This window comes from Perca flavescens, chromosome 5, assembly GCF_004354835.1.
Source record: "Perca flavescens isolate YP-PL-M2 chromosome 5, PFLA_1.0, whole genome shotgun sequence".
In the NCBI taxonomy this organism is placed as follows: Eukaryota; Metazoa; Chordata; class Actinopteri; order Perciformes; family Percidae; genus Perca; species Perca flavescens.
Window position 1 is genome coordinate 28,354,871 of NC_041335.1, and position 264,998 is coordinate 28,619,868.

Here is a 264,998-nt window from a genome sequence, read left to right on the forward strand (position 1 = left end):
TAAGGATTTGAATGGAAAATCCCCATATCTGACAGTAGAGTCCATTAAGATTCTGCACAACACGCCATTTAAGGTTTCACTCCAGGGTGGAGGGGGTATTCTCTTGCATTACACACTCTCTTTCTCTCTCCCTCTCTCTCCATCTTGTTACTCTCCTTTGACACACACAACACTCACTAGTCATATTTTCGTCTCTCTTCTACACCTTTCCCACCTGCTGCACCCCTGCCTTTATATCTCCCTGTCTCCCTGTCTCCCTTTCTATCTCTCTCTCTTTCTCTCTCTGCAACATACTTGTTTCCAGACTGTCAGTTGAGCTGCAATGGTACCGCGGCCTAGTCCACTTACAAAAAAGTCTTCACCTGGAGAGGGCTATAATACCCCCCACCAAAAAAACGTCTGAAATGACAGCACTGAAGAGGAAGAACTAGAAGAGCTGGCACTACAGTGGAATAAACAATAGAAAATAATGGGGACGCAGGAAATTTATCATTTTGTCCCATTTTTTATAATGACGGCTAGTGTAAAAGTTTGTGCCAATGCATTTCAGAAGCTTTCCATTTTTTCATTTTTGGCAAAAAAAAAACAAGCATCTACAGCAACTATGGCCCCCAACACATAATGTGTGTCAGAATCCCTTTGCACATTGTTCTAGTATGGAGAGATGAACCGTGTTGCAGCTCTACCTTGGGTGTTGCATGCTATAAACATTTTACACCTTGCCAGTTTCAAATTTGATCTTGTTTGCCGGTGACCTTTAAATGTGAGCAAGATGCCAGCTGGCGTGACATTAACAGGAAGTGACCTGTGGTGGACAAGACGCTTATTCTCTGGTTGTCAGAGTTCACAAAACTGTACAACACCACCTTATATTCATATCATTACTTTAACAAGAAAATTACAGCTGTGACGAATCAAAACAGGATTCAGAGGCGGTGCAAATAAAGTAAAATGGTAGTTAACTTGGTCTATGAGCAAGAACCAAAAACTGTTGTGTAGGCAGAATGATGGCTGGACAGGTGGGCATGCTTTCTGCTGCTGACATAAACCCAAGCTACACCTATGTGCTCAGGGCTACGGATCATACCTATACCATACTAATGATGAGACTTTTAGGTGTAAACCGAGCCCTGGGTATCCTGCTCTGCCTTTGAGAAAATGAAAGCCCAGATGGGCCGATCTGGAATCTTGGTCAAGGTTACCTCCCCTTTCTCTGTTTTGCCTGCCCAGAGAATTTGGCCCGCCCATGAGAGAGAGACATCATGGCTTGCAAACAAGCAAAGTGGCAGTTGGTCAAAGCCACACCCCCACCCTCCACCTGGCCGACAGGTGCAAACGCACTGTAACTTAATGAAACACAGTAGACAAAACACAAGCAAAATAAGAAAACATCTTCATAAATTTGACAACACATGCGCAGCATTTAGCAAACGCGCTGCAAATACACACAACACAACCAAACACACAAACGTGCTGCAAATACAGAAACGATGCAAAAAGAAAAGCACACAACGCAAACAACAGAAACGATGCAAAAGAAAACCATACAATCCCCGAAAACAAATGCAACAAAAAAAAACTGCATATTACGCAATGGAAGTTCTCCAGGCCTCTAGGGGGAGCGCTAAGCGGAACAGCTTGATTTTTTTCGACCCCAGGGGGAGAGAGCGCTCTGCCTTTTTATTAACACAAGTTTATAGACACGTCTCTGCTGATTGTGACTGTGACCGGAGCCAATAAACTAGAGACACACCCACCAAACGAGAAAAAACATATCTCAAACATAGACTTAATATTTATAGCCTATGATCTCAAAGCAGTTGCAAACCGTTCTGAGACTGAACCTGCCCCGGCTCTCTCTCTCTCTCTCTCTCTCTCTCTCTCTCTCTCTCTCTCTCTCTCTTTCCCTCAGTGGGGTCGAAAATCAAGCTGTTCCACTTAGCGCTCCCCCTAGAGGCCTGGAGAACTTCCATTGTGTAATATGCAGCATTTTTTTTTTTTTTGTTGCATTTGTTTTCGGGGATTGTTTATGTATTTGATGCTTCTATGTCAGCACAATGTGAGTTTCATATGTCAGCACTTTAGGTTGGAGACCTAATTTACCTTTTGGCCCACAGACTTAAGAAAATGACACCAACCAAAACTACCAATGTAGTTTTGAGATGTCACTCTTCGTAACACTGGATTTGGTTTATCAAAGACGCTAGCAAAGCAACATAGTACAGAAAATGACCACAGCAGAAACGTCAGATAGGTCGGACCCACGTGTTTAACTATGGGTCCGACCTAACTATTTTACTATATCTTTAAACATTACAGTTAGGGCTGAAAATCACAAAAGAAAATGCAGATTTCACATATCTTCACAATTAAAATCAATAGCCAGCTGTCTACCCGGAAGTGATTTTTGTTTAAGCGTGTGGGGATATCGGTCTATTTGTGATTCGGTCTATTTACATTATTGTGTTGACAACCTCTAGTGGCCGTAGTGATTATGAAGGGAACAATTGAGGAAGTCAGGTGACATAGTTTAAAGAGCGACAAATTCCACATAGGGACGAAGTCGGTGTAGATGGATGGGTCAAACAAACACAGGAGGAGATCGCTATGGTCTGGTGTGAAACCAAAAGTCAACATTGACTTATTTTAAATGACGTAAGTAAGTTAACTTGTAAATGTAGTTACTACGTCTACGTAGTACGTCATGTACTTATGTACGTAACTGAAGTTACATAACCAAACCTTGATTTTTCTAAACCTAACCTAAAACTGAAAGTCGTTTTGTTGTGTTATCCAAACTGCTATTGTTTCACGTTAACCACATGTTTAAAACTGCGACCATTACGGTTAGAATACATGTCCGTCATTCTAATTGCATAGAATTAATTAGCTTTGCCTCCTCAACACGGGCCAACAGCTGGAGAGTAAAATAGACAATAACACATCTTGATTCCCATTTGATTTAATCACTGTTTTTTCCTTTGTGTGCAGCACAAACACACTTACAGTATATCCTGTTTTTGAAACTAGACATGCAGCATTTTACATGCAACATTAGCTTGTTTTGAGAGGGAAGTGTAGAAGGACACAGAAGGACACTTTGGGCCTGGAGTCTTTTCCAGAAAAGTCTTTGAAGTGAGGGATCTTCGTTAGCAAGAGGCTGCAAGCTCACTGGAAGCTGCAGAAAGAGGCAGCTTTTTACAGAACTTATGTAAGTCTCCCAAATGGCACTGACTGCATTTGATTGATGACAGAGAGGGAAAAAAAGAGGACAAAGGGACTTTATGACTAGAGAAGTAAATAGAACATATCTGAAACTGAAATGTTATATATATATTTCTAATATTCAGATGTCATTCTCAATCTCTTCACAGCATTACTTAGAAGACATCTGCATAATCATGTCATTCTCCCAGATCCACAAATAAACATTTCCCACACTAGACCTAACTGCACTCCTTTAAAAAAAAAAAAGTTAACTTTTCATTTCAAGGGTTTTCTGTTCACGCACAGTGTTCACCCAACCGTAAAAGCTGGGCAGCAGGAACTCCTTGTAACACCCCTTCTGTTTTTTTTATTTCACCACACATTCTCATTTATCTCACATTGTTTATTTTACCAATAGTTCTGATGGTAATGGAAACAGGCAGGAGAGCCAATCGTAGAAGATCCTAATGAATTACCCCCTGCAGAACAAGCCAGCCGGCTCCCAACCAAACCTTAGTATTGATATCCCCCAGATGAATGCTTCCCAATTAAACACATTTGTGTTAAAAAAATAAGTAAAAAAGTGAGCTAATGCCATCCCCTTTGGCAGACCCACACAGACCAAAGGGAGACATATGGCATTTTTACTCATTTCCCTTTTTATTTTAGTTTTAATGGAAGGCTTGCTGAAATAAATTGCTTTTTACCTTCTGTCGCAAACAGCAAGCATACGAACAGGGATTTCCAGTGGACGGAAACAAAGGATGCCTTAAGCAAAATTTGTAAAGTGTATTAATGATGCAATTAAAGTGGCAAACATTCTACAAATTGTGACCTTTCAATAAATGCAGTTCATTTTTTACTATATGTTTGCAGCCACTTTTCTATTAAATATGCCCTTTTACTCCACCACCATTACATGCATTGTATGGTTATCCTATAGAAAATTGTCACTTTGTGTGTGTGTGTGTGTGTGTGTGTGTGTGTGTGTGTGTGTGTGTGTGCAGTCTGGTGGGCTGGAGGGATGAGAAAGAGAGAGGCGGAAATATCTTCTTCTCATGTTTTTGTAAATTATATCATTTGTCCTTCAGCGCTCAGCATATCTCATGGTGACCAAAGACAAAACATTTTTCATTTTGTAGCAATAATGTGGTATTGGAACAAATACTGTGTATTTCCAAAGAAAGACTTATTTCAATCAGCCATCCTTGTGTGCACCTGAAATGCTGGTGAAAAATATATGAATGAAAGGAATAATTAAAGTGAATTTTTTCTAGAGTTATTAAAAGCCTTGTAGTTATTATACACCCAAATATATTGCCGTACTTGCCGGATCTAATGAAAGGCTGTCAAATAAATTGACATAAGCAAAACTTTCATGTATTTTTTAGTATTTATTAAACCCATCTGTGATCTCCTTCATGTTGAAGAGGCCTCCGGTGGCATAAGTTTAAGATGAATCCTTTTAAATTTTTTGTCAGCAAAATTAGCCATGCAACTCATCTGCTGGAAACACCAATTTCGACACAAGAAATCACTCTGCGTATAGGCAACAGACATGGTGCACAAAGAGAAAAAAACTTTTTAAAAGCGATGGAGCTGATTGTATATCAGTGGACAGCTCTTCGCCTCGGGGTGTGTGTGTGTGTGTGTGTGTGTGTGTGTCTACTGGTGGTGACTGAGATCTCCAACATGTTTGCTAGACTCTAACAGACAGGCCAAGAGGTAAACAGAGTTGCCCGTGGCATCAAATACACAAGTGAAAGGAGCACCTGCTTCAGTGCTCGGTGGGCATGAAATTGAATAGAGCAGTGGTGACGCAGGGTATCATCATGCACCTGTGTGATTTTTTTTATTTTTTAATAGTGTCATCTGCAGTGCCTCCATGATCTTGTAACTGTGAGTTGCACTTTGACAATGTGCCAGCTATGCAGGGGCACTCTTCTGCAGACACGTGTTTTGCACCAAATACACCTTTAAAGGGGAGAAATAAAGAATTGTCCCAGAGTGCTAATTAGGCATAAATCTGGATATGGAAATCTGGATACAAATGACTTACTATGAATACTTACTTCACCAGGTGCCGAGGTGTCTGGCTTTCAGAACTCATTTTCTGGCTTATACTCTGTTATGAAACAAATACTCTCCTTCTACTGGCATTTCAACACACTCCCACTTTTACCTTCTCGCACTTTCAACCCCAGCATTGAGGACAGCAGTACGAGGCGGCAGCAGCAGGTTTCAATGCACAATTCAGCTACGAAGGCTAACGAGCCACATTCTTAAGCCAACAATAGTGTAAAAAAAAGCTAAAGAGTTTTCAGCCATTTTGTAACATATGCTGTATATTCTGTATCAGCGTGTTCCAGTACTTTATTGAAGCCACATGATGTTTCCACTGAGAAATATTCAAATCAAAGACTTTTTTACGGAAATATTCTTTTATACACTTTACAGCAAAATTTAGTCTCACATGTTTGGTATTCTTGTAAACTTTGGCATCTCCACTAGACATTAAAATAATGTTCTGTGAGTTCAAACAGTGTTTAGCTGCACAGTATAAGCTTGTGCTGATTGCCCCACTGGTAGGTTTATTTGTTTATTTAAAAGGATCCCCATTAGCTGACGCCGAGACGACATCTAGTCTTCCTGGGGTCCAGACAATACATACAAAACGTGTATGTGAGTAATTACAATCACAATTACTCACAAAAATATCATATATAAATACACATAAAAGAATAAGAAAAAGTAACAATACAAAAAGTACTGATAAGAGTAATAATAAAATAATGCAAAACAACATAGTACATGATACAACCTCGCTCAACCAATCCAGACGATATTATGATGTTGAAAACCAATACAGTCTTAGGCTACGTTCACACTGCAAGTCTTAATGCCTGATTCTGATTTTTTGCTCAGATCCGATTTTTTGTTTGGCAGTTCACATTACCTTTTAAAATGTGGCCTATATCAGATTCCAGTGTGAACTGTTTATGGAGGAAGTCAGCATTTTTATTTATTATTCAACTTTTATTTTTTTATTTTATATTAAAATGTTTGCATAATGGCAGCCATGCGCCGGTGCTGAGGAGGAGAAGACTGAAGAGAAAGAGAGACAAATTTGCGGGGTTATGGCTGCAGCTTCACTACAGAGGTCTGTGTGACCGGACGGCCAATTTGCACGTCAGGACCGCTACGGGCTTCCACCACTCTGTCTTCGCCCTCGCACACGCTCCACCTCCCCGGCGGTGCGGCGACTCGGGCCGGTGGTGCGCCCGATCCCGAGGGACCGGGATCCCACCTCAGCCGGCGCATGCCAGATTTCACTTTCATAGCACCATGGGGCGACCCCGACTTGCGAGCCTTTTAAACTCCTTGGTCCGTGTTTACAGGCGGGTCGGGGGGGGGGTTGCCGACATCACCTTTTTACGTGAGCCGATCCCCGCCCTGGCGATGCGACACGCGGTTGGGTAACAATGAGGACAGTCCGCCCCGCGGGGAGAGTGGGTGCAGCGAGGGTTTTTGAGGTAAAAGTCACATCAAATCCGCCTCGGCTGTTCACACTGCGGTCGCATCGAAAAAAATCTGATCTGGGTCGGATTCAGGACCACATGTGGAAGTGGCCTGAATCTGATCTGAAAAAATCTGATCTGGGCTAGATTTGAGTGTTCACACTACTTCCGAAGAAGCCGGACCTGGTCACTTGACCCAAAAAAATCGGATTTGGGCCACTTTGGCCTGCAGTCTCAACGTAGCCTTAGTCTTTTTTTAAAACCAGTTTTTCCCTTGATTTCACGAACCCCAACTGGAAGATTGTTCCAAAACACAATTGACCTATAAAACACGGTCCTCTTCATAGAGTCAGATTTAGGTAGGGATCAAGAAATCTGTTGACTATTTGCCCCTCTTGTGTAATGTGAATGCATATCTGAATAGTAAATTATATTGTCATAAAGAAATTTTGGAATCCGAGTGTTAATAATTCTATGAAAATATCCTAACATATTAGCAGATAGTCTATGCTTGACCACCAGCCAAGCAAGACGTTCATGCATCTCTGCAACACTAGTTCTCCGTGAACAACCAAGAACCAGTCTTGCAGCCTTATTTTGAGCCACTTGTAATTTTTTTAAATGACTGCTAGATGCAGCAGACCATATAACAGAACAGTAATCCAAATGACACAAAACCAATGTACAAACAACACGACTAAACAACTGTGTATTTAGAAATTGTGCACATTTACGCATTACTGCAACAGCTCTGCCCATTTTAGCAACAACTTTGTTGATGTGATCAGACCATGACAATGTAGAATCGAGCCAAAGTCCAAGAAGCTTCACCTTTTTTACTTGCTGTACATTTTGACCATTTACTTGTATATTAATTTTAGGATTATCAAAAATCTATACTTAGAACCAAATATTATACTCATAGTTTTTAAAATATTTAGAACAAGTTTATTTGTTTTGATCCAGTTATACAATTTGCTAATCTCACAAGACAGAACCTGATTAAGCTCTGAACAGGGGATGCATAATAAAGAGTAGAATCATCAGCAAACATAGTCAATGTAGCCTTACTGAGTATATACGGCATATCATTTGTAAAAGGTCCGAGGCAACTTCCTTGAGGAACACCACAATCCAGGGACTTGCTACAAGATAATGTACCATTAAAATAAACTCTTTGCGACAAATAGCTCTTAAACCACTTGATTGCTGAGGAAGTAAAACCATAACTAATAAGTTTGGAAATCAAAATGTCATGGTCAATCACATCGAAGGCAGCACTGAAGTCCAATAGTAGTGTACCCACTAGCATTGAGTTAACATTTGATGTTAGCCAGCTATCCAACATTTGTGTCATTGCAGTGCAGGTGGAATGACCATACCTATAAGCATGCTGAAACATAGTGGTCAAATCATTGTTAGTAAAGTAATCTTGCACTTGCTCAAATACAATCTTTTCCAATAATTTACTTAGAATAGGCAAAATGCTAATAGGCCTACTATTTGGACCACAGAAAGTTGATTTTGTGTCTTTGGGTAAAGGGATTATCTTACCCTCCTTCCAAAGTTTTGGACACACACTTAACTCTGTTAAAAATGTGACAGAGTGATTTAGAAATATGACCAGCTGAAAACTTCAACAGCCGACTATCCAAGTTGTCTGTACCAACAGACCCTCCAACAGTCAAAGATCTCAACAACATTTCCACCTGCACAACATTAACCTGATAAAATTCAAAACTACACAGTTTATCTTTCATAATACACCTTTCAATTAGCTCATTTGAGTTGGAATCAACAGTGTATTTCATTGTCTCTCTAAAGTTAGAAACCTTATTAACAAAATAATCATTAAAATAATTTGCAATCTGTTTTGGCTTAGTCAAATAAACTCCATTCAATTCAACAAAAGAAGTACAAGTAGATTTTTTCCCCATGATTTCATTAAGTACATTCCACATTCTCTTACTATCTGTACCACTATCATCAATTTTCTTCTGAAAATATTTTTTCTTTTTCACTCTGTTCTTCTTGGTCACCTGATTCCTTAAAATACAATAACATTTTCTGTCCTCAAGAGAGTTAGAAAGAATTGCAACCTTTTTAGCCTCTTCCCTTTGAGCCATTATGCTCTTTAACTCAGTATCAACCCAAGGAGCACTTTTGGCTTTAACTGTAAATTTAGGTAGGTCACTGGTTTTAAAGGGCTTTTAAGGTTATTTTACATGAAGGAAAATTATAGAAGTTATTTTTTGACAAACTCAGCACTCTGAACAAATATAAACTGTTAACAAGTCAGTAATATTAAAATAATTTGACCCCAAACCATCAGCTGCTTGTACTTTAATCTATGTGAAAAGCATCAGTTAATACCATTATGAAAAGACAGCACCAAACATTAAAGATATTTAAATGAGGTCTCGTTGAAGGATGTAAATGCAGTCAATCTTTTACTTCATGCTCCATTTTGCCTTTCAAATATCTTACCCAATTTCTCTGGTCTTTTAGGTCTATCCAATATGTAAAAGCCAGAGGACCCCTCTATGAATGAACGACCTCCTTATTAATAAAAGAACTGTGCTGCTCCAGCACTTAGGATGTGAAATTACAATCTTCTCTCCTACTTTAACTTCTTTGAAAGAAATATATTCGAGCCAGGGGGATAATGAATTTCTGAATATATCCTTTTCTAGATTTCATTCATATCACTATTATTAACACTCACACATCATCATGGTTATCATACTGGAGCACTTTTACTGGAACTTGCACTGAAATGCTATGGTCATGTTAATAATTATTGTATCCCCAGGCATGATAACATGAAAATAGAATCCATTAGCAGATCTGCCCTGCTCTTATTCTCTGAATTAAGATAATAGAGAGAGAACCCCATCCAACTTTACCCAGGGTTCAGCAGCGTTACATTTAGACCATTTAGACCTTTAAAACCTTTTCTCTTATAACGTTAAAGCCATGACAACCAGATTTATGTAAGAAAGAATTAACAACAATGATCTTACATGCTCCTTATTATATTTATTATGAAGAAAGACTAACTATGGCTCTACAGTGAAAGAAGAATGCAACAATAAAAAAGAAAGAAAAAAACAACTAAAAAACATATCATATACATTTTTCCCATAAACCAACCTGCACCCGTACCTTCTACATACATTGTTATCAACTCATAAGGCTCATAATGTTTTTGGCGCGTTTTTGGCGTAAGGATGCTAACTTTTTTGCCTGCGACTTGTTAGACTCCTTCTTTTAGCATAATATCCTGTATGTAGTCATAAAGTGAATATTACAAAATGAATACACGTTTCACAGGGTTTTTGTTTTAAAATAAGTCAGCTGGAAACATGAATTAGTCAACCAACTCATGGAGCTAGCATTAGCTAAAAAAATCGACTGTCTCCGGCTAAAGAATGAGAAGCCTGCTTTTCTCTGCCTGTGTCTGAAATCAAGGAGCCATTTTTTTTTTTATTACTAAGAATTTTGAGTAGTAAATCCGCCACCATTATTAACTGGTTATGTGCCATGCAAATAGTTTGACTGTGTTGTGAGATTAGTTTCACATATATCTTGTATGTTTTATAATGATGCACCTTGATGATGTTTACATATATATTGTATGTTTTATAATAATGAACCTTGATGAGTTTTACATAGATACTATATGTTTTATAATGATGCACCTTACTAGAGTGGCTCTACAATCTCATTGTACGTAAATGCAATGACAATAAAGGCATTCATTCATTCATTCATTCATTCATTCATTAATAGTTTGAAGGGATAGCAACAGTAACTAAGGGGATCGGGCTAATATATTCTGTATATTGCCATCAGACTCTTTATAACAGAATAGATATCAGTGCTTATACACTCCTGTCAACAGTGTAGTCTGGATACAGTTTTATATAGAAACCACACTGACTGAATAATAAGGTGTCCTCTGTACAGAGAGGTGGCAGCAAATAGACGTCTATGCAAATCAATGACATCTGTGAAAGCAAAGAGGTGACAAGCCAGAATATTTTACCCTCCCCAAATGCCAACAAATAGGTCACCAAACCACAACTAAACAACAAGGAGGAGAGGAAGTGGATGATGTGATTTAGGGCGCAGACAAAGAGAAAAATAACAGTCTGGGACAGTCTGACAGCCACTGCTGAGCCAAGTAATGGCTACGAAGAGATTCTAATTATACTGCTCTAGACAGATTCATGACACTTCACAATATGGGGAGTTTAATGTTAAATTTCTTTTCTGTGGCTAAGTGAGTCATGTTATAGATTAAAGTATTTTTTTTCCTTTTAGGTTTTACCTAATTTTCTGTTTTGGTGGCTGCTGAGATAGAGTCTGAGAGCAAGAGAAATAGAGCGGCAGAGAAGGATACCTTCACAGAAAGACAGAGATGACAAGAATGCGGAAGGAATACAAATAATCTTTGCACAAGGTTTTAGGCAGGATGGAAAATGCATAAAGCAGAACTGAAATATCCCGTGCCAGCCTAAAAATAGAGACTAGGCAGGAGCACTTCCAGACATGACAGTCTTTTGAGTTCTGTTTTTCCTTAGCTGTTAAGAAACGGATAAAGAGGGACAGCGAGAGAGTAGAAGCCTCTGCCAAGTTTGTGTGTGAATCCCTTATGCTCAACCAGGGATATTGGGATGTCTGCCACGAGGAGGTTAGAAGGATAGCAGCTTGGAGAGAAACAGAGGCACATGAACGAACAATGCAACTGACATCACACCACAGCAAGACAGCCTTCTGCGCTGCATTCTGCCCCAATCTCTGCCTGTTACATAACACTATATTACATACAAATTCCCTATAGTACAAATAAAACAAGCTGGCATACTTGGATTCAGTAACAATTCCTCATTTTTTCCCATTTTGATTTTACACAGAAATGCTATTCAATATTAAAGGACAAGACTGGCAATATTTTTCTTATTGTCAACAAATCCCATGAAAAATCAACACCAATGTAAGTCTGTTTCCCAATACTTCCCAACCTTGTCCATCAAAGCTCATTTATTGCTTCTGAAGTAAAAAAAATAAATAAAATATACCTTAATCGTTTTAAGTAAACATTACCCAAAAAGGAGTAAATAGTGCATTTGTTACTATTTTGTAGTGCGATAGTGAAGTTGTGGCTTTAAAACAAACTACAGTGCCCATGTTCATGATCAATTCATGAGTCACTAGCACACAAACAACACAAGGATAGTGACACATTGGACACGAAGGGTGTGTCTGTACTGCAAGTACAGTCTCAAAAGATCAATCAATATAGAAGTGGAGAGGAGAGAGATGTGAAGGTTGAATCATCATCCCCCAGACACTTCTAGGTTGCTGCTGCTGCTGCTGCTGCTGCTGCTGCTGCTGCTGCTGCTGCACTAGTGTAGAAATCATAAATAGAGCAGCCAATTACAAAACCACCACTGGGTTGCTGCTTCTCCACCTCTTCAACGTTTGGCCATCCATCGATTGGCCCTTTTGTTTTAACCTGGGGTTGTTCAGTTCATATACAGCTTTCTGAAAAATAAAAAAGTGTCTGCAGGGCGCCCACAGCATATTTGCAACATCTGAATGTGCCTTGTTGGTTTTTGGGATTTGAGTCATAAAGACCTCTTCTTACTTTGTGCTGGAAGGAAATGTGCAAACAAGGGAGAAGTGAGCTGTTCTTCCCAAAACGGGTCTCTGATGGAAAAAAAAAAAAAAAAGTGCAAGGTGAGGCGAGGTAGCCTGGGAAAACCCTGACGAACTTCCGGCAAATTTGAGATTTGCTCCACAAGTCCGTCTGGCCAAGATAGAGCCCCATTCGAGCCCGTTTCCAATTTTTCCAAATCGAGGCACCAATCACAGGCGTCGAGGCGGGCTTTACACGATGACGATAGCGCAGCAACGGCAAGCAGCTTTTTGTTCGCATTCAACATGACGGCCACCGAAGCGCAGCAACCTGTTGATGTCGCTGTCGCTGCTACGTCACCCGGATCGTTGGTCTGATTATTTGAATTATTTGAATTGGACTATCCAAATGTGCCCAGAGGCATTTGAGCGGGGTCCGTTGGTGACGCCCCTTTGGAAATGAGCTGTGAATGAACCTTCCCCAGACCCACTCTCAGTTACAACTGAGAAGGGTCTGGTGTCAACCAGGCTAGAGGCGAGGTGCTTTAAACAACCGTGTACACAGAGAGGAAGCGGAAGACAGCGGAAGGCCTCCAGCAGGAAAACATGAAAACACCTCATGCAAATCTCTTCTCCCTGAACACCTCTGATGCAAGATCTACAACACCGTGGCAGACAGGTAGGTAGCTGCAGAAGTGGGTCAGTTAAACAGGTCAACATGAATGAACGAGGGGAACACGCATTCTTCTTACATGCCGGAGCTATTTTTCCCCTCTGTGCTAGTATTTGGGTTTAAAACCAGACAGATGGTGGGGGGGGAGCATACTGTGAATGATGTCTTGTTGAGTTTGTTTTTGTTTTTTTGTGATGTTTTTCTTTTTATGTGTTATTGTGTAATGTCATGTTTTGAGCATGTGTGGCTCTAGCTGTTATTTTCTAATAGTGATTGAAAGGACCCCCTTGAAAATGAGGGGCTATCCAAAATAAAGAAAGAAAGATGCCACCATACAAGCCACCAACGGCCCGTTGGTCAGACAGAGGTATGGAGGAAAGGCTGAGCCCCATCTGTCACACCACCAGATTAGGTGATTAGAATGTAGGATACGTAAAGAGAAACTAATTTGAAAAAAAAGAAATTGCAAGGTACAGGTGCACTGAATAGCCCCTCAGGGTATGTGCATCCATAATGATTTTTTAAAATCAAGGAGAAAAAAAAAAAAAAAAAAAACTGTTTCATTCATGGACTTCATCAGCCTTAAATATTCGCAAATAGTGTTGCGCTTATTAATATTTCACAGCTGACTTCTCGTCATGTCGGCCAATGTCAAAGTCTCATTAATAGTCTTGACAGTCTATACAATGCTCTTCGGCAGACAAACGTTTCCTACATCTACAACTATCCTATTTCTATATCCTCTGGCAAAGTGTTGGATAACAGGGAGGATCATGATGACCATTGACTCCAACAGCAGCACCAGAGAGAGAGCAGTAAATAAAAGCAGATAAAAGAGGAATGAAGTGATGCCGACGAGCAAAGGAAGAACGGATATTACTGAAGATTGATCCATATCATAATGAGAGAGACAAGTAGATATTCATATTATAATTCATAATAGACTGAGACAATTAAAACAGCTCATCGTTATCTCAGGGCCAATTTTGAATGTATTCATAGCCCCTCATTAAGCGCTGCGAAACAGGCAGGCAGCAGCAGCTCTTCCTTGAATCTAACAAGGTGATTTTTTTTGGGAAAAAGGGAGATTTCTTTTTTTTTTTCGGTAAAAAAATACCAAACTCATTTCCATGCTTGCTAACTACGGGCAACATAATGAACCCAATCATGGCGATTTTCCACAGGTATTTCACTCACAGACATCTGCGTCCTGGAATGAAAGAAGATACTAATTTGGCTGGAAGGACCGAGAAGGATTTTGTCAGTGAGTGCGGGTGCATGATTTTGAGCAAAACACACACACGCCGGCAACCTGATGCAGCACGGCGAAGCTTCCAAGTGTTCAAATCCTATACACCCCCTGCCACCACCTTGAGTCCCCCAGGGACTGCAAAAATGTAATCACGCTAAACATATTTGTAAAGGGGGGGGGGACACACACTGTCAAATAATATACCAGCATGAAGAGAAGCAGAAAGGAGTAATGTCATGAGATTCGTACTGAATATCTAGTGAATAAAACACATTCCCACAGGAGCAGACAGGCTGCTGCGCCTCACCCCCCACACATCGAGGCAAGTAGGGGATTTCACCACTTTGAGGAAGTGTTTCATAATGAAAGATTCAATGGATCCTCCTGGCAGGACAAATCTGCACAACATGCTGATACATGTGCTAATTACTCACAGAGCATGCAGTCACAGTGTACACACATACATTTAGATGTCTGTCTGTTCATAAGCCAAAACTCTAATGCGCTTACATCACTACTAAAGCCCACCTTTTTGAGACCTTATTGAAATTCTTGTGTAGGCAAAAAGACTCATCCTGGAAAAAAAAAAAAAAAAACATTTACTCCCACATCGGGGCGTTATGCTGCAGAGTATTCCATGAATGAAAATGTAAAAATCTGTACATGATACTCAGATTAATACTTGTTTGTTTGCTTGTAGTACAATAAAAATATTTTCTTTACTGCGGTGGATACTGTCCAGTGACTTTGAGTGAGTTAATTGATAGACCACCAGAGCAAAAAGCCAGAATATCATCCTTTTTTCAGATGCTTGAAGCATACAAGCATGACTTGGCACCAAATTCAGTCAGTAAAGCTGGAGAACTGAGATCTCCGTATGGTATTTTTAGACCTTACTAATGCTTTTGGCTGTACACCACATCAACTATCGTGGAAGGGTTTGGCTGTTGAAGAGTTCCGGGCATTTAGTATTTTCTAGGTATTCGGAGATTACTAATAAAAGTGGAGTTTACTAGATCACGGGAACATGTGGAGATAGGTATGACGGCAGACTACAATTCTACCTCTACCTTTTATAATGACTTTGAAGGCAATCGTTCAAACATTAAGGTATGTGGTAGGTGGAGAACAGCAACAGAAAGGGATGTACTTCTTATCCATCAGTGCACATTTGAACATTAAGTATGGTTTGGGTGATTTGCAGGTTAAAGGATGTCCAGGTTAAAACTGGGCTGCTGAGAGAGTTTTTTATTTGTCTCGGTAACATATAGACATTGTTTTAACAGGCTTTATATGACTGTATTTTAATGTTTTTAAGAGCTGCTTCACATTAAAACGAGACATTGGTTATACTACCTGGATGTCTTAAAAAAACGTTTTACCCAAATTTAATCCAGTTTTTCTTTTAAGATAGATTCCTTTACGTAGGCCCTACAAATCATAGCATTAAAGTGCTCATATTATGCTTTTTGGCTTTTCCCCTCCAAACAGCTCTATTGTAGTCCAGCCTTTACTTCCGTGAAGAACGGGCGTCACTTTGTAACACACGTTATAATTATAGTTATAATGCTCGCCTAGCTGCTGGCACGCCCTCATACTCTGCTTCTGACTGGCTAGTAGTCCTTACCTAGCTACTGCGCATGTGCGACTCCCAACATAGATGGAACAGAAGTGAGATGTCTCACTCGGTAGCTAAAACAGAGAGCTCAACACATAGGGTGAAAAGAGGAGCTGCAGGAATGTGCAGCACAACAAAAATCTGGTGTTTTTTGAAAATTAAGCCATGTAAACTTATTCTGGTACAACCTCTAAATACAATTATGAAAAACTTGAAAATGAGCATAATATGAGCACTTTAATGCTTACTTGGGCTATGACTATCAAAGACACAAACCTCTGGCTCAAATTCATGCTACCACTAACTTCAAATAATGAGTGAATTGGCAATGGAAGGCGCCAATAGAAAGGGTCAGTGAAACTGGTGAAGATTAACTCAATAAATACTGTTTTAGCTTAGTTTCAGACTGCAGCCAAGCAGTCCTGTGATAAAACAATGCAGGGAGCCGTTGGTGGAGGTGGGAAACCGGTGAAAGATGAAATACGATCCAGGAAGTCCAGCTTGAGTAACAGATGAATGTGTTTAAATGTTGATCAAACTGCAAACCACTGCACAACAGTCTATAAAACTCAGAAACAGGATTTTAAAACTCTCAAGGAAACAACTGTTGTATTTTTTCTGGCCAGTGCCTTGCCGGATGACACGTTGCTTTGCGGCAGCGGACGACCCTGCAATTGGGCCGGCAGACTGGCTCCATCCAAATGAACTGATAGTGGATAATGGGATATCACCTGCAGTCTCTGGTGCGGAAGTTGCATGCTTTGTACACCCATCAACCCCATCTGTGTTTGCTACCTAAAGAGGATCATTATTCACACAACCAAAATAGGTTGCTTGACAACAACATGTACATACAAGTCTTTTAATTTCTTTGACAAATGACCAATTCTTTTTCTTTTCTCGGTGTAAGTTATTTTTTGAGGCACTGAGGATGCAGAAAGGTTAGGATGATGAGGCAACATTTAAAGTTTCTGACCGTCATACTTTGATTAATAAGGTGTGGTTTTTAATATTCAAAGATTGAACATCAAAGGGAAGTTGCACAGTAGGCTACTTGAGACACCATCTCCATAGCTATCATCAAAGAGGTATTAGAATCAATGCAGGTGAGGTCACAGATACGGATCAAAGAATCTAAAGACGTAGCAGAAGCGCGCAGCCTTCTTCATCCACATCAAAGAAGTTCAACAGGTGCAGCTGGCAAAGAACAGGGTCACACAAAGGGTAGTCTATGTCCTTGACGTTCCACTTCCTGTATTGCTCCGGTGCCGCAGGAAATTCCACCGGATGCATGTATGTCCGTTTCCTTCCGCTTTCTTTGGTTGGAATTTTAAACTCCGGTGGATTTATGAGGACAATGGTAAACTCCTCCTTAGATCACTGCATGGTAAATTCAGACAGCTAGCTAGACTATCTGTCCAATCTGAGCATCTCTCGCACAACTATTTTACAGCGGCCCCGTGCGGAGCTTAGCGCCGTCCATAACGATTGTGATTGGTTAAAAGAAATGCCAATAAACAAGAGCATGTTTTTCTCCCATCCCGGAATGCTGTGTGGAGTAGCCAGTATGGTCTGGCAAAGCGAGACTACACAATGGGCAACCTTTATGGAGCAAACTCCATCAGGACAAGCAGGCTGGTCATGGACAAAATACATCGGCAAGCGAAAGCAGCAAGGTGGGTTAGGGTTGTTCCTTAGGCAAAACAGTGATTGGATGAATGATGAACACTAAAATGTCAGTCTATAGACAGGTGAAGTCTCTGCCTGTCCTTTTATGTTAGTTCTACAGTTTGGCCAAGCACGATAAGCCAGGTAATATAAATTATCTTGCAGCAGAAATTGAGAGCAAATGGTTAGAGATTAATTTGTCATCTGATGTGAATATATAGTTGCATTTGTCTAGTGTTAAAAAGAAAAGAACTAAAGGATATCTGAGCTGGCATATTTTAGGACAGGTATGGGCGGAAAGAGATTAGCACATGGGAGAAGATTTGAGGAAGTCGTTGATAAGCCCACAGGAAATAGCAAGCTCCACCATAGCTGGTGCAGATAAAACACACAATAGATAGTTAAGTCACTGGAGCTCACGGTGTCATGGGAGGACAGAGGCATGCGAAAGGAAAAACAAGGTGGTGTTAGAGATGGAGCGATGGGGTTTGACAGTTAAGGTGTGAGAGGTGAAAGTTTGTAGCAAAGTTGATCTTGACCTTCCAGTACATTACATAAGAGTACGCATGCACATTCAAACCAAAGAGGGCAGGTGCTGTCCACTTGCTATTGTTTAGCAGTTTCACTTATTGCTTCATAAACATTTGAATTAACAGTGCTTGTCTGGTGTTTAACATGCCTGCTGCCACGTAGAGTAGTGCTCTATCACAGTTTATGTATGTGTATACCATGGTATGAGTTGATGCTGGAAATCTTCTGGTGGATAAAAGTACTAGTATTATAATGTTAAATGCATGTACCTGCAGAAAAGTAATCAAATGTTTTTATTTCGATTCATAATTTCAAAATTGGCTGTTGTACTAAGCCAATAAAATTGCTACTGCATCATTCTTTTGACGCTTGAGTTGTCTCTGAATGGAGGCTCACTCTGGATTATGACAAGGGTTTTTCCTTCCTATTGTTTTAGCTTGTTCTATATTCAAGCCCCTGGCAGGTGCTGTGCAGTCCCCATCGATTCCCCTCACCCTGCAGTAAACTGAGAATGTGTGTGTGTGTGTGTGTTTGTGTGTGAGTAGGTGTGTTGTCAACTGTGATCTCTTGAGATTGGACAAATGACAAAAAATGTGATTCTTCTTATGTCATCCCCTCTTCCCCCCTCCCGTTTCAGGAGACTCTGTGTGTCTGTCAGTTTGCCTGATGCCCCCACAGACCCTCCACCCGAGACCCAAGGGAGGGTTGGCTCCTGAAGACGCCTCGTTTGTCACAACACTGACAAGCCAAGGGAGGCCATTCTCCAACTGCCCAGAGGTGACAGAGCTGACAGAGCTGTGGAGAAGCCCCCTGACCTCAGCGCCACTCACTCTGTCAGAGAGCTGTCGGTCTCAGGGACCCAACACCACGAAGGGACTCACATTAAAGAGTTAACACGCCCCACTAACCAACGCATCCGTAAACACACACACACACACACACACACACACACACACCCACACACACACACACACACACACAGACACACACACACACAAATACCTTGTCACTCAAGCAAACAGGGTATGTGATCTAACAGAAGATGGAGGGTGCTTACGTAACAATCAATTAGGGCTGGGCGATATGGAGAAAATCAAATATCACGATATTTTTGACCAAATACCTCGATATCAATACCACAACGATATTGTAGTGTTGACTATTGGTGCTTTCACAAACTATTTACACAATGAGATTTTTGATAAATAATCATCAGTAATGTGGATATAATGACTAAGTGGGTAAAGGGAAATAATAGAACAGTTACAACAGTCTGGTAAGTTCAGAAAATGACATCACTTTACTGTAATGCAGCCTTTAAAACCAGGAAAAGACAACACTTATGCCATAATACAATATTACAATATCCAAAATCTAAGAAGATATCTTGTCTCATATCACAATATCAATATATTATCCATATATTGGCCAGCTCTACAATCAATTCATCTGAATCATTTCAAATGTGTAATAGGCTGTCTGTTTGGGTCAGGTGGAAGAGGCTCTTGGCACTGGCAATATCAAAGCTGACATTTATCAACGTCTGCCACACAATAACTAACACACAAAAAGAATCTGACCTGATATTCCTTTATTTTACAAGCAAAACATACCTATCTGTTACAATGTTTCTGTGGATATGTATATCTAGTAACAAAGGTACTTTAACTCTGCCCAGTTTCATTTTAAATACTCCTTACTATCCTTGTTAAAAGCAGACAAGAAGAAAAAAATATATTTTCTTCACATTATTATTATGCATTCATTTCATATTCATTATTATTCCCTATAAAAAATAAAATTGCTTTCAGAGGGAAAGAGCACATTAATTCAGAAGACACATTAATTCAAAATAAATGCAAATTCATGTTTCGAAAAAGTGGTTGCCTTCACACAAAAAAATGAGATAGATGATGGATGTGCACAAGCTCACATTAAAAAATCACAATTCCTTCATCCAGTTTGAATTCTAAGAACAACCTAGTAGTAATGGCCGTCATTTTACTTTCGAGAGCAGAGCACAGTGCACTTGCATGAGGACAACCTAATCAAGTGTTGGTAGAGATATGTAACATGACTTCTTTACAGGATGTAAACGCAGGTCCTAAGGCCTCATGTACAACATGTTGTGTACATTCCCCATAGAAATAAACATGGACACAAATTCTGAGATTTAAAAAAAACACTGCTCACACAACACAACCAAGACAAATTACTTAATTATAAATTGAAGAAGTGGATTTTTGTATTGAGAACAGTAATATCCACCACAGTCCATCAACTCCCACTATTAGCAATAAATGGCTGTTTAAATGTATCATGGCAAAGAAATGCCCCGTTTCTGCTAAATGAACATTACATTTAGTTATTTAAACATTCCATTGAAACAAGAAAACAAAAGCAGAATCACGTTATTAAATAAAAAAAGAAAATACTGTATTATATGGAAGAATGTGTTGGCATTATGAATCAAATAGGATGCCTACTGTATAACCACTAAATATCAAATATTTGAGTCAGGGTAAGGACAACATATCAGCCATATAATCAATTCCTTCTCTTGTTCAAATGTATCCCTTAGTGGTTTATTTCCATTTGAATTTCAAAGTCAAAAAATATAGGTCACCCCCATTTGGACATGATATAATAACTATTCTAAACTTCAAAAATAGGGTCTCATTAGAGCCACAGCAAAACCGGAGCAGTCAAAGACCTTTTTTATTTCTTCACACCTTTGTTCTTTGATAACCCATACCCAAGTTCACAACGAAATATTCATGACAGATGTGCTGTATTGCACACACACTTACGGTAAACACACACTCTGTTCCATCCCTGTTTGTGCGTACACATGAGACCCCTGGAGCTGCTGCAGATCAAGGCAGTGGTCATTGTTTTGTGTTTCACAGTGCTTTCTCTGGAAATTGAGCATAAGGTCTTGTAGTGTGGCCATCACTGAAACTGACCTAGGAATGTAGAATCATGAGGCACTTGGCAGTTGTGCATCCCCACTTTTACAGGTGTGTAGTTTAAAGTTCCTCAAAGAAGGCCACCCTGGACTTGGTGCTCTGTAGCGTTAACTGTGGAGGAGACAAGGACAGACTGGATTAGGGCTTTTTTTTTTTTTTTTTTTTTTTTTTAAATCTGTGGTGGAAGTAAACAAAGGCAAAATATACTGCAGTACAGTGAGCAAAATCCGAAACCAAATGGCAATCCTTACTGGACACTAATGGGTAACACTTTACTTGAAGGAATCTACATAAGAGTGACATGACACTGTCATGAACACATGACACTGTCATGACACAGTCATGACACATGAACCCTAACCCTAAGGTCGGCTACACACTGGCTGCGTGGCGTTTCTGTTGCGTGTCAGCTGTGTGGCGGCTGCGTCTTTACACACCAGAAACGTTTCTGACGCGGCGCTGCTGCTGCTGCTAGCCTTGTCTGGACACATGCATATTTCCCATTGATAAAATGAAATACCATGTTAAACATAAATATATACTGATTTGATTACAGCAAAGACAACGTCGGCAGTATTGACGGCAAAATAGGCTACAGAATATTTCGTTCTGTATTGACAGGTGCAATATTAGAATTTAATTATATGATAATTTGATAATTTATTTTTTTATTACATTTATATCTGCATTTATATCAAAACCTAGAGACTTTCAAACATTTATTAATATGTATTTGTGTCAAAATGAGATATACAAATCTTTTTCTATTCTATTTTGCCTGGAAACGCTTCCGACACACTTGCGTGAAAAATAGGCGTCTGCTCTATTTGTAGCATGCATGCGTTTTTCGGCGCGGCTCAAGCCATGCCTGAGACGTGTCACACAGGCAGTGTGTAAGCTCTAACCTGTTAACATGGGAGCCTAAATAAAAACTGACACGCCATGCAGCTGACCTGCTCACGCGACGAAGCCGGTGTGTAGCCGGCCTAACCCTGACCCTAACCCTATCTTGTCATGACAAAAACCAAATGACACTTACTAAAAGAAGCGTTATGTCGTAATCGTTTATAATGTTTATGACACGTTCATGACAGTGTCATGTCCCTCTTGGTGTAGATACCTTCAAGTAAAGTGTAACCGACTAATGTCACTGAAATCATTTCCTGCCCTTTCCCGCAGCCTTTCAGCTGGATCCAATCCTGCTATATTTTTTAATGTGAGCACCATGCACCAGCAAAATGTAGCCGATGTGCGGGAGGTCAACAAGCTTGCAGCATGGACGATTCTCTGTAGTCCTGGGGAGCTGGTGGCACTTCAAGTCTTACTAAAAAAAACCTCTTTCATGAGAGCCTCCTCTTGTGCTAGGATTAAGTAGTGTTTCATTCACTTGTTGTATTCCATATACCGCGACGTGCTGCACTGTGGAAAATAAGGGAGCACACATTTTTGACTGACTAAAGTTAGTTTAGCTGCAATTCAACTGAAGAAGCAAACGCGTGCATGTTTAATCCAGTCACGCTTCTGTAAATTTAAAATGGCTCTAGAAAACCGCAACACGTTGTTTCCCTTGACAAATCAAAAACTAAGTGATAATAAGGAGAGGATAATTGGAGAGTCTGGACACTTTTGTGTGTTTCCCCGGGCTTTTTCTATTTTATTGAATCCCTGATGATATGCAAAGGCATGCAGCGTTATTGATACAACTTAGACTTAAAGTAACAATCAGGTTCATTCCGAGTTTATATAAGAAAGAAATGTGTAGTTTTTTTTTTTTCAAACTCTCTACTACAGGGAGAGCAGGATGGTTAGAATATCAATGCCAGTCAAGAGAAAGTACTGTTAATTGTTTTTTCATCCAGGTTTAAATGAGCTGGTGATGGATTAGTTCAGGCCACTGGCTGTGCATTTAACCCCTTTAGCACAGCTAAGCATTAGCTCTACAGCATAAGGGAGCACTTCTTCAAATTGACTGGGCATACTTTTTCCCTTCTTCAACATCTGTAGGGTAAATTAAAGCTGCTGCTAAAATAAATATTAGATCGGGGATGATGGAGAATAGTTTGGGAAATTCAGGTTATTTCTGGAGAATGTGTAGATGGAAGGACTTAAGCAGATCCAGGTAATGTGTGGGCAAGGGATGGATTTGCAGCATAATGTTAACAGATCACCTTCTATTGTCCCTGCTGACAGGCAGCCTGAACTATACTTGTGAGTGTGAAAGCCTGAGTGTGTGTATCTAACGCATCAGCATTGCACTCCACACTGCCCACAGTGTCCTTGCTGGAAAGAGCAAAAACTCTTTATTAAATGTCTCAGGTAATAATATTGTGAATGGCGCAACTGTAAGCTATTTCCAGAGAGGAAATCCTTTTGTATGTTATTTCAATATGCAGGAGAGCACAATCAGAGCAACCCAAACGGTTGACATCCTTTGTGTGCCACTTCAAACAATCTGGTAAAAAAAACTTCACACAGAATCATTGCAGCTCTCTGGTTGTGATTCAGGTCCTGTGAATGAGCTCTCCTGGCAGGCCAAGTGCTACCAGAGCAGAACCTGTGGCCTGGTAGAAGTGCAAAGGCGCTGGGCTGTGTTAGGGGGACAGTCATTAATCATCCGGGGGGGAAGAACACTTTGCCCGCGTATGTAGCTGCTCCTGATGCTTCTAGCTCAGAGATCTGTGCTTCGTTGCACATTCTCTCTGCTCTTCATTCCCCCCAAGTCTCCCCCTCATCCTGTTCCTCTCTGGTAGCCAACTTCATAGTACATTCTTAGCACTTCTCCGTGACTCAGCATCCCTGAAACTCCTCCTTCTTTTCTAACTACTACTTTCAACTTTAGCTTCTCCTAAACTTCTCGCCTGGGAAAAGCTGACCGTGTGCCCCCGCCCCTTCCCTCTCAAGATGAATGCCGCCCAACTCTGGTTCAATTAAACTAACACTTTCATGTTAGCTCCTTCTCCCCCTGCATCTCAAAAGGTGCCCCCCCATCCATCCAGATGACAAATCACCAAACGAAAATCAATTAGTGCTCTTTTAAAAAGTGTATTTTACAGACAAGAAGGGAGGAGGGGTAGGCTTTTTTTTGTTACACAATATGCTGACAGCATAGCTCAAATTTTTATTTGGTAGTTGTATTATAAATGCAGAGATACTGGAGTGGAAAGATAAAGGAGAATGAGTCTCCAGTTTATCAGAGGACAGTAAAAATAGAATTTACTTTTTATAACAATTTTATTTCCTCTGACCAATCAATTTAGGAATATACCACATGCTGAAGGAGACTTTTTTTTCTCACTTTTGTGTATCATTTCATATCGCCAAGCCAGGCACTTGGGTAAGATGAAATACTGTAGCTAACTTTTACTGATGGAGTCGGCACAAGATGCATACAAAAACACAGTTTTCCCTCTTGGTTAACCTGTGAGAGATATATATATATATATATATATATATATATATATATATATATATATATATATATATATATATATATATATATATATATATATATATATATATATATATATATATATGAGTGAGGAAAATAAGTATTTGAACACCCTGCTATTTTGCAAGTTCTCCCACTTAGAAATCATGGAGAGGTCTGAAATTGTCATCGTAGGTGCATGTCCACTGTGAGAGACATAATCTAAAAAGAAAAATCCAGAAATCACAATGTATGATTTTTTAACTATTTATTTGTATGATACAGCTGCAAATAAGTATTTGAACACCTGAGAAAATCAATGTTAATATTTGGTACAGTAGCCTTTGTTTGCAAGTACAGAGGTCAAACGTTTCCTGTAGTTTTTCACCAGGTTTGCACACACTGCAGGAGGGATTTTGGCCCACTCCTCCACACAGATCTTCTCTAGATCAGTCAGGTTTCTGAGCTGTCGCTGAGAAACACGGAGTTTGAGCTCCCTCCAAAGATTCTCTATTGGGTTTAGGTCTGGAGACTGGCTAGGCCACGCCAGAACCTTGATATGCTTCTTACAGAGCCACTCCTTGGTTATCCTGGCTGTGTGCTTCGGGTCATTGTCATGTTGGAAGACCCAGCCTTGACCCATCTTCAATGCTCTAACTGAGGGAAGGAGGTTGTTCCCCAAAATCTCACAATACATGGCCCCGGTCATCCTCTCCTTAATACAGTGCAGTCGCCCTGTCCCATGTGCAGAAAAACACCCCCAAAGCATGATGCTACCACCCCCAATGCTTCACAGTAGGGATGGTGTTCTTGGGATGGTACTCATCATTCTTCTTCCTCCAAACACGGTTAGTGGAATTATGACCAAAAAGTTCTATTTTGGTCTCATCTGACCACATGATTTTCTCCCATGACTCCTCTGGATCATCCAAATGGTCATTGGCAAACTTAAGACAGGCCTTGACATGTGCTGGTTTAAGTAGGGGAACCTTCCGTGCCATGCATGATTTCAAAACATGACGTCTTAGTGTATTACCAACAGTAACCTTGGAAACGGTGGTCCCAGCTCTTTTCAGGTCATTGACCAGCTCCTCCCGTGTAGTTCTGGGCTGATTTCTCACCTTTCTTAGGATCATTGAGACCCCACGAGGTGAGATCTTGCATGGAGCCCCAGTCCGAGGGAGATTGACAGTCATGTTTAGCTTCTTCCATTTTCTAATGATTGCTCCAACAGTGGACCTTTTTTCACCAACAATTTCCCCGTAGCCCTTTCCAGCCTTGTGGAGGTGTACCGTTTTGTCTCTAGTGTCTTTGGACAGCTCTTTGGTCTTGGCCATGTTAGTAGTTGGATTCTTACTGATTGTATGGGGTGGACAGGTGTCTTTATGCAGCTAACAACCTCAAACAGGTGCATCTAATTTAGGATATTAAATGGAGGGGAGGTGGACATTTTAAAGGCAGACTAACAGGTCTTTGAGGGTCAGAATTCTAGCTGATAGACAGGTGTTCAAATACTTATTTGCAGCTGTATCATACAAATAAATAGTTAAAAAATCATATATTGTGATTTCTGGATTTTTTTTTAGATTATGTCTCTCACAGTGGACATGCACCTATGATTACAATTTCAGACCCCTCCATGATTTCCAAGTGGGAGAACTTGCAAAATAGCAGGGTGTTCAAATACTTATTTTCCTCACTGTATATATATATATATATATATATATATATATATATATATATATATATATATATATATATATATATATATGTGTATACATACACACTTAAGACCGGTAATCACTATCCGCTTTTAGAGGTCATAGTTGACCTACATTTTAGGTCAGTGCCATATTAAAGAATTTGGTAATGGGTAAATATTTTTTGGTTTGGTAATAAAGAGGAATGAGCACATAAACCAGCACATGGCTTCAGTAACACTCTGACTGCTCATCACACCTTTCTTATTTGAGTAGTTTGAACATTGTAAAGCCACTAGCATATTTTCTGAGATTGTTGCACAGTTTAAAGACTGCAAATGCAATGTAGACTTCAGGAAGCGTTGAACACTGTGGTCTCAACATTTCTTTTTGTGGGAATCTTGTTGATGGCTTGAAGTAGGTTTGTGCTCACGGCATGTAGCGAGCTAAAAGGAGAGGGGCGGATCGCACACACACGCTAGAAGCTGGAGAGCAGAGAGAGTTACTTGTAAAGATCGTTTTTGACAGCTGAATCACACAATTTAAAAATAACTACAAATGTTTGACTGTGTTTCCACGAAGGTGAACAGATGAGGCATGAATGGGGAGAATCATGCATGTACAGTTTATTTTGAGGAGTATATTGTGGCATGTGTTACAATGTGTGTTATGTGTCCAGCATGCAAGCATCCGAGCTGATAGCTACCTTTTTAAAGTTGCTGTGCTTGCTGGTCCCCTGCTCAGTGTTCTGGTTGTGAATGACATCCAGAGGAGTTTCCCTCTCTTTCATCTTCAGACTTTCAATCTCAGTCTTCAGCTCATTCAGCTGCTCCTGCAGGTGCTTGCTCTTCTCCATGTACTCGACTCTAAAGATAATCAAATTGCAGGTTGGGACACAGTTTAGTAGATTCTATGTTCCCTTCTATGTCCCCATTAGATTTAACTTAAAGAGCTAGTATTTTCATAGCTGTTATGAATAAATATGGCAACAATGGGCATCCTTGTTTTACTCCTCTTAATAGGAGCAATGACATAGAGATATAACCATTATTGATTAAGTGTTATGCATATATTATATACAGTAATATGAACACAATGAATCAAGGATTTGTAAAAAAGAAAAAAAAAATCTCTTTTTAGAATCAGTGTAGTAAAATGTGAAAATGTAAATGTCATTTTAATACCAGCGAACTTAAAAAGATAAAAAATAAAGCTGTGTACAATAAACTATAATAGGACGTGGCAAAAGAGCTTCCAAAATAATGGAAGGCAAAAAATTTGACATTTTTTCAGAAACATCTCACACGTCAACATTCTTGTAGTGCCACAATTTATTTACTTTGTTATGTATCTCTCAATTTCATCACAGTCTTTCTTTAAGTCTTATGAACAGTTACCCACCAATCCTGGACCGGTAGTCTCTCAGCTCACTTGCCTTTATTTTAAAAACCTAATTACCTAATTACATGACAACAAAGACCTAGGTAATGTATTCATCTCCGCAGTCAGGGTCATACTTATCTAGAGCTAGAGAAAAAGAAAAGTTTGAATGTGTGCAGTGACATCAGTGACAGCTAATGCTGAGGGTCAATTGCCTACCTGAACTCCTGAATCAAAATGTGCATAATAAAAAGTGTTCCTCCGAGGACAATCCCGAATTAAGTTCCTGAATCTTTCTTTAACACATTTTGAGCACATTTAAAATTACTCTAAATAGATATTCATCAGATAAGCAATCCCTTCTGCTGATTAACAATTCAGTATCAGGTCGCATCAGCAAAGTAAGGCCGGCCACTCACTTCTCCTTCTCGATCTCCATGGAGAGGCGTTTCATGTCGGTATCTTTAAATTCAAAGCTGAGGTTCTCCTTGCTGAAGCTCAAGTCTGGAGGCATGCTGTCAGATGGCAGTCCAGGAGACTAGGAGGCAGTGTAGACAAATTGCAATAGTTAAAAATGAGAAAGGGAAAAAAGAATGACCACTGTGATGGTCACAGACCAGGAACACACAAATATATGCCTTTAGATCCTGACCAAATGTCTGAAATGCATTGGCTCACCTCAGGAGTCTGCTGGATAAGAAATTGACCTACAGTAATACACAATATAAATGTAAATCCATTGGTTGGTGTGTGAATCCAAACTACCGTGTGGATACATTCAACGTAAATACGGTTTACCTACATATTGGACGAGCAGAGAAGGCAATATGACCAAGTCTGGTGGAAATAGGAACAGAAAATAAGGTGTACTTCACAAGTGTGTACTTTAGACTTGAGTATGTGAGTATGTGTAGATGCATTTTCACTCATGAGCTGATAACTGTATAATGGGGTTCCAGCGGCAGCATGTATATTGTATGTATGTGCACCAGTATGTGTACGTGTTTAGGCTCTTTATTCAAAAGCTTACAGTGAGTAGTTCCCTATCAATGGCCAGCATCTCGTGTGTGTGTGTGTGTGTGTGTGTGTGTGTGTGTGTGTGTGTGTGTGTGTGTGTGTGTGTGTGTGTGTGTGTGTGTGTGTGTGTGTGTGTGTGTGTGTGTGCGAATGCGCACCATTAGCTGTCAAGCTAAAGCTATAGTATACTGTCATTTCCATACCAACCGTTTGCAGCCGAAACTAGGGACGGACGTGGTATTTTTCTGTCGGGTGCCCTATTGGGAGTACATCTATGTACTGTACTGTATACAGTATGTGTATTCTATTTGTGTTATGCAATAACTTTCAACGGTTTACAATTTTGATTTATTATTATTTATAATTAATGATTTTATTATTCCCTTTATCTTTGTTTTTAAATATAAAAGGAGAAATAAATGCCCATTATAATTTATCACATTCCACAGTGACGTCTTGAAATTTGTTTTAAAATTTTTTAAACTTTAAAAAAAAAAGAAACTTGTATCCAGGGATTATGGATGAAAAAGGCAATTTTCAGTCATGTAAATTAAATTTACAGAAATTGATAGTAACATTTAGCTGCAATTATATTTCAAGCAAAAATTTCAAACTTTTAATATATATTTTTGGGTTTTAGACTGTTGGACAAAACAACATGTTAAGACATCTAGGATATTTTGATCAGCAACAGATGCTTTCTGAGGTTTTACAGACCACAGGATGAATTGATAATAAAAATAATGTTTGGTGCATGCTCGTCTTTATCCTTCACGTTCCACTTCCGGGATTGCTCCGGTGCTGCAGGAAATTCCACCTGATGTATTCCACCATGTATTTTCCGTTTCCTTCTGCTTCTTTGTGTTGGAATTTTAAATTTGGTGGATTTATGAGGACTACTGTTGACTGCTCCTCAGATCTCTGCATGGTAAATAGCAGCTAGCTAGACTATCTGTCCAATCGGAATTTTCTCTCGCACGACTATCTGTGCAGAGTTTAGCATCGCCCATGACGATTCAGATTGGTTTAAAGAAATGCCATTAAACCAAAGCACGTTTTCCTCCCATTCCCGAATGCTATGTGGAGTAGCCAGACCCTCCTTTAGCGCTTTGGAGGAGGGTCTGGCAAAGCGAGACTAGATGCAGACCAATAATATGCACCGTCGCTAATACATCAATAAGCAGAATTTCTATTGATTTATTTCCTGCCATAATTGATTAATAGCGTCAGCATACTTGTTTGTTCTTGGCTTGTGCGTTATGTACTTATGCGTTTTAAGTATATTTGAGTACAAACACATGTGTGTAAGTCTGTGTGGGTATGTTCTAGGTCTGTTACCGCGTAGACAGCCCTGCTGGTAACCTCCAGCAGCTTGTGCTTTGCCCTGCGCTCCGACTCCCTGGCTTCCTGCAGGTCCTGTTTCAGCAGCTCAGCCTCCTTGGCCCTGAGGGACAAACAGACAGACAGATGCACTTAATACTTTAATTCATCTCCCAATCCTTCAAAGGAGACAGAATCATCTCGATTGAATCCAAAATGATATTACATAATCGGGATCATCGGTACTCGACGAACCAGGAATGTCACATTGTTATTACCAGGTGATCAATGTATCACCCGAGCAGACAATCATTTCTGACTCCATTATATCACTATTGAGTTTGCACACAGATGATCAACGCAGGTGATTACATTTATTTTGACTGTGTTCCTGAACACTCCGCAGTTCCTCGTTGATGTGGGGGAGCTATGTGCCTCAAGGGTTTGAGTGGACGTAGTCATTTACATGTTGAGTGCCACAGGTTTAAATTTCTCTGGTGCAGAAAGTGCTCATCCAGATATTGCAGTTACTGGCAAGTGGTTAATGGTTCCCATTTGAAATGATTGCCTAATAAATTGTGAAGTAGAGGCTGTGAAGTGATATTTTTAGTATCCATGTATAATGTTTTATTATGAAAACGACTTAATTTCTTTGCTACAATGAATTGGCATCTATCAGGCTTTACAGAGTGCTGATCGAGGATCAGTCACCAAGTCATCTCCTTATCCGTCCTCCAAAGAAATTTAAAAAACTTAACAGTAGATATTATAAGTACTGGATTTGAACCACTCTAGGATGTAACAGAAAATGACAAAGGTACAGATAAAACACGGATCAAAAAGTCAGTGTCAGCACAGTGGAGCTTCAAAGTGTATTAAAACAGACTGCTTGATAGGGACTCCCACCATCAATCGAAACTACTGCTAACAATTAACTAGCACAAATGAACTGCCGCACCTCAGACCTAGGAGGAGAGCTGCTGAACAAAAGCTTTCTCCCTCTTCAAGAACAAAGCCTTTAAAATTAAATGATTTTGAACAAGTTAGAAGTTCTTTGATCGAGCAATTTACATGCGGCTGCGTTACCTAGCTCTATGCTCACAGCATATCCACCGACTTCTGTGCTGCTGAGCAAATTGAAATACAGCGGCATGTTTGTGCCCCTCTACATTAACAGTATAGTGACTCAAAAACATTTGGGAGGTTTATGACTTGGGGAGGTTATTTAGGAACTGTGTTTTGATGCTCCTGTAAGACATCTCCCACAGTTCGAGGTATTTCTTTTATCAGTACAAATAAAAGAAAGAAAAAAAACTCTTGGAAAGTAAATAAGACATGGGGAGAAGTTATTTAAAGATCTAAAAAAAAAAGCTATGCATGCCGTGCAGGTGTGTTTGTGTGACAAATACAAATAAAGATAATATGTGTATCAGAGGGACAGTGTTGACAGAGAAAAAGCAACATAGTGGACAAAGCTGGATCAGAATAATATTCACTGCAGCATGGATGGCTGTATACTCTACAATTCATCCCAGCGGCCACTTCTTCCTCCTCTCCCCACCTCCTTTCCGATTCCTCGGCCATCTTGAGGGCCAGCATCTCTGCCTCCAGCATCTTCTGCTCCATGAGCCGCCGCTCCTCCTGGCCTCGGATGGCAGTCGCTTTCATGCGTCGCATCTCTGTCTCGGCCTCGGCAGCTTTCTGGGCCAGCAGCTTAGCCTCCTCTTCCGCAATCTGGGCCTTTTCAGCCAGCAGGTCCGCCGTCTGCTCCGAACGCAGCTGGAGAGGAGCGGGAGGAGGAAGGGCAAACACAAGAAGGGGGAAAGAAGAGTGGAAAAATGGAAAGATGGGGAAATGGAGCAAAGAAAGAGAGATGGAGTGAGAGACAAAAATATGCGCAGGGAAAGAGAGGGTGAAGACAGGGAGGGATGTGCAAGAGTACAGAAGGAGCGGGGGAGATTGATGGAGAGGAAAGAGGTGACAATGAAGACAGTAAAGGGAAAGAATGAGTAAATATAGAAAACAGGAAACACTGGGAGGATCATGACTTTGCGTAAACATACAAGCCACTTTCCTAAAGCCAAATGGCGTGTAATTTGTATGCATTTTGAGCTATCCACGTGTATGTCTACGCTGTATACAGCGGATGTAAACATACACACCACGTGGCGTCGCCACATTGCGTGTTATCGCGAGAACGTAACGTACTATCGCTAGAACGTCACACGTGTGTAAAAAAAAAAAAAGAAAAGACAAAAAAGGCTGGGTTTAGGAAAAGAACATTGGGAAAGGCTTTAATAACACAAAAAAATGACAAAAACACGACAAAAACACGACAAAAACACGACGGTGACCAACGTCACACGCTTAGGAAAACAATAAACAGTTGGGTTTAGGAAAGAAACATTGGGGAAGGCTTAAAAAAAAAAAAAATAAACAAGAAAAAAAAAATGGCTGAAAAACGCCACACGCAGGACGCAATCCCGGCTCTCCTGGGTGAATGTCCTGTGTTTTACCCACCCTCCACCCCAACCAACCTCCGTCCCTTCATACTACTCGCTACGGCGAAAATTCACACATAATGTAGGTCAATGGCGGCCGAACTGCGTTGATAAACACGCTAAAAAGCGACTATGCGTCTTGATAACACGCGAAAATGGCATACGAATTGGCGTGTCATACATATGCCACTTTATGAGATCAGTCTGGGGAGGAAGTGTAGTGAGGCTGGTGTGAGAGGAGCTCAATTTGACATAAATATGTTATTATGAAACTTACTTACTGAAACTATAAGTCACATAGCCAACAATATGGCGGATTTTGGATTAAGCTAACCAATTGAAGCTTACCAGTGCATCGTTGGCCATGTGAGCCTCGTCCTGCAGCTGAATCAGCCTTGTTTTCAGCTCGTCCCTGGCTCTCTCTGCCTCCTCCCGCAGCTTCTTCTCCCTCTGCAAACGCTGCCTCTCTACCTGAACAAACATACAGGTGGAGTGTGGACAAAGAAGAGAGGGTATGGTGGGAAAGATTAGTGAAAATATGGACAAAGAAAGAAAGAACAAACAAAAGACGGAATATGGTTGACGATGGACAAAGCACAACTTGGATCCAGGTGCACCTGAATAAATAAAGTTTAAGAACTAACTTTAATTTAACAAAGCAATGTTCATACATTTTTGGGTTCTTGCATTTCCTCCTTTGAAGTGTGTTTCTATCCACCTGTCTGGATGTGCATTTTCAATTTGAGCAAAAAAAAAAATGGAAATGCTCGAAAGTCGCTAAAAAGTTGAAATATTACAAAACAAATACGTAATTATGTCCTCTTGCTGAGCCCTCTTATTCAGCAATGGTTTAATAGCACTGTACTGCAGACGTATTGCAACGGTTTATCTTGATGTGTCCAACTCACAATATTTTGCATACTAGTAGAGGATGGAAACATTCATTAACTGCCATTTTCTTTTGCCAATGTTTTGTTTAGAATATGCCATACATTTAAATGGAAAACTGTTGACTGACAAGTTTAACCCATAGGTTTAACCCCATCCCTTCTTCTACCTGTTTCCTGGCCCTCTCCTCTCTGGCCTGAGACTTCATCTGCTGTACTTCAAGTGAGTTCACCCGCCGCCGGCGCACAAACAGGTCATGGTTCCCTATACACAACTGGAGGATCTGCACAAGAGAAACAAAACCAATAATGTGTGCTATTTACAAAGTTAAAATGGTTGGTAAATCCCAAAACTCTAATACGCCAGCCACTTCCAGTAATTCTTCATTTCACTATGAGAAATGATGGACCGCTACTGAACTCACCAACTTGTTGACTCTTAGCCGTGAAGAGTTGAACTTGAAAACACTGGTTTTTTTTTTGTCCACAGGTTGGATGGTAAACTAAACATTGAGGAGACAAGAATACCAGCTTTTGTAAAAACACCCATCTGTTGGGTAAGGCTGAGCAATATTTCTGAAATCAATATCACAATATTCAAATAAAAACATGTTGATGAGATAAAACCTCTGCATATGTTAAAACAAGAAGTTAATTAACTAACTAAACTTAAACAAACAAAGTATGATGCTAGAGTATAGCCTATATATTAGGGGTGTGAATCTTCACCGGTCTCACAATTCGATTACAATTATCCTGTCAACGATTCAAATCGATTCGATATCACGACGTGTCACCCCCACATATATATATATATACAGTGGGGGAAATAAGTATTTGACCCCTTGCTGATTTTGCAGGTTTGCCCACTTACAAAGAATGCAAAAATCTACAATTTTAATCATATGTACATTCTAACAGTGAAAGACAGAATCCCAAAGAAAATTCCAGAAAATCACATCATATGAATTTATTAAAATTGATAACCATCTGATGAGGAAAAACAAGTATTTGACCCCCTGGACAAACAGCAAGTATTCTGGCTCCTACAAGCCAGTTAGTCTTTCTTTAAGACACAGCCCCAATCCGAACCAATTATCTACATCAAATACACCTGCCTCACCTCGTTACCTGTATAAAAGACACCTGTCAACACCCAAACAACTAGCATCCAACATCACCACCATGGGCAAGACCAATGAGCTTTCTACGGACATCAGGGACAAGATTGTTGATCTGCACAAGGCTGGGATGGGCTACAAGAGAATCGGAAAGCAACTTTGAGAGAAAAGATCAACTGTCGGTGCAGTTATCAGGAAATGGAAGAAGCACCACACCACCGCCAACCTCCCTCGGTCTGGGCCTCCACACAAGATCTTGCCTCGTGGGGTGTCCCTGATCATGCGAACGGTGAGGAATCATCCCAAAACCACAAGGGGGGAACTGATGAATCAACTGAAGGCAGCTGGGACCACAGTTACAAAAAAGAAACGGTTGGTAACACACACGCCGTCATGGATTGAAATCCTGCAGCGCACGCAAGGTCCCCCTGCTCAAGAAGAAACATGTACAGGCCCGCATGAAGTTCGCCATTCACCACCTGGACGACTCAGAAGAGGCCTGGAAGAAGGTGATGTGGTCAGATGAGACCAAAATAGAACTTTTGGCCTCAACTCAACTCGTAGTGTTTGGAGTGCAAAGAACACCGAGTACAACCCAAAGAACACCATCCCCACCGTCAAGCATGGTGGTGGCAACATCATGCTTTGGGGTGCTTTTCAGCCAAGGGGACGGGACAACTCCATCGTATTGAGGGGAGGATGGACGGGGCCATGTATCGTGGAATTCTGGACCGACATCTCCTTCCCTCAGTGAGAGAGCTGAAGATGGGTCGAGGATGGGTGTTTCAGCACGACAACGACCCTAAGCACACCGCCAAAGCAACAAAAGAGTGGCTGAAGAAGAAGCACATCAAGGTTCTGGAGTGGCCTAGCCAGTCTCCAGACCTGAACCGATTGAAAATCTTTGGAGGGAGCTTAAAATTGAGTTGCCAGGCGACAACCTCGGAACCTGAATGATTTGGAGGCTGTCTGCAGGGAGGGTGGGCCAACATCCCTGCCGAAATGTGCACAAACCTTGTCACCAACTATAAAAACCGTTTGACATCTGTGCTGGCCAATAATGGCTTTTCTACAAAATATTAACATGCTGTTTGTCCAGGGGGTCAAATACTTGTTTTTCCTCATCAGATGGTTATCAATTTTAATAAATTCATATGATGTGATTTTCTGGAATTTTCTTTGGAATTCTGTCTTTCACTGTTAGAATGTACATATGATTAAAATTGTAGATTTTTGCATTCTTTGTAAGTGGGCAAACCTGCAAAATCAGCAAGGGGTCAAATACTTATTTCCCCCACTGTATATATATATATATATATATATGAACTCCCCTTTTTATTGTATCTGCTCTTAAAAGACACTTCCTGAATGTAGTGGAGTCTGAACACAGCAGACAACAGACAAAAGGCAGAAAGTGGAAAATCAACAAGTGACATCGATTATGGTCTGTCACTGCACTGATGCAAAATTGTCCACGTCCGCATTGCGATGCATCGCTGAAATGATTAATTTCAGCACCCCTTGTAATGTAGCACCCCTTGTAATGGAGACTTGATAACTATTATATACGTATCAAAAAGTTATCTTCGACCAATCTTTTTCATTAGAGAACAGCAGCAGATTCTCTCACCTCCTTGTCGCTGTAGGAGATGTTGCGGATCTCATTCCAAGGGAAGGAGCACTTGGGTGTCAGCCTGTTGTCCGGCTCGTAGATGTGCAGACCCAGGGCATCCACACCCAGAAGAAGATCTGTTCCCTTTTTATTCTAAACCACATACAGCAGAGTAAGCAAAGCTTTTCTTTTATCCAAATGTAAAGGGACACTAGTGACCACACTTCCGGCCAACATTTATTTGTCCTTGCATTTAACAGAGGTGCCATTATGGTGGCTCTACTTGTCACAACTATTTGTTAGCGTTGAGCTGAACAATGCAGTTGCTGGGTATACTGTATATGCAGTCTGGGCTTGTTTGCTTGAAGGGTAATGCTACAGTGAATTACCTAATCTGAGGTTGACATATTTTAAAATATCTCAACCTTGAGAGAATGCCCTGAACAAGGCCCCTCAAATAAACTTCAGTTTAAGAGTTGTGACAGGTTTGCTTCCGCTATGACTCACGTGGAAAAGATGGTGTCAAATCGCAGTTGATTATGTACCCCCAAAACATACACATTTATTTAAAAATGCTCAAGATTCAAATAATGCATTCAACTAAGGGACAATTTAGAACAGGAGAGTCAGAGTGCTATTCCCCACTTCAATTCATAACACCACAGTGAAATTGGCATGCCTCTTAATCTCTCATAGAGGCTTACAGTACTTTGTAAAGATATAGCAAAGCAGCATTGGCTCACCCTGATTAAAAAGAAATTGATGCCATACATGTCCAGGTCCTGAGCTATTTTTAAGTACTCCATCTCAGCTTCATCCCTGGTTCAAAGACAGACACAGAGAGACAGAGATTGAGGGGGATCCAAGGGAATGGAGAAGAGAGGGAGGGAAGGGTGGGAGGAGAGGAGAGGAGAGAAGAGAAGAGGTGCAGAAGTGGAGAGAAAAAGGAGATCAGACCAGGTCATGCTTGATGGAAAAGATGCCTCAGAGACTAAATACTGTGATCGAGAAATCAAATGAACAAAACTCTTTTCTTATTCTCCTTCTGCAGCCTGGTTGGCAGATATGTTGTGATTTCAGGATCAACTCAGCAAAAAAAAAAATCATTAGCATACTTTGATGGTTGAGGAAAAATCAGGGCATGCTTCCGCCTTAACTTTTAATAACTTGCGGTTTGGATATGGGTGGTGGGAAATTGATGATTTAAGCTTCATCAAAGTTTAAAAAAGATAGCATTATGCCAAGTAAACAAATCTTAACTAGGTTGGACGCTGACTCGGTACATTCTGACTGTGGAGTGGATCAGAGGAAATTTTAATGGTAATGCTGTGGAAGTGTAAAGCATCAGAGTTGCACATGGCAAGTAAGTCAGTTACTTTGATGATGAAAGTTTAAAAATCAATGTATTATCAAGTTTAAAAATCAATGTATTATCAAGTTTAAAAAGAATATGAGCCAAAATAAAGAAGAAATTAACCTTTTATATTATTTTTAGTTTGTTCTTCTACGGCTGTTTGTGTTAACAACAATTAACATTTGAGAACTTCAACTGTTAATTGAATGAAAAAAAAAACGTGTGGAAAGGACAAAGAGTCTACAGCCACACTAGCAGCTCTTTGAGGCTGTGGTTTGGCACCTAAGTGCTTGGTACTAAATAGATCTTCAACAGGGGGTCCGTGACCCCTAGGGGGTCCTCAGAGTTAGTGCAGGGGGGCCACCAAACAATGTCAAAAAGTGCAGGGGGCCGGAAAAAAACCCAATGTCGAAAAACTATTTAAAACATCTCTTTTTGGACACAAACACACGGCCGGAGTAAACTCGAGCAAACAGCAGTTTTGTTGAAGTCACAGTGATTCACGGCAATGTGGTTTCCAGTGTGGTTCCAGTTTTTTAAAACTTCACGCAGACAGCGTTTGCTGTGATATATTAGATATATATTTATGGAAAAGCAGGCACAACAGTGGTTTCTATGCCCTGGTGACTGACTGACCAACTTTATTTCTACAGCACCTTTCAGCAACAAGGCAATTCAGTTACATTCCTTTGCACTTACAGTGGTGTGAAAAAAATGTTTGTCACACTTAAGTGTTTCGGAACATCAAACCAATTTAAACAATAGTCAAGGACAACACAAGTAAACACAAAATGCAATTTGTAAAAAGGTGTTTATCATTAAAGGGAAAAAAAATCCAAACCATCATGGCCCTGTCAGTGAAAAAGTGATTGCCCCTAAACCTTAACTGGTTGGGCCACCCTTAGCAGCAACAACTGCAACCAAGCGCGTTTGCGATAACGTGCAATGAGGCTTTTACAGTCGTCCTGGAGGAATTTTGACTCATCTTTGCAGAATTGTCCTAATTCAGTTACATTAGAGGGTTTTCGAGCATGAACGGCCTTTTAAGGTCATACCACAACATCTCAATAGGATTCAGGTCAGGACACAAACATTTTGTTTTTTCTTCACATTCGGTGGTGGACTGGTGTGTTTAGGATCACTGCAGAACCCAAGTTCGTTTCAGCTTGAGTACACGAACAGAGGTCCTTCAGGCAGAATTCATAGTTCCTTTTATCACGGCAAGTCTTCCAGGTCCTGAAGCAAAACAGCCCCAGACCATCACACTGCCACCACCATATTTTACAGTTGGTATAATGTTCTTTTTATGAAATGCAGTGTAACCTTCCAAAGAGTTCCACTTTTGTCGAGCAAACAGAAGTTTTCTTGGGGATCATCAAGATGTGTGATTCAGCTTTGATGTTCTTTTTGCTCAGCAGTGTTTTTCTTGAAGTGTGGTTCCAGTCTTTTTTTGGTGGAAAACCTTCAGGCAAGTGAGGCCTGCACAGCGTTGTTTGGGGTCTTTTGTGACCTATGGATTAGATATATATATACTGTTAGAAAGGCATTTGTGGATAATGGTCACTGTGGTTGCTGGATTGCTTTTGCTTTATACCCTTCAGACTGAGAAAAGCAGGCACAACAGTGGTTTCTATGCCCTGGTGACTGACTGACAGGCAGCTCCTGAGGTTGTGAACAGGCAAAATCAGGCCTTTAGAGAAATTTCTACAGCACCTTTCATGCAACAGGGGGCAAATTCATGGTTTACATTCCTTTGCAAATTGCATTTTGTGTTTAGTTCTCCATTGGTTTAGTTCAATGTTGACAACAGGGCAGTCACCAAGTTTATTGTTAAAGGTTTGTGTTCATTATGCAGTTTGCACTAAGGTTTGTTCATTTGCAGTTTCCTAATTTGCATTTTATTTTATTCAATATTAGCCTGTACACAATGTCATTTATTTATTATTTATTAAATGTTCATGTTGTGGCGAAAAGGTTTCTCTTTTTTTGTAAATGTTTAAAGTTTGGATTGATACCAATCCTGAGTATCTGACCGCACCCCTATAAAAAAGCATAACCACTTTTATTAATGTTACTCTGGGTAAGCAGTGTTACCAGATTTAATTTTGATAATTGTTTTAATACACAATTAAGGTGGAAAAGAAAAGTTTTGTGTTTAATGTATTTTTGAAATTGAGGTATCGAAATTGGCACCGGATCGAAAGATTTTGAACGATGCCGAGCCCTAGGTAAGGTAGCCACTATGGTAGCCATACAGTTCAGCTTAAGGATTCACTGTGCTTTCCACATGTATGTTTAACATTAAAACATGATGTATAAATGATATCCATTCATTTTCATCCATCTGGCCCGGTTTAATATGCAACTAAATTGTATACAGTATATGTAGTAGGGGGTCCCTACAGCATCTCTCTTTCAGTTAAGGGGTCTATGGCCTAAAAAACGTTGAAGACCCCTGAACTAAATGCTAGCATGCTCACAATGAGAATGTTAAAATGCTTATGTTTACCAGTTCTTAAGTTACCATGTTTACTGTCTTAGTTTTGCATATTAGCATGCTAACATTTGCTAATTAACACTAAACAGAGTACAGCTGAGGCTGATGGGAATGTCATTCATTTCGCAGGTATTTTGGTCATAAACCCTCAGTACTAGACAAATAAAACATTTGACCTGATGATGGCACTAGATGGAAATTCAAGGGATCACCGAAACCATTGCAACTCATCTTGAGGGGGACATGACAATCCATCCAATAGTTGTCAAGACATTTCATCACAAAGGTGAACCTTGTGGTGGTGCGGGAGGAAAAGTCAAGGCATCACCAATGTCTCTTGGATATATCTTCAAGGAACCATAAATGTACAGTATGTAACAAATGTCATGACAAGCCATCAGCATCAGTGAGTGAGTCAATTATCACTTTTCCAAGTGCAGTTCAGTTTGCTAGCTTTTAGAACTCACTTTCCAGCCCAAACCTCCCCACCCACGGGACTTTTAAGACACTCCACATCCCTCACACTTACTCGCTGTCAATTTTTCAATAAGCTTAGCTTAGTGATGGAGCAAAGTGCAACAGAACAACTGATTTTCATTCTTGTGTCATTTTAGATTTATGAAAGCAATTCCAGCAACATTTTATAGTCCTTTTCACTATGATATACTGTATTTACTCCTTACCAAATTATTCTCTTTTAAAAAATAGCTACCGATATGTTAATTGTGCTTTTCTTATGAAAATTCATGTTATTTGATTTAATTCATGAGTTAAAGGCTGTGGTAAGTGGTGCCATTTGGTGCATTTTCTCAACTAAAAATGTTCATCCTGTGGATTCATCAATGCTGCTTTTAAAAACTTTAATGAGAGTCTTTTTGCATCTCGCTGCCAAAATGGACTTAAGTTTTAACTTAAACATTTCTTGTAGAACCAAGTTTTAAGAACATCCTACGTGAACTTATGATGGAAATGTGCTGATGACTTCACAGCGGTACAGTTTGGTGCAGCACATTTTACCTCGTCCTGCCCCTGTGCTCTGCATAACAGGCTGTGATCCTCTCCTCCCACATTTCTGCAGTCATCTGGTACAAGTTAATAACCTGAAATGGGAAGAGGCAAACATATATATACATGAATGCAATGCATGCAGATAATACAGTGCATACTGGATCATATTGCAGATATAGGCCTAGATAATAAGACATATGTATACATCTTTTTTGTATTTATTTATTTTTTATTTATTTATTTTGAGCATGTATATAGCAGTTGTTGAAAACATAGCCAACACAATTTAAAAAAAAAAGGTAAAAAAGAGGAAGAGATGACATAATTTCATTAGAAAACTTCCTTAATTTACATGTGCGAAAAGGAGTAGGAAGAAGAGTAAATTTATTTAATCCTACCCCTTAATAATGAAATCATTATTTACAAAAACGCTATAGTGAGAGCTTGGCATACTTGTCAGTTATGACACCCATAGTTTCACAAGTTACAGTTAAATAAAGTACATACTGTATTGTATGTATGTATCTTGTCTATTAATGACATGACTAGTATCTTCACTAGCAATGACAATAAGTAAACCCAGCTGTGACTCACCCTCTTTGGAAGCAGTTCCTCCTTAGCCAAGAAGCCAGGTTTGTGGACACTGGGGTCGTAGTCTTCGTACTGCAAAGTACAGCAAAAGTGCCAAAAGGATTAAAATCACTCCAAACTAATGGACGTTATCCACCTTCCGTCCAATAACAGGCCAGACTATGCCTCTCCTGGGAGCAATTCATAAGATGAAACTACAGCGCGTGTAAGAAAAGGGTCCGTTGGAGAATGAATGGAGGCTGGTCTGCCATGAGGTCATTAATGTGCACCGCACACACAGTGGCCCAGTTGGTGGGAGACGGTGTAAATGATGCTATTAGAGATATCTCAGAGAGAACCGAGACGGATTTCTTATCATCACAGAGCCGGGATACAAATTATAACATGCATGTTTGAGAACAGATATGGATGGATTAGGCATGACTGGGTGGCGGTTGGGAATTTCCTTTGGGCTACTGTAAAACTAGTGAAAGGATATGAATTATACATGCAGCTACTGTTTAAAAAAAAGTGGTCTATGACTGTAGATTTATGAAAGTAGGTTAACTTCAACATACCTATATCTGTGCATTTCTGTATGCTATGCTCTGTGCATGTTTTCCTTGGCACTGTGACTATTGTTTGCTGTTATTGTGTCGTTAAAATTATTTGTTTCACTTAGGTAGGCAACCTTTATATATTTGTAACACTTTTGCATTTTTTCCACAGAACTCTTGGAGCACCAGGGTATTCAAGAGACAGAATTGTGTGAAAATTATACAGACAAATGTAGTATTACTGTGAAAATTTAATTTCATCAAAAAGTCTTAACATTTTAGGCTCATGCTGTATGTGTGAGATTTATATGACATCCTTAGTAAGTAGTCAGGTCAATCTTTTTGGAAAACAGTTTTAAGGGCACCCTCTAAGAGTGCTTAAACTCAAGAGTGAAAGCAAATTGACTGTTGAACTTTTGTTCAAAACAATAGGTATAAGAAAAAGCCTGACACCAAAAAATCATACCTCTTCTCATGGATTTCTCCCTCTATAACTATCAAACCTTTTAGTTATACCTTTGTGGAAAATAGGTAGTCTTCGAAAGACTCGCTCAGAATTTGATTGTGAGCCTGGCACCAAGATATGACATTACTCCTGAGGTTTCAGATAGCTAAAAAACCTTCTGGTCAGTGTCATTGCAATTACCCGAAGGTGAGAAAAATATACACAAAAAAGACATTGTCTCACAAAAATGGAAAGGGAGTGCATTGATTGTTGTTTATAATGGGGGACTTTTGAAAATTTGCACATAATAAATTAGAAGCATTTGACCACTTTTGTCATTCTAAATAACTAACTCATTCTATGTTGTGTTGTTGTGTTTCTAGCGTTATTTTTATTATGAGTTTTAATTAGGGCCCGAGCGCCGACAGCGGCGAAGGCCCTAATTCATATGAGTGTTTGAGTGTTCAGCGATGAACAAAGAAGTTGTTGTAACTTGAGTGTACGTTGTCGTATCTGCCCGAAATTTTTCACAATTGACAAGGGTCCATGCCTGAGGACACCTACAGGCCAACATTAACTTTTGGTCATAGCGCCCCCCGCTGGCAACAGGAAATCTGCCTTATATGACAAACATCATCCGATTTGCATGAAACTCAGAATGTGTGGTCTACGTGTGATACTATATATAATAATATAATATATAATATGGCCACGCCCACTTACTCAGGCCACGCCCCCTTTCATAACATTTGAACCGTTTAAGGTAGAGTCTTGTGTGAGGTGTCATTGAACTCAGCAGAGACTTCGTTTTTAATTGTTGATGGTTTGACCCGCCCCCTATGCTTAAGCCCCGCCCCCTTTCATAACTAATGACCCGATTGATGTAAACCCTTGTGTGAGGTATCATTGAACTCAGCAGAGACTTCCTTCTTCATTGGTGATGGTTTGGCCCGCCCCCTGTGCTTAAGACACGCCCCCTTTCACAGCTAATGAACCGCATGACGTAGAATCTTGTGTGAGGTATCGTTGTACTCGGCGGGAAGTTCCCTTTTCATTGTTGACGATTCGCGGCGTCTGAGTGCCGCGCAAATGCGCAGTCGCAAGGAGCGGCGTCCGCCGGTAACCCTGACGCGCGCAGAAGCGCAAGGGCCCATCCATCGCTGCTCGCAGCTTTAATTGCGACAGTTGATATTGCGATGACAATAAAAAAAGATATATTGTGCAGCGCTAGTTAATATTTACACTTTCTGTATGTATTCACAGTGTTACCCATGTGAGATACGAATTTGAAGTGAAAGTGAGTGACAGATAAAAACCGATAAAAGAAAACCTGTTTTTAGATCTACACTTTTAAAAATGATATCTCTTCTGAGTTGCACTACATGCCTGCAAATTGTGACTAAAATGACATGTCTCTCCAGCTAGCAGTAAAATTGGCTATTTCATTTTCTTTCCATGTGTCTCATTGTCTCTCATGGTAATGCTGGCTCACCCAAGCTGTGGTGGGCATCAATATTATGTCAGTTGAGTCAGATGAGTGAAGCAGGATTTATATAATCTCCAGGAGGCAAGGATGACAAATTCCATGAGTATTAACATATTGTGTGATCCAGATTGAAACTAAAAAGTGCAACCTCTGTTGAGCTTTTTGCTGTTTACACAAATTGGAAATATATCTTGTATATATATGCTGTGAGGTGAAATAAAAGAAAAACATTGGCATACAGCTACAGAGTAAACATACTGGAGCCTAAATGCTGCCTCATTCAACTTTCAAATATTAAGTTTGGTATAAATCTTGTTGTAAAACACAGTGATTTCCACCAGTGTCATTCATTCCTATTAGCCTGTCATGTCCCTCCACACTCAGCTGGACAAGCAGCTCCACGCCCTCAGTGGCGTTTTGGCTGAGGGAGCCAACCTCACTCCAGTACTCGACCTCTATGCCAGAGTGACTCCCTTTGCATTTTTCCTAACTGGTTGTTTCTTGAAATTCCCTGTCAACACCTCCTTGAAGCACTACACCCACTCTGAAAACAAAGCAGGAGGCACTGAAACCTCTGCAGACACACCAAGGCTGAACTATATACTCACAGAGCGTACACATACAAATATCCAGCCAAAAATTAGTATGTTTATTTTTTAATCAGATGACTTATAACATTTTATACATTATCAAAGGGGTTTTCTCACCTCTTGGGAATTTTGTTTATTTGCTGTCTTAGAGAGGGTTTATAAAAAAAAAAAAATCTGTTAAACATTTTTAAAAGTTAAAAAGCATTTATCAAGCATTACTTTTAAAAACACCCATTTTCCTGAAATAATTGTAAGGAAGTCAGTTAGAGAACTGGTACACACACAAATTTCTCCAGTATTCCTTACTTGTATTATCCCCTCTATTCATGACTGCTCTGTAATTTATACAAGGTAACGTTAGTTTTTCTGGCTTCCTAATGCGTTTGTTATGAATTATATGCCACTTCTTGCTCCGACTGGAAACTGATTACACACCCACACACACACACACAAATTCTGTGCGCGACTGTACATGCCTGAACAAAGATATAATTCATATTTACTTTTTTTTAAATATCTTTTTTATAAACATGAATGCCATCTTGGAATATGCTTTTACCCCCTCTTTATTGCTGTTTTCAGGCTGGCATAATCATGATTAAAGATGAGCTCAGGTAACAAAGTAGATCCCACTGTGTGATACAGACAATATCACGGGCTACACATTGGCGCTGCAAAAAAACAACTTGTGATGAGAGAAAGAGAAGGGAAAGCCTGCCAAAAACCTCTCAGCAGCTGCACTGCTAAACAAGTACCTGTCTCCCCTTCACAACACCAATATACTCACATTGGCTCTAATCAAAGTGGACTGCTGATTAAATGAAAACAGATTGTGACCCCATATTTTTTGCTGTTTCCAGACTGATGTGCTGACAGCAGAGAGCACAAGTCCCATGCTCAAAATTAGATTTGCTGATTTTACTCTATCCGCACAGTCTCATCTAAACGAGGCCTGTTAAATTGGCATGGGAAAGGCGAGTCTCTGAGGGCTCTTGGCCAGACCTTTGAGGTGGAGCTCCAGTCTCACTAGACCCTGTCCGCCTGTCAAAAAGCTCCACCTCACTCTCCCTATCTTTTTCTTGGGGATTTCAGAGAGATGGGATCCTTCAACCAAAACCACTAAGATCACTGGAGGTTTATTAAGGGAGCTTTTTCCTGTGAACTGATTTCCATAGACTTCAGGTAACTGAAGGTTTGATCCTCAACCAATAAATCGCTTAGAAATTTTAAACAGTGCACATTCATAGAGGATAATGCAGTTTATAGTGCTCATAAAGTATGCTTAATGCTTAAAGAGCAACTAAACCCCACAGTTTTGGCTATGGTGCCTCTACCCAGGAAAGTATCAACACAGGCAGTGTTGGGAAGGGGGCTGAAGCCCCACCCACTCACCGCTCTGTGACCTTAGGAGCTCCAGAGTCAAGAGCATTGACTGTAGAAAATACAGAATGTACATACCGGTAGTCTCTGGGACGTCACCTATAGGTTTCTAAAGAGCCAAACTAAAGCAGTCAGCAACTTGGCAGTGCCTGACATTGGCTAAACCAAAAATGGGCAAAGAGGTGGAGCGTGAACAGAGCTGAGGCAGTCCGAATGAAGCCTACAGTTTATGCTCTTCTTCCCTGGTCTTGCAACAGGCCGTTTGCCGCTTTGTCAGGAGACGTTGGTTTTTAAGGAAGGGGGAGGGGGGGGATTGGTTGTCTGGTGAGGAAAGCCAGCACCATAAATGTCACCCAGCACCAGATCAGCCAATAGAAACATTCAATTGCAATAGCCAGGTTTCAACCAGTTGCAAGCAACTATGCACGTTTTGAACACAATATATAGAATTCAAATTCTTTGCACTCAAATATCAAGATTGGGACCTGGATTCATCAACAACACTACTAACTATCCATATACATTGGTTTTCAGCAACAACAAAAAGTGGCCAATCTTAACCCAACCCAAAGGGAAGGATTCACAATTTTTTTAGCAGAACACCACATCCTTCAACTTGGAGGTGTTTTCCCTCATCTCTACTTCCTTTAACTGTACACTGTTTGTCACAGCCCAAGGATGTCATAACTTCATCAGTGGCAAGAATGCAATGTAGATGTAATCCCGAGGTCACCAAACTGAACACTCTCCATTATTTGGCTGCATCTCTGAAGTAGCTATAGTATTGTCACTTCAACTAAATGGGATTGTGGTGATTTTATTTATTTGAGATTGTCTGCTACCTGCAGATCTGCTGGGAGGCTGCAGAGGTGATTGTTCTGCATTTTAGTTACTTAAAAGGCTACTTCCAGAGCACCTGGTGTCCTGGGCTTTACATTACGGTAAAAGCATTTTATTCAAGGCCCTGTAGCACTCCCAATAATTTAGAAACAAACAATACCAAAACTAGGTGAAGGCAGTTTAGGTGTTATGTGCGCTTCTCTATTTCTTATTAGGACTCATACAGCAGAGTTCTGGATCAATTGTGGCAGATCTATGTCTTTTTTTGGAGAAACCAGATGAGAAGATCACAGTAGTCAATAAAACATGCAGTCTCTCTGTTTTAAGAGAGAAAGAGGTGCAGTATACCTTTTTCAGATGATGAAAAAACAAATGAAAGTATTGTCCACAAAATGAATTACATATGAAGCACCACAGGTTATTACAGATTTTTTTTAAATAGATAGTCATTTACAGCCACAAAGAAATCACAACCCAAAATGTAAGGAGGGTAAACCAGGCGAGGACAGTTACAGACGTAAACATTCCCTCAATCACTATCAACTCATTTGAACTTAACCAATTTGAATGATGATGTGATGCTCAGAATAAGGTTTATTCTGTTGTCACAGTATTCTCTATAGTGGCTTCTCTGTGCTGGCATGGGCGTGAAAACCTGACCAAAAATTGCTGGGTCTACACTGTTTTTCTTTAAAAAAACATTGCCGCAGTTACAGAAAGCGCCCTGTTGTAATAAATTATTCACAACTGTTAGCACCTCATCAGACCAATAATTTTAAATAAAATATGGTTGAGGAGGAGAAGAAGTTGTCATGCTAATTTTTAAGTAAAGATAAATAAAACATTAAAGAAGATGAATGGATGTGGGTACTGATCTTGCTGGAAAATAACTGAGAATAAGATCTTCAGTTCCAAAAAGAGCACTAACCTTGGCATGGACGGCGTAGGAGGCCAGCAGCACAGAGGCCTCAGGTGGACAGTGAATCTCCTCCTCGAGGATCTTCTTCTTCACCTGAGGAGTTATCAAATAAGATCAGCTTTGAGGCACTAGTACCGGTAATTTTGCGATGCACGTATCCACCTGGATAACAAAAGCCCTCTTTATTGCACCTAACACAAATATCTTTTAGGAATGAACCATGCAGCTTATGTATATTTTGTGCCATTTATGTGCCACTGAAGACATAAGGCTGGGTATTGGGAGAAAACTATCTAACGTCTACAGCCTTATATAAATCAGGACATCTGTTCTTTGTCTTCAGTTTGATTGTTACATCTCCTTTAAAGTGATTTCCACAAGAGGAACACAACAATTCTTGTAAGATGAAGGACCTGTATCAGATTGAAAGGTGATCGTACTTGACTCAAACACTTGATACCTTAGAGAGAAGAGTGCAGGGGGAAAAAACAACTTTCTGACAAATGTGCTTATGACAGCCAGAAGTTTATTCCCTTAATTCCACTTTTAAAAATCCCACAGGAACCGTATACAGCTAAAACCAATTTTCAGTAGCCACAAAATCTAGTTATAATATGCTGCAAACTGAATAAATAAACGTCCAGCTACCACTGCTAAAGTACACTGGGTTGCTCATTTTAGAGAGGTCTGGAACAGTACAAACTGTGCCAAATAAATATTGTAAGACTTAAGTATCATAGCCACGTGGGGACCTATTAGACACTGGACCAAAAACTATCTACCTAAGCCAACATCATTTCACATGATCATTAAGCTGCTCCAAGAATATCTGCTTGCTAGTGAGCAGAGTATAATGACATGACAGAAATGCGTGAATCCTTGAAAAGTGGCAAATCATAATTAGAGAGCGCCGCCCATTTTTATAATTCATGCTTTTGTCTGTGCCCCCACAGAGACTAGATAGCTGATTATATGTGTGTGAATACACTCCAGTCAGTAAGAGCGACACATTCAAAGTTTAGTTCTCCAGTCTATGGCTTATGGAAAGAGTGGAGTTGACTTTCATGGATCCCAGTAATAACATGAATTCTTAAAATGAGTGGCAATCCCCTTTAACAAGCTCCCAACAGATTAAAGTGCTACATCTCGCAAGGTGTCACTACCCAAGCTCCGTCACCTGTCAAACTAATGGAATCACAAACTTGCAAAACTAGATATAAACCACAAAGCCGGACTGCAAGGTTAGATGGTGCAAACGTGCTTCAGCTGTAGTGGGCAATTTAATGCGTTATCCTTATCCTTATCATTTGCAAAGGTAGTCGTGCTGTCTTCGCTTGTTTTGAAATGTGTTTACAAATGAGACCATGTTGTTGCTAAGATTGCAGGCCGAGGTGACGAAGGTGTGCATGTGTCTGTTTGTGTAATTGGTCTAAAGTGTGTGAGGGGTGTGAGGGGTGTGTGTGTGTGTGTGTGTGTGTGTGTGTGTGTGTGTGTGTGTGTGTGTGTGTGTGTGTGTGTGTGTGTGTGTGTGTTTGTATCCGGGTCGGTGATCATATCTGATAAGCACTAATCCAGCTGTCATGCCTGTGACACTATCTGAACAGAGGCCTGCTACTGACATTATGGGAATTAATGAGAGCAAAGTAATAAGGAGACGGGCGATGCAAGGCACTACACATTTGTATTCTTCTCCCCCTTGTAGCTGTGCACCGCTTTAACTGTTGAGTAATTTGTCAGCTGTAGTCTTTTTTTTTTTTTTTTAACAAGGTTTCCTTCTGAAATAAATAAATTGCTTCAACCTACCTCTAAACGGATTAAGGACACAGAGAGACATTTTTTATATGCCTTAAGTAGATAAGCGCCTCTATCTAAATGTTGAGGAACACAAGCACACTGCGGTCTCAAACCATACAACTAAACCAGCACAATGGGCTATGAGTGCTATGATGAGTGCTATGAGGGATGAGCATCCCATGGACAATATGTCATTAACTTGGCCAGTAACTAAACCCTTAAAGCCTAATTGGTAATTGATAGATGTGGCTGTGGCACTGGACGATCGGAGCACAGTTACAAATCTCATTTCTTGCGAGGAGAATGGTGTGGCAGGCTGCACAGGAATTCCCCGGAGAGTATTAAGTGGAGAGAAAGGGCAGCGGTAATATGTTGTGCATTGATTCCACATGGCTGCACACAATCAGACCGGGACAATGGAAAAAGTATATTACAGAGTGCTCGGCTCAACAACTTGTCAGAAACTCTGTGGACGCGTGCCCCCTGTTGGCACCCGGTCAGAATAGTAAGGAAGACGCAGCTACAGATAGCGCATCAGCCAAATAGTGTGCAATGGTGAAAATGGATAATCCTAAATTTACAGAGCATTTTGAAGGCTTTTAAGTGTTAAAGATCTCACACACCTATTTTTAAAAGCATTTATTTCAAACCATCTAGTTCCTCAGAAAGATGGCACCCATTTCTAAGCTTTTTTTTTTTCTCTTGAAGTCTTGAACACAGCACCCCTCTGGGAAGATTACGATCAAGGAGAGAGAGGTTTTGAAGAAAAAAAAGTGTCCGCCCACTAGACAGCCACTAGGCAGTAATCCACAGATTCTTGAGAGGCATGTTGGATTTCAGGTTTACCTGTAAGCCCGCAGCAATTTCAACTTAGACCGCAGCAGAGAAAAAAGAGAATGTGTCAGTCAACATAAGTGTACAAAGAACCTTATTCTAATGCCTTCATGGCATGATAGGCACAAATGAAATAGATAAGACGACGACAAGGTAAGTATATAAAGAGCAAATCCAGAGTATAATAAGAGAATCATTTTCAATCTGATTAACCATGAAATGATGAAAACAAAACTCTTAATATTATGTATAGTTTTACCTGTAGAAAGAAAAGATGTTGTGTGATATCTTGCACTAGCTCCTCCTCAGCATTTTCAGGGTAAAACTTGGCCAGAAAGTAAAGGGTGATTGGTTCCTCCTTTGGTACTTCCTGATCCAGAACCTATGACATTGAACCAAAGAAATCAATATTTGCATTTGCATACGTTCCCTCTTCATGCTCGCTACGTCTTAATCAAAAATGTTTATATGGCTCATGGCTGTTACAAGACCAGTAAAACATTAGAATCACTTACCCTCTTTTCCATTTTCAGCCAAGCAACTGTGTCCTTGATGTTGTACTGGAGCCCAAAAAACCATGTCTCCCTCAGTCCCAGAGTCCGGCACACAAAGTCAAAAAGGTCTTTACCTTTCCACTTGACCTAAAATACAAAATGTTTTAATAAAAAAAAGACGTGGCATCTGTGGCTTCTGGTATCCTTTTAACCATCGGTGCTCATGGAAGGGAATATCATTTTTACAAAATGTTTTAATCTTATACAATTTTCTCAGAAGAGAAAAGCTGAAAATGCTGAATTACTGTACCAGAACTTGTTTAATTAATATATCCGCAGGATACAAAAGTCAGTCTGTTAGAGTTAAATACAGAGAAAAGAAGCACTTAATTCTTTATAGGGTTAACTATCAGCAGGCATTCATATGATGCTGTGTCTACTGAATCCAGACATACTAGCATTTCCATCATAACGTCAGTCTGTGGTTGAAAGCAGAGAACCATACATGTTCTCCTCATCCAGCTGAGAGCTATGAAGCAGGCATATCAGGTGCAAATATCCAATTATGATTGCTTTCATCTCAAGCTTTTAAGCTAGATCAGGGTGCAAGCTTCTGTCAAGTGCATTCAAGGTTAGCATGAAGAAAACAAAACTGTTGGGTTAATTCAATTCAATTCAATTTTATTTATAGTATCAAATCATAACAAGAGTTATCTCAAGACACTTCACAGACAGAGTAGGTCTAGACCACATTCTATAATTTACAAAGACCCAACAATTCCAGTAATTCATGGTTAAAAACTGATAGAAATGAGGAAATCACCTCCACCATGCAGCGGGAATGGCAACTAGTAGGGACAATAAAAAAATGCTATGCAAGAGGAATGAACATTTAGTCTGTATGACCAATGCCCGTTAAATGCTATTTACAAAACCCATAATTGATACAATTATCATCCCAGCACAAAAAATAGAAACCTGCAACTAACATTATGCTGCTCTGTGTAATTACCAACTGCGAACTTTGGTGGGGTTCCTCCCCTTTAAATACAGAGGTGGTGTCTGCAAGTCATTTTGATGCCTGTTAGTTCTGATATATCATCAACCAAATCAAAAGCTAAACCAAAAACACTGCAAGAAGGCCAAAAATACATATGGAAACCAGCATAAAGTGTGTTTTTTACTTCACACTGCAGGGTGATTCACACAGCATTGCAGCAAGTCCTATACTGCATTGAGCTTTGCCGTAAAATGTTCATGATTCCATTGCAGCATAAGACAGAGATACATTATAACAGATGGTCTTCTGTAGAATAGGCCCACTATAGCAATTGCGTTTGCTCATAGTTCCTTGCTGCCATCTAGTGTCGAAAAGAGAAACTCTCATAACATATGAGCGACCATCATCACAGTTGTCGCCTAGATAAACTATATAGTAACTTACCTATGGTAACTACACGCGAATTTAGTTGTCATTACAGATTACAGTATGGCTAAGCATGGAATACGGTTGTCGTTGCATTACAATGCATGACAATTGGTAACCCAGTCAGTAGGAGAACTTAGATGCACTTGGTGTTGTGGTCAGGAAAACATTGATGTAAAGTTAAATTAAATTATACTCAGTTTTTCAAACACACATGAAGTTAACGTTACACACCTCGCAGCTGAACTCCATGTCTGACTCCACTGTGCAGATCCTGACGTTGAAGTTCCTGGCTTGTTTTCTCAATAGTGAGGTAAATCCCATTTTCGCTGCCAAGGCACTAGCCATCGCGAATAGCTAATAAACTTAACTTTTTAGTTTTTAAAATGCGTTAATAACTAAAAAATTAAGTTCGCATGCCATTAGGTCTATGGTGTAGACAGCAGATTAGTCAATTTGGTATACGTTACCTTATCATATGAGAAACACAGATATATGCGGTATGTCCAGCTTAACAATCAATTGATGTTTAACTAAAAGTTCCAATAAAGTTGGCATAAGGCTTTCATTGACATGTTCTTAGTTTATTAATGTCTCATACACATTGCATATTCTATTTTTTTTGGTGGTAATTTTACGTTAGCTACACAACTAAAAGTTTACATTTAGCATGAGCTGATACATACAGTGAACTGTCCGAGGCTTGCTGCTAACGTTAGCTAGGTTAAATAGAAACTATAACATGAACGTTAGCTATATATCCAATATACGCCCTTATCTTGCACTAAAGTTACACGTCTTTATACTGTAAAAAACGTTAACATTTTCAACTACGCTTCTGAGAAATTTCCAATCCAATACACCCCCTCTGGACAGTTCAAAACACTTCTGTTGCCGCATAAACTACGCTGGAAACGAAGCGCTAGCTAGCTAGCTACCTGCTGCTGCTACCATTTAATAGCGATCTCCCCAGAAAGCAATGCTGCATTCAAGTGCCATCAAGAGTGTTGTAATAACATTGTAGCGCACATTAACAGAGAGCATGATTTGTTTGTATTTATCAAGATTCAAATATGCATCCAGATACCCAATGATGATAAACATGCTTTATGGTATTATCATTATGATAATATAATGATAGTATACAATATATGTAGCCTTAATAATTCATTATTTGCCTACATTTTCTTTCACTTTCTGACGCCAACCCCAGTCCAAAGGGGCCACTAAAATAAAAATAAATAAGTCAGAACAAATCAAGTTCTAGGTGAGAAATTATTTTTAGCACTGAAATGATTAGTCGATTCATCAGTAAGTCAATTGACAAACTTAATTTGCAACTATTTTCATGATTGATTAACCGATTAAGTCATTTTTCACGACAGACAAAACAAGCAAACTGATAACGATAACTGATGTTCATGTTCTGACATCTTAGAGGACAAATGATTTATAAAGAAAGTAATTGATAATTGGTAATTGATAATTGATAATGAAAATAATAGTAATTTGCAAACCTAAATATTTTATTTTGTAAAAATGAATTACTGTCTCATTTATAAAGTAGAAGACATAACTAATTGTCACTGACCGAGGGCATCTAATATGTTTGGGCAAGTAGCAAAAAATTGCAGGGTTTTTTGACTGCTGAATAATTTAATGTAGACCTACATCTTCGTTGTCAATTCAGTTTATGCTGTTATGATATAAAACAAAAAAAATCAAGAGTATCCCTATGAGAGTATCCGAGGAGCCTGAAGGTAGCATAGCTTCTCCCTAACCATGCCCCCTGCGCCATAAATGGGCGGCGCCTGAACAATGAGGTAATCGTGGTAAACAGTAAAGATGGCGACGTCTGTAGCCGGAGAGGTGCAACAAAGTCTAAATTGGATTATTTCCGACCATCAAACTAAAAAACTGACTGACCTGCCGACCGAGTTACTCGAACACATCCTGTGCTTCCCTGTCCTCAAACATCTCGACATTTGTAACGTTTCCTGCTGCTGCAAGCGGCTACACGACGTCTGCCATGGAAGGGGGAAGGTCTGGGGACACCAGTACAAACTCAGGTGCTACGTTTTATTGTGGTATTTCGTCGGAGATTTGGCTTTGGTGGCTTTTCACCACTATCTCCCTGTCCTTTATTATGTGTCTTGTTGAGAGCCATAATTCGCCCATTGTCTGCTTAAAGGTGGGTTCTTTTATTGCGGACTAACAGGCAGCTGTCAGCCATTGACGTTTTGCTGATGCACCAAATTCATCATCCCGCCAGGCCAGTCGCAAGCTTCTACTCTGCAGACAACTATGAAGCTTGTAAATCTTATTCGTTATAATAGTTCACAAGTTGAATACTCCATTATCCAGAACTGCCGAAAGTGAATTTGTGTGACCTTGAATGTTCCATGCAGCCTGTGAACTGCAGGGAAGTGCAGCTAATGCCAAAGGCTAAGCCCTCCTCCTGATTTATAGGCTGTTAGTTTTCTGATTGCTTTCCTATGGGCAAATAGAAAACCATGTCTGCTGCAGGAAGATAACTGATTTCATAGACCTATCATTTAGTGCTTCAGGCAATATGCTGCTAAATATATTCTGAGCGTGCCCAATAGTGTCACTGAAATAACAATTTTACTGCCTCCATCAACAGATGGCCAAGACTGCAGAGGTTTTACCGTCAGAATGAGTGCTGTGACTGGCTCAGAGAATACAAAACACGCCATCGAGTTGGTATACAAATACGAAGGACCGTGGAATCAATCTCAAAGAGATTCTTCACAGAAGTCGTAAGTAATCAAGACTGCATTATTGTGATTAGTATGTTGTTACAGTAGACTTGTTTAGGTACAGTAAATAATGTAAACAATAGTCAAGTTTTAAGAAAAAATTCTTCACACATGCACCATTTGAGTAAAACAAATATTATTTGTCTCCGTAAATTGGCTGGCCTGTTGTGGGTGTGTGGTCTGTGTGTGGGAGCATGTTTGTGCAAGAAAATGCAAGCTTTCTATGTTCCAAACTAACCCAAAGATCTGTATCTCAGCCCTGCGTTGGCCAGGTGCTGGGAGACAGCTTTGCAGAGATCGAGTCACTTGGGATGCCAGAGCACTTCTGTGAAGACGAGCTCCTCTTCATACTCCACTCTGACAAGAGGTGAGAGCAACGGTGTGCGCACACACAGCAAAACCTTAACACTTGCCTCTAACTACACGCTGCATTTTGCAATCATGAATGGGTGTGGGAGTTGATCTTGTTGATCCTGATTATGAAAGGTCTTGTTGTGTTGCACACTCACGCCCTTTTCACCATTAATGTGTCTCTCTTCCATTGTGCGCCCATCATTAGCAAAAGCTTGACCTTGAAGTACTATGCAAAGAAAATCCTTTACTTCCTGAGACAACAAAACATCTTGAGGAGTTTGAAGACCTTCCTGGAGCAGCCTGCAGAGCAGCAGCAGTCCGCTTTAGAGGGTGAGGCATGAATACATGTCAAACAACTCAAGTTGCACTGTGCTCTGTTTAGCTTAGACGTCTATATGTATGTATGTTTTTGTTATTTAGTGTTAATATAACTGCTTCAGATGTTAGCATTCTGCAATTTAATCTGTTTCTTTAGTCTTTAATTTTCAAAGTTGCAAGCAGCACTACATTGTTCATTCCCTCTCTTGGTCTTGTCTGCCTCTCTAGGTGCTCTACTGGTGGATCAGTATTGTAACCCACTGGCTGATATAACACTGAACAGCATATCAGCCCAGCTGGATGAGATCGCAGAGAAAGTGAAGAAGATGCTCAGAATCAAGAATCCCTCTCACCCCAGCCTGCGTATCACTCAAGGTGGGCTTTAAAACTATTAAAAATCAAAATAAAAACTTATGGTTATTGTTTTCTCATGTCCTTTTATCTCAGTTTTTCCCCAAATTTATAAACCCCAATTCAAATGAAGCTGGGACAGTGGCAACAGAAGACTGGGAAAGTTGAGAAATGCTCAAAAAACACCTGTTTTGAAAGGAGCATCCCCACAAGGCTCAGTCGTTCACAAGCAAGGATGTGGGCGAGGTTCACCACTTTGTGAACAACTACGTAAGCATATAGTCCAATAGTTTAAGAACAACGTTTCTCAACATACAATTGCAAGGAATTTAGGGATTTCATCATCTACAGTCCATAATCGCATCAAAAGATTCAGAATCTGGAGAAATCTCTGTATGTAAGCGGCAAGGCTAAAAAACCAACATTGAATACCCGTGACCCTCAATCCCTCAGGCGGCTGTGCATTAAAAACCGGCATTTTTTAAAGAATATTACCACATGGGTTCAGGAACACTTGGGAAAACCATTGTCAGTTAACACTGTTTGTCTTTACATCTACAAGTGCAAGATAAAACGCTACCATGCAAAGCGAAAGCCATATATCATCAACACCCAGAAACGCTTCTGGCTTCTCTGGGCCTGAGCTCACCGGAGATGGCTGGTCAAAAACTGGAAAATTGTGCTGTGGTCTGATGAGTCCACATTTGAAATTGTTTTTGGAAATCATGGACGTCATGTCCTCTGGGCCAAAAAGGAAAAGGACCATCCAGATTGTTATCAGCGCAAAGTTCAAAAGCCAGCATCTGTGGGGCAGTGTTAGTGCCCATGGCATGGGAATCTGCACATCTGTGAAGGCCCCATTAATGCTGAACGGTACATACAGGTTTTGGAGCAACATATGCTGCCATCCAAGCAACCTCTTTTTCAGGGATGTGCCTGCTTATCTTAGCAAGACAATGCCAAGCCACATTCTGCACGTGTTACAACAGTGTGGCTTCGTAGACTGGTCTATCATTAAAAATGTGTGGCCAGTATGAAGCGCAAAATACGACAATGGAGATCCTGGACTGAAGAATTCCACCCACAAAGTTTCAACAATTAGTGTCCTCCGTTCCCAAACGCTTGAGTGTTGTTAAAACAAAGGTACCACAGTGGTAAACATGCCCCTGTCCCAGTTTTTTTGGAACATGTTGCAGGCATCAAATTCAAAATGAGTGAATATTTGCAAAAAAAAAACATTTATCAGTTTGAACATTAAAAATATTGTCTTTGTAGTGTATTCAATAGAATATAAGTTGAAAAGGATTTGCAAATCATTGTATTCTGTTTTTATTTACATTTTACACAATGTCCCAACGTCATTGAAATTGGGGTGTGTACATCAGCACTAGACATCTACGTACAGTATATCCCAAAGGCATGGGCTTCTATTCCAGTACATTTTTGAATAATAGCAATACATACGGAATGGATATCTGTATGTGCACACATGGAAACAAGAATTCCAAGTGTTTTTAGAGGTTAAGGGGCAACAAGTTAAAACATCTTGGAGTCAGTGTACAGTATATTCCTGATATGTAGTTGCTGTATGTAGTGTTGTAATTGAATGGAGATATTGATTGCTTGTATATATGTGAAAGTGACACGTGTGTTTTATTAAGAGGTACTACCATTGAAAAGTATATATTTTATGCAGAGTGCAGGTTTTTTTCCATTATTGTACCAAGCCTCATTTTTTCCCCAAAAAAATAAATCATCACTAACACGTATAGCCCAGAGGCATGGGCTTCCATTCCCAGTAAATTTTTGAAAAGATATCAATACCAGTATATTTGGGCAAATGTGTCAGCCCAAAATTCTTATGAAATCTAATTTCCTATGTATGATCTAGGTGACCGTTTCGTCGTAGAGGACTTAGAGCTCCAGAGGCAGGTGGTGTGTGCTCTAAACTCTGTATTGTATGAGCAGCTTCAATACAAAGGCAATGAGTTTGACTTCTACAACCCTCTCAACTCGTACATCCACCAGGTACAGCCTTTATAAAATGATGTTTTTTTTTTTTTTTTAAGTAACAAGCTTTTCAATAATTTAACTATTTTAATTTTAGAATATTTTTATTTTCATTTGACTGACTATGCCATATTTTTTTTCTTTTCGTTTAGGTGCTACTACGCCGTACGGGCATTCCCATAAGCCTCTCTGTCCTTTACATGACATTAGCCCAGAAGTTGGGAGTTCAGGTGGAACCGGTCAACTTTCCCAATCACTTCCTTCTGCGCTGGTGCCAAAAACAAAGAGGGTACGGTTTGAAATGAATGAATGAATGTTTAATAGCTTTCAAATTCCTCTAAATGTTTTAAGGGTATAGCTGTCATTCACATAGGTCAGGATTTCAGGAGGAGAACAGAACTTGAATAATGGGTTAACTCATTTGACTGTTTTCCTTTAATCGCATCCATTTGATACATTTAAAACTTGTATAAATTGGTAATCTTCAGAGACCTATACACCGACCTAGTCTCCCACACAACTATAGAGATAGAGAAAGCGCTGTCTTCTGTCGTTACACATTACATTGTGTCCTGTTATCAATCTGTAGCAAACGCAACCACACTGATATCTTGGCTCCTCCTTGCACTACACTGCAGGAAACTCCACACCGCAGTCATGATTTTGCTGTATCACTACTGTCTTTTACAAAACCTTGCCACACTTTTGAGAACTTGCTCCAGTCCACTATATTGGAAATACTGCTTATATACATTGATGGTTTATTGATTTATTAAGACACAATTTGTGATGGACGTCTATGAAATGTATCTACCTACTAGATTTAATACTGATATGACTTGTCCCTGCAGGAGTGAGGACATCTATGACTATGTCTACATTGATGCCTTTGGTAAAGGCAAACAGCTGACAGCCAAGGAGTGTGAGTACCTCATTGGCCACCAGGTGACTGCAGATTACTACAGTGCCATAAGCACCACCGAGGTGCTGCTCAGGATGGTGGGAAACCTGCTTAACATCGGTAAAAGAGGGTAAGAGAAACTGAACACCTGACTGACACTACTGAATCTCTTCTGCAGGAGAGATGGCTTGGTGGAGGATTGATGCAGCATGGGATGTTGTTGAATGTTGTCTAAAAACGGAATAAATAATTTTAATGCAGTTAATGGTTGCTAGAATAAATGGATGTAAATTACTTTACCTGCACTGTGTGGTTTCTTTCAGGGAGGGCAATGAGAAATCCTACCAGCTGCTGAGAGACTCTCTGGACCTCTACCTCACTATCAACCCAGATAATGTGCAGTACCTGCTGCTGCAGGCACGCCTCTACTTCCACCTGGGCATCTGGCCAGAAAAGGTCAGGACACACAACCTGATGTTGTTTTCTAATGCTTTCTAATATAATTCAATTCATAAAGTGTTCACTATTATTCAGTATGAAGAACTTGCCATATAGCCCATAGGTTAATGCGCTATGTACAGCACTTTAGTCAGTGCAAGCTGTTTTTAAATGTGCTATAAAAATACATTTTACGTACTTACTATAGAATTTCACCTAACCGCATTGTCCATTGATGTTTTCTCCTCTGTCCAAGGTGCTAGACATCCTGCAGCACATTCAGGCATTGGATCCCTCCCAGCACGGGGCAGTGGGTTACCTCGTACAGCACACGCTGGAGCACATCCAGCACAAGAAGCATCCCGTTACACCTGAGGTGAAGAAGCGCAGCGTTTCCGAACACCTGGAGGTCCAGTATTCAGTCGGCCTCATCATGAAACACAAGAGGTGGGTCACACCAACATGTAGCACCGCAATCCTCTTCTCTGTTAACGCCTCTCTTTGCAATCTTCTCATAGTGTGGCCGTCCTGTTCCATCTCTTCCGACAGGTCAGGATATAACTGCGTGATCTACGGCTGGGACCCAAAGTGCACCATGAGTCAGGAGTGGATCACCACCATGAGGGTCCACCAGCTGTCCAATGGGGCCAACCAGCCGTTCTACAACGTCCTCGTACAGGACGGAACGTGTCGCTATGCAGCGCAGGGTATGGACCATTTACACCAGTGTGGTGATGAAATAATATCCTCATAGTGAACAAATGTTTGCAGGTTGTGTGATAATGAAATTAAAAAAGGGAATACATCATAGATATGTATATATGTTTGATAAATGCTCTTGGGAAGACCTGTATCATTGCTGCTAATAAATCATGCTAAAGGGCAAAATGCAGAAAGATAAATTTATGATTTGCTAAAGTCATAAGGCGTAGAAAGAATGCATTTATGAGGCCAAAGACGCTAAGAGCTACCACTCTTAATGGTGCAAGCATACTTTGTGCACATAGTATTAGTTGGTTATTTGGGAGAAAATTTCAAATGTAATGTACGCTATCAATGCAGAAGCTCAACTTCATGTCAAATAATTACACTCTTTAATTTCATTTGCAGGAATGGTATATAATTGGAACATGTAACCAACTGATGTCATCTGTCATGTTATCTACTGAAAACACAAAAAGGAAACTGCTAGTTGACAAGACGAGAGGAAGTCAGCGCCACAAACAATGTCACACTCAAGTTCTCATACAAGCATGTAGACAAACCACTACATGGGGAAATTCACCTTTTTAATATATTTTTTGGACATGATAGGTGATCGAAACTTCACGTGTAACAGCCTGGAAATGCGAGATAGAAACGATCACTCAGACAACAATGTTTTCTTTCCGGTATGATCTCTTTGGTCTTTGACTCAACAATTTCAAAATTGTAAATCAAATCACCCTATTACACACTAGAGGTGTGAATCTTCACTGATCTCCCGATTCGATTACGATTATCATGTCAGCAATTTGATTCGATATCACGATGCGTCAAATACATTTTTCTATTAAAGCCATATAGGATATTTAATTCATAGCTTTTCAAGCTTCAAGAACAAAACCTTCTGCAGTGCTCTAATACTAAATAAATTGGATACATACAACTACAGCACTGAGCACATGGCACTTCCTGAATGTGCGAAACATAACAGAATATGTAAACAGAAATGTTGTTAGGCCTACATTAAATTGTAAACAGAAATAATCGATTATGAGCCAGCCGATTATCGATGCATCGTCCATGTCCACGATTCGATGCATCAATTATTTGATTAATTTCAGCGCCTTTATTACACACGCTTAACTTACTAAAGCCCATAATACTTAATGTCATATTAGTGTTTATGTGAAGCTCATACTGTATATGTTGATCCAGAAGTATTGACTATTAATAATGCATCAGTCAGTGGTATTTTACATCACCCTTCTTTGTGACTTATACCTTTTCCCCACAGAAAGCTCCTCCCTAATAGGCTCGCTCATATGTTCCATTGTGCTTACCTGCTCACTCTGCTCTTCAGTCTGCTGATGATGCTGCTGCTACACCGCTTTTATTGTTGTGTTTGTGTTATATTTGCCTTCTTCACCACCTCAACATCACACACACACACACACACACACACACACACACACACACACACACACACACACACACACACACACACTTCTCTACATAGCCTGAAGGGAATTTGTATTGATCAGTCCCCGTGCTCTCATCTGCTTTGCAGGAAGTGAGAAGACATGAAGCTGTGATGAAAAAATAAATTACAATTGACATTTTCTTGATAACTCTCATATCAAAATATTTAGTTCTCTTCTGTTTTGTATGTATATTAGTAATGGTGGGGACTGTTTTGTATGGATTCTTCACCTCCACTTGAACTTGTTTATACAATTTAGTTACCTTTTTATGTAAATGATCTCTAATCAGAATTTCATACTTTTCCATTGTTGTTCCTCAGAGAACCTGGAGCCCCACTCGGCCCCCCTGGAGATCGGCCACCCGGAGGTGGGACGTTACTTCTCAGAGTTTGCCGACACCCACTATTTTGCCAACGAAGAACTGCAGACCCGATACCCAGAGGACATGGTTGAAACTTTGGGTACAGTGCAGGAGCTTTACCACAGACTGACACCTGGCACTGGGAACCAGGACCAGGCTCTTGCCACAGACCAAAACAACCACCAAGCCATGCCCATGTAGCAAAGTTGCTGTGTCCAACTACCTGCCAAATGGGGCTAACCAATTACTGGTCACCCATTCTCAATTCACAATCCACTAAGCTGTTTGTAATGGAGAGGTTTACAGCCAGTGTACAGTATTTTCAGAAACTGAGGATTTGGTGTAACAAGAAATGATTCACAATAGTTTTATACCACATTCAGGTTGCCGTGCAGGTATGGAAGTATTTATTTGAACATTTCAAGGTATGGAAAAATGTTAAAAGAAACCACAAAGTCTTGAAACATGCAGCAAAGAGTGTTACTGTTTTGATACACGCATCTAAATACTACAGAGTATTTATTGTGAAAACTATGAAGACTATGAAGGGATATGGACTAGGTAATGGGTCATTATCCAGGATACAGGATCCTCAAATCCAGTCACGAAGTTGAGTTTGGAAAAAGGCATGGAAACTCAAAATAGCAAACAAGTATACACCTTGAAGAAACGGGAATGTAGACTTGAAGTACACAGTTAAGTGGATGAGTAAGTTCAGGATGGGTATCCCAGGTACTGTAAATGTTCTTCTACCTAGAACAAGGAATGCTCCTTTACCCAGAGCTCCCTGCACCCAGCACCAGTCAAATATAAGCCCCCAGCATTTAGTCCAAACCCTAAGTTACAGTGCCACACAAAAGACTATAAAGAAGATACTTTGTAAATTAACTTCTACTTTTAATTCCCCATCTTTTATCACTTTCATGCACTTAACGAAAGTTTAACTTTCAAATTTGTAGATCACCTTGTTTGTTTCCCTGTGTATTTACAAGTGAAACATGTAGGATGTCATGACTCATCAGTGTTGAGGTGTTAATGGAAAAACAAAAGAAGAATCGATACGGACACCACTGACTTGAAACAGAAATGACACTGAGCTTTGAGGAAACAACAAAAAAATAAAGCGTTTCAAATTTTTTTTCTAGCTTCTCTCTGATTTATTTTACTGAGCTAAGTTGAGCATTTCTTAACTAATGTAGGCTAATGCACAATCATGATTTACTGCAGAAGACTGAAGAGAAACCGGAAGACAGCAGGTCCTTTTATCCACAGGATGCATAGATTTAGGACTTTGAGGATGCCAGATGTTTCCAGGACGCCAGCAGCAGCCTATAGTTTCACTAACCAGCCGAAAGCATCGCGATAAATCAGCGGCAGCACAGAAAAGTTGAGCTCGGCGAACCAGATTATGCGCCCTGACGCACCCTGGAACAGCAGCGATGGGAGCTTCACAGACGCGCACCGAGAAGTACCAGGATCTGGCGGATAAAACTGGATGTAAGTAGGGAAAAAACATTAGGAACTCTTTATTTATTCTTCTAGAAACCATATAGGCTACCTGCTGATCCAGTGTAGCCTACGGCGTTGTTATTAAATCGTTCAGTTTAAAAGTGCCAAAGTGGGTTAGCGGTCGTCAAGGAACTGAAAGGTGATCCAGATGACCGACCACATTGAAACCTGATCCTCGTACCTGATCATTAAGCTACGTGAAATGCCAACCGTTGAACAAATACACCTTAATGCAGTGATGTCGTTTTAAATGCAACAATTCATTTAGCCGGTTTTTAGTAATAAACCATAAACTGGCACACAGTGACATTTTCAGTAAACTACACAAACAATCCACTCCGAGTTAACCATTTACCTTTTAACTATGTTTGCATTAATTTGCGTTGATAAGTCTTTACTTTGCATGCAGTGCTATGGGTTAATTTGAACACCTTGTTTGTTGTCCTAAAGCCACTCTCTTCCTCCCGTATGTGAAAGGCAAAGTTCAATGAATGAAACAAAAAACAGACCGAGAAGCAGAAGTGTTTAGATCTGTGTTGGGAAGGGACAGGATCTTGATGTGAAACTTGTGCATGCAGTGGCATGCAGAGTTTGAGCACCAGGAACAGGGTTTGAATCACACACTGAACCCAACCTTTTTTGAAACCGGATGGTTGAGAATTTGAACTATTTTTTTCACCTTAATTTCTTCAAGGTGGAGTTTTGACCCCATGTCTCTGTGGGGGATTTGTATGTCCTTGACAGTGACACTAACATGCATATTGGTAGAGCACAAGCCATATATTCTGTTGTTGTCTTCTTCTATATTTGCCTAAATGGTCCATGTTATTGTAAGTAATTGTGTGTTGATCCTGCACATGTAAGACACACCGCCCACACTGACCAACAAACTTGTTTCTGCATGAGGCTGTAGTTCTTCACCCCCCACTGAGCAGCTACAGTTGATACTACACACAATTCACTTAGCAGCCTCTGGGAAAGGGGGGGGGAAACTCAAAATTAGCAACTGTTTACCGAAACAATTGAAAAGGCCAAACCCATCTTGATATGGGAACAGGCAGAGCCAGATTATGGCGTGTCAAGGAACTATTTGAAAGGTCATGGAAAGAAAATCCCAGTGGAACACAGTTCTACTATCAGTCCATTAAACTGATAGTAGAGCTGCACGCCACTTTAATTAAAGTAAATATCTCACTGATTAATCATAATATAATATATAATAAAGAAAATTTCTTATCATGTTGGATGGTTAAAAAACAATTGAAGAAATGCAAGATGCTTGTTGATGGGTATGGAATAATTATGGGTGTATTGCTGATATACTTTCATGTTGTTGGTGTTTGCTTCTTTCAGTTTCACTGGAGCAGATTGAAAACCTTCACAAAAGATTCCAGCGGCTGAGTAATAATGAACAGACAATAAGGTAAACTTCTTTCTTTTCTTTTTTAAAACTGCACATATGGTAAAGCCCTGCTAGTCAGCTGCATTTGGTTTAAATGGAAACCATTCATCTTTTGCAGTCACCCCTAAAGATGAAATACCACCTGCATGGTTGCTAGAGTGATGGATTGTGAGAATTTCTGGCACAGAAGCAAATAATTCATTTCATTTTTCATTTATTAAACAGGAAAGGATTAAAAAGTAACATTAAGTTACAGTTTAAAACGGGCCTGACTCAGTTTGAAAACTGGTTTCCAGAAGGTTCCTGTTCACACACACAGGCTTGACACACACATACAAGCTTAACTAATGCAAACACAGAAACATTACTCAAATAGAACACGTCGATGCATCAGGAATGCAGAGCTGACATGTACAGTACTATAAACACACAGTCATTAAATGTATAGTGGCATGTCAGTAGTAATGGATAACAAGTTACTTCCCTTTAAAAAGAGAGGGGGAATAAATGTTGTCCATAGCAGATATTTCTTCAGACAGTTAACCCTCAGACAGAGTTACTGTTCAGGTTACTTCCCATAAATAATAGTCAGTTGTTCCAGCATGCTGCACTAAAGTGTGTTTTAAATGTTTTTATTATGATGGACTTTCTTTTGTCGCACTACAGTAGAGAACAATTGGACAGCATACCGTCCCTTGACTACAACCCAATCAAAAAGCAAATTATTGAAGCATTCTTCGATAAAAGGTGAGTACAGCCAAATTACACCCAACTCTGTGTCCACCCTATGGTTGATGGCCATGTGAACTGATATATTCTTACTACTATCTTGACATTTTTTTTTTTAATATATTCAAAGCACTTTCAAAACCAAACCCTATTATATGATTTGTGAGAGTAAACATTTTCTGACATATAAAATGATCAAAGGCCAGTTTGTCCAAGCAATGACATTTCTCAACTTGTTGTAAATTTTAAATCTAAGATATCAGCCCTTTTATCATCTGTAGATATGATGTAGGTTTCCTTCTTCTGTCCACTGTGTAAACACAAGCTGTAAAAGTAGCAATGGAATTCTCTTTATGCTTTTCATGTGTTCAATTATGATTTCTATACTCAATTAAATCCAAATTGTACAGTTTGACATTTCAAAAAATATGCTCATTACCTTTTTAGAGTTAGTTAGTTAGAGTTTTTTAGGTGCCTTAACCCCAGGAATGTTTAGTCTGGTTTAATCCAACTCTTGAGTGTTTAGTGCTTTACTTCTGTTTGTTTAGTCAAATGATGACAATGCCATTTAAACATGGGCAGTAGTAAAATACCTCTATTGCATTTAGATGGCTGATAATGTGGCTTTCGGTATTCCTCCAAGAGAAATGCGGTGCAGTTTGTGAAAACAAAATATGTAATCCTCCATTAACTAAAGGAAACAACCACTAACACAAGTCATGTGCACAATACATAACAAAACACATTTTCAAGATGATTCATCAGGCAAATTCAAGGAATGCTTGCAAAATCAGAACACTTGTGATCATCTGCATTGCATTTGTCCATTTACAACTTGAGAAAATGCTGCTGTTGGTAGTTGAAAAAAGCCAGATTGAATTTGAATTCATAATGGCTAAACTTTGATTTCATTTCTGTGATGCAGGAACCAGCATCAGAATGAGGTGGGCTCCTACGAAGAGATTGGCTTCGAGCAGTTCCTCATGGTCATGTCCCACTTCCGCCCTCCATCCTTGACGACAACAGAGGAGGAGAAGGAAACTATGAGAAAAGAGAAGCTTCGCTGTAAGACACTGCTTGCTTTTAATAACAGTATTAGATACAATCAGATATACTTGTAGGTTAAGATTCTCAGTGCTTAGTCTAGGACCAAAGCCTTCTCTCCTGTGTTTCCCTTTGTGTGTGTCTCAATAACAAAATACCAGGAAGAGAGTGCAACATTCAGTGTACAGTGTATAACAAATCGGTGATGTCAACAACTTATTTTAATCACTACCAACATGCCATGCGGAGTGTGGTGAGGCGTAGCTGCATATGTGAGCACCTGATCTTTCACTGCATGTCAGCTATCACATTGAGAGGCTTGTAGGTATTAATGTGAACAGGGCCAGTACAGCAGCTTTACAACCCCAACTGTCACGAATGGAATAAGATCATTTGTAGCCACCGAGTCGGGACCCAAATTCAGCCTCGGTTATCATTATTCCATTAGATTATAATAGGTTTGATCTATTCCAGGAGGTATTTCAGGATTTAGTAATTTATGTTTTTGGTGTGTCATAATCATATATTTTGATCAATAATTGAAATACTAGGGGCCCTACCTAAATTTCTCGATAGGACGCCTTGCCGTGTAGAAGGCTCTGTGTAAAAATGTATGCCCACTTTAGGCTTATTTCAGTAGATACTGAACTGATATCGTACACATTCCTGAGCCCATTTGTGTACTCAAATTTAAAGCTGATTTATTGACACAGAATGAGGTCATTGTCTGTGGTGTTTTAAGTAAGATATAATTTGGGTATGTCCTCAGCTGACTCTTGAAATTCAAACAAGTTAAAATCCCTTTGTTTCAAGTTATGCAGATGGGACTACTTCAACAAACCTATATGATAGTGTGTTTAGCTATACATGAAGGATACAAGATGCATATCAAATGTGTGGAGTGGACCGGGCTAAGTGCAGGTGGCAGGAGGGGAAGATTAGGGGGATTAGTTCCAATTTCTGCCTTGCGGCATCCAAGCAGGTAAGTCTGGCATGCATAATAGCTACTTAGCTGAGTAATTTGTGAATAGTAGGGTGTGTCTCTAATTGTAGCCACAGCCATTTCTCAAAGTGCAAAATATCTGTAGCGCCTTGGATTGTAGTCGTCTGAGGGAGGAATTATCTATTGCTTAATTGTCTTAGTGTTTGTTCTTTAGAAATATTACGACTAAAAATAACCTCATGCAATTTCAAAAGAGCCCTGTGTTTTACTGTCAATGTTTTAGATCACTAAAACCTTTTGTGGTACTACTCTATGGTAGCTGTCTTTGTTTAGCCACTAATGCATGGGTAACACTTTACTTGAAGGTATCTAAATAAGAGTGATATGACACTGTCATGACACGTGAACCCTAACCCTAACTCTAACACTAACCCCAACTTGTCGTGACAACAACCGAATGACACTTAATGACAGAAGCATTATGTCCTAAACATTTGTGACTTGTTTATGATGTTTATGACACATTCATGACAGTGTCATGTCACCTTTATGTAGATACCTTCAAATAAAGTGTAACCAATGCATGAGACCAAAAAAATTCAAACCTCTCAGGCATATATTTTATAATTCTGTATTTTATTTGTTGTGCAGATATTTGATGTGTCTAAAAAGATCTATTGGGGAAAGTGACTAAGTACATAGAGTAGTAATTTAGAGGAACTTGTACTAGATTAATTTCTTTAAATTCCATTTCAGCCTATGAGTTTATACCAAAGAAACATTTTCCTCTAAATATATTAGGTTCATTTTTTTAATTGATACTTAAGTAAAGGATCGGAATACTTATTCCACGGCCAAAAATGTTTTTACTCTATTATTTCCTTTTTTTCCTACTCAGTCTGTTGTTTTGCACTGCTCAAGAAAATTAGTGTCAGGGCGGGAAAGACGGTAGGCTTATTTGGGCTGTACGCTTACAACGTTTTTGTAGAATAAATGGAGTTGTTATTTAAGATAAGAACACAAAAACAGTTTGTTCTCCATGGTATGACATTTTTGTTTTGTAATTAAGTAAATTGTTTTATACTGTAAACATTTCATAATGGTTTAAATGGTTTCCCCTGGTGTGCAGCAGGGTGATCTCACTGCCAGCACAAAACCCCAAAGTACAACGGTTTTGATCAAATAAATAATTAGCAGATGACACAACCGTGTTGGTCTGCTATAGTATCGAAGACTGATCATGGCCACTGCTGCTTTGCTTCACACAAACCATTTATCTAAATTGTGTTTCCCGGTTGGCACCTGTTGTGTCAGTGTGCCGGTAACACTTTACTTGAAGGTATCTACATAAGAGTGACATGACAGTGTCATGACACATGAACCCTAACCCTAACTTGTCATGACAAAAACCGAATGACCCTTAATGACAGAAGCGTTATGTCATAAACGTTTATGACTTGTTTATAATGTGTATGACACGTCATGTCACTCTTATGTAGATACCTTCAAGTAAAGTGTAACTGAATGTCTTTCCCACAGATTTGATTTTTTTTTGGGTGGGTGACTGTAAATCAACACAGCTCTCCTTCCTGTCACAATGATAAATGTCTACCTCAGGGGCCAATTTGACATCGACATTGCCATTCAACTGATGTTCAGAAATAACATCGGCAGCACAGTCAAAATGTAGTTGAACATTGCTGAAGGAAGTAAATTGGTGTCTTTCCTTGTTAGTGCCCCAGGACTGTTAAACATGAAGCATTGTCATGGGACTGAATCTTGTAAATGTCACTGGTAATGAAAATAGTGGCATTTTAAAGGGCCTTTGTTGCCTCTGTGTGATTCTTTATACATTTAGCAGTGGTGTTTCTGATGTGGCCTTAAGGGGACCTGCTTAGTTATTCTACTTTCTTATCTCTGCATCTTCAAACATGCCTCTAATCACAACTTCCTCCGGTCTATTACTAAGATCCTGTCTTCTCTGACTTGATGATGGAAAGTTCCTTAGAAATCAGACTAACCTCTACATTATTCCATTCTGTCTTCCCAGTCCTGTTCAACATGCACGACACAGGCAATGATGGCACCATCACTCTGGTGGAGTACAGGAAGGTAAGATAACCTAACCACGCCAGCCTTTGTCTGAGGCTTGCATGATTATGTGCATTTTTACAAAACAAGTTGTCTCCAAAAAAAAGCATCTATTTTCTATAAATTCACTTTTGTAATGTAGTATTGGACATACATTCATTTAATCATATAAAACTGCACAAGATTAGGGGTGTATGGAAATGTGCATTATTTATTAGTCTGGAATGAATGGTAAATAGTGTCCCAACCACTGCTTTCAATTTAGACTCCACATATTGAGCTCAAATAAACCACTGCTGTTTGGTACAGTTCTACAACTCAAAATGACAGTAAATCGAAGCAAACGTGTGTGTGGAAGTTCACTTTAAACCTGGAAAAGGCAGTTTAACAGGTTTTTATGTTTTGTTGTTATCTAAATGTTTACATCAATTAAATTGGACTTGCATTATGGTAGTGAAATTAAGGAATCTTGGTAAGTAGTTTGCTTCAAACTGAAGTCGAGGTGAGGTTGTATTTTTGGACAAAAAAGAGCAATAAAGAGCATTTTGCTTCCTTAAGTTGAAGTTTATTTTCTAGAGCAGAAATGATTCAAAAGTTAAGTTACTTAAAAAATGAGAGATGATAGGATACACGTAGAAGTCCACAGGAGAATTTTATTTTTTTTAGAAACTGCTGAACTGACAATTTTAAAGCATTCTGAAACAGAATTCCTAGATCAGAGATTCTCAAAGTTGTGATCGCGTGCTTATTTAGGGAGCCAGCATATGATTGAGAGCCTCACAGGAAAAGTGCACACAAAACAAAATATACAAAAAAACATTATAAAACAAAGTCATAATAAAAGTCATAGTATATAACCTTACCTCTTACTGTCATTTGGAAGTGTCAACCTCCAAAGTTGCCTCATGAGAGTTTAAAGTCTAACTGTGTTGTTCTCATCCAAGGTAGTAGAGGAGCTTCTGTCAAAGAGTGGAGACATCGAGCAGGAAACTGTCAAGGCGATAGCAGATGCCGCCATGTTGGAGGTGGCGAGCACAAATGTGCCCCACATGGTAATGGATCACACCAGATCTGAACTGTTACAATACATTCTCACAGTCTCATATCTGCAGCAAAGCAACACATTCATTGTCTCTTTATCATTTCAGGCCCCAGATGAGTTCTATGAAGGAATTACGTTTGAGCATTTTCAACAGGTTTGCATTTTTTAAAATAAAATGTCAACCTGATCAAAAGAAAAATTACTTTTTTTTTTTTTTTTTTTTTTTTTTTTTTTTTTGTCTTTGTCACTTGCTTATGACAGCATTTTGTTATCTGCCCACAGATTTTAAAAGGGCTTGAAATGGAGACCAAGATGTACATTCGCTTTCTGGATGTAGACACACCAACATTGCGTTGTGGGAATTCAACCTCTTGAAGTTGTTCTTGTAAAGAAATGTTTATGTTGCTGCAGTTTTTTGCAGAGTCTCTCCAGTCCTTAAATGGAATAAAGCCAAACACTAGATGTACACTAATATATTTTTGGGTGGAGGAAAATAATTATAGACCTATTACCATGTAAGATTTGTATACAGATTAGTCTGGAAGTGTTGTTTATTCAATTTTAAAGCAGTGTGATCCTAGTAGTAAGTGTCACATATTTGATATAAAAATGTGTTTCCCATCTTTTGCCACACTCCTATTCATTGTTATCAGGTTTTAAACTAACACGCTACCTCTCCAAAACTTCATCTAACCAGCATGTAATGTAAAGGGTGCTTTGTACTTTAATCTAAAGGTTCATGTGGTAGATAAAGTCAGTCATGCTCAGGGCTGCTCTGGCATCCATGTCAGGGCCAACATCCAAAGAGTGAGACTGCAGGCACATACCATTCCTCTGCAGCTCCAGAATACTTACAGGTTTAATTTCTGGGCCTGTGAGAGTCTGTGTAACCAGACACTGCTGTTCTGCATTTGAAAATCTACTATTTTTGACCACTGCCGAGTAAATCTAACCCTTTCCCTGAGATACATTATTACTGATTTTGTACTGAATTGTATTAATGAAAGAAATCAATTAAAGACCACATGATAAAACCAATGCATGTGTATGATTTATTTGAAGAGAAACAAATAACAAATGTACTATGAATTATCTAATTTAGTAAATGAGGTAGAATATGCCATTTTTTTTATTGCTGTAATGTTGCACAGCGGCACTGAATCAAATCCAGACAAATCCAAACAATTACAAATTCATAAATTTGACATTATTTGTTTCCAAGGATGTGATCCTGTGCAACATCTCTGCAGCTGAATTCAACATTGTAATTTACAAATCCCAAAAGTGTTACAGATACTATACATTGTAAGCTTACATTTCCAAGAAGCTTGATTTGACGAGGATGATAAAAGGAAACCGCTAATTATTAAAAGGATACAGTTTGGAGAATCAAACTGATCAAGGGTAAAAGTTTCTGTTGTCCAGTTGCAGTTTGGAAAAGTGCGTGTCAGTGGGATGGATGGGAGCCAGCCAGCCTGTCGTAAGGCACCGCCAGGCCGATGTTGTAGTTGTAGCCGGATGACTCAATGTAGTCAGACCTGCAGATGGGCAGGATGTGATCCTGTGACAACGCGTCCTCGGAAAAGTCGTAATGGCAGATGACTCCCCGGTGTCTGAAGGAGAAAAATATTTACAATGATCAACAACAGAGATAGAACTTGTTTTGCTTTTTTGAAAAACTGTTAAAACTGGATGCTTGAGTAAGACATTAAGCAGAGATGGATCCTTCTGAAGTTTAAACCACTGACATATCTGCTGAAGAGCAAAAAACAGCTTTATCAATAGAGGTGGGATTATTTAAAAACCTGACCTTTGTTGCATGTGGGCCTTTTCATGGTTAAATTATAAATTAAAGAAACGCAACTGAGAGAAGCGGCAGGTTGTTTAGTCCCAATTTAATTTAGAAAAAGGAGTCAAATTAATGACAACTAGCATGAATCAGACTTCCGGCCATCTTAACCACAATCCTGTTTGTAATAATAAGGTAATATAATTAATTTGACAAAAGCAATTATATATTACCTTTTAAAGGAATAGTTCAACATTTTGGGAAAATACACTTATTTGTTATCTTGCCAAGAGTAAGGTGAGAAGACTGATACCAGTCTCTGCCACTAGGGTGCGTCTAGATTTCTAGGCTAGGTTTATTGATTTATTAAGACACAATTTGTGATGGACGTCTGTGAAATGTATCTACCTACTATTTGTATTACTAGTATTACTTTGTCCCTGCAGGAGTGAGGACATCTATGACTATGTCTACATTGATGCCTTTGGTAAAGGCAAACAGCTGACAGCCAAGGAGTGTGAGTACCTCATTGGCCACCAGGTGACGGCAGATTACTACAGTGCCATAAGCACCACCGAGGTGCTGCTCAGGATGGTGGGAAACCTGCTTAACATCGGTAAAAGAGGGTAAGAGAAACTGAACACCTGACTGACACTACTGAATCTCTTCTGCAGGAGAGATGGCTTGGTGGAGGATTGATGCGACATGGGATGTTGTTGAATGTTGTCTAAAAACGGAATAAATCATTTTAATGCAGTTAATGGTTGCTAGAATAAATGGATGTAATTTACTTTACCTGCACTGTGTGGTTTCTTTCAGGGAGGGCAATGAGAAATCCTACCAGCTGCTGAGAGACTCTCTGGACCTCTACCTCACTATCAACCCAGATAATGTGCAGTACCTGCTGCTGCAGGCACGCCTCTACTTCCACCTGGGCATCTGGCCAGAAAAGGTCAGGACACACAACCTGATGTTGTTTTCTAATGCTTTCTAATATAATTCAATTCATAAAGTGTTCACTATTATTCAGTTTGAAGTACTTACCATATAGCCCATAGAATTTCACCTAACCGCATTGTCCATTGATGTTTTCTCCTCTGTCCAAGGTGCTAGACATCCTGCAGCACATTCAGGCATTGGATCCCTCCCAGCACGGGGCAGTGGGTTACCTCGTACAGCACACGCTGGAGCACATCCAGCACAAGAAGCATCCCGTTACACCTGAGGTGAAGAAGCGCAGCGTTTCCGAACACCTGGAGGTCCAGTATTCAGTCGGCCTCATCATGAAACACAAGAGGTGGGTCACACCAACATGTAGCACCGCAATCCTCTTCTCTGTTGAACTACCACTCTAATGGTGCAAGCATACTTTGTGCACATAGTATTTGCTGGTTATCTGGGAGAACATTTCAAATGCAATGTACGCTATCAATGCAGCAGCTCAACTTCATGTCAAATAATTACCGTCTCTTTAATTTCATTTGCAGGAATGGTATATAATTGGAACATGTAACCAACTGATGTCATCTGTCATGTTATCTACTGAAAACACATAAAAGGAAACTGCTAGTTGATAAGATGAGAGGAAGTCAGTGCCACAAACAATGTTGCACTCAAGTTCTCATGTAGACAAACTACTACATGGGGAAATTCACCTTTTAATATATTCTAACTCCAGGTGGAGTAAAAACGAATCCCCGTCTGTACTTGCACATTGGTAGGTGCCTTTTTGGACATGATAGGTGATAGAAACTTCACGCTTAACTTATTAAAGCCCATAATACTTAATGTCATATTAGTAGTGTTTATGTGAAGCTCATACTGTATATGTTGATCCAGAAGTATTGACTATTAATAATGCATTAGTCAGTGGTATTTTACATCACCCTTCTTTGTGACTTATACCTTTTCCCCACAGAAAGCTCCTCCCTAATAGGCTCGCTCATATGTTCCATTGTGCTTACCTGCTCACTCTGCTCTTCAGTCTGCTGATGATGCTGCTGCTATTGTTGTGTTTGTGTTATATTTGCCTTCTTCACCACCTCAACATTCACACACACAGACACAGACACAGACACACACACACACACACACACACACACACACACACACACACACACACACACACACACACACACACACACACACACACTGTTCTCTACAAAGCCTGAAGGGAATTTGCATTGATCAGTCCATGTGCTTTTATCTGCTATCCTATCTGCTTTGCAGGAAATGAGAAGACATGTGATGACAAAATAAATTACAATTGACATTTTCTTAATAACTCTCATATCAAAATATTTAGTTCTCTTCTGTTTTGTATGTATATTAGTAATGGTGGGGACTGTTTTGTATGGATTATTCACCTCCACTTGTTTATACAATTTAGTTACCTTTTATGTAAATGATCTCTTATCAGAATGTCATACTTTTCCATTGTTGTTCCTCAGAGAACCTGGAGCCCCACTCGGCCCCCCTGGAGATCGGCCACCCGGAGGTGGGACATTACTTCTCAGAGTTTTCTCAGAGTTTGCCGACACCCACTATTTTGCCAACGAAGAACTGCAGACCCGATACCCAGAGGACATGGTTGAAACGTTGGGTACAGTGCAGGAGCTTTACCACAGACTGACACCTGGCACTGGGAACCAGGACCAGGCTCTTGCCACAGACCAAAACAACCACCAAGCCATGCCCATGTAGCAAAGTTGCTGTGTCCAACTACCTGCCAAATGGGGCTAACCAATTACTGGTCACCCATTCTCAATTCACAATCCACTTAGCTGTTTGTAATGGAGAGGTTTACAGCCAGTGTACAGTATTTTCAGAAACTGAGGATTTGGTGTAACAAGAAATGATTCACAATAGTTTTATACCACATTCAGGTTGCCGTGCAGGTATGGAAGTATTTATTTGAACATTTCAAGGTATGGAAAAATGTTAAAAGAAACCACAAAGTCTTGAAACATGCAGCAAAGAGTGTTACTGTTTTGATACACGCATCTAAATACTACAGAGTATTTATTGTGAAAACTATGAAGACTATAAAGGGATATGGACTAGGTAATGGGTCATTATCCAGGATACAGGATCCTCAAATCCAGTCACGAAGTTGAGTTTGGAAAAAGGCATGGAAACTCAAAATAGCAAACAAGTATACACCTTGAAGAAACGGGAATGTAGACTCGAAGTACACAGTTAAGTGGATGAGTAAGTTCCGGATGGGTATCCCAGGTACTGTAAATGTTCTTCTACCTAGAACAAGGAATGCTCCTTTACCCAGAGCTCCCTGCACCCAGCACCAGTCAAATATAAGCCCCCAGCATTTAGTCCAAACCCTAAGTTACAGTGCCACACAAAAGACTATAAAGAAGATACTTTGTAAATTAACTTCTACTTTTAATTCCCCATCTTTTATCACTTTCATGCACTTAACGAAAGTTTAACTTTCAAATTTGTAGATCACCTTGTTTGTTTCCCTGTGTATTTACAAGTGAAACATGTAGGATGTCATGACTCATCAGTGTTGAGGTGTTAATGGAAAAACAAAAGAAGAATCGATACGGACACCACTGACTTGAAACAGAAATGACACTGAGCTTTGAGGAAACAACAAAAAAATAAAGCGTTTCAAATTTTTTTTCTAGCTTCTCTCTGATTTATTTTACTGAGCTAAGTTGAGCATTTCTTAACTAATGTAGGCTAATGCACAATCATGATTTACTGCAGAAAACTGAAGAGAAACCGGAAGACAACAGGTCATTTATCCACAGGATGCATAGATTTAGGACCTTGAGGATGCCAGATGTTTCCAGGACGCCAGCAGCAGCCTATAGTTTCACTAACCAGCCGAAAGCATCGCGATAAATCAGCGGCAGCACAGAAAAGTTGAGCTCGGCGAACCAGATTATGCGCCCTGACGCACCCTGGAACAGCAGCGATGGGAGCTTCGCAAACGCGCACCGAGCACAAGTACCAGGACCTGGCGGATAAAACTGGATGTAAGTAGGGAAAAAAACATTAGGTACTCTTTTTTTTTTCTAGAAACCATATAGGCTACCTGCTGATCCAGTGTAGCCTACGGCGTTGTTATTAAATCGTTCAGTTTAAAAGTGCCAAAGTGGGTTAGCGGTTGTCAAGGAACTGAAAGGTGATCCAGATGACCGACCACATTGAAACCTGATCCTCGTACCTGATCATTAAGCTACGTGAAATGCCAACCGTTGAACAAATACACCTTAATGCAGTGATGTCGTTTTAAATGTAACAATTCATTTATCACCGGTTTTTAGTAATACACCATAAACTGGCACACAGCGACATTTTCAATAAACTACACAAACAATCCACTCCGAGTTAACTATTTAGCTTTTTACTATTTTTGCATTAATTTGCGTTGATAAGTCTTTACTTTGCATGCAGTGCTATGGGTTGTGTTCCTAAAGTCACTCTCTTCCTCCCGTATGTGGAAGGCAAAGTTCAATGAATGAAATAAAAAGCAGACAGAGAAGCAAAAGTGTTTATATCTGTGCTGGGAAGGGACAGAATCTTGATGTGAAACTTGTGCATGCAGTGCAGTTCCAGGGACAAGATTAGAATCACACACTGAACCCAACCTTTTTTAATACGGTATGGTTGAGAATTTGAACTATTTTATCACCTTCATTTCTTCAAGGTGGATCTTTGACCCCATTTCTCTCTGGGCTTAGTGGGGGATTTGTATGTCCTTGACAATGACACTAACAGGCCTATTGGCAGAGCACAAGCCACATATTCTGTTGTTGTTCTCTTTCATATTTGCATAAATGGTCCATGTTATTGTAAGTAATTGTGTGTTAATCCTGCACATGTAACAAACTTGTTTCTGCATGAGGCTGTAATCTGTCTCTGCATATTCTGCACCCCACACTAAGCAGCTACAGTTGATACTGCACACAATTCACTTAGCAGCCTCAGGGAAAGTGGAGGAAAGAAGGTCAAAATTAGCAAGTGTTTACCAAAACAATTGAAAAGGCCAAACCCATCTTGATATTGGAACAGGCAGAGCCAGATTATGGTGTGTAAACCTTAAGTGTGTGGTCACTAGTCCACACGGTAAGTTAATGATTCAAGGAACTATTTGAAATGTCATGAAAAGACAATCCCAGTGGAACACAGTTTGTTTGCTTTTCCATTAAACTGATAGTAGAGCTGCACGCCAGTTTAATTAACGTAAATATCTCACTGATTAATCATAATATAATATATAATAAAGAAAATCAAAAACATTTCAATAAGTATAATCTACTGTTTCTTATCATGTTGGATGGCGTTAAAAAACAATGCTTGTTGATGGGTATGGAATAATTATGGGTGTATTGCTGACATACTTTCATGTTGTTGGTGTTTGCTTCTTTCAGTTTCACTGGAGCAGATTGAAAACCTTCACAAAAGATTCCAGCAGCTGAGTGATAATGACAACACAATAAGGTTGTTGATTTTTAAACCTGCACATGTGGCAAAGCCCTGCTAGTCAGCTGCATTTGGTTTAAATGGAAATCATTCATCTTTTGCAGTCACCACTTAAGGTGAAATACCACCTGCATGGTTGTTAGAGTGATGGATTGTGGGAATTTCTGGCACAGAAGCAAATGAGCAACATATCATGACACACACACACACACACACACACACACACACACACACACACACAAGCTTAACTAATGCAAACACAAACACATTACTCGAATACAATCAGTTGATGCATCAGGCATGCAGAGCTGACATGTACAGTACTATAAACACAGTCATTAATGTATAAACGCACACAAAACTGCCAAAGTGGCATGTCAGTAGTAATGGATGACAAGTTACTTCCCTTTAAAAAGAGAGGGGGAATAAATGTTGTCCATAGCAGACAGTTAACCCTCAGACAGAGTTACTGTTCAGGTTACTTCCCATAAATAATAGTCAGTTGTTGCAGCATGCTGCACTAAAGTATGTGCTAAGTATTTTTTATTATGATGGACTTTCTTTTGTTGCACTGCAGTAGAGAACACTTGGACAGCATACCGTCCCTTGCTAACAACCCAATCAGAAAGCAAATTATTGAAGCATTCTTCGATAAAAGGTGAGTACAGCCAAATTACATCCCACTCTGTGTCCACCCTATGGCTGATGGCCATGTGAACTGATATATTCTTACTACTATCTTGACATTTTTTTTTTATATATTCAAAGCACTTTCAAAATCAAACCCTATTATATGATCTGTGAAAAGTAAACATTTTCTGACATATAAAATGATCAAAGGCCAGTTTGTCCAAGCAATGACATTTCTCAAATTTCATTTCTAAATCTAAGATATCAGCCCTTTTATCAGCTGTAGATATGATGTAGGTTTCTTCTGTCCACAGCTGTGTAATGTAGAATATTTGCAGTTAAATTTATATTTGTGCATGTTGGAAAAGAAGCTGTGTGCAGTCATTGATGAAGTGGTTCAAGTAAATGTCACTGATGCATTGAAGCTTAAGCTTAAGCCGTTAACTATAGTTTAAGCATTTTATGGCATAAGAATGCATTGTGTACTAGACAGATAAGCAGAAACACAAAGGTAGTTAAAGTTACAGAACAGACGAGAAAGTTGCACCACACAGTCCCGAACTTCTGTGTGTGTGTGTGTGTGTGTGTGTGTGTGTGTGTGTGTGTGTGTGTGTGTGTGTGTGTGTGTGTGTGTGTGTGTGTGTGTGTGTGTGTGTGCGCGTGCGCGCGTGTGCGTGTGTCTAGAAACTAGGAGACACCCCCCTGTGAGGAGAGAATAGAGACACAGGGAAAACTCAGATCAGCGTTAACTTCAGATGAGATCTTGGTGGACCAGCTCTGATTTAACGTATGTTGTCAGGGAAACTTAGATGCTGTTCGTGAACCCACAATTGTGTTGTAACCTCTTATGCTGGACTCAGTCAATTTTGCTTAACTGAACTCTTCATCTCAGATTGATCCTTGTGTTCTGGTAAAGTTAAACTTAACGTAAGAAGGCGCGGGAATTAATAAATTGGAGTCCAATTTGACAAGCCTTAGGGCCTTATTTTAGGCACAATACCCTCTATAGTAAACACAAGCTGTAAAAGTAGCAATGGAATTCTCTTTATGCTTTTTATGTGTTCAATTATGAGTTCTATACTCAATTAAATGTTAATTTATACAGTTTGACATTGAGGAAAAATATGCTCATTACCTATCTTGCCAGGCCAATTGATGAGCTAATTGGTGGATGGATAGTTTTAAATTCAAAGTTGTTTAGGTGCATTAACCCCAGGAATATTTAGTCTGGTTTAATCCAACTCTTGAGTGTTTAGTGCTTTACTTCTGTTTGTTTAGTCAAATGATGACAATGCCATTTAAACATCGTAGAAAATACCTCTATTGCATTTAGATGGCTGATAATGTGGCTTTCAGTATTCCTTCAAGAGAAATGCAGTGCAGTTTGTGACAACAAAACATGTAATCCATCCATTAACTAAAGGTTGTTTCATCAGGCAAATTCAAGAAATTCTTGCAAAATCATGTGATCATCTTCATTGAATTGGTCTATTTACAACTTGAGAAAATACTTCTGTTGGTAGTTGAAAAAAGCCAGATTGAATTTGAATTCATAATGGCTAAACTTTGATTTCCTCTCTCTGTGATGCAGGAACCAGCATCAGAATGAGGTGGGCTCCTACGAGGAGATTGGCTTCGAGCAGTTCCTCATGGTCATGTCCCACTTCTGCCCTCCATCCTTGACGACAACAGAGGAGGAGAAGGAAGCTATGAGAAAAGAGAAGCTTCGCTGTAAGACACTGCTTACTTTTTAATAACCGTATTAGATACAATCAGATATACTTGTAGGTTAAAGGTCCTATGACATGCTGCTTTTTGGATGCTTTTATATAGGCCTTAGTGGTCCCCTAATACTGTATCTGAAGTCTCTTTCCCGAAATTGAGCCTTGGTGCAGAATTACAGCCACTAGAGCAAGTCCCACAATGAGCTTTACTTAGGATGTGCTATTTCTGTGTCTGTAGCTTTAAATGCTATTGAGGAGGAGAGAGGGGGGCCAAGGTGGATGACCTCATAAGGAGCAAGATTCCAGATCGGCCCATCTGAGCTTTCATTTTCTCAAAGGCAGAGCAGGATACCCTGGGCTCGGTTTATACCTATCACCATTTCTAGCCACCGTGGGACCATAGGCAGGCTGGGGGAACTTATATTAATGTTAAAAAAAACTCATAATGTAAATTTTCATGCCATGGGACCTTTAAGATTCTCAGTGCTAAGTCTAGGACCAAAGCCTTCTCTCCTGTGTTTCCCTTTGTGTGTGTCTCAATAACAAAATACCAGGAAGAGAGTACAACATTCAGTGTATAACAAATCGGTGATGTCAACAACTTATTTTTATCACTACCGACAGTGTGGTGAGGCGTAGCTGCATGTGTGAGCACCGGATCTTTCACTGCATGTCAGCTATCACATTGAGAGGCTTGTAGGTATTAATGGTTTGGCTGTTTTGGGCCAGTACAGCAGCTTTACAACCCCAATTCAGCCTCGGTTATCATTATTACATTAGATTATAATAGGTTTCATCTATTCCAGGAGGTATTTCAGGATTTAGTAATTTACATTTTAAGTGTGTCATCATATATTTTGATCAATAATTGAAATACTAGGGGCTCTACATACATTTCTCGTCACGAGGCCTTGCCGTGTAGAAGGCTCTTTGTAAAAATGTATGCCCACTTTAGGCTTATTTCAGTAGATACTGAACTAATATTGTACACATTCCTGAGCCCATTTGTTTACTCAAATTAAAGCCGATGAGGCCATTGTCTGTGGTGTTTTAAGTAAGATATAATTTGGGTATGTCCTCAGCTGACTCTTGCCCAATAAAAGGCTTTAGATGAAATTCAAACAAGTTAAAATCCCTTTGTTTCAAGTTATGCAGTTGGGACTACTTCAACAAACCCATATGATAGTGTGTTTAGCTGTACATGAAGGACACAAAATGCATATCAAATGTGTGGAGTGGACCGGGCTAAGTGCAGGTGGCAGGAGGGGAAGATTAGGGGGATTAGTGCCAATTTCTGCCTTGCGGCATCCAAGCAGGTAAGTCTGGCATGCATAATAGCTACTTAGCTGAGTAATTGTGAATAGTAGGGTGTGTCTCTAATTGTAGCCACAGCCATTTCTCAAAGTGCAAAATATCTGCAGCGCCTTGGATTGTAGTCATCTGAGGGAGGAATTAGCATTTTAAAGGGACTTCGTTGTCTCGACACACATGGCCGATAATCGGCTGTTGGACAGTCTGGCGAGGTTAGTGACTAGAGTCTGTTCGGTGTGTCCCGTGCCGTCGTCAGTCTGGGGGGGGGCTATCGGCGTGCATTTGGGCCGACCTGACATGTTCAGTTGGAGGCAGGGCAGTCGGGACTCACCCGGAAATGGCGAGCAGAATAAGCGTAACTAGAGTCTCTCAAAATCTGACGAAAATCTTTTAAACTGACCTTTGTCGATCTAAAATGAAGACAGATTCAGCAACTGCATGGCCTATTTCTCGCTTAAAATGTTTTCAGAAACATGTTTCAGTGAACTATTTTAGTACAATATGAGATCGTATTCTGAATGAGCCGCCATGACAGTCTGGCTTTGAATTTCCGGAGAAAACAAACCCATGTGATGCGTTTGTCCAATTAGCTGCCGGTTTTCATTTCTTGGGCAACAACACAGAGTAGCGCCGCCTGCTGCTATGGAGACGTACAGTATTACGTTTCTCAAGTTGGTGTCGCCTCAGTGTGTTCCGAGGCAGTTTTTTGGACCTCGGGGACCCGACTGATCATTTCGACTGGCTTTTCTGTCGACGGTCCGCTGTCTGGTTGGTGTGTCTCAGCTTTTAAGGGGACCTGCTTAGTTATTCTACTTTCTTATCACTGTATCTTCAAACATGCCTCTAATCACATGTTTCTCTGGTCTATTACTGAGATCCTGTCTTCTCTAACTTGATGATGGAAAGTTCCTTAGAAATCAGACTAACCTCTAATTCTTCCATTCTGTCTTCCCAGTCCTGTTCAACATGCATGACACAGACAATGATGGCACCATCACTCTGGTGGAGTACAGGAAGGTAAGATAACCTAACCATGCCAGCCTTTGTCTGAGGCTTGCATGATTATGTGCATTTTTACAAAACAAGTTGTCTCCAAAAAAAAGGACTTTTTTCAATAAATTCACTTTTGTAATGTAGTATGGGACATACTTTCATTTAATCATAATATACAACTACACAAGATTAAGGGTGTATGGAAATGTGCATTTTGTATTAGTCTGGAATTAATGGTAAATAGTGTAACTGCTTTCAATTTAGACTCCACATATTGAACTCAAATAAACCCCTGTTGTTTGGTACAGTTCTACAACTCAAAATGAAAGTAAACTGAAGCAAATGTGTTTGTGGAAGTTCACTTTAAACCTGGAAAAAGGCAGTTTGACTAAAACTTTGTTGAATTAAAAATCTTTTGATTCACCTCTTATTTGATTCACGTCATACTTAATTTCCACAAACCATTTTTATTTTATGCATCACAGCCAGACCTGACCATTTATTCCAGGATTTAAAATTAAACATTTAGTGCACATGAACTGTATGTACTTTCAGCAATGTGTTTTAAAGGCTCTGTACAACCATGAATTCACTGTTTTTCTGACTGATTATATTGCTCAGTTAAGTATGGTGGAGCTATTCTGGAAATGACATGTTGTCACAAAACTCCATGTATTTTCAAAATTATTATGTTCAAGTTGTCCCACCCGAATGAGTGCTACGAAATTATGTAACACGAGAAAGAATAATGCTGTTTTTACACACCCATACAGTCATGAGCAGAGCTATAATCAGCAAAAATGGTAAAAACACCTGTGTGGCTGGATCGTTGAGGTGCAGTAGTTTTAAATGTTCTAGATATACTAGCAGTCAGCTAGCAATACAAATACAATAACACTTTGACAGGTTTTATGTTTTGTTGTTATGTAAATGTTTACGTCAATTAAATTGGACTTGCATTATAGTGGTGAAATTAAAGAATCTTTGTAAGTAGTAGTTTGCTTCAAACTGAAGTCCAGGTGAGGTTGTACTTGAGGACAAAAAAGGGCAAAAAAGAGCATTTTGCTTCCTTAAATTGAAGTTTATTTTCTAATTGAAGGACAATTTGCAATAGAGCAGACATGATTCAAAAGTTAAAGGGATGATAGAGTGATTATATAGGGTATTTCACACTGTTCCTTAAGGTCTCCTAATAGGGTATGTAACATTGGTGGTGTATTACATTGCAATATAAATGGAAACTTAACTTAATTTATTAATATCAGGGAACATGCCTGCCACACACGCAGTTACCCGGTAACTAGACCACCAACTACGCTGACCTGACGGAGCTCCACGGCTGGCAGCTCATGGTGCTCTGTACCCAGCGCACACTCATCTTTTCTGGGGTAACTGAACCACCAACTAGGCTACCGCTTACCTGGAGCACCACGACTGGCAGCCCGCGATGAAATGTGAAAAGTATCAGCATTCCCTGTACAGACTGGAACACTGCATTAACGACCGTGGTTCCTTTTCAATATACTTGAAATACTTCCAAACTTTCTTCTTTGTAATTCCCGTGGAAATGCACAGCTCACAGGTAAACTAGTGTGTCAGATCTGCGCAAGTTACATTTAGAACACCAGCTGGTCTCAAACAAGTGGTATGTAGGCCAATGTAAATGTTTGGGCGTGACAAAGGTACAGACCAGAGCCAATTAAGGTACAGCCACCGAGTTGACGTCAACTATGAGCTTCGTTGGGATTCGCCCGTTTTCAGCAGCAGTTTCAAATTGTGAGATTTGCATAGTAAAAAGGTGTCAATGGGACTTTGAGGTTCTCTGTATGCCCATTTCACCAACCGAACTGTCGTTATTCAACTATGACAAGGTAAACTCGGTTTTGCATTTTTATCACCCCTTTAAGTTACTAAAAAAAAAAAAAAAAAAAGGAGATAGGATACATGTAGGAGAAGATTTTAGAAACTGCTGAACTGACCATTATAAAGCATTCTGAAACAGAATTCCTAGATCAGAGCTTCTCAAAGGCGTCCTGTCATGTTTAGGAGCTGACAAAATGGGCCGCCGTTGGCACGTGGGCTGCACTCGCCATGTACAATAATATGACTTTTATAAGCATTATTTTTTGGGCATTTTCGGCCTTTATTTTTGACAGGACAGCTGAAGACATGAAAGGGGAGAGAGAGGGGGGAATGACATGCAGCAAAGGACCGCAGGTCGGAGTCGAACCTGAGCCCGCTGCGTCAAGGATTAAACCTCTACATATGGGCGCCCGCTCTACCAACTGAGCTATCTGGCGACCCTTTTTTAAAGCATTTTAAGACATACTATGTTATAACTTGTTTATGACATTTTAAGGACGTACTATGACCTTTTAATGACATACTGTATCATGACGTTTCATGACATACTATACTTGCATATTACTGCATTTTAATGACTTTTAATGACATTCTATAATATGACCTTTTGATTACTTTTCTCACCTACTATATTATGATTTTTTATGACATTGTAATGACATACTATAACATTTGTTATGACAGTGTTATAGCATATTTTACTTTGACATCCTATCCTATACTATGACTTTTTGATGACATTTTTATGACATAGTATACTATGATCATAGTATATTATGCCATAAAAATGTCAGTCATAATACAGTATGCCAAAAAGTCATAGTAGTCATCAATACAAAAAACATAAAACAAAAAGTCACAATACAAGTCATAGTACTGTATGTCATAAAAACCTTACCTCTTACTGACATTTGGAAGTGTCAACCTCCAAAGTTGCCTCATGAGAGTTTAAAGTCTAACTGTGTTGTTCTCATCCAAGGTAGTAGAGGAGCTTCTGTCAAAGAGTGGAGACATCGAGCAGGAAACTGTCAAGGCGATAGCAGATGCCGCCATGTTGGAAGTGGCGAGCACAAATGTGCCCCACATGGTAATGGATCACACCAGATCTGAACTGTTACAATACATTCTCACAGAAGCATATCTGCAGCAAAGCAACACATTCATTGTCTCTTTATCATTTCAGGCCCCAGATGAGTTCTATGAAGGAATTACGTTTGAGCATTTTCAACAGGTTTGCATTTTTTTTAAATAAAATGTTATAGTCAACCTGATCAAAAGAAATATGACTCACTTATGACAGCATTTTCTTATCTGCCCACAGATTTTAAAAGGGCTTGAAATGGAGACCAGGATGCACATTCGCTTTCTGGATGTAGACACACCAACATTGCGTTGTGGGAATTCAACCTCTTGAAGTTGTTCTTGTAAAGAAATGTTTATGTTGCTAAAGTTTTTAGCAGAGTCTCTCCAGTCCTTAAATGGAATAAAGCCAAATACTTGATGTGCACTAATATATTTCTGGGTGTAGGAAAATAATTATAGACCTATTACCATGTAAGAAGAGTTTTATACGAATTAGACTGACAATGTGGTGGAAGTGTTGTTTATTCAATTTTAAAGCAGTGTGATCCTACAAGTAGTAAGTGTCACATATTCAATATAAAAATGTGTTTCCCATCTTTTGCCACACTCCTATTCATTGTTATCAGGTTTTAAACTAACACATTACCTCTCCAGCTATTCACCAAAACTTCATCTAACCAGCATGTAATGTAAAGGGTGCTTTGTACTTTAATCTAAAGGTTCATGTGGTAGATAAAGTCAGTCATGCTCAGGGCTGCTCTGGCATCCATGTCAGGGCCAACATCCAAAGAGTGAGACTGCAGGCACATACCATTCCTCTGCAGCTCCAGAATACTTACAGGTTTAATTTCTGGGCCTGTGAGAGTCTGTGTAACCAGACACTGCTGTTCTACATTTGAAAATCTACTATTTTTGACCACTGCCGAGTAAATCTAACCCTTTCCCTGAGATACATTATTACTGATTTTGTACTGAATTGTATTAATGAAAGAAATCAATTAAAGACCACATGATAAAACCAATGCATGTGTATGATTTATTTGAATAGAAACAAATAACAAATTTAGTAAATGAGGTAGAATATGCCATTTTTTTTATTGCTGTAATGTTGCACAGCGGCACGGAATCAAATCCAGACAAATCCAATTAATAAATTTGACATTATTTGTTTCCAAGGATGTGATCCTGTGCAACATCTCTGCAGCTGAATTCAACATTGTAATTTACAAATCCCAACAGTTACAGATACTATACATTGTAATCTCACATTTTCAAGAAGCTTGATTTGACGAGGATGATAAAAGGAAACTGCTAATTATTAAAAGGATACAGTTTGGAGAATCAAACTGATCAAGGGTAAAAGTTTCTGTTGTCCAGTTGCAGTTTGGAAAAGTGCGTGTCAGTGGGATGGATGGGAGCCAGCCAGCCTGTCGTAAGGCACTGCCAGGCCGATGTTGTAGTTGTAGCCGGATGACTCAATGTAGTCAGACCTGCAGATGGGCAGGATGTGATCCTGTGACAACGCGTCCTCGGAGAAGTCGTAATGGCAGATGACTCCCCGGTGTCTGAAGGAGAAAAATATTTACAATGATCAACAACCGAGATAGAACTTGATTAAAACTGGATGCTTGAGTAAGACATTAAGCAGAGATGGATCCTTCTGAAGTTTAAACCACTGACATATCTGCTGAAGAGCAAAAAACAGCTTTATCAATAGAGGTGGGATTATTTAAAAACCTGACCTTTGTTGCATGTGGGCCTTTTCATGGTTAAATTATAAATTAAAGAAACGCAACTGAGAGGAGCGGCAGGTTGTTTAGTCCCAATTTAATTTAGAAAAAGGAGTCAAATTAATGACAACTAGCATGAATCAGACTTCCAGCCATCTTAACCACACTCCTGTTTGTAATAATAAGGTAATGTACTTTATGTTTTTTTAAGATTAGATTCAACTTTGTCATTTAGCAGAGTACAGGTACAGAGCCAATGAAATGCAGTTGACATCCAACCAGAAGTGCAAAAGAAGCATTAAATACCAAAGTGCAGGTTGAGTACAGTATTCTGTGCAGTTCGGTAGATGATAATTACTTTGACAATAGCAATTATATATTACCTTTTAAAGGAATAGTTCAACATTTTCAGAAATACACTTATTTGTTATCTTGCCAAGAGTAAGGTGAGAAGATTGATACCACTCCCATGCCTGCACGGTAGATTTGAAGCTACAGTCCGCTTAGCATAAAGAGTAGAAAGAATAACACAAATATGACAATTAGTGGTTTTACAGGGAGAGTACTGTAGTATTTATTGGTCATGACCAGTAACTAAAGGGTGTCACTTTGGTTTTTGTACAGATGAAATAAACAAGATATAGGGTTAAGGGCTCTGAGCTTTATAGGTGCTGACAGGCGGACTTTGTTACCTTCGGACAGAGCCAGGCTAGCGGTTTCTGGTCTTCATGCTAAGCTAAGCAAATGTAGATTAAAATTTACCGAACGGACAAAATATTTTCACAAAAAGTTAAAATTGTATTTATTTACACAATAAATGGTATAGTACACTATACTATAACTTTGAACTATCCTTTTTCTTTTTTTCTGCTGATTTGACCTATACTAGTCCTTTCTTTCTATTGTGAACCAGTGAAGACATAAATGATTATGTGAGCAACTGTATGTATTAGACAGGTTTTGGGCTTGTGTTGAGTCTTGTCCGATGTATTGTTTATTTTTGTTATGTTGGGAGGATAAATGTTATATACATAAGTTTATGTTTTGTTGTACCGATGATTTATGTTTTTGTTGTTCTTTAGATGTATTGGGTGTTAAAGACAGAAGCTAATGGGGATCTTAATAAACAAAAGACATGAGAGTGGTATTGATCTTCACTCTGGAAAAAAGCAAATAAGCGCATTTCCCAAACAATCAAACCATTCCTTTTAAAAATGTTAAAAGGTCGAATTTGCTTTTAATAGAACCTAAGGTACAGAGGAGCCGTCGGTTCGCGGAGTATGTCTGACTCAGAGACTCTGTAAGCTTGTGGGAAATGGGAGGTGGATGTCGAGACGAGATCCCGGTTAAAAAATAAATTTAGAAGAAGAGTGTGGGAGTGAGATCAGTGACCTGCGGTGAGCTGTAAGGTCATCATCTGTGATGCAGGCGCCCCTTGGCGACTTGTCATCAGGGATGTTGGCTGTTACCAGGGTACTGGTGTTGAAGCGTACATGCCTAACAGGATGCCTGTAGCCAAGACAGAAAACAACACCTTCGGTATTAAATATATACATTTCTTTTTTACTTGTGCATGCTTGTCTTTTTGTACAAATGGTTTTTGAGGCAAAAGTAAAGATGTCTTAAACTATACTACATCTAAACATGTCATAATTCTGATTTTATGTGATGCTAAATTAATGTTTTTTTAATCAGTGAACAGCAAAAAGCTGCACACATTCACATTTTCTCTTAACTTGGACCATGTGGATGTGGTACTAAATTGGTTCCAAAATACAGCCTACATGAAACTTACATTTGTCAATACAAAATATCAGAATCAGAAATACTTTAATAATCCCAAGGGGAAATTATTTCTTTTTATTTATATATTGATATGAAGAATTTGTCAATGCTGCGATGAAACACACAAAGCACTCGGCTGGGGCTATTACTGTATCTTATTGGTGCCGCTTGCGATAATTTAGAGAACAATAAGACACGTGAATGAGAAGAAAACAATATATGTACAATCACTGGTTGAATGGGTTTTGCAAAATACCTTAATTTACTCTAATCTCAAAAGGCACACACCACAACTGCAATGTGTTACAAACAAAGAAGCTCAGTTACAAAAACAGATGCGAAGTCTTTGAAGACTGTTTAACTGCACATTTATTTCATCAGTGTAGCTGAGGGGTTTGTATCTCCTCTAAGTGGCTCAAAAGAAAGACAATCCCACCTGTTGTGCATCTCCCACAGCTTGGCTCCCATCCTCATCTCCCACACGCAAACCAATCCTTCGCCCCCGCCGCTCACGATCTTCCAGTCGTCCGCCTGCACCGAGGTGACACCCAGGTGGTGGGCGTACAGGGATGCCACGGAAGAGCCGGCTCGTAGGTCAAACACCCTCACCCTGAATCACAGCGGAGAACAAATGATTAGCAATTTATTGACAAATTTGTTGCTCATTTGCCATAGCCCAACACAATGCATTATTTATCGAGGTCAGACATCGTTGTTGACAGTATAATATAATAATGCAACACTAGGTGAGTTTTATAATTGCATATCCTTTTTATGAATTTCTCTAACACTGCGAGTGATTCAAAGGGAGTCCAATAATAGAAGTAGTGAAGTGAGTACAATAGTATCAGTCATTTCCAGTGAAGCATGGTAGTTTGGGATTTCACTTTCTGCTTACAGAGGCGGAGAACTCCAAGACTGCACAAGAGAGAGAGAGTTCAGTTTTTGTCAAAGAGTGCATTCATTTACAGACAAAAGGACACTATTGAAGGAACTTTTCAACGTCCAGCCAAGAGACCAAAGACAAATACAAACTGAGGCAAGCTTTAGTTCCAGCCTTATCTACCCTGAGCTTAACCCAAATATCACATTATTTAAGCTCCTGCTATCCGTCACCAGGGTATATTTACTACTTCCCCTAGACAATAAACTTATAATAACAGAGAATATACCAAATGAATGTGGCATACGGACAGGAACCGACTAAACACAAAACTATTCCATTAGATGAGGCTTGACAAATCCATTATGGTACATATGGAGTATTGCAACAGTGGGTCAAGTATGGGGTGTTAAACATAAAACAGCAACAACCTCTAAACACCAGAGATTAGTGAATAAAAATAATTATTAAAAAAACTAAAAACATGAATAAAGGGTGTGCAAAAAACCAGCAGGTACAAATACAGGTCTACAAGCAAGAATTACAACACAGTATGCTAAAAAAAATAAATAAATCGCATAAAAGTCTGACATCTCTTCACAAAGTAAAGACAAATAAAGAACTGATTTGAGGATTTTTCTGATCACATTCAAAACACGCATTGCTTCCATGTTTCCTCTTTAAAACCACTGTGTTAAATGCAGTTTTGTAGACTTTGTTTGGACTTCACCTGACTTAATTAACTTAGTTTTTTTATTTTCCTAATGAATAAAGTATTCTTTTTTAATGTCATTTTGTCTTTATATTTGAAAGCTTTTGTATTGAATGCATTCATTACTGTTACCCATATATTTATTTAATACATATTTTGATTAGGATACTTGTTTTTAATCCTTTCTATAAAGCACTGCTTTGAGCAGTGTTATGTGCTCTTTCATGATATGATTACTATGATTACTATGATTATTATTATTATTATTATTATTATTATTATTATTATTATTATTATTATTATAGTAGTACAAGTATTTGTATTAGTATTTCTGATCTAAAAAAAGACAATACCAGCAGGGATTTCTGCTTGCTGGGTTTCATGAGTAGCTCAAGCCCGGGGGACCCTCAGCTCCATCTGTTGTCATCGTGGCTTTATTGCAGCTGAAAGCATCCAGGACATGACTTCATCCAGGCTCAACCTTCTTCCAAGACTTCATTACCATAATCAAATTTACGTTGGGGACTCAAACAGATTTCATTTCCGCTTCCAGAAATGTTTTCAAGAATCACAGTTAAACGGCTAAATGGGCACCGAGGTCTTGATGTCCGCAGTTTTGCCTGTTTAGTGGCATTACGTGATGGAAGCACACGTTTAAACAATGAGGACTGAGCATTACTGGCAGACCGCAGGGAACCATAAATCTAATGTTGGAGGCGGCTCGGTCTTCAGTGAGCTGTCAGTGGCCAGACTCCTCTTCATTAATCAGGAGGAGCTCTGCCTCATAAGAGAGGCTCGGATAACTCCAGTTAGTTTCTTACAGCTAGACGAGACATTAATCATCATACACTGAGGATTGTGTTGGACTCAAACCTGTGATTTGGTGATCCCAAGTGGCCTTGTTCAGTATTTTATACAAATTGATTCCTCCAACATTATGACACATTTTGTTTGCCGTGGTGCACAATGACACAATTGCAAAACTTTGTTACAGCTTTCCTGCTCTGCAGACTTTGCAATTACAACCTGTGGGCTGAATCCTTCTGCAAGATCAGGGTAAGATGAATTTAAGAATGAGAAAATAAACCAAATTCCACAACAGGTGAAAAAATAAAACGGTGTACATTCAAAGGTTCAAACAGTAATTGCGTTTTTTCTCAATTTCTTCGTCAAGAAGTTGTCAAGGTCCAACTAAGGGGATGTACAGGACTGTGTTCTTTACCCTTTAGCATCAATTAAACGGCTAGATAAAAAGTTTGAAGAGCATCACATGTTATACACTAAGAGACTACAACCGTGCTAGTGGCTTGTTAGCCTGTATTAAGGCACAGTGGTACTTTGAGCTAAAGGCTAACATCAGCCAACATGCTCACTATGACAATGTTAACATGTTAATTATTAGCAGGTATAATGTCGGTGTTAGCATGCTAATATTTGCTAATTATCAATAAGTCCAGCTGATGAGAATGTCAGTTTTTCTTGCATTTGGTTATAAACCAAAGTATTGGTCAAATAACAAAATTGTACTTTACATTACATGTCATTTAGCTGACGCTTTTATCCAAAGCGACTTACAATTGCTACATACGTCAGAGGCCGCATGCCTCTTGAGCAACTAGGGGTTAAGTGTCTTGCTCAGGGACACATTGGTTGATGTATCACAGTGGGAATTGAACCCAGATCTCCCACACCAAAGGCACGTGTCATATCCACTGCGCCACCACCACCCTAAAGTACTAAAGTGAGTTAATTTCATCCTGAGGAGAACAAGAAGAATCTTTGTACAAAATGTCATTGTGATCCATCCTATAGACTTTTTACTCAAAATCCCAAATGTGAGTTTCGTGGTGAATCTATAGGAAAACTCAGAAGATCACCTCATTAGAATCCATCGTCTAGGAAACATGATAGCTGTACACGTTTGTGCCGAAACATTTAGTAGCTGTTGCAATTTTTCACTGGATAAGCAAAGTGTCAAGTGATCATCAAGTGATCAGAGGACCACGAATGTTTGTTCAAAATTACAATATCCGTGGCATCGTTTTTAAGAAATTTAATTTTGGCCCAAAGTGGTGGACCCTGACCAACAGATCAACATTGCCATCCGTAGAGCCATGTTACTAGTGTGACTAAAAATCAGTTTGAAGTAATTTAAAGTTTTTGAATTGGAAGGAAAAGTTGAGTCAAATCCAAGACTCCAAGTGTTCTCGAGTGCACTCCTGCATAATGATAAGTGACCAATAACCACAGCAGGTATGACGCTCACTATTTCTTACAATTTTGCTCTTTGCCCACATCTTTCCTGTTGGCACAGTTGTGGCTTTTTTTCCCCCAACAGCCCTCCATTTGCTCTCTGGATCTCGCAAAAAACAGAGGGACAAAACTCATTTGGACAAAAAGAAGGGATTCATTAGGCTTTGGCTTTAAGCCACCCTGTCGGAGGGCCAAGATTGCCCACTATCCCTCAGCCTCCACCATTTGTCTTTGACTGTGCGCTGCATCAGCTGGGGCCAAAGTGGAAGAGCCAAGCTGGTGTGTGAGTCCCTCTGAACAAAACTACACATCAGACAGCAAATACCAAAAGTAATACAAAAAGGAATTGGATAAAGACTAACAATGCCATGGCGAGAAAACCATTTAAATTTTTCAATCAAAACAGTGCTGAACATTTCCCGTATTGCACTTGAAAAGAAAAAAAAAACATCGGTAACACTTTACTTGAAGGTATCTACATAAGAGTGATATGACACTGTCATGAACACATGACACTGTCATGACACATGAACCCTAACCATAACTTGTCATGACAAAAACCAAATGACACGAAGCCTATGTCATAAACATTTAGGACTGTTTATAATTTTTATGACACATTCATGACAATGTCATGTCACTCTTATGTAGATACCTTCAAGTAAAGTGTAACCAAAACATCTTTAACGGAGCATTTTTTTTGTGTGTAAAGTTGATAGGAGTCATAACAACACCTAAACAATATGATGTGGTCTGTCTTTTGATTCAAGCCAACTACTTAACAGCCAGATGGATTTGGTGCTGAATAGAAACAGCAGGGGCAGCTTTGGATGAAGATGCGCCAAGGATTTTTCTTTTCCTGCCAGCTCATGCACCGCAGCACCCTCTAACAAGTGCAGAATAGATGAGAATGGCTCTTTTATATGTCTGTCCTCATCTGGAGAGCCAGAATAACGATGTGGCAAGTGTGTGTACATGCATGGATGTGTGTTGCTGCTGAATGGGCTCAAGATGGCCATTTTCTCGTACAGATAGACCTATATATTCAACACAAAGAGCAAAAACATCTGCGTGTCAATGCCTCAGTCTACTTGTTTACTACACATTGTTTTATCAAGGCAACAGAGAGACTGTGTGAAGTGTGACTAATGCAAAAATTGAATAGAGCCTTAGGTCTTCTCACACACTTTCTTAACACCTGTTCTCCACTGCGAGTACTGTAGCCCCAGTTTCCCGGCTTCCTTCATCTGGTGCCACTGTGGGAAACCTATTTAACAGAAACTCCTTTTATCTTAACTTCTTGGCTCAGTTTCAACCATTTGTGATGTTTGAATAAGTCTCAGACTGTCAGTATTGGGAGATTCTTTTACCTCCTGTCTTTGTTTCCACACACCAGCAGGTGAGGAGGGCTGTCTCTCAGGTTGATGCAAGTGAAATCTCCCAGCGAGTCGCCGACACAAGCCACAGGTTTGCCCGTCTCTAAGCTGTAGACGTGGATCTAAAAAGCAAGAACACACATTAACAAAAAACATTTTAAATTTTAAATTCAGTCAACCTCCAAATGCGCCACCAAATGTATGAGTGCAAAGCGTTGAATAAGCTTTTAAAGGTTGTTTACATCAATATTTGGTGAACCGTGTAGGACTTCGTAGCCCTTTCAATACTTTTTCCCTAGTATTGGACAATGCTGCAGGAAAATCCTCTTAAACATACAACAGCCAAAGCAACAAAGAAGTTTTAGGGAAACAGGAAGATGATGTTGACTGGAACTGATGTGCAGTTGCCTGCATCCAACTTATTATGTGTTTTAGCTTCTGAAGACCAGACTGAAAAAGCCACTAAAGTTGAAAAAAGAACTAAACTTGGCTGCAGTACTGGCCTGACTTCACCATCTGGTGATGGCTATGGGTTGTAGACCATAACCAAATATATGTAAAAATAAATAAATAAAAAGAATGATTTTATTTAAAATTATGACTTGTCCAATTACTTTCTGCCCCTATCACTGAGTAATTATGTATAAAAGGGGTACAATTCATACACCACTCATTGGACTTGGACATACACTCTCAAATTAAAGCTGGTCTGCTCTTTAAACTAATAGTATCTGTTTCATTACAATCTAATTATTATGTAGGGCAAAGCCAATGCAGCAAAAAATAGATTATTGTACTAATATTTTGACTTTAGTCAGGATGTGAGATGAAGAAGAAATAATAAAAACAATGTCATATTTTCATCTTAAAATCACTCAAATCATTTTCTAAAACTTCCATTTAAGCTCCGAAATTAAGCCAAGTGTGTCATTCGCTGCGACCAAAGATGCATCACACCACAGCAGTGGTGTAGAATATTACCTATAATATATCAAATAAATAGATCTCACAGATGGACCAAGTCTGGTCTACTGTTGGTGAACTTAAAATGTGTTCAAACACAGCTTACTGAAGTGTTGCTTTGCCAGTTAATTAAAAGCAAAGCAGCACTTAAGTGTTAAATCTGGGGAAAAAATTAAATCAACCTAGAGGCATACTTCAATTACGGACAGAGATGCACACCATTGCCTCTGGCTCAATGGCTGCAAAAAAAAAAAGAAAAAAAGAAAAACTTTCTTCAAACAAACTACAATGATGTCATCTGGAGCTGGCCTAATTGGTCAATTAGCGGCTGGGGTTTTCTCATCCAAATGAGACGGAACAAAAACATTAACCGCCAGGCAAAATTGTCTTTGAATAATTAAAACGATTAAGAAATTAAACCGAGGCGGGAGGGAGAGAAAGAGAGAGACAGAGCCAGAAGGTAGACAGAAAGAGAGTGAGATGGAGAGACAGTGACAAAGATAAAGAAGTTTGAAGGGAGGGGAAAAAAAAAAGAGGCATGATGTAAGCCTCGAGGAGGTGCCAGCAGTTTTTGTGTGTCCCTTATTTGGGCCAAGCAGAGCTTTAATTGTGCATCATCCCGGGGCAAAGCCCAAATCACACCGGACTTTGAAATGACAGCTTGATAGGATTTGGACAGCGAAGGAGAGGAAGGCGAGCTGAGAAAGAGGGAGGGGGGGATGCAGAAATGAGGGTCTGCCTGCTGTTCTTGATGAATCGTTACAGTTTCGGGAAGATACTTTTTATTAAATATCTGCCCACCTCACCCACTAAAATGAAGAAATGTCGCTGAGGGAGGAAAACGAGCCGCTTTGCGATTATAACGGGGGGCTGTTTAGAGACTGCAGCAGTGCGTTTTGAGGAAGAATCATCATGAGCATGACTATAGTGGAGTTGTTAGGTTAATGCACTTGCTGGAGCCCCAGTGAGGTTTGCAGACAAAGGAAACTCTAATGGTAGCTTGTACTGGGACGTTAATGTAATTACTGGGTTTGCTTTTAAAAAGATGAAAGATTTGGCAATCATTGCTGCAGTTCTGAGAAAACCTTTTGTTTTGCTATTGCCTCTAATGTTGAACACAGTTGTCCGAAGAGCAGAATTTGGTTTGGTTTTGAGTTATTCCTACGTGAAATATCATACACCAGGAAAGGAAAACCACGGAGGCCATGGAGGACCAACTGTCGAACCCACCAGCGGATTTGCTGCAACAAGTAGGGAGATGAACTAACAAGTGAAATCAGCAGCTGAGGTGCAAGGTTTGAATTAACCCTTGTGTTGACTTCGGGTCAAATTGACCCGTTTTCAATTTTTGTTTTATATCAAATATGGGACGTAGAAATAAGCGCTGAAAATGTGTAGAAGAAAAATGTAACAATTTAAAACGTTGGAAAAAGCAAAAACAAAAAGGCGTCAAAAACAAGGTTGACAGGAAGACAAACACAAGGGTTAAATCTGCAGACTGTTGGCTTTCCCGCGGCCCCATCCCTGTCTTACACAAACATCCACAACTGAAACTAATATGGATTCAGAGCTACATTTGGTTAAGACAACATGTGGACAAACAGAGATTAGCACGTTGGACCAGATGCACTATAATGGCAGCTTTATGGTTTGATATCGTTAGGGAGTGCTTTCCAATTCATGTCTTGAGTCTCTCTAACCTGCTTAAAGTATACAACATTGTTTTCTGTATTTCCACAGTAGTAGAGAAGCCTGTGTATAGTTGAATTAGATTTCTCCCCGGACAAACAAGAAGCTAAACTAAAAAAACAAATCACAAAGTAGTTTTGTTGTGCTGCTTGGCTCATTAGAGGTTTGTGCTTAGAAGCGGTTGGCTGTTGCCCAAACTAATTAAACAAGGGCAAGTTGATTAAATGAAGAAAGTAGACACACCACTGAGAGAATTGTTCTGAAAGACCATACTGGAATTTTTACTTCCTGAAACAGCACCATCCATGTGTTTAAGGTGCTATAATAATACGAGATTGCTGCATTCTGGATAGGAGGCAATCTTATTGGGTAGGTAAGTGTGTATGCTGTGTTGTTACAGAGCTTCAGTGAAGATAGTTTTAGTGAAGTGATATTTATACAGCTCAGTTCACCTGTATATTACCCTGATGGCCTACATAGTTGTTGATTCCCTACCCTCACATTGAAGGTGCTCACTAGATAGTATATTCCCACTGGTCTCAAGTCCCTGACAGGGTAATGGCTACCCACAAGTAGTAGATTACACATAATGGCTGGTGTTAAAGTGTTCATATTATGCTCATTTTCAGGTTCATAATTGTATTTAGAGGTTATATCAGAATAGGTTTACATGGTTTAATTTTCAAAAAACACCATATTTTTGTTGTATTGCCCATTGCTGCAGCTCCTCTTTTCACCCTGTGTGTTGAGCTCTCTGTTTTAGCTGTTTTAGTAAGGACTACTAGCCAGTCAGAAGCAGAGTGTAAGGGCGTGCCACGCTAGCAGCTAGGCGAACATTATAACGTGTGTTACAAAGTGACGCACGTCACTGGACTACAATAGAGCTGTTTGGAGCAGTTTGTGAATAGTGTTTTCTGTTGGAGATGATAGGTCCCTTTGGGGTGGACTTTGGGCTTTTCACTTTGTAAACCTATAACGTGCACAAAAAAGATATACGGTATAACACAATAAAGGAAAGGGAAAAGCCAAAAAGCATAATATGAGCACTTTAAGTTTTGCATCCAATGTGGTTTTTAGTCTCTCTGGCTGATCTTTGTGTATGTTTGTGGGGAGTGACAAAGTCACAATGCTGTACATATTTTATATTCAAATAATACTGTGTGTTATGTAAATTGGCTGGATAAATTAAAACAAAGCCTGCAGGCTAGTTCAGGCACGCGACAGACTGCTCACTCAAACAGTCAAAAAAGATGTTTTTCTAAGTTATCTGGAAAACATTGCTGAAGAAAACCCAGAAAAAGTTGTTTAACATCAGTCCATGACCCCATGGACAGATGTTTTGATCCCTAACAATATTTCCACCCATCCTTCACACAGTACACTCAACTCACCCTTAGCAATAGGGCAGTGTATTGAAGCAGATATGCTGCTATTGCATTGTTCACCTAAAACTCTACTGTAATTGCAGCAGTAACTTGCTTACTCTGCGGTTTGTGACGCATTCTTATGGCATGTAATAACCTCACCGCCACACCAGCATCCAACCGTAGGCTCTAATGTTATCATCACTCCCCAACCTCTGCTGTGCTAACCTCGAAACATATTCTATGCTCACATATTATTCACTTCCACGTGAGTTTGATGTATTAAATTTAAGATGTGCTGCTGGGGCTTGTTTAAAAGACAATGTTTTACTTATTTTTTTTAGCCGGGAAGCAACCTTAACTGAGTAAAGGATTCTGATGGATTGATGTTTTGGTCCTGATGTGTGACAGTATTTCCATCCATCCTACATTTTTCTATCCATATTCTATTCTATAAACCCCATCTACATACATACTGTACATCAAACCATTCACTCAGCCTTCCATAAATCCAACCAGCCCTCTGAACTTAAGGCAATGAGAAGATGACAGGTTTTCTGATAGCACTTCTGTGGTAGATCCAGTGTAGTGGATGGATAGTTTGCCAGTGGACATGCCAGCTTGTGGTGAATGCCCAGCCACGAGCTGGGTGGATGCCTGGTTGCTCCCGGTCCACTGGCAAGAAGGTGGCCAGTAGTAATGAGGATCTGGAGATTGGCTATGGCTACGACCACACACACACACACACACACACACACACACACACACACACACACACACACACAGAGGGCTAGAAGACAAAGCCATAAGCTAAACAATAATGCATGTCAAAATATGATAAAGAATCTTTTATATTATCAACACCGAGCTTTAAGCTGTCAAGATTTTGAACAAAACTCTGCTGAGTCTAAAGCAAGTTAACAAAAACACAACAATGTGGTTTATTTCATCCAGATCAGAATGCTGTAAATGGAAATGTTTCACTCTACTGTGAGACAAAAAGGTGTGAGATTTTGACAGATTTTAATGAAGCATACTGACAGATTTTAATGAAGCATATGTTTTCTTACTAAAGGCTGCATAAGAAATGCAGCCAATTCATGCTTTGTCTTTTTCACAGTATGAAATTGCGGTTAGAATGGTGATGAGAGTGACAGACAGGTTAATTACATTTGTGTAATTAGTAAGAGAGGTATGCTGATCATGAATTGGCATAATTTAGATGGGAGTTTGGGCTAAGCTTGCTATGGAAACAAGAAAGTTTGAAGACTTTGTTTCTGTGCTTCTGAACTGCAAATAAAATGAACTGAATCTAATGCTAAAATTCAATGCTGAAGATAAACATTATGATTTTTATCAATTGTGAGTCTTAGCTGGGTTTTCTAAAATGTTTCATTTGGTTTTGAAGGGCTGCATCAGCAACGATTCCCAAGTCAGCTCAAGTTTTCCAAGAAGATAAGGAAAAAAGGTCCACAAAGGAAAAGAAAATGGAGGACAGCTTGAAATTGGGAATTCAGATTCAGGGATGACGGCTGGGTGTTCAACGCCAACCGTAGGTAGGAAAAAGAAAAAACAGTTGGAGCAGTTAGCAGAAATACAAACTACAACAAATATTAGGTTGGCAACTAATAAATATGTTTATTTTCATCGATTGATCTGCTGATCATTTTTTTCCAATAATCGATAGTGAAAAAAATGCCCTTAACAGAGTTAAAGGTGACGTCTCCAAATGTCAACAGTCCCATTCCCAAATATATTCCATTTAAATTGATATAAAACTGAGAAAGCAGCCACTTCTCACATTGGATAAGATAGAATCACAGAATTTTCATCATCATCATTTTTTGGCCAATCGATTACTCCACTAATCATTTCAGCTCTAAATTAAATATAGTAAATCCATTATTCAACAGTGGATAGATTTTTGCCTCTACGTCGCCCAATATGGCTTTGGTTTTATGATAAGGTGAGGCTGTTATATCCCTCACTGCTACTCTCTCCTTGGTCCACTATGTGGTGCTTTAGTGCTGCCACAGAATTAGTGCTGAAGCTGAGCTTTCCTAATAGGAGGGTGATGTCAGTGGAGAATCTTTGCCAAAAACAGATTCACACACACACACACACACACACACACACACACACACACACACACACACACACACACACACACACACACACACACACACACACACACACACACACACACACACACACACACACACACACACACACACACACCTCAATGTTTTAAAGCTTCCACTTGGCCAGCTGCTACGGCAACTAGCATCTGCTTTTTTAATGACAAAAATGCATTAACATTGACAAAAATATATTGATGGGGTAGGCTTTAAAGCATAATGACTTCTGCATAGCTGCCTCCTGATCCCAACAGAATTGTTTGTCTCATGGCTCTTTCTGCTTTCTAAGTAAAGGCTCAAGAGTCAATTAGATGCATGGGGTCCTTAGTAACACAATATTATTAGAGGCAAACAGATGCAGCATGGGGAACTAAAGTTTATCAAAGTACCATTAAAGGCTGTGGTAATTAGGAGCAAGGCCCAATGAGGGCTTGTCACTATTTAAACTAGCTATTTTTACTATGAACAATTCCCCTACAGGTACACAACATTCATTTCTAAGGGGACCCAAGGAGTCTAAGGGGACACAGAGTAATAGTGATCACACTGTTAAGAGACCCAGTTCGCATTTACACAAATGAGATGTGTTTAGAGAACAGTATTTGTTTGCAATGCATCTAAAATTCAAATCTGCTAAACGTGTGGATCAGACTTAACATTACTAAATAAAATGTGCGCTCTACATTTAAAAAGGCAGGAGGCATCTTTTCTCCCAAACAGTATAACTCATGATGTAAGTGAGAGCAGGGAAGATTTAGCTATAAGCCAGATATTAAACAGATAATGGCCTAATGCCAAAACCTCTGCCCTAACTGCACTCCTCTCCATTAATTGTATTCCTAAAAAGGAAAACACAATCGGCATTCTATTTGAGCAAACAAAATAATTTGCCTTGTGCAATTTTCCATTTCTTTCATTATGCACCTGTTGAGCACACGTGACTTTGTTAACTGGAAAGCTTTCATTTCAATTAGTAAGGTCTGGGTAGCATTTTGTTTTCTAGAATCCAGCTGCAGAGTTCCGAAGGCTTTGCCATCTACTTCATCAACATTCAAGGTTTCGTTTAGGTGCATTTGTCTTCCGGAGACTTTTCGGTTCCAGAAAGCACAAAAGAGCCCTTGATACAGCTCCATCAATTCTATTAGCAGACATACACTAGACTGGTATTCCATAAAAAATGTTGTTCACAATGGACTAGAGAATCATCATCGCAATATGTGAATTGGTGGCAGCATATATAGTTCATTTAACAATATTAGAGATTTTGTTCTAATTTAGCTTAATTTGCTTTGCCTGAACTGGTCCTGCCTTCCAAGGCATTCCTTTCTGATCTCGGATCTGGACCTGCTTTACATTTGTGAAGCCAGAATTCTACTATGGCTGTGCCCTCCGAGCAAAACACAATGACAATTTGAAATGCCTATTTGCAAGCTCTCCTGACTCAAAAAAAAAAAAAAGGATGGTAGATATAGATATTACAAATTTGCAAAAGTTTTATTTCAGGTGAGGTGCAAATGAAGCAACATGGGGAGCAGATGGGGTCATTACTCGAGGCAAAAGACTCATCTTTTAAGCCAAGCTTTTTCATTAACGTTTTTTTTGCTTTTTTTTGTATGTAAAGGGGCTTTGTTTTACATGACAGGGGCTTCAAATGAAATGTATTATTAGTAGTAGTATTTTTAAGACAGAAAACTATAAATACATAGTTTTAAAAATCGTAAACTCAAGTGGATGGCGGAGTCCACACCACAATTATAACGACAGCGGCGAACGATATCGTGGGGATGACTTTCAATGAACGATATAAAAACTGACAGCCAGTCAAAATCCACCTGAATTTACAACGCGGCACTGCAGATGACATTGAGATTGCATTTACAAAGGACATGATTGTCCTTCTCGCCTATGTAAAACAGAACATAAAATAGTTAACTTATGTATGAACTGAGCACGGTCAGCGTATTTCAGACGTCTCTGTATTTTTAAACAGTAGTATTTTTGAAAGTACTTCTCATGTCACCGAAATCGCTGAGAGTGAATCTTGTGTTTTGGATGTTATTATACTGCCGGTGATGTGTTGGTGTTTTTGTTCTGATGCTCTGCACATATCTGATACCGGCAAACCTGCTCTCATCCCCGGCTTTCTGAAGCTCTGTGCGTGCGGTACGGAGGTCTCCCGGGGACTGCTGGTGGACAATAACATTAGATTTTTTTTTTTTTATGTACCCCAAATCACAAATATGTAGGATATCACTGCAGACATTCTTTGCCCTCCTTACTTTGCAACTTGTGCTGCTGTAGTGTATTACGTTATTACCAGCTGGAGTTGCTGTTTAAGGAATGTTCGTCACATTACCGTTTATCAGTGTGGATGCTCACATCGTTGTCATTATAGTTATCATTATAGTTATTGTTCTTGTTCGTGGTAATGGACGGCACTTAAATCCGGGGTTAAATACTTCTACTCTCTACCAGAAACTAAACCCACCTTGTTTCCTCCATCGTACATGGCCCAGCCTGTACGCTTCACTCCAAGTGCAACATGGGAGTCCGAGGCATCCAGGCAGGTAACAGGATGACCGTAGACTGAGTGGAGCGTCCGTGGCTGCTCCTCCCGGGGGTCCAACAGGTACACAGCCTCTTCAGCTACCAGGGCCGCCAGAGGGCACTGCTGCCCCCTGCCTGGCACCAAAACTAGGCTTTCCACCTGCCATACAGACAAGACAGAGGCATATTTTACTTCACTTATAAAATGTACAGAACACCCAAAACTTACTTAGGAAGTCTTTAGTCTTTAAAACATTATTTAAATGTTCTTTCTTCTATTGTTTTCAGTTTCTCATTAAGACATACACTGTACAATGTATGGTTGCAACTGAAGATTATTTTCATTAATCAATTAATTGGATAATTTATAAAAAAAAGAAAAGATACCCAATACAATTTTCCACATCCCAAGTTCATGTCTTTAAAATGTTCAGCACTTATACAATTTCCTGCCAGAAACTGAAATGCCACAAAGTGTGCAATCAGTCAAGGAGTGTTAAATGCTTCCATCATTAGGAGACATTCTTAGATAAACGTCACAAGAAGGAAATGCGTGTGGCACAGACTATTAATTAACACAATTGCCTAGTATGGAGCATGTAATGCGTATGAGAAATCAAACTGCCTGACTTACAGTCTTGGGCAGCCGAGCCTGGCAGACTGTCCTCCAGTAGCCGCGATCGTCGGCACAGTCCAGCCGAACGTCAGGCCCAGCGGCGGAGCACAGGACGGGACTGTCAGGGCTCAGGGCCAGGGCCTGGATCCTCCCTGTGTTCTGGTAGTGGAGGAGGGGCTCTCCACCGGTCTCTGTGCTCCACAGGTCCACACAGCCTGTAGCAAGAATAGTGAAACGCAGTCCCTTAGAACCTTAAAGTGCTCATATTATGCCCATTTTCAGGTTCATAATTGTATTCAGAGGTTATATCAGAACAGGTTTACATGGTTTAATTTTTGTTGTACTGTAGATCCTCTTTTCACCCTGTGTGTTGATCTCTCTGTTTTAGCTACAGAGTGAGGCATCGCACTTTGCCTAACAACAAGTTGGTTGTTGAGTAAACAAGTTTGCTCACACCTATAAGATACTGTACTGTCTGGGTCTGCAGAGGTTTCTTCCTAAAAGGGAGTTTCTCCTCGCCACTGTCGCAATAGCCACTGCTAATGCTTGCTCTTGAGGGAATTACTGTAATTGTTAGGGTTTTGGAATTTATAGTGTGGTCTAGACCTACTTTATCTGTAAAGTGTGTCGAGATAACTCTTGTTATGATTTGATACTATAAATAAAATTGAATTGAATTGTATTTATGTGAGTGTGTGTATTAATGTGTGTGTCTGTGTGTGTGTGTGTGTCCTTGTATGAATGAGTGTCTAGAGTTGCATGTTTTCTAATATGCCTAAGCTGCTGCTGAACTGTTTGAGTGTGTGTGCTGGGAGGGGGGAGAGAGAGAGTGAGTGGGCTGATGGCACCCCTGTTTTTAATTACTTTGGACAGCATGTCATTTATAGTCCTGTGATATTTCTATTTAAAATTGTTAATTGTTTTTTAAATTTGTCATACCTGCCCAGGGACTACAGGTGGAAATTAGCAATTGTTGCTATAACCTGGCCCAAGACATATTATCTTGTTTAACAGGTGTAATGTTTATTTGTGCATCGTCCCGGTTTCAAATAAATCAATTTCCATTTCCATTCCATCTTCGTTGGGAGTCGCACAGGCACAGTAGTTGGGTAAGGACTACTAGCCAGTCAGAAGCAGAGTATGAGGGCGTGCCCCGCTAGCAGCTAGGCGAGCATTATAACGTGTGTTACAAAGTGACACACATTTGTCACGGGTGTAAAGGCTGGACTACAATAGAGCTGTTTGGAGCAGTTAGTGAACAGTGTTTTCTGTTGGAGATGGTAAGTCCGTTTAGGGTGGACTTTTTCACTTTGTAAACCTATAACGTGCACAAAAAAAAATATATAACACAATAAAAGGAAAGGGAAAAAGCCAAAAATGATAATATGAGCACTTTAATAACTGCACTGAGCCCACCCCTTTTTTTTTTTTTTTTTTTTTTTTAAATCAGAGAATTTCTAAGATAAGATTTAATGAATATGTTTCTGTCTGTGATGTCTTACTATCACCAAGAAGAACTCATCGTTTACCACAGGATCACACTGCATAAACACACACTCACCATCTTCATAAGTGGCAGCAGCCACTGTGCTGTTGACCTGGACGTAACGAACATAAGGTCTGGGTTCAGTGTTAGCGGACAGGCTGTTGATCTTCAGGTAAGAGGCTGTCGAGTCCCAGTTCAGCGTGTCCCACAGCCTCACGTCACCAGACGTGTACCTGAGATACAAACAAGCACATCAAGTCACACTAAACATGGGGCGGCCTCTAGCTCACCCAGTGAGAGCGTTCGCCCCATGTTGGCTGAGTCCTGCAGCGGCGCAGGGTTCGAGTCCGACCTGCTGCCCTTTGCTGCGTGCCATCCCCCATCTCTCTCCCCCTTCCATGTCTATCCACTGTCACTACTTAATCAAGGGAAAAGCCCCCAAAAAATAATCTAAAAAAAATAAATAAAAAAGTCACACTAAACATTCATAATTCACATATTTAGCTTTGTACAAAAAGGGCTGATGAAACATTTTTCCATCAGTTTGACAAGTTGGTCTCCACAACAATACCTGACGTCACCCTTTCACCACTGAATCATTTCCCCTTTCACACTTTACGCCTTTACTCACTCTGACTTGCTGTTATTCTGTTTTCTAATAACTTGGTTACATGATCTTTCCACGAATGTTTTGGATGAACATTTCAACGCTTATTACAGGTCAGGTCTGGAGATTTTTTACGTTGCAACATGTTGCACAATCAAAGGAACTGTGATGACTTGGCATTATTTCTGTTAACAAAGAAGACCAAAGTTGCAACTGACAATTTTCAAAAATGTCAATATTGATTATCAAATCCTCTAACTGATCAGTTTTTAAAATTGTTGGCAAATAATTTCCTGTCGATCCACAAACTTGAGACAACTGGGAGCTTCTAGCACACATACTATACTAGTGACAGTGTTTCTCAAACACTGGTTTGTACTTGTTTAGAGCTGAAACTATAAATTAATTGAGTGACTGATCAACGATTAAAGATAACTGATTAATGGTTTGTCATGTTTCGGAACATTTTTGTTGCAGTTTCGCCAGTGTGAGGATTGCTGCTTTTCTCGGTTATATTTGATTGTAAAGTGATCTGTTTGATAATCAGCAGATTAATCGATTATGAAAACAATGGTTACTTGCAGCCCAATACTTTGGACAACGGCTGTTTTCTCTCCCTTAAAAATAAAGATACAAATCTTTCACTGGCCTTTTAACTTTTCCTTTTTAAGGCATTAAAAGCTTCTGCTCTATTCCCATTTGTACGAGCAGAACTGTCTACCTTACTGTGCCACAGGGAAGGCCCTTCTGTGCCTGAAGTCAAACCAACAGGCTTGTTATTAATCCAACCGGTGGCTCACAGTACGCAGGTCAACAGAGGCTGCCAATCTCCTCAGTGATTGTTAAGTTTGCATCAACTACAGTATACAAATGTCTCATTACTTGTTGTGTTAATAAACTTATGAATGTTAAAACACTACACGTAGACATGTAGACCCCCCCTCTCAAATCACCGCTCATACTCAATAGGCTTCCGTTCTGTCCTGAACCCCCTTCTTTCCGTTCGTTCTTTGCCCAAGTCAATGAGTTCTCACTGTGGGAGACGACAAACTGCCAGCATTACCACCTCCACAGATCATCATGTCTGAGCAAGTATCCGCCTCGCAGCCAGAGTGTGTGACACAGTGACAGCAAGTGTGGCAGAGGGTGCACAATGTGTGCGCCCGCGAGTGTGTGTGTGTGTGTGTCTGTGTGTGACTGGCATCGCAGGGTTTGGCAGGAAGTAAACAATAGGAATACACACTTTCACTTAATTGGTACGTCACCTCAACGCCGACTATCAATGATGATGCTGAATCTCATCCAAGTAATTCGTCAAAACTTTTTTTTATGTACAGAAAACTTTGTGCACAGATTATTGCAATCTTCATGCCAAGCCTCACTAGACTTAGCCTTTGTGTCACTGTGTGACTCCAAGAGTTGCCGGGTTAATGAGACAGCGTCTCCTGTTGTCTTTTTGGTGCCAAATCTCATTCCCCCGGTTTTCTTTAAAGATTATTTTTTCATTTTAGGCCTTTATTTCCACAGGACAGATGAAGACATGAAAGGGGAGAGAGAGGGGGGAATGACATGCAGCAAAGGGCCGCAGGTCGGAGTCGAACCAGCGGCCGCTGCGTCGAGGAGTAAACCTCTATATAGGTGCGCCTGCTCTACCAACTGAGCTAACCCGCCCACTTGCCCGGTTTTCTAATAAGATTTTGTAGATGCAATTTAATCATTCTTGATTGCTATTGATTTGTTTCTAGTTAAACAAATTCAAGTAGATGAGATAAATGACCCTTTAAGTACCAATAATAAGGAAAGTATTGATGTTGTGAATTTGTTAATAGCAATGGTAGAAGAAGAAGGATTTAATAGTATGTTCACACTTTGCAAACTGCTTTATTTCATGTTTAGACTTATTTGGTACTGTGTGTCCTACATCTGCTAACCTGAAAAGATGCAAACACATTGTCTTCTCCGATGAGACACAGCAGGACTGAGGGGAATCTAATCACATCACTCCCTGGAGACGCTGCAAATCTCCTTGTGGGCAGTCTATCATGCTCCTGTGGGCCCTCACAATCTATCACTGTCGCAGCCCAGTTCTTTCAGGGCAGGTTTGGTTTGCACTCTTCCCTCGAGGACTACTGCCATTAGTAGCGCCATTAGTAGGAGTATTAAAAAGATGTGACAATAGGGCTGGGCAATATATCGATATTATATCGATATTGTGATGAGACTAGATATTGTCTTAGATTTTGGATATCGTAATATCGTGATATGACATAAGTATCGTCTTTTCCTGGTTTTAAAGGCTGCATTACAGTAAAGTGATGTACTTTTCGGAACTTACCAGCCTGTTCTAGCTGTTCTATTATTTGCCTTTTTCCCCAGTTAGACATTATGTCTACATTACTGATGATTATTTATCGAAAATCTAAGTGTGAAGATATTTTGTTAAAGCACCAATTTTTAACCCTAGAATATCGCCACAATAACGATATCGAGGTATTTGGTCAAGAATATCGTAATATCTGATTTACTCCATATCGCCCAGCCCTATGTGACAATATGCATCAATGAGCTGAAAACTGAATTGCAATATAACTAAATCTGATCAAAATTGACTACAAGGTTTGAATTTTTCTGTTAATGCCGGAGAGTGCAACTGTCCTTCATTGCTTATAGTCTTAATATATGTCCATGTCCTATTCTTAAATCTAAAATCAGTTCATGTGACTGTGTTGGCAATAAAAGTGTTACTCCGATCACGTTCACAATTTTCTTCCTTACCCGACATTCTTTATTTTTGTGTTAATGAAGATCTTGTAAAAACATGCATTGCTTTTTTTCATTTAAGACATTATTTGCATGTTGCACTAAGCCCTATAAGACAAAGTAATTTTGAAAGGAGGAGCGTTGAAAGTTAAAAAACTGTGTTTGTGCATATTTTTTGGCTCAGGAGAAATACATGTAAGAGGACATTTGGTACAGCCTGTTTGTTCCTTTCCATCTTTGTTTAATTTATTATGAGTTTATCGAACATTGAACGCTGTAACACATCATAACGAGCCATGATCTCACGGTCTCATTACACCCTATCCATTAGGCAACACTCTAAACTCATAACTGCTTTGCAGCCGACAGCAGAAGACAAGGAACATACATGTTTCAATACGTAAACCAAATGGCAATCAAACATCCTGTGTGGCCAGTATTGGTGACAGTTTTGCATCATTCCCAAGAACGACCTAGTTCATGCAAATGTGTTGTTGTTAATCACTAACGCATCAGTCAGTGATGCACAACGCCTTATGTCTAAATGTCACACATTTTAAAATCAAACACCCAGTCATAAATCAGAAGATTTATAACCAAGATTTATATGACAAGATCAAGAGTGACAAAGAAAACAAGGCAGATGTATTCAGGGTATGCGAGCAGAAGTCCAAGTTACAGCTGATGTTAATGTGCATCAGATGTCAGAAGCATGTCTGAGTCCTTGAAACTCACCCAGCCAAGACAAAGTTGTCACAGGAACTGACGTCACACAGCACCTTCCCCAGCTCAAACTGCAGCTGGCTGATGGATCCCACTCGATTCTAGACAGAAAATATTACTTGGCTGAAACACACTGTTCCATCCATAATAAAAATACATCATGTTATTGCAAGCAAGACATTAACTTAACTATCTAAACTATAGAAAAGAAGAAGTTGGCTTTCAAAATTAAAGTCTTTGTTATTATTTTTCTTCCCATTTAAAACCAGAAGAGAACTTTCCCATTACTTTATACAGTAACTTTTTACATTAAATTTCCCATTACCATTTTGAATGGTGTTTATTGCATTTTATTATAGAAAATATAAATTAAAAATATTATTTATTTATTTATAATGTATTAAATATAAAACTGGAGACATATAGTCCATGGTCTACTGGGGATTTCACCACACAAGCTCCAGTGCAGATGTTGAATTTGGTTGATTCTGATTCCTTCCCCGTAGTGCAACAGATCGAGCCCACCTTCCAGTTGGAGCGCACAGTTTTGGCCGAGTTCCTGCAGTCTCGCAGCGTGCTCTTCCAGCAGGGCGAGTCAGACACGCTGGCATCCTGATGGTAACCCTCCCCCGTGCACATCTTGAACCACAGAACGCTGTCCTCCGCGAGGACTCTCCATGCCCTGCTCACCTGGGAGGAGATTGGACAGTGTTACCGTGGATTGAGTCAGCATACATTACGAGCTTGCATCACTTAATTTATTTGTGCTTAACGAGCCCGGCTGACTGCCAAGTGGACTGTGTACACCACATGCTGTAGGTCGGCCACACAAAATGTAATTCATTAATCTTTACCAATTAAAGTCACATAAGGTATTAATGCTGCCCTAAGCAATTCTGCATCTTGGAGGAAGTGCAAGGCAACTGTAATTTAAGGACTTCACAACCAAAAACTCTAAAACCTGAGATCAGCAAGCTGCAGACAGTGTGATCACTTTACAGGAAAGTATACCGAAGGGACAAGAGAGACAACAATTCAGCAAGCGTGCAAGTTTGTTGCTTTTTAGGAATTGAATTTGTCATTTCACCAGCCAAAGAAGATTTAACTGACTGAAAAATCTGCTCCAGGGCTCCAAGCTGCAGGTTTAGTCCCTCCCAGATTGTTACCCTTACCGTACTAAAATATACTGTACCTAAATTCAATCAAATCTAACTTGAGCAGTCAGAATTTGCTGGCCTAAAGTTATGATTGGCGACTTTTATGGTTTGTGACCCCCTCACAGTAGAATGAAGCAGCATCTACTTGCAACCTCTCCTCAAAGGCCTATGTATGTCTAGGAGTTGTAAACTATTGAATTAAAGTGTGATTTTTTTCCTTCTCAGATGTTATATGAATAATTGTTAGGAGGACTTTATAAGGTAAAACTGTCCTGTATTTCAAAAGGAAATAGCGGGAAAATTTTATATGAAAACTAAACTTATGTTTGTATACCTGTACCTACATGTTTTTCTTTTCTTTGTCTCGGTTATCTTTATCATATTATGAGCCCTCAGATTTACCTCTATGGGATCTAGTCTAAATCAGCTGTTTATTTGTTGTTGTTTTTTTGCCGCTTCTTGTTTTTGTGCAACTCTTTCATCCGCATGTCGATATATGCAAAATAAAGTGAAAATATGGTTATTTATTTGGTGTGTGAGGGTCATTCCTTTCTGTCGCGGTCTCTTTTTTTCCTTTCATTTTATAATGCAAAGCTCTTGCCAAGAATAGTTTCACCACAGCAGCTTACCTGTGCACATCGGCCTAGCTCAGTAGAGTTTAGATATTGGAATATCTTCAAGGCTAACTCGTACGGCAGCTCAATATCAAAGAAGGGAATGTCATTGACTTCATTCTGCAAAAGAAAGAATTACAACACACATTACTTACTGAGCTAATTCTGGTCAACCACATCATCATCATCATCATCCTCATACCAGATCCTGAATGAGTAGATCCAACAGCTCCTCGTCTTTCTTGACCTTTCTCTTAGGCTGTTGCTGCTGTAGCTGCTGCAGGGATGCGCTGCAGGCGTTGGTCATGTTTTGATACTGTCTCTTTCTCCTGGTTCTCTCCTCCTGAATCCTGTCCAGCAGCGGACTGGTCCTCCCATCCAGCAAACTACGTGCAATGGCCACATACTCAGGCTGATCCTCTGACTCTGCTGCAGCGTTTTCTACGCCGCCAGCACATGCTTCATCCTCAATGCAACCACCTTCTTCTGATTGTGAAGGACTACAGGCCTTGTTGAGATTGTTTAGGTCTTCAAAATACCTATTTTTGAAGTCGTTCTGGCCTGCCTGAACACAAACATCCAAGGAAGAGGAAGGAGCACACACAAGTGGCTGATCCTCTTTATTACTCGTTAGTTCTTCTTTCCAACACTCCCTGAACGCAGCAAGTTCGTCCTCGGCCATATTTTTCAGTCATCGTTGATAAAATATTACTTTAAAATAGTGTTATAAAACGGCGTCGTGGGAATGTGTTAGTAATACAGACCAGTTAAGCGAAGCCATAGCTTAGCACCGACGCAAAATTTGCAAGTCCTTCTCTATAAACAGTCCGAAGAGAGACAACGCGCCGCTGTACTGAAGTTCCGCAATTTTTTAATTCCGCAGTTTTATTATAGACGCGGCAATTCTCAGGGATGGTGTATGATTTTGTGGCCACAACTGGCAATTGTTCTGGATATCATTGCAAGTATTTCCTATCCAATGCTAGCGGGGTGATTATATTTACACACATTTGTACTGTTAAAATATAGCAGACGACAACACAGCGTCCCAGAACACCCGTACAACAAAAGACTCCTTTAGATCAAACCAGACAGGAGAGATTCAAGAGTTAACCATTGCATCTCTCTTTTGGGAAAAGATGATGTAAACCCCACACCATGTGACACTGTAATGAATAATACAGTAGAGAGAGAGAGAGAGAGAGAGAGAACAGAGAAAGGAAGAGAAAGGGGGGGGGGGGGGGCGCAAACACAGTTAAGGTTTGATGAGAGAAGAAAAGGAGGGTAGTATATGTTCAAGATTTAAAGAGAGAAGACCGGGTGTTCTGTCTGAGAAAGATGTGCTGGCTGCCAATAGACCAGCCTTTGCTCCTGCCCGGTGACTCCACCTGCAGCGCCCGGCGACCCTCGCCGTGCTCGGTGGCTCAGCTGCTCGCGTCTCGCCTGCGGAGGATCGGAGACCAGCTGGAGAAAAGCTGGACGGCCAGGGAGACGAACAGCGGCTTCAGCTGCGGGGGCGGAGGGACGGTGGTGGTGACCGGGACAGGCCACTTGAAGAGCTTCCTGTGCACTGCAATACGTTTGACCGTGCTCGTGCTGGTCGTCGCAAGGCGACACCTGTAGGGCGCGAGGCGACAACACCAGCAACAGGTGCGTAATTAACAGTCCCCTGCGTATGTTGTGTGTAGGCTTTTTTTTTAGCTAAACTATGACCTTCAACTGTTAAGAGTAAAACAAAAAATAGCTGAGGTAAGAACAAAAAGCTATTATTTTGTTCCGTAAAAAAGGCTATGTAGAAACATCCAAAAAGTGCTGTTAAAATATGTTTTTACTCCGGCTGCATTGGGTTAGTTTAATAAAAACAATGTTAAAGTAAATTGCATGCTAATTTGTGAGCCGTACAGATAACTTACATTAGACAGAAGGTTTCTCTTGTCTCTACTTTACGTTGAGAAAACTTGTACTTCTTCAAGTTTCTTGGTCTTTCAGATCAATGGATTTTTTTAAAAACTGCCTTATATGCTCTTCAAGGTTTGGAATGTTTTCACATTACAACACTGTAAACTTAATTATCAGAGGGACAGCAGACAAACGTCATACAATTACACTCAATTTACAGGTCTTATACATTGAGCTATTTTGTCTTGACATACAAAACAAGTGTTTCAATTGCTATAATTTTACAATTTTATCAAGCATTCGGTAATTGTTAAACCTTGTGAATAGATTTATTTTCACAAAAACACATAGCCTAAACCTTTAACACTTTTCAATTTTATGTTAAATGTAACGTCAAACAAAAAAAGCATAGGCAAACTAAGCATTTAGGGAATGTTACATGAGGAATAGTAAATGTTTTTAATTGGCAAGGTTGAGGTTTTTTCTGTCTTTCATTTATTGTCTTTAGCTTTAGTTTGCTGTAGGCTATATCTTAAAATATCCTAAATTTGTATCTACTTCTGACCAGTTGGCCAGGTTGCTGTTGTTAAAACAACCTGGTTTATAGGATGTTAAAATCATTATAGTCAGTTAGAATGAGTGAGATAGATTCTAAATGTACCGGTACATTAATGAATAGCTTACGTGGAAATCATGAGGAATAAGAAGTGGATGTGTTTGTTTACACCATTATGAAGCAATTTCAAAAACATTTATGTATGGATGTTTTATGCTAATAAGTGCATATATTATATCTCATATAGATGGTGCCTTTAGGACCATGCAACGAGGAACGGGCTCACATCATATGCACTAAAAGCAAGGGATGCAGGAGAGTCGGAGGATGCAGTCCAGGATTGTGCTTGAGTGCAGCAACTAAAAGACCGACAGAGGAGGAGGATTTAACTTTAAGTCTGACTAAACTCCATGTGTCACGAAGACTTCCTCAGGCCCGATTTGGATGTACTTGAGTTTCATATCGAGCTCACACACTGAAACCCAGCAGCCCTGCAGTCAGCCAGTTGCAAGTCCTGCCCCTGCGTGACTCTCCGATTCAGTCATCTCAGTTATAAAACGGTGATGTAATCCTCCCCTGGTAGAGTGGAGGGAAAAGCTTACTAATAGGACTCCTTCAAATTATCACCTCCCACGATGTGAGTGCATGAATGACAAAGGGGTTAGACTGATTAGACCTTTTAATTGTTTGTATGTAAGGCTACAGCAATCCTGAAACATGCACTGAAATAGACCTGTTTATGAGCTTCATAATGCACTGTACTTTTTTGTTATATAAGCTATACTGTAAGTGTAAGGTGGTAAATAATGAGAGGATAAATGGTTTTATAGATGTTTTCTACAGTGTTTAGGTGATGTTTACACATTCTCCTGTGCTTTAGCATTATTTGTAGGGGGCAGTGTTAAGTGGCTTTTCGTCATAAACAAGATACAGGACCTGTGCATCGGAAGCTATGCTGTTAATGCTGTCTGTGGTTTCCAGAAATAAGCTTTCTCTGATATAGCAAGTGTAATGTGAGCAGAATTACTGAACATGTCTTTTTTATAAAGTGTACGTGTTATTTATACAAAATTAAATATTTCATATGGATTTTTAGTAGTTACCGTAATAAAATCTCATTCACCTCAATCTCATTCAGTCATTGCAATTAGACAAGAAATACACTTGACATAGTGAGCTAAAGTGCTTTAATTTATAACGGAAAACCTCTGCACTGCAGTGCATTCTGCATTAAAGTCATAGTGTCTATTATGCAACCCGAGAATGACTGCTAAAAGGAAATTATTCATATAAACAATATTCACAAGGAATAACAATTAAATAAAGTTTGGAACAACATGGACGATTATTAGACATGAGCTCCCTCTCAATGGATATGCAAGTGGAAATGTATGGAAATTTGCAAATCTAAAAAAGTTTATGATTATGGTGCCTTGCTGGCACACACCACCTTACGTTCATTACTCAATACCTACAAAACATTATCGTTTACTTACGAAGAACTCTACATACAGACCTACTGATTTTGTACTTACTATCATTCTAAGACATCATGTTGTGTTCAAAGGGTAAATATCCCATTTTAAAATAAATATTGCAAAACTTAGACAAGTAATATAGTAGGACAAGTAATATAGACAGCATACAGATGAGATGACTAAATCATAAAGTATACCAAAAATTGCTAAATTTACCACAAATAGTGTGAAGCGCTGTGACTATTTACGTTACCACCACACTAAATCAAAAGTTGCATTCTTTTATCACGTGTTTAGTGTAAAACAGTGGCTAAGTCTACACAAAATGTGATTCTTGCCCTAACAATATGACAATAGTCCAATTCTAAAACTGACAAAAATCCAAGCTTCATGTTTCAAGTCATACTATGTTGCTAAATGGTTTGTGCATTTGGCCTCTACAACCAGCTTCCTAAGATGCTCAACGTATCCGCACAGAAAATAATCTGATCAATGTATGTTCTGGTCTTTTCAAAACGCCTCTAATAATAAAGTTACCTCCCTACGTATTTTGTGGTACTGCAACTGCTTACCCTGATTTAAAAAAAAAAAAATACTGCACTAAGATAAACAGCAAAAGATGACACATCATCACCATTGTCTAACTCGCGTTACAGCACAATCGCGGTATGTTGCCAGAACTCAGTAGATCTGGAAGTGAGCCGAGGTGGTGCCGTCCTTCCAGCATCGCAGGGTCTCGATGACAGTGGAGCGACACAGCGGACATGTTCTCTCCCGGTCGAACCATAAACACAGGCACTCCTCGCAGAACACGTGCTGCAGAGGAACATAAATCGCCCATCAGTGATGCTGGCTGTGGTCCGAGGCGGTAAACCACTGCTTTTCAGCCAAGTTTCTCTTTAAGTTTGTATCTGTTACTTTTAATTCATTTTGATTTTTTTAACCTTCCTCTAACTAAGTGTACTGAGTCCTTACCTGACAGAGAAGAGCTATGGGGTCTCTGAAATCAGCCTGACAAATAGCACAGACATCACCCGCCTCGCTGCACTGCTGATTGCCTGCCCTCATTCCATAATTCTGGATGAGACACAAACAATGAGCGAAATTTAAAAAAGGATTAAACTCTACTCTTCTAGATTTATTCTGAAATCTTAATGCAAAGATGCAAAGTTGAACATAGCTGTGAGTGTGTTTACGGATATGTGAAAAGAGTCAAATTAGTCTGAATCTGACCTGGGAGCTGCAGAGCATGACCAAGGCCTTGCGTATGGCAGACACACGTCCACAGATATCAAATGACTGCAAAACAAAGACAAAGCACAGTTTCTTTTTGTTTTTGTTATAACGACAATTGCAAATGCCCACAAGCCTTCTTATTTTTTTCTGACTTTCTTTTACACTTTACTTAAAAAGGTCCCATGGCATGAAAATGTCACTTTAAGAGGTTTTTAACATTAATATGAGTTCCCTCAGCCTGCCTAAGGAGCAAGGTTACCTCCCCTTTCTCTGCTTTTCCCGCCCAGAGAATTTGGCCCACCCATGAGAGACAGACATCATGGCTTTCAAAACGAGCAAAGTGGCAGTTGGTCAAGGCCAATCCTGCTGACAAACAAGGAAACGAAAACATGACATACTTGGCAGAGGTCATAAAGTCATCACAAAGTGATTAATGCTCTGTGCAGTTTTTACTGGCTATGCATTCTTAGTTTTTCCCTTTTGGGAACTTTATCTTACTGTTGTCCTGTGTGTGACGCAAACAGCATGACAACAGTGAATCAACCACGGATAATGATAAATATTGACACACCGCTGATATGGCCTGATCGTGGAAAACACCAGAGTACTGCACCCCAGCACACACACCCACGAAACTGTCCACCCAATTCAGCTTAAATAGCCTATCATTACAACTACATCCGCTGAATCACTGGTGTATTAAAAATAACTCTGCACTGTAATTGTCAACACACACTACAGAACACATGCCAGTGACAACCTTGCTGTGTCAGGGTTTTTCCCGGCTGAGAATGGACCTTTGGGGGAGGGGGGGCGACTTCTAGCTCACCCAGTGAGAGCGTGCGCCCCATGTGGGCTGAGGTCTTTGCAGCGGCCCGGGTTCGGGTCCGACCTGCGGCCCTTTGCTGCGTGTCATCCCCCATCTCTCTCCCACCTTTCCTGGGGACACACATCTGAAGTGCCGTTCTGATGGTCCTCCCCCAGGAAATTTTGAGTGTCAAAGACTTCATTTCCTTCATTCTGATACATTTTTTAGGCACACATTTATGGTGAAAATGTTGTCATTTAAGTTAAGTAAAATTCTAAATTCTGGTGGCAGGTAACAATTCAAATATAAAATATAATGGAATATAATGCAGTAAGGGGGCTTTCGCATCCAACTTCACTTCAAGTCCAGTTCATTTGATTAGGATGAACAGGGCATAACGGTAACTTTTTCCCCAATGAGCACATTTTGCTCCTAAGTTGACATTTTTTAAAGCGACTTATATAAGGTAACTGCTATTACTGTTGTAGCTAATTTGTACAATAATACAATAGTGTTATGAATACAAAACGTTATGAAGAGCCTAATGTTTTCTATTTTGAAATACTGATCAATAATGTGATACAGTAGGCTAGTGTTAGTGGACCACCCCTACGGTTCTGCATGCATGTGAACCGCAGATTAATTGCACATTTAACCATCATAGTGTGATATGAAGTCGAACTGCTCAGCAGAGAGACGGAGCCGCCCCGTCTGCAGCTATTCAGGGAGTCAGGTCAATGCAGATAAAGCGCTCAAAAATGTTTCTTTAAACCAATCACAATCGTCTTGGGCGGTGCTAAGCTCCCGACAGAGCCACGGTGCCGCTGCAAAATAGCCTCGGGAAGGAACTTGTGGTGGAACATGCGCGTTCAAAGGTTGTTTTTAAGTCTGCTGTAATGCTCTTTGCTCTTTATTTATTTTATTTTATTTCTATCTTTATTTTTAATTTAATACATACTGTGTACATATACTTATACTTATATTGTTTATACCTATACTTATATTGTTTATTACATTTAGAGAATGTGTGATGTGCACCAACAACACCAAAACAAATTCCTTGTATGTGTTAAAAAACGGACTTGGCAATAAAAACCCTTTCTGATTCTGATTCTGAAAACTCAGATTGGATTTACCCTGCAGAGATCTGAGGAGCAGTTAACCATAGTCCTCATAAATCAGTTTTAAATTCAGTTTAAAATGCCAACACAAAGAAAGCGGAAGGTACCGGACTTCCGGCCAAAATGAGGGACATCCAGCGGAATTTCCTGCAGCAACTGAACAATCCCGGGATTGAAACGTCGTCGATGTAGACTATAGACTGACTGACTGACTGACTGACTGACTGACTGACTAGCTGATGCTGCCATTCCTACAACCAAATTTAACGTAATCGCCATGCTATTTTCTGCATGCATTACTACTCAACAGGAGGATGAACCCTATTCCTTTTTAATACACCATGGCCTTTTTCTACTGGCACCCATATGATAACTGTGCACACAAGCTATTGTATAAATCACAATTCTCTCATAAACAGCATTGCTTTGAGACTTGCTAAAAACATTCATATTCCCAGAACAAGATTTTAACCTGAGTGACCCATTGACCTTTTGTCTAGCACCACAGACACCAGTAAGCCTCTAGTAACAAGATCGTCATTATGTTGGTTATTCTATGTGTAATAAACAAAGCAGGCTTGAGGAGAGTGCTGGTGGGGTTTTAATTTTCATATTTTAGGCACCTTCACTTGCTCCTTTTTCTTTGCTGAGCTCTGTTCTTCACAGGAGTTTTTCATCTATCTGTTGTCAGACCCTTGTACGTCTCATTAATTCATTCTTATGCAGGAACACGTAGTTTGTGTAGTCTAAATTTGCACTAATAGGGAGTGCTTTTGTTTAACAGTGGCATCTGAAATCTAAAAAGAAAGCAAAAACAATATTAATCTTTGCCACCGGGTACTGATACTGACTACCTTGCAGAGGCTGTAGATGATGATGAGTGTGGCTCCTAGGAAGTAACTGTTGGAGGGGTCCTCTCCCATGATGTACTTGTACCACAGCTGGATGGGCACCAGGGCCCGAAACAGCTGGCTCAGCTCCTCTATCAGCAGGTAGAACTTACCCTGGACAAAGACACACAATTAGAAACTGCAATAGCAGCGGAGGCCCCTCTAGATGATTCAATCAAACTTAGTGTCCACATGCAGCGGGCACTGACTGTCAATGTGCCAACTTAATATTTTTGCTTTTTAGACCATCAGTGTTTTTAAAGACAAAACAACAAAACAATGGGACCTTAGCAGTCTTAACTAAGTTTAAACGAAAAAAAAAAAATACTAAATTAAGACAATATGTATTCTTTCTTTGATCCGCTCACTAACTGTCGCAAAAAGCAGAAAGAGCTCAACAGCTTCGGGGCACTCTTCTATCTAGTCAAGAGCAGTGCAGTATTAAAAGCTTAAAACAGCAAGCCTCCAGCCCAAACATGGCTGCTGTCCAGACATCCGGAGTTTCACAGCAGTACAGGCAATTTCCCCACACTGCAAGGGAAACTGGCAGCCACTCTTTCCACCTGCTACCCAGTGCCTACATTAAACCCAGCCCTACGGGGGTTTGCTAGTTGCCTTTAAAAGGCCCCCTTTCCTAAATAATCCCAGAAAAGAACTTCTGACTGCTACAAAGTGCATTAAGTGAATTGGGGACGGTTAAAAACCGTGGTGACCAAAAGGAAGGCTAACTTGATTCCCAGATGTCCCCCGTGGCATCCCAGCTTGTATAATGACTTCCTGTATGTTCGCTGACAAAGATTGATGACTGTGGGTAAAGAGCCACGAGCAGCCAGGTTGGTAGGGGAGGAAGGCCTCTGCTAGTGGCTAATTCATCTTCCTTATTGTCCCCTCAGCCTGGTATCCCACAGTGCCCATCACGCCCACGCAAAAACTGTCAAATGTAAAGTTTGGAACCAAGCCAAGGAGTTTGAGTAAGCTCCACTGCAGGCCTTGTTTGAGGAGTTTCCTGCTTATTTGGTTTCATTGCTTCGTCTGATCTCCTTATCCAGTCCATAACTGCACAAAGAAACCAACACATAAATACATAACTTTACATTCTCATCTGTAATACTGTTACTATTATCACATTTGTATCTATTTACTTTGGGGGTAAGTAGGTGGGGTTTCAAATTTGGTCTTAAATTGTTGTGGCTACAAATTTATCAACCAAACTGTGGGGCCTGTACTATCATATCCATATCTTTTTTTGGACTTTCTTCTAAAGTTATCCTGTGAATTTTTGTTGTAAACAAACAAAATATACATTCACTGGTTTCTCATCAAACACATGTATGTGTCCTTGAGACCTAATAAGCGTGTTGAGTGCATTTCCTTCCTCATAAAACATTTGTAATGCAGAATTTTTTTAAATAGCTTAAAGTGCTCATATTATGCTTTTTTTGGCTTTTCCCCTTTATTGTGTTATATATCTTTTTTTGTGCACGTTATAGGTTTACAAAGTGAAAAAGCCCAAAGTCCACCCCAAAGGGACTTACCATCGCCAACAGAAAACACTGTTCACAAACTGCTCCAAACAGCTCTATGGTAGTCCAGCCTTTACTTCTGTGACAAATGTCACTTTGTAACACACGTTATAATGCTCGCCTAGCTGCTAGCGTGGCACTCTCTCATACTCTGCAACTGACTAGCTAGCAGTACTTACTGCACATGTGCGACTCCCAACAAAGATGGAACAGAAGTGAGATGCTTCACTCTGTAGCTAAAACAGAGAGCTCAACACACAGGGTGAAAAGAGGAGCTGCAGCAATGTGCAATACAACAAAAATATGGTGTTTTCTGAAAATTAAACCACATAAATCTATTCTGGTACAACCTCTAAATACAATTATGAACCTGAAAATGAGCATAATATGAGCACTTTAAATCGTGCATTGTGTACATAAATGTTTGCTTGTTAGCATTCTTTTTCTTTGCTGCCTTTGTTAACACACTGTTTGTTGCTGCTTTACTGCTACCAACTATTGATCAGTGGAACCAACAGCAGGAGGTAAATTGCGTTGTCCGCCTGCTTGTGCACGCTACAAACAAAACGGGGACCCACTCGTAAAAGCACTGCACCATGGCGCTGCTAGTTGTGAAAAACTCCACAGGATAGCTTGACGTTTTAGTTTCGGATGGCACCCATCCTGTCTTTGCCCTTTAATCCACCCTGCACCTACTTCTTCTTATATTTATTCCAAACAATCCATTTAAAATGTGATTATGTTATATGTATTTATTTTACCTTTGACTTAATGATACTATCAATGAATTCAGTAGGTACAGTAGTTGCCACACATTCACTGGTTCTATCTTTTACCTTTCTCGGTTTTATATCAAAAGAATATAAATGAATGATTGATGAATTGATATATTTGGGTTTTGGAATGTTGGTTAAATAAAAGAAGTCACCTTGGACTCTCAGAGCTTGTAATGGTCTTTTAAGACAATTTAGAAACACTTAATAAATTGATAAAAAATGTCAAAGTTATTTAAATAATAATTACTTGTAGTCCTACTCATGCTACTGTTGAACAGCTGCAGAAAGTCTTCAACAATAAATCTTGCCAGAGGCCAACAGAATAGACATGTGGAGCCGCACCAACAGAGCAAAAAGTAAACCACAGTTCAATGGTTACGACCACCAAATTTAGGAACTACTGCATGTGTCAAAAGACTCAGAGGCACTATTGCACAACAATGAACATACTTACACACTGGGGAAACATACATACAATTAATAAGATTCATACACAATCAGTGGATATGATCCCTCTAAGCTTTTAAAACTAAGCCGTCATGGAACTTTTGTATGCGTGCCTGCTATCACTTGTGCAGACTTGCGCTGACTGTGGTGATTATGTAGGATCATTAGTGTATCTGCAGTTGGATGCAGTAATGAAGAAGACAGGCTTATTATGTGACTTCATGGAGTTCATAATAGACGGGACTGTTTGGCCTCTACAGTAGAAGATGATGATAATGCAATTTGGGATTCCGTAAAACTTAACGTGTCCCATCAAAGTTATCAAATAAGGGTGTATAGTATATATATGTGTGTGTGTGTGTGTGTGTGTGTGTGTGTGTGTGTGTGTGTGTGTGTGTGTGTGTGTGTGTGTGTGTGTAATGGTCCAGCTCCAGGGAGGGATGACCTCACCCGTGCAACCCCCTCGAGGGCAAATGAGCTCAGATGCTGGCTGCTGTGGTTTCCAATAGGCCTGTAGGTCTGTTTATCAGTGGAAAATGTAATCCTAATACTTTGTAACCCCCTACCTCCTCCCCCCATTCAGCACAAAAACACACACCAGGAATATGCTGCACCTGTATGGAAATCAAAGTATCGCGCTCTGTGTGTGTGTGTGTGTGTGTGTGTGTGTGTGTGTGTGTGTGTGTGTATATATATATATATATATATATATATATATATATATATATATATATATATATATATATATATATATATATATATAGTCATATTCTGATGCCTCAGGCCAGACTAACCACGCACACAGACACCCACATTGCATAAGCTCACCTAAGGAGTACCATTTAAAACCTTATGAATACAAAACAGTTTCACACTGTGACCCTTTAGCACTTTCTTCACTCGGTGGAGTATTTCATCATAGTTCAGCAGATTTTCTTTTTTTAAATTATCTACCAAAGTTTGTCAGTGAACTTCCTGTAACTTAATCGTAGTCTATACCATGTTATGGATAAGCATGATTATGGCAGTTTATCAGAACCTTAAACTCAGATTAAATGCCTTTCTAAGTCTCATACAAGACTTTCCTGATCTAAAAGCTCAGCAATGTGTTTAAAAGGACAAATCCACCCCTGCATGCTCTTCTAGTGTTACGGCTTTCACTGCAAAGCAGCTGCAAGAAGTTGAAGAGTTACAGTCACATGAAGAAAAATTATTTAGTTTAGTTACTGTAATACTAATCACACTTTCACAGAGCACAAGGGGAAGTCTTGTCGGACTGTTACAACCTACAATAGTCCAAAACCCAAGAAAAACCCAGAAATTCTATTTAAAGTAATATAAACCAAAGGAAAGCTGCAAATCCCCAAATTAGTTTTCCGTTTTTTTCTTGACATGATGATTAATCAATTACAAAATAACAGACTAATTGATCAATCATTTCTGCACCACACATAATCAAGGAAAAAAAAGTCTATTACAATGCTATTATAACTGCATGTTGAGATTGTTGAATGTATGGTTATAGGGTTGTTATAATGTAGAGACATAGTGCAAACTTTAATTGTGTCTAGGCATGGGCCGGTTACCGGTTTCAAGGTATACCGAAGTTTGAAAAAGTCACGGTTTAAAAAACACTAACATTTTCTGTCATACCTTTCCTAAGGTATGGGCTGTTTTTTATGAGTCTTCAAGGACAGAAAGTGAAGTTTAGAAATCCCTCTCCCTGCCAGTGTGCAGTGTGTTTAAAAGATAAAATACATTGTGTTCAATGGAAAAAAAAGTAGTTGTTTTTTACCCAGACATTTAAAAAATAATATAGCTGTCATTGCAATACCGTGAGATTTTTGCTGAAGGTTAACATACCATCACAATCTCATACCGGACCATGCTTAATTGTGTCCCATGAAAAAGATAGCAAAATTAACTTTAACAAATATTAATTTCTTACCCTGGATTTGAAGGCCAGGAGAATCTTGGGCAAAAAGAGGACAAAGCATTTCAGGCTGATGGTGAAGTACTTGAGGACAAAGTCAGTGATGCCCACTGCCCAGATCAGATCAAAGAAGTCAAAGCTGTTGAGGTTGGGCTTGGCAAACATGAGGCTAGAAGAAAAGGAAAACAACATCTAGATGAGATGTTGTAGGGAGGTCTGCTGATCACTGGACGGTAGAATGACGAGCAACAAAAAAGGCAAATGCTTAAAAAAAAAGAAACGATCTGGAAACAAAATAAAATAAACACAAAATACTCACAGGACAAGACCAGACAAGAACAGGAACGCTCCCTAAAGGAAATAAAAGTCAAAATAAAAATGGCTCACACAGCACAAAATGAATGGAAAAACCTAAGTGTATGAATTAAACCCAAAACGTAAGATGGCAGGCAAAGAATCAAACAGCTACTGTAAAAAAAAAAAAAAGAAAACCTGCTTGTACAATACCTGTTGTGCAGCTCCTCATGACTAAATGAATAGTAGATATAAACTATATTTCCTGCAAGGAACATGATGATCCACAGAGCAACAAATACAGAACGTTCTGCCTGGTAACAGAAAAGAGACACACAGAACTATTTTAGCAACATCACAATCAATTTCTTCTTTCTACATCTAAAATTGTAATTTAACACAATTTTTGCAATAATGTTACAAATAAATAACATGTCTGGTGCATTATTAGTCAGTCTGACTGTGAGCTTGTGTGTGTGTGTGTGTGTGTGTGTGTGTGTGTGTGTGTGTGTGTGTGTGTGTGTGTGTGTGTGTGTGTGTGTGTGTGTGTGTGTGTGTGTGCCCTCATCTGTTTGCTAGGGGTGCTCTGGGGCATTTCATATTTTTACTAATACACAACATTAGTTTTTAGTTGCATTTTCATTACAGATTATTTTCAGTGTCCAACATACACCGTCCCACAGCTTTAAATAACCAAGAGTGCACCAAATGTGTATTAATCCGCGTTTGAAAGCCGTCCCCAACAAATGCATAATTTAATCCTGTTTTCAGTACCATTTCATAAAAACTACAGTACCCAGCTGTTTTGTGAAATTACTTAGCTTTTACTAAAAAGTAAACTATACTTGTGACCAATTTCGTTTTACAAATTCCATATTCAGTAAGAAATAATGGCCTTTGGACTGACAGCCACAGACAGGATAGGGAAGTTGGAAAATATTGAGAGGTGGACTAACACATGGTTGGTTGTGGTCTTTTCATTGGATTTCTTCACAGTAAGAAAAGTATAAAATGACAACAGCTTTATCCTTTAATATATGCATGTGTGAAAAGCTTAGCCTGAATTTTATCTAAGACCAAGTGTGTATCAGTATGAGCATTGGTTTAAGCTAACATTGGATATTACATGTATTGGCACAGCAGTTATTTTACTGTAGGTTTTTTTTTTTTTTTACCCGTAATGACACTTGGTGCCTAAACGTGGAATTGGCGTAGGCGAATGTGCTGGCCATGCCCACACACACAGAAATACCTGCAGGAGAGAGGTGCAACATCATCACTAAACTACACCTTATGCTGCTAATGATTCTTTGTTGTAAGTAGTGTAATATTAGGCACTGTTAGCAGCACTATTACAACACAAGCTGGTGTACCTAGCTTATGCTGGAAGCAGACTTTAGCCAGCAGAATGAGGATAAAGGGGAAGCCTCTCTGCAGCCATGTGACTACTGCTTTCAACTCAGACAGGGCTGGGGCCGGGGTGGACGGGTCGTCCTGGGCCTCCTCCCTGGAGCTGTGCCTCTCCGAGCCGGCTGCCGTGGTGGCCTGCTGAAGCAGAGAGGAGGTCCTGTGCTGCAAGGGCTGGTGGTGGAAGTGGTGGTGGTGGTGATGGTGGTGCGGGGGTGGCCGAGGGAGAAAAGGTCCACCCTCCGTACGGTGGGGGCCCCCTTCTTCTCTGGACGATGCAGTCATCTGGATAAAAACTTCAGGGGGAGAGCCCAGGACTAAGCCAGCTGCCTGAAATTGGGCAGAGGAGACAGAACCGGAGGGGACACCCACCAGGCCGGAGAAGATCTGCTGGGGTGAAGCGGGGGAGTCAGGCTTCAGGCAGTCAAACACGCCACCCTCATCCAGGCTGCTCTCGGATCCCAGAGTTTGGCTTCGGCTCCTAAGTGGGGAAAAAAGTGGGGAGGCAATAAAAATCATTAGGCTGGAAGGATGGCTATGCTTTATTTTCCATGTCCTATTTAGTTTATTCTTTTAATATGTACTATTTTGTTGATATGCCATGTAAAGGGATCTGTGAATGTTACATTATGTCTCTGTATGGGTAAAAATACTCTAATGAGGTGCAGTACAAGCCATGTCTGTTGTGTGATAAGGCCTGTGTCCATTTCATCCCAAAGGTGTTGGATGGGGTTGAGGTCATGTTCTTCCACACCAAACTGGGAAAAACAATTTTTTTAAAGGATATGGCTTTGTGTTTCATGTTAAATAAGGAAGTTGTCTTTCCTAACTAAACACAAACCTCATCTTCAAAAAGGTATTGCTGTGACCCTACAGGTGTCTTTTCTCTGCCAGAATGATACGTGAGTAAGATTCAATATTTCCACAGACGATGACATCTGCTCTCCTTCTTTGTTGGAACATACTGTACTTTAAATTGCAGGCGGTGCAGTGGCTTGCACAGTCTGTCGAAATATTGCAATTTATAATTGGCTTTACCCCAGGTAAACATTTGATTTTTGCAGGAAGACGGTATGCATCTAGAGGATCACAACACCTTTTAAGATACAACTTACTGCAGCGTAACAGGTTAAATAATAAAGTTTTGACTTGTCCCCTTAGTTTTGCATTGGGAGCGTTTTGTGACCAGAGTTACGGAGTGCTGAGGTCCCAAATGGGGCTTGGCCTTCCTGAAAATGTTGCCACAAAGTAGGAAGCATACTAAAACATCATTGTAAGCTGTAGAATTATGATTTGCTAACCTGGAACAAAGAGGCCTTGCCAAAACCATAAAAAAAAACACAGCCCCATGTGCATGTGGACAGGGGGGTCCACATACATTTGGCTATGTAGTGTGTGAAGATAATACACACGCAAAAGGCTTATGCTGCTTCTGAGAGCTAATCTTCCCACCTTTCAGAGGGCATGCCATCCGTGTTGCTGCTGTGTCTCCTCTGCATGGCATACCGCTCATCACCACATGGTCCAGCCCTGCAAATGCAAATCAACATCAACAGTGTGTCTGACTGAAAGAGAGGCCAGCTTACATCTTTCATTCTGCTTTGTGTGTGTTTCAGTCGTTGACAGTAAGCTGAAAAACAATGTTGACGACTTTACCTGTATTAATTCAGTGAATTGCCCCTCAGCTCTCGGCATATTTAGTATCAGGTTAGCTAGGTTGGTGGGTGGATGGGTGGATGCTGCTGCTGCAAAAGATGATCCGACGGTCCAGCTCGAAAAACTTCCTGTATGACGTCACTGACGCCGCCTTCAACCAATCAGCGTCCTCCTTCCCACCCACCACATCCGTGTGTTGGAAATTTGTTTTGCTGATGGTGGACGTCAGATTTCGCTGGAAAAAACATCACAGTTGCTGCTTGTTAGACGTAATGTTGGACATTACAAGGACCGTTTTCTTCAAATGAGACGAAACTGCGTCACTAGACAGTGTCATAGCGTATTATAGTTTTTTTAATCATCAGTACTGTCTATCTTAACGTTATCTAAGACAGAAAGCTAACGCTAACGACAGCTAGCCAGCAGGCTAACAAAGCAGGCGTTTATGATGAAACACCGTTAATAACTAGCTTTACGTTACGTGCCTACCAGTTAACGTTAACTGTTTTGTGCTATGTCAGAGCATAATTCATATTGACAGTCATTGTCCGTTTAGCCTAATTGTCTTAAAAACCTGCAACATGGGTTAGCTAAGTTAAAATCGAACTCAACTTGGTTGGTAACGTTAACGTTATTTGTGTGATTTATCACATTTGCTGTCTGATAAAAGCTAACAAACGTCAGTTTACAGAGACAGTTATACAGTTTTGGGCCAGTCATCATCACGTAGGCACACATCGTTACATATTTCTGACAAATACGTCAGTCAGGGAATTGATACCCCTGGAGGTCTGATGTTCTGGACTGTCACTGTCACCGGCATCTCCACAAGAAAGCCATGTTATGATGGTGCTACGGCGGTTACTGAGAAAGCGCTGGGTGCTGGGAGTAGTCTTCGGACTGTCTCTCATCTATTTTCTCACCAGCACGCTTAAACAGGTACAGAAACTCCCACTACACTAAAGCTAGCTAATGGTAGTATCTTCTGCACCAGGGATTGGGTTATCTGGATAAGATCCTTGGTATATGATTTAATATTTTAAAAAATTGGGAAACCTTTTTATTTATGAAATCACAAGATGGGGGTTTCTGTTTTTGGCTCTGGGAATCAAGGTGCCCCTGCACATTGGTGCAAAAATCCAGTAAACCCAATGTTGCCCTAAATCAGTCCTGCTCTAGCTAATACATGAGATGCCTTCAAAAAAATTTACGTTACATAGTTAATTTACCTGTTTTGTCTGATTAATAATCCAAAATCCAAAGAGATTCAGTTTACTATCACAGATGACTATCGCTAACAAACTAGTGCATCGTCTGCATGTTTGCTCAAAAGATTACTTATAAAGATTATATTGCGGAAACATTTTATCTATCGGCTCAGCTATATCTGATCAGTCAGACATTTCCACTTTTAGAATACATCTTTTGTTCAATGAAAAACCGGGTCATAGAGAAAACCGTTTTTAGTTCTCAACATAAGACATCAAGTGTCAGCACTATTATTGGAAAATCGGAAATTCAAGCCCTAATATTTCTTTTCACTTATATCTCATCATTGTATGAACCTATTCTGAACTTTGTTGACTTGTTCTTTGACGGTATTTCATGACCTTTTATGTGAATTTTGCAGGAGGAGCGGACCATACGGGACCGCACACTCTTAGAGGTCAGAGATTCAGACCATCGCATCCCCTGGAAAGTCCGCTTCAACCTGGGCAACAGCAGCCGACAGATCACTCAGTGCAGAAACTCCATCCAGGGCAAGACACTGCTCACAGATGAACTTGGTGAGTAATGGCTGCATTACCATACAGTGATGATACCACAACAGCTCCACGAGAGTTTTTTTTTTTTGTGTGCCTCTAATCAATGTATATGCCTATCTGTGTTAATGTTTTACAGGTTACGTCTGCGAGAGAAATGACTTGCTGGTTAACGGCTGCTGTAACGTCAATGCCCCCAGCTCCAGACAGTACATTTGTAAAAGCTGCCTGGCCAACGGCTGCTGTAGCATCTATGAGTACTGCGTGTCTTGCTGCCTCCAGCCTGATAAGGTAATCTTCCACATCAAGGACGCTCAGGGGCTTGTTGTCTAAAATGGCTCACTGTCCACATGTTGCATCATGCTAGACTACTGCATGCATACATTCTAATAGTTGATCCTGAAATGCAAGAATTCAGATACTAAATCCCCAAAGTTGAACATTGATTTTGCATTTTAAACATAGCAGGGGACCGGAAGGGGAGGAAGGAACAGGTTCCTGTGTGTTTTACACACTCTCACTCTCTTATCTGTGTACTCTACTTCAGCAACTTCTCCTTGAGCGCTTCCTGAACCGTGCAGCTGAAGGTTTCCAGAATCTCTTCACTGCTGTGGAGGATCATTTTGAGCTGTGCCTGGCCAAGTGTAGGACCTCTTCACAAGTATGTTATGAGATAAACAAAAATTAAAACAGAACTCTGACGGACCACAATCTTTCTCTTTTTTTGATACAGAATGCCTCTAAAACGTGTCCATTCCATTATTGTAGTTATTTTAAAACTAAGCACTAAGATTAGTGAAAACGGTTGTCCCACAGATACCCAAACACACCTATGTTTTAGCAATTAAAGTCAATATTCCACTCATATACTGTATATCATATACTCATCTGTGTATTTTTTGGACTGCTGTCAAAGTAAGATAGAAGATATGCACTTCATTTGTTTCATTGCAATTGCCTCCTCAATTTCCTGAACGTCAACAACTGGCAACAACAAATTTGAGCTGTTCTTTAATGAATATCTTTTTTTTTTTTTATAAATCATACATTGATTAAACAAAAGTATACAATCATATTAATTCTGCCCGGGCTTTGACCTTTTCTCCCCACAATTAATTGCCTACAAAACTCAGAATTTAACTTTGTGTTATTGTCAGTTGCTTTTAATAAGAGCATCAGACACATTACTAAAATCAGTGTTTTATGGTTTCTATTGTTGAATGAATGTTATTTGTATCGAATTTGTATCGAAAAGCAGCAAAAAATGCATACTTGAATTTATTAACTTGTTTATTTATTTATTTTCTGTCATGCAGAGTGTTCAACATGAGAACACCTACCGAAACCCTCAAGCAAAGTACTGCTACGGAGAGAGTCCTCCAGAGCTCCTTCCTGTATGAGCATTTTACTTTCTTTTCCGGGGTTTATGAAGCAAGGAACAGCAGCAGGCCAATAAAAGCGTACCCGTTAGGACTCCTAAAGGTGCTTGGAGAAGAGACTCTGCAAATAAACTGCTGTCTTGGACAATTTTGGGTTATAGGGGCAAAGAGATGGACACATCCAAGACCAACCTCAAAATGGACAAATGCTGTATGTGATTTGATTATTTACACTTCATAAGTGCATAGAACGCTTCTTACATTCATCCGTGATGATCATCAGGTCTACATAGCAGGCAGCTTATCCATCAGGATTCGCTTCAAACCGGTTCATGTCATTAAATAGGCTTTGTTTTTAAAGAAGGTAACAGCTGCTTCCTTTTTTATGTTGGATCTTAAAAAGAGCAAATAATGTGTCATTACTTCTGTGTGTAGTGCATGCATATGAAACTGCTATTTAATAAAAGTAACTGTGAAATTAAATGGGTGATAGTTTCTGGTTTTTATGTATGGTGACATTCAGAATTTATTTAATGTTGCTAAAGAGCAGTTCAAGACTGGAGTGTGTGTGTGTATGTGTACTTTATCCATAACAAGGGTGATAGGTATGCTAAACATTTTAAAGCTACCAAAGGCCTTAAGAAAATCATGTATTTTAAAGCTTGTTAAAGAAAGTGCGAGAGAAAAGTGAATAGTACTGCAAGCAGTCCTTTTATTTAATTAGCCAAAAATTAACATTATAACAATGGATCAAACAAAATACAGACACAGCATTCAAAAAGCTGTTTAGTTAAAAAAAATTAAATAAATGCAGATTTTCAACATGTAGACTCATTTGAAGTTCATTCAGAATCACAAACATTGGAACTTCTAATTGAATATTAATTGATCACCTAATTTGAGGAGGGCGAGGCCCACATTAATCTTTGTTACAGAGTTGTTCTCTTGCATTGCTTTGATGGGAGTTTGACAGATTTATCTGCCTTGCTGTGCACTGTCCATCTGTCCACAAATTTCAATACAGTGATTGGAGTCCAGACTGGTGGCTCTCTCTGTGAAGGTGATTCTTATCAGCTTCTCTTTCTACCTCAGGCAACGTAGCCCGCACACAAGGGATAGATGGCCAAAGCCTAACAATTAATCATTGTGAAGGCTGAGAAAACAAACTCGTAATTAGGAATTGTATTCGAGCGCCTTTTAATTTGCCTCTTTGGCAAGTTGATTAATTGCAGTCACATGGGAACGATGTAACTAGCAGGTTTATTTGAACAGCCAATTCAGATATAGCTTTCGGAGTAATAGTTTGACATTTTGGGATGTATACTAAAATGTTGCTACCTTGCTGAGTTTGATGAGAAGATTGATAAAACCTTTAGACATGAGAGTGATATTGATCTTCTCATCTCTCAGCAAAAAAGCAAATATGCCTACTTTCCAAAATGGCATACAACTTCTATAAACAGTTGCATCAAATTCATCCATTTATTCAAACAAAATTATGAAAAGTGGGACACAATTTTCAAATGTCCCAAATGCATGTTAACATACTGTATACATTACTAATAACTATAATAAGCATTAAATAATCTTGGTAAAATCTTTCACCATTAAAGAAAAGCTGCCATAAACTGTAATCTGCATCACAAACTGCTCTTGATTACAAGAGGTATCCACTCCCCTGCAAGTACTTCTGATGTGTTGCCTCGGTGGCTTTATGTTTTATCTTCTTTTTGTCTTTGACCTTTGAAATTTGGACCGGAAACTTACTCTCCAGCCAGTTCAGATAGTCCCTGGCTGTCTTCAACAGAGTGTGACTCCACTGCTTCCTCCCAAACGCGTGATTGGGCATATTGGGTGGAGGTGGCTTCGGGGAGCATTCCTCTCCAAGAATATCATTTGCACACGCTGCGAGCATGTCGACACTGGAGATGGTGTAATTGAGCTTCTCGTGAAGGGAAACATCTTTGGGATTCAGGTTGTTCTTCTGGTCCTTCAGGACTTCCTTCAGACCTTGAGACATGAAGAGGAGGCTGCACTGAACTTTTGACCCCTGGATATGGTGGTCCTGGAGCTCAGGGAAGCCAGGGGGCCAAGTGCCAAGGTGGCCCCCATTGGCTTTCTCCTGGAAGAGAAGACCAACAGTGAATTCCATTGAAAGATTTATTTTGCTCATCACATGATATATCAAGTCTGCAATCTCGCTGTATCACACATATTCGAGTAAACTCTGTCTCAGCACAATCTACAACACACACGCACACACACTGAATGTGTCTGTAGATTAGGTCAAAGTTATGATTTTAAAATCCAATATTAACGCTTATCGCTGCATGTCAATGTGCTATTGTCATAAAGAGAAAAGACACATTTTGGAGATAAAAGTATTTACGCAGGCAAGAGCACTGACTGAAGACACATTTTCTTGCCACAAAATTCTCATCCCATACATAAAATGTTTGAAAAAAAAAAATTATATTAAAATTTCACATCACCACAGCGTTAAAGAGAAGCATTTCTACAGATTCAATTGTTATTGTAGTAGATAGTAGATAGTAGTAGTGCAATCTATAACAATGCATCTCTATAACATCTGAAGTTCTTTAACACAGAAAGTGGCTACAATTTGCACCAAATCCACCAACTGACCAACGTGACATACACAGACACCACCTTCAGACATACTGTAGAGACACACAGTATTATGATACTTACAAAACCTGTCAAGCTCTCTTCAACTAAACTTTTGGTCAGGGCTGTCAGCTCTTTCGGTCTGCATGAAACAGCAGCAGCAGCATGTTTCTTTGCCGTATGTCTTGCATCCAAGCTTTGCATTTTAATCACCATCCAGGCACACAGCACCGTCACAGAACCTGCAATATGCAAGTGCACAATCACAACATTTTAAATCTATCCCATGATTTATTTATTTTTAAAGACACAAATGTATTAATGCTTAAATGAAGTGAGTTCCATGGCATACTGTACCTGCCGTGTATTTCATTCTGAGTCCAGTCAAGTTTTCAAATATGACTTGAACTGATGATTAGTAATGCAATAACAATCACACAAGATCAGTTTTATAGTTGCAAACCTCTCAAGGAGGCATGTGAAAGTCGTTGTCGAGATAAACTTCCCCTCTATCTAAGTCATATCCTTTGATGAAAAAAGTGTATGGGCTAACCAACCAAGATTTGGTTCCTTTGACAGGTCACCACCTTGTGCAGTGCTTTTAGTCACTTCCACTTAAGGAAATGCTGAAAATGACGATGATTTGAATTTAACACGACTATCATGAAGGTTTGCTCATTTTATGAAAATGTGTGTTTTTGCATCCTGATTAACTTTTCAGTGTGACAACATTCAATTACATTCTGCAAATAACTGAAAGAGAAAAAAATCAATTGGTTTCTCTGGTCAAATGATCGTCCACAACTTTAGGAAATGATTTTACTTGGTTTGTACAGAGGACGTATAGGTCATTTTATCACTGACATTTATTCAATATTATTAAAGAATTAATTTTTTGTTTGGATCCAAGGCCAAAAATAAACAATCATGTCATCTTTACATAATTTCAGGCTAAACCGAGCAACACTCTTAATATGTCAGCTGTTTATCACGTATTTATGGTATATATGTTATATTATATGATTGAGTCATTCCTCCTTAGATCCCCCTAACGCAATACTTCCTGTGCGTATACGTGACGCTAACCACGCTCAACAATATCCTTTCATGTCAACCCGGTTCAGTCCAGTTTAACCCTCCAACTATCTTTTCTGACTCTACGTCACTGGTTTGATTTGATTGATATTACATGGGGGTAGGAATGATGATAAGTGCTCCAATCCATATTTCATCATGTTTAGTTACCCTCTTGCTAATTTATGTAAATGTCAAATGCTTTGTAGTGTTCACCCCACATTAAAGATAACAGATGTTTTGTGGCATTGAAAAACTTGAAAGGAGACGGTGAAGAAGCACACAGGCAGGCCGGAGTCAGTGCAAAAAAAGTTGTTTAGTAACAAAAAATAACAATGAAACAGAGGCAAAAATTAACACTGTGAAATTCAAAACAAGACAAATAACAAAAGAAACGTATGCTAAAGAAGAGAGAAAAAGAACAACAAATAAAACTGAATGCCATTCACCTCGAAGATATACTTCTGCTCAGGTAATCAAATGGTGAGCTAAAACGATACAAAGGCGTCAAACTATACAAAATTATAAAGAAAGCATCGTTTGAGATTTCTTAGTTACTGCTTACTCACAGATGACCTATGGGCACATACACCATATGAGTACACTATTTTAACCCTCCGGTTGTCCTCGGGTCAAATTTGAACCAATTTCTAAAAGTTTCCACATCAGAAACGTGGGTTTCTTTCAACCAAATTGTCAAAATAAATAATGTGGAACACTCTGCACAAGTAAAATAAATGATCAGTTCACCACTTTAATTGAATTTGGGTGTTTTATTAAATTTTTAGGCATTTGAGAAAAAAATTTACGAATAACAAAACATCAAAAAAGCGCAGAGAAAACAAAATGTTGAAAAAAAGGTTTAATTTAAGATTTGACAAAGAAAAATGAAAAGTCATTGTTGCATGTTTGACGGGAAGACAACACAAGGGTTAACAGAATGTCATTTGAGACGACTGAGCCGATAATTCACACGAACATAACAGGGAAATAAATAAAACAAACAGAAATAAAACTACACAACTTACACTTGTGTTATGTTACTTAACTAATAAATTACTAATTCATAAATAACAGATGAACTCAAACACTGGAATACAATAAATACATGATATAATGTACACAAAATGCTACATTGCTTTCATCAACCCTTTTTAAACAAATAAAATATCCATAGATAACGACAAAATGAACATTGTGCAAAGCAAAGTCATTATTTCCAATGGGTAGCGCGTGGCGGGGCTCTCATGGGCAGCAGCGTGAGCCATAATGGTGCACACTTCACTGATTTTCCACCACGTTTTACAGCCAAAGGCCGGCACAAATTTCAATGGATTCCATTGGATGTTTGACATGGAGATCATCGTGTTTGGGGTCAACTTTCGACCAGAGGTAGATATTATGGTAGTGACAATTTAAATGAAGGAAAGGTACAGTATATGTTCTGCATCTCTACATTTATATGACTCTACTGTCTGATCATACTGGGGCTGTAGTAAAAAAGTTAAGTCAAAACATGGCAGAATATAGAGAGCGTGAGGATACCAAGTGACATTATCAGGGTCATTTTTCTCAGCCCTCTTTACGAGTGCCACTTTAAAAGCATTGAACCCCTGCTGTCTATTTGTCACACACTTCCTTTGTCTCCGCAAGAACCTGCGACACTTGTGTAAGCCACTCCTCTAGTCTGACTATGACACCCCATCCATATACTTTTTTTGCATAGTCATCACTGTGGGACAAATGTGGTGGGGCTGGCATTGTCGGCAAAGAGTTGATGCTCATAAGAATATTCTCTATTTTAGCTAAATGGTTGAAGAGGTTTCCCCGGACGTGTGACAGGGGCTCCGCAACAGATTCTGGGTTGCCCCAAGTGTCCTCCTGATAATCTTTTACCTTTAAAATGTGCATGTCAAAAAGCCAATTCTTGATGTAGATGTCCTGCAGCTGCTCAGAAATGTTGGTACCAGATATTGAAGAGTTAGGACACTCGTCTGGAACTGGACCATCCATGGGTCCATGATGGCTTATCTGGAAAAAAGGAAGTGGATGAAAATGAATTCACCAAAAAAAAAAAAAAAGTGCGGGGTGAAGGTGATCATTTAAAAATGCACATTTGTAATTCAAACAAGAGCAAAAATAGCAGGCATTTCAGTATGTGAACTACAGTTACACTTTAAAAAATAAAGTCACAAGGACTTTTGGGATTGAATGAAAGTAAAATGACATGAAGCTTAAGTTTACAAGAAATAGAAATGTAAAGTCTTGGTAAAATGTCAAATCAGTTTCATCTCAGTTCTTACAGAGACAATTATATTAGTTTATACATTCTTTTACATAAACAACAATACTCATACAAATATATCAGTTAAATTTGTTGTATAAAGGAACAACACAATGTTAATGTTAGCTGTTAATGGTACCAGAAAGTGACATTTTCTGTTGCAGTCCAGAGCAGTTAAAATTGATCATGTTTTTTATACTGTGGTCTGCATTTTTTCAGCAATAGCCATTTAATGTATTTACATTCTGTAATGAAAATAAAATGCACATTACATACATGACATATTTTGACAGTAGATCAGATTTCACGGGGACTAATGGAACAACAAAGAACAGCCACAGGGAGCTGCTTCATGTAGTTGCACGTGAGCTAACCAACTGTTTTTATTGCGCTTTTACTGTTGTGAGTTTATTTGGCTGTACTGTATTTCTGACAAAGTAGCTGCTCAAAGAGTGCAAAACTGCACTTGCGGTTACCATGGTAAGTAGTAGTAGTAGTAGTAGTAGTAGTAGTAGTAGTAGTAAATAACTCTATTGTTTACTGTGGGGGCGGTTGGGTTTGCACAGTCACAAGGCACTCCCTACATCAGACACCGACAGACATAATGTGAAGAACTTACATCACACACTAGAATACACTATACACACCAGGCCAGTTGGACATCTAGCTTATTTTGACAGATTTAAAGCTTTTATGGCTTGTGGTACAAAAGAGAATTTGGATCTGTTCTTGGTCAGAAGGAGTTGGCAGAAACGACGCCTAGATGGCAGTAGTTTAAAATGAGATGCCAGAGGGTGTGTGCAGTCACATACAATGTTATTGGCCTTTCTCATCAGTCTGTCTTTGTAAATGTGTTCAATGCTCGGTAGTGTTACCCCAAGTAACTTGCTGGCAGTTGTAACTGTTTTTCTGATTGTCTTTTTCTGTGACTCAGTGGCATTTCCGAACCAGCAGTTAATACAGCAAGTTAAAACACTTTCAATAAAAGCAGTAAAAAACATTTGGAGTATTTTGTTATTGACAATAAAAACAAACAGTTCCTTTAAAAAGTGCATTTTTTGCTTTTTGGTAAATACGAGTGTCACCAAATCAATTAAGACCAAAATCTTAAGGATTACAATTTTAAAGTTAGTGCATCTTTAAACTGACTTTCTCTGTAGATAGATGACAAATGAAACGTCAGTGCATGAGTTGCTGCTTCAGCAGGGGATTTAAAGATCATCTGTTTTTGTGATCATCATATAGGCTATTATGAGTGCGTGGGATGGACTGATGATGTTTTGTCAAACACATCAGCGATGACTTTACAAAAGCCCATGAAGCCGGCAGAGGGAGGGTGAAATTTGAACGAAAATTGCCACAATAGTTACCCTACGTGGAATTTGCCTCAGTGATTGTGCATACATAACACAAATAAACATATTAAACATTAATTATTAAGTCACAAATCTCGAAACTAACAGCTGTGCTCGATGATGCCGAGATCAAACATGAGTTTTGATCAAGTGACAAAATGGGTTTTGGAACCGTGGATAAATTGAAATGTTTTGTACCAGCAAGGAACACTGTCCCCAGGAGTGTTTTGCATGGTTAAATCAAACTATGGACAGGAAATATATCATACCATAGAAAAAATGACAGCATAAAAGAATCATTGAGTGGTACTTACATATTCAACCCGTAGCTCTTTTGCGTCTAAAATTAATAGGTCTGTAAGATCCTTAGTGCTGTCTAAGTCACAGCTGGTGTGAATCGGAGCAGAACAAGTTGGCCTCCACTGGACTTCCAGAAGCAGCAATCCAAGTACTAAGAAAAGATCATACAGGTGGATACAGGTGACTCAAAATGTAACACAGAAAATAACGTGTATAAGAAAAAATTCAGCTTCTTTTAGGATGTATTTCTCTTTTCATTTGGCCTAAATATTTTGGGAAAAGGCCAACATGAGTTCCTTTTAAGCAGTCACAAGCCAATAATGCTGGGAACCTATACCTCAGATAAAGAGAAAAAGCTCAAAGCACCAATCAGATGTAAGCTCCTTGTTTTTGTCTTGCCAATCAAACAGAAAAGAACATTACTTAACGAATTTAATAAGATGTTGCAAACATTGATTAATGCCTTTAATACCAAAAATTACAAGTCAATACTTTGGGGATATAGGGAGGATCAGCCTCCACTGGTTTCTAAATATATAGGACTGCACACTCACATGACTACTGAAACAAATAAATGCACACAAAAGTCTGTACAAAATCCTGTTTGTAACATAATTCATATAGCTAATAAAATTAAATTTTATTTGTCTGCATAATATCATCATTAATCATCTAAGCAGCTAAATACTAAACTGCGTTATTTGAAACATCAAATAACACAATGTTGTTTCATTTTAAATGTAGTATTAATTGTTACAAAGATATTTACCATAGTGCCCCAGAAGTCCATTGCGTTTATAATCCATTGTAGCCACAGTAGTCACTGATTTACTCTAAGATTTACTTTAAGTTCAGCGGTTCTTGATAAACAAGCCACGTTAAAACAGCAAAGTGAAACTTTGAAAATAATTGTCACTGGTAACCAGGCCACAGTATTTTAAATGCTCATCTACACCCACTCACCAACACTGACACACACACACACACACACACAATATTGCATGCTACAAGGAATGGAAAAAATTCCATGATGACAATTTCCATTTAAACCTCATTTTATGACTGAGTGTACCGCTTATCTCAGCCCTGAAATGCTTCATGTGCTCCTCAGACTCAAAAATAGTAATAAGAGTTATAACATAAAACACAGACATTGGTGTATTGTGGGTTATTTGCAAACGAAAATATCAACACACCATTTCACTGTCTGCTTTGTATCTTTTAGGCATCGGAGAATGAAAACAGAGATGTAATATATATATATATATATATATATATATATATATAAAATCTCTTATATCTAATAGCCCCCTGCAATCTGTGTTCCTGTATACTTTAAACATGTTTAGTTGCAGGGGCAACTAAGGCTGGGTCATGACCGAAAGAACGAGATCCAGGGTACAAGCGGCCAAAATGGGTTTCCTCAGGAGGGTGGCTGGCGTCTCCCTTAGAGATAGGGTGAGAAGTTCAGTCATCCGTGAGGAGCTCGGAGTAGAGCCGCTGCTCCTTCGCGTCGAAAGGAGCCAGTTGAGGTGGTTCGGGCATCTGGTAAGGATGCCCCCTGGGCGCCTCCCTAGGGAGGTGTTCCAGCCACGTCCAGCTGGGAGGAGGCCTCGGGGAAGACCCAGGACTAGGTGGAGGGATTATATCTCCAACCTGGCCTGGGGAACCTCGGGATCCCCAGTCGGAGCTGGTTAATGTTGCTCGGGAAAGGGAAGTTTGGGGTCCCCTGCTGGAGCTGCTCCCCCCGCGACCCGACACCGGATAAGCGGACGAATATGGATGGATGGATAGTTGCAGGGGCATAGCACAAAATTCTGGGCCCTGTGGAAAGGCATTTTCTATGGGCCTCTCCCCGAATCCACAGCTATTCATTCTAGCATCTTTTTGGGCCCTCCTCACACAGGGTACTCAGTCCTCTTTTTCCCCCCAGTCCGACGCCCCTGTTTAGTTGTGTTGCATCTCCTAAATTGTAGATAAAAATAAAAAAACTAGTGTAACCTACTAATTTCCACTTAGTGGTTGTAGTTGAGATTTCATCTCTGATGGCCTGTTCCCAAAGCTGAAATGTATTGGGTTTGTTTCATCTTCAGTTAAGTCCAGCTTCAGACATTAAGACCAGGACCAGTATGTCAAGTACCTTGTTTGCTCACGTTGTTAACATTTGAGGAATATCACTAATCTTTCTTTATCACCGGCTGGGATGGAGATTTATTTTAAATGGCTTTCATTTCTTTAAGACAGGGCTTGTTTTACCACATCCCAGACTCAAAACCAAAAGTGATGAAAACATTTAAGGTAGTGGCTCCAAGACTTCCGTTTAATGCAGGTTCAGATCAAGAAACCACAGAGAAGTTCTGAAAAGTCATTATTAATATTGCAATCAATGCACTTGTTCAATTCCTATTAAAACCATACATGACCTGTCATCCTAACTTCATATATTTGACTCGTGAGGGATTAATGACAAGCTAAGGCATAATCTGTCATGTCATGATGAGATAGTCAATATTTGTTAGAAAATGCAGTTGTGTTTTAAGCATTTACCCTTTAAGAATTTAACTGACCATACCAAGAAGTCAACAAAAGTACCCATTTTCAATAGTCTTTATTGAATGAAGCAGCACAAACATTACAAATGTTTACAGAAGACTTTTACTTCAAATTGTACAAAAGTTGTACCAAAGAAAAAAATCGAAGTCATAGTAGGTTAATTAAAAGTTTATTGTGCAAATAAAAAATAAGACATAGTGTTATTGACCTTGGCTAATACTACGGTTAAGAAATGCTGACCTCTTAAAAAAAGAAATACTGACCTAGCCTACGGTCCTGCTTGACAACATGTGAAATAGTTTAAATACACAAGAACTAACTGCTCATTCTTCACAAACCAAAACGAGTGAGCCCTGTTGTCAGAAAATAGAAATTCTCAGTTTTCTTTGTGCTTGTGAATGTGCAAGTGTTTGTGTGTGTGTGTGTGTGTGTATGTGAAGGAGTGACTGTGCATTTTGATGTGCATATGTGAGCTTGTCGGCCCCCTGGGACTCAGTGCATCCTGCCTTAAATAGGTAAGACAGGAGGCCTCACAGACCAACTGTGTATGCACACCATAGAGAAGCGCTTCTGGTGTTCATAGCAAGTTTGTAGTAGTTAATACTGCTGGCGATGCTAGTCTAGGCACAGGGTTAGCTTCTTTTCCTACTGGCCTGCCAACCTTGGCCACTGGAGTGAGAGGCGGCACATTGAGCCAGGATCATCCAGCTCAGAGGAGACTTCAGAAATCAACTGGCGGCTGGTTCTTTCCTCTGATGCTGGAGCATGCCTGTCACACTCACTATGTCCTCCTCAGGTACCTAGAAAATGATAGAGGAAAGTAGTGTCAGTTAAATTTTCTCCTCCTTGGGGGGAGAAGAACAAGCTGTAAACACAACCTATTATAATAAAGTTGTTATGGTGAACGTGTTAACAAACAGTTGCCTATTTACACATTCAGCAGACATGGAGTCCCTAAATCCAAACTCTCTTTTTTAGCCTCTGATGTGGTCTCCACCATCTCTTGAGAAAAATATCAGATTCTTTAGCTGTTAAATGCTTAACTACTAAAGTTCCGAAGTGTCCGAACCCGGCCCGAGCCCGACAGGCATTAAGAAATGTATGTCCGAGCCCAACACAGTTAAAATGTCATCTTTTTTCCTCTCATACTAATGACACATGTAGGCTACGTTTATTTGGGTGGAAAGCCCTTTTTTATTAAGCAACTGTAGTAAGGCATTCGGAAATATCAACAAGCACGTTAATAAGCTGTTAAAATGTTCAATGTGTTAACCTTTCCTGATCGCTTCGTTTCCGACCGCGATCAGAAAACCACGGGAGACTCATCACCTCCAGGGCCGACGTTATAACATGAATAACCACTAACTGCTCCGGTTGCAACTACAACACGTCTGCTTCCTCTTTATTCTATCACTTACCACACACACACACACACACACACACACACACACACACACACACACACACACACACACACACACACACACACACACACACACACACACACACACACACACACACACACACACACACACACACTTCTCTTAAAAAGGAGCCGCAGCACCATTTTACAACAAATTCCTTATCGCGCTGATGTGACCGAGCCCGACTCGACCCCAACCATAATTTAAAATAAATATAAATAAATATCTGTCCGAACCCCCCCCCGGCTCATCGGGGCCCATCGGGGCCCGTCGGCCTCGGGTCGGGTATCCATGCCTTATTAACTACTATTACCAGGTATTTGCTAACTTTGTCTGGATGTTGGTCAGGTTGTATCCAGTAGGTTTATCAGATCTTTTACCATGAATACAGCTGCCTGTTGGGGCTGGAACAAAGTTAGCTGTGAGAGTGAACCAAAACAGTAAAGTTGCTGTCAAAAACAAAACAAAACTGAGCTGAAAATCAGACAGGAACAACAGATAAATGTAGAGTTGGGTGTTGTCTACATAACAATAAAAATTCAAGAAAGTAATAGACCCAGAATTGAGCCTTGTAGCACTCCACATGGAAGTATAGCCTGCAAAACCCCAGATTTTCAAATCTAAAAGTTGTATTTCAAAGTTATTGTAGTGTTTGACTGTTCATACCACAGAACTTTAATCATACAACACATTTTCACTACAGTTTCCCAAGACATTGAATAGATTTGAACTATTGCTACAGATTAAAAGGATCTAATCTATAGTATATCTAGAAGTTTTCCAACCCACCTTGCAGATGTAATTTCCCCTGATTGCACTATTTACAAGAAGTGTGCAAGCGGAAGACATTGTGATGTCACAGCTAGTTTTTTTTTTTTTTTAATCAATGGAATTAGCCATCATTAGGCTGGTCTGTGGTTAACATTGATACTGCTCAGGTTTACAACTTTGCAGTGATGACAGAACATCATGACAATGATAAAGTGTTAACGGCCTTCAATGATTAAGACTCAATGACGTGCTAGATTGCATAATATAGCTATGAAAGCGAGTTACACACTCAAAGCATTCTGTGTAATGTAAAAAGAAACATTAAATACCATGTGGAAATCCTTCATTTTGTTCACATTTGGTCAGTATTTGGTGACTAGGCTTATTAAACAGCCCAACTTTCTCAGACTAGAAAGTTGTATGAATACTTCACATTGTAATGCAAAGAGGAGGGAGAGCAGAATAAACAGGATTTCTATCAATGCAGTAATATGAATGACTTGGTTCATCCCCGGTGCACACTTGCAGTCTAAGGGTTTTATAGTTCACTCTATTTTTAACCTAATATGTTTCTTGAAACCCTTCAAACTAACCTACAAATTAAGGTTTAGGGTATAGTGACTAGAAAGCGGCGTAGCAATATATTTAGGGCTTTAGGGCTTAGATAAGTCTACTATGTCAAAGACTAAAAAGTCAATGTGAAAATGAAACCACAAAACATTCTGAGGAGATAAGAGTCTTCTCCAACATAAAGATGGTTAATTACTTAAATTTAGCTTTGCTGATTTACTTGGTGACGTATAATTTTGCGATAAGTTTCTGGGTAACAGCAAACCCAGATATAACATTTCTTGGTAATATGGGTGGCAGGAGTTGGCAGACGGTGTCTGTGTGGTAAAGGGTAAAGCCAAATCTATTCTGAGATCACTAAAAACACTGTTTGAAGTGGATAAACTATAGTTATTTTAATTGGCTTAGGCTGAAAAAGATTTTTACATTGTATTAAAAACTCTAACCTAGTACCTATTACATCTTAATTGAAGAAACATTTATTATTATCATCACACAAAGATTGTAATGGCCATGTAATTATACAAATAATGTCCACAATTAAATGCATCTTTAAACGCCATACACAACGCATTAAGTTGGACATCAAACTCAAGGACATATTGATGTCTGCCTGAATTTGTTTGGTCAAATTCAGACTCCAAACAGACATGTTTTAGGCAAATAGTCTAAATGAGATAAGGTGTTAAAAATGCTTTATTTTCTAAATTTGTATGTATGTATTTCAATGTGTAAATGCATATGTGCATTATAGGATTTTTTAAAGCATATACTTGCAAATTCATTTCATCAATTTTATAAACATACAAGGCCATATTCTTTTTTTTTCTTTCTCAAATTTATAGACACGCTTGGATCAGTGAGAACATTGTCAATCTGATTTGGAATCATCTGCCTTAAGCATTCCTCATGATTAAACCTCACAGGAATGCTGGTTAATGTGACATATTCTTGGTCTTTTATCAGTCTATACCTCCCACTTTACGAAACAAGAATCTGAGCTAAGAGTAACCCTTTTTTGAGTCACAAATGGGTCGACGTTTTGACTACCATGACAACGATTGCGGTGCCGTGGTAATGGCGTAAAGATGTTGGACTCACCAGAGCATGGTCAAAGCTGAAGGTGCTTATGTAATAGGCAGAGATGTCGCTGTCAGCCAGAGGCTGAGATATCTGGGCAACTATACCACATTCATCTAAAAACAGAGAGTGGAGTATTAGCATCAAACATTAACAGGTGTTATTAAGCCAAATTTAAAATCTTTATTGCATAGAAATGTATGTACATATCTCATATATAGTTAAGTTATCACAAAATAAATACAAATAATACAAAAAAGACATTTATTTAAAGTGCTCATATTATGCTTTTTGGCTTTTTCCCTTTCCTTTATTGTGTTATATATCTTTTTTTGTGCATGTGGTAGGTTTACAAAGTGAAAAAGCCCAAAGTCCACCCCAAAGGGACGTACCATCTCCAACAGAAAACACTGTTCACAAACTGCTCCAAACAGCTCTGTTATAGTCCAGCCTTTACTTCCGTGACGAACGTGTGTCACTTTGTAACACGTTCCAATGCTCGCCTAGCTGCTAGCGTGGCACTCCCTCATTCTCTGCTTCTGACTGGCTAGTAGTCCTTACCTAGCTACTGCGCATGTGCGACTCCCAACAAAGATGGAACAGAAGTGAGATGTCTCACTCTGTAGCTAAAACAAAGAGTTCAACACACAGGGTGAAAAAAGGAGCTGCAGCAATGTTTAGTACAACAAAAATAGTTTTTTTTTTTTAAAATTAAACCATGTAAACCTATTCTGATATAACCTCTAAATACAATTATGAACCTGAAAATGAGCATAATATGAGCACTTTAAAAATCACATCTGTGTCAACAACAATGAAAATAAATACACCTGCAACAACATCTTGGTAAAATGAAGACTCCTAAAACAATATTTTAGGTTTATTATTTCCGAACCACTGAGTATTCCAGTCACACGTTAAACAGCTCGTCTGCTCATTTTAATCCCATATTTTATTTTTATATCAAAGACTCAGTATCTGATGTGTCACCTGAAGATGACGGCAGTGCAAATCACTGAGAACAGACTTTGCTTATATTTGGAACATATTTGGTTGGAGTTGGACCATTTCTTTACACCAGGGCTCACAGGTGTGGGAAGTGGGGGTGCTGGGGGTGCTGCAGCACCCCCTGGTGGCGAAGCTTTTAAACTGCGACGACAATAAATATCTCTGGTTGTTGTTTCTGTTCCACGACATTTTGTATGTCACGTTTGGGGTGTGTGGGATGAAGAGAGGGACAATTTTAGTAATTTTAAAACAACAAGCATTCCACTCAGTCAAAGATCTTGCTCGCTTTGTATCAGCTCTACATCTACAAACAAGAGGGCTCTTCACCAAGGTGGAAAAGTTGATCCACTAGTGTCTACTGCTGGCTCCGAAACAGGGCTGGACTGGCCATCTGGCATAACAAGCATTTTCCCGGTGGGCCAACAAACTTTAGGGCCGAATCGCTGATATAATATTGTATAATAACATTGGTTAATTTTCTTTATTGGCACTGGCCTGACCCAATCAAATCCAGGAACCCCTTCCCCAAGAAAAAAAGCCGAGGTACAGTAGGCCCTATGTTGGGATATAGTTTGCACACTGTCAGCTCAGCTGTACTTCATGGAGGGGAGGGGCAAGTGAGTGGTCTGCAGAATAAAGAGCCTGTGTAACATAGTATCTTTAGATTGAACGTGGACCCCACCCGAAAATGACTTCCCGCGCCTCTGCCAAGGCTGTTCCAAAAGCAGATGGGACTTTACCCTATGACTGACGTGCTCTGAACTGTGGAGTAAATTACTACAGTTTTAGGTATTTAAAAGTGGCCTCACCAAAGCCCAGCGGTTGTCCCCCTATACGGATCATTCTCCACAGCTCCCCGGAGGAGCTGGTGAAGAGAAGATCAGCAGGAAACCTATAACACAAAGATCAAGCACTGATTTCTATCAAGCAACCAAGTGCAAAGATACACAAGAGCATTCCAGAGATAGACAGGGGAATACCCTCTAATATAAAAATGTGTTGGTGCTGCAACAACATTTGTGCCATTCCAGCGTTTTAATGTGCATTCTTAAGATGTCAAAAGGTGGACTTGGCCAGTGTAAGGTATTAGGACTCCTTACTGTCTCTGAGCCTCAGTGTCCATCACCAGTGAGATGTAGCCATCAATGAGGGAGAAGGAGAAGAACTTGATACAGTCCAAGTCCTGGTTGGGAGATGACGCATCCTCTTTAGGACTACAGAGGAAAAGAGACATTTGGTGACATTAGAGAAGCAAAAGTAGGCAGCATTATTTAAAGAAAGGGGATTTATTTAATAATAATAATAATAATAATAATAATAATAATAATAATAATAATAATAATAAAGGAAGTAACACAATACACAGAGATACACAGTTATTCAAAAGGAATAAAACACAATGATAAAATAATTCTATTGAATAGTTCTTTGGATTATATATACAATTTGGATTTATATTATGATCTGCTAAAGACCTGTAGAGTAAGGCAGAATGTTTATTTAATGTTCCATTTTACTATATTTTAAATTTAGCAATTTTGATAGGTGAACTTCCTTTTAGTGTTTCTGTCACAGGGCTTGCAAATTATTATTTTTTTAATCAAAAGAAAACTACTTTTGATTCTAAAACTACAAAAAGAAAGCAAGAACAAAAGAAATTACAACAAAAGAAAGACAAATATTAGCCTTGTATGTAACTTTCCCTGCACAATAATCCCAATAATCAATAATTAACCCTAACTCTCTACGTTGAACCTGTATGACCTGTGTGGCTACCTGCCATGTTTGCATCATGTGGTGCCACCTTGTGTTTCAAAGAGGTACTGCAGTAGAGTGAGCAAGTTCCTCAGTTCCTCACCAGTTGGAATAAAAGAGGACGTCAATGAGCGTGGTGGCGATGGACGGCAGTGTGTCCGGGTCCAGAGACATGACACAGAACTGGTTCTGGGGGATCAGCACCGGGTGAACTGTGGGCTGGATGGCTGCAAGAGCAAGGACAGTGTTAGTTTGTAAGAAAAGCTGAACTAGAAGTGTTTTTCAGAAAAAAGCATAACCAACAGATGCACCGAAGATATCGCTTTCTTATACTCTTACATTTTTCTATTTAATAAAATCGAAAAAACAATTCATAGAAAGGTCTTTTGAGATATTTTTATAAATGTAAACTGTAACGATCCAATCTTCTTCAGGCATTTTAACTCAAACTGTTTACTAGGGGCTGGATTTCCTGTATTTGTTTACATTTGCATTATGCAAAACAAAACAGCATTGCCAGTGGGTAAAAAGTTTCCAAATTATTCTGACATATGGATCGAGTTAAAAAAAAACATGTTTTGGTCTTTGATGTTGACATTAAGCTGGCATCTTAGGGATGCAAAGATTTGAAAGATTGTGAAAGGGTGGAGATAGTTTTCAGCATGTTCTGCTCTCTTCGTACAGCATGTTCTGTAACTTCATGGTGACGTAAAAATAACTTCCTGTAAGGGACACAGTGATTCAATGCAGTTCGAAATGTTGCTGTATGTTTAAAATTTGGTGCGGACGCAGCCTGTTTGCATTGTTTCTTTATGTGATCTCAAATACAGCAATGTTTGTGTAAGTCAAACATGGCTTTGTTAAGCACAACAGGTGTCCTAGAAGGTTCCTCTAGCTATAAATACACATTTCATTTCACTCTTCATAATGGCACACATGGTTTGATTATTGTCAAAAAAAAGCCGGGCTTGAACATAAAATAACTACAGAGAAGCACTCTTGTTTCTGTACTAGGCAAGGCAAGGCAAGGCAGCTTTATTTATATAGCACATTTCAGCAACAGGGCAATTCAAAGTGCTTTACATAAAACATACTACTACTCTGTATGGATCTCTCGGTTTCAATAAAGTAGTTTTTTTCCTCATGGGGTGATTACTAAAACAAAAATGTATTACAAAATCCTGATGCCTATTTAACAATAATTTCACACACTGCATGTAGAATTTAATTGAGGGTGGGGAACACATGGTTAACCGATTTCACTTATAACTTTAAATTGGCCTATGTTATTTTATTTATTTTTTTAAGTGATTCATTAAACAGCTTTTATTTTCTAGTGTGATCATGAAAATAATTACACTGCTGTCTTAAGAAGTCAGCGGCTGTTTAGACCTTGCGTGTTCTGTCTCAGTTAATGTGACTGCCTTACATTCAAATTTGAGCTGTGAAGAGTTACAGAAATGTTATTCAGACTTTAGAAGTGTCGGAGCGACCACAGCAAAGTTTCTCAAGTTGGTCTTCTAAAGCGCTGGTCCTACACTGTTACTTGAGTTACTCCTAAAATCATACAGGAACAGAAATAATGCATGACTCACATCTGGGTTGTGACCTGTGACTATAGATCACTTCCTATTTGATGAGTAAGTCTTTCAACTTTGCACAAAGAACCTGGAGGTGGTGCTAGAGGATCTAAACTTCATCCTCTGAGACATGCTCGATCAATACCTGAGAGGTAAGGGAATTCATACTAAACAGGACAGTGACCGATACCTTCTTTTCCGTTCTTCTGGAGGCCGTTGGAAACCTCCTGACAATGCATAGGGACAGACTCTCCTCCCACCTCCTTGTAGATATTGAACTCCTCCTCCAGAGTCTGGATGACCACAGATAGGTCATTCTCTCTCACCTACACAACACACACTTGGAGCATACATATCACATAGTCTACAATGACTTTATTTGCCATACAAGGTCAGTTTGTGTTGTTTGAGGCAGAGCCGGCTCATTTTAAGAGAATATTTGAGCTCAACCAGCAAGTGGCCCATTAATATACTTGCTGACACAAACGTCTGTCAAGGTGTTATCCATTTTCGCCCACTAAACACTTTTGCATGTAATATATCAACTAACTTTTAGTGCCCTCAGCTCTGTCTGGAATTAATTCCTTAACTACAAAATTGGTGAGTGGACAAAATGCTGCCAGTGTGGCTTTATTTATTTATTTATTTTTTTTTGTCTGGCAGAGCTCAGTAGGTGAAAGGCTTCACTTTGCAATTACAGGTCTGGAGTTTTTAATACATTTAGAGAGTTGGAAAATTGCTCCAGATGTCTCTAAATAATACAACAGGGAACAGCTCACTGTGCTTCTTTCATTTTAAAATACTTGTGAGCGCCGTTTAGACTGTGGAAGAGAAAGAAAGTAAAAAGACCAAAGTAGACGGGACTCACCAGGATAAAGTCGGTTTGATAAGTGGAGAGCATGAAGACAGAGACGTGCTGCTGGGCCAGAGGGGCGATGACCGACTTGGCGATCTTGGTCACGCCAACAGCCTGTGAGCTGCTGGAGGAGTTGCCATTGGAGACCACGTTGAGCGGCAGCCAGATGGAGCTTTCTACCTTGAGATGCTCTGAGGGCTGGAGCTCTGAGTGGGGTCAAGAAGAGAAAGGGGGGTCAGTGGGCATGGGCACAATATCCATGACTTTACACTAATGTTTTTAAGTGAACATGCCCAAATAACAGGGATTTGCCGATCAAAGATCTTTCTTTTGTAAGTTTTGGTTTCAACAGCATTTCAATGACTACTGTATATTTCAATGTTCAGCAGGTCCTAACTACACATTAAAATAGTCATTTAGATGCCGCTGATGCGGTTTTAAAGGGGCACTCCACCCAGTTTTCTAACAGGGTATAGTCAGACAAAAGTCACATTTTGTGTTCGGCTTAAGATGTCAAATATTTGACAGAACACATGCATTATAAACTGGCGGCATGGAGTTTGAAAGATGCAGTCATTTACCAGGCAAAGAAGGTCTGATGAAATATGCTACTTGGCTTGCTTTATGGGAAATGTAGGATGCAGTGTTTTCAGAACTTGACCCATGGTAAGGGACCAAAAAAAGTCAGGATATCTTGGCCTTTGCTCCACCAATTTTTGACTATTGAAATCTTTGAAATCATAACTGCAAACACTCCTAGTGCCAGCATTACATTACATGGGAGTATTTAAAGTCAAACAGGACAACGGAACTCTAAAGAAGCCAGTAATAAAGTGTAATCTATGCTAGAATAAAATAAAAAACAAAACACACGCAAAATGATTCAGTCATAATCTCAGTGGAAAAAGTCTTGAAACAAACCTCCAAGAGCCAAACTGTACCGGTAAAGAGGAACAGCTTTCACAAGCTAATACAAACCATCAGGGAAGTGACAGATGTACTGTATACAACCAACTGTCATGCAACCAACATTTCTACAGCGACCACAATAGTGACTTGGTAACTTCAAAGTAAAAGAACCCTTTTGATGAAGGGTTTAACCACATGACAACTTTATGTTTCCGGTGATGCACTCTTAAAGGTTTGTGAAGGTGTAAACTATTAGGCAGCTGTAACAATTTTCTCTTGATTGCTGCTCAGTATAACGTACATGCACTTCCTCTCCCCCACCGTCTGCATCTGCCTTTGCCTTCACCATAAAATGCCCCTATTTATATCGCACAGTAACACAAGTAAAACTTAGTTGTTTTTTTTTAAACAGGTCAAAGGTCAAACAGGGAGATCCCTCAGACGCAGCTGTAACAACCTGAGTCTGTAAACCAAAGTGTCAAACCAGGATATTTCACTCGTTCGTCCCAAAATAAGACTCGAGTGGAAGCTGGCAGCTACCTGGGAAACAGGTGTCTATCCAGGAAGTGAACAAGACGCTGAAAGAAAGAGATACTGGGGTGATGACTGAGTGAAATGGGCACCCCAATCTTAAGAGTGTCACTTAAAAAAAAACAGGTTCAAACGAAGAATACATTAATAGCTTCCCAGCTATTCATACACTGCTCAACTACAACGGGGGGGAAGAATTCCTGAATGCTTAGGAGAGAAGAAAAAAAACAACTTTCTTTTGCATGTTTAAAATCTCAGAAACATTCAGAGGAGGCACAAATATTTTTGGTTATGGTTTTTATTACCATTCATTCAGCTAACTAAAAGCATTACCAAATGGCATCTACCTCCTGCAGTGAATACTCCTTTTTCTTTACTCTCTTTCAAAGAGACCCTGTTCTGGTTGGCATAATTTGTCACAGACGGCCTCTTGTGGCTTCGCTACACCAGATTTTACCTCTTAAAATAGGCACTCAGTTAGAAGGAGAGCAAAGGAGACAGAGAGAGAAACAGAGCACCCGGAGGCAATATTTGCCTTTAACAACTACATATGTGTAAAAGGACTAGACAAAGATGGCTGGATGAGGAGTGGATGGGACTACAACATGTCCACACTAAGTTTTACTGTGGACTCTGTCCCAAGAGTGTAGCCGGACTGAAGGGAAGATTTTAAAAAGGGCCTAAGTAAGTTATTAAATACTTTAATAATTTATGAATCTATCCATTATCTTCTTTGTCTAACAATCGTTCAGTGTATAAGACAATTTAAAAAATAAAAAAGGCATATATCCATTACAATTGACTAAGAAAAAGTCTTAAAAAGTCAAACATTGCTTAAATTCTCTGACCAACCCTCAGAAACTGAAATAAATGGCGCATTAATGAACAAAAAAAAAAGAAGTCAGGATTTAATCTTATTGAACCCACTAAAGACCATCTCCAGCAAACAGTTGTGGTGTTGTGTGCTGACTTTTGCTTCCAAGAAACACATTCACATTGCACTCACATGACCAACCTTCTCTGTCTGTGATGCTTTATACCAAAAAGATGAGAGAGGCAACTTATTTTTTGCATGGATATTGACTCTTCTACAGCTTTATTTCCTACGTTATATTATCGTATACAGCCCCTCCTACCTTGTGAGGTCTGTTCAGGGAACAAGGAAGGAAGTAACAATAGTTTGGTTTAACAACAAAGTCCTATGCTGTGGCCCAATTCAAGACTACATACTTACTTGCTAACCAGGTTTTAAAGGTTATTTATATAGTAAATTTAACTTAAAAGGTATATGGTATATGTAACATTTCTTCATCAATATGTCTAAAAACAACTATACCTATTTTGTAGAGTTGTGTACTTACACTATCCCAAAATGTTTCCAACAATTTTCAAACCCAGAGAAATCTGTTATTTTATTTCTGACACGGGACTTTTCGTTTAGTCACCTGTCAGTGGCGCCATATAACCTTAGACCCCTCTAGTTACTCCCATCAAAACACAGGAACCCAGATGATACCTTCGAGAGTAATTGTAAATCATACAATGTCACAGAAAGAGTTATAACCGTAATACTGCTTTTTTTTCTGCCACACAGCATTGTTTTGTCATTAATTACATGCCACTTTGCAACACAGTAATACAGCACAGACCTTATTGATTCAGTTTAACGTTACTACAATGTAGTAACCGGATGTTAATGAACGGTCGGGAAACAGACCATATCAGACCCTAGGCACCGTCAGAATAGCGGCTATTGGTAACGTTACGTCTCCGTTAACGTTGCCGGTGTTCGTGCCGAAAATCTCCTCCCTGCCGAATTTCTCCCCCCTTCGTGTTTAGCTATCTTTACAGTTAAGGCACCAAAAAGACTAGTTAAGATTACCAAAAAGTGAAGGGGGAGATAATTCCGGGCAGCTGGAAGATCTTCTACTGCTACACGACCACGGTTTGATTGAGAGACCCCTAGCGGCAGAAAATTACATATTGCACATCTAAAGTGTAAATTTGTTGGAGTTCCCCTTCAAGTTTCCAAATTTGGCGGTAGCTTCCCTAAAACTTGTTTGGTTGACGTTCATCAGTGCATGTCTTGCAACATTTTCTATCATTACAAAATGTTAAACCAAGGTACAGTACAATCATTTATTGTATTCTACCTGCCAAACACTACACTACAAAGATTAGTATATAGTGTATAATTTATGGTATCACTTTATGGTGTACAAGTGGGACTAAAGTGGTCAGAGTGTAGCAGGACAAACCCCTGCCCGATGAAAGATGTATATGCACAAGGGTGTTTTACCTTTGAACCCTTCCTCGTCAAGGACGACTGTGTAGTTCTCTGGTGTCTCCGTCAGACTGAAAAACTTACATCTGAAACAGGAGAGGAAGTACAGATGAACAGAGGCATGTGGTTTAGGTAGATAAAATAAGGAGGCCAGAGGAAGGGGAAAGAGAGTAGAAGAACAGTGTTATTAAATTTGCAACCAACAAAAGGAAGTTACCAGGAATCAAGTAAATAGGGTTCCCCGAAATCAACGCTGGTTTCAGGACTGGCTTTCACTCAATAAACACAAGACCTGAGCTCATTATTATGCCAGCATCACCCCTTTGTCTACAGCAAATGGTGGGGAACGCATCAAACTGGGGCACTGCTTCAGTTACCAACTGCTGCATTCAAGGAAAGACCGGACACTGCCGCTCTAAATATGATGATATGCAAGCTTCAAAATTTACAGGATGTTTATATGCATCTGCTATTAAAATCTTGTTGTTGTTTTTGCAGCAGCACCACTCAGGTCTGCATTTTGCAGGCTTTGAGTCATCCACCAATCTGCAATTTTGGAAAAGTTACTTTTGCTACCTTCTTCTACTTTGTTCTAAAAAAAAAAAAAAAAAAAAAAGAGCCACTTTGGTTAAATATTTGAAAAGACGGTGCAGTTTTACAACCTGATACAGCCCATTGGGGTTAAAAAAGGTACAAAGAAAAGACCATTTATTACCAGAAATTACCAGCTAGTATCAGGTGTTGTCATTTGGGATCTGCACCTTTACATTCCTTGATTACACGTGTACTACATTCACTCTCCAGTTGGATATTTGCATCTTCATCAGGTTTGGGGCCGAAAGCATTTGCTTTCAAAGGCTGTTGCTTGGGCTGGCCACAGTGGTCTTTGTGGGGAAAAAGTAAATAGGCCCATGGGATTTGGTACGGGTTGAGGGAAAGCTGGACAGTAAAACACAGATTTTCTTGGATAACATCAGCTTTTAAGGCCATTATACTTCAAATCAAATTTTTGGATGGGAGATATACACTGGCCAGTCCAGGCTTTCCTTTTGAGCTTTCAAAACACTCAACTCAAACTTTTAAGGGCTTCAAGGGTTTTTCACTTTCTGGGAAAGATTTCCTACCACTGTTAAGATTCCATACTAGACTCCTAACTCTATACTAATGTAATAGATTTAGGAGGAGGAGTTATTACAGCCATCCAGGGTTCTTGAAGAACAAGTCCAGTTTATTTTTCTCACAGACAATTTTAGGTGACTGGAGCACTTCCAAGACTTGGAAAATACTCCTGGCTGAATCATGAATACAAGCAACTGCATTAGAAATTATGTTTTTTTTTAATTTTTTATTAAAACTCAAACATACAAGCCTGTGTACATAAAAATACGAGGAGAAAAGTCAACTACAACTTCTAACGAGCACTATGGTTAAAAACATTCAATCACTTAAAATCATGCTTTGTCTTGGAACAAAAAGCTGAAGCAAAAGAAACTTGATGAAATGATTAGCAATTTAGGTGGGCTTACAATCGGGGTGAATTTTACATGAATTTGGCAACTATGGCGCCGATTGGGATCCAGCTCTGATTTGCACCTCTGACCAACTTCTTCTGCATAAAATGGGTGTAGTATTTAGAGCCAGCACCATACTCTTTACTCTCAGAAACATAATAATTTAGTAAATTTAGTAGTATTAAATTTATGATATTACAGTTTCTATGATGAGAAACACTGAGAATATCATTGAAGGAAAACTTTACTTTTCACAACTATGTGCTCATCCCATTTTGCATCTCTAGAGAAGCAAATTAGGTGAATTTTTAAGGAATAGTTTGACCTTTTGAGAAGCCTTGTTATCGTACAGAACACTCTTTTTTGGTAGAGACAAAATATATAAGCAATTTCTACACAGATAACCTCTCTTTGTTTTCTTTGAAACCCTAAAAAAGGAAGCGCTACATATTCCTGTTTTTCCTAAAACGCCTCACTGGAGGTACATTCCTCTGCTTATCAGTCAGCTGAGGCTATTACAGTAGAAGCCAGAGTGAGACTGCAATACTCCTGACTCAGCAAAAAGTAATTCCTGCCATGAGATGGGACAATTGCCCCACAGAGAGACAAAGAGAGAGACAGAGAGAGAACACTGTAACACTAACTACCAGCTGTGCTAGTGAGTTCCGCCAACCCATTGTGTAACAATACCCCCCTCCTTTCCTGTTGACCTTTCACCTTCCCCAGGTCGCAGTTTCCTGCAGGTAGTGTGTGCCAAGCATCTATGCTGCCAGTGAGACTGATCAAGTGTGGAGCTGTATTACATGCGGTGGGTCTTTGGAGAAGACAGCAAAGGCTCTTATATTACACCTGTAAAGGCAGCCAAAGCTCAGCCACGTGTGTTGTCAAGAAACCTAAAGGAAATCCATCTGCGAGTGCTTGTTCCTGTTGGTGTAGAACAGATAAAACTGATATGATGCTTGACCTAAGCCCCATTACAGAATACCCACAAGCAAAGAGGAAAATCAGTTTGCCTAACATTGTTTTTACAATCACTATTCAATCCTCTACTGTCGAAAGAAGATTGGTATTACCTACAATCGGTACATCCCTGGAATACTTATGAAGACAAAACTTATCTCTTGTTGGAGAAATGACTTCCATTTCCTTCCAAAAGAATGAATCTGCTCAATAACAATAAGATATGTATGTCACTTGTATCACTTGTAGAATAAATGCATAGAGGTTTGACAAATATGTAGGTCCATCAACACACCTAACATCTCCCCACAACACAGCTTTCTGTACTTAACCTTACATCTACCCTTGCCTCCACATCAACACATAAGAGAAAAACAGACAAGTAAAGGGCAAACAGAGCCCAAAGGAAACAGCACTGTATGTAAGGGTCGGGTTATACTCAAACAAAACTAATTTGGATGACGTGTTGGAAATCATGTGTTTACAGTTGTACATTCAAAAGCAGAGTATAAAAGCAGATTGTCATAGAGAGAAGGGAGATGCAATATCATTTAAATAGGTTGATAATGGCGATATCATTTAAATATGTGCAAATGGTGCACATTTTCAGACAGTTTCTCTTGAAAGACATTGATAGTGTTGCACTCGGCGGGTGGGGGTGAATGCCGGATCGTGGGTTTCGAAAAAGTTACAGAAATTGTCGAACACAGCTCCGTTCTGATGTGGGAAGGTGTGTGCGTGGGCGGGTGTTTTAAAATATATTCAAAACATGCAACAAGCACTTCTGAAGAAGCATACTGGCAGTTTTAAATCATGAACCACCTTCTGATACACACATATCTTAAACTAAAGAAGGATGTTCAGCTTTAACAAACACAAAAACATAACTGCCCTGGATTTTTCCTCGCTACAACCTCTCAAAAAAAAAAAAAAAAAAAAAAAAAAAAAAAGACATTATCAACAATACATAAAAAAAATTAAATAAAATACAATACACTGTCCTCATCATCCCCCATGTCTTCAAAATAGTCTGTAATCATTGAGAAAAATACAAAGTACCACCAACCAGCCCTTTTCCATCACAATGATTAGTGGATTAATCAGAGTTGCACGAATTAGTAAATTTCAGCAATTTCAGTTTTGGACTGTTGGTGAATTTTGGCTGTGCAAACATTTCACAGACTCAATGATTAATCGATTAATCAAGCAAGTTTGTACAGCACTCCTTAACAGTGACACATAGCCTGTGTGTGATCACTGCTGTCAGTGAGTTTGAAAACAAGTTCCTTCAAATGAAACATGAAGGAACATGAAGAGGAGGAGACAGGAAAATAACCAAAAGGGACGAGGAAGCAACAGGTAGCGCGGGAGCGGCCGAGTGGGGAAGATGAAAACCTAGCACGCGGGAGTCTTGACTTTGATCCAGCTGCACAAAGTGATGGGCGGTAGCGGCACTGTGGGAAGGTGGTGGTGGGGTTTTTGCAACTGATGCTCCAGCTGAGGAAACATGATAAGAGCGGAGCAAACTGATGTTGTTGAAGTATGAAGAGTGCGCCGCGAGCCATCGGAGCCTCATCGTCAGTGGACGACCAAGCTGTCTGCTACCTATGCAGCTTGAAACAAACCAATCTGTAGCGTTCTCACGGCCTCCTCTCTTTTCAGAACAATGGGGACGTTTTTTTTTTTTTTTTTTTTTTTTTTTTTTTTTTAAATTGAAATCCCTGCATGTTAGAGAGGGGGCTTGTGTAAACGAGGGGAGCGAGAGCCCCAACCTTGACAGATCACTGAAGCAGACAAGTGGAAAACTCCCCCACCGGGTTTCTGGCTCAGCTGAGGCATTGTTCCAACCCATGTTCTCGTTAGTGAGCCGCCGAAGAAAAGAAAGCAGGACTGTGTGGAGCCTGCAGGGCTGCACCCACAGTACAGTAAGCCCGATATATCTGGCTGATGCTGGCCTTTGAAAGTTACCACACCCATAAACTCCAAACAACAACTAAGGACATAAAAGACTACAAACTAACAGCGTGCAAGCCTGGTCCATACCCCCCTTCCCTTAATGGGAGGATTGATTCACATACTTCAGTGTTTAATAAGAGTTTATAATACATGGCTGATGCATACCCTTTTTGCAAAGGTGCATGAAGATAGACACATGTACACAAATTCCCACACTCATTCTCTCGCCTTAACCCATACCACTACAGCACTTATCTAGCCTTATTTATAGTCCAAACTTAACACCAAACCAAAGACTTGACCTAAATTGGCCTGTCTTTCTTGGTTGTGGTAGCTTGGAGAGTGTGGTAAAAAGTCAAAGCCGCACTGGTACTGGAATTTTCAAAATGCTCCTCGTGTTTTACGAACATATACATCGACCTTATCAAGCCCGGTTGTGTGGCTACTATTTCATCATACATGAACAAAGCAGAGGCCACACATAACAACACGTCACACTTGAGTTGAGAGGCAAAGTAAACCGGAGCTCAGCAACATGCATCCGTCTGCGACAGGTGCGTTGCCCAACTAACCGTAGAAATACGGGGCGCTGCAATGACGCTGCTTCTCTCGTATGTAGGCAACACAGTAGGTCTTAAAAGGTACATTTCACAATTTTGACTGTTACAATATGTCCCTCGCTTTTGAGGGGATTTGACGGTTCTCACACCTTAACCCTTTGATGACATGTAGTCAGTAACTAAATGTTGCTCACCTTCATAGCTAAAAAAGTGTTGCTGATACTTCTAGACCAGGCAAAGTCTTTGACTTCTTTCATCCTCTGCACCACAGGTGCCTCTGTTGTGTTGGATGGTGTTGAAGGAAAATCTATCTTCTTACAATTTGGGATAAGCCTGGCTCTTATATGCAATTACCCTCTTAAAATTCTGCTCAGGACTGCTTTGCAAAACTGTGCGCGCATTCTCAGGGAGCTGTGCTCTAATGAATAGCAGGGGCCTGAAAAAGGGAGATGGCTAAAACCGACTGAGGCAATCAAGCTTGTTTTTGCTCCGTTGTTATGAGTTGCTATGAACTCAATCTTCACCACCACTCCCCAATCGGCATTGTCTATAATTTGACAAGGGTGGTGGGGGCTACCGCGCTATAGAAAAAACAAAGAGGAAAAACACATCCACACCACAGTACGACATATCTCTAAAGCATGCACAACAACACACTGAAAAACAGGCAGGCTTGCTCCAAGGAAGCGCAGCCTGCATTTTTCTAGTTAAGTCTAAGCCCAGCCCTCTTTTTCCTTCTTGACACTGAAAACATCACATAGCCTGTTCAAATAAAAATGTAGGCTCACACTTTTTGAAAGAAATACTAGAGGTGTTGAAATTAATCAAATAATCGATGCGTTGAAATCGTGGACATGGACGATTCTGCACCGATAATCGGGAGGCTCATAATCGATTATTTCCGTTTATAATTTAATGTAGGCCTAACAACATTTCTGTTTACATATTCTGTTATGTTTTGCACATTCAGGAAGTGCCATGTGCTCAGTGCGGTAGTTTTATGTATCCAATTTATTTAGTATTAGAGCACTGCAGAATGTCTTGTTTTTGAAGCTTGAAAAGCTATGAATTAAATATCCTACATGGCTTTAAATAGAAAAATGTATTTGACGCATCGTGATATTGAATCGAAGACATGATAATCGTAATCGAATTGAATGGGGAGATCAGTGAAGACTCACACCTCTAAGAAATACCCCTTCAAAGATTCTTTGTCTTTACATTTGTTATGGCCTGGGTATTACAGTGACCATAGCCTCGCATTGCAAGACCTTCCTCTGCAGCACTGTAGAGGAGGGTCTGGCTAGTCCACACGGCATTCCGGGATGGGAGAAAAACTCTCTGGTTAATTGGCATTTTTTTAAACCAATCACAATCGTCTTAAGCGGCGCTAAGCCCCAGACACAATGACGGTGTTGTTTTAGTCGTGCAACAGAAAACTCAGATTGGACAGATAGTCTAGCTAGCTGTCTGGATTTTCCAGCAGATCTGAGGAACAGTTAACCATAGTCCTCATAAATCCACCTGGAATTTAGAATGCCAACACAGACAAAGCGGAAGGTGTGGGACATCCGGCCTAAAAAGAGGGACCTCCGGCAGAATTTCCAGCGGCACCTGAACAATCCCGGAAGTAGAACGTCGTCGAAATAGACTACAGTGACCACATGCTGTTTGTTAGTCAACTTTTATTCTGAAAATACTGACCACTTCATACCAGGGGTTACACTTTTGTTCCTGCTAGCTAGGTTATTTGCACATCTTACTGTAAATTCTAACAAGCAAAATGATCTGATATTTTGAATGTCTGACAAGTTTTATTTTTATCAAACATGCGTTTCACAGTCACAGCTGTGAAGCTTAGTGTGATGTCATTCAGTGCGATTCATATCCAGTCATACAAGTGCAATCATAAAAGGCTGGGTGGAGAATATTCTTTCATTGTGAAAAACATACATGTCCATTACCATAATTCATGATGAAAACAAAAAGCAGTAAACATACCGCACCTAGGTCTGAACAACGACACACAGAAAAACAAGACTGCAAGACTGCTAATCCAAGGAAGTGCAGCCTGCATGCTTTTCTGGTTCATTCTGTGCCCAGCCTCCTTTTTTTCCCCCAGACACTGAAAGCATCACAGAGCCTATTCAGATGGAAAAATAGGCTTGCACTTTTGGAATAAAAGCCAACTGTAAATCTGGGGATCAGTTCCTGATCATTTACAATTATTCATTAGAAATGAGTTGGCCTTTACCTTAGAAATACTGGCACAATTATACAACCTTGTATTATTCACACTGAGTTATTTATGTAGTATAGCAGTTTATAAGGTGGTAGAAGTCATCATGCAAGTGTGTCTAGTATGAACATGTCAAAATATACTGTATTGCCCAATACTCTGAGACAAATGAGTGCTGAGGGATGCAGCTAGGCGGGAACAGATGTGAAGCGTTTGACAGGACAAGATATGAATCTCATTTCTCTATAGTTGACAAGACATGATCAGCAAATGTTTCCCAGGATCATCCACTTATGCAGACAAGGGCTAGTCCTGTTACTTAGTAAACCGATTATTAAAGGGCCGTGGGGTTGCTAATATTCATATGATGCTTAGGATAAGCAAATCCTGAAGGACATTGTGTTATCTAGACTTCAGACGTCACTGAGCACAAATGCGATCAGAGGAGGAAAATCTTCCCTGACATTTGCTTACAACTTCTTTGTAACTTGACTTGAGAGCAGAGCCACTGCCTGTCCTATATCATGGGCAGCTCAAAGACAGATGTTAAGCTCTTTTTCTAGCCATGCATATGTGGGGCAGCCAGAGCAATAAACAATTACATAACAAAGGGAGGATATCCAGGGATTAACTGAAAACTGGTACTAATACCAACATGAGATCCGGACAACTTGCAAACTGGATGTTGGTTTTGGGTAAAGGAGGTAAAAGGTCGAGTTTGTGTTGGAGAAACAAGGTCCCACATAAATACAGTGCAGGCTTTAACATGTTTGATCAATGCTGGTCTTATGTTCAGTAGAAGCACCATGCATTGCAAAGCATTCATGCATGCATTTTACAGGACTACAAAGTAAATGCACGTTGATATATGAGAATTCCCTGTTAACTGAACTGCTGCAGGTTTTGTTCAAATGTAACCTAGATTATAAACAGATATATAAATATATATATAGCCTAATGAATGCAATCATATCTCCATTGTAAGAATAAGTTCATACATAATCATTTATTTTGGCTAATGTGCAGTTTTCCAAACGCTAAGTCTCTATCATAAACTGCCGTTATTCCCAACAGCTGTGCATTGCAGTATATCACACATGGAGGCTGAGCAGGGCATGAAGCACAGGCAAATAACCCAGTAATGGCTCGGCCACCCAGTGAATGAATAGGAGCTGTGGAGTTATTTCATATATTCGTACTGGATTTCTAAGGGGATTCACTCCGGAGCGACACAATCTGCCCCAGACCCCAAATCATGAGTCTCCTTACCGTGTCCTGTTCCGAAGAAATATCAGTTTAATCAGGGGGTGTGTGAAATTCACCAGCCCATTCTTGCATATGCTGGTGACCCGTAGCCTGTGGTCCAATATGTGTAAGTCCATACTGGCGGTTCCGAGCAGCGCAGTCTCCTCGGTGTGCATGTGCATGCGGCGGAGAAAACGCCTTCTTAGCTGAGTGATATCATTCAAATGTTAAATATAGGCCTGGAGGATGAGCATTACCGACGCCAGCAGACACCACGTCCCGCAGACCGCTGTGCTCGAAAAACATCCGATGCAATCCGACTCCAGCCTCGCTGAACTACTGTATATTCAAATAAAGGGGACAGCCCCAGAAATGACACGCCCCCTCCTCTTAAAGGTACAGCTTTATGAAGTTAAATGTCTCGCGCATGCAGAGCGAGTCCCCTTATGGCGAAGGCGCGAATAGAAATTTTAAATTCCGGTCATCGTTTAAAAATTAAATGATGTAGCATACACTATATGGCCAAAATATGTGGACACCTTTGGGGAACAAAATGTCAAAAGTGTACAAAAACTTGGTCAGAACAGTGTCCCCCAGAACAGTGTAGTTGAATAGCCCTGCTGTAAGCTTCATACAGTCACATTTACCCTCTGGTCAGTGAACAGCTCTTTTGCATATCCAGCGCAAAGAGCCAGAGAGGCAAGAAGGGGAATGGGGTGAAAAATATTAACATTTGGGCCACCAAAAATATACTATTGTAATGTTGTTGTTTTTTTAAGGGTCTTGGAATTTGGCAATAAAATGTTTTGCTTTTTCTAAAAAAGCAAACCTGTCTTTTGTATACATACAAGCTACAGGTTTCCTTTAGGGTCGTGTGGATGTAAGATGTAGGCTATATATTATAGCCTATGGTTGTGTTTAAGTTCTACTTCCTGGAGCTTGCACTGGTTGCCAAGCATATGTGCCTTGCCATGAAGCCCCCGTCAAACCACAAAGTGTCATGTTTACACGTTTTTGTATGGATTAAACAAACAAGATATATAACATTTTAATTAGTGACCTGAAAGATGCTGGTTTAACAGGTTGTATTACCTTTGGACAGAGCCAGATAAACCCTTCCCCCTGTTTCCAGTCTTTATGCTAAACTATGATAATCAGATGCTGTAGCTTCTGATTGACGGGACAGATACAGTCATTGACAGCAGTAAGTGGTGTTGATCTTTATCTAAGTCTCGGTAAGAATGCGAATAAGCAAATCTCCCAATTCAATTCACATGAAAAGCTTAAAGAAATGTTACCCATGAAAATAGGCTCAGTTTAGCTTTAATTATTTCTCTGCTTTTAGAGCAGTAATACTCCCAAGCTCCAGTTTCCTCTTTAAACATTCTTAGCAGGGGTGTCTCTAGGACCTGAGGAGGTTCTGGGCTTAGCCTGGACTTATTTAAATAATCTGAATGCAATGCAAAACGGCGATTGGCTTGCCCAGCTTGTTAATAGCCAGTGTATGTTCATTTTAGCTTCCAGTTGGTAGATGTAAGTTAGATGGCACCAACATTTGGCCTAATCATAACTGGCTTGACAACCCAAAGGCCAAGGTTTTGTGTCCAGAATTGTGTGGCAACTTCTGATTTGGAGGGTCTGAGCATTAAACACTTCATTTCTTGCATTCTGGTGAATTTGTATGCACTCATTTCTACCTTTTTCTGAATCAATTTATGCTGGAAATATCTTTATGTAAAGGGAAACATAGATTACAATCAAAATATAAAAACATAATGGAAGTGGCCAGGTTGGCTCAGTGGGTAGAGCAGGCGCACATAAACATATAGGTTCATGCCGTGATGTAGAGGTCCAGGATTCGGATCTGACCTGTGGCAGTTTCCTGCGTCTTCCCCCTCTTTCTCACCTAGCTGTCCTATCCATTAAAGGCAGAAAAGCCCTAAAACATAATCTTTAAAAAGAAGATAATAATATATTGCAGTAAGGCTCTCAGGCATTCTGTATTGCTTTCAACTATTTATTGTCCTTTGGATCAACTTTTCTAATTATATCTGAGTCAGCACACATAATTTACTCTTTCCTTCTCTTTTGCATTTTTGTTGGGGAAGAAACCTCCTTAAATGCACATATGACAATTATTCACCTCATTGATACATTCATTAATAAACCCCTTGACTGTAATATCTCAGATGTGTTTGAGCAAGACAGCTGAGTCTTTGATTTTTGAGTCTTAACCATAGACTGGAAACGTGGTGTCACAAGAACTTCAAACAAAAACATTAGTATTGCGCTTCTAAACTTTGTGTTGATGGCATCAATGCATAAGACTGATTTGGCTAGGATTCCTCCAAAAATTACACCTTTCACAGCTTTCCTCACGTAGAGACGGGTGATATAATAGGCTACAGCTTGGTCAGACCCCGCACGTAGCTGCCCGTTCTATTCGCCTCGGAAAAATAAACTGGACAAAGTTACAGGTGTACCATGAGTTCTACAAAAAAATTTAAGAACTGCGAGTTCGTTGGCAAATACTTTTCCTCTTAATTTGCATTTAACATTCTGTGGCTTTTTTTTAATTCTATTATACTTATTATTGTTAAAAAAAAAAAAAAAAAAAGAGTGAGGTCTGACAAGTTTTGTTTCATCAAACAGGTGTTTCACAGTCACAGCTGTGAAGCTCTGTCATTCAGTGTGATTCATATCCAGTGCAGTAATAAAAAGCTGGGTGGAGAATATTCTTTAATTATTGTGAAAAACTATACATTTCCCATTACCATTATTCATGATAAAAACAAAAAGCAGTAAGCATACCGCACCTAGCTCTAAACAATCATGTCATTTTCACTTTATAGTAGCCTATAGCATACATGCAAGTAATTTAATGTATATAATTTGGCATTTCTTTGTGCCAGTTTGTCATTCCTTTTTCCACCTATTTGACCTAAACTTCTGGAAATGTCAGCATAATTTCAGGATTCTCAAAATATAAGCACACAAACACGGCATCATTACTTTTCATGACTGGCTGGCTGCTGTGCAAATATGGAAAGGGGGAAATGCTTATGTTTACATAATAAAGATCATCCAGCAGATAAAAGAAAAAAACTACATGTCTCTCTGGCTGTAGGTGAATGAGGTCCAGTCATCTTCTTATTGTAAAGGTGAACTCGTGGTGGGAATCATTATTCTAGACTCCACGCTTCTGATCAAAGGCACTGAGGACAGACATAAAAACATGTTAAAAGGGTTTAACATGAACTCAAAGACCATGGAATTAACTGAAAGTTAGTTGCAACTTTACACCATTCTGACTTGAATCAAAGTGAATCTGGATATTTACATTATTTCACAGTTTGTTACAGGTCAGCACATGTATTGTGAAGCAAAGTTAAATTAATCACAGTGTTCATTATTATACCATCATCACATCATATTCACTGTTTTCACCATGTTTTACAATCCCAGATAGGCCTATTACTTTTATGTTGGTAAAACATCTATCTAGCTATAAATGTGTCTTATAGAGAGCAGAGGCAGAAACAATACTGTGAAAATGACTGTGCTATCAATACAACACCATGTTCTGTGTGTATATATATATATATATATATATATATATATATATATATATATATATATATATATATATATTTGATCTAGTCCACTTCCTCAGCACCCACCTGTGGGCTCTCATCTCCACAGTCACTGAGGAGGATCTGAACCGATCTCTTCCTGTACTCCCATCTGTTGCTCATCACACTCTAAAAGGGAGTGATAGTCCCGTAAACTTTATATTTAGCAAACTAGTGGTCTACCTAAACTGTTTTTTTCCTTCCTCTTGTGTTTTTGTGAAGTGCAAATATCTCTCCGGTGCTTTCCATCTTGTTTGAATTTGACGCTTGTTATTTGTTGTTTTCGGAGCTTTTATCGGCCATCCTATCTCTATCATTTTGTGGCACACAATTAAGTAAAACCACAACTTCAGGTTTTTCTGAATCAATTTATGCTGGAAATATTTTTATGTAAAGGGAAACAGATTACAATCAAAATATAAAAACATAATGGAAGTGGCCATGTTGGCTCAGTGGGTAGAGCAGGCGCACATAAACATATAGGTTCATGCCGTGATGTAGAGGTCCAGGGTTCGGATCTGACCTGTGACAATTTCCTGCGTCTTCCCCCTCTTTCTCACCTAGCTGTCCTATCCATTAAAGGCAGCTTACTATTACACTACAAACACTGGCTTGTCATTATCTTATGAGGCACACATCACCTTTGGCTAAATGGTAGATTTATTTTCTTGGGAGTATATGTGTGATTGGTTTGCATCTCTCCTACTTGTATAATGAACATTTGCACCCCATCCTTCCTTCAGCCAGGCAGAGTTCCTGGTCTCCTCCCGGGACTGAAGGCTTCCATAAGCTGTAAACACAAGTAACCAAACCACACATTACGTGTGAATAAATGTATGCCACTCTCATATTAAAGTGCTCATATTATGCTTTTTTGATTTTTCCCTTTCCTTTATTATGCTATATAGCTTTTTGTGCACGTTATAGGTTTACAAAGTGAAAAAGCCCAAAGTCCACCCCAAAGGGACTTACCATCTTCCAGAGAAAACACTGTTCGCTGACTGCTCCAAACAGCTCTATTGTAGTCCAGCCTTTACTTCCGTGACGAACGTGCGTCACTTTGTAACACATTTGTTATAATGCTCGCCTAGCTGCTAGCGTGGCACTCCCTCATGCTCTGCAACTGACTAGCTAGCAGTACTTACTGCACATGTGCGACTCCCAACAAAGATGGTACAGAAGTGAGATGCCTCACTCTGTAGCTAAAACAGAGAGCTCCACACACAGGGTGAAAAGAGGAGCTGCAGCAAAGTGCAGTACAACAAAAATATGGTGTTTTCTGAAAATTAAACCACATAAACCTATTCTGGTACAACCTCTAAATAAAATTATGAACCTGAAAATGAGCATAATATGAGCACTTTAAGACATTTCTTTCAGGCAAAATTTTGCATTTGGGGAGTAGGCATGCTTTGCCTACCCAAAAGGTGTGCTGAGGTGATGAACAAATGTTACATACTCACCCCACAAATGATGAACAACATATAGGTCACCAATCTGTGAGAAGAACCCGCCCACTGCTTCGTTGTTTTCCTGTCTGTATTGGATTGCCCTCGCCCTGTTGTAAGACATGTTATTTTTAGTGGTATAATGATCACATCTGTACTACTTGATGCTTACAATGGAAACAGATCAGGCTCACTGACATCATCTATATCTTTTTAGCAAATCAGCAAGAGCTTGTTGAGCCTTACCAGTGGTTTCCCCATTCAATCATAGTTCCTGGCTGAAACACATGTGAGGAGGTAAAGTATTAACACAGGTTAAAAATGGAAACATGGCTTAGCTTGTTTATTTTACACAGACCAACCAACTCAATGTGTCACATGAGCCCACATGCAGGAAGAACTTCAGCGTTGGTTGCACACAGATTTGATCATAGCTATGTTTTAAACCACTTTATCAGATACGCCTCTCCATTTATAGACCGCTCACTCCTAAACACAATGTGTCAACTGTGAATAACTAAGAGCTGAAATATGCCTTGTTGATCAAGAGAGCCAAGAGGACAATTGCATTACTTCCTTTGAGACAACAGGGCGCCCAAACGTATGCAAATACGCTACTTTTTTTTTTTTTTTATATAATTTTTTGCACATTTAGGCCTTTATTACATAGTACAGCTGAGGATGTGAAGGGAGAGAGACAGGGGGGAATGACATGTAGCAAAGGGCCACAGGTTGGAGTCGAAACTGCGGCCTCTGCGTCAAGGACTGAGCCTTTGTACATGGGGTGCATGCTCTACCAGGTGAGCTATCCAGGGGTCCCAAATATGCAACATTTTGAGAATAAGTGAAATGGCAGTGATGTGTATATAACCATCCAACCAAACTAGATACTATCACACTGGCATGGACGAAGATCCATATGGAGCATTACAGCTTATATTCTTATATTATAAACTCCAGGAATTCAGTCTGCTTTAAAGGCAAAAGTGGGTCCTACCTCTTCATGACAATGTTAATAATACTGGCTTCTGAATGTATACAATATGGCTCCCACATTCAGTTGATGGGGAGCCTGCAGTGTGATAAAAAAAAAAAGCCATATGTCAACTTAACCCTGGTAAACAGCCAAAGGAAGTGTAATAATACATGTTTGTGTTCCCAAAAGCATTATTGTGTTTTGCAACAATTAGGTGGCCTCATATACCAGTAAGTTATTAAAAAAACCAATATTAATCATGGGCTTAATAACTATGACGTGGCTGTATTACAAAATAAATCCTGCAACTCAGAAAGATTGTTACATGTTATGTTATCAATTTGATAATTGCCACTCATACAAATGTGATATATAAATAAAATAGTCAGAAAATCTTGAATGTGTAAACACTTAGAGTTGAACCATTTTGAATGCAAATGTATACCATTTTGTAGTCCTAATATGTAGAAAGGCATTATATTTGGACTTTATTTTAATGAAAGTATATGTTACACAACTGAGAGAACTACCTGACTGAGTGATTGACTGTGTAAAGTCTCTTAGAACTCAAATACAATCTATGGCCTAATTTTCAAATATATGTCATGCAATTTTAATATGTGTAATATATGGATACCTTGAGGTTATACGTGCGCATTTCATAGATGCTGGGTCCTGGTCTGGGCAAGGGTTCATTCCAGAAACTGAACTCCAGGAGGAGCTGATTTCGCCTTGAAACCAACATTTTCGCCCTCTCTTTCCGAAACTCTAAATACTCCTGAAGAGAGAAAACCATTTATTAAATGGAGAGAAAAGAAGAATATACAAATATATACTATACAGTGATTTTCTACTGTGTAAACTAAGATTCTGTGGAGAAAACTCAAATCAGTGTAAGGTACACTTTAAAAATCTTTTTCTTAAATTTACTATTCTGTATAAACAAAGGAAATGATTAAGAAAAAGTTCACAGTCAACCTTGTTATTGTTCAGCTTCTTCAGGCACTCAGTCAGCGCTGGGTAGCCTCCTCTGTATCGCCATAGATGCACTGCAAGAAACCGACCAGCAGATGTCACTGTAGCACTGTGTAAAGACTGACAGCACCCACACAACCAAGAGACACAGTATCCATCGCCATGTGATCACTTTTTGCTGTCCCTGAATAATCCTAATGTATACACTGTAAATGATCATATGTAGAAGGAGAGGTGTTGGCAGTGAGTCATCTGGTACTGCATTTTTCTGTGATGTTCTGCCAAACTATTTACAACCAAATTACCGCCACTATATTAAAAGACAATTCCGGCGCAAAATGAACCTAGGGGTTAATAACATTGAATCGCTATTTTATACCACTAACAAGGCTCAAAATAGTACCATGCTTCAAGGGTAGCATAATCAGGGTCCCTACATGTAAACCGAAGCATTGAGAACTATGCAAGTGTATAGACAGTTTATTAAAAAGATAGAATATATATATATATATTATTGTCATGTTGATGTTTACATGCGGGCGCCATCTTGGAAAACAGTCATGAGCAGTCGATGAACGCCGCGCAACCAGTAACCAAGGGGGTAAGCTTCGCTTCAGAACTCGAATCTCCTATGGCGCCATTTTGATGCTACAAAGCCATCACCTCCCGTTAGCATTCCACTGACTAGCATTCATTTTGACGTCACTTTGACAGCGAATAACTTTACATCTGAAGCGTTTAAAGACTCTATTTGTCCACCGTTTAGTTCTAAAGAAACACAACAATGTATAAAAGGCTCCATTACCTTGTATCTCACGTTATGGCTCCGTAGCAGACGTTTTTGTAAAAATAGGCTAACGATTGTGTCACATAGTAGAGGAATTACCGTACAGTACAGGATAAGCTTGCAGGCAGTTTCGACTTACATGAGCTGTTTAGGTTTAATTACTAATGTTAACTAGCATTTTAGTTAACATAAGCACAGGCTAATTATTGCTATCTCCTTACATATACCTACACTCTCCATCTCTGTAAGATTGGGAATGATTGAGATTTCTACCAGAATAGATAGATAGATAGATCTTTATTGTCATTGTATGCAATACAACGAAATTCTGTTGGAGCAATCCTCTCCAAATAGCAGCATAGAGTAAAAAAAGATAAAATAAAGCTACAGCCATATACACATACACATCCATACATGCGTACGCACGCACATGCATACATAAGTACGCACATACATACATATGCATACAGAGTATGCATACATACATACATACATACATACATGTACACGCACACATATACACATACACTAACACTACCACATTCTCAATAAATAGATAAAACAGCTAAAAACTGTTCCACCAGTTATTGCATAGAATACGACTGCAATGAGGGGGTGAGAGATTTTTATGTTTGTATGCGTGGCTATATGTGTGATTTTTGTAATATGTTCACAGCTCTGGGGAAGAAGCTGTTTCGAAGTCTATTTGTACGTGTACTGGGGGTTCTCAGTCTGCCTGAGGGGAGGGTGGTGAACAGGGAGTGTCCGGGGTGCGATGTGTCCTGCCTGATGTTTGTGGCCCGTGTAAGAAGACGGCTTGAGTATAGTTCACTCAGGTTTGGTAGGGGGGTGCCAATTATTCTCTCAGCCGTCTTGACAACCCGCTACAGGTCCTTTCGGTCTGCTGCAGTGCAGCTGGAGTGCCACACGGTGCAGCAGTATGTCAGGGTGCTCTCAATTGTGCAGTGATAAAAGCGCATCAGGAGTTCCTGAGGGAGCCCATTGCGCTTCAGGGTCCTCAGGAAGAACATCCTCTGCTGGGCTTTTTTTTTTTTTTTTTTTTTTTTTTTTTTTATAATGGTATGGGAGGTGTTCTGGCTCCAGGTCAGGTCCTCTGCAATGTGCACTCCCAAGAACTTAAAGCTTGCCACCCTCTCCACCTCCTTCCCGTTGATACACAGTCCGTTGTGGTTTATTTTGTTCCTTCTGTAGTCAATTATTATTTCTTTTGTCTTCTTGGTGTTGGGATTGAGGTCATTGTCGGTACACCAAGCTGACAGGGTCTGGACTTCTTTCCTGTAAGCTATTTCGTTATTGTCTGATATGAGTCCAACTATGGTTGTGTCATCAGCAAATTTGATGATGGTGTTGGAGTTGTGGGAGGAGGTGCAGTCGTGGGTGAAGAGTGAATAAAGGACTGGACTGAGGACACAGCCCTGGGGGACGCCGGTGTTGAGAATAATGCTAGAGGAGGTATGATGGCTGATCCTGACACGCTGGGGTCTATTAGTGAGGAAGTCTTTGATCCACCGGCAGAGAAGGTCTCCTAGACCCAGTGTTTGTAGTTTATTAGTCAATTTGTCTGGGTTGATGGAGTTGCATGCAGAGCTGTAGTCAATAAATAGCATCCTAACATAGCTGTTGGGGGTTTCCAGGTGTGTGAGGGCTGTGTGCAGTGCTACGGAGATGGCGTCATCAGTGGATCTGTTGGTCCTGTATGCAAATTGATATTGATCGAAGTCAGGAGGGATGTGGGCCTTGATGTGGGGCAGTACCAGTCTCTCAAAGCATTTCATGATCACTGGCGTGAGTGCCACGGGCCGGTAATCATTCAGGCTTGTGATAGCTGAGGTTTTTGGTACAGGGATTATAGTGGCGGTTTTCAAACAGGTGGGGACTATGGCTTGCTGTAGTGACAGGTTAAAAATGCGTGTGAATACTGGAGCGAGCTGGTCAGCGCATTCCTTCAGCACTTGTCCTGGAACCCCATCAGGGCCTGTTGCTTTATTACAGTTGATGTTGTGTAGTGCTCTCTTTACCTGGTAGGTCAGAAGAGTGAGTGGCTGGTCGCTCTCTAAGGAGGTGGTGCTTGTATGTGGGTCCGGTCCCCTGTTGGAGCTGGAGCTGAAGTCTTCAAAAGCAGGCGAAGAAGATGTTTAGCTGGTCTGGGAGAGAGGAGTCAGTTGAGGTGGGGTTACTGTTGCTCTGTTTATAGCCAGTAATGTTCTTTACACCCTGCCACATTGCACGAGGGTTGTTGTCATTGAAGTTGTCCTCAATGCGTTGTTTGTATTTCCGCTTAGCAGATGTGATGCCTCTGTGTAGGTTGGCCCTTGCCCTCCTGTACTCCTCCCTGTCCCCTGATCTCAGCGCTATGTCCCGCGCTCTGAGCAGCTCCCTCATCCTGTTGTTAAACCAGGGCTTTTGGTTGGGGAGCACTGTAATTTGTTTCTTTGTTGTTACAATGTCCGTGCAGAAGTTGATGTAGGAGAGGACTGTGGATGTGTGGTGCTCAATGTCTGTAAGTTTAAAGAGCTCCCACCTGGTGTCATCAAAACAGTCCTGCAGGGCTGAGGAGGCTTCTGCAGTGTCTTTACCTGAGGTTTGATCCTACTGATGATGGGCTTGTAGGCTGGTGTCAGGAGCAGGGATAGATGGTCAGACTGTCCCAGATGAGGTGAAGACTGGGTTTTATAGGCTCCGGGAACATTTGTATACACCTGGTCCAGTGTTTTGTTATTCCTTGTTTTAATGTTCACGTTCTTGTAAAATTTGGGCAGAATCCCCTGCTACTATAAATATGCTCTCTGAGTGTCTGTTTTGCTGCTTGCATATGGCATCATACAGCTTACCCATGGCTGTTTTAGCATTGGCTCTGGGGTGCACATAGACAGCAGTGATAAAAACAGCTGAAAATTCCCTAGGCAGATAGAAAGGCCTGCATTTCAGCATCAGGAACTCCAAATCCGGACAGCAATGTCTCTCATTGACAATAGTGTCTGTGCACCAACTGTTGTGGATGTATGCACACACGCCTCCTTCTCTTGACTTACCAAAGTCGGCTGTGCGGTCTGCACGGTAGAGGGAGCGGCCTGCTAGCTCCATGGCTAGATCAGGGATGTTATCATGCAGCCAGGTCTCAGTTAACCTTACGTCGTCCAGTTTGTTAACAAGGGAGCGGGCATTGGCGAGGAAGATGCTGGGCATAGCAGGTTTGTGCGGACATCGTCGTAGCCTAGCATGAATGCCGGTGTTGTGCCGAAAAAAGGACAGCAACGTCTGACAATCACACAATTTGCTATACTTGCATGTTATGAGGTCTACTAAAAGTCCCGAAAAGTTTGTCTTTGTCAGCCTTTGCAATCCTGAGTTATGGGGGTGCAGTCCTTTTTTGGCAAGAGTAGCCTATATGGGACCTGCCGAAATGTGACCGCCCCCCCCCCCTAACTCAGGACAGCAACGTCTGACAATCACACAATTGGCTTCTGTATTTTTTTCAAACTTTTCAGGACTTTTAGTAGACCTCAGTCACATTTATTACATTTACATTAGTAGGCCTACATTTTATATACAGAACACACACACAAAGCGACGCACGGGTCTGCTCCAGAGCTCCGTGAGTTTGAGCCTGAACCATGTAGACTGTTAACGTCACGGCAACACGGGAACTTAAACTTTGTGTTGCTTAAAACAACTAGGCTAATGACATTCGGGGCTACAATAAAAAAAATTTGGGGCTGAAGACCTTCAAAAGTGACCTGGTTAATATTGGTGCACATAACTATTTAGACTGACCAACATTGCCCTCTAGCGGCGTGCAGTCGTATTTCGGCACAACACCGGCTCGCTTACCCCGCTTCTGCTTCCTCTCACATCTCCGCCTGCGTCGCCTCTCCGTGGGTCTGTTGATCTTTCCTGTGATCCCATTGTCCATCATAATTTCCAGTGGAAAAGATCCATAGTCACTGGGTGCACGTCCGAAACAACAGTCTTTCAGAGCAAGATTTCTGTTCGCGTGTAGGTTATGGTTTTACTAAAGCCACTAAGAAAGACTTACAACTTTCAGACACGTTGCTCACGTCACATTTACGTTGTCTCTCTCAGTTGGAGGCTGCGCAGTAAAGCTGGCCATCACCGGAAAAGTGCTTCTAATAGCCTTCACTGGTCTCCGTCCAGAGCAACGGGGTCCATTGGTCCATTATATACTGTCTATGCCAGTAACCAGTAACATAGCTCAAACACAGCGTTTGTGATTCGACTGCTCATGACTGTTTTCCAAGATGGCGCCCGCATGTAAACATGAACGGTACTGTCTTTATAATCTGTCTTTTTAATAAACTGTCTGTACACTTACATAGTTCTCAATGCTTCGGTTTACATGGAGGGACCCTCATTATGCTACCATTGAAGCGTGGTACTATTTTGAGCCTTGTTAGTGGTATAAAATAGCGATTTACCATCTGCCCCGAAAGGTAGCGTTAGCAGCTAACCACCCGTTTGCGGTAGCTTGTTTAAAGCTACAGACACATTCGATTAGCATGAAAACATGTCCCAGAGAACGTTCCACTCGGTACACGTTAATAACCCCTATGTTCATTTTGCGTCAGAATTGTCCTTTAAGTGGTGTTGTTCATAAGAAAAATGAATCCAGTCCTTGGCGTAAACAGTAACTGTGATCAACAAGAGGTGACACTTTTCTAGGGCTGCAACCAACAATTATTTTCATTGTCGATTAATCTATAGTTGTTTGGTCTATAAAATGTCCAAAAATGGCTAAAAAAAAAAAGTCAGTGTTTTCCTAAGCCCAAGACAACGTCCTCAAATGTCTTGTTTTGTCCACAACTCAAAGATATTCAATTTACGGTCACAGAGGAGTGAAGAAACTACAAAATATTCACATTTACGAAGCTGGAATTAGAATTTTTACTCTTTCATAAAAACATTATTCAAACCGATAAATCGATCATCAAAATAGTTGGCGATTCATTTAATAATTGACAACTAATAAGCTCTACACTTTTAATCATGTTTTCTGTTCACGGTGGCACTTGCTGCTTACCAGCTTGGTCCTGTTCTCCGTACCAGGTATTCCAGCTTCCGACCACCTCACATGGGTAATCCTGGTCCTGATGGAGCCGGTTTTGCACCTCAGCCCTAAGGGCAACATAAAAGAAAATACAGTAATCTAATTCTTCACACACCGATTGTCACTTCACCACAATGACCAACTAGAGGGCACTCAGAGAGCATAAAGTGCACCATTATCCAACTTGCTGTTACACCCAAAGACATTACCTCAATTTTACACTATATTAATCTAGCCTAATGATTCTGCATGAATACTATGGAATAAAGTCCATATTGTGAATATGGGAAACTCTGAAATTGTATCATGAAAAAAATCTAGTTAGCTGCTCCTAGATTCAAATCATTAACTTATCCAACTTGTCTAGCAGATTTTATGGATATATATATTCTATAAACGCTCTATAAAACATTCTATATATGTCTTCTATAAAGTTTATTTTTAAAACTGCAGTTGTAGAAAGCAAAAAAACGCCAGTATTTGAGGGAGAGTGAGACCTCTTCCTGCAGCTCTGTTGTTGCTCCTTTGTCACACTGGCATATGCCAAAACAGCCAATAGAAATGCTCTCGCTCTCTGGAATATGTGATTGGCCAAAGTTTCCTGTCATGGGCTAAGTTTTCTAAAGCCAGAAAATGGAACCAAGCGGAGATGCAGAAGTCTCGTTTTTTCTCAGACCGCTTGAATTAAAATATGCTAAAAGATTATGGAATTTTTTTTGTCCGACGATGCCAAAAATAAATTGTCTACCACAGCTTTAAATGTTGTGTTGACATAAACCCATTAAAACAATAAACTTGCTGAAAACATAACTTGATTGGCAGAGTTAATACTTTGTACATGAAAGGTTTTAAAGCTTTGAACACACTCACTCTAGACAGTTGTATGCCTCGAGGCACTCTGGTTTGACATTGTGAACTGAAAAAAGAAAGCCAGACTTATCAGAAATGTGTGTTTTTTTTTTTTTTTAAATACAATCAACAATCAAATTCTTCAACAAAGTAATTTCACACTCCAATTCAGCAAAGCCTTCTATATACAAAACTGATTCTTTTTCAATAGGTTATAGGCTATGGCTGATAGAGTGTTCAAATTGAAATCCCGACATGGTGTGACGTACGCCACAAAAAAGATCAAAGCCAGCGGAGAATGATAGATTTCTCTACACGAGACAGACACAGTTATCACCGCAGACTCAAAAGAAAACTAGACACATTTTTGTGATTTTGCCTCCAAAAACATTACAAACTTGATACATCACACTATTATAAAATCACTTGCTGCTGCCTGTATGATGACAAATAACTTGTTACAGTGCAGTCCTGTGCTTGTCTCTCATGTTACTCTGTTTTCTCTGAGGTCACTGAGGCCAGTATGGATTGAATGTAATTAACATTATTTATTTAGCCATTTTCTGCAGAGACAAATGGATGATAGACTGTTGAGACTCAAAACAGAATCCATTTCATTATATCATTATAATATGCTGTAACTGTATCACATTCACTTGTGTTTGGTCCTCTGCAACCTCACGAATAAAGAAGATAAACTGTCCATTGAAAGTAAGTAAAAGATCTTATGCCTACATTGAATTTTATACAGGTTGCTGGTCTCTTTCTTTGACAGCAGGTTGGAGTGGGCATCTTTCCTGGCATCGACTTTGTGCACAAATAAGGAACGGAACCAGCCTTTGTCGTTGCTCTCTGAAAACCTCCTACACAGAAACGAGATGAAAGAAAGTTCCACAAAAGCTCAAAGCAACAACATAAAACAGAGAAGTTGTTGATGTTAAATAGAAAAACTTAAAAGGAACATGGAGATATGCGTGACATATGGGCTAAAAGATAGTCATGCTAATTTGATGCTTTGATATGAAAAAACATGCATACTGTATGAGTGAGTGGGCTGAATGCCATAGCGTGTGTCTTCAGCACAAAAAATCTTTTCACCCACTCCAAGTGGATAAAATCATTCCTTTTAAGAGCTACTGTATTGTTACAATTTAAGAGGCTCCAATCAGTATTTGAACATGAATAACATGTCTCTTAAAGTCAGAGCAGAGAACTTAGACTTGAATCTGTTGGTCTTCAGGCTATACTTTAAGGAACTGTCCCAAAGAAAGTAACCTGAATAAACCAACCAGTAATACTACTGCATTACAGTAGAAGTGAATTATTTATGGTTCATAATCACAAAAACATGCCAAAAATATTATTGCTATTTAAATAAGTTATATATAGATGTATATACAGAGAACACAGCTCCCACATCCAGCTGGACAACAATCTAAGGACATTTTAATGACTTCCACAGCTTTTAAAAAACTTTTAAACCATTTTAAAGCTGCTTCAATGTCAACATTAACAGGATTTTCCAAAGGGTGTGGAGTGCTGAACCAAGCACAGCCCCAAGAGAGTATAGGCCTAGTTGGTACCTACCAAGTTATGGATTAGGAAGCTACTGTATACTGTGCATATGTTTACTCATATGTGGCACTTTAAATGCCGCCTGTTAATTCACAAACACTATCTAAGCCTTTATTTATTATTCTAAAATCCACAAAGTTTCAAGGTCAGTGAGCCTTCTCTTTTAACAACCTTAAGGGCCAATGGCTTTAATTGGGAACTATAATTAGAACTTCCCATGGCTCCTTTTTTTTTTGAATATAGCCAGCCACAGATGAAATGCATACAGTGTGGAGGCACAGAGAAGTTGTTAGTGTAGCTTCACAGGACAAAGTTCAGTGTTCCAGCACATGATTATTAAACTGGTTTGGAAAACTGCCTGGTTGTTTTGTTAAGAATGGCCCTAATGTCTTAAGGTATTACTTGAGCATAATGTAAATATATGCACACACCGACTCACTTTATCATTTAGCCAATAAAATGTGTTGAGGGAAGACAAATATAAACTAGCGGTATGGAGTTAACAAAATGCTGGCTGAAGAAAGTTTGGTTTGTTACGTTAGCTAACGTTAACGTAGGCCTATAACAAACAGAAAAGTCGTTTTAATTATATTTAAGTTTGGGAGTTCAATTTTACGTAAGTTTAGGCATATTAGATCTTAAAGTGTACTTGTTACTCAAAGAAGCTTCGAGGTAATCATACATAACGTTCCACAGGTCTTTTAATAAATGCTTAGCTACATACATTTAAAAACATTTAATAAAAAAACGTCTTTAACGTTACCTGGTCGCTCGGTGCAGATTCACAGAATACCTGTACAACATCTGTCCTTTACACCACACAGAAGTATGCCTACTCGTGGCCATGTTGCTTTGTGTGGTAAAAACTTGTTTTGGCAGTTAAACACACGGATCTGGTTAATGTTTACCACCCTCCCTATCTGTTTGACCTAAAGCCCGCCGGAGATTTATAAACATGCGTGACTCTGTGACGCAGTACGCACTGATCAATGCGCACAATCGATCAGACCTGATTAGTTGAGTGTGCCTTTCAATAATATTGAGCATTGTGAACATTTTTGCTGAAAGACGTAATTATATACTTTACTAAAAAAAAAAAAAAAAAAAAAAAAAAGCAGCAAAGAACCTCTTTGACAGCAGTGTCATGCTTCTATTGTATGCATTTTAACCATATTTTATTTAGCCTAATTCATTGTATAAATTCGCATATATATCCCACTGGCTACTTTGGATTGTTGTAGGCTTATATTTTTACAAATATATAATGTCTCGTTTATGACAGGAACCAAACAATAATAATAATAATAATAATAATAATAATAATAATAACCAACCATTAACTAAAATACCTGCATTCTGCATTAAGTTAGTCATTTACATCCCTAAAAGTGAAGTAGCCTATCTAGCTTACACAACGAAATATACATTATATTAAATAAAAATGAGCCTTATGAGGGATGCCACCTTTCAGAATTAACTGAATGTATTATCTGAATTGTGGTAACAAGTTTTGCTGCTATTGTTTTTGAAATTCAAAAGTCTTAAAATCTTTCTCTGCAAAGGAACTACAACCATCAGATAAAGGCAGTGGTGCAAAAAGTAGTCTACAACATTTCACACCAAACATCCTTCCATTTATCCATATAGTTGCACAAAATATAAAACTCAAGTACATTAAGTTTCTCAACATTGCACTCATAGACTATACAGTCTATGGTTACACTCAACAGTACTGATAAATGTTTAGCTACTTTCCATCCATGCACTTAAATAGTACAAATAGACCTAAGTCATGCAATGTAAGATTTAATATACAAACGCAGATCAGTTGCAACCAAGTGTGTGTGTGTGTGTGTGTGTGTGTGTGTGTGTGTGTGTGTGTGTGTGTGTGTGTGTGTGTGTGTGTGTGTGTGTGTGTGTGTGTGAGGGATACATGTCTCCAAATGACAGCTTACTGTACTGTATCTAACACTGTTTGAGTTGTCCTGCTGCAGTAAACAGGTCTCCTTTCTAACAGTGGCTCATTCTTTCAAAGCTGGTTTCTTTGTTAGACTAGTCATGTAGTACTTAAATCCTTTTTGTGCAACCCACTTTCACTTATTTTCATACATAATGCGGTGCTCTCTGATCCTCTCCATCATTCTACCCACTGAAATTATATAACATCAAATCAGATCATACCTAAAAAGAATCATACTCAACACCTGTACCTCAACACTATAGTTCAAGCACACACATGTGGTGTAGCCTTTACTGTTTCTTATGGAAAATGAACAAACTTTCTCTGAATAATCTTTATTTCGAATTGATTGGGTATTTTTACAAGTTTCATTTGATATAAATACATTTCATTGAGGAATATGCACTTGTGGCTCTCATCTCAAATGATATCCTTGCACGCATCCATCCTTTGGTTCATCTGTCGAAAACGTCCACAGGGCTTTGACAAGACTCCTTCCATCTTTCCTGGCATAAAGTACAGCAATTACAGTAGCACTTTTCAAGCTTTTGCTTTTTTGAATGCGCCAACTCTGCCCCCACGATTTACTGTAAGCGCAGGGAACATTTCTTTCACTGCCGTGTACAAATCTTCAAAATCCTGGTTCACTGTGATGTCCTAGAAGAGAGCGATAATGGTAAATACGTTTAAAAAAGAGAAAGATTCTCAGAAAGTCTCATTGACGAGAAATATGTGTAAGTTACCGTAAAGATTAATTCCTCCATGGCTGAATCTGGGTTTTCCTGTACAGACTTGAGAATCCCATAGCACCCAGCATTTTGGATGGGGTTCCGACCCATCTGGCCAAAGAGAAATATTAGAAATGTAAGAATATAGCAAAATTGCCACAGATAGGGGTCTTTACTGTGATTGTACTGCAGATAAGAAGGTGTTGAAATAAGTTGAGGTTATTATTGTGTTCAAAATAAATTTCCAGCCCAAAATAATCCTCCTTTCAAAGGAATAATACGCTGGGCTATTTCTTTGCTGGGATTAGTAACTTCCTGTAGTCTTCGCTGGTTGCCTAGCAACTGATCAGAGCTAAGAAGTAGTCTCAGTTTTACAGTTAAATTTGTGTATGGATTAAACAAACGATATATAGTGTGTTAATTTGTGAACTTTAGAGGTGCTAGTAGGTGGATTTTATAACTGTTAAACAGAGCCAGGTTAGCTGCTTCCCTTTTATTTCCAGTCTTTATGCTAAGCTAAGCTAACTGGCTGCTAGCGGTAGCTTCATATTTAGTGTACATGCTAAGAATGGTATTGATCTTCTTTTCTACCGTCATGTCAAGTAAGCGTGTTTCAGAAAGAAATACGTGTATTTTCCCATAATGTCGAACTATTTCTTTAACTGACCTGCAGCTCAAAATGAAAGCTAGCCATTCGGGGCTGAATTCTGGCACAATCCACAAACATACATTAATGTTTAGGCCTGTTGTTCATATCAAATAAACCAAACAAGTAGAAATAGACTAGAAGCAGAAGAAAAAGAATAATAAAAAAAAGGATAATTTCAGCAATTAGCTGCTATTAATGCAGATCTAAATTGGATATAATTAAAACTTGAACTAACTGATCACATTTTTAAATCTTCAACTGCCTAAATGTAGCTGTTCATAGTATGTTTTCAGACTTACAGTATATATTTCACCAAACACCCAAACTCCGTTTTCAATTCAAGAGTGCACGTCATCAATATTATTAAATGCTCAGATTTTAATTCAATTTCAGTGTCTTCACCATAACTTCCTTTCGATCACTAATTTGTTTCAGACAGATAAGATGAGTCCCTTGGAACTCTGCTTGGGTGCTGACATTAAAACAAAGTACAGTGATCCATTTATTCATCCCATTTTATCCACTGATGCCCCCCATTGTTTTTGAAGCTAGAACCAATCTTTCAACAGCTTACATTCAGGGATTTGATTGTCTTGTTTACTTTGATGCCCATGGCTAGGTGGATAGCTCCTTCAGGGGGTATTCTGTTGCTACTGTGGCGAGAAACAAATGGAGAGAACAAAGAAAAAGGGAGGGAAGCAATCATAAAGTGTTATTTTTTTAAATGCCATTATTCATCCATGTAGCACAAATGTCTGGAAGATGTGAGGCAAGCTTTGTTTTGCTTGAGAAGTTTATAGAAAGGCAGAAGAAACTGAATTACTTGAACTTGGTTAATGGTTGTAGGCTCTCTTTAAAAAAGTAACCTCTGTTTAAGATGTATTAGTAAAACTACAAATCTGGTAGAACAAGTTGATCTCATCAAGAGTCGCCTAAAGAATATTTTGTGTTGGTTTTGCCTCACAGTTTCCAAACAAGGTAAAACATGTAATTTGCTCTCATTTGTGACTTATGAAAGAATGATCTGAACTCAACTTGCAACATCTGCCCTATTTAATTCAGCTACAGTAAAATAATCTGATTACCAGATACCAAGATAACAAAAGCTCATACCTGACATTCAACTCCTCCAAAACGGTGTTCTCTTTCAGAGCCTGTCCTAAAGCAATGGCTCCTTCTTTACCAAAGCCATTAAAAGACAGATCCACTGTTCTGAGGAAAATGTTTCCCTAAACAACAGAAAAGAATGTGTCTTTGGTAAATAAATGCATTAACAGTTAACACTTGAACAAGTGAAAAAGTCTATAACATGATTAACTGAAACCAAAAAAAGACCTTGATTTAAAGTGAGAGAGAAGCAGTATAGATCCTGATGTAATCGGCCTCTAAGGACCTACTGTAAATCAAACCTGTCAGTGCATCTCACTGATCAGGGTTCTCTTGACCATCTTGGCCATTAAGATAGGGAAGGAAGAGATGCTTCTACATAGTCTCTCTGCTGTGAGATGCTTAATGAATACCTGGCCAAGGGGATGTTTCACAAAACAGAATAAGCAAGTTAGCCAGGTTATGATACACAGTATCAACCAGCATAACTGAATCATACTATTAAACTTTTTGGCTATACAAGTTTTGTTTACACATTCAAAACAGTATGACCAGAATATATAATGACTTTCTTTTTTTACAGTGCACTTTACTAACTTTCTAATCCTTATTCTGGAAATCATCCATGGCCTGTCCAAAATATTTACCATAGCCCATTGATCATTTGCTGTAAGAGCAATTCTTTGCACCTATAGAGTTTGGAGGATAGTGCCTTTCCTTTAAGCCTTACAAAACATAAAATACAACAGCAAAACATGTAAGGAATGGATTAGACTGTGTGTTTGTCTGCACTCTGAACTGCAACCGTTAGCATACCTAGCTAACTAGCTTACTACAGAGCGTTAGACTACTTCCAAAGGCAAGGGGCTTGTACCCGCATAATCTAGTGTGGTTACAAGTTACATTAGGAAAAATACCTGTACAGAAGTGGAGCAAACTAAATCTGCTTGTAATTGTCACACAAAAAAACGATAGGCTAGACTATAATGAAAAACCTGCTTCCCATTTTTTTTCAAAAATAACTGCAAATTTCGAGCTGTAGGCTAAACCTGATTGCAAACTGCATTTCAACTTTGTGGCAACAGTTTGGGTAAGACCCTGTTTCAACATGACGATGGCCTTTTTAAACAAAGGCAGCTCCATAAAGAAATTATTTTCTGAGTTTGGTGTTAAAGGATTTGACTGGCCTGAAAAAAGCCCTGATCTCAACCACATCCAACATTTGGCATGAATTGGACTGTGAGCCAGGCCTTACAACCCAACATCAGTGTCCAACATCAATGAATGGGAGAAAATTCTTGCAGCCAGGTTCCAAGAGCTTGTAGAAAGCATTCCCAGAAGAGTAAAGGCTGTTCTTTGTAAGACATCAATGCTTTATGAGATATCATGAGAACAATCACAATTTATAGGGGAAATTGTTGGATCTTTGTAAATTTTAGATTTGACCTAAACCTACTCTATCTGTAAAGTGTCCTGAGATAACTCCTGTTATGATTCAAACTATTAATAAAATTGAATTGAATTGAATGTAATTTTCTAGTGTCCACATGCTTTTGGTCATTCATTGTATGACTGATACATGATATATGCACACATTTGACTTGTATGATTCTTTATTTGATGGCTTCATATGATATGAGCTAAAAGAACTGTCCTGGTATTACCTTTTTCTTTATTACCTTCCTCTTTTCTCTTGCATGAGTTAAAAAACTAATAGTGTTCAAACTTCAAATTTCCAGATGGATTACCCCAAGGCCATTGGCCAACATCACAGCTCCTCTCCCTCGAATGCAGTTCCAGGCCAGACTTATTGATCTCAACCCTGTGTTCTCTGACAGAGAGTCACCCAGGCTTTGCCCTTAGGATAGGAAGAAATAACAACAAATAATGGCAGTACCACCAAATATAAAGTTCCATTATTATTTCATTGTTAAAACAAGAAAATGCCTAATATCCTCAGTCAATTACAATGACTTGTTAAAAACGAATATAAATCATTGTTATCAGTCAGTTTGTAAGCGTTTGTAACAATTTCCCAAATAGTGGAAATCTGGTTTTGGAAAATTATTTACATCCAGAATGGTGCAGGGTGAAAAATCTCAGATGACAGATATGTTAATGGTAAGAAAGCAAAATCAAAAGTACTTATTCAAATCAAACACCCACTGCCACACTCTATGGGAGCAACCTATCTCATCTCCAGTAGATTCCACTGAGATGGTGAGATTGTGTGTTTCATGATAGCCTAAAAGCACAAGTGAATGAGGACCTTGGGGGCAGAGATCTTAAAGCTATAGTGCGTAGTTTCTGTCGCCCCCATGAGGAATTCTAATTAATGACAACTACTGTCGGTGCGTCCATATGATAAAAGCCTTCCGTGATCGCGTACAACCTCCACCCCTCCACTCAGTTGCTAGTAGCCAAGGAGGACACGGAGGATTAAAAACACATGATGGACTCTTCAGAAGAAGTAATTATGTTCCCTCGAGTTTCTGCGTGCGAAAGTCACCGGACGACATAATCTTCTGAACATAGCCATACTGAGAAATACAGAGAGTTGTGTACAGCTGATAGTCTTAATTAGCTTTGTAGCAACTCATTTGGCAATGGCTTGAATGTAACAGACGTTCATTAATATCAAAAAGTTACGCACTAAAGCTTTAAAGAGAAAGATCCCCATCATCATCATCATCATCATCATGAGGATAAGAATGTGCACAGCACTCAGTGGTTCATAATCAAAGAAAAAGATGCCCTTACTGTGCTTGCTCAAATAAAGCAATAAAACCATAGCATGAATGTTAGAGTGTTTGATTGGTACACGTTCTATCTACTATATGGAAGAGTGCACTCAAAAAGCATAAAAATGTCCTTTGATATTTTAGCAGTGGAGAAAATTAAATTGAATATGGGGATTAATCATAGCGGCACACACGGCAATGAGACATGGTGGTGTGTCCCCTTTCCTACAGACAGATTTATTTTCAATTACCTACATTATATGCTCATTGCACCCTGGTCTGCCATTCTTCCACTAGGTGCCTGTCACAAAGCTCATCCCCATGATAATTAAAAGAGGTTTTAATGAAGGCAAAATGTTCTTGACCTTTGAATGCCGCAGTCTGCTGCTGCCTGCTGTCCTGTGACTGCTTCGAGATAAGGCTACACCATTACTGCAAACTCTTACTCATTTTATGAGGATGGTTTTCCAAAAATCTAATAATGATAGATACCAGTGATCGCACATATTAAATTATTCTGCACTCATTAAATTATTCTGCACTCATTATTGTAATTGGTTAATTAATGGGGCTTTAATATATATATATTCACTTATTATTTGATAAGACAAAAGAAAGAACTTTGTATTTACTTGCACAACTGCTTTTAACAACTACTTGTAGTTTTAAATTGGTCATTCGTGTGTGAACAAAAGAGCATATAAGTAGGCTATATAAATAGTTTGGCTTTTTTAGTCATTTCAATTAAAAGATGGGGCTAATCTGAAATGTTCTATTTCCTTTTTTTGTTCTGTTTCTTTCCTGTTTCTTTTACCATCTTAAATAGATGTAAGGTTTATGAATTTTGGCCAAGTGAAACATTTGAGGTCTGATTCAATTAATTGCAGAATTCTGAAATAAAAGGTAAGAGACAATGGAAATTACTTTATTCACAGTCTAATTTATATGGCCAAAAGTAGTGTGAATGTCTTTATTACTGTATGCATATCTGTCCACATATGTTTGTGCTTTATTAAGGGACATTATTAAGCGGAAATCTTTATGCTGTAGCATTCAATGATATTTTAGAGTGTGCTTCCAAATTTGAAAAAGAAATCTGAAGTTTAAACTTTGAGCCCTGACCTCAATCCTATGCAACACCTTTGGGATGAACTTGAACGCTAACTGTGAGCCAGGCCTGAGATGCTCAACAATCACATATGAGTGTAATGTTTGAGTGTCCACATACTTTTGGCCATATAGTGTTTTTTTTTTATGAAATGGCCCAAATTAAACTGAAGTGTAAAAAGCAACCGGAAATCATTTTGATCTCAATCAAATACAAGACCACCAATTAAATGTCCTTTGCTATCTATTGATGCAACAGATCATTTCTGGGTCCTGAAGTTCAGTTATCTGGTACTGCTAATGTAAAGTATGTAAAAATATGTATCTCCTGTGAAAATCTTTAATATCAACCTAATAAAAGTGGGAGTTTAATTCTTTGAACGGCTAAGGCCTCACAGAAAATATGTGACCTTTACCATATATAACTAATTGCTGTGCTACCTGCACACTCTCCCAGAGCGTTGTGGCTGAGGTCGAGGTGCTGTAGCTTGGAGTTGGTTATCAGTGCTGGGCCGAGGTGTTCAGCCGACCGGTCCGTGAAATTGTTTCCTGACAGATTGAGGCTCGCCAGGGTGCTGTTCTCCTTAAGCATACCAGCGATGGCCCTGGTCCCATAATCCCCAAGATTGTTGTCGGATAGGTCCACCTCTGGGATTGACACACAAATACACAGGTTATCTAAAGGACAGTGTGTGGCAAGAGAAGCTGATCACAATAAAGGTCCAAAGAGAAGAAGTGCAGTAGAGTTTTGCACAGTTCAAAAGACGTTTCATAGTTGCATACTGCCCATCAGTTGCTTCAAGTTTGCTAATTGTCTTTTTGAGTTTTGGCCTGACTACTACTGAAGAGTGTTTTACAAAGTAGTTAAGACTGCATCCAAAATGATTGGTCACTCATTCCTTTGCTTTCTTTCGTTTAAAGTTTGGCTTCATCAAAAGGTTGTGAATATTTTTAGTCAGCATTCTCAAATGCTAACTCCCAGTTATTGCCGTACGAGAGGAGATATTGTCTACATTTTAAATCTGAGTGGTTCAAAACTTCGAATCAACTTCAGCTGTACTTTGCGTTTAGTGCTAATTATCAAATGTTAGAATGCTAACACATTAAACTAAGATGGTGGACAAGGTAAACATTATACCTGCTAAACATCAGCATGTAAGCATTGTTATCATTATTAACATTATTATCGCCTTCACACCCCCAACCGGCCCCGTCAGACACCGCCTACCAAGAGTCTGGGTCTGCCGAGGTTTCTTCCCAAGAGGGAGTTTTTCCTCGCCACTGTTGCAATAGCCACTTATAATGCTTGCTCTTGAGGGAATTACTGTAATTGTTGGGGCTTTGTAAATTATAGAGTGTGGTCTAGACCTACTCTATCTGTAAAGTGTCTCGAGATAACTCTGTTATGATTTGATACTATAAATAAAATTGAATTGAATTGAATTGAATTGAATTGTCAGCGTGAGCATTGTAGCATGCTGATGAGCATAGCATGCTGACATGAGCAGTTAGCTTAAAACATTGTCTTTTTATATTATATTTTTTTGTTGTGTTCAGTGTTCTCCTGATCATCCTTTTGCATGATTTGCTCCACAAAGTAAGCTACTGGCAATGTTTGTTGTAATGGAAATACAATTAACTAATCTCGCACCTTTTAGAGTTGGAGGTGTTTTGTATATTTATTTATTTGAAATAAATAAAAATTAGGTTTCCTTTAAAATTCTGTGTTGGCTAATGTCTGCTGCAGCATCAGAAATATATATATATATTGGCAACCAGCCTGATATACTGTACCTGCATATTCATACAATTGGATTACCCCTGAAAGTTGAATAGTAACGCCACACAAAAGAGCCATGCATGACTCACAGGAGTCATTCTCCATAGATCCCTCCATAGGTTCATGAACTGCTCATTATACTGACAAATATTAAACATGGACCTCAGATGTGGCATATAATTGGGGTTAGAGTGGTGTACGAGTGGGAGTAGGGGTGGCACTTTTGCTAGAAAAAGGTGAGACAGAGTAAGGGAAAGGGAAGAGAAAATGTCTGCATGCTTGAGACTTGAGGTAAAACCACCTGTAATGTAACAATTTTCTTTTAACATCTCGGCTATAGCAGCTCCGCCCATTCCTTCCATCCAATTATCTCGCAGGTTCAGCCTCAGTATTGAAGTGTTGGTTACCAGGGGAACTGCCAGTGCTTTGGTGCCCTGCAAACACACAACCAACCCCCCCCCCCCACCTCAAAGTGAAATTCTTCTGTTTGTTCACTGCAGTATATTTTCTTCTCTGTATTCCAGTTAAAAGTGTAGATGTACTGATGCAGGTGGGCAGAAAGCGAAAGAGAGCAAGAGGGGAATATTAAACCTGTGTGAGGTAAATGAAGCAGAAGGGAGCTGTGTGGAGGCGTGGGTCAGAAATGAAGCTCGCAGATCATGAAAATTATAGTTTCTAGCATGGCTAATGAGAAAGTTGGCTGCACAAAGCCCTATGTTAACTTGATATTAAAAAAGAAGAGCAGAAACAGCCCCATCAGAGGATAGTGTGTTTAAATGCATGCAGAGTATCTTTCTCTAGGATGTTAGAAGACCATTAATCTGCACTTGGTTGCTTTACTTCTAATCTCTGTGATTGACAGGTGAAGACTGATTTAAAATCCAAATTAATATGTCTGAATGATGTTATTGAAGCTGAAACCTCAGGAAATAGCTTGTTAAGAAATGGATTTACTTTCACAACTTTCATTTACAGCGTTATGGACCAGTGGAAGCCTGTTAAAATGTCAAATTGTGTTGCTAAGAGCTCCAAGCAATGCACTTTCACATTTGCAGAGGATGTACTCTTTGCTCAGTCAGAGATGTACAACCACAGAGCGATTTCACATTCATTTACTGTTAAAAAGATATCTGATTGACTTGTGGGCTAGAATTAAGCTATATAGGGTTTAAGTGTGTATCTGTATATATCTGTGTATATTTGGGGTTATTTGAGAGCTAAAACATGTAGACTCAATATTGATATTGTGTCTAATGCTCAAGACCAAGGACCAGATAATAAAATACTTTTACATGGGTCACAAGGTGAAAAGCATTAACTGTCATTTAGGATAAAAAATAAGAAAGTTTCCCCAGAGATCAATTAAAATTTAGATCTGCATAATGAGCTCTCTCTGAGTATAAATCAATGCCAGCAGCTTTCTCTCTCTTCAAAGGCGTGAAGGACTCTCCACTTGAATGTGTACTGGTAAAATCTTTATAATGAACTGGAGTAAAAGTGTACCGCAAAGATATACACATGCATGATCTATTTTGTCACGACTTTGTCATGATCAGTGCAGTTCCCCCGGAGGGGAATGCGACTTGAATTAATGAATCATCCACTGATCAAAGGTTTGGGCTAATCTAAAATAGCATTAGAGAGACAAAAAAAAGTTAAAATATTTAGAGATATTTTCAAATCAGCATGTTCAATATGAATACCTTCCCCCAAGTGAAACTGAAGGCCATTTGGGGGCAGCAGAAACAAGTTGAGCACAATATTGACATACAATCAACTTAGTGATATGGCAAACTTGTTAGCAAACAGTTGCTTGTTTACACATCTGGAAGTTACAGAGCAACCTTATCATTCATTTGGAGTAGTGCTTCTGGCCACCTCGCAAAAATAATTCCAATATTCACTCTCTTTTAGCTTTGTTTTTGGGCTCTATAATTCCTAAAGGAAAACATCTGGCTCTTCCCCACGTAGTTGCTAACTTTGTCTCTGTGCTGTTTGGTGCTGAGCAGGGGTGCAGTGAGTTTAACGGAAAACAGCAACTTGCTGCAACTGCAAGTGATGCTATAAGAGCAATGAGAGGGAACCAAAACAGTAAAGTTGGCGGACAGCTAAACAATGAGCTGACACTCACTATAAATCTACATTCAAGCAACCATTTTCACATTGTCACATTATTTTCACATAGTCATTTGATACAATGTTGTATAAAACATAAATTATTGCTGGTAAAAAAAGAGAGTTCTCTGCGCTTCTGCAGACCACAACAATCCAGTGCAACCAAGGCAGGACAAAACAGTGTGAAGTAACAAAAAATTGCCAGTGCAACACAGTCTTCTTACTCAATAGTTTACAGGACTCTGATGAAGATGTAACCCTACATCGAAACGTTAGTCACTGTTATGCACCTTAAGAAATACCAAAACTATTAAGTAAGAAAACATCTGTGTTGCACCGGCAATTTTTTGTTACTTGATCAATTATTGCTGCTTTGAAGAAATGTGTACACTTTGTAAATCTTTTAATAACTTAAAGAGGCAAAGCATAAATAAATGTAAGATGGTGCACCCAATTTAATATGTTAACGGAATAATAACTTTCACTATAGCCACCAATGAACACTTTAGAAGTGGGGTTTTTCACTGAAGGAATGAACTGGCCACAGATTACAGATCAGTGCTTGCAGATGGATACATAAAAGACCAGCCCCTGCTCTCCACCAAAAGTCAGACTACCCTCCCTTTAGCCAAAAGAACAAAAATACATAAATGTCCCCCCAATTCATACCCTCTAATAATTTTCATACAATCCCCAACTTATGATTAAAGTACCTGAGGACCCAGACCACGATGCATCATGGACAGCTCGCTATTTTGCATGTGGCGCAGGAAGTAAGAGGCAGGTACCACCTGTAACGCTTCACACGCCTCCATGTAGCACGTCTGCCCAGTCGGGTCATATGCCTCCCTCTTATCTGCAACATGAATAAAGACACTGGCTGTTTGAATTGTTCACTATCAATACCTCTTTGTAAAAGGAGAGATGTGGCACTTTCCCTCGGAGGAGGATCTTTTGAATGCGATATTGAAAACTCTCTTGTGACTGATTTGGCCCTGTCAGGGGAGCTCATTCATACCAGATGGTTTTCACTTGTGTTGAAAAGAAAGCCTGACAAAGACTGAGATGAAATCATTAAGATGCAGAACAGAGCTTCACATGTGTGGGCAGGCGCGTGTAGGAGTTACTGTTTTGTCTTGCTTTTCTCTCCTGAAATCATTTAGAGATTGAGACGATGGAAAGGGAAAAGGGAGAAGAGATTAACAGATGGGGTGACAGGAGGGTTTTGCCTTATCAATGCCTGTTCTGATCGAGATCAAGTTAAGACTCACTGTCATAATACTTTGTACTGCTGGAGCCTGGTATGAAAGATTATTTCAGACAGAAAATAACAGGATGAAAATGGTTCATTTATCACCAAGCCATTTCCACACCTTTTTTTTTTTTTTTTTTTTTATAAGAGGGAACATCACATCCTTTTTCATAAAATGTAATAACTTTCCCACCCTATTTATCTCCCCTCTTTACCTTTGAGCTCCAAATCTGTATCATAGTCCTCATCCGAGATCACACACTCTAGTCCTCCCAGCTCCTCCTCTTCATTCTCCTCCTCCTCCTCCTCTCTTTCACCTCTGTCTAGCACATTCCCTTCAGGACACGAGCGTTGGTCCTTTGGCCCACGCATGTCGACCTCGGCCCCGCTCGCTCTCTGCTGGGTGGAGAATGAGAAAGTAAGACATCGTGACTCCTCAAAGCTGGCTGTTGTTGGCATCCTGGGTGAGGGAGATTTGATGAATTTGCTGCCAGCAGAATAAAACTAATACCTACACTTTGGACAACTAAGTCTATCAATGTGGATGTATCCCTCTGTCCTCCCAGTCTTTGTAACTACTTACCTTTCTTTCTACGTCTTTATCCCGCATCCCCAGAGGCTGTTCTAGCAGTCTTTCACTCCCTTTATGTCTAAAGGTATAGCACAGTCACCCCATTTCTCGGTCATGCCATAAAAGGATGTGTTGCATATTTTATTTTCAGGACTAAATAGATACTCAGAAATACCATTATTTGGCATGTGAGTGGTACTGCACGTTCTAAGGCACTTTTGTGTGGACATCCAAAAGGTATTTTTATTTGAAAATGTGCTTTCTGTATTGTATGTATTTCTTACATTTACAGTAGAGCGTGCAACCCTGTGATTAGACTACATGAAAGAGTAATTGAGACAGACTTTCAGGGTGACACAAGTACCCTCTGTTAAATAAATTCAAGCAAGTACACAGGTCAAAAGAGCAATCTAAAAAAAGAAAGTAGCAGGTCTTTAGCCTGTATTTATGAGCCTGCATTTCCCTGCCCCTTGGCAATTGAAAGTGCTCAGACGTGTCTAGAGATGGTGTTATGGTTAACTTAAGACCATCATTTCTAAAGCTTAATATTCTCTTGCAGATCAATAACATGCTTTGAATTCTCACCAAGTCCCTCCATGTTTTATTCACAACCTTCATAAAAATCTGCCTTAACGGTCCAACAAGTGTCTACTTGCCTACCTGGTTGTTCACACTTCCCTTACTCAAGCGTTTCAACACTTGGCCGGATGGTCAGCTTCCTACCTCTCCCAGCTGCGGCTTCTCACTTTCCGTCTCTGCGTCACCGTCTTCCAGCACAGGAGGCAGCAGTGTCTCCTTGGCCAACTTCTTCCCAAGAACCATGAATTTTTTTTTTGCTTGTTTGTTTGAAGACTTAATGTGGTGTTAAAATATCTGTGCTGTGAGTGAAATCACTGCACTGCATTAGACCTGCAGGTAGTACGTGCAGTGCTCATGCAACCTATCTTGCTCAATAGGAGGGTCAAACTCTTTGGGCTAATTAGAAAGGCCACTTCACTTCCTGATAGCCAGTCACCATTCAGGGCCCTGGTGTAATGTTTGGATGGCTTAATAAGTTGACACGTTTCCATGGTGCTGAGTGGCACCTCTGTGCTCAGAGTGCAGACACTCTGAGCCATGACGACCAGCACTTACAAAGGGAGGAAGAGGAGGGGAAGCAAATGGCTTGTTTGCTGCAACTCTATGTTTCAGGGGAAAAAACCTTCTATCACCATCTACTGTAAAACTGATCAAACTAAAACGCTTCGACCTTAGACAAGTTCTACTGCAGTAATAAACATTTTCTTATATAAACAAGAAAAAACAAACCATACAAATGTGTTGGCATATTCTGTAAATGTCTCTTTATTTGTAAGTAAATACAAAGTCCTTGCAGTTGATGCATTAAAATGGAATACCCTCAATCCATTACACAACAAAGGTCATTATAGCAGAGGCTGATTGGATCAGAGTTGTTAATAGCAGCAGCAGCAGCAATATGCAAACACAGAAAAAGAAACCCCTCGACAATGTTTTTTTTTGTTTTTTTAACCATACAAAGTCCTGTGAGAAAGGCCAGACAACCTCACAATACAGTCTCACTGACTGACACAGTGCTGGTAAATAGACAGAGCTTTTAAAATATAAACAGGAGAGAGAATATCACCATGCATTTATTTAATGCTGCTGTTTTATTCCCATACCTAAGCAGCGTAGAATAGGCCATTTTTATTTTTATTTTTTTTTAAATCAAGCAGAATCATAGTGCTCATTTATATAATCAAAATACATTCTTAGAAAAGATTGAAGTGGTCCTTGTTATATTTTATACTTTGTCTTTGAATATATATCAACCTGTATAGAAGCTATATGGTGTATAATTTGTTTTCCTGCTGCACATTTCACATCGTAGACATTTTCTTGACAAAATCTGTTCAAACAAGTTATACGGAGGAGACATTCATCCAGAATGAATAACAGTGGGGACATGGAGAATCACCCATTTTAAAAAATAGTTGATTCAGAAAAAAAACAAAAAAACAAAACAAGAAACCAAACAAAAATATTCTCGGCAGCTGTGAAGGATGTTTGAAAATCACATTGAAATCCCTTATTCATGCTAACAGTTATCTTTAATTTTAATCAAAACAAAAGAGAACAAACAAGACTCTGACAACAGAAAGCCACAAGTTACTGCAGAGTGGGTGATCAATTAACAATGTGGCCCCTGCAGGAATTATATATTCAAATTACAACCCTGACTCATTGGAAAGCAGCAAATGACCACAGTGGCAGCGTGATTGCCTCTTGTCCCTGAAAAACGTCACTGGAACTTATTACAATAGAACTGAACTGCTGAGATCAAAACTAAAAGCCATGTGGGCAGTTTCCTGTTACCATAACACCGTCTGTAAGATTTGCAGTCTTGTGTGACTCACAGAGCAACAAATTCATGCTTATTTATTTTAAAATCTGACCAGTTTGACAAGGTAACAGATAACAAGCAGAATAATCATGTAAAAACTGACACCTGAGCACATGCATGTTTTACACCCACTCGTATAGAGATGTGCACACTTATGATTTCTATGGGACACACACACACACACACACACACACACACACACACACACACACACACACACACACACACACACACACACACACACACACACACACACACACACACACACACACACACACACACACACACGGTGTTAGGTCACAGTGAAAGGGTGGCGTGTGAGCTGTAGGGTTGCTCACAATCATGCAGAGAGACAAAAGAAAGAATGAATGTGCAGTATGTACGTCGAGGCAGAGAGTTAATATGTAAGGCATGAGGCAGAGGAGTTATGATGCAATTTTTAAAAGCTCAATAGCTGTCAGATATGGTCTGGGCAGCACATGGTGCTATAGTGATTTTTTGCTTTACTTAACGATGTTTTGTAACAGAGACATTTAAAAAGGAATAGTTTGAAAGAGTAAGGTAAGAGAAAATTGATACCGCTATCACGTTTGTAGGGTAAATAAGACGCTACAGCCAGAGGCCTTAGCTTAGTATTAAGACTGGAAAGGGAGAAAACAGGTAGCTTGGCAAAATCCCAAAATAACCAAATTCTCATAATCAAAATGGATCATTTCTTGGCCGGGAGTGCTTCCAGGCAAGAAAAAGTCTGGCACATAGTCTCCCGTAAAACCAATATCCAAGAAAGAGAATAAGCATATTTCCCCCAAAAAAAACTTTAACTTATAAACTACTGATTTAGTCATTGAATAATCATTAAATAATCATCTACAATTCAAGAAATCATCTTTCAAAACAATGTCCTTCCACCATGATTATATGATTGGACTTGATTTTTCCTTTATTATAGTCAACACATCAATACTTCAATATTTTTTAAATCTGAGAGCCCTGAAATACGTTTAAAGATATTTTAATTTGTCATTAATTTTAGTTGATTCAAATATGTAAATATGTCACTCAGGTAAAGACTACTTCTTTAATGGCTGCCCTGCACATTCCTATGCAGCCACTGTGGGTTAGGAAAGCACCAGCTGGGACACACATTATGATGTTAGGGAGAGAATGGACAGGCCACTTAAAAGAGACCTGGAACAGAGGCTGATGCATTCTGATGGACTGCCAGTGAAGAGTGAGATAATATGTTAGTCGAGGCTGTGACAGAATCGCTGTTTTCATAATTCAGGGCGACCTGTCAACACATTTGCACACAGAAAATCTGCCTTTCAGTTTTTCTATCTGCATGCCTGTACATCTTTCAAATTTCTCTCCCCCTTGAACTTTGATTAAAAAAAACAGCCAAAATAGATTTGACCAGCCCTAATTCTTTTCTGAAACCTAAACTCGACTTAATTCATATTTCAGAAATGTCTGTGAGCTTGTAGTCAATGCCACACTTTTCCTCGTAAATATAAAACCCCAATAAAAGCTTTTTAACTAACAATAACACAGAGTATATTATATTTCTTGAGTATATTCTTGTCTATATTCGTGTCTTGGTCATGCATTCACAATGAGGCAGGTCATTACACTAGGTGCACACATTATGAATCAAAATGAACAATTTATCATTTTTGGAAGTATCATCAACAAGCAAAACAGATTCTCAGAGAACAGAACATTTCCAATTTGCTACAGACAAAATTGCAGAGCCCAACAGAAACATTAAAGTGGTATAAAAAAAGAAAGAAACCCTTTTTTTTTCTTTTTTACAGTACAAAAAGTGGCACAGTATTTTATAACCAGCTTTGCTGTGTCCTCCAGACTGGTTGTTGTCAGAAAGCCCCAGGATCCAAGGACCTACAAGCAGAAAACCCTGAGAGAGAAGACAGAAGGAGAGACAGAAAGACAGACCGAGAGAGCAACAGAGACATGGAAATAGAGATGTTACAGTCATTACTCATCCAGCGAACAGGGGCTTTGATGGCCAAATGTGAAATTCAAGTGACAATCCACACAGGAGCCATCGTCTGTGATGCATTATGTTGGTGCTTAATGAGCCATAGTGGATATGTAGGGCTCTTGTTTTGTTCTCATGGCAAGGGTATATGAAGTGTCTAATCTTGAATGGGCACAAATGACGACGGAAACAAAAACAGAAATGGAACAGACCCACTCGCTTTCACTCTAATCCTGTTAGTTTAAAGGCCCTTCTCCACGGGTTTCTATGGTTACCCACTATGTTTTCATCTGAAACGATGACAACTACAGGTTGGAGATTGGAGTTGGACTACTTATACAAACGTCTCTCGGAGATAGAGCAGCTCTAGTAATCTCACTGGCTGGGATAAATCTAAAAGAACTGTGCCAAAACTGTTTTTTTTTCTTCTAAAATATGAGCTAACCAGATGGCAAATTTGAGTGGCAGAGAAGAATCACTGGTAAAAATAAAAGATGAAAAAATAAGAAAACACATCACAGATCTTATGCAGTTCAGCGGTGTTGCAGACTAGTCAAGTGAGTAATCATGGCTTTATGTGTGCACACTAGATATAACCAGGCTTTCAAACAAAAACAGACTAACAATGAACCGCTAAAGGAGGGAATGAAATGATTTATGAATGAAGAAAGGAATAAATAAATGTGGGTTCATTTCTGGTTTCATTTGGTGAATGAGATGCTATTTTTTAAAACAAAAATATGATTCATGACTAAGCGGTTAGCTGACATGAGTCAGCAGGTTAAATGGCAAACTAAATTAGCAAAAGGCTAGTAAAGCTACTTGAAAGGTTCTAGGCATGTGATCTCAAACTTCAATTACCAGGGGGATTTTATTGATAGCTGAAATCTTAAAACTATTGCTACAAAAACAGAAAACCATGTTACATATGATACAAATTTGAAAGATTTGAAGCCCATAAAAGCATTGGACGAAAAGTTATACTATCTCCAAAAAAAAACAAAAAAAAAACAGCTCAAAATATTAATATTAATGCGGTTGCCTTTTGTGCTATGCGCAAGCCTAAATGTTAACGCAGCACACAAGATATCTCATAATTCACTAAGAATATTGCCATGATATTTACTAAGTACATCCATATTGGCAATACAATAAACCTTGTTTTAATGACCTTAAGGAAAATGGAAAATGCTGGAAATTAAAAGGCACAAACTACTTACTCATCTGAGTCCTTTTTGCTCTCCTCAATGTAGGCTATGGACTCTGAACGAAGCCGGTTGGTGACCTCATAGGTGCGCAGGGTGACGCCAAAGATGTCCTCATGGTAGCGATGCTCATCCTGGATATGGTGGGATAGTGGAAGTAGCGAGAGAAGGGGAAGAAAACAAGAGATGGAGATTGTTTTGTATATCGTTTACCAGTTTTAGTAGACTAGAGTAGTTAAAAATGTTTGAACTCTTTACTGTCTTTGGAGATTTTTTTAAATCTACTTTTACACTACACTTCCACTTTGCATTATGATTAAACATTTGTAGATGACCAGAGGCATCCCGACTGTGTTTACATGCCTGCAGTCAATGCATTTGACAAATTCACTGAACAGTACTGCAAAACAACTCTTCAGTCCATTTGCATTCTACACAGGTAAGTGTGTTAATAGTGGGCTTAGTAACACGTGCCATTCTTCTTTTTACCCATGAGTTCACAAATGAAAATAAGCCTTCATTTTTACAGGAAATAATTACTCAACACGCCTTCTGTTTTTCAGTAATTCCATGCTTAGCACTCAGTTATATACATTCATGTGGAAAAGCTGCCCTGTTAAGGGCACCTCTGCAATGGTGGAGAGCACTTAATATTCACTATTTTCACAGCTCAACTTGTGACCCTGACACTAGCATCACTTCCGAGCTGTTCAGTGGGGTTTAATGCTGAACATCATGGCGACGATGTTGCCCTCTCTCTTACCCGCAGCTTGCTGATGAAGAAGCCAGCATCCTCCAGGGTCATGTTGGCCTGCTGCTTGATGATTTGCTGGACAGTCTTGAGAACATCCCCAGCCATTGTAACATCCCCACACACATAGATGTGTCCTCCCTCCTCCCTCAGGCACTGGTACACCTTCTCTGACAGCTGCTCACGCAGTACATCCTGTACATATTTCTGACAGAGAGGCAGAGAAGGAATGATGAGTGTGCATGAAGACGTCAAGTGGGAGAAAAGCAGGAAAGAAAAACAATGTAAAAAACAGTCAGGAGATCACTGATAGGTAGGGAATAAAGTAAAATGAAGTAGAATTTGCAATCTGCAAATATTTTTCTATACTCTACATTCTGAGTATTTCACTCAAACTCAGCTATTGAACATCATTGCTACAAATAACAGAACAGTAAACAACGCAGACCCATAAAGAGGATCAAGAAGACAGCAAAAAAAACAAACGCTAATATTTTTACCTGAAAAACAACTGTAGCAAATCGTCAAATGAAAACACATTATGTCAATTGGAGTGAGCTTACTTCAGAATACACCCACAGCTGTTTTTATTCTCTACTCTGCGATTGCATTTCAAACCCACACAGCAGTCCAATGAGAGTTGTGACAGGCAAACTCAGCTATGGAGAGTTTAGCGCTTGTACCTTTGGTTTGCCGGGTTCTCTGGAATAGGCCGCGTAGAGCTCCTTAAACGCTTCTTTGTTCTTGGCCTGGATGGTCTCCTCCTTGTAGATGTGGTCCATCTCAGACTGCCGACAACCAAACACCAGGATCATGGGGCACGACTCAATTCCTAAAAGGTGACGGACAGAGTTACTTTGTTGCTCTGAATGGTGTCGTAAAAGTGAGTCTGCTGTTTTGTGTATTATCTAAATCTCTAACAGGGATTTGATTGGAATTCCATTATTACTTTTCAGGGAATGATATAGTTTTTTTGAAGATTATTATTTTTTTACTTTTCTGCCTTTAATTTTTGACAGGACCGCTAGGTGAGAGAGAGGGGGAAGACATGCAGGAAATAGTCACAGGTCGGATTCGAACCCTGGATCTCTGCATCGAGGCATAAACCTCTCAGTATATGTGCGCCTGCTCTACCCACTGAACCAACCCAGCCACGATATAGTTTTCTTAGAGGTGCATATGACAGCACTGTGGTGGTGATGGTGCAGTGGATATGACACGTGCCTTTGGTGTGGGAGATTTGGGTGTGATACCCACTGTGATACATCAACCAATGTGTGTGTGATAAAAGCGTCAGCTAAATGAAGTAATGCAAAAAACATTTTAACTTGAAGAGTAAATATATCAGCTTATCCTGGATATTCTTATAATCAGCCATCAAATTTAAGAGATTATGTCTGCAGGTTAATGTGCAGCAGTGAGAACCCACTGCAAGACCTCTCTATAAAAGGTAGTAATAAATGCTTCTCTAAGGCAGGGGTTCTCAACCTTGTCGAGGCGCGACCCCCAGAATAACGAGGTTGGTGTTCGCGACCCCCCCTCGACAACGAGAGAAAGAGCTGCAAACCGTTGATACAGCTGTTTCTACGCGCCTCCCCCTGCTGATTTTGAGTGATTTTTAAAAAATGCTCTGATTAATACACAAACAAATAATGTTTTGCTCTAATAACAGTTTAGTTTTAGCAGATAGCCCCCAGCCTTGTCCAGGCTCTGTGGACTTCTGATGCATTTGTGACTTTTTCTCCCCGACATCAGACTCCTTTCTGTGTTCCAGGTCCTCCTGATTTACAAATTAAGCTCTGAATGCAACACACAAAATGTACCAAACTCAGTAATGTAAAAACAAGTCCCCAGTCTAGAATATGTTATTTCATTTTTTTTTCCAACCATCTGGCGACCCCCAGAAATTATCTTGAGACCCCCTTGGGGGTCCCGACCCCCAGGTTGATAACCACTGCTCTAAGAAATGAGGAAAAAAAGCAACCGTGTTCAAGGTCATGTAGTCTCTGTTGCCAGAAGCTTCTGAATGGGGCGATTCCTGTTCCTGGTCCCACCAGGATACACGGTGCTTGGTTGTCTTTAGGAAGATGGAATGATGGTGCGCTAAAGTAATTAAATAGACAAAAAAATGAATTAAGTAAAAATATCCTAAAAATGACCACAAAGCTTGTGAAATTTACTTAAAGCAATAGTTTGACATTTTAGAAATTACGCTTATTTGCTTTCTTGCCAAGAGTTAGTGTGTGGCTAGTCTTGCTTTGCCAGACTGACTTTGGCTAGTCCACACAGCATTCCGGGATGGGAGAAAAACGTGCTCTGGTTTAATGGTATTTCTTTAAACCAATCACAATCATCATGGGCAGTGCTAAGTGCTGTACGGAGCAATGGTGCCACTGCAAAATAGCCTCGGGAAGGAACTTGTTTCGGTGGAACATGTGTACGTTCAAAGGTTGTTTTAGTCGTGCAACAGAAAACTCAGATTGGACAGATAGTCTAGCTAGCTGTCTGGATTTATCCTGCAGAGATCTAAGGAGCAGTTAACCATAGTCCTCAAGTAGTCTTGCTATGCCAGACCAATCTCCACAGCGCTGAGTGTCAGTGCAGGAGTATGGTCTGGCTGCACAAGTTAACATCTGGTATAAAGGGGAAAAAACACTCTTTGTATTTTTCTTTAAACCAATCACAATCATCTAATGTGGGGATATTTCTTGGTACGCAACCAGCAGAGACTCCAGGAAGTTACTGGTCCCAACCTAGTAATAGCCTGGCACATAACCCCTGGTAAAATGGAGATTTGCATTTTTGTTTCAGATTCAACGTGTTAATTAGTGAGATTTAGAGGTGCTGGTGGGCAGATTTTGTTTCCTTTGGACAGAGCAAGGCTAGCTGTTTCCCTATTTCCTGTCTTTATGTTAAACTAAGTTAGCCAGCAGCTGGCAGTAGCTTGATATTTAGCATGCAGACGTGAGAGTGGTATCAATCTTTTGGCAAGAAGGCAGATTAGTTTATTTCCCCAAAATGTCAACGTTTTCTTTTAACATGCCACAATACTGATTCATCTGGCATACTACAAAATTCCATTTAAACATTGTGAAATTTACCCTCGGACAAAACATGGCACCATCTCTCCCATCTCTATCCTGTTGAGCCACGACGAACACACTCCATGGTGGATAGGTCCCTCTCCATCTGAAAGGAATAATCATTACTAAGGAAGCACATTACCTTTTTTCTCTTCACTCTTCACCTCACCAATAGGAGAAGAGTGGCCCCTTTAACACGGCTTCCAAGACTAGGGCCATTTCTCGCTCGCTCTCTCGAAAGGGAAATTACAGTAATTCAACCGTTGCCTTTACAATCATAGTAATATGTTTGCACAAGTAAACATTACACGTGCGAGAGAAAATAGTAACATTACCATCTGGTAATGTTTGCTGACTACTTGACAGGCTGAGAGTATAGAAGCTAATTGCAAAGGTGGAAATATAAGAGCCTTGTGATACTATGCACTAACACTAAACACTAAAATCAAAACCTGAATAGCTAATGCATTTTATATACTGTCAGACTTACTGGTACACCTGCAGTGTTTTTTCTCATTTTTGTTTGTGTCCATATCTCTAAATAGAATCTGTTTGCAGATATAGAATCTTCCTGAGGTGTTTCTAAAGCTATGTTTTTTTTGTAATTACAGTCGTGGTCTGGTTGCCCTATGAAGCAGACTGGCTTTCCAAGATAACTTCCAATAAAAACATTTTTTCTCAGGGTTCTCAGAGAAGCTGAGTCATTTAACTTTTCAAGTGCAACCTTGAAAAGAGCCATAGCACATTGCCTTTGATCCATGGCCTAGACTGAACTGAAGCAAAAATATATATAGTATACACGCACTCAACAGTACTTTTTAAATAATAACTTACTTTTTTTGTGTTTTTACTGAAATGTCAAGAAAGTGCCCTTACAAAATGCCAGGAAAAAAAAAAGAACAATTTCAGACCCTCAAAAGCCTAATGGGAGCATTAAAGTTCATCCCTGCAGTCAGCAGGAAAATACTAAACCACCTGCAGCTAAACCCACACAGCCTTAAAATCCTTGGAGAGACATTAGCTAATGCTCAGAGAGCCCCAAATGAGTAGCAGGTCCTAACCTCTGGCACGGTAAGAGACCACAGCGACGGTGAGATGGATCTCTCCTGGGTGCAGGTCTGGAGAGGAGCTGATAGAGTAGTAGCGAGGTTGCAGCAGGGGCAGCTGAGTGAGCAGCAGAGTGGAGGGCATCTGGATGGAGGGGAACTCCTCCAGCACCTCCACCAGTGTCGGATTATTGTACCACTTCCACTCCTCATACTCCTGCAAGCCCTGGGATGTCACAGAGAAAGACAAGGTGGGATAAAACATGTATTAGATTTAATTTCTGTCTTGGTAATTTATTGAATTGTTTTAGCAGCCCTCTCTCTTCATAGTTCTTTTCAACTTTCCCTTAAAGTACTTGTCGACTATCGGTCTCATGCCGGTATTTAGCCTTAGATGGAGTTTAAAACAGCAAAGTAACTGCCACGATAGTCTCGCATTGGTAGACCTTCTGCCGCAGGGCTGCACAATGGCACCTCTGCAAAATCGCCTCGGAAAGGAACTTGTTTTGATGGAACATGTGTACGTTCAAAGGTTATTTTAGTTGTGCAACAGAAAACTCAGATTGGACAGATAGTTAAGCTAGCTGTCTGGATTTACCCTGCAGAGATCTGAGGAGCAAGTAACCATACTAGTCCTCATAAATCTACCAGAGTTTAAAACGCCAACACAAAGAAAGCCCAAAGTAACAGACATCCGGCCGAAATGAGGGACATGTGGCTGAATTTCTGGGGGCAGCGGAGCAATCCTGGAAGTGGAACGTTGTGTATATAGACTACTGCCACGATAACAAAGTAATAGAGAATGGTTTTAGGGCTGCACGATAGGAGGAAAATATGCGATAACGTTGCTGAATATTGCAATAACGATATTACTTGCGATAAATAAAACACATATTAAAGTGTACTCCCTTCTGCTGGTTTCAGTGTTCTGCTATAATACAACAAATTGCTTGTTGAATTTAAAACAAATGAAAGGGAAATCATTTCCATCGTTCTTTTTACTGAACAAATTGAACATTGAATTAAATATAAAAAGGCACCACTTAAAAAAAGAATGAGTTGCATTTTAAAGTTCAGTTCCTACTGATCTTTCAACTAACAAAAAAATATCTGAGTGCCTTTCGCGATATGTCGCAGCCTCCGCGATGTGTTTATTGTGCTAGTTGATATTGCGATGGCGATAAAAAAAAACCCGATATATTGTGCAGCCCTAGATGGTTTCCTCTTTAAGATCTGCAAACAATGTTAACTCGAGAGCAGGAGGCAGCCACAAGCAGAGCCATTCTCCATTCACTGCCCATCTGTTTTTGTGTGTCATCACTGACATTTGGATGTGATGAATTTGGAGCACTGCCACCAGGCTAAAAAAACTTTGATATGGTCCCAACTTTTAAGTTATTCTCAAGCTGCTAATGAGCAACACAGTGCCTATTAAGAAGCCTAGTGTGATCTGGGCCTGAAGCACTGTTTGAAGCAATGTATGTCAGCAAAACTCGAACAGCGAAAATACTTTTGGGCCTGAGTTTTCCAACCTTGAAACACAGTTGGGGTTGTGGGGCTTTTTAAGGACTGATATACAGTAGTTTGTTTATTTGAGATATTGTAAATTAATTTGTAATCTAATTTTAGTTTTATCAATTCTTCTTTCATGCAAAACAGAACACAATAATAAAACAAACATGATTTTGATTGATTGTTCTCTAATGCTTGTAAAGCTGCAAAGATAATTAGATAAGTCTGAGAAACCCTGCTTTAGTCCTAACTAGGCTTGAAATTTAGGGCATGTAAAAATAAAAATTAACTGCAGTACTGATTCTACTGTACTGTGTCTTCTTCTGAATTCAGACGCCTTCCTTCTTTTCTTGCTTTGGTGACAATGATTCGATGTATGAGCATACAGTATGAGTCACTGCTTGGCCTCAGCCAGCCTTTACCACACATTGACAAAAACGGAGAGTGAATTGTGGGAGGCACGCAAGGGGGGAATGGCTCTGGGTTGGAACGATCAACAGCTTTAATTTGGCGCCAGCTCATTCCTGCTGTACATATTTCCGTCAGTGCAAAGTGCATCAAATCGGCTTTCAGACACAGAAAACGATCTCCCTACTTTTTGATGGCAAACAATGTGAATGTGTTGGTTATTGTTACTTTTTTTTTTAGAGAACTGAGCTTTGAAAAATGTTCTAATAAAAAGTGAAAAAAATTGCTGCATACGTTTGGCTCTATAGAAAAAATAGAGAGCATATTTTTGGATATAGCCTACGCATATACATCTCAAATCCTCTGTGTGCCTCTGGTCACGAACCAAGCTTAGCGTTCCGTGCAGTTCAATAATTGTAAAGGTCAGTGTTAATAATGCTAACGCCAAAAGTGATTTTACCTTACTGAGGATCTCTAGTTTCTTTTTCTGTTTGTCATTGGTTGCCAGAGCAGCAAACTGCTGCAGCAGCACAGGGCTCGGTGGGGTGGTGATGTCCAGGAAGTACTGGAAGGCCTGGTAGATGGTGCAGGGAGGGATACGAGTCTCATTTGTCCAGTTACGGATGACACCTGCAGAAAGGAAGAAGGTTAAAGCTGCATTAATTCAGATTTTATATTTTCAGTGGCTCAAATGACTGTGTAACATGAAAGGGAACGCTCGTGGTAATAAACCCACAGATAATTATCATCCACTAAACTCTACAAAGCGCTTTAGCTTCTTTTAGCTTTTTGTTTTGTTTTTTTCCGGCCTGCATCAACCACATTCAGGCAGCAGTTTACTGTGAAAAAGCACTGATAAACCCAAAGTTTACAACCTGCCTAGCAACGGACGGTCCACGGGCAGTTCAATAAACCATCACCAAGAATGGTTTTATGTGTCAAGGTAAAGGTTGATTAAGCGCAAATACTGTGTTTAAGAAACACCTTGCTTCACAGTCACAGTGAAAATCACACTTATGTCACCCAGTGTCATCACAACTGTTATAATATGCACGGACACATTTCTGGGCATAGATACCTCGCTAAAGTGTGACTTCACATTGTCTATTGAGGTAAGAGAGACTGTTTCTTATTCATGTTTTGATTTTGACATCCTGCCCAGATTCCACACTGCAACCCTCCTGGTCGCAAGCCTACCATATTGGTAAAGAAGTGTGACGTTGCTAATAGCATCACCCACCTAGGGCAGTGGTCCTCTCCTCCAGGAACTCCACTTTCACAATTTGATTGACAGGTGGAGCATCCTCCAGTTTATCTATGAGAGCCGTCACCAGGTCCTCGTGGTTGCCAGGGAAGATGCCCAGATGGTCGCCGGGCTGGTAGCTCAGCATGTCGTGGTTGTTTGTGTGGAGCCGCACAAATATGGTGGAGCGACTGTAAAAGAGACCAGAGGTTTAGGGAATAACTCTGCACCATTTTCAGTCAGTTCCATTCAGTTCACACACACCACAGTAAACTGAATGAAAACAGAAGAGTGCATTAGATTAATTAAATATTATTTAACAAGTTGCTCACATGTGTCAGTACATACTTACTTGGATTTGGAACTTTGCAAGTTTTGAGATTCTAGTATCTTTGCTCCATACACTTTCTTCTTGTGGATACTGTACAGAGCTGTTGGCAAACAGAAACAAAATCACATCACATATTTACTTTATTTAGTGACTGGTCTAAAGCATACTTTTTTCATTTTAGGAACACTTGTTTGATATGTTACAGGTGTTTCTTTTACTTTGTTCACCCATATTATTTATTTATATATATATATATATATATATATATATATATATATATATATATATATATATATATATATATATATATATATATATTTGAGGGTAGGTTAAGTAAAAGCTCTCTGTATGATGCAATACAGTTAAAGCACCACAAAATGCAATCTTCAAAATGATCATAAAGTTAAATCAACACCTCTCTGAAATCAGTTTCAACCAAAAACTAAACATTACAACCTTCATGAAGGGAGGATTTATTGCAGGACTGTATTGGTTTAAGCAAAGTGTACCTAATAAACTGGCAACTGAGTGTAGTTTACAGTACATACATTAAAAGGGTCCAAAGTCCAGAGCAGCACTGAGGGCTGCCTCAGGTCTATTTGATTTATTGTGCTCAACATTTTACTATCTTCTTCTCTGTCATCTTTAATAATATTACATGCTGCCCAGCATCAAGCCTAGATTAAATTCTATATCTCATATAAAATGCTATAATTAAGCAAATTAGGTAACGGAGCCACTGGTCTATTTCAGACCTGGTCCAAATTTCCATGCATTATCATTTTTCCATTCCTCAACAGAGCCACAAATCTCAGCTATTGATCAATATTCCTTACCACCCCTCCGCAGATACATTATAGCCACTTTATGCTGCAGTGCTTTTGAGCACTTCTTTTCCCCTTTAACATCAAGACGCCATCAACAGTTCATCACTCATCACTCATTATTTACCTTCTGTGAGGGCCGGGGCCTCGGCTGTGTACGTCAAACGGAACTTGCTCTTCTTCCAGCTGCGGTCGTTGCTGATCAAGGAGTTGTTGGCCTTCTCGATGTTCACGTCATCGCCAACACAGAACACGTCACAGGCCGCCTTCACATGTAACGACACAACCATCGGAAAGATCACGGCCATTATTCAAATCGCCCTTTCACACCAAAACATGAATAACAAAGGATTTGGAAAATGATCTCTTGCACTCTAAGCAGCAAAGCCTCCACTGGCAAGGTGATGTTTGGCTAAACACCTTTAAATGCTACCTTAACTGTTAGGGTTGTGAAAGTAAATTACTGTACTGTAGTACTGTACTAAAGTACAACTGTGAGGTACTTATACTTTACTTGAATTATTCCATTTTTTTGTTACTTTATAGTTCCACTACACTACTATTCTAATAAATATATTGTACTTTTTACTCCTACATTTAATAGCTGCAGCATTAATGTATCATATATCATATCCAATTATATAATAAGCATTAATCTGAAATTAGCCATGTTGCATAATGAGCACTTTTACTTTATTTACTTTAAGTACATTTTCATGCTAATACATTTGTACTTTTACTTAAGTATTTTTTTTTAATACAGGATTGTCACTTGTACTTGTTTTCTACACTGTGGTTTTGCTACTTTTACTTAAGTAAATGATCTGAGTACATCCTCCACTGCTGGTTTTAGAGTTGTGAGAGGGTTTTCTGATTTAATTCATGCTGTTGTGGTTGTATAGAAAACAGGGTGTGCCCATTACAAGCACAACACTCCATTTTGATTGACAAAATGAACTACACCAATCCCAAAGTGCCCAAGGAACCGACCTTAAAAACCTTCTTGGCCCAGGTTCTGAATGACTCCTCCTGGCCACACAGCTCATCTCCTTCCCCCATGCGTAGGATGCGCTCCCCTCCCAGCTCTTCAAACAGCGTGTCCACAGCGTGGGCAAAGGCGCAGAAGTGTGGGTAGGCCCTGGAGCCAAGGCCAAACACTGAGAACCTAAACAGAGACACACACAGACAGACACACATGCACATATACAACAAAACAGACGGACATGGAGAGGCAGTTAAAAAAAAGGTCTTGAAAAAGCACAACACAAACATACATACATTTGTAAAGCACTGCCACCTAGTCCATGTTAGAAGCTTGCTTTTTCAAATAGCACCAACTTGTACTGTCTGCTTTTGGTTAGATGGCAGATAGAGAATGTAAAGCAGAAAAGCCATCATCCTGTACCGCAGCTTCGCTGGTCAGCAAACTGTCCATCCATATCGTCATCCAAATACAGTTAGAATAGATATTATATAATGTACACACACACACACACACACACACACACACACACACACACACACACACACACACACACACACACACACACACACACACACACACACACACAGATTAAAAATATAAATCACTTGTTGTATAGAAAATCATATTTCAATGTTTTGAAGATTGCGGCTCTGCTTTAGGAGGAAATTTCTAAACTGAAAACCTTGAAAAAGGAGGCTGGATGTTTTTCAAGCATTTTTTCTTAATACCCAATGAAATATATCTGTCAACGTTTTTCACATTCAAAGCCCCAGAGATGTGTTATACGGCATCCTACTTTCAAATACCATTAATATCCCTCCAACTTGTAAACAACAGTACAAACGTTTGCTGGATGTATGTTTACAGGGTTTAAAAGGACACTTGTGTTTTTTCTCTTTACATTTTAAAACAGGTGGTAGCTGCAAGGTGTCTATAATTCTAACCGACAAAAGAGAAGGCGATGGAGAGGCAGTTAAAAAAAGTTCCTTAAAAGCAAAATGCGAAACAGACGTTTGTAAAGCACAGCCACCAAGTCCGCGTTAGAAGCTTGCCTTTTCAAAAACCACCAAAATAGCTGGCGTATTTACAAATACTTGTATTGTCTGCTTTTGGTTAGATGGCAGATAGAGAATCTAAAGCAGAAAAACCATCATCCTGTACCGCTGCGATGCAGTCAACTCACTTAATCTTCTTCTTCTTGAACACGTCAGCAGACTGTCCACTGCAATAAAATGTGTTAGTCTACTTTCATATATATTTTGACATCTTTTAACCTGCAAATCACCACAGTATGACTTACTGCACAGTTTTTATTAGTGTCACTTGGGCCTTCTCAGTGACACTTTTACAAATAATTTTTCCAGACAACCTCAAGGTATTTTATTTGACACCGTCCACTTTTTAAGCAATGAAATTGTTCTTAATGAATCTGTTGCTGTGTGCTGCTAACATGTTTTATGCCTTGTTTATTGTGTTGTTGGTTTTTGTACCTCCAACTGCAAATGAAATGTCCCCACGAGGGATAATACACAACTCTGAACTGTGTAGGCTAGGATATCGTTCGTTCGACGAGCGCTATCACAGAGTCTTATTTTGCGACTGTTTGACGGGTTTCTCTGGTTTTGTTTTGTTTACCTGACATTGGCGAGAGCTCCGGTGCTCTCAAAGTTAATCCTGGCTTCCGGCTCGTCGCTGGAGGACTTGCGAGTGTCAGAGTAGGAGGACACGCTGTTGAAACGGACCTTGTAGCTCCTGGACAGGGGGCAGAAGCAGAGAAATGGGACGCAAGGATATTAAAAAAAAAAAAATCAAGGAAAAAGATGATAACTGACAAGCACAAATACAAAGACAGGCAGGTTGATGGATTAAACTCACTTTCTATCCTCTGTGTTGGATGTTGGGTGGCGCATCTCCATTAAGGCAGCTCCAAATTTCTAAAGTAACCAAAGAAGGGCTGTTTGTAATTTGTGCATCTGTCCCACGCTTAATTAACTGCCATTGTTGATATACTGTACATACCTCTCCATTTTCAGGTGGATCACCATTGCCGAATGTGCTGGTCACCACTAACACCAGCGTCTCATGCTCCAGGTCCACCACATCATATTCATCCATTGACATGACCTGCAAGGATCACAAAAAAGAACATCATGCAGAGTGAATCTTAGCCTCCTCTCTTTCATGGTGTAGTCTTAATGCTGCTCTCAGAGACACACACTCCACGCGACAGATGACTTGAGCGTGTAAATTAAGGCTGAACACACTGCCGTTGGCAGAGGAGGAGGTTGTAATGACCACTCTGTCCTCGCTTCTAACGAGATAATATGCTGCTGCCACACAATGAGCATCCACGATGCATACCACTCAACGTGAATGTCTTTGTATGCCACAGGACTCACTTGTGTCACACACACACACACACACACACACACACACACACACACACACACACACACACACACACACACACACACACACACACACACACACACACACACACACACACACACACACACACGAAGAGGAAACGGGCTTTAGCCCCGAGACAACATAGATTTGCCCCAGGCGCTCGCATCTGCCCTGCGATCCATCTACAGACATCCGCTCTCAGTGACACATCCACACACTTGCATGCACAAATCTCTTCTTGTATGATTGATCACACTGGGAAATAAGAAATGACCTGGAGGAAGAGCATGCAATGTATGATTGAGCAGCATGTTTAGCATTTTTTTTCTCTCTCTCTATTTTTCTAAACAGATTTGCACAGCCAGGGGTGCTTCAGGATCTTGTCTTAAACTACAGCACTGCTCAACGCTTCGGTGGTTAAATCTTGCCGCCGACCCGCGGCACTTTACTTTACTGAAGAAGAAAAATGTGACAAAAGACACATTTTCTTCGTCTTCTACCCTCTCATCGCCTGTACTCAGCTGGCATCTGCTTGGCTTCGTCAGCCACCGAGCGAGAGAGGGGGAGGTCTAGGAATGATGTCTTTGAATTCCTGCTTTTTTTCCAATTAGACGTCGGCACAATGACCCTCGTGTCCAACTTTCAGATAAGATGATGCAAGGTAGGAGCAAGCGTACCTTTGCATCAAAAGCGTGCTTGAAGATTTCACAGAGAGTTTTGGCATAATCTTGCGATTTGCCCGTCTCTGTGGCAAACAGTATGGTGGCTTTCACTCTCTTGGCCATGGCCTGACCCATGAGCTTAGCTGAAAACTTCACAGCCCTGCAGAGGCAAAAAGGGGGACAGTGAGAATGAGATGCACAGAAACACCCAGGACAACAAATTAAAATCAACTAAAGACCACTGATTCGAGCGAACAGTGCGCCACATTTAATCCTCAGCCATGACCAGAAGATTCCTTCATGTTGATAAGTCTGATAAAACATTTGTTATAAAAGGGTAGTGTGGTTCACTTCAGCGTATGTCGAGGTAGGGGATGGATGACAATTGTGATTACCTAGCTTATCATCTCCTCGAGGCAATATTATTAATAGCAGAACATGAGCGTGCACAAGTGCGTGCATTCACAGACAAAATACTAACAAAACTTTGATTACTCCCTGAGGGGTTGATTGAATACATTTCACCGCTGAGTACACCAGCTTCCTTTCCATGTGTGTAGCTTTTGTCAGGAAAGTGATTATTAGTTTGGCCCTAGATTACACATCCGACAGTAAATTATCTATGACGTTTCAGGCTGCAAATTTAACCTTGACTCTATAAATGCAGGAAGAAGATGAGAAGACAAGCAAATCACAAATGTAACAAAACTAAGCACTGTTTTCTTCTAATATTTCTGTGTGACAACACACTCACTTGGCAAGCTTCTTGAATCCGATGGCCCTTTTCTTTGTGGGCGTCCCATTGATTCCTTTCCACACATGGGTATTCCAGGGATCAGGCTTTTGCATATGGGACAAGAAATTCAAGTTCAGCGGTTGTCTTTGTATAAGGTAAAAATCCATTTTGAGATACTGAGACATCATCTGTGGTATTCAGTGTATTCAGTTTTGAGGAGTGACTTGGTAGAAATCATTTGCTGTACACACTTTCCTTTTTAACATGCCTGGTCTACTTGTACTACCCAGTAATGATTTCCAACTTTAATTTATCTTAACGACTTCCTTTAAATAGATAATCAGTTAACCAGTTTGCAGTAGAAGTATATATAATAGTGGGGGTGCCAATAACACATGCCATGAAATGTGTTGTGGTCTATTAAAGCTAATGTCAGTGCAGAAGTTATTTGCCTGTTTTATAGTGAATTCAACCTTTGGGAAAAGCTGAAGCTACAAAGCACTGTAAGCACTTAATGATTTCTTTATACCCAGTGGTGGAAGATGTATTTACAACCTTTACTTAAGTGAAATTACTAATACCACACTGTAAAAATACTCTGTTGCAAGTAAAAGTCCTGCATTGAAAATGTTGCTCAAGTAAAAGTATGTAAGTATCTTTAGGAAAATTTACTTAAAGTATTAAAAGTAAAAGTACTCAATGCAGAAACTTCCTCACATTTTAGAAACTGGAAATGATCAAAACAGTTCTGTGTTTAATGGTCTAATCATGTCAATTGGACTTGTAGGTCGTTATTGAGTTGGGTAGTTTAATTTATAATAAAACATTGTATTTATATAAACTACTTGTATTTTGTGTGCAAAAATCTTAATTTGTAAAGTAACCAGTAACTAAAGATGTCAGATTAATGAGGTGCAGTACAAAGTACAATATTTCTCTCTGAAATGTAGCGGAGTAGAAGTAGAAAGTGGCTTCACATTTGTTCTTAAGTACAGTACTGGAGGAAATTTACTTCGTTACATCCCACCACTGTTTATATCTCCCTCTCACCTGGTACTCAAACGAAGGGGTGAGGCGGTAATTGAGCATTTCTTGGTGGAAAACCGGTGTGATACTCCCTGACATGGGAGGCACAATCCACACCCAGTCTCCAGGACAGCCACCTCGTACCCGGTACTCATTCTCCATGTGCTTCATGAAGGACTCTGTGGCTGAGTGATGGTCTACTATGGTCACTTTGCATGACTAACATATAGAGGACACAAACAAGGAATTCATTTACACATGCTTTAGTAATTACAATAGTTACAGCATTAAAGTTTGAAAATTTAGTTTTCTAGATAAAAGTTGAGGTAATTTCACAACCAAGTATGATATATTTTCAAACAATTACATTGCATATTACGCAGTTTTCCTTTAAAACAGCAACACCAAAAGATGTACCAACCTGGAAGCTGTAGAGAACTGCAATGTTGATCTCCACCAGTGCTTTGTCTTTCCAAAGGGAGGAAGTCTTCCTGGTGTCTAAGGCCATCCTGTTAGCAACCTCCTACAATATATAGAAAGTAACTTGAATATGACAGTGTTGACATGAAAGTAACCGTACTGGTGGGCAACTTAGAAATCAAATCATGTGCGACGTTCAAGTATGTTTCATGCTTTCCATCAGGTGGTTAAAAAAAAAAAAAAGGAATTTAATTTCATGTTCTTCAACATCTGTGACATATGTGTATCATTAAAGCAATAACGTCTTTCAGTCTTTATACTTTTTGTGTGCCTCATGACTAAATTTAAGAGTCCCAAGCAAATCCCCTCGTCATCAACAATTGCAAGCACAATTTATTATACTTCACTTGGAAGACAAATCTACCTGCAGTGCGCTTCAAAATTGAGATTTTAAGATGGGGAACACTTTTACGTGTCTGTATAGGACACATGTAAATATAGTAGTCTGGCTACCCTAATTATATGCCATATTTACTGCTACAGAATAGCTCAATTTCATTTGCCTCTCCAAATACATACACACAAAAATACAGTATATGATTGCATAAATAAATGATTGATAAATAACATATATTAGCATAATGTTAAAATTAACAATGTGTAATTTATGTTAAGAGCGTTTGTGACAAAGCACAAGGACGTGCAGTTAATCAGCTATTTCCTGAGTGTGAACAATTAGACGATGAATGCCATTCTGATTGGATCATTTGGTGACACAACATATGCTCCTTTCTGCAAGGTGTCAGCCAATCTTTGTTTCTGATTCTTTACCCCCCACGGCCTTCCAATGGAGCATGACTTTGTATTTTAGTACAACACACTACCTCCAGAAGGTTGAAGCGTGAGCTGTCACAGAAGTCCCTCACGCCAATCTCTGTGCCCATGTACCAGCCACTGAAGGGGCAGCCAGTGAACTCCAGACCACCAATCTCCAGCAGCATGTTGGAGACCGCCGGGAGGCCATACCACTTTAGGTCCAGGTCCTTGAACCACTCGTACCTGGGCAGAGCAAAAAGGGGAATGAAGAGTGGGAACTATTAGCTACTGCAGTCAGATAAATGTCCAACATTTGCAATATTCACAGTCATTAACTATAATAATTTGTGGCTGTCTTTATGAGGACATATATTTATTTCCCGAGACACGTATCACAAAAAAGTGCAGCCAAAACCAACATTAACACAAAGAAACCACTTTGACAGCTTTTCAGTGCTGGACAGAGCAGGCAGGACCTCAATCTACCTCCCACCACTCACCCCTTGCACCCTCTAGGGGGATTAGTAACATCACTTTCAGTGTATTATTTGCTGAGATGGATCTAATCTCCTGTAATGATGAGGTACTGTTGCGGCCTGTGCCAAGATGCTGTGAGGGCCAGTTGATGCAGAGTATGGAGCAAGAGGTGCCAAATTTGGGGGAAACCTGGCAGGGAAATCAGTGTGTCAAGGGATTCTGAGATGCTCTCTGTAGTGTGTAGAGATGTAGTGATAGCTCTTTGTGCATATGTACGTGTAAAAACAAGTGTAGCTGTAATACCCTATTATTTACTATAATTATGGGTATTAGAGACATCAGCTTAATGCTTTTGATCTCAAGGGCATGATGGCGTTCGTACAGTATCAACCAATGTGAGAAAGGCTTTCTTAAAAAGGTAAAAGAAACATACGAATACAAAACAGGAAGAAGCTTGAAACCTCACTAACAAGCCCCATGGTTACCACAAAAGCTGGCATAGCAACAGATAATGCATGGCTTGCTGTGCTTCCAACATTCAGCACAGTTGGAATGTGACAATGACCCAATCAGACTTCTTAGCTTAAAAGTACCCCATTGTTTAAGAAGTGTTGTTAAGAGATGTGTGAGTGGGTGGATTTTTTTGTGTGTAGGCCCTTCTGTTCTTGTTTTGCTAGATTCTGTATATTTCATGCATGCGCAAGAGGGAAGACATAACTCACTTTGGGTGTGTGATTGGCACCTCCAGGATGAGGTCTTCAGGAATTTCAAACAGCTCAGGGTCATTTCCATTGGCTTGCAGCAGGAGGGGCAGAACATCAAAACGACCTTTCGGAGCTTTCCATCCCAGTTGCATGCATATCTGGTGACAAAAAGCAACACGTGAGCCGCATATGGGACATTTCCTTTAAAGTGAGTTTTTGCATCTTCACCACAATGACGTGAATATACAGCTCATCTTGTGTACCTCTGTAAATTCCACATTAGCAGGGTCTCCGTGGATCTGTCCATCAGGCTGCTTGTAGCCAGCATAACGAATCAGCTGACAGTTCCACACACGAAAGTCATGTTTGCCATCTATCCTCTGAGGAAATATGGTGATAGCCGACCTGCAAAAAACAAACCATAAGATAACCAAAAAAAGCATGTCAATAATGTGTAATGTAGATACTTACAACATTAACATATCTCCTAGCTTTAGTTATAATCTCATATTTTGAAATAAACATTTATAATAATATGACTAGATACCTGAAGTGTGCCACAGCAATATCTTAGATCAATAGCATGGGATATCTGTTTCAACATTAGCATTAAATGGTGTGTATAATTATTTAAGTACATTAATCAACAAGATTGCTAACAGACAGTTGGCATTAATCCACCCAAATGTGTTTTCAATTATGCTATGTCAGAGGACTCATAGCAAGGTCAAAGCTTAGCTACCTTTTGTCTCCCAGTGGTGTTTTAATGCCACGACCGGGTAAAAGTGTTAATACTACTAAGCTGGTTGTAAGTCACTGAAGAGGGAGAACAGCTGGTGTAAATCTGGGCCAGTTGCGCTAGCAGTCTACATGTGGTAGAAAGAGTCTCTCAGTCTGGCTTCCAAAAACAGCTGTAATTGGTAAAACAGTTGGTGCGATCAGACTTTATATGCAAATGACAAGTTTCATTTTAATTTGTCGTCTTGTGGTCAAAATATAATTTAGTAACTGTCGGTTGGTGTGACGGCTGCACCTGCTGCCACACAGCTAATTTAGATCTACCCGTGCTGAGGGTGCTGCTGCCTTTTATATACTGTCTATGGCTGCTGCTGGAGGGACATCTTGGCAGGCCGGAGCAAAAGATGTGCCCCCCAAAAGCAAAGCTTTAATCAGAATGTACCAAGTGCCCGTCACATCATAGGGGTATTGGGATCTGTAGTTTAGAGATAGTCTCTCTTTAGACAAGCTTTATTAGTTTGTTGGAGCTTTTCGGATAACTGCTAAAATATTTATACTTTAGACTAATTGTGCTGTTTTGTTTTGTTAGTAGTTTAGTTGGTAGTGTTTTTTATTTGTGGTACCTCTTTCACAAATAGACATTTGTCATCATCAGCCAGTACATGTGTATATTTGTTCGCCTTTGCATAGTATAGCCTAAGATAACTTCTGTTTGGCTGACCATTTTTATGCTACCATAAATGTTTATGGAACTTTGTTAAATATTTTGTAAATTGTTTGGTTCATTTTTGGGTACATAAAACCATCTTTTTGGAAATCCTCCTGTGACTCCTTATGTCTGTCAGCTGGGTCTGCAGACTTGATGGCTTATTAAAAAGAAATTATAAACCCATGCACATATTATTGCTTAAAAACATTTGTAACTGCTAATAGTAAGGATATACACCAGCCAATAGAATTTGTCACAACTTGGAAACCAAACATTTGTTCTTATCACTAATGACTTACGGATCACTCTAACTATAAAAGGCTTAGTAAATAATTGATTCTTTAAAACGTATAAACCTTTCAAAGGTGCCTGAAGAGAAGGTGGTAGAGATTATATCATCAGCCTATTTAAAAGAATGAAATCTAATAACATTTTTACATTACAGAATTCTTTTACCATGGAATCCCCCACATAAATAACTGACTCATCTGTTCTTGTTTTTTTAAGTCATTTTAGGACCCTTCCTTTTAGGATATTTATATTTTGAAATATTGGCAGGTGGTTTTGAATAAGCAAAATGATTCCAAAAGTATTGCAACATGTTGCAATAGCACTATATGTTTATTTATGTGTCTATTTATATAAAAGCGAGCCAGCCTGAGAGAGGATGTTGTGCTGGCTCTCTCTTATCAACATGTGTATCCGAGCTGTCCTTCCAAAAGCCAGGCTAAGTGTAATAATGAGTCAGAAGCTATCCATCATCCAAGAAGTAAATATAAGGTGTCACATGTGATTAGGACTTGGCAGAAAGTGAGTGAGCGCTGTGCAGGTCTGACAAATGACTGCTTGTTAGCAAGGTCCACCGCCTCAGCAACAGGGCAATGAGACACTGATAGATAGACAGGCAGCAGATAGTGTCAGATACAGCATTAAGAGACAGAGCACACGCTGACAGATGGGACAGGGTGTCAAGTCAGGGTCATCAGAGATGGAGACGGGTGATGAGATACATGGAACAACAGATGGAGAGAAGAACAGTGTAGTCGGAGAAAGAAGAGTGGAGTTGAACAAAAGGAAACAACATAAGGAAACAAGACTCAGGTAAATAGTTGGCAGTGTGTGTGTGTGTGTGTGTGTGTGTGTGTGTTTTTACCTCAGGTTGCCTTTGTTGGTAGCATACTTGATGTGGTTACAGATGTAGTTGTACATTCCATGAGCTGTTGTGCAGTCTCTAGCATCAAAAACCTGGAGAACAAATGTAAAATTGAAACCTCAGAACCAGGTTTATACACAGTGAACTGTTAGTATGTACTGTACAGTATGTAAGCTGATCTGTGACAAATGACTGAACCAAAACTCGCATACTATGTCTCTGAGCATTTTGGATATTATGCAAAAGTAGAAATGTTTGTAGAAATGAGGAATCCATCTTGATTACTATCCACGTAAATTGTCAAAATTGTCAAAAACAGCATGTAAAGGGTGCAAAGTATTAACAGCCCCATGCTATGATTTTAGGCATACTTTATATTACCTGTAGTTTGGACCACTGGATCCTCCCTACACATCGGGCAGCATTCCTCCAGGCATGCTTGGCTCCATAAATCAGTTCAGTGTCTTTCAGCTGGTAAGTTCCTGACGCTTCAATCTCCTTGGTCACCTCCTCCAGCCTGTCCACATGCGCCTTAGAGCCATACCTGTAGGCAGGACAGGTCCACAGGCACAATAGAATAAGAGAACATGTAGACTACAGAGCACCACAACAGGTAGGGCTACTGTATGTCAATTGTGATGTATAGACCTCACGGAGTTTGCGGGTACAGTAAACACTTCAATGGTAAAAGCAAGTTGAACAAATCAGAGATGTCGCTGTTACGCTTAGGATTGTGGGTAGTGTAGCATTTATCCAGAAGATCCCAAATAAAACAGGTTTTTCTTATAACAAGGTTGATTTCAAACAGACTTCTAGCTTTCACAGCTCAATCTACCTCAGATGGTTTAGACATTATGGTTGATAATCAAAATCCTTATGGAGAAAATCAATGAGATTTTTACATCCGGAACCACACTGTTCACTCTCAACTGTGCAGATGTTACAGGCCGCACTTACCTTTTGATGGAGCTGTAGTACTGGTCTAGGAAGTCAGTAGCCAGTGAAAGAAGCTCCTCTTTGGTTCTGACCTCGTCTGGTTTGTGGATCTGCTGGTTGGGCATCATCACTGAGCCGATGCACACATTTTCAGTGCAGATTGGCATCTGAAAAGACATATCGTGAGAGACGAGGGAGGCTTTTTTTGGGATGAATTCTGTTTGTTTGGTTTTCCTCAGTGCCAAAATCAACTGAAGAGCAAGGTAATCATGGCGTATGGTATGACTCTGGTAGTGTATCTGCAAATATCCACAACATTTACTTTCTAGCAAAGGATAACAGTAACAGGAAGATTCCATGTTGGCTCCCTTGTTGCACGACAAAGATGTGCGAATGAATTTTATTGGACAAAGAATTCTTCAACACATTTCAGTGGCTTTCAGGATTCCTGTTCAAGATATATACAGGAGACAGTTTATGCATCCACTGTTGTGATTGAATGCAAAATGAGAGAGGCATGGCACCCTGTTAATTTACAACAGGCAGAGCTATCATATAACCATCCTTCTCCATTCATTGTAGATTAACCAGCTAAGTCTAAGTGCTTGATATGAAACAGACCTAGGAAATGCTTGAGTTAGTTTACTTTGCATTTAATCGAATCAATGAATCAAAAAGAAAAGGCAATTTTCTTAAACTTCTGAGGTTGCCAAACCGGTGTTAAAAAAAAATGTCTTACTAAAGAGCTTTATAGGTTGTATGGGACAAAAGGCTGTCAACACTTTACAAACATACACTCAAGGCATTGGACAAAAAGCCATCAAGTTATCATCACTGTAACATAATCCGAAGACATATTCTCATGACCTTTGACAGTTTTGTGTTTCTTGCTGATGTTAGTCTAGTCTATAATGTAATCAATAATTTGGCCGCTTCTCCATTAAATGAGTTTGTGTCATTGTTTTCAGGCACTGTGAGGAGAACTAGGCCAACCGACAGAGGTGACTGTGCAGTACAGCACACATCTACGTACTTGGGCAGATCAGTCTTCTCTGTTGGCGCCACAAATTATTGGGACTCAGTACCAAGCGAGATCAGAGAATGTAACAACTTTGCTGGTTTTAAATTAAAGTTGAAATCATGGCTGAAATCAACCCAATCATGCTCCCATCAATCATAAACCCAAACCGCCAATCTTAATGTAGTGAAGTCCTGTTGTAGTGGTGTCTTAATGTTGTGATTTTATTGTTTGTTCTATGGTCGTGGTGTTTTAATGTTGTGAAATTGTAATGTTGCTGTTGGCTTTATGTTGTGGTTGTTGTTGTTTAAGTAGTGTTTTTATGTTGTGTTGTTGTAGTGGGCGAGTTTTACATTTTTATTTAATTTTTTAAATATTATCTTTTACTACTGGGTTAGCATTTTTATACTGCAGTGTTAGATTACCCTTTTGACACAGATTTTATTTTCCGTTTTCCGCTGAAAGGTTTTCAAATTCCATCATTTGTTCCTCTTGATTCAGACAAAAAGTCGATTTTTTTATGAGTTCCGGAATCTGAATGCAAACATTCAAGGGATCATAACTATTTTACTATTTATTTAATTACATCGCCCACACATGGCTGGCACGCATGTTAATGAATGAGTAAGTCAGTGAGTCATGGATTGGTATCCTTCTATTAAGTTGAGACAGGAGGAAAGACAAGAAAAATAAAAAAAAAAAAAAAAAAAACAAGAAAACCGACAGTGCAGAGAGGAAATTGCTCATAGCTGAGAGCAACCTTGTGTGGTCAGTTTAATATGATTAGAGTTGAAGTCAGCTGTCACTTTGGTTTGCCTAAATGCCTTCACCAGTTTAAAGAGAGAAATCGAATGAGTGAGCAAAAGCAGACAACATGAACGATAGCAAGCAGTTGAAGAGGAAATTTGACACTGACCCCAACGCTGCTAAAATTGGCTTGTTACGCCAAACCACACACTTGCACTGTCCAAACACTCAGACGTGTACCGGCAGTCTGTCCAAAATAAACTTCCCTCCGTGTCCCTTCCAACAAATCCAACCCTCGCCCGACAAAAACAGAAAGAGAAAAAAATCTCTTGACCAAGGCAGCAAACACACCATCACCGCCAGTCAAAACAAAGAAAAAAATAAGAATAAAAATGAGAAAGAATATGTGAATGTGTTCATGAAAACAACAACATTGATAGGATAATTCCAAAGAAAAAAGGATACAAACAAAAAGAACATTGACAAGAAGAGAGAACACCAAAGTGGAGACAGAAAACAGTACGAGGTGACGGATTAAAAGGAAATGGATGGATGAGTAGAGCAGGGAGTGTTAAAAATAAGACAAAAGGAATCACTTGTGCTTCAGCACATCCGCTCATCATACCGCTCCGGGCATTCATGCCAGCCAGCTGTCCTTTTCGAAAAAGACGGATCATTCTCGAATACAGCAGCGTCTGTGATGTATAATAAATCTGAAGATGCTATTACAGGCTATTCATTGGGATGCACACCCTGTGTCCGATAAGTCACCGAAGCAATTAGGCTGCCATTTGCTGTTTACGAATGGCTGCTGTGTTTTGGGAGGTGAATGCTTAAAAAGCGGGGTTCACCTTGTGCTTGGTAGAATGGCTTACTAAGTAGAGGGAGAAACTTTGGCTGCATAATAAAATGGGGAAAAAATTATGGACAGAGTGGTTGGTGGCCACAACATCATGGCCACCAACACAACTCAGCAAATATTGTTCTTGCTCAGGCTTTGACTTCTGGATATTCTGCAGCGTTGCCACAACGGACCGAATGGCTTCACTCGCATCTTTCTAGTGCACGTCCTCAACGTCATTGTTCTCAGCCACTCCCTCTGTTTGCACACACAAGCGCACACACAAGCAGAAAATGTTGTGTTGGTAAGTCTGAATAAGGCTAAATACCAATATAATTTAGGTGATGTTCATCGGTGCCACCGTGCCTTTACGATGACAATTAATGCCACAGATATATCTGTCACCTTTGCTGCTCTGAAAGCTGTGACTTTATACAACGGCTGAAACACAGGGCTTCTGCCTGACATACATGTCTTTTTAGTATGGGAAGTCATGTTAACCTGTGATTTATGTCTCATGTTCACTTCTTTTTGCACGTGTATTTGACAAATCAGATTATGTCTCTCTCATTCAAATACAGGAACGTCTAAATCGTTTACTTTACAAGCAATATGCAAACAATGTCTTTGTGCAATTGTGCTTATGGAACAGACCATTAGAAATACAAATTAAAAATAGTTGCAACATCTTTCAATTTAAAGCACAAAATGTACCATAAAATTGAATGAACTAAAGTTTAAAAATGATAAATGATAATCGATAAACTGTGGCAATTTTGAACACTGAATATGTTTGGCTTTTGGACTATTGGTTGAGCAAAACAAGCAATTTGAAGATGTGACGTTGGGCTTGAGAAAGTGATAACTTATACATAACTTATTTATTCCAGCATCCTTTGCACTATGCTCCATAATTAAAATAATAATTTATCATGAAAATAGTTTACTCCTGCACACTTTGCACTACTGCCTCAACCTGTCTATATTGTTTCTGTTTATAGTGTGTATATATTGTTTGTTTTGTATGAGTAAGCACATTTTGAGCAATGTATAATCCAAAGCAAAATTCCTCCTATGTGTCCTCATACCTGGCAAATAAAGCTGATTCTGATTCTAAAGCTGATTCTGAGAAAGAGATTTTTTACTCTTTTATTTTTCTGACATTTTATAAACAGATCAAGAAAATAATAAGCAGACGAATCAATAAGAAAAATAATCAATAGTTGCACTCCTAGAGTCAACACACAAACAGCAAAGGTAGGCTCAACAGAATTTTAAATAAAAGTTGTTTTTGCAGGGCTACTGTATTGCATTTCTATTTTTCTGGTCCCTTGCTGACAGTTTCCTTTTTAGTGAGAAGTATCAGGGCATGGAGAAACAATAGCACCTCACAGCCTTCATAAGATTTACCATTGGCATGGAAATCCTGGCTTTTATAGGATGACATGAATCACAACATCAAAATCCCTCTCATTCTCCAGGATGGTTGCCTCATGGACAAATGTAAACCATTAATTAAACTGATTTCCATATGGCTTACCTTGCTGGAGCTCTGGTGGAGTGTGTCGTTATAGATAGTGCCAGTCTCCCAGTTCTTGATCTTGATGAAGCGGGGGCATTTGGAGGGGCTGCCGTTCTGCAGCGACTTAGTGGGTGAGGTCCTGCCCTGGGCCGGGGGCTGTAATAAGCACACAGACAATTACACATGAGTCATTACTTCATGCCTTTTTTACTGTGACTGCCTAATAGGTTCTGACTTCTTAGACACTTTTTGTGCAAGCTGGATAAGTTGTTTCTGACTGGGAGACATACTGTGGTAAGCTGAAAAGAGACACAGCCCTTTTATTGTCGGGAAGTGGATTTGAGTACCACAAATGGACATGCATTGGCAAGTTTAATATAGGAACATGAGTAATATCTGGAGACCATTGGGAAGCTTTTTCTATGGACTATTTCTTCAAGGAAAACCAGTAGACATAAAGTAGAGGATAAAGGCAATCAACATTTAACAGCAGGTGCATGGCAAGCTAACTCTTAGCTCACTGGGTTTTCTAATCCTGTAGCTATTGACTTATGAATGCCTGCAATTTAACCCCAAAGCGTTCCTAGAAAAAAGGCACAGAGTGATTGCCAGAGTTCAGAGAAATTAATCCCACACTTTGGAAGCTCTTTCATTATCTCCCAAGGCATTGTTAATTGCACAGTGGAGCATCTCCTGAACAACAGTGTCACAATCATGCTCGCAGGGGAGATGAATACCAACAGAGTCACGTCAGTTGAGTCTCGTTGTCATTTTGCATCCTCTCAAACAGCAGAGAGGAATGAGGTGGATTGAATTGACAGTGAGAGTAAAGAGCTTGGTTGCTGTGCACCAACAGCAGTAACCCCAACTTTGTGGCTCAGATATGACACATTGCTATCACTGAGGTTGTGGACAGGAAGAAAGCTCATTGTACCGTAAAGAGAGCTCTCAGTCAAACAGGCAAAGAAAATCAGATGCAGAGAGTTAAAGCTTGTTGACAGAAAAAGCAGAGCAGTTGTCTATTTGAATATGAATGTTAGACTTTTACCTCTCTGACCGGAAACTATAGCTCTGGCATTTACATTTAAGTCACTTTTCTATAATGCCACATGCCGGTTTCAGAGAAGCCTGTTTATATGAACAACCTGTAAATGTCAGTTTACTTTTTCCCTTTATTTATTCATGTGCACTGATGTAAATTTTAAATGTCAGAGTCACTGTGGAAGGACAAACTTTTTTTGCCCCTGAAGAAATTTACTTGAGAGCGAGGTAAGCCATTTAATGAGCTCTAAGTAAATGTTCAAAATCACTCCCTTGTTTTCACTACATAATAATAACCACTCAATGATAATAGACACTCAATAGTTTACTGAGTAATGTAAAGTAAGCAGTGAATAGAGCATAAGTATAAGGAATGGATTAAACTGTTTATTTGCTCTTGCGTAAATTACCATTGTTAGCATGTTCAGCTAGCTAGCTTACGTACAGTAGTAACTGAGCATTACTTCCAAAGCCAAGGAGCCCATTGTTACTGTCAACATTAGTTTGTTGGGGTACAGGTAATGTAAAAAGAAAATAAAAAAGAAAAAGAAAAAAACACCTATGGCTAGAACATCCACTTCAGTGTATTCCCCAAAAGGAAGTCTAAAAATGTTTCTTAAACTAATACAGAAATGTCTATGACTGTTAGTAGGCTATATATTAGTAGGGGCAACGTTGAAAAGACAATTATTTTTCTCTATTTTTTTTGCTAATGCACAAAGTAAGTCCAGCCTGTTATAATGGCAAGGTCATCTCCCCATGTAGTCCACATTACTAATGGAAGTTGCTGGACCACACATACACGTGTAAATCATGAGTCAATCACCAGGCCTCAATGTCAAGAATAAGATGTGGATGTAACAGAAGGGAGCTTCCATGGAGCTAGAAATGAGGATAATTAAAGCTAATTTGATGAAGATAATTTCATAACGGGGCTTAATGACCAAAGTCTTTCTGGTAAATGCAGTTATGCAGTAAAAGTTCCTCATTCAGCCATCAATTAAAACTATTGATGGGAAATGGAGATGACAAGAGCAAGACGAGGTAGATGGGAAAAGAGAAAAAGAAGCAAGTGATCCTGACATCCACAGAAATGGAAAGAGATGCTATTCATTAAAGTTACTTGACGATGTACATTTATGGTTTCACAACTGGCACCTTATTCAGTGGTGATTAAGACACTGCATTTAAAAATAGAAAAGGAGGCACAGAGGCATGTTCTCCGTTTCAATGGATCATCAAAAGGTGATGTCTCATTAGCCGGTGGAATTTGACAGAACATTCTACCACCTTTTTCTTTGTAACAGGTTTATGAAACATTAAATTATGCAGGAGCAGAGCCTCAAGCCGTAAGGCAAATAGACAAGGAAACTAATATGCAGGCCATCGACATGTCACTTGCAATCCATGTATCTAATCATACAAATTTGGAACATTTTGACATACATTTTCTGAAACTACTAAGTGTCTGACTTGAGTCGAATCAAACACTTAACGATGAGCCATCAAAGTTTGCTTAAGTGTCTAGCAAAATGCTTGCAGGGGGAATTCTTGCCGAATGAGTCAGTACACACACACACACACACACACACACACACACACACACACACACACACACGCTTCTTATGGCATAATCCATAGATATCCTCTCAAACCGCCGTCAAGAATGCATCACCCACATTTCCCCCTCTCTTCCCTCACTCTCACACAAATATTCTCACAAGTATGCACATAAACACTCTTCTCTGCAGGTCTGACGGGCTGGATCATTTCTACATTTGATAGAGAGAGATAGATCAGCAGCTGCACATATTCATTAGGCCTCCTGGAATGATTTCGCCCCATCCGGTCCTATTGATGGGAGCTTGAGCAACGTCACAAGTGGGTGGATAACGCGGACCATGTGGAGATTATGACACTATCCCTGTCACAGACACTCAGACCTGTGACCAGACCCTTCTGTGTGGAAGGCATAAGCTGGATTTAATGCTGCAACAGCTTTCCCCCCGGAAGACTCTAATGCCTAGGTGATGGGATCTTAAGCAAAGGCTTTACTACTATGTGCAAAGAAGCAACACAGATGTGCGTGCTCAGTTTCTGAAAGCATGGAAAGTGCCAGTAGCGTGGATTATTGTACACAGCTAAAAAGCCAGAGAGGCAAAGACAGCCATGTATTATACAGCTGCAGAGATTCACTTAGCAGGCCTGCTCATGAACACTTGAAAACACATGCACAAACAGACAAGGATATTCAAGTTATTGATCTAAGAGAGTAGAGTTGCAATTTAGGCTTACACATTCATTTCAAGGGTTGAACATTTGCTTCATTTTACCTTGTCAGTGTTGTGGAGCACCACCGGCATGTTTTCCAGCATTCTGTCGTTATCTGACGCCAGCTGAGGAGACGTGCCATTTCCCACGCCAAGGTCCCTAGAGGTCATACATAATTTTCTGTCAGGTGTGTGCTCACAGCTGGTGCAAAATAGCCACACACACACACACACACACACACACACACACACACACACACACACACACACACACACACACACACACACACACACACACACACACACACACACACACACACACACACACACACACACACACACACACACACGGAATCCCTGCACGATTTCTTAAGGGTCGGCACACCAAAATAGGTGTTTTCTCTGTTCAGGCCTTCCTACGATGTGTAGATAGAGCTTGGCAGGCATCTCTCAGGCTCTCCTGTGTTTATTTGTTTGTGCCTGTTGCGGTGATGCAGTGGGACAACTTACTCCTCCTACATATTGGTCAGCCTCAGCAATCTCTCACCATAGCTCTGCCCCCAACTTAATTCTAAAAAGAAGTGGGTGTAAGCCACATAACTACAAGAAAACCCTGTGAGTGACAAGTGGGAGACAGGGACTTTAAAGTTAATAACACAATGTGTATTTATATTGCATCTATGATTTCATTTTGGCCACACTTTGATTGTTTAGTTTCTCTGGGAATAAATGAAAAAAAAGAAGTTACATCGGCACTTTCTTTTTTCACTGCATGTTCCTTTTTCATCCAGGAAATTAAAACTACATTTAGGTTTCTTATCATTAGCTAACTTGTTTGCCTTTATCTCTGCATTTAGACTGGTGAGAACAGGCTAAGCCTTATTTGGCCATTTTAACAGATATATGGCTGCACAATCAAATCAAGATGACTACCAGATTTCTGTCTCTCTGAACATAAGAATACACTTCACTACACAAACAGATCACCCCCAAAATAAAAAGCACATGATATTAACAGTGAAAGATCCCACTTTGAGCTGTAACTATATGATCCTAAGAGACTAAAAGGAGAAGGGGAAATCACTGTGCTGCTGCTGTGGCATACCACACGAGACATATATAAAGACGGCAAACTCAGTGGTGCGTGATTTCTCGTTTGCGTTCCTCCAATCATAAACTCCCACACACATATCGCCATCTACTGTCTTTCGCACTCCCTACCCATCTTCCTCATGAGCATGTGTCCCTCCTCCCTTTCACACTTCCTGTCACACTGAATTTCTTTATTGTTGAAATTTGCATGAGCATTTTCATCCCCACAATTCAGAGGTGGAGTTCAAACATGCAGAAACAGCGAAGAGAAGTCGCATGTGTCATTTGTTATTAGATCTGCCGTAGAGCATCAACGGCCTCACGCTGAATCGTGAAATTGTAACCGCTTCTGCTCTGAAAACAAGCTATCAGTAATAATGTGCCATTCAAATCATTTTATATCATATAATCATTTTAGTTATTTTATAAATTTGCCCAGAAGGAACCACGTATAATTGACTTTCCTTTTCACAATAACCTCTCTTGTTTTCTTTTCAGAAAGCCTTCCTTCAAAGCTATAACAGAGGATACAATTACCTTAGCTCCCTCCTGGTGCTGACCAAATGTCAACAATTAAATTGTTGGCTTAAATCCCATCAAATAAATTCAGCCAGCAAGACTTTAGCGTTCATGCTTTGAGGTGGTTTTTTGCAGTGTGCAAAGTACATTCATGAAAGAGGGGAGGATGTGCATGGATTGGTCAATAATGACATATTGATTCAAAAGGGGACTGTAGCCTCAATTTGATTTAAATTGGTCGTGGGAGTACAATAGCAGATAACGGAGACGCCAATATCAACATTACACTGTGCAGAACATTAAGACAGAGTCAGGGATGGAATATTGGCTCAGACTGTGAAGACTTATGAAAAGCTGGTCCAGAGTGAACACTTGAAAACAAACTAAAAGCAATCTAAGCACAACATTTGACAGGAGACATTGTTGCCAATTTCACACTTCTTAACGACCAGCTTGCTGAAACTGCTGCACCTGACCTTCACAACCAAGGACTGTTTGGAAGAAGTTTCGCTCTTTTGTAAGCTGATAATTGCATAATGACACGTTTAAGACAAGCTTTGTCTTGCAGAATGCTAATTGGGGTCTACTATGTCACATTAATTAGGATTAATGGGAATTTACATCAATACTTATAAAGCAAATACAACTGTCTACCATAGCATATTTATATGTGAACTGTAACATCAAAATTAATGGATATTGCAATAACATTCTGATACATGGTAATCATTCTCAGGCCAAAAATGCAACTAAATAACCTCAAACGTGGCCCAAGAAAGGAAGTTTCATATAAGATATGAAAATCTGAGATAGGAAAGCAACGTTGTTTGTTTAAACAAGTTTAAATGAACCTAATTAAAGCAGTTGCCCCAGTAATTGAAGAACGACAACGGAAATGGTCATGATGAATGTTGTGAGCGATTTCGTCTTAATTGGAGTGTGCTAGAGACCAGCGTGCAGATAGTAATTACTTGGCACTGTACACTGAGTCATATTAGGTAAATAAGAGCTGTCTGTAGCTGCTAATGCAATGCAGCTGGGTTAGGTAGTTTAGGGACTGCACAGCGGCAAAGTGAGTGGGAAGACTTCCGTTCAATCAGCAGACCAGGTGTAGGCTCTTGTGTCAGCCAATAACCACTTTGAAGAGTCCCTGGCCTAAATCGTGATTCTTATTCTACCAGGGTTCCAACTCCAGCCCGCACTGTGGAGGGAAACAAGCACAAAGACACTTTAACTGAGGGATCAATAACGTAGTATCACATCACAAATTACCAGGCCACTTGAATCTCGGCATCTCTTCTCCCCGCATTCCTTTGGCCTTCTCCATTGATCTCCTTTTTGCTGTTTTTGATGAGGCGCAGCACTGGTTCGATCTCCTTCAGCAGCTCGTTGTTCTCCTCCAACCCGTTGCACAGGAGAGCTCCGCGGCTCCCATCTCTCATCAGGAGGGGGTCCTGGGCCTGCATGCCTCCCCTCTGCAGGAGGGACTGGGTGATGGACGGAGAGGACAGGTTCTCTATGGCCCTAAGCTGGGGTTCCTTGTTGACCTGCTGCTGCTGCCCAGGGTTGAATGGGCTGAGAGGGGAGCAGTTCTCGTAGGACTTTGAAGGTGGGAAAGCGGGACGTGTGACCCTCACTGTGCGTTGGCGGCCATCTCCAGACAGGGTGGTCTCCAGGTGGGTGGTGAAGCCCTCAGGCCCACGGAGGATCAGCACGGCGTGGCTCTCGGGTGACACGTTCTTCAGCGTCTCCAGAGCCCTTTCGTAGGACAGGTCCACCAGGGGCTTGTTGTTGACAGCCAAGACGATGTCGCCCACCTGCACCAGGCCGCACTCCTCTGCTGCGCCACCACGGATAAGGTCAGACACGATGACAGGCGGCTTGGACACCCTCTGTTTCACCAGAAAGCCCAGACCACCAACCTTTCTCTTGAAAAGACGTACTGAGATGATGTTGGGCTGCAGCTGGCACACTGTGGCCTCTGACTCCTGCATGGTGTCTGCTTGCAATTGTGTTTGTGTGCTTGCGACTATATCTGTCCCCAGGGATGTTTCTAAAAAAAAAAAAAAAAAAAAAGTGACAGAAGGAGGAGGGGAAATAGAAATTTGATTAGTTTTAGAGGAAATTACCAATACTGCGTGATTTGTTTACAGTGTATTGATTTAACATAAGTCAAAGAGGGTATATGAGTCATTCAATCAGAGTGTAACATTACAAAAGATCATTAAGTGCTGCTGAGCTACCGATGCAAAATACCATCATGGAGATGAAAAATCCATTATCCAACTGATCAGACTGGCTCGTACCTCTGTGAGCCTCAATATTAGCATCACAGTCACTAAACACACTGTGTTAACCTGTAATTTTTCAAAGGCAAATATTGGCTTAGCTACAGTCCATGAAACTATAAGACTAACAGGTAAACCACATTTGGAAAAGGCTTCTTTAGTGAGCCACTGCTGTGTGTTTTCTCCAGTGGTGAAAAGTAACTAAGTATTTACCCAAATTCTGATTACAATTGTGTGGTACTTCTTTCATGGTATTCCATTTTAAGCTACTTTATACTTCTGTTCCACTACATTTTAATAATGGGAACCTTGTACTTTTAAATGTGCTATGTTTATTAAGCAGCATTAGTTACAGCAGATTAAGATTTTAAATAGAAAAAAAAAACTGTATGATGCATTATAGATTAAACAAACCAAACAGTTTATAAAGCAGTTAACATGTTAATGCATCAATGATAATGATCTAATATAGCCCAATATTATTCTGCATAGTGAGCCATAATTGCTTGTTTGAGCGCAGGACTTCTACCATAACTGAGTATTTGTACATGGTAGGATTGCTAGCTGAGGTGAAAACAAAGTTTTTATTTTTGCACTATTTTCAGCCGCTCTAAGTTTCACTGAAGTGTCTGGTTGAGAGACAGTAGCGTTTGAACCCACTAACTGTACTTATGTTGTGATTGGCTGCGCTATTGAGCATAAATGGGGCTTAGATGAGCAGACACTTGCTAATTGCTAGGAATGTTTTCACTGAATACAATGCTTCAGTGCACTCAGAGGAAATGCCAACACTTCCGTGTCTGAAACTCTTAACTCTCTATTTAGCCACATATAAATTATGTTCGCACGTGTCTGCAAAATGACAACAACTTAACTGTTGATCGGAAACAAAGAACAAGGCATGCGAATAAGCCGATTCCTCTGCTCCTCGAGCCCTATTATTTCACCCAACGTGCCTTATTCTTTCTGAATCCCGGCCCCGTATCCAAGACGCTACGGTAATGTGTTTATACTTTGTTGCACAACAAGGTGTTAGTTGTTTTTTTGAAGTCGTAGTATCTGGCCGTGTGGGTGGCATCGTCTCAGATTATATATATATATATATATATATATATATATATATATATATATATATATATATATATATATATATATATATATATATATATATATATATATATATATATATATATATATATATATATCCACAGCTCTGCCTATGCGTGTGCTACGCAGTCAGTGTGCTGTAGGAGTGCAGGCACGCTGAAGGAAACGATTCAGCACCAAGGTCAGCGCTCCGCCTTTACAGCAGCCTCTGAATGCATTTTGTTATTTCTGCTCCTATGCAACAGCTCAGTGACTCTTTTAAAAAACTCTTTCCAACAGCCAGAAATCAAAGGGAATATGTCCTTGAATGTGTAATGCAGTTGCGATATAAAACGAACTTCTCCAGAGCCCCAAAAGTGAGGCGCTGATGTTAATTTGTAATTGCTACAACTAGCCTAACACAAAAAAATCGTATCGTTCAACCAATTCAACTCCACATCCACTGATCATTTGCATATCAGAGATATAGCACATGGAGATCACAGGGATCAGGTCCATATGTCCGTGGCTTTAAGAAAAAAAGTGACGCACTGACTGAACTGTCCTGGGGCAGAGGAATAACTTAAGTAAGCGGCCCTTTAATCCTCACGCTTGGTAGCTGCACCCTAGGAGGATAAAAATTGCCAATAACGGGTGTGAATATTGATGGAAATGTGCTCTGAATATCAAGATTAAAATATTTCCTTTTTTGGGAGGGGGGCGGGTGGGAGGGTGCTGCAGTGTCTGGCTCAGATTTCTTCATTATAAGGTTATCTATATTAACTACAACGATTTTAGCTAAAACATGCAAATTTCGCACCTGCTTCAGAGCTAAATTAATGTTTCATCAAGAAAAGTGGACGCATGCAGATTTCACATTAACACGTTATTGTCAGCCTGTTTTCAAGAAGCCTATAGCATCATCTACAGGCATTCGGAATATTATTATTTAGCAATTAATTCCTGGTTTGTTTCTCTTGTAACAAACAAGGATTTTCTCTTTTGTAAAGTCTGAACTAGATTTTAGTTGGCGTATGTGCACAGAGTTTTTCATTTTCATGTAAACACAATTGGTTCATTTTCAAATTTCTCCATTGGAGGCAAAAATCAGTCGCATATTTCTGAACATAAGATTAATTTCTTGCTCTGCCATGAAGCCGCTGCTGAATTATCAAAGTGGGCAACCGTCCATGGGCCAAATGCCCACGCGGTCCATTTCCCTATACACGTTTTATGAAATGATCACACATTGACTAGGGGCCAGGTAATATTTCGACTGCCTGGTTTTCACATTACAGTCGGTGTGCCCCGTAGTATCATCATCACTCAACATGCAACAGCAAAACACTAACAGGCCAGGTTTCAAATCTCCACCTCCACAAAAGGCAATGGGCTAATAAGAGACAGATAAACCAGGTGGTGCTACATTTTTGCGTTAACTCCCTGACTGTGAAAACAAGAATTTCTTCTGATATCTGTTGTCAAGAGAAGTCCAAACACAGCATACAGTACAAGCAGCTGCAGAACTGCGTGTTGCCGCTCAGAGAAAAACAGTTACCTATCAAAGAAAACAGAATGTCATTTTTTAAATTTCATTAATAAACTATGGTTAAATGTAATACGCATTTAGGACTTAACAAACATGCAAGGAGAAGTCATCAAAATGTATAGTTTGGTTTCATTTTGCACTGCTCTGCTTAATGCAGTCGACACCAATGGACAAGATGTTCCGATCGAGCATGCATTTGAGTATTTTCCCAGAGCAACAAGTTCTGTCGACACTTTTTTTTGGCAAAGAATACAAAGAGCAACACCAACAATAAGGCTGAAAACGTCAACATGTTGTGTGACAAAGATAATTTTTTTAAATAAAATGAATCATCTCTTAGCCACAGGTTTGCACATTAGTTCAGGAACGCTCCATCCATCCTCAATGATAGCTCTTCACACCAGGGGAATGCGCAGCCTAATTTTCCACAAAAAAACAAAAGAACAAATAAAGCGAGCTGAGTGAATTCAAATGAACCACTCACCCCTGAGAACTAATTCGCTGTTACAACGACCTGCTGCAGTGAAGTTGGGATCAAACTCCTGCGCTCCCGCGTCTCTTCCTCAGCAATTGCTGCACAGGTCTTTCATCCAAAAAAAAAAATCTGTCTCCAACTCGCAGCAACGCGCTCTGCCTCTAGAGACGAGGCACGCTTGTGCCTTTATGCGCACTGGGGCACCTTATAAATGCAGAGCAACGGGAGACACAGTGACGAGCTAGGAGAGAGCCGTGCGCGTGCATTCAAATGAACTGTGGGCGGGTTTAGTTATGTCGGCTATATCGTCATCACTCAGCATGCAACAGCCGACTCTCCTCACATTCATACCCCCCCCCACACCAGGCAAGGATAGGTAAGCTCGGTATGTGTTTTTGTGTGTGTGTGTGTGTGTGTGTGTGTGTGTGTGTGTGTATACACTTTTGATTGTGATCTTCTTTTTGTGAACTTGCATTAAAGTCGGATTAGTGGGGGGAATAACGATTTGGGCTCTGATCTGTAATGGAAACTCAATAGAAAAGGCTGATGAGGAGATTTGACTAAAATGCAACTCTGTTAAAAAAAAACAACAACCTCGTAATAAACACCCCTTGTTGCATTCCAAATATATTTTCTTGATTTTTTTTGTCTGGGTGGGTATTGATGACAAGGGGGAGGGGGGGGGTTCATGTTGTGTAAAAAAAAAAAAAAAAAAAAAAATGTTAATTATAAAAAATTAGACTAACCCTAAGCCTTGGCATTTATGAGAAGAAGCTAGTTCAAAATTCCTGTTGATCAGCACACAAACAAATGAGCACCAGAAGACCTAGAACCAACAATGCAGAGGCTGACTCAAACAAAAGAAATTGTTTTCAAAAGCAACGACTAGATCTGAAATCAAATCCATATGATTACAGTAACAGGGAATAGAATAAGAAAACTAAAAGGAAGTCTTACATGTGTGAAAATGTACTTTTAAAGTAAGACATGAGTTTCAATCTCATTAGTTACACGTTGTGTAGTGTTTAGTAGCCTACAGAGATTCAAGGGAGCTTTATTAAAACACTAATGACATGAAGGTGACCATTTTTCCTTATCTGTTTAAGTATCGGAATGATTTAATGGAAGGATTGTTTGTATGTATCTTAGGTCTTTCTATATTTAAAACATTTCTCCCCGGGGTCACACTGACTCTTGTCACACACAATACACAGGTTACTGTGTCACCTCAATTATTTTAGAGCTTAGTGTCAACATTTTTTAGGTAAACTGTTGGTTTAGCTCTTACATTAGTTACAGAAAAAGAACAATAGAAAGGCAAAGTGTGCCATCCACTCTCTACGTAGAGCAACCTGGTCTCCTTAAAACGCATTTGCAAAACATTCATTTCTGTAACAAGTTTTGAGCTTTGCATTGTCTTTATTTGCAAGTTGGATGTTTTTCTCGTCTGACTTGTTGGAAGAGGTGCTGACCCGTGCTAAGACTACTTTTGAAAAGCTGTTGTGTTAGAGGCAATTGTCTCAGCAGTAATGGTTGTCATCGTTAAGAGCCACTTAAGAAAAGTTAAAGAATAAACAATATCATCTAATTAAGACAAAACCTCCAAATTCCACCCCTCCTCATGACAGCACCTGTTGGTGCATAGCTGTTTGCCCATGGCATTTGGAAAATTATCAAATTGATTAACTGACATTTCACTTTAAAAGGAAAACAAGTAAAAACATGTTTTTTTGTTTTTTTTTAAAAAGGGGCTATATTGGGTGCCGGGATAGCTCAGTTGGTAGAGCGGGCGCCCACATGTAGAGGTTTACTCCTCGATGCAGCGGGCCAGGGGTCAACTCCAACCTGCGGCCCTTTTTTTACATGTCATTCCCCCCTTTCATGTCTTTTGCTGTCTTATCAAAATAAAGGCTGAAAACACCCTAAAAACTAATCTTTTAAAAAAAAAAAAAAAAGCAGCCGCTTTGGTCAAAAGTAGTAGTGTTACCACACCTGCTAACGTAAAAGGTCTTTTCTTTAGGATGCTGTATTGCCCGCTGTGGTGCTGTATAATATTGCCCACTGTATTGTATACCAAGTGTGACTCATGTTAGCGCCAAAAAATACCCAGGCAGAGGGCTTACTAAAAACTATATAAAAATGGCGCTCTTTTCACTGTTAGTCCAGTTCGCTGTTACAGGTCATTTAAGACCATTGTATGAAAAACTACAGCACCTCTGAAACATTAAAAAGTTACATATAGTCACTTTAAAAAGTGATGATGCAATCACTACTTGTCCCTTGGTGCTTAAATTCATTTGGCCATCATTTTACACATTGCTTTAGTTATTGTATATGTTATTTAATTTAGATGTATTAAGTTGCAGGTTTGAGCAGTTAATAGTTAGTTTCTTCGTACTAGCATTTTCTTTGTTCCTTTCGTTTGGTCCACCATGCAGAAATGTTTTGGGAGGAGCCGCCCAGCAGCATGGTACATTTATGGTATTGATGATGTCATTGCTGGCATCATGGGATAGAACCAAGTCATTTTTTTTTTTTTTTTTTTTTTGTAATTTGTTTTCATGTGTTGGCTAATAAATTTAAGGGGTCATTGATAGGAGTTACACATTTTTCAGTCTAACTAAAGACGTAAAATTCTTCAAAGGGTACAACAAAAAGAGTCCTGAAGAAAAACATTTCCACAATACTGAGGATTACAAAAGACCAGGAACAAGAAACAAACTGGAACACCGACAATATACCCTACCAGACAAGAGAAGCACGACACGACAGTACCTGACAAAACAGAACAATCCATTAGCAGGTGGAGGAGCTGGAGTGAAAATTAAGCTCATAACCCAATTAGGAACAGTGTCCTTTAACCAAGGTTTTGCAGACACCTTCTCACAAGCTACTGACGAAATTGCCACCTTCTGGCAATCATCGTTAGCCCTCCTCCACATGTCTTTAAGCTCCACACAGTTCATCAGAAATAGTGTCTGCTGGGTCCATTCTTGGTTGGTTGATACTGTCAGGATTTTGAGACTTGGACCCAAGTGCAGAAAAGCAAGGAGGGAGCAGCATTTAGGATGAGTGACTTAATGAAACAGAAGGAGAACTTACAAACCACGTAATCTGAGGAATAATACCGACACAGGAGAAGTCCAGAAACAAAGAGAAATCCAGGAACATGGAAATACAGTTTAAGCACAGGAAGGGAACTAAAAGGACTGATGACGAAAGACAATCAACCAACAACAGACACAGAAAGTACAGAGACTAAATACACAATTAAACGAGGGTTAACGAGGGACAAGTGATACAAGGGCTGGGGAACAGGTGAAAGACATCAGGGCAGAGCAGACAATCACAAAGTCGGGAAAACCAAAAAACAGGAAATAAAACAAGACAACACATAAGAAAACAGAGAGACTACAAAATCAAAACAAGAAATAGAAAACCAAATGAAAACATGAAACCAACTTAAACACAGAAACTTGACATAGGGACGAGACGTGACACACTAGTGGTAACAAATGATGTCACTCCAGACATTACAACCGCTTCTCTGCTGGTGACCCGTAAACTGAGCCTTTTTTTCCTCAGCAGTTCTTAAGGTTCTCCCCAGAATAGAAGAAAATAATGACCTCCATTTATCAAAACGGCTGAAAGTCCTCCTCCTCTTTGTGTTCTCTGTTATCTAGCAGATGACGCACAGACATTTAGGTAGTTACATATGGAGCTCGCGTCAAACAAGTTTATTTACCTGTATGGTGAGCTCTAACCTGGCAGAGTTCAAGGTGTGTGTGGTTATTCATGCTGTGAGATGAGACTGGCCTTTGCCTTCCATCAGCTATCACTTGATGTGTCGACATGCAGATAAAACAGAGTGCAACTCCTGGATATGACACACATGCGCACACACACGTAAACACAAAAATAGCAGGGTTTAATGAAAAAAAAAAAGAGAGATTTCTATGAATCCACTTTAAGGATGTATCTTTAGACACACGCAAAAACTCATTCATTACACACATCCTGCTTGAGTGGTACCATCTGCCCTCTTATAAAGCCACACACCATGTGGATCACTGTGCAAAGCCCCTGCTTAGCCCTGACATGTCACACATTGCCCAGAGTTAAGACTCCCTGGTTAAAATTACATCAGTTTTTTTTATACATCTTCCCCATTTCCTGGTTGTCCCTTAGACCCTTATTATTTCAAATTAAAAGGAAGAAACCTGTATCCTTTGCATGTTGAGTGCGCGTTTTTGTGTGTGTGTGTGTGTGTGTGTGTGTGTGTGTGTGTGTGTGTGTGTGTGTGCGTGCGTGTGTGGCTATAGGAGACGTTTTGTTTGCATGACTACTGGTATATCTTAATGCCTGCGTGAATATGTATGCCAATGACTTCTCAACACACGTAATCAAGAACAACCATAATTCACATCTCGTAGATTTCATTTAAGTCTTTTTCGCGTGAAGTTCTCCGTTCTAAGTGTGGCACATGCAGTGTGCCGAGGATCTGACTTGTCTTTGTAATACATCTAGAGGAATTACCAGCATTATCACAACAGGAGTGCAGGCTTATCTGTAAATGTGTAATATTTTATAGATGCATACACATCATGACATTCTATAGGTGCAGGTATGTCTTGACTTGCCTTGTCATATAAAGCATTCCCATCTTACCCTTTTCCAACATTTTATGGCATCTAATTAGTCGTGTTTAGGACAAAAGCTCTGTCTTTGTTTCTATGGCAACTTTTAATTAAATATTTTTCCATCATGTTTCTGCTTATTCGTGCATCCATTGATACTATTTGATACTATTCAACAGCATTCTTAAAACCATTCTGCTTATTTAATGTGCCATTAATTAAAATAACTGTTTACAGCCAATATTTGCACAATTTGATTGTACAGATGTGTAGTGTCACTTGTGGAATACATTGACCAATATGATGTATAATTAAAAACATCCAAAAATATATATTGTACTTAATATTTTGTTGGTTTTCAATTATCCATTTTTCTATGTATGTATTTGGATCCACTGTGGTCAGATGTAGAAGTAACTAGTAGTTTGTACTTTTTGTCTTGAAATAGAAGAATGCTGTTTCCTGACTAGTTTAGGCCTTACTAAATTGGCTGACTCTGGGGAAAATATGCAATATCTTGTGGTGCACCCCAAGAATCATTCCTTGGCCACCTATGTTTAGCCATGCTAGTGGTTGTTCCACCACTTTGGTCCAGACTGAAATATCTCAACAACTATTGAAAGGAATGCCATGAAACTTTGCAAAGACAAGCTCCCAAGAGGATGAATGATTTGGTTACCACTTTTTTTCTAGCACTACCTGAAGGTTGACATTTTATGGTTTTAAGTGAAATATCTATCTAACTATTGAAATGATTACCATAAAAATTGGGAACACACATTTATGTCTCCTTTGTGAATTTTTTGAAACTTGAATTTCAAATACTTTAAAGACCGCTTACCTTTTTATTTAGTGCCATCATTAGGTCAAGGTTTGGTGCATGATGCAACATGAAGAATGTGTTGATGGAGGCATGTGTTTGTTTTTTCTTAAGAGGCCACTGTATTATATAGCTCTTCCTCTGTTTTATTGTGACTGTTGTTTATCACGTTGTATAAGTTGTATTTTAATGTTGGGATTCATATATGTTCTTATAAGTGACTCTATTCTTTTTGTGCTTCTTCTCCTCCCTTTCTCCGTATTATTATAATGGTTTGTTTATTTGTTTTTTAAAAGAATTTTCACTATTTTTTCATTATTGTTACATTTAACATCTATGTCCCTTTTATATGTCAGTTTTTACTACTACCGAACAGCTAAAAGAGAACTTTAGATGACAACCTTTTTGATAATGACGACTTGAAAGCTTTAGATTTAAACAGGAAATGTCTTTCACTAAAGACAGTTTTGCGTCTGTCATTTTGAGATATACAGTATGTCTACCCTTGTAAATGCAAGAGACATCATGAGCTTATTCAATTCTTTCCAGACTTGCCAGGTTTATTGCTCGAGGCAATTGTACCTCACTCTCTCTATACTTTAGTTATGTATGCTTGTCAATGTTAAATTGCATTACAATCCCAAGAGACTTAATTGACAGATGGCCTCTTTAATGTATATCTGCTTTTTAATCCCCCCAAAACATACTGCAGGGATGCAGCCAGGAATAGCTGTGTAACAAAGATTGCATGATTCCTAATGCTGTTCACCAATCTGGCACAATCTGGTACAAAAGGGGATCACTAAAGATGAGAATGAAAAAGAGAAAGTTAGTCCATTCTGAAATTTAGGGCATGAGTTTTATGAAATCATATGAAAAAAACATAACAAGTAGGATTTGATATTTTAACAGATTAAGACTTCAGTGCTGCTTTCAAAGTAACGTACAGTAAACTGTATCATTCAAAAACATTTTCAAATAATAATTTTAAAAACATGTCAACCTTCAATGTCTGTCTTTTTTATATAGTGTTTACGTAAATACCCGTAAACATTTTGAACTAGGCTTTGTTTGTCCAAATAGTATACTAAAGTCCAGATTCAGTGGAATATGTTCAATGGGCAATTTGATATATTATTGTGCCTCAGATGTGGTACATAGGCTACTGTATGAGCTTCCAAAAAGAGCATTGTGCAGACAAATAACCCTGTTCATCAAGCGCAGACTGAACGTTTCATTTCCACAAACTAATCCATCAAAACTGAAATCCTTGTTCCTTAAAGCTCCACTTATAATGCAAGTGTTTATGCCTTGTGAAAACTCTCTCTTAAGCCGCCACACGCTAGGTAGGGTGCAGCGCAAAGCGGAAAATCAGAGCGGTGCACAACGCCAGGGGTAGCGCAGCGCATAGTTGGGTGGCACCGCTCTCCCCATAGGAAATAAATGGAACGGCCGGCGCAAAGCGGTTTTGCTTTATATATATATATATATATATATATACAGTACAGGCCAAAAGTTTGGACACACCTTCTCATTCAATGTGTTTCCTTTATTTTCATGACTATTTACATTGTAGATTCTCACTGAAGGCATCAAAACTATGAATGAACACATATGGAATTATGTACTTAACAAAAAAGTGTGAAATAACTGTCTTATATTTTAGATTCCTCAAAATAGCCACCCTTTGCTTTTTTGATAGCGCTGCAAACCCTTGGTGTTCTCTCAATGAGCTTCATGAGGTAGTCACCTGAAATGGTTTTCACTTCACAGGTGTGCTTTGTCAGGGTTAATTAGTGGAATTGTTTCCCTTATTAATGGGGTTGGGACCATCAGTTGTGTTGTGCAGAAGTCAGGTTGATACACAGCCGACAGCCCTATTGGACAACTGTTAGAATTCTTATTATGGCAAGAACCAATCAGCTAAGTAAAGAGAAACGAGTGGCCATCATTACTTTAACAAATGAAGGTCAGTCAGTCTGGAAAATAGCGAAAATTGCGAAAACTTTGAATGTGTCCCCAAGTCGCAAAAACCATCAAGCGCTACAACGAAACTGGCTCACATGAGGACCGCCCCAGGAAAGGAAGACCAAGAGTCACCTCTGCTGCTGAGGATAAGTTCATCCGAGTCACCAGCCTCAGAAATCGCAGGTTAACAGCAGCTCAGATTAGAGACCAGATGAATGTGACACAGAGTTCTAGCAGCAGACACATCTCTAGAACAACTGTTAAGAGGAGATTAGGTGAATCAGGCCTTCATGGTCAAGAAGCTGCTAGGAAACCATTGCTAAGGAGATTTGTTTGGGCCAAGAAACACAAGGAATGGACATTAGACCAGTGGAAATCTGTGCTTTGGTCTGATGAGTCCAAATATGAGATCTTTGGTTCCAACCGCCGTGTCTTTGTGCGACGCAGAAAAGGTGAACGGATGGATTCTACATGCCTGTTTCCCACCGTGAAGCATGGAAGTGGAGGTGTGATGGTGTGGGGGGTGCTTTGCTGGTGACACTGTTGGGGATTTATTCAAAAGTGAAGGCATACTGAACCAGCATGGCTACCACAGCATCCTGCAGCGACATGACATCCCATCCAGTTTGTGTTTAGTTGGACCATCATTTATTTTTCAACAGGACAATGACCCCAAACACCCTCAAGGCTGTGTAAGGGCTATTTGACCAAGAAGGAGAGTGATGGAGTGCTGCGCCAGATGACCTGGCCTCCACAGTCACCGGACCTGAACCCAAACAAGATGGTTTGGGGTGAGCTGGACCGCAGAGTGAAGGCAACTCTTTCAAGACTGTTGGAAAACCATTTCAGGTGACTACCTCTTGAAGCTCATCAAGATAATGCCAAGAGTGTGCAAAGCAGTAATCAGAGCAAAGGGTGGCTACTTTGAGGAATCTAAAATATTAGACATGTTTTCAGTTATTTCACACTTTTTTGTTAAGTACATAATTCCACATGTTCATTCATAGTTTTGATGCCTTCAGTGAGAATCTACAATGTAAATAGTCATGAAAATAAAGGAAACTCATTGAATGAAAAGGTGTATCCAAACTTTTGGCCTGTACTGTATATATATATATATATATATATATATATATATAGCCTACTAAAAATGCTTTCTGTGCATAAAAATCTGCAACCCGGAAGTCTGCCTCGCCCTACTTTCCATTCTTAAGTACGTTTCCCAGTGTTATTTAGCACTTTCACAGCATTTGGGGCGAAGGATTTCTAAAAGATGTTTCTATTTCTATTTCCCTGAGGGTAGGATTTCAAATTCTCTGTGTAATGGATGGGAGGGGTCACTAATAATTTTCTCAGCTTTGTTAGTAATGCGTTCCTCATAAATACAGCTTAAGTGCCTATAATTTTTGAGCTATGCTCACTATTCTCTGCAGTTTGTTCCGCCTTTAGATGTTTAGGTTACCATACCACATGATCATGTTAAAAGATAGGACGCTTTCCACTAAGCTTTTCTATACAGTTTCCAGGATAATTTGGTTCACTCCAAAATTGTTAAACTTTCCTAGCAGGTAAAGCTGTTGAGAACACCTTAAAGATAAAATCTGTGTTTTCCTTAAAAGTAAGTTTGCCATCATTATATGTGCCAAGGTATTTAAAATCATTAACCATTTCATCTATCTGTCCCTGTCTATTTTTAACTCATTCGTATAAATAGAGAAAAGCAATGGTGATAAGATTGTCCTTTGTGGTGCTCCTGTATTTAACACACTTTCGTGTGACACAATATTTACAAAAATAACTCTTTAAGGGCGGTCAGAGAGAAAGTCTCTTACCCAGTGAATTATACCTTCATTATCCCCCAAGTCTCTCTTGGTTCTCTGCAGCAGAATATGTATTTGCCTAGTGTTAAATGCAGATGTGAAATCTATGAACAATACAATGACACAATAGCAACTTGCAGGTGCTTAGCTATGGTATTAAACAAGGTTACAGTTGCATCACCTGTATCCCTCTGGCCTTTGTATACAAATTGTAGCTGGTCTAATATAAAAACTTATCAAAAAGTAAGGAAATTTGTGTTTGGTAGATTATTTCTCTGTGGTAACAATGCTTTTTGGCAATAAATGTTATACCGTTGGAAAACCTGTTTAGTTCCCTTTCAAATGGTGCCCCATTTGTAAAGAACATGCATTTGTGGTATGAGCAGCAGTGCTGAGTATGTGGGTTGCGCCCATGAAAAATTTGCCAAATCTTCTCTGCCAATGCCAAACAGCTTATTCTGCCATTGACTCATTTGGTGTTTGGTGGATTGGATGATTGAAGTTTGAAGAAACAAGACATTGGCAATTTAACAATTTATTCATTTCACAAACAGGAGCCTCAGTAGCGTGGGGAAGAACCATACACAGTCACAACAGCCTGGCACCTCCTCCTCATGCTGGTCACACACTGCTGTGGGATGGCATCCCATTATTCAACCAGCATTTGTCGCAAGTCAGCCAACGTGGTTGTGTTGGTCACTCTGGCACGAACAGCACGCCCAAGCTGATCCCACAAGTGTTTAATGGGGTTTAGGTCAGGACTGCTGACAGGACATTACAAGAAGTACATAGCCAAGACGGCAAAATGGACAAAACAGACAATACATTTCATGGAAAGTGACATTACAAAGGTTACATTTACCAAAGTAAATAAGTGTATATATATATATATATATATATATAAAATGCTTGCTGTATATAAAATGCTTGCTGTGCATAAAAATCTGCAACCCGGAAGTCTGCCTCACCCTACATTCCATTCTTAAGTACGGTTCCCATTGTTATTTAGCACCTTCACAGCATTAGGGGCGAAGGATTTCTTAAAGATGTTTCTATTTTCTGTTGGTACTCTAAAACATCTCCCTGAGGGTAGGATTTCAAATTCTCTGTGTAATTGATGGGAGGGGTCACTAATAATTTTCTCAGATTTGTTTGTAATGCGTTCCTCATAAATACTGCTTAAGTGCCTTTGTGGATTTTTGAGGCCATGCTCACTATTCTCTGCAGTTTGTTCCTCCTTTGGATGTTTAGGTTACCATACCACATGATCATGTTAAAAGATTCCATTATGCTTTTATATACAGTTTCCAGGATAATTTTGTTCACACCAAAATTGTTAAAGGTCCCATGGCATGAGTTTTTTTAACATTAATGCATTCCCCCAGCCTGCCTATGGTCCCCCAGTGGCTAGAAATGGCAATAGGTGTAAACCGAGCCCTGGGTATCCTGCTCTGCCTTTGAGAAAATTAAAGCTCAGATGGGCCGATATGGAATCTTGCTCCTTATGAGGTCAGAAGGAGCAAGGTTACCTCCCCTTTCTCTGCTTTGCCCGCCCAGATAATTTGGCCCACCCATGAGAGAGAGACATCTTGGCTTTCAAATGAGCAAAGTGGCAGTTGGTCAAAGCCACACCCCCACCCTCCACCTTGCCCCCCCCCCCCTCTCCTCCTCAATAGCTACAGACACAGAAATGGCACATCCTAAGGAAAGCTCATTGTGGGACTGGCTCTAGTGGCTGTAATTCTGCACCAAGGCTGAATTTCGGGAAAGAGACTTCAGATACAGTATTAGGAGACCACTAAGGCCTATATAAAAGCATCCAAAGAGCACCATGTCATGGGACCTTATTTAAAATCATTAACCATTTCATCTATCTGTCCCTTGATCGTTATTGGCTGTATCCCCTCTATCCCATTTTGAATAACAAGCTCTTTTGGCATTTATTTCTAAGAAGCTAGTTTGACACCAGTCTTGTAGGGTTAACCCATGGTTGAAATATGAATGCTCTCTCTCAGTGTCCCCTCTCTGTAATAGGGCAACCAAGGTCATATCGTCTGCGTATTTAAGTAATCTATAATGATCATGGTGGATTTTTAACTCATTCATATAAATAGAGAAAAGCAATGGTGATAAGATTGTCCCTTATGGTGCTCCTGTATTTAAAACACTTTCGTCTGACACAATATTTCCAAAAACAACTCTTTGAGGGCGGTCAGAGAGAAAGTCTCTTACCCAGTGAATTATACCTCCATTAACCTCCACCACCAAGTCCACCATTCTCTGCAAAAGAATATGTGTTTGCAAAGTGTTAAATGCAGATGTGAAATCTATGAACAATACTCATGTTATACATGACATACAAACATGTCATACTTTAATTAAATACTTAAGAATTCTACATCTATTTTATATAGTGCTTTTGGTTTGTTTTGTGATTCTGCATGTCCATGTTTTACGTTGGTTTGGCGCGAAGCATGACATATAGAATAGTTGCCAAATATGTTGTGTAAATATCCTTAATTTCTGAAAAGGTTATTATGTGAAACTGCAACCTTTAAACTTTTTAAACTATGCCTCCAGATTCCATGAATTATGAACCATGGGCAAATTTATATATTATTGTATATCATTGCCTCAGCTGTGGTATATGCTACTGTACAAGCTTCCAAAAAGAGCATTGTGCAGACAAATTGAGCATAGCTTAAATGTTTCATTTCTATAAAGTAATCCATCAAGACTTGACCCTTGATGGCTAAGGCTCCACTTATAATATAAGGTTTTACACTCTCTTACTTGCCTGACTTGAAAGATGGAAATGATGGGTGGGTTTGTGTTAGTGCAAAATATTTGCTTTGCATGACTGGCCTTTTTCAGCAAATAGAGAAATCTACATCCATGCATGACTGTAACAGGTGCAAAACAATGTTATTAGGCAAAATCCATTAATCTTATACGTAACACAAACCTTTAAGGAATTACTTGTTAAAATATGTATGACACGTTTTATTCGTACAATTTATTACAAAATACAAAATGCATGTGCAGTCCTATCTCACCTCCCAAAAGACCTAAAACTCATTTTAGTAAAACAGGTGGGAAATTCCCAGTTGGCACAAGGTAAGAAAAATTCTTTTTGACACTATTAACTCTTGTAGAGGACCTGTAATACATTATCTCCCCAGCATGATGGTTATTGGCTGAGAAGTTGTCAGCTTTACTTCTTGTGCAACCGTCCTGGAGAATTCAAAATGAAGTGGGCAGTGCAGGCAAAATGGTGATAAAATGACAAGGTCTGAAAATATGCAAGACGAGGCCTGCCATTTCCCATGGGCTATGATGTGGAGAACTTGTTCCTTTTGATGTGATTCAGGACATACCATCACTGTTGAGTCCCCGTAGCTCCTGGGTGGAAGTGAAAATCTGGAAAGACCAGTGGGCCAGTGCAAGGCAAGAACAGAGCCAGGGCATTTCATGCAAAATCTCTCACTTGAAAATAAAACACCCACTCTTTGTTGGCATTGAGATTGTCTTGTGACCAACAAATTAAGCACAGCTAAAAGTCAACGCTGCAGAGCTAAAGACAGAGGATTGTAAAGAGCTAAGGGCAATGCTGTGCTTGGAAATGTACTGTTTGCACTCTGCCAATGTCATCAGGCGAAATCATTATCAACACAGATGAGCTCGACTTTTTTTCTCGTTTCTTAGCTTTACAACAGACTGTTGACAATGATAACGGCCTGTGTGGTGTCAGCCCCGAAATGCTCGTGGGTGGTATGCAAGAGCTTGCAGTGTTTTAGAGGTGGGAAGTCTTTTATCCAAACCATATCATATTTTTCTGTAATCCCCTTGACATTTTTGAATATTTTATAATGTGCAGTGTCAGCCAAAATCTGTAGCACAAATTCAATTATCTGAAACATTTTGTGTTTTGCATCCTTTTTACTTTAAACAGATTTAATCTAGAATCTGGAGTGTTTGATTTCGAAAACTTCTGTTAAGGATTTCTCTCTGTGTTTTGGATATTGGTGTGTGCTTCTAATACCCAGGACACACCAGCCAGACGGTTGACCGTCGAAATAATCAGTCTCCCCGTGTTGGTCCAAAAAGTGCCTCAGAACACACCAAAGAGACGAGACGTAATACGCCTCCATAACAGCAGGCGGCGCTAATCTGTATTGTTGCCCAAAAAATGAAAACCGGCAGCTGATTGGACGAACGCGTCACATGGGTTTGTTTTCTCCGGAAATTCAAAGCCAGACTGTCATGGCGGCCGTTCAGAATACGATCTCATATTGTACATGAGAAACATGTTTCTGAAAACGTTTTAAGCGAGAAATAGGCCTTGCAGCTGCTGAATCTGTCTTCATTTCAGATCGACAAAGGTCAGTTTAAAAGATTTTTGTCAGATTTTGAGAGACTCTAGTCACGCTCTTTCCGCTTGCCATTTCCGGGTGAGTCCCGACTGCCCTGCCGCCGACTGAACATGTCAGGTCGGCCAAAATGAACGCCGACAGCCCCCCAGACTGACGATGGCACAGGACACACCAAACAGACTCGAGTCACTGACCTCGCCAGACTGTCCAACGGCCAATTTTTGGCCCTATGTGTCCCGGCCTTTACTTCTAAGCAAAACCCAGGAACAAAACTGTGAAATATATAACATGAATTCAACAGTTTATGGTGCTGGTCCATAGCAGGAAATTCCTCAACACAAAAAAATGCTTGCTTATTTTTGGAGAATCACTAATCAACAACAACATTTTAGCCCCATTAATCTTCCTCAGACACCATATTGGGCAGGTGACACATTACACAATCCTCCGCAGACAGGTGTCACTAATAGAATTAACAATGGCTCCTCTTTTTTTCAATTCTTTATTGTACTTTTTTGAAGATACAAAGATTTTTCTGTGCAGGTGCATTGGAAGATGACATCAACTTGGAAACAAAGGAACAAATCCCGCACTCTGCTCTTGCTATACCGTTTATTTATAAAAAACTAAAGTTTTTTCAAGAGCAGAGTGCGGGATCTGTTCCTTTGTTTCCAAATTCTTCATTGTACAAATGTTTATATACAAAGGTACACACAGATACATATAATTGTGTTATATCCATGTATAGAATAGACATTACAAAAACAGGAACAAAAGAAAAGACTATACCATAAAAAATATATTTACATAACATTTCATTTTATAACATTTCATATGATATTCATTTAAAAACTTAAAGGTCTTAATGGCTTTTTTGTTGTTATACAATGGCTCCTCTTTATTTAAGTGTGTTAGTAAGCAGTGACAGTGAGCCAGCATGCACAATACCAGGACCCTGAAACTGAAGCAGCTAAATACATTTCAGCAATTGTTCATTTTAATTACACCTGTGGTTTTCCTACTTTGACGCTCCAAATGAAAAAGGCCTCTCACCTGCCACAGGTGTGATTCAATTAGCAATCAACAGTTTTTTGGTTTTTTGTTGTTTGTTTTTTTTTTGTTGTTTGTTTTTTGGTTTTTTAATCCAACCTTTATTTAACAAATTCAGGCCATTACAATCTTCATTTAACAATTAATACATACTTAATACCAAATACAGACTAGGTATCCAACTATAACAAAGAGACAACTGAATTATAAAAAAACTAAAAACAGATAAAATATAAATAAATAAATAGAGGTCTAGTCCAGAACCAATACTTGTATGATATGTAACACATCCACTGCTTGTTTAGTTTTTATACATTTCAAAGATTTCTTACAAATACGTAACTCATTCATGAACACACAAAATAAAGTTCTCACCTTCAAAAATCTACATTTGTAGATAAACTGTTTAGATAAAATAATCAAGGTGTTATACATCTGGTCCCTTTTTTGTCCTCCAATAACACTCCCAATTTAATGTCCCCATAGCTCAAAGACGGTGCATCTGAATCCTTTTCAGAAATCCAATTTCTGACCAAATCCCCAAAAGATTTAGTTACAAACAAATGTTCTAAGGTTTCCATATCTGAATCACAAAAAGTACAATTATTCTTGTCAATGTTAAATCTTTGTTTCAGAAACCTATTACATGGATATAGATCATTCAACACTTTAAAATGAGTTTCTTTTGCTTTCTGTGAAACAGGAAGAGTGAGGTATCTGGTTCTTATTCTCCTTACAATCTCTTCAGGATAGTCTTTAAAGGAAATAATACAGATGTAAGGGCACCCCTTATAAATTTGTTTGTGCATGTTGTCACCTTAAAATCCAGTTCCTCAACAAACAGAGAAGGTATACGTGGTACTACTGTATCATAATGAGCAATCAACAGTTAAAACACCCTTGGCACACTGATACCCCGTTTACACGTACATGCATTTCCCTTCGTTTGTACCCTTCGTTTACACGCAAACAGAGAATTTGCCTCTGAAAATGATTATTTCTAAAAACTCCGGCCAGAGTGGAGATTTGGGAAAACTTCGTTTGCACATTTGCATGTAAACTGAGACAATCTGAGGTTTATCCAACCCGAGGAAATGAGGAATAGAAGAGAGAGGAAGTGATTTGTTGCTGTTGTTGCTATTTTTCGGGATTCTGATTGGCTAACATGGGCTTGAGCTTCTCGTTACACTGCCACCTACAGGTTTGGCAGGCTCTTGACGGCATTGACGGCACATATACATGGGTACGTGTAAACAAACACTTTTCTGAAAACTGACAGCTGTGCACGATGTTATTTTTGAAAACGGAGAGGTTAAAATGTCCGTTTATGAAAATAGCCGGCCACGTGTAAACGTAGCACAATGTTACGTCCACATTTGGTCCCTACAGAGGTCGTCTTAAATGTACACAATACTCCAAGAATAGTCTAGACAAATTTATTCTTGAAATATGCACATAGACACCAATATTTTTTGCCGTTTCACAGAAAAACTGCCAAAACATGTGGGGATTAATTTATTTAATTGAGCAGCTCTTCTAGACTTTTTTAAAATGTTGTCAGACCAAATGGATCAAATTCTGATAGTGAAACGAGTCATTTCGCAGGGATTGAGACGCTCAGAAAAATATATCCACTGATTTGCAGATGTCTCTTTTGCCATGTAAGTCTATGGAAAAAAGTATTTTGTAAATCCAATGTTTGATTCAAAGCCCGGCACACTTCTTTGTGCTGGATTTAAAATGTTAAAAAATGTTTTATGAGGAAGGAAATGCATTCTACAGGTTTGTTTGACCTCACAATGTGTTTTTTTTTTTGTGTTTTGGTGATTAACACTGAATTACTTTATTGTTCAGGATACATAAGTGTCTTTAGTTCTTGCCCAGCTCGGACATAAATAAAAACTGAACTAACATTTATGTGTCCAGAAGACTGGGTACCCACCCGCTTCGACTAAAGTTTGCACTGTAAAAACCAAAAGTATCTTTCATGACCTTTCAAAAAAAGGTGTTATGTTAAAAAGAAAGTGACATAGCCTTTGTACAACTCATTTGCCTCTCGAGCCCTCTTTACAAATTCAAAAGAAATAGTCTGAGCAAAGACTGTGAAATCCTCTTGCAATTGAAATCGCTGGGCATGATGAAAACTGAGGAAGGAAACCTTTTACTGTATTGTCTAATGACTGGTGAGATTGAGGTGTTTGCTTGGTTTTAAACCTTTTTTCAAATAATCCTCCTGAAACTATGACCATAAACACAATACGGCTGGATACATTATAGTCCACATGAGGATGAGGCTGCTTTGACCTATTAGGTTTAGACCATTAGAACGAAATTAGGAGTTGAAACAACTCTCCCAAATTCCTCTGCAGAATAATAATGTTCATAATCTATAAATCAGAGGATGAGCCCACTGGTGCTATTGATCTCTGGAACTTTAAATTAGTTTAGCAAAAACTTCCACCAAACAAGAGCGGATATGAATTCCGTTTTGTGTTGCAAAGGTCTTAACTGATGTGGTTGTAGCAAACAACCATAAAAACTCCTGCAAACATCTATAAAAATGTTAGAATCTCTGTGGGAAAACAACAACACAAATTATTTAGACAATATGAGCTGGCTAATGCCATTATCCAGTGAATGCTTCACATTATCGTCATATTTCGAATGCTACTTCCATGTTCATTTTCACCCCCGCCAACAACCTCGCTGCGAAAAGCTGCTCACTGATAACTTCATCTTTTTATCTTAATGTAGCTAATTCATGTTAAATGCAGGCTCTTTGTGTGCCTGTGTATTTTAGCATGTTCCCATCTGCTCATGCCTTCCTTTAAAAAATGCTGCCAGGAAGAATGACGACTTTGGTTTCTTTCTTGCTTTCTCTTGAGCTATCTCTTCAGGGAGTGATGTAGCCTACACGAGGGCAAGGTGAACCCAATTAACTGTAATTAATTGTAATTAAGTTAGTGGAAGAACAGAAAACCAGCAGAAATCAGGGACAGGTTCAAAAGCTGCTGGTTTCTACTCCTTTAATTTCAGTAACAGTAGCACAGCTAATCCAAAACAAAAACACTTTTTTATCATACTTTGTATTTGATTGAAGCAGATTTATCGCAAAACTATTAAACCTCAACTCCCCAAATTGATTTTCAATTGAAGTTTCAATCAGACGGGTTTGAAGTGCAGTTTCTCAATATTGATTCCCTTATCATTTACACATATTTATGCAGATAGTAATACAGAACAAATTACATTTGTGGGAGCATCAGGAGAACAAAGCATACAGGCCTGCAGAGTAGAGTAGCCTAATGACCTCTCTTCGATGCTTACCAGTAGGATTGAGATTACTTTTGAAATTAGAAGCACTTACTGAGTACACAGGTGTATCCTATGCACAGAGGTTTTTACCAGAGGGCAACACTGAGCAGTGTGGTGGCCCAATGGTTAGCACTGTGGCCTCACAGCAAGAAGGTTCTGGGTTAAAATCCACGTCATTTTGTGCCTTTCTGTGTGGAGTTTGTATGTTCTCCCCAGTTCTTCTCCAGTCAGTGTCCTTGATCAAGGCTCAGATCTGGGGTTGGTCCACGGGCTCTGTAAATGGCTGCCCACTGCTCCCTCGAGGTATGGGTTAAATGCAGAGAATGAATTTTGTTATGTGTATGTGACAATAATGTACCTTTATATTGGAATCGGTTAATGTCAGTTGATCCAGCCTGGTCTCATAGAATTCCGTGAAATGATCACGAACTGTTAACACCGCATTACGTGGTGGTGGAACGGAATGTGTGAAAATTCTGTGTGGCCACCACGGAAAACAATGCCAATGTAAAGTCAATGCGAAGATGACATAGCATTAGGAGCGACTACGGTAGCATGTAGTATTAAAGCCTGAAAATCCACATAGGGAGGTTGGTTGGGTTGGTGGATGGGTCAAACATAGGATTTTCACTCAGGAGACCGGGGATCGTGACCCAGGTGTCACGCTTCCTAACCAATTGTAACCGTCCCGTTCTTCTTTTCCAACTGTCCCGTTGTTGTCTTGCGTCCCGTTATTGTTTTCCAAAACCCAACCGTCCCGTTGTTGTCTCGCGTCCCGTTATTGTTTTCCTAAACCCAAACATCCCGTTCTTCTTTTCCTAAACCCAACCGTCCCATTGTTGTCCCGCGTGTCAAGGAAACGTAAGCCCACCCAGGACCTTTTCCTTAACTTAAGGGGCCGTGTTCATTTCACGGAATTCTTCCGTGGGCCCATCACAGAATTTTCGCCGAACCGTGTTCATTTTACGAGTGAGGGAAGCAGAGAGCCATGCCACCAGGGTACCCAAAACCTTTCCTCCACCTGTTAATGCAGAGAATATATACTTTCTATAAAAGATCACTCATCCAGGTCTTCCCGCTGACTGACATTCATTTTCTGCTGCTCTTACAATTTACATAGAAACTCAGAGTTTGATGGCAATGATCAGTAAAATGCACTTACACTCTACATAGTACTTTATGCTTCCTTTCCATTCTTAAAAAACAGATCAAAGGTTTTTATTACAGAAACAATATAGCCACCCACTCTTGTGTACACATAAAAGCAAACTGAACTGTCAGATGTTGGTGGTCAGGAGGTAAATGGATGTTTACTTCAGAAAATTAAGATGGGGATCCACACAAGCAGGGACGTAGTTTTCGTCTTTCTTTGATGTCCACTTATTTTCATCCACCCTCTGAGGTCTGTAATTACACTGATTGTATCCAACAGTGAGTTTCATGAGCCAAACAAATCTCCAGCTTACAGTTTACCATTCTCATACTGTAAGTATGATGGCTATTTGTCTCTCTTGGCTCAAGTTTTGGACCGAGGTATCATGATCCAGTTGAAACCTGCAGTCTTTATTTTACAGAGTTGCACCAGAACTCTGACCAAATAACTGCAAAGCTAATGGGATTTCATCATAAGCATCAGCTGTAGTTTGACTTTATTGCTAATTTTCAATTGTTCGCAGGCTCACAGGCAAAACTGAGGTAAAGCTGGTAAATATTACTCTTGACATGTTAGCATGTTTATTGTAGTATCTAACTCAAGGCGCAGAAGCGTGGCTTTAGTCTGTAACTCGTGTTCTAAAAGGAATAGATAAATTCAATGTTGACTTTACACTGTTAGTATTGTTGTCTCACAGTAACAAAGTCAAGTAATGTGTTCAATACCACTGTGCAGCTCCACTGTGTATTTCTACTTATGTTTACTCTCACAGTTAGGTTACAGTGGGTTAATAGAAGACTCTTAGTTGCCTGCATGTGTGAATGTGATAGCCTGGCAAACTGTGTGAGTGCATTGTGCCTTTTTTCCCAATGGAACTTCATTATATCCCAATATGGATATTTAGCAATTTCGAAAGTAACCATTACATTGTTGAAAGTGCTCATATTATGCTCATTTTCAGTTTCATAATTGTATTTAGAGGTTGTACCAGAATAGGTTTATGTGGTTTAATTTTCAAAAAACACCATATTTTTGTTGTACTGCATATTGCTGTAGCTCCTCTTTTCACCCTGTGTATTGAGCTCTCTGATTTAGCTACAGAGTGAGGCATCTCACTTCTGTTCCATCTTTGTTGGGATTCGCACATGCGCAGTACCTAGGTGAGCACTGCTAGCTATTCAGTTGCAGAGTATGAGGGCGTGCCATGCTAGCAGCTAGGAGAGCATTATAACGTGTGTTACAAAGTGACGCACGTTTGTCACGGAAGTAAAGGCTGGACTAAAATAGAGCTGTTTGGAGCAGTTTGTGAACAGTGTTTTCTCTGGAAGATGGTAAGTCCCTTTGGGGTGGAATTTGGGCTTTTTCACTTCGTAAACCTATAACATGAGCAAAAAGATATATAACACAATAAAGGAAAGGGAAAAAGCCAACAAGCATAATACGAACACTTTAAAAGTCCTATTTTGTAAAAAGTGAGATTTCCATGCTTTTTTGATTATAAAGAAGGTTGAGGTACATAAATACTTAGAAAGTATCAAAACACTCAATCCACAGAAAAATGCACATAGCCCGTATTCAGAAACGGTGCCTTTAAACGAGACGTAAGGACTTCCATACGGTTGTGATGTCTAAACTATAGTATATACAGTATAGTTAGAAAGTGCTGCTACAGTGCCCGACTGCAATGACGGTACAGAGACTCTGAAAAAACATGTTTTAGTAAAACCCAAAATACAAGTATAAACCTGAAAATGAGCATAAATGGGATATTTAGCAGATTATTAACATGCTTAACAAACATATGTGCAGCTTGCAAAATGTTCTGTTTTACATTTGAGATGCAGTGTGTGTGTGCTATCTTCAAATTACTGCCATGAGCTATAATAGAATGAGTTCAGTCGGCCTCCCTTGGTCAGTATCAAGAGAATAATAAATTAGCTTTCTAAATTTAATGTCAAGGCAACGTAAGATGCATTAATAGCAACATTAATGATGTCTTGGGGCACAATATGAGTCACACTGTTTGCTTTAAAAAAAAAACATCAATCTTATCTCACAGAACAAAGACAAACAGACGAAGTCATAACATGAGTTTAGTGACGTGCACTGCACAAGGTCAAGCACAGGTCTGATGATGTTTTTTGAAGGAAGCATGTCTTCTGTTACATTTCTAGATTTATTGTTTGGGTCAGACCATTTGGAGTATACAAACAAAACAGGTGTCACAACCTTCACACCAACAACATGAATTATCACTTAAAGTTTTTATTGACAATTTGTCTTCTCTTCTGGACAGTAGAACAAAACCAAATGTTGCACAAAAAACACAAACTTTATAACAAGGCCTGCAAATTGTAATTCATTGACATTCAGTTGAACAGCAGAAACTAAATAATTTCTGGAAGGGTAGAAAATGTTTATAAACTTTACTGTACAAATTATACAAATGAAGATCCAGTACAAGCTTGAATGAATGTGCTCTTCCGAGCAAGGACAGCATTATGTGTCGTTGATGATGTCATGAGGATGCTGATGCTCGTGAAGAAGTGATAGTTTTGCTGATGATGGGGTTGAGGATTTGTAAAATCAAAGTCACAAACCTGGAGGGGGGAAAGCATAATGGTGTTGCATTATGACTGTTGCAGCAAAGCATTTTAGGTACAAAATGGCAACAAAGGAGGAATAAAAATTATATATTTACAGAGGGATGAGCCCTGGACAAAAATACTTCTCCTATACAGCACACAGTATCCAGGATGAAAGCAGATTCAGAGCACAATTGAATCAGCAATATGAATCAAAATATAGACCAGTTGTTATCATGAGGAAGTAGGATATACTGTATATTTAGGCTAATCTGCTCATATTGGATCAACTCTTCCCTTTTGGAAAAGCTGCTTGTATTTGACATCATCCTGTACATTCTCTAGTTTTCATGACTATGATTTCATGACAGCGTTAGTCACCTTTTAAACCTTTCCAAACAAAACTCGGAAATAATAATACTGATACAAATATTGACAAAACTGTTTTGAGAAGCCCTTTCAGTGCGCTCCCTTGTATAACAGTCAAAACTATTTCATGGTGTGTCTTAGCGCCAAATGGCACAACAGACTTCCCTGTCCTTGCTAAATCTCCCTCTAAAACAAATGCAGGTTCTTCAAACTGTATCTTTTACCTTTTTGAGAAATTGAAGTCAGTTACATGGGACAGATTGCACATTTTTCTATAAAATGGTATGTGATATGCCTCAAGCTTACATAGAATTCCTGCAGCCTGTCGGCAATGAACCATGAACAATTCTATGTAGGTAAATAAACTCATCCACTCATCTGCATGGACTCACATGCATTTGTCATGGAAAGCTGGTTTTCCACGGATGACTGTGCGGCACGATACTTGTGTGTCAACTGAAAATATTTTGTTAAACTAGAGGGAATATGCCAAGCAGGGGAGCTGAGATAGCTCATTTTGCAGTCTAGAGCTGCCTTTTGTCTGCAAATGAAGTTTTTTTTATGTCCTGCCACTGTGTTTGATCTCAGCAGGGCCTATTAGCCAAGTGCATGTAGGAAGGTTAAGAGGAATTGCAGAGAAATGGGTCTTACGGGGTTTGTCCTCTGCCCACACTGTGTACACTCATACAGGATGCAGAGCTTCGCTGTCTAAAAAGAAGTTTTAAATCAGTAGGAGCTAGTTAGGAAAATACATTCAATCTTTTAACTAGTGTGGGCGCCACGTTTCATTTATATTCGCGTCATGATCAAATGATTAAGCTGTATGGACAAATGACAAGTTTCCTTTCCTTTCTACTACAAACATAGTGAACAAAAAATGTGAATAGGACAATTATGTGAGCAGGTAAAGTCTGTCTAAGTACCATACACTCCACGAAAAGACCAAAACCAACAATAAATGGATCCTACTAACAAGCATTAATATGGCTATTTCCTCTGTGCCATAGACCTCCATTGTTGTCTAAAGAAAAATCAGTGAGCCTCACCTTGGTACGGTGTGACGTGTTTCTTCATTACCATGAACATGGGCACTATAGTTTATTTTAAGTCAATCCAACATACATTGTTGTTCTGCTGGTAATACTAGCTAAAGCACACCAAATCCACAGCTGGAAATAGTCCTCAAAGTGGTCAGGCTGCAGGTTTAAAGCCAAGAGAGTATGTGAAAGGAGTCTGTAAAGCTCCAGGCAGTGCACAATGTGCAAACACAGTGTAAATATCTTCTGTTTTTGCTATGGTATTGTTCACAAATCAAATGTGGAAAAATCATCCTTGTAATTGAGTTGAAAATAAATAGCAGCGTGGCTTGGTGAAAATTAAGAAAAGAAAACCCTCAATCCTGTCAAAATGAAAAATCACATCAGGAAATGGTAATATTAATTCAAGAAAGCTGTCATAGTATGAAACCATGCCAATGACTTATTCAGACTTTTGTTTTGCTCACATTATTGGTAATAGTTGCATTATTGTGTGCAAGTAAGAGTAACCATTCTAACAAATGGACGAAGGGCAATGACAAACCAGAGCTTTTCTAATTAACTTTCTTCAAGTATTGGCATGTTTATAATGAATTATTTGCAAGTGGTACAGCAAAGATGTAAAATATCATACAGTACTGAGGTGGTGACTGTGGCTGTTCATTGAGTGCTACAGAACAACCTTGAATCGCCAATGAGTAATTTTATGGTTGCCTCTGTAGTAGACTGTTTACTGTAAGTCTACAAGTCTCTCAAACCTCAAGTACTTTAGCCAAAGACTGTGCAGGGAGGTTATGTAATACTTCATCTTGATTATCATATCAGAATCACACCTTACTGGAAGATGTGCTCACTAAACGAATCAAAAACATGTCTTGAATTTCTGTAAAAGTTGCAGATGAGAGACAAAAAAGGACTTGGATTTGCTTTTGATTACCACTAGAAAAATGTTAAATATAAAACCGTCAAGAATAAGTACAGACGTTACGTCTATTAAATTGGCACTTTAGTAAAAGATGTATTGTTTGAAAATATTGAACTGTATCTTTGTATCTTGCATAGCCTTGAGGTCATTAGACACTTACATGTGTGGGGGAAAAGTTTGATTAATCTTTTAGGTCACTGTCTCTCACAAATACATACATATTCTGTTCAATTATCTGTATTTTAGTGCCCGTGTAATTTGCTCAAACAGAAACACACTGTAATTCACAAAGAAATCCCTTGACACTCAGAGATTTAAAATTTTTAAAAACAAATTCCTCAGAGAAAAAGAAAAAAAGTAATATTCATTCCACTGGATGCAGATATCAGTGGAGATAATTTAACATTCGTCTGGTGGGTACAGTGTTTTGGGAATTCATTTAATTATTCCACACTAACAGGGAAGAGATTCATTTCCCAGTCCAGATAAATGTGTGTGCCGATTTCTAAGTTCCAGACCATGTAATTGAATCAATTTACAGTAACTGAGATAATATCACTGGGATGTTTGATTCCCTCCACCAGATGCACCATCTGATACCCCTCTTTTCTCTTACAATGATGAATTCAGCAGTTGCGAAGCTTGATAGATGTGAGACAAACAGCTTTGTTTCAGTTAAACAAGTTTCTCTTTGAAAGAAAAAGCAAACAATAGCTTTTCTTGTATCAATTGTGGAAGCAGATAATTTAAAGAATAGTAGCTGTGTGCATTCTGTGAAAAAAAAACCTTTTTAAAATCCTGGCATCAGCTGGGAAAATCAACTGCAAAGACACAGCTGCTTAGTGTCCACCAGTAGAAGCCTGTTGCAGATCTGACTGCATGATGTGTAGCATTCACACAACTGCACAACGTTCAAAGTGTATGTCACGTCAACCCTGCCGTCTAGAAATTACATTTATATAGGCCTACTACTAATTTGTTATCCCAATTACGCTGTGGTATGAAACATAATCGCTGCCTTGTCTGGATTGTGTTCAAAGGCAATGTCATTTCGAGCAAATAAAGCGCAACCTCTTTGTAACGCGCAGAAGTCATAGGTAGGTGGGTCGGGCTTGATCGTTGGCATACAGAGTGCAGTGTGATGGCGGAGCCCGGGGTCTTGAGTCCTGCTTGTGGCAAGGTTTAGGCAATAAAAGCACTTTGGTTTAAGGTTAGGCAAAGATTGTGTTTTCAGTCCTGTGTTTCAAGTCACTTTTGAGTTTCTCAATACCTAACCAAGACCACAGTCTTTTTTCTAACCTCAACCATAACTGTATAAATGTGTAACTGTAATGTTAGGTGGATACAAGCAGATGCTGAGTTACAAGGGTGGCAGATACGTTCATAAAATAGTTTCTTCATTATGCTCTGTATGCCTCCTAACGTACTTAATTAAACTGCTGCTGAAAATTATTAGTATATTATCGTAATTTCTAGAAGACGGTGTTACATGTGGAAAGAAAGAAAGAAAGAAAGAACTTGGTTTGAAAAAAACAAAATGCAGTGGTGCAGGTATCACAGAAATACACATTTTGAATCAGTTGCCTTGCTTCGCTTTTAAATGCAAACTATGAACCTCCACATTTGGTGACTTTTCAGTTTTCGCATCAACTTTAAAAAAATCTTTTTTTAGGGTTGAAAGAAATTTTCCTATACCAATAACCCCCTACAAATGTTAGATTATGGATCATGTCAATTTTCCAAATGATTTGTGGAAGAACTTCAAACATATGTCGACATTGTGGAGATATAAGGTCTTCAAAGCATGGCAGCCAAAATGACTGTTTCCAACATTCAACTAAATGACTCCTTTGCATAATTTGCACACTCCGGATGTTGTAATTAACAGTTTTGTAGCTGTTGTGAAAAAGCCTCTCAGGGGCTACCTAAAAAAGCGAAGAATGATGTGTTGCACAATCATGGTATTAAAAAACACAGCAGCTTAAGATGAGTTGCAGCATGGCATGAATGGTACATGTATGCATATTGAAATTCCTCAACAGAAAGACAAGGGTGTCGTTTTGGGAAAGGGCTTCAGGCATAGAGCGGAGAAAGGCCTCTCTGTTTGAAAGTCTGCGGCGTGTTTGTCACCCACTCTGGCAAAGTGGGCCAATACTGACCGCTAAAGGGTCCAATCAGGCATTAGGAAAAACATGTATGTGTCAGAGCTGGAGCAAGAAGGAAGAGCAGGAAAGGTGGGGGTTTTGGAAGCAGGGTGGGGCAAGAGAGGGTAGGTGGGTGGTGGGGCAGGCGGGCGGGCGGTGGAACAGATGTGAGCAGAGCTGAGGTTGAGCTTCACGCAAAGACACAGTCCCATCGATGACTCCGTTACAGCCTGGAGCAGGAGGGGGAGGGAAGGAAAACAGAAACAACATTAAATTGGAAGCCAATTTAACACACAGCCCTGCAGGAAACCACACTGTTAACAGGCTATGTTCAGACGGACAGCCAACAACACATCCTGATAAAATGTTTTAGGTGTTTTTTTGTTGTTGTTGTTTTTAATTTTAATGTTCTGTACTGTGAGAAAAAAATGTTGTGAAACTGCCATGATGAATTACAAACCACGTATAGTGTTTTTCTAACTTGTTGCCGCATTTCATTGTTACAGACTACCGTCAAACCATATGAACGCCTTTAAAGGCCCTGAAAACAATATTTTCTAAATCAGCTTAACTCTATGAGAAATGGAATTCTCAATGCTCCTTTTCTATCATAGTTAGAACAATTTGGGTTATTTTCTGTGTTTTTGTTTTGTTTTTCACTAGTTCGAAGTAGGTGGGGCTCAGTTGGTAAAACATGATGTCAAGTAGTACTGTGGACAATCACAATTTAGCAACGTTTGAATCAAATGTGATGATATTTGGAGGTTGTTTGCTTCTATTGCCATCACTGGCAGTCAAAGCTGCCAAGCGCATTAACTTCCTGGAGTCTTGTTGCCTGGCAACTTTGTAGTACATGATTTGAACTTGTGAATTAGTGAGTTCTAGAGGTGGCGAAAGGCAAATTTGTTCTCTTTGAACAGAGCCAGACTAGCTGTTTCCAGTCTCTGCTAAGCTGAGGTAATCATCTGATCATCTTCTCATCAAATTCTCAGAAAGGAAGCAATTAAGCACATTTCTCAAAGTGTTCTTTTAAACTCTTAATTAACTAAAACCAAGAATGTTTTTTACACATGTGGACCTTTACTTTAAAATGAAATTGTATTTGCCTGTTGTCTGAACATAGCCATATCAGAACATATCAGGCCTGCAGCACTAATTCCGCTAATGATGTTCACGCATCACCAAAAAACCCAAAAGGAAAATAGGGCATACTTTAGCATTAAATTTCTAAAGAATTGAAAATTCAAGATCTAGACTCGTTTTAAAATATAGTATCTAGCGTTAAATACTGTGCAGACCAGATTCTTTGCATCCAGTAAAACCACAATGGATCTTAGTGAGAGTGAGTGGCACTGTCGTTGCACATTCTCTACCAGATGGGCCAGCACAGGGCCTGCTGGAGGGGAAGACAGGGTCACATCCTCCATCCTCTTGCATTATGTAAGATTTATTTTTGGGATGTATAGTTCAAACCAGTGTGGGTTTGCCAAGTGGTAGTCAGACAGTCAACCACTCTCAGGCTCTTGAGCATGATGTGAAATCACCACAGTTTGACCACCAAAAACTTCTTCCCTTAATATGTCAGACAGGCTGCCTCGCTGGTTGTAATTATTCCGTCAGTAAGACATTTCCACCTGATTTGATTGAAGAGTATTTCTGGCATTAGTGTTACATTTATTTGCTCACTGAATCAGGCCAACAGCTGCGTGGGATTTATTGCGATGTACATACAGGTGTTGCCAACATGTTTCTTAACCTCAATGCTTAACAAGCGTTTCCTTGCTGGCACGGCTTTGGGCTCAAAGTTAAACCTTTGGTTTAACTTTAATGGCACACATTATTTGCTCTCTCTCTCTCTCTCTTTCTCTCTCTCTCTCACTCTCTATCTCTCACTTCTGTCTGTCTTCCAAACCCCTGGTCTAATGAAATACATCTCTAGCATAATAAGCCACGTGGGTGTCTTTAAATGAATAAAGAGAACCCCACAGTCTTCAGAGGCTATGTGGCAGAGCTAATCTGCTGCTCTAAATTGGCTTACTTCGAAGACATATACTGCGTGTGCTTTTGTAGACCTGCATCATGTTTATGAAGGTGAACACTGACTTGATCTGATTAGCCTCATTAATCTAATAAAGGTCTGGGAGGAAGGAGAAACTCCCCTGAAATTTGCATGTCTTCATTATGTTTGGTGCCAACTAGGAGTTATTTTTAATGTGTCTTTTTAACAACGTGCCTTGTTGCCTCTACACCAGTTAGTGATCTCCTACATTGCCTGAAATAGCTCATTAAAATTCTTCTTGTTCTTAGTTGTGAGACGTTATAGTACATGTAGGTGGAGATAACAACAACCATAGCTTAGTAAGAGCAAGAGAGAGAAAACGGGGGAGTCACACCGATGGATGTACAGTATTAGGGGAGTCAATAGGACAGTCATTCATGCTGCCAAACACAGTACTGCTACAGAAAATGTATATTAAACCAAGCAATGCTTGTAACGTAGGCTATGTTACCCTTGATCAAGATCTTCTTTATTAATTTGCTTTAAAGTTCTCCCCAATGCCGCTTATTACTCTTTGTATTACAAAATAACATATTTGCATGTCATCTCAATGTAGAGTCTATGAGATAAGCAACCAGATAAAACAAAAACTTTTTAGCTTATGCACCAATTAAGCAACTTTCACTTGAATGATTTTATAGATCTTAAAACATGGTATGCACTTCTCAGGAAAAAAACATCCATAGTCACTTATTTTAAATCCATAAAAATTAAAAATTAAATAGCATAGCTAGCAGTAGAGTTACACTCATGATTATATTTTTTAGGAACATGTCAACATCTAATTTTAATTTGTAATGTATTATATTTGATTTATCATTATATCATGGCTCAAATTAATTGTATTACCCATTATAAACTGAGCTTGTAAACTTAATATCAAGTTTTAATTGTCTCTCGAATTCCAATTGTTTTTATTTTTGTTCCTTGAGTCTGTGCGTACTGTAACAAGAAATGCACTGAACCTTATCAGGTTTTAACACTTTTAAGAAACTCAACAGAAACCAAACATTCACGCTTCAATAGGCTTCAGCCTCCATGAGATTGGGTGATGTGGATTTTTTACGCTTCAGTGGCCAAGGCTGGACTTCAGAGGTGGAGGTAGAGAAGAAGAAGGAGGAGGACTGGCTGAGCAGACGGGTAGAACTCTTATCTATCCATCTATTTATTTATCTTTTCATTTCCCTGCTCCATGCCCTCACTAACTCACATTCTCTCTTCATTCAGTGACTCACAGGTTTGACACCGTATGCCACACAAACACACACACACAAGCGTGCACACACTGTCGTCAGTTTACCAGCTCGATCACAGTGGAGTGGAGACAAATGAAAGACAGAAACACATCAGATCTTGGGATTTGTACTGTTTGAACAGCTTCACTGATGTTACTTACATTTAGAATGAATTGATTACAGAAAGAATAACCTGTTACAATGTCCATATGGGCACCTGAGTATTGTTTTAAAACAGACTTGAAAAATTATGAACGTATCTTAAAGGTACACTGTGTAGTGTTTTAAGTATTTTATTAGCTTAAATCAATGTCTTCATTTATAAATATGTCCTCTTTGGTGTAAAATTACCTCTGCCAATGATCTGACTTATCCTCGTAAGCGAAGAATTTCTTATCTGTATTTACATTGGACGGGCAAGTCCAAGCAGGCTTCCTGTCCGCCATTTTGAAAAACTGTAATTGCTGAGAGGGACATAGAGCACTAGCCTACCTGTCTAGCTAATCCACAATGCGTTTTCGTTCAGAGCCAGCATCACGTGACTGAAAACAGCTGAAACAGAGAAGGAGATCAGTGAGAGGCGCTTGTCACTGCCCCGGCAAATTTGAAAGCCTGCACTGCACTTTTCATAATGAAGGATCATACTTATGCCGAGCCACAGGAGAAGGAATCCTCATCGCCAAAAAAGTGGTTTTGAAGCGGAATTGGAAGCCATGTTGTCGTAGCTTCTTGGTACATAATGGCTACTGTAGTTGCAACACGCATTTGAAAAAGTGAGGCGCTAGAGAGCACTATTCGTTTGAATGCAAAATACAATTTCACCGCTAGATGGGAGAAATTCCAACACAGTGTACCTTTAAGCAAGCCCAGCTAAAGCCACAAGTAGCAGTAGCTTAGTCCTTCCTTGCAAATAGTGAATTACAAATGTCAATGGCTTTGTTTTCCGTCACCTGGAAAGTCTGCTAGCATGCCAAACTAATTTCATATTGTGACATGATCACAAAATCACTTTTTGCGATGTAAGACTTGCTAGCTACTACTACTGCTGTACGTACATTTAGCTTTTGCCAGGCTTGTTTAAGCTAGCAGAGGAAAGGAGTCAGCTGACATTTCTTTCTGCATGCGTTTACACCTTGCATAATATGCAATGTTCATTATCCAGATAGGATATCTAGACACAGATCCCATGTTATTGTGTGCTGTAAATGAGGTCCTCATTTAGCACTTTTCCGAGGTGTACTTTTTTTTTTTTTTTATTGATCACCCTCATGGAGGGCAGCTCCAAAGTTCCAAAAGCTTCCCACTTAAAGAAGCTAATGGCAAAGTAGTATTATAAGAAAATGTAGCATTCAGATGATATAAGCTTCTACCAGACATATCTGTTCATTTCGTTCTGATTAAATACATAATTCTTTAAATATTAGACTATTTTTAAATTATGTATTGTTATTATTTATTTGTTAAAAAAAAGGAATCAGTTGCGAGCATCAGAAGAAGCCAAAGGGTGGAGGGTTGTGTCAGAGGCAACAAGCTCTGTCAGTGCAGACTGTTTATCTCTAACAATGGTAAATAAGTTTATACTGTGCACTACTTAGATAGATAATGTGGTTTCAGGGGAATTGTACTTGTATTTTTCCTGCTTTCAGTAAGATAAACTTATGGATGTCTTTGTAATGTTGATGCCTGCAGATTGAACCTCGTCTGAATGATAAACCCGCTAAGCTCAGTTCATGGATGTCATGGAAACAGGTACACTCAAAGGAAGAGTAGAAATAAATAAACCAGTTAACTTCAACCTCGACCTTAACATAAGAGTTGGATTTAGTGGAGCTTGTTGAGGGTTGGTTTGGTCTCATCACAAAGTTTTGGTGAGGGGAAAATCAATTAAACCAATTTTCTCTTTGATTGTCTGTTTCCTGGAGGACACTATTTACTACAGGGCATGCTTAGTTTTTTCATGGTGAGGACAGCAATAAATATTTCTCAGCTAGTACAAAATTAAATTGGTCTTTTTAGGTCACTGTTAAATCACTTTTCTTCATTCAAAGAGAACTGCAGAGTGGCTGCTTGCTGTGTCATATGTTCACTCAAAGTGGAAGCAGTATTTTTAGCCAGTGCTTAAGAGTGCTCAGAATGTACTAAGTCTATGGACTAACAGAAGTGGTGAGGATTTTGTTGCTACAATAGTTTAAAAAAAAGCTTCAACATTTTGGGAAATATTCTTGCTTGCTTTTTTGCTAAGGTTGATGTCACTCTGGTAAATTTGAGTCTATAGCCAGCAACCAATTACCTTAGCTTAGCATACAGACAGGGAGAAACAGCTATCCTGGTCTGTCTAAAGGCAACAAAATGTGCCTACCAGCACCTCTGAAGTTCACTAATAAACACGTTATATCTTGTTTTTTAGTTTTTTTTTTTTATTTGTACAAAAAGCAAAGTGTAAAAATTACAGATTGTGGTAAAACTCTTAAGATAGTAAATAACAACCTTTCCAAAAATTTAAAACTATTCCTTTTAAAGCTATAATATGTAACATTTCTGAATTAAAATGTCTAAAAATGACTATATCTATGCTATATATTTTATTTAGATGTGTAGTTACATTATCCCAAATGTTTCCAACAATGTAATTGGAAATCCTTATGGAGACCCCTAGCGGCAGAAAATTACATATTGTACTTTAAACAAATTTTTTATGGATATTTTATGTTATGCATATTGTATCCGGCCATTGAAAGCATGGAAAACATGTTAATTGATATTCATTTACTTTTCTCTAGCCTTTTAATAGCCTGTTTTAAAGTCTGGAGGTGTCTGGAGGGTGTTTCATACTCAAATAGACTTTGTATGGAGGATTACTTTAAGTATTTAGAACTTGAGTACACACAGCATCAAAAGTTTAAAGAAATTCCAAACAGAGCACATCATACTTGGAACAGCTAATTAGGTAGTAAGCACTGACTCAGTACAACAAATGCTCCTTAAAGACGTGGTAAAAATGTCAACTAAAGTAAAATATGGATAAGGGTTGACTAAGATGACATAAAAGAAACAGAAAACATCCAAAATGAAAAGATCTTTTTATTGTCATACACTTTGTAAAGGATGAGTGCAAATAAAAGAGCTTGTGATCAAAATCTACTCATCACTAAGCCATGGACCATAAGGCATCATTAAATACAAGCTTTTTGGACTATCATCTACTATACAAGGACGGAATCAAGGAAAAGAAACAACACAGCATCAATGCGTATGCAATTAGAAGGAAAATGGAGGAAAAGAAATGTAAATGAACAGAAAACAGAAACAAAAAAAAACACAACACAATTTGTACATTCAAAAGAAAGAAGTCCAAAAATTCACAAGGAATACTGATATTACGGCAAGTGACGATAAAACATAGTCTACAATCTGTTATGTACACTTGGCACTAATGTTAGATCTTTGATTGTTGTCCAGTCAGGTTGTTGTCAACTCTATCATGTGCACAGGTCGCAACTCTTTTTTTCTTTCAATGCTAGTCTAATCATTTATATAATCTATAAATATTCTGAAACAATCGTTCTCTCAAACAAAGCTGTTGAAAAGTTCTGCAAAGCCTG

At 39.5% G+C, this 264,998-nt stretch overlaps 13 protein-coding genes across 16 annotated transcripts; 5 read left to right on the plus strand and 8 right to left on the minus strand.

Annotated features, from left to right (window-relative positions):
• Positions 1-19,686: 19,686 nt before the first annotated feature.
• Positions 19,687-53,195, minus strand: nf2a (NF2, moesin-ezrin-radixin like (MERLIN) tumor suppressor a). Its single transcript, XM_028577362.1, has 16 exons — positions 52,473-53,195; positions 50,834-50,959; positions 50,578-50,700; positions 47,700-47,783; positions 41,498-41,566; positions 40,913-40,995; positions 36,788-36,863; positions 36,063-36,197; positions 33,737-33,814; positions 33,482-33,595; positions 32,773-32,895; positions 31,485-31,702; positions 29,942-30,047; positions 28,006-28,124; positions 26,913-27,072; positions 19,687-21,190 (listed from the first exon to the last, which is right to left on the minus strand). The coding sequence occupies exons 1-16, from the start codon at positions 52,584-52,586 to the stop codon at positions 21,140-21,142; spliced, it is 1,779 nt and encodes a 592-aa protein (XP_028433163.1). The 5' UTR covers positions 52,587-53,195; the 3' UTR covers positions 19,687-21,139.
• An 838-nt stretch (positions 53,196-54,033) lies between these two features.
• On the plus strand, positions 54,034-62,207 carry fbxo21 (F-box protein 21). The gene is made up of 12 exons (XM_028577361.1): positions 54,034-54,307; positions 54,883-55,018; positions 55,276-55,385; positions 55,578-55,702; positions 55,919-56,065; positions 57,933-58,069; positions 58,204-58,340; positions 58,903-59,082; positions 59,276-59,408; positions 59,647-59,837; positions 59,940-60,097; positions 61,897-62,207. Exons 1-12 carry the CDS (start codon positions 54,084-54,086, stop codon positions 62,136-62,138), a joined length of 1,920 nt encoding a protein of 639 aa, XP_028433162.1. The 5' UTR covers positions 54,034-54,083; the 3' UTR covers positions 62,139-62,207.
• A 16-nt stretch (positions 62,208-62,223) lies between these two features.
• Positions 62,224-71,735, plus strand: LOC114555172 (calcineurin B homologous protein 3-like). The gene is made up of 8 exons (XM_028577363.1): positions 62,224-63,434; positions 64,800-64,869; positions 65,515-65,595; positions 66,503-66,642; positions 69,615-69,676; positions 70,600-70,707; positions 70,804-70,851; positions 70,980-71,735. Exons 1-8 carry the CDS (start codon positions 63,377-63,379, stop codon positions 71,070-71,072), a joined length of 660 nt encoding a protein of 219 aa, XP_028433164.1. The 5' UTR covers positions 62,224-63,376; the 3' UTR covers positions 71,073-71,735.
• Positions 71,736-72,288: 553 nt separating this feature from the next.
• Positions 72,289-75,189, plus strand: LOC114556260 (F-box only protein 21-like). Its single transcript, XM_028579170.1, has 5 exons — positions 72,289-72,308; positions 72,933-73,112; positions 73,306-73,438; positions 73,593-73,783; positions 74,937-75,189. Exons 1-5 carry the CDS (start codon positions 72,289-72,291, stop codon positions 75,187-75,189), a joined length of 777 nt encoding a protein of 258 aa, XP_028434971.1.
• A 523-nt stretch (positions 75,190-75,712) lies between these two features.
• LOC114556207 (calcineurin B homologous protein 3) lies at positions 75,713-86,563 on the plus strand. The gene is made up of 8 exons (XM_028579104.1): positions 75,713-76,487; positions 77,886-77,955; positions 78,515-78,595; positions 80,159-80,298; positions 82,558-82,619; positions 85,438-85,545; positions 85,642-85,689; positions 85,780-86,563. The coding sequence occupies exons 1-8, from the start codon at positions 76,427-76,429 to the stop codon at positions 85,870-85,872; spliced, it is 663 nt and encodes a 220-aa protein (XP_028434905.1). The 5' UTR covers positions 75,713-76,426; the 3' UTR covers positions 85,873-86,563.
• fbxw8 (F-box and WD repeat domain containing 8) lies at positions 86,046-112,583 on the minus strand. 2 transcript variants are annotated; one of them, XM_028579102.1, is made up of 11 exons: positions 111,147-112,583; positions 110,960-111,064; positions 109,699-109,863; positions 109,186-109,274; positions 105,159-105,316; positions 103,616-103,812; positions 102,923-103,141; positions 94,275-94,402; positions 89,493-89,666; positions 88,664-88,780; positions 86,046-87,106 (listed from the first exon to the last, which is right to left on the minus strand). In XM_028579102.1, the coding sequence occupies exons 1-11, from the start codon at positions 111,624-111,626 to the stop codon at positions 86,941-86,943; spliced, it is 1,998 nt and encodes a 665-aa protein (XP_028434903.1). In that variant the 5' UTR covers positions 111,627-112,583; the 3' UTR covers positions 86,046-86,940. The 2 variants fall into 2 exon arrangements, with proteins under 2 accessions (XP_028434903.1, XP_028434904.1); XM_028579103.1 differs by lacking the exons at positions 86,046-87,106; positions 88,664-88,780 and adding an exon at positions 94,092-94,171 and having other exon boundaries at positions 89,581-89,666.
• A 1,986-nt stretch (positions 112,584-114,569) lies between these two features.
• Positions 114,570-127,192, minus strand: rnft2 (ring finger protein, transmembrane 2). Its single transcript, XM_028579106.1, has 10 exons — positions 126,969-127,192; positions 126,765-126,842; positions 125,279-125,793; positions 125,081-125,157; positions 124,119-124,219; positions 123,627-123,780; positions 118,897-119,046; positions 116,111-116,176; positions 115,853-115,954; positions 114,570-115,693 (listed from the first exon to the last, which is right to left on the minus strand). The coding sequence occupies exons 2-10, from the start codon at positions 126,809-126,811 to the stop codon at positions 115,559-115,561; spliced, it is 1,347 nt and encodes a 448-aa protein (XP_028434907.1). The 5' UTR covers positions 126,812-126,842; positions 126,969-127,192; the 3' UTR covers positions 114,570-115,558.
• Positions 127,097-130,593, plus strand: spring1 (SREBF pathway regulator in golgi 1). Its single transcript, XM_028579105.1, has 5 exons — positions 127,097-127,907; positions 128,599-128,755; positions 128,871-129,022; positions 129,279-129,392; positions 130,048-130,593. The coding sequence occupies exons 1-5, from the start codon at positions 127,812-127,814 to the stop codon at positions 130,129-130,131; spliced, it is 603 nt and encodes a 200-aa protein (XP_028434906.1). The 5' UTR covers positions 127,097-127,811; the 3' UTR covers positions 130,132-130,593.
• Positions 130,594-130,983: 390 nt separating this feature from the next.
• Positions 130,984-133,182, minus strand: LOC114556352 (uncharacterized). The gene is made up of 3 exons (XM_028579259.1): positions 133,096-133,182; positions 132,823-132,980; positions 130,984-132,232 (listed from the first exon to the last, which is right to left on the minus strand). Exons 1-3 carry the CDS (start codon positions 133,109-133,111, stop codon positions 131,768-131,770), a joined length of 639 nt encoding a protein of 212 aa, XP_028435060.1. The 5' UTR covers positions 133,112-133,182; the 3' UTR covers positions 130,984-131,767.
• A 7,160-nt stretch (positions 133,183-140,342) lies between these two features.
• castor1 (cytosolic arginine sensor for mTORC1 subunit 1) lies at positions 140,343-161,902 on the minus strand. The gene is made up of 9 exons (XM_028579258.1): positions 161,568-161,902; positions 153,088-153,158; positions 149,361-149,554; positions 148,683-148,818; positions 147,016-147,139; positions 146,258-146,371; positions 145,967-146,049; positions 144,171-144,265; positions 140,343-141,104 (listed from the first exon to the last, which is right to left on the minus strand). The coding sequence occupies exons 1-9, from the start codon at positions 161,723-161,725 to the stop codon at positions 141,033-141,035; spliced, it is 1,047 nt and encodes a 348-aa protein (XP_028435059.1). The 5' UTR covers positions 161,726-161,902; the 3' UTR covers positions 140,343-141,032.
• A 2,363-nt stretch (positions 161,903-164,265) lies between these two features.
• On the minus strand, positions 164,266-177,855 carry nipsnap1 (nipsnap homolog 1 (C. elegans)). Its single transcript, XM_028579042.1, has 10 exons — positions 177,635-177,855; positions 176,032-176,159; positions 175,318-175,363; positions 174,421-174,515; positions 168,578-168,648; positions 168,237-168,377; positions 166,870-166,901; positions 166,639-166,733; positions 165,882-165,965; positions 164,266-164,758 (listed from the first exon to the last, which is right to left on the minus strand). Exons 1-10 carry the CDS (start codon positions 177,715-177,717, stop codon positions 164,694-164,696), a joined length of 840 nt encoding a protein of 279 aa, XP_028434843.1. The 5' UTR covers positions 177,718-177,855; the 3' UTR covers positions 164,266-164,693.
• A 1,516-nt stretch (positions 177,856-179,371) lies between these two features.
• Positions 179,372-189,873, minus strand: lrrc74b (leucine rich repeat containing 74B). Its single transcript, XM_028579171.1, has 8 exons — positions 189,772-189,873; positions 187,245-187,377; positions 185,605-185,811; positions 183,064-183,173; positions 181,322-181,437; positions 180,783-180,861; positions 179,575-179,670; positions 179,372-179,488 (listed from the first exon to the last, which is right to left on the minus strand). Exons 1-8 carry the CDS (start codon positions 189,871-189,873, stop codon positions 179,372-179,374), a joined length of 960 nt encoding a protein of 319 aa, XP_028434972.1.
• A 3,637-nt stretch (positions 189,874-193,510) lies between these two features.
• Positions 193,511-235,124, minus strand: nos1 (nitric oxide synthase 1 (neuronal)). Of its 3 annotated transcripts, none has more exons than XM_028577515.1 (29): positions 235,009-235,124; positions 227,781-228,561; positions 224,961-225,057; positions 221,605-221,742; positions 217,480-217,625; positions 216,904-217,066; positions 216,523-216,614; positions 214,186-214,327; positions 213,941-214,080; positions 212,810-212,984; positions 211,927-212,028; positions 211,530-211,724; positions 210,498-210,583; positions 209,759-209,903; positions 208,692-208,796; positions 208,548-208,606; positions 208,308-208,424; positions 206,678-206,852; positions 205,815-205,953; positions 204,885-204,963; positions 204,530-204,723; positions 203,750-203,919; positions 201,385-201,595; positions 200,342-200,429; positions 199,225-199,343; positions 197,924-198,072; positions 197,253-197,447; positions 196,505-196,623; positions 193,511-195,200 (listed from the first exon to the last, which is right to left on the minus strand). In XM_028577515.1, exons 2-29 carry the CDS (start codon positions 228,500-228,502, stop codon positions 195,185-195,187), a joined length of 4,278 nt encoding a protein of 1,425 aa, XP_028433316.1. In that variant the 5' UTR covers positions 228,503-228,561; positions 235,009-235,124; the 3' UTR covers positions 193,511-195,184. The 3 variants fall into 3 exon arrangements, with proteins under 3 accessions (XP_028433316.1, XP_028433315.1, XP_028433317.1); XM_028577514.1 differs by lacking the exon at positions 235,009-235,124 and adding an exon at positions 234,682-234,754; XM_028577516.1 differs by lacking the exon at positions 235,009-235,124 and adding an exon at positions 231,916-232,109.
• Positions 235,125-264,998: the final 29,874 nt, after the last annotated feature.

Coding starts and splice junctions, on each gene's coding strand:
- lrrc74b (XM_028579171.1), bottom strand. CDS start 189,873: ATGGAGGCGTGTGAAGCGTTACAGGTGGTACCTGCCTCTTACTTCCTG. Junction 187,378..189,771: donor ATCGTGGTCTGGGTCCTCAG/GTACTTTAATCA, acceptor GTGTGTTTGCAG/GGCACCAAAGCACTGGCAGT. Junction 179,489..179,574: donor TGGAGGAATTAATCTTTACG/GTAACTTACACA, acceptor GCTCTCTTCTAG/GACATCACAGTGAACCAGGA.
- LOC114556352 (XM_028579259.1), bottom strand. Junction 132,233..132,822: donor AAGAGAGCTTGACAGGTTTT/GTAAGTATCATA, acceptor CTTCTCTTCCAG/GAGAAAGCCAATGGGGGCCA.
- LOC114555172 (XM_028577363.1), top strand. CDS start 63,377: ATGGGAGCTTCACAGACGCGCACCGAGAAGTACCAGGATCTGGCGGAT. Junction 69,677..70,599: donor CTCTGGTGGAGTACAGGAAG/GTAAGATAACCT, acceptor TTCTCATCCAAG/GTAGTAGAGGAGCTTCTGTC. Junction 70,708..70,803: donor GCACAAATGTGCCCCACATG/GTAATGGATCAC, acceptor TTATCATTTCAG/GCCCCAGATGAGTTCTATGA.
- spring1 (XM_028579105.1), top strand. CDS start 127,812: ATGATGGTGCTACGGCGGTTACTGAGAAAGCGCTGGGTGCTGGGAGTA. Junction 128,756..128,870: donor ACTGCTCACAGATGAACTTG/GTGAGTAATGGC, acceptor AATGTTTTACAG/GTTACGTCTGCGAGAGAAAT. Junction 129,393..130,047: donor AGTGTAGGACCTCTTCACAA/GTATGTTATGAG, acceptor TCTGTCATGCAG/AGTGTTCAACATGAGAACAC.
- LOC114556260 (XM_028579170.1), top strand. CDS start 72,289: ATGGCAGATGACTCCCCGGT. Junction 72,309..72,932: donor ATGGCAGATGACTCCCCGGT/GTCTGAAGGAGA, acceptor TTGTCCCTGCAG/GAGTGAGGACATCTATGACT. Junction 73,784..74,936: donor CTCATCATGAAACACAAGAG/GTGGGTCACACC, acceptor GTTGTTCCTCAG/AGAACCTGGAGCCCCACTCG.
- rnft2 (XM_028579106.1), bottom strand. CDS start 126,811: ATGCAGAGGAGACACAGCAGCAACACGGATGGCATGCCCTCTGAAAG. Junction 123,781..124,118: donor CATGAGGAGCTGCACAACAG/GTATTGTACAAG, acceptor CTTTTCTTCTAG/CCTCATGTTTGCCAAGCCCA. Junction 119,047..123,626: donor TCCTGGCCTTCAAATCCAGG/GTAAGAAATTAA, acceptor GTCTTTGTCCAG/GGTAAGTTCTACCTGCTGAT.
- nf2a (XM_028577362.1), bottom strand. CDS start 52,586: ATGGCTAGTGCCTTGGCAGCGAAAATGGGATTTACCTCACTATTGAGA. Junction 36,864..40,912: donor GAGCACAGGGGCAGGACGAG/GTAAAATGTGCT, acceptor TCTTTGAACCAG/GGATGAAGCTGAGATGGAGT. Junction 33,815..36,062: donor TCTCCTACAGCGACAAGGAG/GTGAGAGAATCT, acceptor CTCAATGTTTAG/TTTACCATCCAACCTGTGGA.
- castor1 (XM_028579258.1), bottom strand. CDS start 161,725: ATGCACATGCACACCGAGGAGACTGCGCTGCTCGGAACCGCCAGTATG. Junction 146,372..147,015: donor GTCCTCTTTTATTCCAACTG/GTGAGGAACTGA, acceptor TTTCCTCTGTAG/TCCTAAAGAGGATGCGTCAT. Junction 144,266..145,966: donor GGGACAACCGCTGGGCTTTG/GTGAGGCCACTT, acceptor CTCTGTTTTTAG/ATGAATGTGGTATAGTTGCC.
- fbxw8 (XM_028579102.1), bottom strand. CDS start 111,626: ATGGCCGAGGACGAACTTGCTGCGTTCAGGGAGTGTTGGAAAGAAGAA. Junction 111,065..111,146: donor ATCTACTCATTCAGGATCTG/GTATGAGGATGA, acceptor TTTCTTTTGCAG/AATGAAGTCAATGACATTCC. Junction 109,864..110,959: donor AGCTAGGCCGATGTGCACAG/GTAAGCTGCTGT, acceptor ATCTCCTCCCAG/GTGAGCAGGGCATGGAGAGT.
- nos1 (XM_028577514.1), bottom strand. CDS start 234,703: ATGGATTGTTCTGTTTTGTCAG. Junction 211,725..211,926: donor CAGTTCTCTACAGCTTCCAG/GTTGGTACATCT, acceptor TCTATATGTTAG/TCATGCAAAGTGACCATAGT. Junction 198,073..199,224: donor ACTACATGACCTTGAACACG/GTTGCTTTTTTT, acceptor GTCACCTTTTAG/GAATTGAGTCGTGCCCCATG.
- fbxo21 (XM_028577361.1), top strand. CDS start 54,084: ATGGCGACGTCTGTAGCCGGAGAGGTGCAACAAAGTCTAAATTGGATT. Junction 58,070..58,203: donor TCAACTCGTACATCCACCAG/GTACAGCCTTTA, acceptor CTTTTCGTTTAG/GTGCTACTACGCCGTACGGG. Junction 59,409..59,646: donor TGGGCATCTGGCCAGAAAAG/GTCAGGACACAC, acceptor CCTCTGTCCAAG/GTGCTAGACATCCTGCAGCA.
- nipsnap1 (XM_028579042.1), bottom strand. CDS start 177,717: ATGGCCACGAGTAGGCATACTTCTGTGTGGTGTAAAGGACAGATGTTG. Junction 168,649..174,420: donor CGGAGAACAGGACCAAGCTG/GTAAGCAGCAAG, acceptor GGTTTCTTGCAG/TGCATCTATGGCGATACAGA. Junction 164,759..165,881: donor TGCAAATGTTCATTATACAA/GTAGGAGAGATG, acceptor GTCTGTCCTCAG/TGCCTTTGATCAGAAGCGTG.
- LOC114556207 (XM_028579104.1), top strand. CDS start 76,427: ATGGGAGCTTCGCAAACGCGCACCGAGCACAAGTACCAGGACCTGGCG. Junction 76,488..77,885: donor CCTGGCGGATAAAACTGGAT/GTAAGTAGGGAA, acceptor TGCTTCTTTCAG/TTTCACTGGAGCAGATTGAA. Junction 78,596..80,158: donor GAAGCATTCTTCGATAAAAG/GTGAGTACAGCC, acceptor TCTGTGATGCAG/GAACCAGCATCAGAATGAGG.